Here is a 222,101-nt window from a genome sequence, read left to right on the forward strand (position 1 = left end):
ATATTTGCAATCAACCATGGGAGATGACAAGCTACCTTTGATGGCCATCCTGTCTATCAAGAATGCTGTAGCTCAAAATATAGAACTATCACAAGCAATATCAGTTTCTGGCAGCAAAGGCATGCAGAGTCATCTTCTGAGTCTTGGGATCTTGGTCAAGAAAGGTTTTTATTTGTTATTGTTATTGATTAGTTTAGTGTTTAATTTAATGTTTAACTTATTTGTCACATAACCATAATGTTATTTTTTATGACTTATGTTCTTTATTATTTGAATAAAATAGAATTTTACTGAACTTTGTGTCATTTCCTCTCTCGCATTTTTTTTTAGTAAATTATACAAAACTTTTGAGATTACAGCTTTATTTCTGAAGCAGGGGGAAGGGTGCCAAAATACAAGTTCACTCAGGGCACCACCTAAATCGGGCTCTGCATATAGGAATTCTAGAACCGGAGCTAGGAGGGTCTTTCTTCATGCACTCCCATAGTCAGAGGCTAAAAGTCTACTCAGATTTCTTGGGACTGTTGTGTTTAGTCTAAAACCTCATGATAGGTCTTCAGTTACAGATCTGGCAGTTAGTCAGACCCCTGGCCGAAATTGCACTTAGGATGTGATTAATCCAGCTTTGTGTTCATACAATTAATGGCACAATAAAACAGGGAATAAACCACAAAATGATTACATGAAGTATGTTTAATGATTTTGTGGCTGATTCCCATCGCACCTTAAATGGAACAGGTGGCCAGTGCATGCCCGGGGCAGGGAATGCCAATCAGCTGATCGGCACTCCTAGCCTCAGGAGTGCATGGGAGCCTTGAAGAGCTCTGGTGTGCTGTGATGGGTTGTACCAGTGAGCTGGTTGGCACTCCCAGCCTCAGGAGCCTTGAAGGACTCTGGTGAGCTCCTGTGGCTGGGACAGCTAGGCCTCTGATTGGTGCTCCCATAGCTGGGAGCACCAGTCTGCTGATTGGCACTCCTAGCCTAGGGAATGAACCAGAGCCTTTCAAAGCTGGGAGTGTCTGTCAGCAGACTGGTGCTCCCAGCTGCGGCAGCACACCAAAGCCTTTCAAGGTTGGAAGCACTGATCAGCTGACTGGCATTCCCAGCAATGGGCACCCAGCTTGCTACTTGCTGGTGTTGGAGGAGCAGGATCATGATCCTAGGCTTCCCCTGCACTGACAATAAGGAGCAATTGAGATTTGATGCCTGATCCTACAATCATGCCTCCTTCCACACATGTGTGGTATAGCAGGAGGTGCAACTGTTGGTATTGAGAATCAGATACCATTGTGCCTTTAAATGAATATGCATCAGAGGCCCCAGTAGAGTTGACAAGACTCAACAGCTTTCCTGCTTTCTGCACGGCAGTCACACTGTGGCAGTAGAGCACAACAGTATTCTTATTACAAGGCCAACATTTCAATAGGGAAAGACATCTTGCCCATGGCAAGTACTCATACCTTTTTATAGATTGTTAGCTGTCTAGGCAGGGACCATCTTTCATTTTGTGTGTGCACATGTGCAAGGGATGCTGTATATAGACCCTAGCATAACTGGGCCTTGATTCAAACATGCAAGTATCAGCAAAATAGTAATGCATCACTAATAACAAGAGAGGACTAACAAAAAGCATGGAAAGCAGAGGATAAAGACAAGTTTTTGCTAATTTAGCCAATACAGCTGCATGTATGTCTTGAGCGTTACAGCAGGGAAGGCAGGAAAAGACATTGTAGCCTTTTATGATAATCAGTTATAAACAACTGGGTCTGACACTGGACCTTGAGGAGGAAAGCTAAAACACAGCTGATGGAGCTAAAAACTAAGAGGAACATGAAAGTAAGCATGAAGGTTCAAAAATTTAATTTTAAAAAGATCAATAAATTCAATCGAAGAATAAAATTAAATTTCTGGAATCTAGGGAAGAAAAGCCATTTCCTCAAAGGAAAACAATATTCTGATCCATATTCATAGATCACATGACAGAAAATTTCTTTGAGAATTCACTGAAAGGTACAGTTTTGAAAGGGGTTCAAATTATTTGTGAATTTGAGTTAATTTCAGCTGTTGTCCAAAAAGGGGAAAAATTCAAAAATGTAAAATTTTTGTTTCTATATTTTCCAGCCAAAATATTTTGACATTTCATTTTCAAATGCTATTTTCATTTTACAACTGACCAAAATATGTTTAAAGATTTTTTTTTAAAGGGCATAAAATAATCAGAAAAGGAATGGACTATCTTGTTCTGGGTTGAACCCAACATTTGTGTGAACCTGAATCAAATTTATTTTTATTTTTGAGTTTCAGAAAGTCCATTATTCATACAGCAGTTATCCCCAGATATAGTAACAAGAACACATCCTATTAAATACATGTGTAGTTATTTAAACAAAATTTCTCATAGACCAGATCTGGAGTAGGTGCTTCTTGCAGGCCAGAAACAGGCCAGAAGTGGCAGGGTATGCACTTCTGTTTTACAGAGTAAAAGAAATGAGGTGTAGTAAAAAAAAAGTATAGTATAAAAAAGTGTCAGTTTGTCGGTGCATCTGTTGGAGCCGCTGCGTTGGTGCAACGCTATCACTGTTCACTCTTACCTCTGCCAATTTCATCTCTGCCAATTTGAGCCACCAGTGGTAATCAAAGACCCTAAATGCAGTAGTGGGTAAGGGCAAGCAGTGGCGGCATTCACCCCCTGGGTTCTGGAGCTAGGCCAGTGCAGTGGCTCCTGCAGACATGTTGATAAACCTTATGGTCTGCAGTTTAAACCTTCAAAGGATGCACACAGCCTGAAGGCTGCAGTTGGATAGCCCTGATTCAAATAAGATGTTCCCCATGATTATCTGATATGGGATAAAAGCTCTTCAGGTATTTTACATCCGTTCTGGTAAAATAATGTTTGAATAAAAGAGAAAGTAGCTATGAATCAGGGCTCCATTGTGCTAGATATCATGGACTAATATTTGAAGAAAATATGGCCCTTTTCCTAAAATCCAGAGGTGCAACTAGAAAGCTATCATAGACGGACATGGGGAAAGATGCGGTAATAGGGAAGGTGATGGCTAGTGTAGCAAGCAGTTGTCACAGAACGTGATGTTGCTATTTAAACAAGGAAAAAACCCCTACTTTTCCTAGATAGAAGCCATTGCTCATGTACATTTCACAGTAAAAATAGGACAGCATTAAGCAGAGCTATTGCAAAGGCTGATGAAACCACAAACCAAGCAGAACCACCTGGATTTAAGTTTTACTGCAAACACAAAATTAATCTGAATTTGCAAACTGCTCAGTAAACATGGTCCAAATGTTGAGCAAACCTAGGGCAATTCTTCATTTCACCAGGGCAACACTCATGATTATTATTTTGACAAGTAATACACATAGCAATTCTGCTTTGTGCCTGATTGCTAAACAGGTAGCATTTACTAGTATGCCTGTGCTTTCTCATTTGATTATAAGATTGGGGGGGGGGAATTACCACCATGTCCTTCCAAGCTGAGCAGTGTTTCAATGACCAAAACTTTTTTCTTCAGTCTTTTTCTGAAAAAATAATTCATTCTAGGAGCAGTAAGATTTCAATCCTGCAAAGAAGCAAACACTCTGACCTTAATTCTTTAGATCATTTAAATAAATGCTTAATTTTAAGCATGTGAATAGTTGCACTGATCTCAGCAGAGTTACTCACGTGCTTGAAGTGATTTGATGCATTGCAGCCAAAATTGTGAACCCCTAGCAGGATGCAGGTACTACATTATGCTAATGGTTTCTCAATTTATTGAATACCAATATCACTTTTAAAATCTGCATTACATTCTACTTTCCAAAACACAGCTACAAATGAAATAGATAACAAACTGGGTGGCAGAACAATGACAGATCAATGAAACAAAAGGTCAGAGAAAGCCAAAAAAATCTAGCTAAAGTTAATATTTATGCATATACTTATGTATTAAAAACAAAATTCCCTATTAATTTTGGATCTGGACTTTCATTCCTTGTGTACTCAAATCACCTGCTAGCTCTAAAGGAGAGTCTTGTGTATACAGGGTATGTGAAAGTGGAATTAAATGATATTCTGCAGAGAACTGTGTATTTTCAAATGGAATAAATATAATATATAAGGCTTAAAAAGAAAAAATATGACAATTTAAATTTCTGCACAAGGCTTTTGTGGGTTGGGGTAGTACAGGTGCTAAGGTGTGCAGTTGACCACCCAAACGTTGCACGTTCAAGGCCACAGCAGGAGTATTCATGGTGTGGCCATGTCAGATACCAATAAATATGTGAATTCTGCTAAATACCTTGTCACAAGGATAGATAGGGATCTTTCAATTCATTTGTTCTTTTAACCTTTTTTTTTTTTATTTGTTAGCAATTTGTATAAGTTCTTATGTCAGGATTATACAGTGCAAAGTGCATTGACAGTTAAATTAATAAAAATTACTTTATGGACTAAACAAGAATGTAACTCATACAGATTTATCATACTCCACAATTCTGGGGGCAAAGACCTTGCCATACAATCTTGCTCATGGGTGCAAAAAAAAAATAAAAAAAATAGGGGTGTGTGTGTGTGTGTGTGTGTGTGCGTGTGTGTGTGTAATTTAGTCTTTAAACCTGAAACTCAGGATCTAACAACTTCCTTCTTCCAACTCAACAGGCAGTTGACTCTGAAACCTAAAGATGACAATGTTAAACATCTAACAACTCCACTCTTAGTTTTAGCAGATGTATGTATTTATCCCTTGGCTAGGGTGGTTCACCTGATCAGGCTTTTTTTATTTAAAAAAAATTAATAAAATAACTCTTAGGAGCTCCCATGCTATTATGCATTTTCATATTTATTTTAAAATTTCAGTTCAAATATATGAAGTAGAGGGTCATACTCTGGCTGCAGGGGAGAGGACAAGAAGTATATTGCAACAAGGGAAATTTAGGTTTGCTATTAGGAAGAACTTTGTAACTATAAGGCAGTTAAGTGTTGGGACAGATTATCTAATTAGGCTGTGAAGTCTCCATTAATGGAAGTTTTAAAGAACAGATTAGACAAATATTTAGCTGGTAAGGTTTAAACAGAGAAGACAAGCAAGCGTTTGGACTAAATTATCTCTTGATCCCCTTTCTATCCTTGTTTTTCTACAATACTGTTAAATTTAAGATACTATGAATTTTAAAATTCAAAAAATGCTGCATTTAAAATTCAAATGTTTGTGTCTTTTAATGGTACAGCAGTATTCAGGGGTATTGCTAGAGAACCAAGATTCAATTAGTGTCTTAACACATGGAACCTCTGTTATGGTTTCTCTGATATATCAATAAGAAGGTAGGATGTGCTAATAAAGAATTGAAAACTAAATATTTTGGAAGATTTTGTGCTTCTTGGTTTTGTTTCTATATTCATATATATTAATTACACCAGGAAAGGAATATATAAATGAAATAAGTATCACTATGGCCTATTAACCATCATCAAACATGGGAGTCTCTCTTGGACAGATGTACTGTAATAAATTATATGATTTACCAGTCAAGTGATGCAAGAGTTTATTTTTAGGTTGATCTTTCAAAATGAAACCATATGCTGAATATGACTGACTGGAAAGTTAAGATGATTGTGTAAAATGAAGATAAGATTGTTTCTTTACTTACCACCGAGATGGGGTTTTAGGGTTATTATTTGTGCAATATTCTGAACATGTAAAGTACTTTATAACTTCTAACTATTACAAAGAAAAATCAAACCTTCAGAAAGGTTTCTTTTTCATTAACAAAGTTAATTGTCAACTGGAGTTATGACTGGATGGGAATACTGGCACCAACTCTGAAAGGTGCCAAGTACTCATGACACCAACTCTACAGAAGTCTCTTTTACTTAAAAATGTAAAATGTATTAAAAGAGGCTGGAGGCCAATTACAATTTTAGAGATTACATTATCTAAGGAAAGAGGGGAGGTGGTGAGAGGAGAAAAAAATGAAATGAAGTTCACAACTCCACTTATATTGTAGCTTACAATTGCGGGGAGGGGGAGAGGAGAGAAATCAAGCAATTTTTTGTTAATACTCAATTTTTCAGGCAAAATTTAAATATGAAGTGAAAACAGTCCACTCAAAAGAATGAGGAGGGCTGTAAAGAAGGAGCAAGGAAATGTTATCACGAGCGGCTACTAAGCAAGAGAAGCGCAGTGTGGCGGGTGCATAGGTGACTGTCTGCACACGCATCCCACTGCTCCTCACAATTCTCTGTGTGTGCCTGTGCAAGCGCGCACACACACACACACACACGCACACACCAGTTCCCCACCCTCCTCTTCCCTAGCCATTTTCCACCCACATCCCAGTTCCTTTGACCTTCTCTGCTGGGAAGATTTGGTGCAATGCTTTGGTTTGCAAAATACATATCTGGGAGTAATGTTTTTTTCGTGTTTTTCTTGCTATTTTCCATAACTCAAAGCTCACCTCATGATGGCAGTCAGATTCCAGCGGTCTCCTCCTTCACAGAAACCTGAGGAGACCCTCCCTTTTTCAACATGGCCGCCACCTCCCATTGTTCTCAGAAGTCAGGTGCCCTCTCTCAAAATGGCCTCCGTTTCCCTTCACTTCCACTGAGTGAAGCCAGTTGCTGTCTTTAAAAGCACTCTGTGGCCTCGCATTCCTTTTTGAGAAGACCAAATGCTCTTCTCCAAGTGGCCGCGCACCTGAGGAGCAAAACGGAATTACATCTAACTGTCACGGCATGTTTATGACTGGGGCGCCGGTTCTCGAACTCTCCCATGGTGGCTCTGCTTGCTCCTGTGTGGTGCACAGGGTCAAAAGGGTGAGGGCCTGTATGTGCCTATGCCTTGTTTGGGATCCCCAGGGACAGTTGCATGAGGAACGGGAGGTTTCCGTGGCAGTTATGGGGACTAGAAGGAATGGCAGTGGGAGCACTGAGGCCTCTGAAGGGCCAAGGAAGGAAGCCCAAGGAAGATCAGCTTTAGGGCTGTGACTGGAGAGCCTGGAGAATCCAGGGAGACTCCAGTGCAGAGTCCCCCATTAAAAACAATCTCACAGAGGCTGGTAAACCCTCATTATTGTGAGGCAGCTGAAGCAGTCTTACTAGTGAGACTCAGAGCTGACATGTCCAAGGGGGTGCATTCAGCCTTGACCCCGAGCACCACAGCAGCAGAGACTCTAAACAGGACACACAGAGCAGCAACAGCAAACCCAAGTGGCACCCTTTAAGCAGCAGTGGCATCCCAGAGTGGCAAGAGGGATGGGGCTTGAGCCACCCTGACTGGCAGATGGTGGAGACCTGAGCCATGCTTGCCCAGGCACCAGCAGGCAGTGACAAAATCTTCTTCAGTGACCCTGGAAAAAGTTCCTCTTTCCCTCCTGGGTGGGGCAAGGTGGCAAGTCCCAGGATAGGGATTTTTACAGTTAAAACTGTGACTGAGTTTAGTGTTTGGAATTTGGGCTATTAGCTATTTTGCGGTTATAATAGTTGGGAGTTTTAATAGGGAGGATTAGACAAGGATTGATTATTCTTATTAATTAATTACCTTTAATAAACCAGTCTATTTGTTCAAATTGCTTGCATGCAGGGAAGCTGTTTTTTCAGTAGGTAAGGTTTTCCTAGGTGGCTGGATAAGGGCTTGAGCCAAACCCCCCAAATTTGACTCTGGCCCTTGTACAGCCACCAGGGCCTGGCAGAAGGGTTACATAAACAATGGGAAATAGTGGCCGTTTTGAAAGAGGGCAGTCTTTACAAAATAGAAGCTTGGCTGAAAAAAAAATGCCTAATGATTAATTATTAATGAATAATAATAAAAAAAATATATTATTAATCTGTATGTATATACACTCCACATGCACTCACCAATGCAGGCTTCAGTGAGAATTAAGACTAAGAATTTTGAAGCATTAGTTTAATTTTACAATTAACATAATTTGGGAGAACAGAAAGAACTGACACTAAGCACTAAAAGAACCATTCTGTAACTAATGGTAACTCTACTTAACTAAATTATTGTCAATTCCCATCAAGTTCTTTTAATACTCTGAAAGTGCTGCTCTTTTAAGGAAGATTCATTTTACTATATAAAACAGATTCACCTACTTTGTTCAATGTTAAATCAACTATCCTTAATAAGGGAGCAGGGAGTGGTGCCTCCATTTTACATGTTCACTTAGGCACCCACACAAAAAAGTTAGGTGTATGTTTTAGTCTGTCTTCATTTTTATCTGTCTTGGCCCATCACCAGTACGTGCTTACAGCCAGTGTTTTCCAGTATACCCAACACAGTAAGCAAGGTAATTTATCCCCTTTCTTGGAGGGGTTCTCCACAGCTTCTTCCCAAACCACAAATTCCAATAAAACATTTTGGGCTCATCACTCCACTCCTGCATCTGACTGTACTTTGGCCTAACAATTAAATAAGTAGAGCCAACCTGAATTTCAAATCTATCCACTTTGTGTGTGCACCAATAAACACACTATATTAAACAAGTTTGAAAAACCAATCATTATTCTGTCACAAGTTTTAAAAGAATTTATCGTGGTTTCTCTGATTCACTCCCTAGGTTACATTCTTTCTTCAATTCCATCTTATATACAGCTGCTCTGACCCTTTCAGATAAGAAGGGATATAAACCTAAAGAATAAATAAAATCTTTTAAAAGTTCAGTATTTAATTCAATAGCTGATTTTTAAAAACATTGTGATACAAAACCCCACATAAATTAGATAAAGACCTCTTCTTAATTCTAAATGGTTAAGCTTCATTAAACAGGTATCCATAATCATGGACTGGCTGGCAAAAGCAGCACTTGTTTATAGAAAGACCCTATTATGATTCCTAAACCTAATTTAAAAAAAAAATCAGCAATGGAGATTTAAATTTAGTCAGTACTTTGTTAACTTCCTTCCTCCATTCAGATTTAAAATTTATCTTTAGAAAACAACTCAGTCAGTGAGAAAATGGACAGTGAATTCATAAATTAGTGATTTTTTACTTCTGTACAATTCCTCAATCACTTTTTTCACTCTATTACCCATGTATTTGGAACATAAACTTCCAAATGTATGCAAAAGCTGATATATACTTGTTGGGCCAAATGCATCTTCAATAGAATAATACAGACAGGGCACATCTACACGAGATGCTACATAGCGTTGGCAGCACTACTGCAGAATAGGGTTTTAACTGACCTGTTGCTACTGCAGAGGAGGGTTGAAAATGACCTGTGTGCAGCTGAGACTGTGCAGTACCAGCAGGTATTGCACAGTCAGAGCCACATATAGACACGCACATGTGTTCTTATCTATTACCCTGCATGAATGATTTTGCATTGTTGTAACATAACCAACTCTTTGAAACTGCCCCTGAGATGAATCATAATTGGCAACACCTAGCAGCGAGAGGGGAAAAGAACATTACCATAACTAAATGAAACAGAAACAATTTAAACAGCCAAAATTTAATTTCTGTAGTTGGAATTTGTCTAGAACACAGAATTTAAAGCATGTAAGTACTGAGTTCCTACTAAAAAGTCCTTTTAATGCTTGGTGCATAAAACAAAAACGAGCTTTTACTCAATGTAGTAACTAAAAGTTAAATGAAACCACGTGATTTTTGACTAGCTTCGTGTTTAAGTTGCTAAAAAGATTTCAGTAATCTTATACGTCTGTGAGGATCCGGGATTATTCATGAAGCAGCGTCATTCATACACCTGCCATTTACTTTTAGCATCACCATCTCATAGGTCAAACCCTTTCACACCCTTTTTAAACAATGAGCTGGCACTAGACCAAACAATATTGCATAAAAAAATCAAGATTATTTATCATTCAGAGAACTCACACTGCCAGCAGGAAGCTCTGTACAGGAAGTAGAATTCCATATGTCAAATGAATGCAAAAAAGCCACAATAGCAAGTCCGTAAATGACACTTTGGGCCCAGTCTTACAGTCCTTGAATTGCTAAATGAAAGAAAGATGGCTTGCCAAGGTAAAGACTACAGTACGAGGTCTGAGAAAGTATGTATTCAAAGACATTCAGACTAGTTTAACAATAGCTTTACAATTCAAAAACATATTTAATTGAGTTTGAACAAGAAATAAGAAATGCATAATAAAAATTATTTTTTGGCTCAATATTACAGTGTATTATGCTTCTGTGATATGGGCTCAGCTTCAATAAAAACATCATATCTCAATAAAATGTTTTATTGACATTCATTTAATTAAAATGTTCCAATTTATATTAGATTTTTTTTTAATCCTAAAATTCAGGGTATTGCTTAACCAAGAACAACCCTTTCAACTTTAGTAAGGGACATAATAAACTGTGTTAGCTGGAAGTCAGGCAGAAGGCAGAGCAGGGTGGCATCTTAAGAAATGTACATTCATTACCTTTAGATCACCCTAACCAGTGTTAAGTCAACCTACATGCCCAGTTGTACAGGCATGCAGAGGGTTTAAATCACCCTCCAAAATAGCACACAAGTTCACCTGAGTAGGTGCGCTATATATATAGAATAAAGAGTTAACCCAATCTTCAGAAGGCTTCTATGTGTTTGGAGAGCACTCTTGGGGCTGGGAAAACCCAGGCAATTGGCTCTGGCCCCAAGACTACACCAACTGCCCCGCTTCTCCGCCCCCTGACCCTGACATTCCCTCCCAATTGAGCATCCCCTTTCCCCCTGCAGACCCACACCCTCACTTCCCTGTGGATCTGCTAACCCTACCCTGATCCTGCCCACCCACCCTCCTGCTGACCCACCAGCCCCTCCCATGGACCTGCTAGACCCCCCCAATCTGCTAGACCTTCCTCCAATCCTGAGTTACTTGCATTGAGTTCCCATGTGGCTCCCAGGAACAATGAATGCTTGTTGCACATGTTGTTCATGGCAGTAGCAAACTCCTGCATGTACCCACTCCCACTCTAGTGCTTATTTTCAGCCACCTACACCTAGACCAGGTGCAATGAACACTTGTTTGCACCCTGAGGGGATAACTGGTTCAAAGAGGCATAAGCTTTCCTAGGTGACTGCCTACTTCATCAGATGCTGTTACCTAAAGCTTATGTGTCTCTAATGCAGTTAGTCTAAGATGCCACACTGCCTTGCTTTTTGCCAAACTCTAATAAGCAAATACACTTACATATTTCAACCTACAAACAATTCACCATACTAAAACAAGTACTTTTCTCTTGCTCCTGTTTTTAATTCAAAACAGTTTTTGTTATTGTCTGTATTTTGTTCCACATTATTAACTTGGTCTCCATGACTAATAGTTGCAACCTCCCCTTCCCCCTTCTCCCCCTCCCCCTCCCCTGAGATTTTAGATTCCAGCTGTTAAGTAAGAGGAGAAAATAATAGTATTGTGGACTGAGACGTTCTCTCTTTAAAGGAAAAAAGAAAAGCATTCTCACTGATTTCCATGCAGTGCTGGATGTCTCCAGGATGCAGGAGCAGATAGAAATTGCACTGGAACAAATCTCACTTCAACTGCATTCCACTACAGCTTTACTGTAGGCATAGCTATCCTCTTTCATTAAACATCATTGTCATCAGCTAAGCCAATGAGGATGGATATGTTCAGTGGAAATCTACACAGGAGCTTCCAAAGAAAGTTCAAAATGTCACTGAAAAAATGTTTTAAAAAACATTCACTAGTTCTTTGTGAATGCATATTGTGCCTAAATGGTCAAAAAATGCACTCCTTGTATACCCCAATGTCCCTCTGCAATGAAGGGGTGTGTGTTCTTTTTATAGTTTTCAATTTCTTTTATGATGAAAACCTCTTGCAAGCCACATATAGGTCAGAAGCAGACAACTGGGAATGAATAGATTAGACACAGGATGCAGATCCTGGTCTTCTGTGTGCTATCATATATTTATGCTCAAGCCAGCATTCTAGTTACCTAATAGGCAGATACTTGCTTGCTGTACTGTATAAAAAATGTACAAAGAGATTAAAGGATTTTATTTAATTTCGCATAAGTAGGGCAAGGAGATTTCTCCCCTTCCCCCCCCCCCCCCAAAAAATGCAGTTTTGAAGGGATTTAAACTATTTGCAACTTTTATTTAAATATGGCAAATAGTTTTGGCCAAAAGAGTAAAAATATTCTGTGGCAGGGCACCTTTGGGTGCCTGCCACTTTAAGGGCAGAGGCAGGCAGCTACCAGGTGCCTGATAAGGGCAGCCATTTTGAACAAGGCATATAAATGCTGCAGTTCACTATGGCCAGAAACATTGCCTAGCTGAGCTGCAGCAGGAACAGCCTTGGAGGTAAAGGCAGGAGCTTATGGGGATGGTTTGGAGGCTCCTGGTCCTGGGCATGACCTAAAATTACCCTGCTGTGGAAGGGTGGCCTGGTGGGGCTCCTAGTGGTGTGGGAGTCCCCAGGAAACGCCAGCCCAGTGACCTCCCCGGTGAAAGGTGAGGAGGGGCACCTTCATCCCAGCCCCCATCCTCAGGTCAGTTTTGGAGGCAGCTGGGGAAGGTAGCAGGGGTCAGCAAGGATATGAGGCCCCGGAGACCCCAGAGGCGGGTAGTATGGAAAGCATTGGGAGGCCCCACACAGAGTAGGGCTCAAGTGTAAGTAGGCCTGAAAGGCTGTGCATGTGAGGGGGCTGAGTAGGGCTGAAGTTGGAGCAGGCCTGAAGGACAGCCCAAGAGGCATGCTGAGTAGGGTCGAATGAGAGTAAACTTGAAGGACAGTGCAAGGGCCAGCCCCATGAGAAATTGTGCCCAGTGAGGGGCTTGGGGCAGAATTAGCCCAGGGTTTGGCGTAAGGCCGGACCATGTAGAGTAGGGGAACTCACGGGAACCAAAGGTTCTGCGTGGCAAGGCCAGTATGAGAGTAGCGAAGCCTGATAGCCCAAGAGGGGCTGCTCAAGGAGGAGCAGGGCAGTGGAGTGTGGCCCGGTAATGGGCAGTATGCCAGAGGCCCCGGTGAGAGAGGGGCGGAGTGGAAGAACGTCCATCTGTCTGTGTCCCAACTTTGGACACAGTTTGCTCTGGTATCAGGCTGGGAGTAATATTAATCTGGATGCCATCTGCAAGGCATGGGCTGCAATGTATGGGAGGTCAGAGTCACAGATGGCACCCCCTGGAATTGGGGCAGTTAAGGGCATTCTCCTGCATGTACCATCCATATATGGAAACAACAGTCATGGCGGGTGGGATTGGGTGGATTGCCTCGTACAGACAGGTGGGCGGGCTGACACGAGACCCGGTCATGAGAGTTGCCACCTGTCACATATTCCAAAGTCACAATATTTCATTGTCATCCCTTTGAAAGTAATGTTCACATTTTTCACTTACAATTACCCAAAAATCAATCAGAAGAGTTACAAGATAGTTTTAACTCTAAAACAGTTAAAAATAGAAGCAAATCAAATGTGTACTCGGTCTTCCTTTTACTTTAACAGTGTTAAAGCTCAACAGCAGCACATGCTGCTCTCCACTGAGTATCATAAAAGACTCCAGCATTCCAGACTTCCTTATGTAAATTCTTCCTAAAAGATTTGCACCATGTATACATATATTTAAATCACTGATATATTTCTAAAGAACTTTCTTGTTTTCTGTGACCTATCTTGGAATTTCGCAGTAAGTCATGTGATGGAACTTTAAAGAGGTGGTTACTTGGGTGTTGATAGCTTTACACTTCTGTATCAAATTATACTTCTATGTAACACACTATATTTTAGATATTTATATAATAATAAATTAGATTTCAAATGTATATTTATGGGAAAGTGGGGATGAATTTTTCTCAATTAGTGGTAGCATGGTCTAGATAATCACACAATGTAAGGCGCCAATAAATCCTGTATTTTGGATCCAGCTTCTTATAATTGGTGTATAGCAAATCTATTACACCTCAATTTGTATACTTTTGAGTTTAATGTTTGGCACCCAAACTTATACAGACACCTCAGAAAAAGACCTGATCTACATATCTGCAATGGCCAATAAAAACATACCTCATTGGCCTAAAATTATTTTAAGGGTGATAAGCATTGCTGTAGTTGTTTTGTCTGAAATTGGTTTCTTATGTCTATACTAGTGAATGGCCCATCAAGAATGAGGAATGGGGGGCCAAGTGCCACCACCCACCACCCCGTGCCACCGCTGCCTCTCAGAAGCAGGGAGAGGAAGCTTGCCCCTCCATCCCCATCTGCCAGCACCCCGCACTGCTGCCACTTCCAGCGCCACTGGCCTAGCCCCACCCTCCCCTCCCCTCCCCTCCCCTCCCCTCCCCTCCTGGCCCTGCTCCTTGGAGGCAGTGGAGCACTGCCATGATGGCAGGGACAGAGCAGGGGGCTGGGAGGAGAGGCGGGCCAGGTCACTGCTGCTGTCCTCTCCTCCCCCCCCCCCCCGTTGTGTCCCCTCTGTCCCCACGTCATGGCGGTGCTCCGCACCCTGATTGTTGTTTCACTAATCAATTGCAGTGCTCCAAGAGCATTACAGATGGGCTATGCCCTTTTATTATATAAGAATTTTCTTTTTAAAAGATTAATTATCATTCACTATTTGTATTAATGTAGTACATGAGAACCCAGTCATACCAGGATACCTTTGAGCTAGGACTCTACGAGCAGACAACAAAAACAAAAAAAAGTGGACCTTCTGCCAAAGAGCTTACGACCCAATACAAGGAGAAAAATGGATGCAAAGAAGAGAGTGCAATGACTGCTGGTCAGAATGCCAGGTAATAGACACAGCACATCATTAGCCTGCTTGTTAGGTTTTTGTAGGCATCATGACAGGAGAGTTTTAAAAAAGGATTTGAATGATGACAATGAGACAGCTTTGCAGACATTTATGGGGACTTTCTCCCAACCATGAGATGGTACCAACATGAGAGAAACATGATAGTGCTTGTCTGAAAATCTAATACTGGCTGAAGGAGGCTGGCAACATGGACTGACAGGAGGTGGAAATCAACAATTTGGTAGGCTATCAGAACTGAAAGGTAGGAAGAGAATAGTCTGTGAAAGACCTAGATAGTAAATACAAAAATGTTATGCTTGATATGATACATTACAGAGCACCAATGGAGGAAGGCAAAGAGAAGGATAAACATGCTCAAAGTGTTGGGCTAGGGAAATGATCTTTGCAACTGCCTTCTAAAGACATGTAAGAGAAGTAACATTTCAACATTCTTCCTCTGCCCTTGACAATCACAGTACTCAAGACACAAAGTAATCAAAGACTGGATCAGATTTTAACTCTGTGGATGGATAGGAAAGTGCATCTCTTAGATTATGCAGGAAGAATCCGCAGGACATAGGCAGACACATATATTGTCTACAAGGACTTAGAATGAAGTCAGGGTTGAAGATGATGTCCAGGTTATGAGCCTGAGGCTAGGGACAGACATTCTAAAAGCCGGACCCTGAATTGATTCAATCTTTGCAGATTAGTCTAACCTGCCTAGGTTGAACTGGTTTGTAACAGGACAGACATGCCCTCTGGACTGAAGAAATACAGGCAAATGCCTGCAGTTGCTCAGGCCATGAGCCGGGAGGTGCTAGAATGCATCCTCAGCTTCAGGGAAGCTGTGGTGGCCTGGGTTGTGGCCAGTCTGGGCTGACCTGGCCAGAGAGGAGTTTAATTCTCCCACTAGCAGGGACGCAAGCCAGGTCTGCTGGGTGCTCCCTCTTTACTGCAGAGCCCCTGAGGCAGAAGTGGGCAGGGAGGAAGGTTCATTTCCTTTCTACCCCACTGGCAGTCAGGTCAGCCTGCCATCGCCACTGCGCTCACTCCCTGCGGTGGAGTAAGCTCCCTGCTGTCCCCTCCGCTGGATGCCAGAGGGAGGGGGAATAACCCCTATCCCTGACCACCCTCCCCGCCACCCCCTGCAAGGGGCCCTGTTGCACAGTGTCTGGCTGTGCCTCCCTCCCACTGCAGCAGTGGGAGGGAGCAGGGCCTTTGATGGGAGCAGCAGCCCCTGTCATAATGTTAGGGAGCATGAGCCCCTTCCCGGTGGGGGTGCTCTGCTGCAGGACAGGCAGAGCTTTGGCGGGCTGCATGTGGCAGCGGCAGGGCCCAGAGGGGACCAGAGCCCTCCAAGCCTCCCGCAGTGCCACATGTGGCCTGCAGCAGCTTTCCTCACCCTGCAGTGCAGCCCTCTCACTGGGAAGAGCCTTGCACTCAAGGAAACCATGATGGGGTTCCCCTCTTGCCGTTCCAGCAACCAGGCAGGAGCATGGCTAGCCACTGGCTGAGTGGGTCCAGCTTGCAGAAGGGCTTTGTCTGGCCCCCGGCAGTCCCCTCAGTCCCACCTGGCCCAAGCGCCACCCCCTGGGCACACAGCTGGGCTGGGGCTGCTCTGTGGTGGGACTGCCTTTCTAGGCCGCTCGGCTGCAGCAGCTCCTTTGCTGCTGCTGCTGGCTTCATCCCCATTGTACAGGTGGGGACCAGCGCATGCAGCCTTGACCCCGCACTGGCTCTAGGCTTGCCTGCTCAGGTTGAGCAGCGGTGGCACAGGAGAGAAACTGCTGCTCAGCAGGGTGGAGGGGAATGGCCCCTCCCCCACCTGCTGCTGGCTCTTCCAGGTGCAGCTGCCCAGAGCCCGCATGGGGCTGCCCTGACTCTGCCATGTCACTACCACCGCCGGGCTGTCCTGAGAGGCAATGGTGGCAGCACAGAGCAGACACAAAGCAGCCTGGTGCTGGCTCTTGGTGGCTGCAGCAGGAAGTGCTGACAGCAGGAGCAGGAGAGAGCACTTTTGCCATGTGCTGAGCAGCAGCTGCTCTCCCACACCACTGCTGCTAAGCCCAGGCCCCAATGCCCAGACCAAGCCACAGCTGCAGTCAGGCCAGGCAGACCCCTGTGCAGGCAGACCCCTCTGCTGTGCCCTGGGGCCAGAGGATGGAATAACCCCACTCCCTGCCCTCCCCAGGAGCCCTGCCAGCAGCATCTGGCTGTGCCCCAACCCAGCCACTGGAGTGGTGCGGGGGGAGTGAACATGATGGGGGCAGGAGCCCTCACCATGGTTTTCCCCAAGCGTGAGCTTCTTCCCAGTAGGCTGCTACCTTGCAGGGTGAGGAAAGCTGCTGCAGCGGCACTGTGGGAGGGTTGGGGGCTCTGGTCCCCTCCAGGCCCCAATGCTGCTGTGTGCAGCCCACTGCTGCTCTGCCTGCTCCACAGTGCAGCGTCCCGCCAGGAAGGGACTGTGCTCTCCAACATTATGAAAGGGACTTCTGCCTCAGTCAAGGGCCCTACCCCCACCCACTGTAGCAGCCAGATGGAGGCAAAGCTAGATGCCAGCTGGCAGGGCCCCTGAGGGATGGGGCGGGAAGGGACAGGGGTTATTTCCTCTCCCTCCAGTGTCTAGTGGAGGGGACAGCAGAGGATTTATTCCATCACAGGGAGTGAGCATGGTGGCAATGGCGGGAAGACCCAGCTGCCAGTGGGGTAGAGGGAAGACTAACCCTCCTTCTTGCCCCCTTCTGCCTCAGGGGCCATGGTGCCTGCTGCTGCAGCAGCAAGGGGGGAGCACACAACAGACCTGGCTTGGGTCCCTGCTGGTGGGACAGTGAGGGGGGAATTAAACCCCTTTCTGGCCAGACCTCTAACCCCTGCCTGTTCCTGCTCAGGCTTGTGTGCAGGCATGAACGACTTGTGCTCCTGGCAGCTGGCGGGGCATAGCACGGCAATGGCGGAAGCATGGAGGTGGCAGTGGGACCTCAGTGGCAGTAAGCAGGGGAGCTCCCACAGATGCTGCTGGCACTGTTGGTGGCTGGCGGGGGCAGTGGTGAGCGCCGGCCAAAGGTCGACAACCACCTGTAGCTGTTGGTGGCGGCTAGCGAGGGTCGCAGACCTCCCACAGACACCGCTGGTGGAGTGGCAAGTGGCAACCACCTGCAGGCACCGCCGACAGTGTCAGTGGCGCCTTTTTGTAGGGGATGCACTGCCATGCTCAGCGTGTGCAAGTGCTCCTGTGTGTGCTCCCTATGTATCACCCCTGGAAGCAGGGCCAGCTCTGCTGGGCTGGATCAGGGACCCCAGCCCAGAGAGCATGCAGCAATGACGAGGGATTGTGGTTTCAGTTAAACCAGGAAGGTTTAACTTCCTGCATAAACCAGTTTGAGCTGAATCAGTTAAGTCTGATACTACATTCAACCAGGTTTATCTCAAACTGGTTTTGACCATTTTGAAACTGGTTGATGTGCACTGAATGTCTGTTCTGTTACAGGTTTAAACCAGTTTCTGATCACTTAAACTGGTTTATGTGTAATGTCTGCCCCTAGCCTGAGGGACAGCAGTGCTTCCAGGGGTGATGGCAATGTCCATAGTAATGAGATAGGGGGGACAGCTTTGAAGGAGATTTGTTCTGTTCCTTACAAATATTTATAGTGACACCCTGAGAGTTCCACGGGTAGTGTACTAATATCTTGACAAGGGGGAAGGAGATGGGGTAGAACAAACAGAATTTGCAAAAAAGGGAATTAGACAAATTGATTAAGACATAACTTTTGGGTTGTGCTAGTAAAAACAATGATTTCATAGAACTTTTAAAAGAAGTGAATCTCATCCTAACTGCACCCAAGTGCAATGCCTTATTATGAGCTAATGCAATTGAGCTGCAGACTATGAACAGAGGCAACTTCCACCATTGATTTTTTTTTCCTCATCTTGCACTATATACTGTCTTCCTGAATACATAAAAAGGACTTATTTGTAAAAGTAATTTAAATTAACTGATGAGTAAGCAGGTGTGCAATAGAATAAGACAGAATAAAAGCAAGGGCAAAACTAACTCTTCTTTGCTTCCAATTAAACCAAATTCTTTTTGTCCTATCCTCAGTGGAAAGTAATTGATCAATAACAATACAATAGCCATTTATGCATTGGGAGGGCTTGTATCTCTGTCTCAATCTTCTCTTCTCTAGACTAAATGAACTCCATTCCTTCACACTTTTCTCACTGGTCGTTTTCCAAACCTCTGATCATTCTTGCTGCTCTCTTCTCTCTCTCTCTCTCCAAATTTGCCTTTTTTTAAAAAATGTTAGTGACCAAAACTGGATACACTACTCCAGTTGAAGCCTCACAAGTACCTCAGCAGAGGGGAATAATTACCTCTCATATCTGACATTATTAATACATCCAGGAATGACATTTGCCTTTTTTTTCCTGAAGCAGCACCACATTGTTGATTCCTGTTCAGCTTCCTTGCTCTGAAATATAATATACTCATGTCACCCACTGAAAATGTGAATTTTCTCTTTCCACTTTGAAAATTAAGTTCCAGACAATTCTCACTTTACAGATTTTACTTTACTTCCTTCTTCCTGTAAAGTTTCAAAAAAAAATTATGAGAGAGACATACGTGTATTGAAAACAAATATTATTTAATAGGCCTGACATCAACCTGGATAAACAATAATTAATTTACATTAGTGCCTGGAATAGTGTCTGATTTCTTCTTGACATGGCTATGCCTGCAAGAGGAATGGAATTCAGGACATCAGTGTGTTTGTAACATGCTGGAGTCTGGGACAACTGATGTCTAGACACCCTTTTACTTTCTATCGAGGCACAGTCTACAATACATGTATATCCAGCACAGCTACAATTGATCTGAGCCAGAAACAAATGCCTAACTCCTGTCATTTCAAAACTTGTAGTTAGCCAGAATAATTTTAGACAACTTAACTTTCTCCTTTACTATGCCTTTATGGCCAGTAGCCAGAGCAGTCTGTATCTTTAAAGAGCAGAAGAGTTGAGTTATGAGGAAGGGCCCAAAATATACTTACAAGAAATCAGATCCTAGTACACTGTCCTAGGTGATGGGGTCTGACAATAGCCAAGTACAGGATATAGAAGCAAGACATATCTGGTTTTGCGTATATGCAGAAATGTAGCAAGACATCAGCAGCTGCTACTGTGCCCATTGTGACAGTGTTTTGCCACTGTTATGATAATGGGTGCTTTCATGTCCCCCCCCCCCCATGGGGCTGCTGCCCTGGACACCCCTGCAGCTATGTTGTGCACTCATTTTGTGCAGTCCCCAAGCACATGGAACCTCCTGAAAGCTTACTAGTGTCACCCTCCAAACTGTCCTTCCTACAACTCCTGTTTCAACCTGCTGGTAATTGTTAGGTCCAGGACTTCTAGTTGTACCATTTCCTGAGTCTCAGCCATCTGAACCTTCTCTAGTTGCCCAAGACCACCTTAGGTAAAACAACCATGCCATGTGCTTTAGCTCCCTCTCTTCTGGGATTTGGAGAAGATGCAATGTATTCCTCTTTGGTGTGGCTCCACTTAAAGTAACAACCTCATACAACTAAGGGGTTACACTACTGTTGTTTGTGCCCATTGCTTCCCAGATACAGAGTGTCATTCTTAAGAGACTGTGGCAGTTCTCGGTAAAAATAATATGTATATATATTTTGGTTTTATCTGATGCTAAATAAATCTGCAAGTTCCCAATGATTCTGGCATCAGTTTCCAACTCTAACAATACTGATTATCTTGTTCCCAATTTTTTGTTTGTGGACCTGTATTCAATTTTAATTTTAATCAATGTCTCATTTACTTACAGGGTGATAACTTATTAATCTTCTGATGCAACATTGTCCATGGCTCCACTTTTTACAAAGAATCTGTATGAGCTAGTGGTGCTGGGCATTTTCTTGGCTTGGTGTTCTTTCACACAGCATTTGTTGCTCCTTGGCTGTTTTTGTGAACCGTGCTCAAGTTCTGCATGCCTTTCTGCTTCAAGACTTTTCTTGTAGAACTTGGATTTCTATCATGTCCAGTGTCAGATCAACAGTACTCCATAAACTTCAGTCTGGACTGGCTGACTTCCTTTGTAAATTCCAGTTGCTTTATTAATGGTTATTCTGGGCGTTTGCAATCATATTTGATTATGATCCAGATGGGCAGCTTTTGGTTTTAGCTCCCCAGAACTACAAGGTGAATTATCTAAGGTTAAATCTCCCAAAACCTTTATGTTATCATCTTCTCTTTGTAGCCTAGTTAAAATTACATCTTTCATATTATTCGCTTTTGTGTAATACTGTGCTACAGTCAGCCTCTCCTGCCCAAGTTAACTGGAAAATAATAATAATAAAAAAATCAAGTGTTTCAGAACTAGCTATGGTCAGAAATAATGCTGTTGTCAGTTTTCATTTCTGTTGGTACTTGCTGCTTGCAGATGCACAATGAATTCCTGATTAAATCTCTTCCAGTTGTCTGGCTTATTTCCAGAGTTTCAGTGCTAGTGGGGGCTAATAACTGCTCCATTATTTCACTTAGGGTATTTTTTATTAATTTTATTCCTGCTACCATGTATGGGTTTATAATTATTTTGGATGAAGATATCCAGCAGAGGCCTGCTTCATTCAGTGCCACAGTTCTAACACATCACCATTACGTAACGTGAATCTTTACGTAAAAGATCCAGTTCCAAGTAGGTCATGCCAGAGCCTCTTAAAAAGTATAGTTCCTTAGAGGAGAAATTGCCTGCATTTGGCCAGCTCCCCCAGTGAAGCTAGCCATCCTAAAAGGGAGGAGAAGCAAGTGAGCCACATGTGGTAATAGCCACAATGTTTCCTCTGCAGCAGCCAGAAAGGTAAGCTATACAGCCAGAGGATACTAGAGGATGGCTCCCTGGGTCACTGCCACCTTCAGAGGAGCACCTTACTTGATAGCTTGTTCTCTCCCCTGTCTGGGAAGGGAGGAGAAGTTGTCAATACGCAAGCCCCCTGGCTGCTGGGGGTGGGGAAAGCAGGGCCAAAGAGAGCCTCCCCAGTCCTGATTCTTGGCTTGGAGCTATTAAGTTGCTGCATGTGCCACCTAGCTGGGTAATACAGGTGACAGTTATAGCCCATGGACTGGGAACTGGGGTGGGGAGAGCTTCCCTGACTCTGGTTCCTGGCCCTGCAGAAATTCTGCCTACCCAGATACCTGGCCATATGAGCTTTAAATAACACCCATGCTGCCCTGCTGAGCAGTGCAGGTGGCATTCAAAACTGCAGAGCTGAGAATCAACATGGGGAGAGCTGCCCAGACTCCATTCCTAGCCCCACAGGCTTTGAAATGTTTGGGTGTACTGCCCAACTGGATTTCAGTCAGGGATGGGGGTAGGAACCAGGCTTGGGGAGAACTTTCCCAAGCACACATCCCTGTGGCTCCAGCTTCCCTTTACTGCTGTTCTGCCAGCTGCCAGTCCCTGGTGTGAGGAACAGCTTTGGCAGCTGAGCCAGTCCCTCCTGGTGTCACACTGGAAGATCTTTCTCCCCGAGGGGGCATATTTCACCCTGGAGAAATTGAATGAACACCTGTATGCTCACAGTTTCTACTAGGAGAATGGCAATTCTGGTAGAAACACAATGTCTGTACATGGCTGTTGTGCTTTCTTTAAAGATGATGTAGCTGCCACTACAGTATGTACTCCCTAGAAACATCATCACACATTCTAGTGGATTTACCCAGAATTCCTCTTGGATGCTCCAGCTACAAACCATAATTTATTAAAGAGGGTCTCAGAAATTCCCTGATGTGACAATTTTCACTAGAGAACGCAGATTTGCAGAGTCTGTTCGATGTCAACAAAGAACCTGCAGAAAACTATCACAGAGCTCCAACCACCTCACCTGTCCAGCAGCCTGACAGACTCTAGGAGCACAGATGTCACACAATCACAGAGAAGTCTGTCTGGAAAGGAGTGCCAGACGTCATCTAGTCTAACCCTCTGCCTGAGGCAGGATCATCTCTGTACAAACCATCTAAACTCTACATAAGACTACCTTTCAGTCTGAAGAAAAAAAATCCACTGGAAATTACTGAAACATCTTAAGTTTTCTTAAGTGTCAGGTTTTCCAAGGCAGGTTTAAAAAAATGTCACTTTTATTTTCATTCATGGAAATTAAACACATTTTGAAATTCCAAATTGTTCAGCACCCTGGAACTGCCATTTTCTGCACCTGCTGCCAGCTTAATTCTCAGTAGTTTTCTATATTAATCATTAGGCCTGTGCGAATCGGCAGTGATTCGATCCGGCTTCAGATCCAGCCACTTCAGATGGCAGCAATCCAATCCGCAGCTCTGGGCCTGATTTCCACCTCAATCCAGCCGAAGTGGCTCCGAAGCTTTGGAGCCGCCTCAGAGATCCAGCCATAGGGTATAATGGGGAATCAATGAAATATCTATAACTTTGTTGTTTCTTGTCTAATTTGGATGAAACTTGCAGAGATGGTAGCCTCTAATGCGAGCATGAAACCTGCCAAGCTTCAAGAATATAGATGCAGGGGTTTGGGGGGAACTGTACCCCAAATTCTTGAAAGTCAAACTCATGTCACAGCTGTGTGTCACACCACAGGGGGGTGAAAACGGCAGGGCTAGTAGCTCTTACTGAGACCACGAAGCCTGCCAAGTTTCAAGGAGATAGGTGCTGGGGTTTGGGAGGGGGGGAAGTGCATCTCAAGCTGTGGACAAGCAAAGCTCGTGCCATGGGTGACACTGCGTGTGTTAAGGCGCAGCGGGGTGACAGGTGTAGCAATGGTGGCCCCTGCTGAGGCCGTGAAGCCTGCCAGTTATGGAGGAGATCGGTGCGGGGGGTTCTGGGGCCCTGCACCCCTAGCTGCTGACAGACAAAACTCATGCCAAGACTGCCTCTGTCTTGGGGCAGTTGATTGTCTGTATTGATTCTTTCCTCTCCTTAGCCTGGTTTTGTAGGTGCTAATTGCTGCTCGTTAAGTCGTTATGTGGTAGCTAGGTCCTGTGTATTGAGCTGGTCCCTGAGTCCCTGGTCCCCGAGTGAATCATGATTGATTGCTTGGTAACTGGTAACACAGCAGCTTAGCAGCCAGGCCTGCCGTAGTGTCTCCCCTCCCCGCTCCAAGACAGAGAAAGTCAGTCCCACAAGCACCCACCGCGCGAGTTTTGCTTGTCTGCAGCCTGCGGGGCAGTTCCCCCCCCAAACCTCTGCACCGATCTTCTTGAAACTTGACAGGCTTTGTGGCCTCAGTAAGAGCTACCACTCCTACAGTTTTGACCCATCTGTGTTGTAACGCCTAGATGTGACAGGAGTTTTGCTTTTAAAAATTTGGGGTGCTGTTAGCCCCAAACCCCTGCACCAATCTTCTTGAAACTTGGCAGGCTTCATCCTCTCTGGAGAGTCTACCATCCCTGAAAATTTTGTCCAAATCGGACAAAAAACAACGAAGTTATAAATATTTTATTGTTTCCCCATTATACCCTATGGCCGGATCTCCGAACCGCTTCGGCAAGCCTAACGAGGCCAGCGCTTCGACCCGGCTGTGCTGCTTTGGACCCCACAGTGTCCGAAGCTTCTCCAGATCTGAAGTGCCGCATAGCCCTATTAATCATTTCCCAACCAACATGTGTGCTTTGCTTTAGCCATGTATAAAGACTAAGAATTTACAGAAATATGGACTCACACTGTCAATGGTAGCACAAATAGTCCATTAGCATCACATTTTAATCCTTAAAATGTCCTATACTATTTAGTCCAGTCAATGGCCCTAGAAAATGAAATACTCTATTTGACACAACGTGCACACACAGCAAGGAGTTTGACAGCACCCCCCTCCCCCCAATCCAAAAAGACAGAAGAGCAGGATGACTCGGGTTCCACAGTCTATTCCATTCTTGTCTCCCTGGCAATGTCCACAAAGCAATAGATATAGCAACATTTTTTTTAAAGTTGATACTATGTTATTGATTGAACCCATTACCTCATTTTACAGAGACCACTGAAGATGCTTATACTTTTTAGTCGTGACTTGAACTTCTGACCTAAGACCCAGCATCAACTTTGCCCATATTGGTCACCACCCTTCTTCAAAATATTTTACAATACTGCATTTGATTGCTATCTTACATAATTTTTATCAAGCTCTGTTTAACTTAGTGCAAATAACCAGACAGGGTGATGTCAAATAACCCAAGACACAAGCTTTAAACAACATTCCATAAAACCCGGGGCCGACAAAGATTACATAAAAAATTCTGGTAAAAGTTACTGAACAAGCATTCCCCTGTGTCCCAGATACTGCAGTGATATCTTAATGCATGAAGAAAAAACTACTCAAAATTGAAGTTTACTAGTCTATTTGTACTGCTTGAGCTTAGAAATACAAGAATTTAAGAAGCAATACAAATGATAAAAATACATATTTAAATATCCTGGCAGTTTTGATCATTTTCAGGTGCTGTTTAGTAACACAGGTAGAGACTTAAATCCAGACTTTTAATCAGAAAGGACATTTCAAAATTGTATCAATATCACAATAAGCTTAGTAGTTAATTACAAATAATATTTTATTGGTAGATTTTCTATAGCATGTATCTGAACTTTGTTTATTATATTACAAACAACGGTTTTAGCCTCAACATCCCTGTGAGGTAAGGAAAACTTATCCTTTACCATACGAAGAACTTTGGCATAAAGTTTCAGTATTTTGCTATGATCACAAAGAGTTGATGAAATAAACATAAGTACATAAAAATAAATATATAAAACCTAAACTTGGGCTCCAGTATATTTATTTTACCTTCCTTGTTAAGGAAAGGCAGTCTCCCACCTGCAGTTCATATAGAAAAGTTTAAAACATCCAGAAGAGATGTTATTCTCAGAGCATCTCATTTAACAATTGACAAAGGTCAGAATGTACCACATCCCGCAAAACTAAGAAAGCTTATTCAGTAAGTTAAAGACAAATGAATAAACTTTATTTCATGATGATCATAAAACTGTTTTTTAACTTCCAGTATTTAAAGCTTTCAAATAGTGTAGTTATGAAGGGAAAGCAGGACAATTCAGCATGAACCTGACAACTTCTGCCATGCTTCTCCTTTCTAATTTCAACACACAATGTTGAAGGGGCATATTCATCCCAGGATATCTGTTTTTAAGTTTCAAATGCAGATTGTTGCAGCCATGCAGGATCTGGAATAGCAACTGTCTCATCCTTCTCTGAAATTGTGGTTTTCAACAATTTGTAACTGAAGGTTGTACTTTGTGTGACTTAAGAATTCATTTATGGCAGTAGGCCCAGATTCTCAACTAGTATAAGCTGACATAGCTCTGCTAAAGTGAAATTCAGTTCATACCAACTAAGGATCTGGCCCAGAATATCATATTTTTAGCTGATTTGTTCTGCCAGAAGTTAAGCTGAAGTGTTGAAGCAGTTGGCAATGCTTTGCTCCAACTGGCTTTGGCTGCTTTTGTAGACCAGGGTGATACTTTGATCTGGTCAGACAGATAGTCATTTGCAAACAGCTTTGGCACTTTTCCTAGAGTACAGAAGTAATTGTAATTCCAGTTATTTACTATTTGGCAAATTAAAGGAAGTAGTAACAGCTGGATGTATTTGACTACACCTTGTCTGGTAGGTGACTAACCAAGGAAAGTGGCTGGGGAGAAGGGAAATGAAATGCTGAGGAAATAAAGTAGCTGAGAAAAAGAAGATACCATAAATACCACTCAGCTGTGTAAGAATGTCAGCACCTGCTAGGATTTCTAAGAAAGTATGTTTGTCAGTTTATTATTCCTGAGGTGTGGAGCAAAGCAGTTAGATAGAGAATACAGGTTCCACACTTGTGTCACATTTCCTCTGTTGTATGAATATTGGAATCAGAATTCACATAAAAAATATTATCACAATACTCTCTCAACTATCACATTTGTCCAATAATTTTACTTTAAAGAATAGGCCCCATAAGGATGCATTTAGTCCATAAATGCCCAGTGTTCCAGTTTTGTTGCATCATATCTCATAGCAGCCTGTCACAGTTTTTGTAGTAAAACCAGCCACAGGCCTGCATTTCTTATGTTCGTTTTGTGGGGGTGAGGGATCAACTTTCAACAAGATGCATCCCATGCTGCTATAAAATCAAGAGAGACTGCTGAAAGCTAAGCATATTTCAGGGACACAAGTTCTTGATGTTCCATTCCTTTCAGAAGGCAGTCTGAAAGAAGTAGCAAAAAGTTTGACTCTGGCCCATACACTTTCAGTACAATATAGCCTAGGTTTTCAGCATTGTGATATCAGAACATGGAGCATCTTCAGTTTTCTGTTTCAAATGAGGCATACATAAGTAGTAAAGAAAAAAAAATACTAGCTTTGGCTGTCTGTAGACTTTTATGGATTCTCAGTTTAGAAGTGTGTGCAGGACCATGAACTACATTCTTGTGAAGGCTGCCCTTGGCCACTGCATCCAATTTGGGGTTCCACACTTCAAAAAGGACATGGAGAAGCTTGAGAGAATCCAGAAGAGAGCCACACGCATGATGAGAGGGAAAGAGAACAGGCCCTATGAGGAGAGGCTGGGAGCCATGGGACTCTACAGCCTGGAGAAGTGCAGGCTTAGGGGTGACTTGGTGGCAGCATATAAGTACTTAAGGAGTCTGCATCAGGACCTGGGGAAACACCTGTTCACCAGTGCACCCCAAGGGATGACAAGGTCCAATGGTCACAAACTCCTCCAAGACCGTTTTAGGCTGGACATAAGGAAAAACATTTTTTTACTGTCCGAGCCCCCAAGGCCTGGAATAGACTCCCTCCAGAGGTGGTGCAAGCAGCTACTCTGGACTCTTAAGAAGCATTTGGATGCCTATCTTGCTGGGATCCTTTGACCCTAGCTGACTTCCTGCCCCTTGGGCAGGGGACTGGACTCAATGATCTTGCAAGGTCCCTTCCATGTCTATGAAATCTTACCCAATAATGAAACTTTTGGAGAATGTGTGTTAACATTAAGAAACCTCGTAATTTGCTAGAACTTTCAGAGGGCTGTTTCTTCAAGAAAATTTCAGATCTGCTCCAAAGTCCACAGCTGCTTTAAGAACCTTTTAATTCCTGACACAGTACTATTGGTCATTATAAAATAGGCTTATCAGTGGGATTCTAGAACGATGGTTACTGTCACTGTGGGAAATTCGCACTGATCTAGTTTAGGCCACTCTCATAATGGAAAAATGTCACCTTGTGTACAAGCAAGAGTAAGTAGTTAGGAAATAGACCACAAAACTTGGAGGATGAGGTGGATGAGGCTTTCTTCAAACAGCTAGTGGAAGTTTCCTGATCACAGGCTCTGGTTCTCATGGGGGACTTCAATCACCCTGATACCTGCTGGGAGGGCAATATAGCAGTGCACAGGCAATCCAGGAAGTTTATGGAAAATTAGTTAATTGCCCATCAAGAACGGTGGATTTCATGAAGTATTTACATGACCCCCCATCTCCTTTTGGGGACGGTCATGTAAAGACTCCCTCCACTGCCACCACCTCCTCCTCCAGCCTCTGGCACGGGGGTTCCCTCCCCCCACCTGCCTCCACCTCACAGTGGGGCTTCCCCCCACCTCCCTTCCCCGCTCCCTCCTTCCCCGCCTCCTCTCCCTTCCTGCCGGCTGTTGTTGGGGCCACACAGCAGAGGGGTGCCACCACTGTGACTCCCTCTCCCCTCCCTGCTTCCCTCCCTCCCTTCCTTCATAGATTCATAGATGTTAGGGTCAGAAGGGACCTCAGTAGGTCATCAAGTCCAACCCCTTGCCCTAGGCAGGAAAGGGCACTGGGTCAGGCGACCCCAGCTAGGTGCTTGTCCAGTCTCCTCCTGAAGACCCCAAAGGAAGGGGGTCCACCTCTCTTGGAAGCCCATTCCAGATTCTGGCAGCCCTTACTGTGAAGAAGTTCTTTCTAATGTCCAACCTGAATCTGCTCTCTGTCAATTTGTGGCCATTGTTCCTAGTTACTACAGGGGGTTTTCATAGATTCATAGATGTTAGGGTCGGAAGGGACCTCAATAGATCATCGAGTCTGTCCCCCTGCATAAGCAGGAAAGAGTGCTGGGTCTAGATGACCCCAGCTAGATACTCATCTAACCTCCTCTTGAAGACCCCCAGGGTGGGGGAGAGCACCACCTCCCTTGGGAGCCCGTTCCAGACCTTGGCCACTCTAACTGTGAAGAAGTTCTTCCTAATGTCCAATCTAAATCTGCTCTCTGCTAACTTGTGGCCATTATTTCTTGTAACCCCTGGGGGCGCCTTGGTGAATAAACACTCACCAATTCCCTTCTGTGCCCCCGTGATGAACTTATAGGCAGCCACAAGGCCGCCTCTCAACCTTCTCTTGCGGAGGCTGAAAAGATCCAGTTTCTCTAGTCTCTCCTCGTAGGGCTTGGTCTGCAAGCCCTTAACCATACGAGTGGCCCTTCTCTGGACCCTCTCCAGGTTATCCGCATCCTTCTTGAAGTGTGGCGCCCAGAATTGCACGCAGTACTCCAACTGCGGTCTGACCAGCGCCCGATAGAGGGGAAGTATCACCTCCTTGGACCTATTCGTCATGCATCTGCTGATGCACGATAAAGTGCCATTGGCTTTTCTGATGGCTTCGTCACACTGCCGGCTCATGTTCATCTTGGAGTCCACTAGGACTCCAAGATCCCTTTCCACCTCTGTGCCACCCAGCAGGTCATTCCCTAGGCTGTAGGTGTGCTGGACATTTTTCCTCCCTAGGTGCAGCACTTTGCATTTCTCCTTGTTGAACTGCATCCTGTTGTTTTCTGCCCACTTGTCCAACCTATCCAGGTCTGCCTGCAGCTGTTCCCTGCCCTCCGGCATGTCCACTTCTCCCCATAGCTTTGTGTCATCTGCAAACTTGGACAGAGTACATTTGACTCCCTCGTCCAAGTCACTGATGAAGACATTAAAGAGTATCGGTCCAAGGACCGAGCCCTGCGGGACCCCACTGCCCACACCCTTCCAGGTTGAGACCGACCCATCCACCACGACTCTTTGGGTGCGACCCTCTAGCCAATTCGCCACCCACCGGACTGTGTAGTTATCCACATCACAGCCTCTTAGCTTGTTCACCAGTATGGGGTGGGACACCGTATCGAAGGCCTTCCTGAAGTCTAAGTATACGACATCCACCCCTCCTCCTGTGTCCAGGCGTTTCATAACCTGGTCATAGAAAGAGACTAGATTGGTCAGGCACGATCTGCCCGCCACAAACCCGTGCTGGTTTCCCCTCAGCATAATTTGTCCTGCCGGGCTCTCACAAATGTGAGCCTTGATAATTTTTTCAAAGACTTTACCAAGGATGGAGGTGAGACTGACCGGCCTATAGTTGCCCGGGTCCTCCTTCCTCCCCTTTTTGAAAATGGGGACCACATTAGCCCTTTTCCAGTCCTCCGGGACTTGGCTCGTGCGCCATGAGCGTTCGAATATTCCCGCCAGTGGCTCTGCAATGATGTCGGCCAGTGCCTTCAGCACCCTCGGATGGAGCCCATCCGGGCCTGCCGATTTAAAGGCATCCAGTTCATCCAAATGACTCTGCACCACCTCAGGATTTACGTATGGAAGTCTGGCGCCTTGCTGCTGCCTCTCTACAACCCCAGTGAGAGACTTGTCGTGCCCCTCACTTAGGAACACTGAGGCAAAGAACTCGTTGAGGAGTTCAGCCTTGTCCCCCCTGTCTGTCACCAACTGTTTCTGCCCATTTAGCAGTGGTCCTATTCCTCCCTGGGCCTTCCTTTTACTCCCAATATATCTAAAAAACAATTTCTTGTTGTCTTTTACTTGGGTTGCCATCCTCAGCTCCATGGTAGCTTTGGCCCGCCTAACTGCCTCCCTACAAGCACGAGCAGAGGAGGTATATTCATCTTTAGTGATCTCACCTTGTTTCCACTTTTTATGTGCTCCCCTTTTGGCCCTTAGGCTGCCCTGGATTTCTCTGGTCAGCCATGGAAGCCTCCTGGCCCCTTTCCCTTTTTTGCCTCGCTCGGGGATCGTCTTGCTTTGTGCCCGAAGGATCGTTTCCTTTAGGCACAGCCACCCTTCTTGGGCTCCCATCCCTTCAAAACTCCTACTCTGCAGTGCTTCTTTGACTAATCGCCTGAGTGCATTGAGATCAGCTTTCCTAAAGTCTAGCACTTTCACCCTACTACTTACCTTACCCACTCGACGTCTTATGTTGAATTCTATTATTAGGTGATCACTGTCTCCCAAATGGCTACCGATCTGGAGGTCCCCTATCATGTCATCCCCTGTTGCCAATACCAGATCCAGTATGGCATTCCCCCTAGTGGGACCATGCACCTTCTGTGTCAGGGTGCCCTAGTAAATATAGCATCTCCTATTCCCTGCTGCCCTCTCCTGATGAATTTATAGGCAGCCACAAGATCACATCTCAGCCTTCTCTTGCAAGGGCTGAAGAGATCTAGGTCCCCCTCAGTCTGTCCTCATAGAGCTTTGCCTGCAGCCCTCTGACCATATGAGTGGTCTCCCCTGAACCCTCTCAAGGTTCTCTGCATCCCTCTTGAAGTGCAGTGCCCAAAACTGAATGCAGTACTCCAACTGCATCCTGACCAGTGCTGCACAGAGGGGAAGCATCACCTCCCTGGACCTGTTTGTCACGCATCTGCTAATGCATGATAAAGTGCAGTTAGCCTTATTGATCAACTCATCACATTGACAACTCATGTTCATCTTGGAGTCAGCTATCACTCCAAGATCCCTTTCCGTTGCTGTACTACTGAGAAGGTCATCCCCCAGCCTGTAAGTGTGTTGGTGGTTCTTTTTTCCCAGGTACAGCACTTTGCACTTGTCTTTGTTGAACTGCATCCTATTTCATTCTGCCCATTTTTCCAACTTCTCCAGATCTGCCTGGATCCATTCCCTACCCTCTGGTGTGTTAACTTTGCCCCATAATTTAGTATCATCTGTTAACTTGGACAGGGTGCTCTTTACAACCTTGTCCAAGTCACTGATGAAGAAAATGAATAGCACCAGTCCAACGAACAAGCCTTGCGGGACTCTACTGCCCACATCTTTCTAGGTCTATATCAACCACCACTCCCTGAGTGTGACCCCCTAAGCCAATTTGCCACTGAGCTGACCATGTAATCATCTACATCACAGCCTATCAGTTTATTTATGAGAACAGAATGCAATACTGTATTGAAGGCCTTCTTAAAGTCTAGGTAGATGACATCTACCTTGACTCCTGCGTCTAAGCATTTTGTGACCTGGTCATAAAAAGAAACAGTCAGGCAGGATCTACATGCAACGAACCTGTGCTGATTTCCTTTCAGCATTATTTCCCCTGCTGGGCTCCCACAAATGTGATCCTTAATCATTTTTTCCAGAGATCCTCTCTGTCACCAATTGCCCTAATTTTCCTGTAGGGGTCCTATGCAACCTGTGCCTTCCTTATGCTCCTTATATACCTGAAGAAGGACTTTTTGTTGTCCTTAATTTTTGTCGCCAGTTTAAGTTCTAATCCTGCTTTGGCCTTCCTAACCAATTCCCTGCAGGTGCAAGCCAGGGAGGTATACTCTCCTCCTTGGTAGCTACCCCCCATTTCCACAGCCTCTATCCCTCTTTCTTTGCCCTTAGGCTTTCCTAGACTTCCCTGTTCAGCCAAGATTCTTGGCCCCTTTGCCCCCTTTTATGCGCAATAGGATTGTCTTGTCCTGCACCCGTAGAATCGCTCCCTTAAGAAATGGCCATCCTTCTTGGACCCCCATTTTGCCAATGCTTTTGAGCTTTAATGCCTCACTAACTAATCTCCTGAGCACACTGAAGTTAGCCTTTCTGAAGTCTAGCACTTCAGCCCTGCTGGTTAGTTTACCCAACCTTCGCTAGATAGTGAATTCAATCAATTGATGGTCACTAACCCCTAGGTTACCTTGTACTTGCAGATTCCCCACCAGGTCATCCCCTATAGCTAACACCAAGTCCAGCAAAGCATTTCCCCTAGTGGGATTGTATACCTCCTGCATTAGGTGAACGTCCTGTATGCAGATTAAGAACCTATGTGAGCCGTTAGATTTGGCTGACTGCTCCTCCCAGCAGATGTCAGGGTGGTTTAGGTCACCCATGACAACCGTATGTCTTGACTGTACAGCCTCTGAGAGCTGTCCAGAGAATTCCAGGTCTAGCTCGTCTGCCTGGTGTGGTGGTCTATAGTAGACCCCGACTGCCAAGTCCCTTCCCCCCTCCCCCCGCCGCCAACTCCCTTGTATCCTGACATGCGGTACCTTGGTTTGGCCCCTTCCTTCATTCCTTCCCTGTCTCCCAGCCCCAACCAACTGCTGCCACCATGACCCCCCCCCCCACTTTATCTCCCCCTACCCCGCTCCGGCCTGGGCTCATGCAGCCTCCCTCCCTCCCTACCCGCTGGTTGTTGTTGAGGCTCTCTTCCTGCTCCCCTCTCTCCCTCCCTTTCAGCCGCCTGGCCCTGACAACAGCTGCCACCATGACCCCCCCCCGCTTCACCTCCCTCTGCCCTGCTCCCTCCCTTCTTCCCTGCCTGCTGCCTCTCAATCCCTGCCAGCTGTTCTGGGGGCCATTGGGGACAGGTGGCAGGGCAGGGGGGCACCACCATGACCCCTTCTTTCACCCTCAGGCAGGGAGGCATGGGGAAGCTCTGTTGCTTGGATGGGACCACAAACTTCCCCAGCAGGGGCTCAAACTTGGGCCCGTGAAACCCATGCCCAAGCAACCAATTGTCACCCGCCCTCTCAGCGGCACATACACAGTTGGCCAAAAGCATTATGGACAGACAGACATATAGACAGACACACAGACAAACTTATTAAGCCTATTATATTAGAATGGTGGGGACAATTTCCTGGTGCAAGTGTTGGAGAGGCCAACTAGGAACCATGCTCTTCTAGACCTGTTGCTCACAAACAGGGAAGAATTGGTGGGGAATGTACAGATGGATTTCAACTTGGGCAGTAGTGACTATGAGATTATTGAGTTCAGGATCTTGAGAAAGGGAAGGAAGGAGAACAGCAGAGTAAGGACCCTGGATTTCAGAAAAGCACAGTGACTCACTCAGAGAACTTGATAGGTAGGATCCCCTGGAAGACTAGTCTGAGGGGGAAGGAAGTCCAGAAGAACTGGTTGTATTTTCAAGAAATGTTACTGAGGGTGCAGAAACAAACCATCCCGATGTGCAGGAAGACTAATCGTGGACAAACAACTAGGAAGGAGTATAAGAATATTGCTTGGGCATGCAGGGATGAAATCAGGAAGGCCAAAGCACAATTGGAGTTGCAGCTAGCAAGGGATGTGAAGAATAATAAGAAGGATTTCTACAAGTACGTCAGCGACAAGAGGGAAGATCAGGGAAAGTGCGAGTCCCTTATTGAATGGAGGAGGCAAACTAGTGACAGATGATGTAGAAAAGGCTTGAGTGCTCAATGCCTTTTTTACTTCAGTCTCCACAGGTAAGGTCACCTCCCAGACTACTGCACTGGGAAGCACACTCTGGGGAGAAGGTGCGCAGCCATCAGTGGTGAAAGAACTGGTTAGGGACTATTTAGAAAAGCTGGATGTGTACAAGTCCACGGGGCCAGAGACAATGCACCCAAGGATGCCGAGTGAGTTGACTGATGTGATTGCAGAGACGCTGGACATTATCTTTAAAAACTCATGATGATCAGGAGGTCCTGGATGATTAGAAAAGGGCAAATATAGTGCCCATCTTTAAGAAAGGGAAAAAGGAGGATCTGGGGAACTACAGATTGGTCAACCTCACCTCAGTCTCTGGAAAAATCATGGAGCACATCCTCAAGGAATCCATTTCTAAGCACTTGGAGGAGAAGGTGATTAGGAACATCCAGCATGGATTCACCAAGGGTAAGTCATACCTGACCAAACTGATTGCCTTCTATGATAAGATGACAGGCTCTGTGGATGTGGGGAGAGAAATGGATGTGATATACCTAGATTTTAGCAAAGCTTTTGATACCACCTCCCACAACATTCTCGCAAACAAGATAAGGAAATACCTGTTGGATTAATAGACTATAAGGTGGATAGAAAACTGCTGGATTGTGGAGCTCAAAGGGTAGTAATCAATGGCTCCATGTCTAGTTGGCAGCTGGTATCAAGTGGAGTGCCCCAGGGGTTGGTTCTGGGATCAATTTTGTTTAATATCTTAATCAACAACCCAGAAGATGGGATGAGGTGCACCCTCAGCAAGTTTGCAAATGACACCAAGCTGGGGGGAGTAGTAGATATGCTGGAGGACAGGAATAGGATTCACAGAGCCCTAGACCAGTTGGAGGATTGGACCAAAAGAAATCTCATGAGGTTCAAGGACAAGTGCAAAATCCTGCACTGAGGATGGAACAATCCCATGCACCAGTATATAGGCAGGATCCCCCGAAAGGCTAGTCTGAGGGGGAAGGAAGTCCAGGAGAACTGGTTGTATTTTCAGGATGGGGACCAACTGGCTTAGCAGCACCTCTGCAAAAAAGGACCTGGGGGTTACAGTGGACAATAAATTGAATATGAGCCAGTGTACCCTTGTTGCCAAGAAGGCTAATGGCATACTGGGTTGCATTAGTAGGATCATTGACAGCAGATTGGGGGAAATTATTAATCTCCTCTCTTCAGCACTTGTGAGGCCACATCCAGAATACTGTGTCCTGTTTTGGGTCTCCCACTACAGAAAGGATGTAGAAAAACTGGAGAGTCCAGTGGAGCACAGCAAACATAGTTAGGGGGCTGGGGCACATGACTTCTGAGAATGGACTGAGGGAACTGGGCTTATTTAGTCTGGAAGAGAGAGGACTGAGGGGGGATTTAATAGCAGCCTTCAACTACCTGATGGGTGGTTACAGAGAGGATGGAGCTAGACTGTTCTCAGTGGTGGCAGATGACAGAACAAGGAGCAATGGTCTCAAGTTGCAGCAAGAAAAGTTTAGGTTAGATATTAGGAAAAAACTCCCTCACTAGGAGGGTAGTAAAACACTGGAATGTTACCCAGAGAGGTGGTGGAATCTCTATTGTTGGAGATTTTTAAGACCTGGCTAGACAAAGCCTTGGCTGGAATGATATAGTTAGGGGTGATCCTACTTTGAACAGGGGGGTGGACTAGATGACCTCCTGAGATCTGTTCTAACCCTCATTTTCTTTGATTCTATGATGTGCTCAGGGGACATCTCTGTCAGGCAAATTGGGAACACCTTGCAGAAGAACATTAAAACTATAAACTCGATTTCCATATTAAAAGATATAAGGATTTGTAGGATATTTATTGTAAAACTATTCCAACCTTTTCCCCTTATTTCCCTGATTGCACAGAAATCTCCAAGCCCCATACAGCTGCTACTACGTAGGTCCCTTTTTATGCAGCTGTCTGGAAACTCCATAGAATTGTTTTTTCTATCATCTCACTGGGGTTAGGGTAGAGAGAGCAGTTGCCCCTCACACTGAGCCTCTGGCAGGGGTTCCACCCCGAAAACTCTCCCTACTGGGACAACATGGGTTTTGGGGTTCAAGCTTCTAGGCAATTTCCATTTACTAGTGACACAAACACACCCTTTAGAGAAAGAGAGCGATTTGCAGAGACTCAGGATAAGCTACTATTGGTCTCCACAGCTATAATTTGTAGGTGCATGACACTATGGAAGTTATGGTGTACACTGTATTCTAGAGCCTGGCTGCTTCTCAGTGTTCCCCTCCCCAGTGGGTAGGGCCCTGCACCTGTGAAGATATTGACCAAATGGTCCATGGTCAGCTGGAGATGTCTGATCTATGAAGAACTGATTAAGAGAGCTAAGGATACAAACCTGATTAAGCTGTAACTGTAGGAAGTTCAGGGAAGTGGGGCAGGAAGAGTAGAAAGATACATAGTTTACAAATTATATAAGAAGGAAGAAAAAAAGCTGCCTGTCTTTAGAAATGATGGTAAAAAATAGGCGTAATGGATCTGAAGAGAACTGAAGTTACCCAAAAGATTCTCACTGGGTTTAATAGGCTTTGAACCAATCCTCAAGAAGAATCTCATGATCCCAGTAGGATCAATTAGGATGTGAATTATTCCTCCAAGGGAATGGGTGAGAGCAGTATAATTTGGGTCTCTTATACCAAAAAATGGATATGACATGATATGTCCCTGAGACCCAAGGGAAGCAATATGCACACACTGGAGATACAGTGGATGACCAGACATAAGTCCTTCAAAACATTTTTTTAATGAAGAACTATTGTTAATCATTGTCATTTTGTAAGATACAATTTATTATAACCATGCAGCAATAATTAAAATCACTACTGGAGCCAGTCCTGATTCCATTAAAAAAAAAAAAGAGTTGTGCCATGGATTTCAATGTGAGAGACTGCTGCTCAGTGTGAATTAGGTAAAAGAATGTAATTCCACCGGAGCAATATTTGTAGAACATCGAACTGCTCTTAGCAATGGCTTTTCCCCATGCACTAAACATGAGATCATGTACAGGGCTCTTAAATTACATTACCATGTAAATACAGCAGAAGCCGGAAAAACAAGGAGGATATCTTGTCTAGAATGATTTATGTCAGACTTTCCACAATTAAGCAGTCACCCCCCATGCAATACATATTTTGCCAGGATAAAAGCAATGAGTAAGATACCTTGCCACCCCTAATTTCTAGTCAATCTTCCATGCCGGTTGCAAAATTAACTCAAAGCTAAAGTGAAATGCATCAGGCAGACAATTTGTCAACTCAAGCAGTACGTGTTCTAATTTTAATGGATAATAGTTATTTCTTGTTACATATAGATGTCCTGCTAGCAAAAGAGAACCTGGCATTATCAAAGGCCACAGACAGAAGTGACCATTTTTGCCTGATCTGGCCCCTGAAAGTGCTCTACAGCCGTGACTAAACACAAATGCACAGCTGCAGAGCACTTTAAAAGGGCCTGATCCTGTGACAATCTGAACCTTCATTACAGATGAAGATGCTACAAAGTGAAGTGTCTTCATTAATTTATGTCTCCGCACTCCAGGAGCAGGGCTGGACTGATGCAGCCTAACCCTGCTCCCAGCGGTTTTCAGAATAGGAGGAGGGGAAGGGAGCAGAGGGAGCTAATTTTGGGGGTTGCCCAACAGGTGCTGGAGGGTGGGGCAGGTGGAGGGGCTCCAATCCACCCCCTTCCCCACTCCAGTGTGGCTGGGGAAACCCCAGAATGGACCTTTCTCCCCTGCCTTCTCCCCTTCCCATCCTGAGACAGCACCAGGGGCTGGGTGAGTAGGGGCCAGGGCAAGGGGAAGATTCTGCAGAGATGCAGCCTCTCTCCCTGGATAAGCCCCAAATTGGAGCTCGATTCCCACCCTCCTGACCCAACAGCTAACATCTGGTGGGTCATATTGATCTAACTGTGAAGCGCCTTGAGTTAGATCAGGGAGCTACACCTCTGTCTGTACCCTAATGGTTTTACCAGGACAGAATTATTAAATGCCCCAGTTACAAAATGCTCATCCACAAAGCACAATCACTTAAAAAGTAGTCATTTTAAAATATTATTGTGCCCTACAAACTGCACGCAAGTCCCACCTCTCTTTTGAGAATCAAATACAAGTAGGACACCATCAAAATAATCTAAATATTTAAGTCATTTTCATAGGCTTAATCTACATGCTGCTTTGCGTTAAACTAAACATGACTTTAAAAGCTTCATTTATGTGCAATGTGTACACATTCTTAAAAACAAACCATTTAGAACCTGGTGTATAGCCAATTTCTAATTAATGCGTCTCTGCAGTGATTTTTGTCTATTCAGCTAAATTTGTTTTTAAATTAATTTTAAGTTAAACTGCTGCAATTTACTTGTTTAGACAAGTCCATGTTATCTGGGTATTTCTATCATCCCTGTTACTTGGAAGTAAACAGATAATAATGAGAGTAACTGACTGTTTAAATGAAATGACAGATATAATTTAAGAATTAACTAAGTGTAGCCAAATGGCAAAATGGAAATAGACTGAGGGGAGGAGAGGGTATATTGGAGAGGCTTCTCTAATATTTTTAAGTCATACCAATTTGAGTGCCACTTGTAATGAAAGTATTGGTTGAGTTCTTATATCAAAGAAATATCACAGTCACTTTTAAGGAAAGATCTTTGACATATTTTCCCTTCCCCTACCTTCTTGGTTGGAAGTGTACATGACTTCATTAGCTGGTACTGAAGACTGTCCTTCAAGTGATAGTTATTCCCTGCTCCTATTGAGTGAAATCTTGGTTCAGTAAAGTTCTGACTGGTTTCAGAACAGAGCTGATTTCAAACACGATCAAGTTCTCACTGCATGTTTTATAGCACAGCAACTACCAACCCTTAAAAACAAAGGATTTTGGATTTAAGAACCAAGACCTGGCAAATAGCAGTTAGGCAATCCTGAGCTAGTAACTGATTGATTGTCCTATGTTTGTCATTTATCTTCAGTCTCCCTTAGCAGAGTCAAACCACATTTTTTCACCTTCTTTACAAACAGAGAGCAAGCTGAGGAGGAAAAGGGAATATAAAGATTGCTTCACAGTTAATGTGTTTTTCAGGCAACCTACCAAAAAATTGCTAAGTCTGCAGGACTTTATATATAATTACCTAGTACCTGAAAAGTTACTGGAAGTGCTGAGCAGATCCTTCATTAATGTAGCAATAAATGGTAGATGTTTTGGGACTTGATCCTGCTTCCACTGAAATGAATAGTAGTTTTGCTACCAATTACAGTGTGACAAGACTCAGGACCTAGGTAAGACCCCAGAGTCACTAAAATTTTGTTCAGCTCCCCCCACCGCCTGTGTATATCCCATCATCTGCACACCAGCCCCTCATTCCCAGGCTTTCATGTTCCACCCTTCTACTCCCATCAAAACTCCCTAAACAGACTTCTCATCTGGTCCACATTGCTGGGTCTTTGGCCTTCCACCTCCCAGGTCCTGGAGTCTATCTGGATAGACTCTTGCTTTGTTACTGTATCTAACTTCATCTCTTTGCTATGACCCCCAAAGGCTCCACCCCCAAGTCTTGGTACACACAGTACTCAATTTGAAGTATTTTTTTAAGCAACAAATTCCTTTAAAAAATTCTTCCTCATTCCTGGGCAAAATACTTCCCTGCCTTCCAAATATCCAGTCAAACCTACACTTTCCTCCCATTTGCCAGTTCAGTGAAAATAAAGTATTTGGGAAATACTCCCAAACCCTTCAGTTCTCCTGCCTCCATCTCTTAATGGAGGGACATGCCTCCCTGTTCTTAATTCTCCTGCCTCCATCTCTTAATGGAGGGACATGCCTCTATGTCTTAATTCTTAGAAATAGAAATCATAGATCATAGAAAAAATAGAGTTGGAAGGGACCTCAGGAGGTCAATCTAGTCCAACCCCCTGCTCAAAGCAGGACCATCCCCAACTAGATCATCCCAAAGTTTTGTCTAGCTGGGTCTTGAAAACCTCCAAGGATGAAGATTTCACCATCTCTCTGGGTAACCTGTTCCAGTGTTTTACTACTCTTCTACTGAGAAAATTCTTCCTACTATCTAACCTAAACTGCCCTTGCTGCAACTTGAGACCATTGCGATCAGGAGAGGTCCCAGATGATTGGAAAAGGGAAAACATAGTGCCCATATTTAAGAAAGGGAAAAAGAAGGATCCAGGGAACTACAGACCAGTCAGCCTCACCTCAGTCTCTTGAAAAATTATGGAGAAGATCCTCAAGGAATCCATTTCTAAGCACTTGGAGGAGAAAAAGGTGATTAGGAACAGGTAGCATGGCTTCAAGTTACGCCTGACCAACCTGATTGCTTTCTAGGATAAGATGAGTAGCTCCGTGGATGCAGGGAGACCAATGGATGTGGTATACCTTGATTTTAGCAAGGCTTTGGATATAGTCTCCCACATCATTCTCTCAGGCAAGCTAACAAAGCATGAGCTGGATGAATGGACTGAAAAGTTGATAGAAAACTGGCTGAAGCATTGGGTTCAGAGAGTAGTAATCAATGGGTCAATGTCTGGTTGGCAGCCAGTATCAAGTGAAGTATTCCAGGGGTCAGTCCTGGGGCCGGTTTTGTTCCATGTCTTCATCAACGACCTGGAAGATGGCATAGAACACACCCTCAGCAAGTTTGCAGATGGCACCAAGCTTCAGGGAGTAGTAGATATGCTGGAGGGTAGGACTAGGATTCATAGTGATGTAGACAAATTGGAGGATTGAGCCAAAAGGAATCTCATGAGGTTCAACAAAGGACAAGTGCAAAGTCCTACATTTAGGACAGAACAATCCCATGTACCACTACAGGCTGGGGGCTGACTGGCTGGGAAGCAGCTCTGCAGAAAGCTCTGCACCTGGGGCTTACAGTGGACAATAAGTTGAATATGAGCCAGCAGCATACCCTTGTTGCCAAGAAGGCTAACAGCATACTGAGCTGCATTGGTAGGTGTGTTACCAGTAGGTCAAGGGAAGTGGTTGCCCCTCTATTCAGCACTGGTGAGGCCACATTTGGAGTACTGTGTTCAGTTTTGGGCCCCCCACAACAGATAGGATGTGGAGAAATTGGAGAGTCTAATAGAGAGAAACAAAAGTGGTGAGGGGGCTGGGGGGACATGATTTATAAGAAAAGACTGAGATAACTAGGCTTAGTTAGTCTAGAGAAGAAGAGACAGAGGGGACTTAATAGCAGCCTTCAACTACCTGAAGTGGTGTTCGAAAAAGGAAGGAACTAGACCAGTGGTTTCCAACCTTTTTCAGTAGGATATCACTTTTAGAATTTAAAAGCAACCCAAGATCCACACCCCACCCACCCAACAGGTAAATCTGTAGGGAAGGAAGAAGGGAGGCAGATCAAGGTGGAGGGAGAAAAAATTATTTGGGGGTGCACCCCCCAGCAGGTAAGTCTGTGGGGGAAGGGGCAGGGGGAGGGCAAAGAGCCATGGTGGGGGGGGGGGGGCAGATTGAGGCCCCAGCCCTAGCTTCACTCCTTCTTTCACCACTGGGGCCTCAATCTCCCCCCCCAACAGTGGTGTGGTAGGAAGTGGGGCAGGGGCAAGCCCTGCAACTGGGGTGGGGCAGAGTTGTAAGTAGTTCATTCAGGAGCACACACCCTGGGAAGGCATCGGGGGGCATGTGCCCCCAGATCTGGACACAGGGTGGGGTGGGGCAGGCTGCAGCTGCAGGCTGAGGCCGGGCTCTTCCTGGCAGAGGGGCCGGGCCACTGGGAAGAACCTGACCCGCAGTGGTGGTTCTGGGAGTGGGGCTACAGGGTGGGGGCTGTAGCCCCTCAACCCCCACTGCCAGTGCCACAGTCACCAACCCAGTGCAGCTCAGCCCAGCCTAGCCTCCCAGCCACAGCAGCAGCTTCCCCACCCCATGCAGATCTTGGGCACATGGCCCTCATGTCCTCAGGAGGTGGAGGGGAAGGCTGTGCCAAGATCTACTGTCAGGGGCTCCCCAAATGAACAGTTGATCGGGATAGACCAGTTGGTGACCATGGAGATAAACTGTTCTCAGTGGTGGCAGATGACACAACAAGGAGCAAGGACCTCAAGTTGTAGCAAGGGAAGTTTAGATTACATATTAGGAAGAATTTTCTCACTAGGAGGGTAGTAAAACACTGGAATAGGTTTCCCCAGAGAGGTGGTGTAATCTCCAGCCTTGCAGGTTTTCAAGACTCAGCTAGATAAAACTTTGGCAGGGATGATCTAGTTGGGGATGGTCCTGCTTTGAGCAGGGGTCTAGATCAGTGATTCCCAACCCTGGGTCATGACACAAATGAGAATGACGGGGGCAATGCCGGCGGCACCACACACAAAAGACAAGCTATGCCATGTGCCAGGAGCTCCCCCACCCCTGTCCCCAGACCGCCACCACACTCCACTCCCAGCAGCAGGTTGTGGAAAATCAAGGTTGGGAACCACTGGACTAGCTGACCTCCTGAGGTCCTTCCAACCATAACTTTCTATGGTTCTATGACTTGCCAACAATTCATAATAGCTCTTGTAGGCAATCCCCTTACCTGGCAGTGGTTCGTGAGCATCAGTAATGTCTTCAGGAGTGCCACCCAGTTGTGAGGTAGACTGCCCTATTTGTGTGTTGGTGGATGGGGTGCAGTTCTTATGTGGTTGTGAGATAAAGGATAATTGGAGCAATGAATACTTTGTAGTTCATGAAGTGGCACATCTCTCAAGACCCCTGGAACACTCTTCTCCCAACCTGGGGAAAAGTCTCCAGGTTTCATAGTTTGTAGGGTTGGAAGGGACCTGAGCAGATCATCAAGTCCGACCCCCTGCCATGGCAGGAAAGAGTACAGGGGTCAAACGACCCCAGCAAGGTGTTTGTCTAACCTCCTCTTAAAGACCCCCAGGGTAGGAGTCAGCACCACTTCGCTTGGAAGTTGGTTCCAGGTCCTAGCCGCCCTGACTGAAGTAGCGCCTCCTGATTTCTAGTCTGAATCTACCCTCTGCCAGCTTGTGACCATTATTTCTAGTCACTCCTGGTAGTGCTCGGGCGAACAGGGACTCCCCCAGTGCCTGCTGATCCCCTCTGACTAGCTTGTAACAGGCCACTAGATCCCCCCTCAGCCTTCTCTTGTGGAGGCTGAACAGGTTCAGGTCCCTTAGCCTCTCCTCGTAGGGCCTGCCCTGCTGCCCCTGATCATGTAGGTGGCCCTCTTCTGGACCCTCTCAATGCTGTCCACATCCCTCCTGAAGCACGGCACCCAGAACCGGACACAGTACTCCAACTGCGGCCTGACCAGTGTCGCAAAGAGGGGGAGGATCACCTCCTTGGCCCTGCTTGAGATGCATCTGTGGATGCATGACAAGGTATGGTTGGCCTTCCTGACTGCATCCCCACACTGTCGGCCCATGTTCATTTTGGCATCAATAATGACTCCAAGATCCTTTTCTGCCTCTGCACTGACAAGAAGGGAGTTCCCCAGCCTGTAGGTATGCTGCTGGGTCTTCCTCCCCAGGTGCAGCACCTTGAACTTGTCAGTGTTGAAACCCATACTGTTCTCATCTGCCCACCCCTGTAACCTGTCTAGGTCCAATTGCAGCCTATTGCTCCCTTCTAGTGTGCCCGCATCCCCCCCACATCTTAGTATTGTCAGCAAATTTGAAGAGGGTGCTTTTTACCCCCTCGTCCAAGTCACTGATGACGATGTTGAACAGCGCGGGTCCGAGGACCGAGCCCTGGGGGACACCACTGCCCACATCCCGCCAGGTTGAAAATGACCCATCCACCACCACTCTCTGGGTGCGGCCCTCCAGCCAGTTAGTGACCCATTTGACTGTGTAGGTGTTGATGCCACAGTCCCCTAGCTTTTTAATGAGACTGGGGTGAGAGACAGTGTCGAAGGCCTTCCTGAAGTCCAGAAAGACTACGTCCCCTGCTACCCCTGCATCTAAGGATTTTGTGACCTGGTCATAGAAGGCCACCAGGTTGGTTTGACAGGACCTGCCTATAATTAACCCATGTTGGTTGCCCCTAAGCATAATCTCCCCTGCTGGCCCCTCGTGGACATGCGCCAGGATAATTCTCTCAAAAGCTTACCCAGGATCGAGGTAAGACTAACTGGCCTATAGTTCCCTGGGTCCTCCTTCCTCCTTTTTTTGAAAATGGGAACCACATTGGCCCTTTTCCAGTCTTCTGACACTACACCAAAGCACCACGAGAGCTCGTAAAGCCATGCCAGGGATCCCGCAATGACCTCTGCTAATTCCCTCAGCACTCTGGGGTAGAAGTTGTCAGGACCAGCTGATTTAAATATGTCCAGCCCCTCCAAAAGTTCCCTGACTAGTGCACCCAGGCCTAGGGTCAGTGAGGATCCTCTCCCAGGGCCTGAGGAGGTCCCAGGGGGGCAGGCTGGCCTGGTCCCTGCTCAGGAAAGTGGAGGCAAAGAAATCGTTAAATAGGTTAGCCTTGTCGTCTGGTGCGACAACCAAATTTCCTAGCGTGTCTTGCAGGTTCTCTCCTAGTATTTCAGAATTCAAGGCTGGGAATGAGCAGGGAGGCTCTAGTGAGGAGAGGCAGGCTGCAGTGGTAAATAACTCCTACTTAGTACAGTAACAGTTTTACACCAAGTTTATAGACTCCAAGATGAACATGGGCCGCCAATGTGGGGACGTGGTCAGGAAGGCTAATCGCACCTTGTCGTGCATCCAGAGATGCATCACGAGCAGGTCCAAGGAGGTGATCCTCCCCCTCTATGCAACATTGGTCAGGCCGCAGTTGGAGTACTACGTCCAGTCCTGGGCGCCACACTTCAGGAGGGATGTGGACATTGAAAGGGTCCAGAGGAAGGCCACTTGCATGATCAGGGGGCAGCAGGGCAGGCCCTATGAGGAGAGGCTACGAGACCTGAACCTGTTCAGCCTCCACAAGAGAAGGCTGAGAGGGGATCTGGTGGCCATCTATAAACTGGCCAAGGGAGACCAGCAGGCAATGGGAGAGTCCCTGTTCCCCTGAGCACTACTGGGAGTAATGAGGAATAACGGCCATAAGTTGACTAAGAGTAGATTCAGGCTAGATACTAGGAGGCACTACTTTAGTCAGGGCGGCAAGGATCTGGAACCAACTTCCAAGGGAAGTGGTGCTCACTCCTACCCCAGGGGTCTTCAAAAGGAGGCTAGATAGACACCTTTCCGGGGTCATTTGACCCCAGTACTTTTTCCTGCCCATGGCAGGGGGTTGGACTTGATGATCTGCTCAGGTCCCTTCCTACCCTACCAACTATGAAACCATCTCTTCTTCTCATGTGCTGCTGGCCCATCTCGGGAGGGTACAATTGAAACACTGTGCACTAATGATGAGATACACCCTTGATTTGAATACAGTGGAGGAAGACACAAGAAAGACCACTCCTGTGTAGTCTCTGCCAGGGCCAGATAATATTGGACACATTCAGTGAACACTACGCTTGTTAAAAAGAGCCAGCTATAAAATTCTGGGGCTGTTAGAATGACTTTTTTCTGTCTGTCACCTAAAATATACTCAATTCCTACATGTGGCCATCACATAGCCTCAGGATTTGTCAAGGGAAGATCCTTGGGGACACACTCCTAACTCAACTGCCCTGCTTGTACAAGTATGTGAGTGCACAACTCAACTGCCCTGCTTGTTCAAGTATGCGAGTGCACAAGGTAAGATCTTAGTTCACACTCTCCACCTGTTCCCTTGCAAAGGGTATCAGTTCCATATTCTTTCTAATCTGAACTGCTTGCATTGGTTTATATGTTCTAAGCTATTTTAGGAGATGGAAAAAGAGAAAAATGTTTGCTTAAATGAAAGAAGATCTAAAAGCTGTATTTTATCTACTTCAATTAAGTGAACAGTAGAGTATACCACTGTACATCTTCCTATCTACTAAAAACTTCCTGTGATTTTTTTCTACCAAACACACATACATTTCTTACTTTTTCATGCAATAAGCCCCAAACACTGTCCTTGAAATTCTAGGTCATTCAGCACAAGGCAGGGGGCAGAATACATTCTACAGACATTTATACTATTGTGATAAGACCTGCTTATAAATTGAGGGGGGCATCCAGAGCCCTGATTTTCTAGCAGACTGTCTTCATATTAACAAACCCTTTTATTTCATTCAAACCCCTCACAAAATAAGTGTAGTTTAGTAACATTTTATATCAAAAAATACAGCAGGTGTATTTGAGTTCGAAGACTAGATAAGCATTAACAAAAACAACAAAAACAGATAGAAGACATTTCTGCTTATAATATATGTACTTAGAATAAATGTTAACAAAATATATATTAAAAATGTCAAGATAAGATAGGAACATCACTGGTTATCTAGGTGTGTTGTCTAAAGACAGACAACGGAACTCACTTTATACTACACCAATAGATAATCTCTTTGAAGCAGCTTTTGTAATAACTGTACCCACAACAATGTTGCATGTTACTTGCTTTCCTCCTTACATATTTGCCAGAACCACTGGCAGCTAAAGATACTCAGCACTGCTGCTTACTGTACTTTTGTCCTTAGGAAAGGTGACATAATGGACACATTCAAATACAAAGATTCCGGAAAGAGCAACTAAAGCCTGACCCTGTTCTCTTTTAACAGCAAAGGCCAATTCATGTCATATAAACCAGTGTTTTATCTTGGATTGGATTTGGAAGCACTATAATCGATATAAATGAGAGCTGGCTTTTTTGAGCTAGTCAAGAATGAGAAAGAAAAAAAAAATTAATTTAAAAATTCCAACTGAAGTTTTAATTGAATTTTTAGGAATTTCAACCAATTTTATACCTGATCAAAAGCTGGTAAAAAAGGATTTTATGAATATTTTCCCCTCTACTCTTATAACTAGGGATCCTGGTTTTCCTTGATTAAAAAAATTGCAAATTCTCTGATAAAAGACCCGCAAATTTTCTAATAACATCCCCCCCCCAATCCATGATTAAAATTAAAGGCCCCCCCACACACACACCCCCAGCCCTGCTGGTGCCCCTCACTCCCCACCCACAGCGCCCTGGCCCTGCTCATGCCTCTCACTCTCCCTGGCCCCCACCCACACCCCCCTGGCCCCTGGTCCCCCCTGCTGCGGGCTCTGGTGGGGGAGGTGGCTCCCTGCCCTCGTGCACACTCTTGGGAGGCAGGAGGGACCCATGTCACCCAGATGTGTGTGTGGGGCAGGCGCAGGTTGTGGGCTCAGGCTCTCACCCTGCTTCCCTACACCAGGGCCTTTGCAGCCCAGTGGGAGTGACCCAACACGACATGGAACAGTGGAGCTGCACAGAGAAACTGCTCACCACTGCAAGCAGCACTGCCCTGGTGATGCGCCTCTGGCACACGGGTGAGAGCAGTAGCATGGGGTTGTGCCCCTCAAAGCAGTGGCACGTGCAGGGGGTGTGGTGCCAGGGCAGTGCAGAGCTCACAGCACAAGATTGCCGCGCAGCTCTGTTGTTCCCTGCCATGCAGGTCGTGCCCACTGAGCTGTGGAGGCCCCAGAGGAGGGAAGCAAGGCAGAACTCTGAGTGAGCTGCCCGTGCCCACCCCACACACAGATCTGGGGGTGTGGGTCCTCCACCCCCCAGAAGTACATGCCATGGCAGGGAGCCGGCCCTTCCCTCCCCATCTCCTGGGTGAGCCACCTGTAGTCCCGCCTTGCTCCCTGCTGGGGCCCTGCAGCAGTGCATTCTGGCCCCGGGCCCCAAGCCCCATGCACCACCTGGCTGGGCAGCAGCCCCAGGCCTGCCCAGCTCCCTCCCTTCCTACAGGGCCTCAGTCCCCCACGCCCCACACTGTGGGAGCTGCTCTTCAGGCTGCCTGGAGCCATGTGTGTATGCATGTATGCGCCGCCCCTGCCCTCCTCCCACCCCCAGCCCTCTGCAGGCTGGAACTGTGCCAGCCTGCAGGGAGCTCATTGCAAATCTGCAAAATCCACAGGCTTCTCCGGTAAAATGAGAGATCCACATTTGCCTCTGGTAAAAAGTAAAATCCATGTTTTACTCCATTTTTCCATGGAAAACAGAAAACCTGGATCCCTGCTTATAACTACCTACTCTCCACAATCAAAATATTACAAAGTGGTTCCTGGAACTCTATGCCATGTGTTGTTCCATGAGCATATTCACTCTGCCACTCTTTGTTTTTTCATGCAGTCACGTGTTCCTTTAAGTCAGGGGATGAGTCCAATAGCATTCTGGTTCAAACTTAAGATGTTTGAAGGGTATTGAAGATAGACAAAAAAAGTTTACCCCTTCTTTAATAGCCCTTTACACACAATAAGTGGTAGTGTGCATGTGCACATTTTATATATCTATTTATAAATAAATATTGGTATATATAAATATATATCATATAAGGGGCATCAGTGATGGATTTCATTTTTAAAAATCCAAGGAATTAAAGGAATGCTTTTTTTCTGCTTAACAAATAGCTATTAAGCTATAAATAAACCACTGAAAATACAGGGACTAATGGATAAACATTTGAGTTAACTATAGTATAGGTAGATGGCATGGCACAGATATTTACTATTCCTTCCACGATAAAAATATGGTAATTTAAATCTCACCATTACAAACAAGCAACAAAAATACACCCAAAATTGTTACTCTTTTCAGCTGTTTAGAACTATATTAGAATGCCTTCTTGATGATATCAGCCTGCCTTTTAAACAAAACTTGAACCTTTCATTGTGCTTTCTTTTACTGAACACACTAAAAGCATTTCTATCAGTAAATATTTGTTTATTCCGCAGTAAAGGTTACTTTGGCTTTTAAGAAAATGTAAGCAAATGCTACAACATTGCTGATTATATAATGTAGGAATAGTTTATTAAAACAGAAGAAACTGGTTTACCTAAAAATACTGGCCCACATCCCAGTGGCTACTTCACACCATGCAACTGGCACAAAGCATCCCTAAACCAAAAAGATCAGCCATGGAAGATCTCACCTTTTTAAACAGATCCTTGGGTGGTACAGTTTAGCCCCAACAGTAATTATACTTCCATTCCCCTCCCAGTAGTAAGAATAGCGAGTAGCAGGAGAAAGAGGATCCATGTTTTTTAGGCTATAGACAGATGAAACAACTATCCTAATTTAAAAGTGGCAGTGGGAGGAAACATACTATGAGCATGGAGCAGCTGATCCTTTGTAACTGTTTCCTGTGTTTGTCCCTATCCCACATTGTTTGGGTGGGGGGAGGCGGGAAGGAAGAGGAGACACCTACACCAGAGCAGCTGACACCAAAATGAAGCAGCTCATCTTCCTGCAGGACAGAGCAGACACACAGAACCATAACAAAAGATCAGCTGGAAAAGCAACAATTCCATTCTCCCATACAAACAGGAATAATTATTTCATGTGTCCATACCCTGTTGTAATCATCCCTGGCTGCCATAATGGCACTTCGCCAGCTGGCACAATTTAGCACAGCCTTTGGACTCTAATTAGTGCTTGGGGATTGGCTCATCACAAAGAATGATTGCGTAATTCCTGTGTGTTGCTCACTCCTTAATAGTGCTAAAACTAAGGGCCTAGCCCACTAAATCTGCCAGTTTGTTGAGATGTTTGTTTCATTCTGTTCAAATGGAGTCAATACCCATCTGACTCTGTGATTTTAAAGGAGAGGTACTGGCTGTCAAGCCCCTATTTGTGTAGATTCCCACTGACAGCAGTGTGAGCCTGACCAAGGACAGGGTTTTAGAACAGACTGGTCACAGAATAGTGAAAAATCTCAACTTATTACCCTCAGAAACATGATGCCAATACTGTTATGGGTACGTGGACTGGGTCTGGAGGGATGGGAGAGAGGAAAGCAAGTTCCCTCTTATTTATTAATGAAGATGACGTGAAAAGGAGGTTACTGTTTTATCTTTGAAGCATCAAGAATTTTAAGTCTAGAATTACCTGGTTCTGCAAAGGTTTCAGGTAAAGTATCAACAATACAATATTTCCATTACGGATTGCAGCTTCTCTCTTATCAGTGATTTACCTCTTATCACCTGTCTCCTCCCCCCCACCAACAGCCTGTCACTTGATCACTTCCTAGGTTTCAATTCCACGCATCTACAATATCATAATACTTCTTTTTTGTACCACTTGGAGATATTTTCATGGAAAAAGGGTAGACAAGGATGGGGTTTCTATTGAAACCAAAGAGAAGCATAGAAATGTTGTGAAGAAAATAAAACCAGCAATACATATACAAAACCCCCTTTGAGGTCTTTGTTATGCAAATTTAAAGCACACACAGACTCCTTGTAAGGTAGCCCTTATGTCAATGTAAAGCCATGTGGTAGAATTCTGTTTGGGAAAAAAAGTGTAAACATTAACATTTCTTTTCTTGAGGTGTTTTTTTACATCAGACTAAAAGTTTAACTAATTCTCATTTCTGTATTTCAAGCATCTTGCCAGAATTACTCTTCATGAAAATCTGGTCTCTTCTCCCTTTGAAATTTTTCTGGTTAATGTTATGTGGTGCAGGGCATGGGTCCCTGGAACACTCAAGTAGGCACTATATTTTTATTCCTTCACTTTAACACTGCAGAAGTATCTTGTATAAAGTTCACATCAGTTCCGAGTCCTGTCTCTGACATCTTCAAGATGGACTGACTTTGTGCCATTTAATGACAACCTTTTCAGGGTTTGTGATTGTATCTCTCCACTGATCAGCTGTTTCACTGCTACTGGCATCAGAACTTAGCCAGACCTGTGATAAGAAACAAAAAATGCCCTTGAGCCATCATAAAGTTCACATTATTGACCACATTACTTACCAATCTTCTCCTCGCTTCTCCCAGTTGGATATTGTATGCATGCATCTGTACAGTGCAAACAACAACACACTAATAACATTCTGCCAAAGTTAACAGTCAGGCTTGTGGACTAGGAAACATTAGATTGTTCATCATAGAGGGATTAGACGTTTGGTGGATTCATCACAGATACTGATGGACAGTTTTCCACCTAGCAAGACACACACAGTAAATATGTATTTGTGATCTCTGAATCAAAATGTGCTGCTAGTCAGGACTTCACTGAAGTCATACAGCTTGCTTGTCTGATCTAGGAAAAGGCTCTACAGGAGCTAACATTTAAACTGCATGACATGACACCCCAGCCCACAGCCAGGGTTAGCCACCCATCATTTTCACAAGCATTTAAATTCTCAGTTTAGCAAATGAGGCCCAACCCTACATTCCACTGAAGTCGATGGACTTTTTGCCTGAGTAATAAGTGAAGGTATGTACTCATAACATATTATACAAGAAGAATCAGTTTGTCATAAGCACTCAAGTAATAGATAGAGGAATAAATGAGGAAGTAAAGTGCAGAGCAAAAGGAGGAAGTTCCTTCCCAACTACTCCAGCAGGTTCCACTACCATAAATCATTTGGAAAAGCAAAATACAATCTGTTTAGGGGGCTCTTTATTCTTTCTTCCACTCTTCAAAGAATAAATCTTAATATATAAGAACAAGAATAAATCTTCAAAACAATAAATCTTCCTAATATATAAACCTTAATGACTGAAGTTTGATAATTTGGTTCAATGGGGTTTGAATGCATGATCCTGTAGTCCTTTGGCAGGACTCCTGGAACAGGCAGTGGAAATTTTGCCATTCAGAGAACTGCTAAAATAATGATCTTGTATATACATTATAACCTCATAAGTCCGGATATCAAAAACTCAGAATTCTCGAAAATCTGGCACTTTTAAAAAATGCATTACATCAGGGAGTAGAGGCAGCCAGTCCTGGAGCAGCAGACAGGGAAGCTTGCATGTGGTGACTGCCGCCGCTATCCACCACCCCGCACCACCGCTCCGCGTGCAGCTGCTGCTACCCTCCCCTGCAACTGGCCACCATTCCGGTTTCAAAAATCTGGAATTTTCAAATTTCTGGCAGGTGCTCAGTCCCAAGCACACCAGATTTATCAGGTTATACTGGAGAAGGTTCAAAAGAGACCCCTTTATGCAGTTGTTTTGCTCTTGATTAGAGACATGGCTACAAACAACATAATGTAATTTTTAAGCTATAAATTGTCGTCTCAGAATGTCATCCAATTAAATACTATATTTTCTAAAGTTACTGGATACAGTTACTTTAATCCCTTCCTAGCTCCATAGCCAATCGCTCACCGCATATTTTTCCTACAGCCATGTTTGATGCCTGATATGGTGGTATATGTCTGTTTAAGCCTAACCAATCTTTGCAAAACAGGTCTGGAAAACAAGGGTGGTACATGTTAAGTTCTTTTTCTAAAAAGAGCTCTTAATAAAGGAAACCCTGTTTGCTGAGGTGCTGCCACATATTGCTTGATAAATGCAGCTTCCTGCACAATTAGTCACCCTACACTAAAACAACGCTAAAAAGGACTTGCATTTTTCTTTTATAATGGGACGACAGGTATGTGAGGTCCAGCACAAGTGTGGAATGCTGTTTTGCAAAGTATGAAGGAAGCTCAAGTTACAATTGTTCAGAATAAGATACAGCTTCTTTAGCACTTAAAATATTGTGTGCTGTTTATAGGAGAAGCTTAACAGTATTGAAAACTACCTCTTTACCAGGCTAGAGAAAGTGACCACTAGACAAAGCTATTGGAGGATCTCAAGAAACAGCATATGTTAGTTGCATGGCACGCTGTAGAAATAGTTCCCACTAAGTAGCAGGGAGGGCTCTGGGAGAGTCCAAAAAGCCCTTAGCATGTGTTAGCAGGGCGGGGGGGAGCACAACCTCTCTGGCAGTCATACCACAAATTAGCTCGTGCCTTCCTTGTGTGCCACTCTGATTCCACTCCCCTTCCCTATCTGCTGCTCTGCTCCCTGTCCCCTCCCTAGTCTGCTGTGCTATGCCACACGCAGAGACTGCCCATGCCAATTGTGGGGTACGAGCTGCAGGTTGGCCGTGTCATGTTAGAACCACCAACCTATAGTCAAGGAGGAGAGATGGAAGAGTATGATGGCAACTTGGGAGAAAAGAAGAGAGATTTAAAAGGGATGAATCAAAAACTCTAAATATGAAAACACAGCATTTTCAAGACAATAAGGTGGAAAAAAAAAAGGGTTTTGTATCCCAAAGCATTTTATCCAGATCTTGATCTGAACAATCAGTCACCACATATATTACCTGGGTCACATGTACTCAGAGTACTTTTACTTTTGACATCTGCTTAACCTGACAGAGAAACGAGAGCAAGGGGAGGCAATCATTTAAGCTACTGGTATTTCTTTCTAACCATACTCATTTGCAGATTTGCAAGCTGATACACCTTCTTCCTGTAGAGGGTATTGAGGCCTGCAGAGCTTCAGTGAATACCAGTTTTGTTTCACTTTAAAATGTCTAAGGTATTCAGCAAGGAGGAGATAATTTGTGTGTATACGCATACAAAAGAATCTTTCAGATGGTGGCACTCCAGAGGAAATATGATCAATAAACCTAATCCTGCAAGATGTGAATGCCCTCTGAAGGACACAGAGCACCTCCTAAACTCCCACTATTGCTTCTAAGGCAGCTTAGGGACACAGTGACACTCTGAAGTACTTTCTTGTTTTCAGGGTGAGACCAAAAAAAAATAAAAATCTACCATTCCACTGTACAGTTAGTTTATTAAAGGGATTAAATAGATGATCATGACCAAAACAAAATCACTATGGTAGTTAACAACGTTCAAGAAAAATAAAACCAACCTGTCCCAGAAAGTGTTTTCTTCTCACTGAGCTCCTGCTGTAGAGTTTGATGAGAAAACTAATTTCGTGTTCATTCTGGTTAACTGGAAAAATCATTGTTTCTCCCCACTTCACTTGGCCATTGGTAGCCTTCAGTAAACGAGTCTTTTTCTTGTATATCAGCCCTTCTGTACTGAACATTGAAATTTTCACAAAAAAATCTAAAGTAAAGAGGTGGGGAAGGGTGTGATACACAAAGAGGTTATTCAAAAAACAAAGTCTGACAAAATCCATGTGTGTATTTATATTGAAACAATTACCTAAAACCTTGGCCAAAAGTTTAAGCATTGGGAGAACAGTAAAATAGCTTTCATTAATAATTTGTTCAATAATATTGGCATGCTTAACACAGCATCCAGACAGCTAGTGCAAGCTAATGCTCTTGCATGTCAGAATTAATATTAGGACAAAAGATTTCCAACACACACAAACTTGCATCTTCAAACCAAAAACTTAAATCAAAAGTGACAATGTGGAAGCAAAACTTGGCAATAGAAGTCTACTGCACTGAATAATGTTAATGCTAGTTTGAGATTCATGTAGAATGTTAGAAATTACCAAGCTATTCAAGTTGTATTCTACGAGTCACAAATATTTCTAGAGAGAAGGTCTGAGATAGCTAACCTACTTACTTAGGGACAGAGGTGTAGATGAAGTTGGCAGGTTTTGCGCTTCAAGAATCTGTAACTGAATTCTGCTGTTTATTGCTTGAAAACAGGTTCCTATTTGAAGTTCAGCATGGCACACCTACAGAAAGAAGAATGTTGCCTTAACATTTAGATGACATTGTATATAAACACTGCAATTTAGTTATATGGAAAGTGAAATGACACCAGATTTATTCCACCACCCACAACATGCCTTGTATGTTTGTAGGTGACTAGCTGCCTTGTGCTCCCCATACTCCTGAAGGCACAGTTCCCAATGCAAATACAGGATCAAAATTTAAGACTCATATTCAATGAATACTATATCTAAATTACATTTTCAGGATCTATATTTTTGAGACTTGTTAGAACATCTGAGAAAGCTCTTGTAAAAGCTATAATCAAAACATGGCTTTTAACTGACATTTTCAGTATTTGTCATCCCTTTTTCAATTACTATATGAAACTACATGAAAAGATTGGATTCTAAATAAAACAAACCAACAGAATTCCACCTGAATTAAAGCCTCAAGCATTGGACTGGGAGGGGGTGGGTATTTCTTTTCAGAGTTCATCCGAGTCTTCTAGGCATTACGTAAATCTCTGTTGTTATACAGAGGATTAAAGGATTCTGCTACAGAACAAACAGTAACAACAGATTCTTAGGACTATTCAGAAAGCGTCAGATCAGGTTCTCAGATCCATTAAGTCTTTAGATCTAGTTTTCCAGCACGAGTCTTAAATGTACATTGGCTCCTGTGATGTTCCAAAGGCATCCTTACCATCCAACTTCCAGGCATCCACGTATCTAAGCTCCAGCGAGCACTGGCTGCCTTAATGAATTTGGATATAAACTTTAAATTATAGAATATATTAGCATCCATGTATATTTTTTTCTCTAGAAAGAAATAGTTAAATTGCAGGAAATCCACAATGAGAGAAAAGATCCTGATGTTGCTGAACTTTATGTATCGAAACAAGTGCCAAACTGTTGGTGAATTGCTGTACTACGTTTTGAACAGAAACAGTCAAAATGAATTATTTATTGCATTTCTCAAATGCTGACTTTAATGTTAGTTGCTTATAAATCAAACACAGGTTTTATTACGCTTTCCTTTAACACTTAGAAACCACCTGCTGTTTATGATGGTGATAGCAGTTATTGCTCCAGAGCAATAATTGCTGCAGAGCATGCAAGTTGAATACAATATATGTATGATTTCAAAATATCAATACAGATAAATATGCTACACTTTTCCTCCATAAATATACAGGTCCTGTGTGTTCTGTGAGAGCAATATGGAGCCTGTAATGTTTTCGTAGGACAAAGCATTTGTCCTTGGCTGAAAGCTTCTTTTGTGCAATAGCTGGTTACAACCCTTTGCCAAAGAAACATCTGCATTTTGGGACCATAATTATAAGTGTTGCTGTGCAAAACTTGGTGAAACCTTTTGGGATAAAATGCATGAAAAGTTGCTGGAAGGTGTTGGCTATTAATGCTCAGATTTCCACAATTAGACCTTGAATATTTTACTTTTTGCTAGGGCTGTGCAAAGCTTCAGTCCCTGATTTGATTTAGCGGAGATTCGGCCCAATTCGGTGGCCAAATCTCCGAATCGAATCAGGAGACCCTTTAATCTCTCTGAATCTAATTGGAACCCTCCAAATCAATTTGTAGAGATTTGGCAATTCAGATATAGACACAGCTTTAAATGTTTTTTTCTACATACCTCAAGGTACCAGGCTTGTGAATGCTGCAATGGTGGGGCGGATGGAGTAAAGGGGGGGGGAAATGGACCAGAAGCACTTCTGGTCCACTTCCGGGTCTGTGGGGGAGCGCGCTGCATCTGCCCCACCATCGCAGCATTCACAAGCTGCACCCGGTACCTCAAGGTATGTAGAAAAAACATTTAAAGCTGTGTCTATGGCTGAATCACCGATTCTTTGAATCGGCATCGAATCTTCAGATTCGGCCGAATCGAATCAGGGACAGTGATCCGAATCAATGAATCAAATCACTGTTGGATTGAATATGGCCCATTTTGCACACCCCTACTTTTTGTCCCATTAACTTTCATGGTATATGGCATGTAAGAGAATGTCAGTCACTTACTGCAACTTTGGAAGGAGGGGTTATATGAAGCCAATAGTTAGATTCCTGGGAGCTGAGTTCTCGCAGTGACACAGAGCACTCTCCAATTGTTCTCTTCTTGGGAGTCTGAGTCTGGATTTTAAACACTAATCTGACAGGCTGAAGATTTTGCAGTTTAATAGCAAACACAAAGGTTTCCATGAATTTGATGTCCTAGAAGGAAGAATAAGTATGTAATCAAACAATACAACTAAAGCACTAAAGAGCTGCCCAAGTCATTAAACCTAGACCCAAAATGATAACATCTAATGAAATAGACTATTGCTTATGAAAGTTCATGCCTCTCTGAGCTAGTTGGTCTTTAAGGTGCCACTCTTCTGTCTTACTCCAGATTAACATGGCTACCTACCACAAAGTCCTACAGTAGATGTTGCTGGAAAAATTCTTAGGCTCTCTCAGATTCCAGAAGACGAGACAGCTAATTTGAATTATCTCACTGAAAAAATCCTAACAGACAAGGCTCTGCAGTTTTACCACAACATAACCCAGCAAGGTATAGCATTGTAGAAAGACTATGAAACCTATACTGTTTTCAGCAGTTTTATACAAGTCACACACAGGTAAAAACAAAAAAAATCTGCAGCACGTGATGAGGAAATGAAACAAGACTGGTCTCTGTTTTAACTTTAAAGTCATAATAGTTTCCAAAAGATAATCAGGTGTAGCAAAAAACTTGGTATGAAGAAAGTGAAAGGAGTCAAAAATCAAAAGTATTTATATTTGTATAAAGATATACTGATGCTTCAAACCGTCACTTACGCTGGAACCTTCTTTGGCTGAGGACTTGAACTGCACTGGCTTTGGCAGTGTAAGGATTCCCTTGACAGAAATGGAAATATTTTCTCCGTAGCTAGAAGGCCAGGACAAGTCTTTGCACTGAAATATTGGAAACAGAGTTATTTTAGGCAGCTTAAGTCTTTAGCTGTAGGTTAGTTTAGAAGCGCACATCTTTTTTACTGTATGTGGCAAGAAATCAAGAGGATTTATGCATCAATAACCGCAGCAAGATAGGAAAGCTATTTAGAAACTATATGTATATTCCTTACATGGCATTACAAGAGCAGTTAATCACAAGAATGCCCCCAAGACAGTTTCTACCATTTAATGAGTTTCAGGGCCCAAGCTATCAAATATTGTCACCAAAAATATTCATAGTTCATGGAACTGTACAACAGTTGAAGCATACTTGTCAGCCTAGGCTAGTAGATACAAATTTACATATCCTAAAAATAGCAGATGCATAGGTCATGGATTTTTCACAGATGAACTAAAGGAATTAAGTTGTTTCACTAAGCCTTATTTCAGAAGTAAACCTGTTACAAAGGGCCAGGTTCTGTCCCCTGACCACAAACAAACAATCGTGGTAATTTGGATGGGAGGGTTTGTCAAGTATTATCCCCTTAGGCCAGTGGTGACAAAAGGAAGCACTTCAGTGATTACAGGCAGACAAAAACATCTAGAAGGGGAAAAGAGCTTAAAAGAAGCATGGTAAATTTATTATATTTAAGCCAAATTACAGGTGGCTTTTAAGCTTACTCTCCTTTTTTTTTTGGTGGAGTGGCAGAAAAAAAATCAGCGTCATCCATTCTCCCAGCTAGATTTGACCCTCTGCTTCTGTAAATCAAGTCTAATAAAGGTATCCATATGGACAAACTACATCAGATCAGCTGTGGTCACCTACATTCAAGAGTGTAATCCAGATCTGTTCTACAGAAGTAACATAACACAACTTGATGTTCAGTCTTCCAAAGTCTCGTTCGTCACCTGATAACGTATCTGTAGAGAAACAAATGAACAAATAGTTGGTGTTTTTAGAATCACTACATTATCTCAGAATTCATTCAAAGAAGCTATGACAATATTCAGCTTTTGAAGCTAAGCTAGAAGGCACCAGTACACTTTGTCTGACCTCTGGTATATCAAATGCCATTACCATTTCACGCAGTTACCCTGTATTGAAGCTAATACCTCATGCAGGTAAGAAATTTCAAATCATCATCTAACCAGCTGTTCTATGGCATCACTGCCTCAAATCATCAGCTGCAGTAACATGAATCAATAGTTTTAATTTCACTATAGGCAACCCCTGAATAGCACTCTTAAATGGTTCTGGAAAAACTGAGTGCTAAGTAAAACAGCATTAAGCAAAACCCATTTCCCCATAGGATTTAATGTAAATAAAGATAATTGGTTCCATGCCACCTGGCGGCCCAGGCCCTGCACTCCTGCTGGCCTTGGCTGGGCTGTTCCTGGCAAGGCACCACACAGGCTCTGCCAGGGAAGGTATCAGCTCCTCCTGGCCTCATTGTTCCTCCTGCTTCGAAGGCCCCTGCTGGCCCATATCCGCTGGCCACCAGTGCACCTGTGTGCAGCTCCAGCCACCCTGCCCATGGGGCCTGGGTTGGGGATTCACCTGCCCAGTGATTTATGGTGAGAAGGCAGCAGGGCTCTGGTGCAGGGTAGCAGTGGGGACACACCCACCCACCCACGCTCCGCTTTGCCAAGCAGGGGCTTCCTCCAGAGCACCTGGCACTGGGACAAGCTGCCACCGCCAGATCACTGCAGGCTTGGTACAGCGTCTGTGCCCTATGGATGAGTGCATGACTGAAGTGGAACAGGGCATAGGTTACAGCCTGGGAGTGGGGGAGTAATGTGGGCTCAGCTTGCACTGGCTTGGGCCTCGCACTCCTGCTGCCCCGCCAGCCCCTTCTCACTGCCACCACCACTCCTCCCCACCTGCTGGCCGCTCCAGCACCACGTGCTAGAGCAGACCCTGTGCTCCTGCCACCTTGCCCTGGGCCCCACTGGCCTGGGCTCCAAGCTCACACTGCCTGGCCCCCACCTGCCTCTTCTCCCTGCTACTGCTCCTCCCCATCCAGCTTCAGCACCACATGCCAGAGTGGACACCAGGCTCCTGCCACCCCTCCCTGGGCTCCCACTCACCACTTCACTCGACGCTGCCACTGCCACTGCTGCTCCTCTCCACCCCCACACTGAGTGTTATAACGAAACACGCTGAGCGCCGAGTGAAACCAGGTAGGTATTTTAAATGAGCACTATAATGAAACCGCGGTAAGTAAAACCACGTTAAGCGAGAGTTGCCTGTATATGAAATAAATTATTCCACTGCAGGTGTGAAAACAAACAGCTATTATTACCCAGACTCCTGTTACTGCCATGTGAATCCTTCATTGAAGAGGTGCTGCTAGGCACACTGGACAGTGAATCATACCTCTGGAAAGAAAAAACACTTTAGTCAGAAGTGGTCACTGCTACAGAGAGCTCAACAAGATATCACGACAAAAGACAGAATTATGACAAAAATCTGAAATTATTAAGAGTTTATTCTGGTCCACACTATCAACTCATTCCCTACTAACCTCCTGGAGCGGAATTCTTTGGTGTTGAGAATTGATGCAAGACGCAACATCTGTCAGCAGTCACCTTTTTCTCTACTGCTAGGTAAGACTTGTTTTGCCCTTAGCATAAAATGGGAGCTGGTAAGAACATTATTCTTTGTTGCATCGAAGGACAATTGATCCCCTTTCATCTTCTCAATGTCCATTCTTGCATCCGGCAGGGAAATGCAATACTGGGAACTCAGTTGCTTGCACTGTTCTGATTACCAACTGACTCAAGTTTCCCAACTGATTTTAGGGACAGAAGGGGTGGGGGAGGTGGGAGGTATTGGGAAAGAACCTGAAGTCAGTTAGGCTGTTGAACTTTCTTCTCTAGTTCTACCACTGAACAGCACAATGACCCCTGAAATGTTTACTCTTGAAATGTGATAGTAACATAGACAAGTACACAAAAGCAAAGAGTTTCTGGGTGTAGCCAGAGTTATCAAAAGGAGCTCACCTTAATGAATCTGTGGGGTGGACTTGTAAGATCAAGCATTGAATGACTTAAGTCTGGTGACCCGGGGACTGTGCTACTTCTTAAATCACACACTGCAGAGAGAAAAAGATCTGCTTATCTGCTTTAAACAGCAAGAGTGACATTAGCATTCTTTCTGAAGGAAGAAAAAAAAAAAATCAGAGCAGGAAGTTGTTCTTAAATGCCAGATTCAAAACTACAATTTCAAAGCTAGCAAATATCCTTAAAACACTTATTTCACCTGGTCATGAGCCCATTCAAGCAGTTGAGGGCTTGAAGAAGTTCAGTCCATCTTGGATGTATTTGGACTGATACCCTGCACTGCCCTTTGAATTTTTAAACATTTTATTAAAAATTTATTGAAAATAGGTTTTGGTCAAAGAGTTGGCTTTTCATAAACTGCTTTCTGAAGAGGTCAATATTTAATTAAAACGTTTTTCATTTGAAAAAAATGGCAACCAGCTTTATTTATAGCAACTCAAAACTAAATTGCCAAGAAATAGGCATACATAAGTGAAAACTTCCATGAAAAAAACAACCCCAAAAAACTTTTGCATGTTTTACTTTACCTAAGAATGCAAGAAACCATGGGGTGCTCAGGAAATTGAAATGGACTACATGCTCAGAAATCAGAGCTTTAAAATCTTCTGTGGAGGCAGTTTGATAAAATCAAAGCAGAGACAAAAGTAATAGGGGGAAAAGTTATAGGTCTAGAGATAAAGGCAGAGAGCAAGAAATCAGTAGAAAAATTTCAAAATAAAATTAAGATGATGAGGTGGGAGGGAAGAGAAAAAACGAGATTACAGAAAATCATGAGATAAGAAATAACCTAAGACTAAGAGGACTCCCAGAAGGTGTGGAGAAAGGTGATCCAGCAGAATATTTAAAGCTATTCCACTCCTTCCCATAGCTGAAAATAGAGGCAACAATAGACAGAGCATATAGAGCTCTCTACACTTTCCCCAATTCACACAAGCCAAGAGACATTAAACCACGTTTGCTCCATTTTGGACAAAAGAAGCAGTTTCTGAAAAAGATTAGAGACTCCTAATCCTACTCTGGGGGGATATAAATACAAGTGTTTCAATACTTGTCACATACAACATTAAGTAAGGAAGCAACTGAGTAAAACTGCATCTCTCAGAGACATAAATATAAGATATAGATGGAGTTCTCCTTTTAAACTTATTTTTGTGCATCAAGAACATTAGGGAGATGCCAGTGCCTGTGGGCAGTCCTCGATCGCCGCCATGGTGAGAATAAACAAAATAAATCTTAATGAGACTGACTTAATGCAACTAGTTTCAGCACCTTTTAAAAACTTTTCCCCAGTCAAAGTTCAAGAGGCTGGCTCCAATACAGAGTTGACCCATTTCTGATTCAGCATATGGAAAGGTTATTTGCCACACTGCACTAGTTTCCCCGTTTGTATGGTCTTCATTTCCTTTATTTCAAAAGGAGTCCAGTACTCACAGGTCAAACGGATGCCACCTTATTTGTCAAAAAAATTAGGTGTAGTCATTTTCAGTTGAAAGTGGTAAAGGGGCAAAAAAAGGAAATAATCAGTTCTGGTTACCACGAACGGTCATGATACAGCACAAACCCTACCAGGAAAGGGGGCGGGAGGGAGGGAGGGAGGGAGAAATTTAACTCCACTTGCAGGAGGGAAGGAAAGGCAACAACAGTACTTGGATACCTTTTAATGAGGGATCTGTGTATCTGAAAATAATCCCAAATTACCTTCCTTTCATGTAAGAGACAGAACTTTTGAGCTGCTCACAGCATCTACTAGAAACACTGGGTTACAGAAAACATAAGGCCTTCAAATGGTTGTGATGTAAAGGAAGCAGATGAGCAGACACAAGCCCATAACCTGATTTATAAAAGGGTGAAAAGATATGTTAAAAACTAACTCCTATAGAAGTGCCTCAGCTTTTCACATGATTATTAGGAAACTGTTACACAGTTATTTATTCTCCTAATCAAAGCCAACATTTACAAATCAGTTAAAATGCAGCTTAATTGTTTGAGGTTGGTATATTGATATATGATTTTAGTACAGCTCATTGAAGTTTTTCAGATGAGAAGACTGACCAAAAAATGGCTTTTTCCAATCTGTACATTGTTAAAAGAATATTTATTAGATTTGTAGGTGATAATGGTTTAAATAATGAAAATCCTGTTCACCTAAAGATAAATAGTTTCATAGTGCTTAGGGTCGGAAGGTACCTAAACAGATCATCGGGTCTGACCCCCTGCCCTGGGCAGGAACGAGTGAGGGGTCAGAACACCCCAGGCCAAATATCTGTCCAGCCTCCTCTTGAAGATCCAAGGTAGGAGAGAGCACCAGCTCACTTGGGAGCCCATTCCAGAGCCTGGCAGCCCTAACTGTAAAGTAATGTCTCCTGATGTCCAGCTTGAACCTTCTTTCTAACAATTTGTGGCCATTATTCCTAGTAACCCCAGGTGGTGCCCGGAGGAACAGAGCCTCCCCCAGTTCCCGCTGGCCCCCCCGGTGAGTTTGTAAACGGCCACCAGATCCCCTCTCAGCCTTCTCTTGTGGAGGCTGAATAGATTCAGGCCCTTCAGCCTCTCTTCGTAGGGCCTGACCTGCTGCCCCTTGACCATGTGAGTGGCCCTCCTCTAGACTCTCTCAATACTAGCCACATCCCTCCTGAAGTGCAGTGCTCAGAACTGGACGTAGTACTCCAACTGCGGCCTGACCAGTGCTGCATAGAGGGGGAGCATCACCTCCTTGGACCTGCTTGTGATGCATCTGTGGATGCACGACAAGGTGCAGCTAGCCTTACTGACCACTTCCTCACATTGGCGGCTCATGTTCATCCTGGAGTCAACAATGATTCCAAGATCCCTTTATGCCTCTGTGTTGACAAGAAGGGTATTCCCCAGCCTATAGGTGTGTTGCTGGTTCCTTCTCCCTAGATGCAGTACCCTGCACTTGTCCACATTGAATTCCATCCTATTCTCATCCACCCACCTCTGTAACCTGTCTAGATCTAGCTGGATTCTGTCCCTTCCCTCCAGCATGCCCATGTTGCCCCACATCTTGGTGTTGTCAGCAAATTTGGACAGCGTGCTTTCCACTCCCACATCCAGATTGCAGATAAAGATGTTGAACAGCACAGGCCCCAGGACCGAGCCCTGGGGGACTCCACTGCCCATATCCCTCCAGGTTGAAAATGACCCAACCACCACCACCTTCTGCGTGCAACCATCTAGCCAATTTGCCACCCATCTGACTGTGTGGACATGAATGCTGCAGTCACCTAGTTTTTCTGAGAGAATGTGGTAGGAAACGGTGTCAAAGGCCAAACAGTGTCAAAATAAGCAAACAACATTGATTAGTCCATTTTTGCCAATCCCACTGTCTAGTTTGAACTCTGTGAAATGAAATCTTTGAAGTTTTAAATGAAATCCTCCCCTTAAGTAGTTTTAAAACAAAATCTAGTTTAACCCAACACTTATACTAGGTTACCCTCAAGAGTTTGAAAATCAACTTATTGCAAAATATAAACAACCCAAAATACACAGGAAGAAAATGTGAAAGTAGAAAAAACCTGGCAAAGGAAAAGCCTAAGGGAAGGTTATACGATTATGACTTAAGTGTTCTAATGAACAGTACTGGCTTCCAGACTTAAGTGTCTGAAATGTTTTCTTAAAAAGGGCCAAAATTTAGAGAGACTGAGCTTAGAGACATGTTCAAGACAGTTGTATAAACCTCTTGTGGCTGCAGCAACTGCTAGTACAGTCAAGTGAAAGCATTCATGCACTACTCACTATCTTTAAAAAAGAACAAAATAGTGCATTAATGTATTTGGCTTTTCATTCCATCTCTTAGTGATTATGTTTTAATAGTGTGGGGTTGTGGGGGTTTTTTGGATTTTTTGGTTTTGTTTTTTTTTTTTTTTTTTTAAGAGAACAGGCCCTTAACTTCTGTGATTCTGTGACACTGACTTTTTATGGCTGCAAATAGATGAGACACAAAATTATGTTTATTTTTTAATGTATGTTGGTATTGCTACTGCCAGCTCATGACTCAATGAGGCAGGCACATTTCTGAAGAGTGCAGGAATTTTCTGAGCTGATTTTCAAAAAACAAACAAATAATATGGAATGAATATCCTTAACTTTCATTTTCAACAAAAGAGCAGCTTTGAAAAGAATACACAAATGAATTAGTTGTTCAGTTTATGCACTGTTCACCACACTGGGCACTCATTCCATCTGTCAGTACTCAATAAATGCAAAACACAGAATTCTTAATCTCTGCAGCCAGACTGTCACTATTTGCAGTTATTAAAAGATCCATATGCATACTATGATCTAATGAAAAACTGGGATATTTTTTGGAGACTCAAAAGAAGCTTCCAGGATATGATAGGAAGAAATTGGCATATATGGTCACTTTACATCATCCCCACTTCACACTTGTTTTTTTCCCCTCTGTCCTCTGAGCATGTTTTCGATGCCTGCTCCTCTTCTGTCCCTCCCTGCACACACTACCCTGGACATTCTCCCCAGCTTCCTCATTTCTCCCTTCCCCAAGTACTCCATCTCCAATGGCACAGTTCAAGTCTCTCAGGATGAATTAGCTCTCTTTCCCAGTTATTGCTGAGAAACACTTTGCTTTGTGTCCAGCTCTTTTGAAATGCATGCAGTTTCTTGTGTGCCACAAATAGGCAGGGAGCAAGTAGAGTAACTTGAAACTCTGAGAAGCCAACTGCAGCTGCCTCTTCACAGCACACCAGCAAGTTCTCTATGATTCACAGACCATAGGCTGAGAACTACTTTAGGAAGACATAGCTTCTGTATTCCCAAATGCTTTCTCTCTTCTACTTTAAAGTCTTCTGGGCAGACAGAGGTAGTTAGCTGCCTTAGTCTGAAATCAGGCAGAAAGAAGAGCAGGGTAGTATCTTAAAGACCAACTGGATCAGAGGGAGATGAGCTTTTGTAGTCTAAAGTTTACTGCATAGCATTTGAGGAAGTAGGCTGTTGCCTATAAAATCTTATGCCTCTTTAATTCAGTTAGTCTTTAAGGTGCTAACTATTCTTCCCTGCCTTCTGGGTAGATACGAGAGAGAAGGGGTTAATATCTTCTTACCTGATCCGTATAATCTCCCGTTATCTGATTTTTCTGGGAAGCGCCTAGTTGGATCTGGTGAAGTGTGCTGTTGCATATAGAATGGATTGTAGACTTCATAGTGGGCTCCTTGTTGGTACATACTGGATAGTTCTGCTTTTCGGTCACCAAAAGAAGCTCTAGCATATCCTGCAGAACATAGCAGACAGCAAATGTAAGAGCTCTAACAAATGCACAAGTTGCCAGGGCTCATGAAGCAGGCAACATCCTCTTAAGGGCAAAAGACACAGTCTTTTATTATATCTGCTTAGAAGAAAACAAAAACAAAACAAAAAACCTTTATGCTAGATTTCAGAATGGTGCTGGGAACAACTGGACTGAAAATTAAACTCTATGCTGAAAAGGCATGTACGCTCTCTCAGAGTCCCTTAATAAATACCCAAGTATTTAAAGTACAAAGTATCGAAGACTGAGACCAAGACCAGGATTCACAGGAAGCTGTGACATCACTTTGGCTCTAACCCATGGGGGTCTATACAGTACTTGGCTAAGTGGCTCCAGAACCTCCAGGAGGGTTTTGCAGAAGATAACACATTAAAATGCAAATATAGTATACTCTTTAATTAATTTCCATAAGAGGCCTGTCAGCAGAGGGTCAAAATGACTTGTGAAGATCGTTCAAGTTGTTGGCTAAGTTAGGAATACACCACAGAATGACTGATTGCCAGCCCCTTACTGAGTGCATTACAGCACAGCCACCCTATTTCTTTTTCTTTTTATATCTAATGAGTTCAGACAATGTATTTGTCTTGTCTTAGGCTACAGTTCAGACAATGTACTTGTACTTGTCTACAAACTTGTCTAGGTCTTGGTCTACAGAACAATAATACAGGTTGATGTCTTTCATTCAGGGAGAGGTGCAACAAGCCACACCCAACAGTCTAGGTCAGTGGACAAAGGACTGAACTTGGAATCAGGAGACCTGAGCTGTAGTCCCAGCTCTTCCCCTGGCCTACCAGATAACCTTCAGCTAGTTATTTCACCGTCCTTGGCCTCAGTTTCCCCATGTGGAATACAACAATATTGATGCTTCTTGTATAAAGCAGCAAGGTTTTTTTTGGTGATATCTTTTATTGGACCAATGGCACAGTTGGAAAAAAATGTTAGACCATATTGCCATCTTCTGATGGAAAGCATTAGATAAAAGTTAGGTCATATTACCACCATATTATCCATTCACCTAGATGCAGTCAAATAAATAAAACAGGAATAACCAAAACAAATAATCTATAACAGATAAATAAGCAGAAGCCTGAAATGAGAAGCACTAACATGAGAAGTGTAAATTAGGCCTGAGTGCAGTGCATTTCAGTGCCTTAAAGCAGGGGTTTGCAACACATGGCTCAGGGGACAGATCCAGCCTGCGGACGCAGTGGGCTTTGCATGTGCCCATGCCAGGATTGAGCACAAGGAGTTCTGCCTGTGTTGCCATTGCTTCTTCCTGCCCCCACCTATACTTTCCCCAAGGCTGCAGTGTGCATGTCACAGCTGGGAGGTGGGGGAAGGGGGCAAGGAGAGATGGCAACATGAATCAGCTGCCTGGCTCTGGCGCAGCTACCCATTTGCTGGAAGCTGCTCTTGTGCTCCAGCTGGGCAGCAGCAGGTGGTGCAGGCACAGCTCCCAACTGTTTAGCCTGGTGTGAATGCAGGAAACGCACCCTCCCCAACCCCCCCACTGCTGATGCACTGCTGAAGTTGACTGGAGCCACGCTGTTCCAGCTCATGGCTTGAAAAAGGTTGGCCCCTGCTTTAGAGGATGGCTTCATGATAATTGGCATGTGACAAGAGAAGCAGATACTTTTGCTAGATAAGCTTCTTATGCAAGAACACAAAATACAAACTACAGTGATGTTTGCAAAGAAAATATGCCTGAATGAACCAGTAATTCTTTTCAGTAAAGATGCCAGGAGCAATACTGAGAGCAGATCCTGTTAAGGAAAAGGAAAGCATGAATACAGACATGCAGAAAATAGGGCTGCATTAAAGGTGGATTTTGGGCTTTTACGGAGATTTACCAATGACCTGAAAAACAAATACCTGAAAACTGTTCCTTTAATGATACAGGTGCTTCAGCTGATATTACATTACAGTGAGGAAGGCATAGGGCACATTTCTCTGTATTCAGTAAATCTTCTTAAAAAGTAAACTTTGCATTGTTGAACACAAACAACAGCTTAAAAGCAGTTTCTCTTTCCTAAGTATGAAGTATACATTTTTCTGCTTTCCAAAATTCTGAAAGCCACAGGTGCTTATTTGCCATAAGAACTATACTCCAGATTAAATCGAATGTTTACTTGGGAAGCATAGTTATGAAGAAGTAGAAATCTAATCTAACACAGCTATGACCAAGTCCTCCAGAAATCAATATTGCGAGAATCTTAATGAATAAGGGATCTAATTCATATACTCTTTGTTAAAAAACTGCAGAACAGGAAAGAGAAAACTGTCAATCAAAGATACCAATCTGGTTCCATCACTGTCTATTCACAATCCCTAATGTATTTATCTTCATACCACCCCTATGAAGGAGGGCAGTATTACTGTTCCCATTTTAAAGAAGAGGAATGGAGGCACAGAGAGACAGGTAGTTTGTTTTCCATCAAGCTTCTTCTGTAACTGAGAGTGACTTTAGACTTGGGAGCTTTGTGATGTTATGTTGTCTTTGTACATTTCTGTTTGTGGAAGCTCAGTTGGTTTCATTCTCTCTAAACCTCTTTTGCATAGCAAGTGAGCAGTGACTGAAGAACAGGCAGGGGTCTAGGTCACTGAAGACATTCTAGGACTTGAAATTTCCCCCAAATATTTAGAGAAGGAACATTCCCCAATTTTGGCTTCCTGCATATGTGAATATATAGCAGTGGTTGGACAGCAGTTTCTGGGACCAATATATGGGCCACCCCATTAACTAGCCCCTCATTTTTAACTGCTTGATTTTTTTAAAAAATGGAGGGGGAAAAGTCCAAAACAAAATATCCACCATTTGTTATATTGCCAGAATAAACACCAGAAGCTGAGATTATTTAACCTCATATTTTAATTAGGTGGTAAAGTTGGGAATGTCACAAGCAAACATGCTTCTGTAGAGACGTTCAATTTATATGGTTTGGGCTTAGTTAATATGAACTAGTGAATGTGTATAATGAAAGACCCTCATGTTTATTCAGCACTTTGTTTTGGTATTTCAGAATAATTAATTTTTAGCTTACCTTCAATTCCCCCAATATGTGATGAACTCCCCAGGCTCTTGGGTTGTATATAAGCTAGTTTAAAAGGCGGGACCACAAAAGGGACCTCTCTGCCATCTGATGGCATTTTGGAAAGGAGATAATCTTCTGAACACCCAACTTGCCGCTTCACCGACACAGAAGACAATGGAGGTTTCTCCACAATGCTTGGCCTGCTTGTGGTTGCTGCTTCAGATTCCTTCTCCATGGAAACTGCTAAAAAAAAGTAACAAGTACATTCAGTTTTCAACAATAGCCCTAACAGATCTTTTGTGTTTATAAGACTGTGGTTTAAATAGTTTTTTCTTCCCACCATTGTACTTAGAACCAGCCCTTGGAAATTTACTGGTTCTGAATGCATTTGTATTAGTTCAAAATGTTCATTGCTCAGATGTTTGGCTAACAATTACCTTGTTTTCAGGTCAATTCTAGCAAAATATTACCACATGCTCCATCATGCAAACAGTCATTACTGCACCATACCAACTGAAAGGTGCAACTACAAGTCCAGAGTGTAAAACCATGGACTTGAGGGCCTACACACACCTTTTGGTGCAAAAGAGTTTCCTCATCCCTCTTCCAGAACACACCAAATATAACAAAGCTATTTTCCAACAGATTACTAATGCTGTTCAGTATGAGTTTAATCTTCAAATGAGGGAATAGTAAGAAGTGTAGATACTGTAAAAAGTCAAGTTCATCTGTAAGAAATGGATGACATAGCATTTTATTAATAGGACAACTTTTCATTAATAAACTATCAATATCAGATGACTAAACTCACAATCATTTTTTTCCTTTTCCATGTAGAAACATCTTTTGCAGCAGTTTTTTATGAATTCTTTTGCCATTGCTTCTAATATTGCAATGTAGAAGCAACACAATGAAGGGTCCAAGAAATCAGCCCTGAAAAAAAAGCACACAAAACAAACCAAAAATGACATAGGGCAGTGGAAATTAAAATGTAACGCCATTATTTTAAGCATGTGGCCATGCGTTAGACTCAGTTTTAAAGTCAATGAGATTATGATAGGCCTCAACAGTGTCAAGATCAGACCACTTTGATTTACTGTACTGAAAGCACATGCATGTAAAAAAAATATATTATTATTACTGGTGTTTCTTTCTATGGGAGACATTAAACAGATGCTTAATAAAAGACATAAAACAGAACTCTCCATTTCAAGGGTGAAAATGGTCTCCTCATTCATATAAATCCTGGACGCTAGAGTTTATCTGCATTAGTTTTATTTTGATCAGATTTTCCCAAGCTAGTTATAAGATTCGTAACTTTGAACTCAGCTTTTTGTGACAATTTTAGAGAATAAGGGGACAGACGCATGACCTTGCATTACTAACTATAAAATTCTCTCTTGTACATTTTTAATTATAACTGTGCATTGTACTAAAATTAAGTTTTCTTATAGAACTACTTTCTCATAGTTGTTTATACACAAAATGGTGTAATCCATTCCAGGTATGATTGTGCACCTTAGACACTAGCAAATGAAGTAATAAACCAGGAAAGCAAGCCTCTAAACAGCTGGTTAACATTAAAAATACTTTATGACAGTACTAACTGCTACTAACTGCAAACTAACTATTAACTATTTAAATGTTTTTATTCACATGCTTTCGATCTCTTTTAGAGGGATTTAAATAGTAGGGGCGTGCGAAGCGGCCCCTATTCGATTCCGATTCGGCCCAAATCAGGGACAGTAATTCAATTTGTTAATTCGGATCACTGTCCTCAATTCGATTCAGCTGAATCCGAATCTGAAGATGTAATGCTGATTCAGAGAATCAGCGATTTGGACACAGACACAGCTTTAAAAGTCTTTTCTACATACTTCGAGGTACCAGTGCGGCTTGTGAACACTGCGATGCTGGGGCGCATGGAGAGTCCCATGGGGGGGGGGGGGGGGGGGGGGGGAGGGAGCGGGGGCCTCTACGTGGTTGGTGGCGAACCCAGAAGTGGACTAGAAGTATTTCTGGTCCACTTCCGGGTCCGCCGGGGAGCGCTCTGGGGAGCTCCCCCACACCCCCTCAGCTCGAAGATTGGCCATGGGGGGACCCCGAGTGCCCCCCCCCAGATACAGGAGGCACCAGTCGCTGAGCCAGGGAGGTGAGGGAGGACTCCTTGTGTGCTCCCCGGCAGACCCAGAAGTGGACCGGAAGTGCTTCTGGTACACTTCTGGGTTTGCTCCCAAGCAAGCTTGGAAGCCCCCTGCGCTCCTGTGGGATTTCTCCATCCACCCCAGCATCACAGTGTTCACGAGCCCCTGGTACCTAGAGGTATGTAGAAAAAACTTTTAAAGCTGTGTCTATGTCCAAATCTCCAAATCTTTCTGAATTAATTTGGAGGGCTCCAATTCAATTTGGAGAGATTAAAGGGTCCTCCAATTCAATTCAGATTTGGAGATTTGGACACCAAATTGGGCTGAATCTCCGCCGAATTGAATCCGGGACTGGAGCTTCGCACAGCCCTATTAAACAGCTACATGACTTCCCATCCCAAATTCTAGTTATTTACATGCACCGAAAACAAGCACAGTTCCTTGCAGGATACAATGAAGACACAATCTCCACCTTCTGAAGCTTACAAGAGAAGACCAAACCAAACACAAACAACCAGAAGAGATGAGAAAGTAAAAAATAGGAGGGGTGGGGACAGGAGAAGGAAAGACTACAGCTATATCAAAACAGTAGGCCTGTGCGAAGTGGCTAGTATTTGCTTTGGATTCAGCCGATTCAGGGCACAGTGATTTGATTTGGCAATTTGAATCACTGTCCTGAATCGATTAGGCCAAATATGATTCGGAGGCTTGGCTGCTGCTGAATCTCCGAATCATGCAGACCCATCCCCTGCCCACTCTCCCAGCCCCAGCAACAGCTGCCCTGCCCAGCCCACCTCCTGGCACTTTGGGGGTGGCAATCCCTGCTGCCCCCCAATGTCCCATGCTGTGTGGGGTTCTGCATGAGCCCCCCAACCCTCCCCACTGTTCCAGTCCCCCCATGGCTGCCCTACCTGCCCCAGCTCTGGCCCTTTAAAGAAAAAAAAAATGAAAACAACCACAAACTCACCATTCCTGCCCAGTGGGGGACAATCCCCGCTGCCCCGCGGGGGACTCTGCATGAGTCCCCTGAAGCCCCGAGGCCGCTGCAGGAGCAGAGAATCCCAGGGTTTTTCTTGGGTTTTTTTTTCCTTAAAGGGCCAAATCTGGGGCAGGTGGGGCAGCCATGGAAGGGGGCTGGGGGAGCATGGGAGTTTGGGGGGCTTGTGCAGAGCCCCCCATGCAGCATGGGGCAGTGGGGGAGAAGTGGGGATTGCCCCTCCACCCAGCAGCACCCGGTGAGAGTTGGGGCTTTTTTTTAAAACACTGGGAGCTGGGATGGGTGGGGCAGCAGGCAGGGGGTTGGAGCTGGCAGGGGTCCCCCCAGTGACCTCCCTCCTCCTCCAGCCCCCCCTCCCCTGCCCCTTACTTACCAGCTTCTAGTCAGGCTCCAGCTCCCTGCTGCAGCCAGCAGGGACTGTCCAAGTCATTGAAGCTCTCCGAATCTTTTCCAAAGATTTGGAGAGCTTCGAATTGATTCAGACCTTTTAACTGGTTCCCTGATTCAATTCTGATTTGGAGATTTGGCCACCGAATCAGGCCAAATCTCCTCCAAATCGAATCACCACCCGAAGCTACGCACAGCCCTACAAAAACAGGTGTATGGTTGCTTGGTTATCTTAATCACAGGAGATTGTGCTGAAAGTTTTCAGGCTCTATTATAAAGGCTATTCCCAACTGTGCTTTGAATGGTTTGATCCTTTACTGTACACAAAAAAAAGCGTACACGTAGTTAACAGAATTAAAGTTTAGCATGCAAAGCATTAACCAACTAGTTTTGTTTTATTAGAAGCCAAAAATAGTTCAATAAATGACAACTGGAGACATTCCAACCTAGATGAAGTGTGCAGAGATTAGAAAACACATGCAGACCTTTTCCCATGAGACTTTTCTTTCAACTCTTACAAGTGGGGAATAAGTATCAATAGGTATATAATTACACAAATAATGAATAACTGCAGCATATATCCTACAGCTAGTCCTCCTCTCTCTGAAATTATACAGTTACAATGCAATGCAACAAGCACAGCTAAACACCCTAAATTACTGATTACCAGAGATCTGGGTTTTCCGTTTCCCATGGAAAAACATGGATTTTTCCCTTCAGTGCAGGAAAACGCAGGTGTCCTCCTTTGCAAACAGCTCTCTGCAGGCTGGATGAGTTCCAGCCTGCAAGAACTACTCGCAGAAGGGCAGGAAACGCTAAGCCCTGTCCCTGGGCAGGGCCTGAGAAGGCTGGCTTACACTCACTTTCCCTCCTGCCGCCTTTGGGCTAAGTAGAGCTTTTGGGGGCTGGATCTTGGGGGTGAGGGGCAGCTGGGGGGAGGCCCTGTGGGTTGGATGAGGATCATGCTGCCAGGGGAGCCAGGGCCTGCGGGGAGAGCTAGGAGGGCAGGTGGGGGGCAGGGCAGGGGTGTGTGGGTGGCAAACATCCCATCTTGCACTGCAGGCCAAGGTCAAGGTGGGTGTGGGCTGCCTCATCCCACTGTGACTCATCCTAGTTGGGCTGGGGGCGCTGCTCAGTTGGGGCACCAGTAGCAGCAGCTCAGTGCAGGAAGGAAGGAACACGTGCTGCATCCCTGCCCCCAAGCCAGATGACCTTGGGGCAGGGTTGGGAGCTGGGGCTGAGGGCACTGCCCAGCCGGGGTGGTGCCTGGAGCTGGAGCACTGGGGGCTATCGTTACCCAACTGCACTACATCCCACTGGCCTGTGGTTGCTGGCAGCTCTGCTAGGGCTAGCACTGGAGGAGGTGGCTGGTGGTGTACTGAGCAGCAGGGTCCAGGAAGCGGAGGAAAGGAGTGGCACGGCTAGCTCGCATGCTGTCCCACCTAGCCCAGGGCCTTACCAGCCTTGCTGGATTTCTGATCCCAGAAACCACTCAGGGGGGTTGCAATGGGCCAGGGTAGAGGTCACAGCAGGGTCAGCGTGTGTGTGAATGTGAGCGAGAGAGAGAGAGATGATGGGAGAGAGGGGGTACTCTGGGTAGAAGTGGCCTTCAGAGCTGATCCTGGAGCCCTCCCCACACCCTGGCTCACTAAAGCAGCTGTGTAGGGGGAGGCTGGCCTGGAAGGCAAGGGGCTTGCCCAGCCACAGGCAGTTCTGGCCCAATCCCTGGGAAACCACTGACTGGGGTTCAGGAAGGGCATGGGGACCTCTGCGGCCCAGACAGGTGTGGGAAGCACAACAGCAGAGGCTGGTACTGCTCAGAGCCACAAAGCAACAGGTAGGACAGCCTCAGCTGGATCCATGGCCTGGTGCAGGGGGGAGCTGCTGCCCGGAGGGAGCAAGTGGGCTGCAGGCAGGGACTGCGAGTCAGGAGTGAGGGGCACTGGCAGGGCTGGGCAGCTGTGGGTTGGGAGGAAGGGGCACCAGCATGGGCACTGGCATATCAGTGCTACTCACTGCCACAAAGCAGCTGTAGGAACAGCTGCAGCAGGACCTATGTCCTGGTGAGCAAAGGGGCAGGGAAAGCTCAGATTTTCCATGATAAGAAAACCAAAATCAAACACTAAAATATACAGGTATTTAGACTATACTTTATTATAATGATTGAGGCATGGGTAGGCTTCCAAATTGCTTTAAAATTGTAAACATGTCAAAAAACCATTGTGTTCATCTGATACCTTTACGGTATATATAGTGCCCTTTCATTTTAATCACAGAAAAACACAGATTTCTGAGTTTTTAATCAGAGAATGTTGGATTTTTTTTTCTTTTTACTAGAGAATTTTGGATTTTTAAGCAGAGAAAAATAGGATCCCTGCTGATTACCTAGAAATCTGAACATTGGAAAATGGCTTTACTGAAAGTGAGCAAGCTGAAGAACATTTCTCTGTACTGGAAAAGCATGATCTGGTCTTTAACTTTCAAAGGATATTTAGGCAGGGCCCTCTCTTAATATCCTATTGAAGAAAGATACTTTTCGTTGTCTACAGTAGCTACCATTTCCTCAATATTCATGAAAGTCTCAGAAATACTTTTAAGCCTACTTCGCTGTGTGGTATTTGCACCCACAACCCTCAGAAATCTGAGCACGAACAGGGAACTATCTACAATACTTTTTCTGTATATCAAAACAAAGAGATATACAATAAATCCTTAACTCCTTACCCAATTGACTAAGGAAACTGAGATGTAGCATTATACTGTGAACCAAATCTGTTGACTGTTCGTATTTCATCTGGAACACAACCCCTTGGCTAAGCACTGTAGAGATAGAAATTTGCATTAAAGTTCCCATTCAGTGATTTTCTTTCCAGCTGTTACCAGTTAGCAGCTGGAGTTAATGTTTTACTCTTGTTCACCACTATTAAATTAGGTTTGTAACAGCTACCTATTTTACTCTAAAGTCTGCAACAATGGTATTTAAGATTTGGCCAAGTTTGCTCAGGCCTAACAGTCTTTATCTCAAAATGATCAGTTAGAATTAAGTTACCACTTTTGTTTGGAGATAAGCAGGAAAAAACAAAAACAAGCTAGTTTTCCAAAAACAGTTCAATGCACAGAACTAACTCCTATCCCTAGAGTTACTCAGCATTACTTGCATACCTAGTGACAAAACACCTCCGTTTCACTGCTACACTGAGTCTCTTGCTAGGACAGAAGAGCTGCAGAGTACTTAACTGTAGAAACAATATTTCTGTGTCCTAATTTGTTTGGTTATTATTCTTGTTGTTGTTGTTTTGAATAAGCCAGCTCATGCACTAACAAAAAGGTTAACACCCCTCCCTCCCCCCCCCCCCCCCGCAATATTACTGTTTGGACAAGAACTGCCATTTTCATTAATCAGTGTTGGATCATCTACACAATTCCATACGGTGGGTGTGTACAAGAGTAATTAGTCACCTATTATAGAGAAATAAGCAGGTTACGATAATGGTATTTACACATTAGTGTTTCACATACTAATGGCAAACTGCTAAGCATACAAACATAAACTTCAGGTTCTAATTCCGAGCCTCTAAGTGAGACTTTCAGAAAAATGATCTGAGAAAAAGCTATAGTGCTAAAGAACACAAGATTCCAAAACAGATTGCCTTTGGCTTGTACATCTCTGCTATAGCTAGGTTACAGAACAATGCCAGCTATTTGCCAAGGGACTGGGAATCTAAAATCTGGTCCTGACTAGTACTGCTTAGTGCATCTGACTTTGTTCATGGTGCAACACAACAGATGCCTTTAAACTACCTGTTTAAAGTTATTTTGTTGTTCACGATTAACTTGCATATGACCAAATGCATGACTCTCAAATACAAACATGTTAACTAGGACTGTGCAAAACATCGGTAGCTGTTTTGTTTCAGAGGTGTTTCAGCACCCAAAACACCATATCTGAATTGAAGGAAGGCTCCGAAACATCTCTGAAACAAAATGGAACCATTCGAAACGTTTCAGACGTTTTGGAGGTAGGCTTGCAGGGAAACAGAAACTCAGAAGAGGGAGGGGGAAGAGCCGGGGAAGGAATGCTTTGATATTCACATCTATAGCTAGCCAGTGTCTGTAATCTGTCCCTGAGGTCCCTTCCAATCCCAGTACTCTGGGGGAGGGACAGAGAAAGAACATATAAGGCTGTTTGTTAACTGCTCTGCCTTTTGTGAGATCTGTCTTGCAGCACGAGCAGCAGAGCACAGCATCTGAAGGGTCCAGGCTGGTAGCAGTAGGTAGTCTGTTGCTACCAAGTTGTAGCCAGCCATTAGCCAATCCTTTCCCACTTACCCTTGCCTACCATCCCTATTGTTAATCCCTTTCAAATATTTCTTCCCCCAAAATCCTGTTATTTATTCTTGTTATTTTTTTTCCACCCCAAACAAAAAGAAAGCTGTGCTTTGCCTGACAGTGTTTCATCGCTGTGCAGGAAAGCACTACACATATACACACACAGATAACACATTTTCCAGCACACTAAACATGAAGCCTCCTGGAAAGGCAGGTGCCCAGTCTTCTGGCAGGGTGGGCTGAAGGGCCAGAGGGAGAGCTGAAAGTTCCTCCCTTCCCCACTGCAAACATAGACACACCCTCTTCCCTAGCAGCCATGAGGCTTCTGCTGCTAGTGGGAGCAAGGAAGTGGGAGCAGTGTCTGCACCTGCCTCATCTCCACTGACACCACCAATAATAGTAACCCCCAGCACTACCAGCATAACAAGCACCAGCATGACAGTCTCCTCCACCCCAATTTCAGTTCCCAGTCTGAGTCTTTCAGTACCAGAGGAGAAGCTGGATCTGGAAGCAGCGGAGCTGAGTGCCATAGCCAGAGAAGTTCTGGGGAAGAAGGGGGAAGCTGAGTTTGTGCTCCACACCCTTTGAAGTTCCCCTAGAGCACGGGTGGGCAAAATACGGCCCGCGAGGCCATTTTATCCAGCCCATGGGGCCCCTAAAAAAATTTAGAAAATTAATATTTATATGTCTTTGGTTCCTGTAAAAAATGGAACCCCGTGTCCTGAGCAGGCACAGCCAGCCCCATGTGGGCTGCGAGTGGCTGCAGCAGGGAGCGCTGGGCACAGGGCGGGGCCGCTTTTCCTGCACTCAGCACCAGTTTGTAACCCACCTCTGCTGCCTGCCTGGGCCCCGCACCGGCTCCGGGCTCACCCACTGGGGCTGCGCACGGCGGCAGCAGCTGCGACCCCTCCTGCTTGCCGCGCCGGGCAGTGTTCACTGCTGCTGCCCACCTGGAGCTTATGCGCTGGGCAGCACAGAGGCAGTGGTGGCAATGCTGCCCGGCACGGCAAGTGGTGGGGGGCCACAGCTGCTCCTGCCACGGAGCAGACCTGATGGGTGAACCCGGAGCTGGCACAGGGCCCAGGCTGGCAGCAGGGCTGGGTTACAAACTGGTGCTGAACGTAGGAAAAGCGGCCTCTTCGCTGCCCGATAGCCCACACCCCACGCTGCAGCAGTTTGCAGCCTGTGTGGGGCAGCCTGTGCCTGCTCAGGACAGCCCCATGCAGGCTGCGAGTGGCTGCAGCAGGGAGCGCCGGCCACGGGGTGGGGGAGGGGCCCTTTTTCCTGCACTCAGCGCCAGCTCATTCCCTGCCGGGACGCAGGAGGTCAGGGCTGCATGCTGCCCCCCGCCCATACCATGGGGCTGGGAGGCACTGGGAGTGAGCAGGTGCGCGTGACCCACACTGGTGTCCCAGGGCCAGCGTCAGCAGGGCCCACAGCAGGGCAGCAGGAGTACAGGGTCCTGGCCAGCAGGGGCTCTATGGAGCTGGGCCAGCTCCCCCCTCTCCCCACTGGTGTAGCCCAGCCCAGCTCCACAGACCCCTGCCAGCCTGCACCCCGCTCTGGGTCCCACTGGTGCTGGCCCTGAGACATTGGTTCCAAGACATTGGGACATTGGTCCCAAGATGGTGACCAGGGGGCGAGGCACCTATCAAGGGGTGGGACTATCCATACAGCACTTGACAGCTTGCCAAAACTGGGTAAGCAGCCCTCCATCCGAAATAATTGCCCACCCCTGTCCTAGAACTAGATCTCCTTCTCCAAAAGGCATTGTGGAGGAGGTTGCGGGGGCAGATGGCTCAGCTTTCCCTGTCATTGTGCCTTTGCCTGCTGAGGAGGGGGATACGGCAGGATCCCCACCCGCACCCCAGAAGCGAGGGGGTAGCATAGTGTGGGATCATTTTGAGGTGGCAGATGATCCCACATACGCTATCTGCTTGCACTGCTGATGCAAGACCGACCGAGGCAAGGAAGTGAAACACTTCAGTGCCACAGTGCCAACTGCAGCTACCGCCCCTGCTCTCCCCAAGACAAAATGTAAGGTGTTTGTTGTGGGAGACTCCCTCCTGAGGGGGCAATCTGCCACCCCGACCCCTTAGCCCGGGAAGTCTGCTGCTTCCCGGGGGCCCGCATCCGGGACATTGCGGAGAGGATCCCAAAGCTCCTCCAACCCACAGACCACTATCCCACGCTACTTATTCATCTGGGCACCAATGACACGGCTCGGAGCGCTCCCAGCTGGGTCATGAGGCGCTACAGGGATTTGGGAGCGGGGCTAAAGGGTCTGGGGGCACAGGTGGTGTTCTCGTCGATCCTGCCAGTCTCAGGCTATGGGCCGAGGAGGGAGAGGAGGATCCATGTGGTCAACCAAAGACGGCAGCGCTGGTGTCGTCGGGAAGGCTTTGGCTTTCATGGCCACAGCCCGCTCTTTGGCGAGAGAGGCAGCGAGCTGCTGGGAAGAGATGGCCTCCACCTCTCTTCCCTGGGGAGGAGGCTCTTCTCAGCCAGACTGGCTGACCTGCTCCACCGGGCTTTAAACTAAGCCCGCTGGGGGACGGGGGGGACTACCACCACTGCTGGCCCGCTGAGCAATCCTTGCAAAGCCAGCAGTTCAAGGCACTTAAGGGAGCCCACCCCTGCCCCAGCCCTGGTAAAATCTGTGGGCAAGGAAGGAGCCCCCCAGGGGACACTTCCCTGCCTGTACACAAATGCCAGGAGCTTGGGGAATAAGCAGGAGGAGCTCATCCTCCTGCTCAATGCAAATAATTATGATGTCATAGGGATAACGGAGACCTGGTGGGACTCCACCCATGACTGGACCATGGGTATAAATGGCTATACCATGTACAGGAGGGATCGCGTAGAGAAAAGGGGCGGGGGTGTAGCTCTCTCTGTTAAGGAAAGCTACACATCCCTGCAAGCCGATATTGGCGATGAGGGTGGACGACTGGAGACCCTCTGGGTTAAAATCTGTGGGGAACACAGCACAGGGGACACAATGATGGGAGTCTACTACAGACCTCCCACCCAAAGTCCTGAGCTTGACCAGGACTTTGCCCGGGAACTGGCTGAGGCAGCATGCTCCAGGACCATGGTTGTCATGGGTGACTTCAATTACCCGGACATCTCGTGGGAGGATCGCTCAGCAAAATCTGAGCGGTCGCAAAGCTTCCTCTCGTGCGTGGATGACCTCTACCTGACTCAAGAAGACTATGGGCCAACGAGAGGCAAAGCGCTGCTCGACCTGGTACTGGCTACTGGGGATGACCTAGTCGGCGACCTAGTGATCGATGGGAAGCTGGGTGACGGCGACCACGAGCTGATCACCTTCACCATCCGTCGAAAAGCTGGCAAGTCAGTCAGCAACACGGAAGTCCTTGACTTCAGGAAAGCCGACTTTGACAAGCTCAGGAGGCTTGTCAGTGAGGCCCTAAGGGACCATGACCACAGGGAGAGGGGAGTTCAAGAAGAGTGGTTGCTCCTCAAGGGAGCGATCCTCAATGCACAAACTAAGTCTATTCCATCTCGGAGGAAAGGCAGCAAGAGGGCACAGCAGCCCCCCTGGCTCTCCAGGGACCTAGCAGACCTCCTGAGGCTAAAAAGAAAGGCCTACAAAGGATGGAGGATGGGAGTCACCTCCAAGGAGGATTATTCTGCACTGGTCCGGTCCGGTCCGGTCCGGTCCTGTAGGGAGCAGACCAGGAAAGCCAAGGCTGCAACTGAACTCCAACTAGCTTTGAGCATCAAGGACAATAAAAAGTCCTTTTTCAGATATGTGGAGAGCCGGAGGAAAAGCAGGGGCAACGTTGGACCCCTGCTGAACCAGATGGGGCAACTGACAACTGACGCCCAGGAAAAAGCCAACCTATTAAATAGGTACTTTGCATCGGTCTTTCATCAGTCCCATGGGACGCCCATGCCCGCTACAGGACAGGGAAGTCCGGGTGAGGGTGATCCCCTGCCCTCCATTGATGCTGACTTTGTGAAGGAACATCTTGAGAAGCTGGATACCTTCAAGTCAGCTGGCCCTGACAATCTTCACCCCAGGGTACTCAAGGAGCTGGCGAGCATCATAGCCCAGCCTCTAGCACGAATCTTTGAAAACTCTTGGCGCTCTGGTGTAGTGCCCGAAGACTGGAAGAAGGCCAATGTGGTGCCTATCTTCAAGAAAGGGAGGAAAGTGGATCCAGCCAACTATAGGCCCATTAGCCTGACTTCTATCCTGTGGAAGATCTTAGAAAAGTTTATTAAAGAGGCCATCCTTAATGGACTGGCCGACACCAACATCTTAAGGGATAGCCAGCACGGGTTTGTTGCGGGTAGGTCTTGCTTGACCAATCTCATTTCCTTCTACGACCAGGTGACCTATCACCTGGACAAGGGAGAAGATATTGATATCATATATCTTGACTTCAAAAAAGCCTTCGATCTGGTTTCCCATGATCACCTCTTGGAGAAATTGGCCAATTGTCACCTTGGGTCCTCCACGATCCACTGGCTGGAAAATTGGCTCCATGGTCAGACCCAGAGGGTAGTAATTGATGGAAGTCACTCATCATGGTGTCCTGTGACCAGCGGGGTCCCCCAAGGCTCTGTCCTTGGACCCATACTGTTCAACATCTTCATTAATGATGTGGACACTGGAGTCAGAAGCGGACTGGCCAAGTTCGCCGATGACACCAAACATTGGGGCAAAGCATCCACACCAGAAGATAGGCAGGTGATCCAGGCTGACCTGGACAGGCTCAGCAAGTGGGCGGACGAGAATCTGATGGTGTTCAACGCCGATAAGTGCAGGGTTCTCCACCTTGGGAGGAAAAACCCGCAGCATCCTTATAGGCTCGGCAGTGCTATGTTGGCTAGCACTAAGGAAGAAAGAGACTTGGGGGTCATCATTGACCACAAGATGAACATGAGCCTGCAGTGCGATGCTGCGGCTAGTAAAGCGACCAAAATGCTGGCTTGCATCCATAGATGCTTCTCAAGCAAATCCTGGGACATCATTCTCCCCTTGTACTTGGCCTTGGTGAGGCCGCAGCTAGAGTACTGCGTCCAGTTTTGGGCTCCACAATTCAAAAAGGATGTGGAGAAGCTAGAGAGAGTCCAGAGAAGAGCCACGCGCATGATCAGAGGTCAGGGAAGCAGACCCTACAATGACAGGCTGAGAGCCCTGGGGCTCTTTAGCCTGGAAAAGCGCAGGCTCAAGGGTGATCTGATGGCCACCTACAAGTTTATCAGGGGTGACCACCAGTATCTGGGGGAACGTTTGTTCACCAGAGCGCCCCAAGGGATGACGACTAGGTCGAATGGTCATAAACTACTACAAGACCGTTTCAGGCTGGACATAAGGAAGAATTTCTTTACTGTCCGAGCCCCCAAGGTCTTGAACAGCCTGCCACTGGAGGTGGTTCAAGTGCCTACATTGAACACCTTCAAGAGCAAACTGGATGCTTATCTTGCTGGGATCCTATGATCCCAGCTGACTTCCTGCCCTTTGGGCAGGGGGCTGGACTCGATGATCTTCCGAGGTCCCTTCCAGCCCTAATGTCTATGAAATCTATGGATGCTGATGCATCTCAGGAGGTGCCACTCCCTTGCCCTTACTCCTCCTCAGCCTGGCACCAGTGGAAGTGTGCCCAAAGGGAATTCCCCCTCTCGCTCCAAAGCCCCCATCCCCCAGAAGCAGAGGCAGGCCACCCTGGAACATTGGGAAAAAGGCGGAGGGAAAGGGACCACATTCCCAAGGCGAGGGAGGTCACCCAGAGCACTGGGGAGATGTTTGCTCTAGATGGCCACCCCTTCTCCTTTGTTGAGCGGCCAGGGTTCAGGCGGCTCACGGTGCTCATGGCCCCATCATACTGTGTGCCCACACGCACCACCTTTAGCAGGATGGTGGTGCCCTGCCTGTATGAGGCATGCAGGGAATATTTGAGGGAGGAGCTGCACTAGGCAGGTCCACAGGTGGCCTTACACTTCACTTTGGACATCTGGAGCAGCCAGGCACAGCTGGGCATGGGGAGATCATGCCTACTTCTCTCTCTCACAAGGCACTGGTGCAATCAGTCAGGCCATCAGCGGGCTCTCCTTCAAGCAGAGGCAATGGCTGAGTCCCACACGGCAACAGAGATCATGGGGGCCATGAATCGCATAGTGCAGGAGTGGCTCATTGGGCAGGGCGAGCTCACCCACAGGTTCATGGTCACCGACAACAGGGCCAGTATGGTCAAGGTGGTCCATGATGCCAGCTTTGTTGGCATCTGCTGTGTGGCACACAAGTTTCACCTTGTAGTCAGGGATGCCTTGGAGGGGGACGGGGCTCCTGGTGACAGTGCCGTCACAACCAGCCAGCTCATTTCAAAATGCAGGAAGGTAGCAAGCTCCTTCCACTGAAGTATCAAGAGGGGCAAGATGCTGTGGGAGAAACAGGCAGAGCTGAGCATCCCACATCACAAAATCATGCAGGATGTGGAGACTCGGTGGAACTCCACATACTTGATGCACGAAAGGGTGGTCAAGCAACAGAAGGCCATCCATGAGATGGCCTTGCTCAGGGAGACTGGTATCAGCTGCCCCCTTAACAAAACAGGGTGGGATACTATCTCCCAGATCTTGGTGGTCCTCAAGCCATTCCTCGAGGCCACTGAGAACCTCAGCGTTGGCAATACCTTCCATGGGTGACTGGTGACTCCTGGGCTCTGAGGGGGCACCAGCTGCTGATTGCTGACCAGGGGAGGGGAGGTACCCCAGCTGGTCAATCACTGCCCCCAGAAGCACTGCCAACAAAACCGCAAGTGCTGCCAGTGCTTCTCGGGGGGGAGGGGCAGGGGGGGTGGCACCAGATGGTGCTCCCCACTCCCTGGCCAGTGAGGGCCAATTTTACAGAGGGCATGTGCCCCCCCATGCCCTCCCTGTGTCGCCTATGATGCCCTCCTTAGCCAGGTGATCCCCATAGTGAGACAGCTTCAGAACCAAATGGAGTAGTTCCAGGGGATTGATGTTCCTGGCTGGGGCAAGCCGTTGTCACCAGAGGTGCGGGCACTGGTAAAGTGGCTGAAGGAGGGCATCAAGAAATGGCTGGATCCATTGTGGTCCAGTATGGTCCACGTGCTGGCGGCCCTGTGTGACCCAAGGGTGAAGGGGAGTATATGTACCAGCAAAACCATGGATCACTAGACAGAAGTGCTGGTGAACAGAGTCAGGGAGCCAGAAGGGCAGAGGTGGGGGGACTTGGAAGAGGGGCAGCCACTGTCTCGTGCCAGCACTCCATCCACCAGCCAGTCATCTCCACCACAGGCACTGCCAATGTGGGCCAAGGGCATGGCTTCCATGTTATGGTCCAGAGGCACCAGACCCCAGCATTGGGCAGGTAGCACCAAGGCCTCGGTGGCTACCTATCTCGCCAAGGACGTGGAGCCGCTGCTCTGAGACCCCTTTGCCTACAGGACAAGCTGCAGCCAGACATGGCTGGATCTGGCCACAGTTGCCCGAGGACACCTGTCCTGTCCACCAACCAGCGTTCCAAGCGAGAGGGTGTTCAGCATTGCTGGGGATGTTGTGACACCCCACCGCACCTTCTTGGATCCTGGTTTGGTGGAGTAGCTAGTGTTCCTCAAAGTGAACCTCCCACTGCTGGGGTTCCCCAAGCTTGATGTGCAGACAGAGTGAATGCTACCCTCCTCACTCCGTCTGCACCCATTTCCTTTTTTTACTTTTTTTAAAAACCATTTAATGCCCCGCTCTCAGAGCTGGAGGTGGCACTCACTGTATCACCAGCCAGCAGGGGAAGAACATCTCCCTGCTGAACTCCCATGCCAGGACGAACTTGGAGGTATGAGCTGGGGCTACGGGGAAGGAGGAGGATTCAGGTCTTGGGCATGACCTAAAACTGCACCCTGCCAGGGTCAGGACCCCTGGCAGGACTGCAGGCGGTGCGGCAGCCGCCAAGAAATGCCAGGACCGTAAACTTCCCTGGTGAAAGACAGGTAGGAGGTGCCTTATAACTTCCAGCCACCACACGCATGCAGTCCTGGCTAGGGAAAGCTCAGACCTGTAAGATCTTTGAGAGGTCTGAGGCTTGCTGGTTGCAGTGGAGTAGTGAGGCTGCAGGTGAGCTTAGCTGCCTGCAGACTGGATTCTAGCTGAAGGTTGAGCACCACTAGTCTAAATAGACTAGATGTAGAAAGGAAGCTTCACCCCAAAAGCACAAATGAGATGGAGATGTACAGAAATCAAATGACTTGCCTAGTGTCACACAAAATGAATGATTGATTACATCAGGGCAGATGAGAACCAGTACCTCCTCAATCCCAGTTCAGTACCTTAACCATCAAGCCTGTCTTTTGTTACAGTGCTGCTCAGTATGAATCTGACCAGTAGGCACTGTCCCCTACTTTTGTCATCTAACCAAAATACAGTAAAATACAATTCAACAATAATCCCCAAGGAGGAGAAAGAGGTGGAAAGTCAAAGCTTTATTTAACCAACATGGAAAACAAGATCAAAGAAGATACTTAAAAAAACCCCAAAGCCACATACACAATCCAGAGAATTAAAATCACTACTATTTTAATGTATTTAGATGGAGAACAAATATCTTAATGGTTTCCAGGTTTCTCTGATAAAAATGTTGAATGAGTTAAATCAGATAAACTCAGTATCAAAGACTTTACTGCCAGATGCTTCCAGCATAATTATGAGACACAAATGTTTGGAGAAGGAAGCAAACATTTTCAACAACTCATTAAATAAAAAGGAACATGATAGGAAACAGCTGAATGTAGTATAAATAATCCAGGTTGAAAGCGCTCTCGAAGAAATGCCAGACCTGTCATTGCCCTATGATGGAAAACCATGGAATACAACACACATTTTTAGAATGCTAGCTTTATTACTAATCACATTAATACTGCTTCTTTAAGAGTGGGGAGACTATATTTTTTAAGAACTATATAGCCGAGACAAAGGTGGAGCATTCTGATCTTTGACTGGGGATAAAGCTTTTCTGAGCCAAAGGATTACACTAAAAGACACTAAAACAGGGTTACAAGATTTATTTCCAGAAACATACAAAACCCATTTCCAGACCCACAAGAATATTACAAGTAGCAAGGTACCCCAACAAAACAGAAGTGCTGAAGAAAATATTCTAAAACCAAGCTAGTCGGTTCCTATTAGGCCTTTGAGGGCCAGATCCTCAGCTAGCAGAAATAATCATAGATCTAATAACTTCTATGGAGTGCTAACAAGTTACAGCAGCTGAGGATCTCTGCTTGGAGAGGGTTTGTTTAGATTTTACCACTGCCCACTGTCACCAGTGACACCCACACACGCACACACCTTTGGCCTCTATTTTCTCTTTTAGCCTAGTCCAAGTCCCAGAAGACCTAGGCAACTTCACAGTCTATAAATCATGCAAAGAGTATAACCATGCCCCCTTGGAAGAATAATAAAAGGCCCAAGTTAAGTACAAAAGGCTCATTGCAGCAAAAGCTGATTACAGTCCAAGTTTGAAGGGCTCCTGCAGTGTGCAGCACAGAAGGACAAACTGGTGTTGAGCTCTGAGTTTTAGAAATACCTGCTGGTCTGGTAAAGGCATGACTGGAAAAAATGAAGGGCTTGTGACTATAGTGTCAAGAGACGAAAGAACACCAGTTACACAAGGTGAATGGGTAGGAGGAATTTGCCTTCGGGTACATTGTTACAGCTATAGCACAGCAAGCATACACACACATTCATTGTTGGTACACTGAAACTATGAATACATGGTTAAAAGTCTTGACTTTTCAGTTCCATAGCCAGGCCTGGCTGATTTGCCCCATCCAAGAATAATATAAGCAGAAGAGGCAACTTCGGAAAAAGGGAGTAGATCTAAGAGTGTATCTCAGTGGTAGCCAATCTTTTTGGCAAGCACTCCATGAGTTAAGCACAAAATATGAAGCCCAGTGCTGCTGAATCCCATTGCCACAGGGATGTGGCAACACTGAATTCTGCAGCAGCTACTTCACAGTTCCTGCAGGGCCAAACTCTCAAGTCACCACCATCCCAACTCTCACTTCTTCCCCCAGGGCTGCTCTGACTCCAGTCACCAATGCCCCCTTTAACTTGGTATTCAGAGCTCACACACCAAGCACGCTGGATGCCTGTGCCACATGTGCCATGGTTGGGCTGCCACTGGTGTAAATAGACAAAAAGCAAACATTTGCTCCCAAGTTACTTTGATCCTAGGCTTATACAGGCTATTTGACTGGGAAAAAGCTTGTGCCCAGTCTACACTACTGTGATAACATTTAAGGGACAGATGTTGAGGCTACAGACGGACATTTATCCTGAGATAAACTACTTTACCCTAAAACAAATTGCAGTCATTCCAACATCCATGTCTATTGTGCCGGGATAAACCCTAAAAAGGTTCGTGGGATAAGAAGTTCTAGCAGTTTATCATGGGGCATCACAAAGTGTGTCTAAATGGTTATTCCAAGATTGTAACATTGACTCAATGACAGAAAAATGGCAGTGTACCCACAATTAGACGGGCAATGGCATGTACGTGCCAATCCAATGAGACTTCTGTTCCAGAATAAACACAAGAATAATTTGTCCAGCCTTAATCACAAACATGGCTCTATAGCAGCAGAATTCATTAACTACACATGTGGCTATAGGGCTTTGTAGGAGAAGACACAGGTAGGTCTGCCTAGTTCAGAAGGATGCAATGATTAGTGGTTACACCTTTAGTCATCAAGGACCCCACACTTTTCCCACAGATATAACCTGCATAAGAACACAGAAACCCTGTGAGTTTCTTTCCAATCCTTGTCTGCTGGGAAAAGCAACATGGGAAATATATCTTCCTGTCCTTCATCCCTTGAATGGGGGAGAGGTTACTCTTCGTGTGGGTCTTGAAAAAGGTGCCAAAATGTCAGTGAAAACAGAAATATTCCACAGAAGAGCAATGAAAATTACAGGAAGGACTTAAATGGGAGGAAAAGGTGGTGCACCAGAAGTATCACATAATGAAAGGGAAGAGTAAAGCAAATTTGTTATTAACCCTGTCATAATACAACTAATAGAAACACACCTCATACCTGATTAAATGTATACATTTAAAACTGATAAATATTATATCTATTCAAAAAACCCACCTAAGTTGTGATAGGCTGCTGCAAAACAGTAGTGAGACAAAGAATATAGCAGGGTTTAACAGACGTAACAGAAATATAGTTATAATAGGTAGGAAAAAATATCACATTCCATGATGCAAACAAACCACTAACTGCCTGGGAGTAGAAGGAAACTTTCCACTCAAGCAAGCTATTGCCTAATGTTCCATTAAGGGGGCTTTACACCTTCCTCTAAACCAATGGCTCTCAACCTTACTAGGCTCAAGGCATCCCTCATTAGACTAAAGGTGCCCCTCAGAAAATTCCAGCTCTTTGTTTTCACTTGTTTCATGTTTGCACACCTAACAGTGCTAACATCGCATAGCACCCCATGGTACCCTTGAAAAGATCTCAAGGTATTCCAGGGTGCTGGAGCACCCTGATTAAGAATCACTGCTATAAATCATCTGGTGCTGTTTCCAGAGACAGAATACAGAATTACAAAGAGCACTAGCTGGCATCCACATGGTACTTTATGTTCTTAAATGCCTTTTAGGTATAGAAGATTCCTTGGCCTTAACAAAAAAAATCCCTTGTCTGCGAATGATCTTGCAGGTCATTGTGGCCTTATTTCCTATTGCAGGATACTAAACACCACCCCCCTCCAAAGTCAAAAGTAGTTTCTTGTATTATGTAACCAGAAAAGTAGGTCTGCTGGCTACCCTAGCCTTTGCTTTTCTAGAATTTGGAAATAGTCACTCACTGAGCAGCTGCCAAGACTTAAGTGTCTGATAGAAATATGCATGTCTCAGTTCCAATCTCTGTGAGGTCAAGCAAGACCAATTCATGATCTCAGGGTCAGGGGATGGAAGTTGTTCCATGAGAATCAAGGGAAACAACTTTATTTCATTTAGTTTCCAAGGCTAACAGGGCAAGCCAAGACAGGTGCAGGATGGGCAGGATTCTACAGTGCTTTTTGTTCTCAAAAACTGACAGGTCTGTGATGTCTTCTGTGATCCGACTTCAAAAGAAACATTTTCTCTTATGGATCAAGCAGGGGCATTTCCTAGTTCATACAATAGGAGGAATGTTTTTGTCACCTTCAGAATGTCCACCATTGCTTCTCACCACTAGTCCTCTAATCTAAATTTTATAATGCCTCTAACCTGCTGGGATTAAGCCTTTGCTTGCCTGATTTGTTCACAGTCATGGTGAGACCCTCACTTATAACATAATCTTAAATTTTCAGGTCAAAAGACCTGATCACCTCATCTGATCTCTTATATAATATAGGTGATTGAATTTCATCCAGTTATTTTTGAACCATGCAAAGTAACTCTAATTATCTGTTGGTTAACTATCTCTAGGAGGTGACAAATATAGCTAAAATTAAACAAAATTCCAGAATTACTGTTCAGCAGAGGGGTTCCCTTGCATTTGACTGCCAGAATCCAGGATGTAATAAGTGTCAGCAATACTGTTATTACCTCCTTCAATTTTATCAAGACTTGCTCAAGATGCATACAAAATATCAACCCCAGAAAGCAGGCTTCAGTTGAGCTACATTATACAAATAATTTTGAGAACACAAAGCAAGCTATGTGGTGACACTATACAGAAGTTCTATCCAAGAAACCATCTCAGGCTGGATTCATTTTATGTTTTATTGTTGTGCAAGCATCATTTTCAGTTTTCTAGCATTATATTTTTAACAGACAATCTCATAAACCTAATTTAAGATGTCTACATTGTTGCAGATGGATAGCCTCACGTGATGGTTATGCCAAGTACCACTACCAAAGCAAAAATGTTTTCTAAGAAAGACTTCTGTGGAATTCTCAAATTGGTGACTCTTGTAATCTTGCTCTGAATGGATGTCCAAGGCACATCTTGAAAAGAACAGGAACCTGAATTAGGCCTGCCTTTTTGCTAACAGATACATAGACATATTATAACTTTGGGCAAACCATGACATCCTTGATCAAAGAAGTAGGGTGTGAGACTATCCATTTAGTTGTATCGTGTTCCAAGAAGGCTTTTAGACATGACTGTACTATCCAGCAGTCTTTGAAGGGGCTTTGCCTAGCAGCAGAAAAGCTAGTTCATCCCTACTGCTACACCAAGGCTATAATCAGACATTGTCAAATGAAGTGGATTAGGTGTGTGGGGTTATATCCATTCCTGGCACAGCTGTATCACAGCATGAGGAGGATTCATATTCAGAGCACACCTCTGTAAATGGGGAAACCTGGGCAGGTGATCCCAGGGTTTCAGTGGACCAATCCTGAGTTCCCCCAGTAAGCATTCTTACAGGTGAATTCCTGGGAAATGAAGGATTGGGGCCCTGAAGACCCAGTAATCCCTATGTTAAAACAAAACAAATGTCCACTGCAAAATAGCAGCATAAATACATAGTACCTTTTGTCATGACCACAAAGTTGGCCACTTGTAGCATGACAAAAAGCATGGGTGTCTGTCTGCTTTTGCTTTGTGCCGCCATAAAAACTTTTATGGCGGCACAAAGCAACATCTGTTTTCATCCTGAAAGACCATGTCTTGAGACCACAGTACCTTCTTTCCCGTATCTCTACTTTTGTGAAGGATATCTATTTACCACAGGCCTTTAACTGAACTCTTCAGGAAAAGCACTTGTGCAATCTAGTTTTAGTCTCTCTGGGCTTAGCAGCTGTTTCATCAGAGGGTTCTGATCCCAGAGACACCCTTAATGCATCTGTACAAAGAGTATAGAAAGAGACCACCAATGTGGTAATAAGTCACAAAGTAGAACTATGATTGCTGCTGGCTACTTCTCTGAAGAAAAAATAAAGTTGAGCAGGTGGGTGTTTGAACTATTGTGGCTGTAAGAACAATTGCCTTTGCTCTTAGGACACCCCTTGGAGAAAGGAAAGAAACTCTGGCAGGAGAACACTACATGCAGTCATCCCTGTGTCAAAGCCCCTAGTGACATCTGTGCTTTAGTATTATAGTCTTGCACCTGGAGCTCTTAAATGCAGGCTTAATCCAGTCCCAGTATTCAGAAGATTAATATCACAGTTTAAAAAGGCCAAAGTATATTATTCATAAATCTGAGCCAATTTTTCACATGCAAGATTAATTCAAATATAAAAAGGAAAGAACATTATAAAACTGTCCCATGCTAAACCTTAAAACTTACATTTTAATATAATGAACCCCAGTGGGCTCTGGCCTATAATAGCTGGTACAGATACTACTTCTAAGTTCCTAAAATTGGTTTCTAAAATTCCAAGTAACCAATTCATCCACTGCAAGTATTGTGCTAACAGCATTGTTTCTGCAAGTTAAAGATATGTTCTCCAATTTGGACAAGGAAATATGGAATGGAATGGAAGGAGGTAAATCTAAATGAATAAAATCATTATGTTGGCAAGCATAGTCATTTGGATTCTGATAAGGGGACTTAAAAAAGAAAAAGTTGAAGATGGAATTTCATAGAAATTGTCAGAATTAAACCTCTGCAAGAAGAGCTTGCCCTAGGTGACACCACAGCGATAGCTGGATATATAGGACTCTTTGTCCATTCTAAACAAGTATATTGACATAAATTATCCTAATTGTCAATAGTTACTTTATAATGTAATTTAAGTATAAAGAGTAATTTAAGTATAAAGAGTTTGCTTTATTTAATATGTTCTACATTTTTTTGTTCCAAACTGTGTTTGTACCTGCAAACTTTGCTCCGAACTGTTTGTACCTTTCTTCTCTTATTTTAGTAATGTTGAGAGGTATGGGAATAATGATGTCCGCAGTCCCACTGTGGCTTTGATACCAAAAGAATGTGAGATGCTTATAAGCATTTTTAAACAATTCACCTGAGAATGTTTTAGAAACAGGAGAATGCTTGTAAAATGTTGGTGCCTTAAGATGGAGTTGAGTGCCTAACTGAAGATTTGGACCTCAATGACTTGATAACACATGAAGCAGAATACTGAATAGGATCCAGATCTCTTGAGACAGGAGACACTTAAAAAAAAAAAAGTAATGGACAGGCAGCCCCCCAATATAGCTTGTAAGAAGTGTTGAAACAGCATTTTCCAACAGAAAAGTGTTCCGTCAAAATCAGGATGTTTTATGGGACTATGCTGATTAATGCAATATGATGAAATATTTGTGGAAAGTGCATTGCAAAATAATACAAAAGTCATAAAGCATTTCATTTGATTTTTGAAATCTTTTGAGACTGATTTTTCATACCAATTTAGGATGAAAGCAAATTCCAAAACAGAAATTTCCCAAGAGAGAAAAATTTCCTTTTCTAACAGGTCTACTCCTTACCTTTATATCCCAATTACTCACTGTTTCTGGGGAAACACACACTGTAAAGTTTAAGGCAGAAGGAACTGCTCCTACAGTGGAGACTGGGAAAGGAAAGTCAACTCCATCCCACCTTCTGGACCAAAACCAGATGAACTGAAGGGCCAAGAGAAGTAGCAGCAGGATACAGGCTTTACTCCAATCCAAGCCAAAGCAGAATGAGACAAAAGGTGTTACAAGGTGGTCAGTTACTTTTGTGGTGGCTGGAAGGTTGTGGGGCTCAGTTCAGCTCTTAAAAGAACAGGTTTCCACATGACAGGCAGGTGGGGGGAGAAATATCAGCATAGATTTGCAAGTTCCATTCTTAACTTCTAAGCAGGCCAGGTCTGTTCAATAACATTTTCTGTTCTGCTTGCCAGAGATGTATTGACTGATGGAGTATCCACTGTGAAGCCTTTTTTTGGTTGAAACCATTCTGGTCATTTATGCTCCTCTGCAACTGGTCAGAAGACTAACAGGGACTATTTGGTTACTGAGTCCAGTTTCATGGCAATTGTGGGAACTATGTAATGATTTTAAGTCCTAAAGAACATCCACTCCAGCCCTCCCACACTTTGCAAGCCACAAAGCCCCACAACACATCACAACAATCTTCAGAGGTCTATTACAACCACAGCTAAGGCACCAAAAGTCTCAACACTTATAATGCACCATGGGAAGAATGCAGAGAGACAACGTGCACCACCAATGGTGCCCCAGATCCCACGCAGTGACAGGAAATTTGCTAGGTGATATAGGCCCACATAATACTATAAGGACCGAACCATGACCCTCCAAGAAAAGGACAGAGGGACATACAAAGGAAAAACAAAAAACAAAATACCTCCCCCCCCACTTCCAGGCCTTGGCCATCTGACCTGGGGAAAATGACCCCAAAATCTAGAGGTTGGTTTAAATGCGAGTACAAAAGCAAGAAAACCACCCAGGACCCAAGAGATTTTGCTTCCATGAAATTAGCACATTCCACTCATTCTCCAGTGGAAATTAAAGATTGACCAGCAGAAGTTGTAAAGCCTGGGGTTAAGTGATTCATTACTATGTGGTGCAACAAACATTGTATATCTATTAAAGGTTTAAGAGGGAGGAAACCCAATATGGATAAAGCCATCAAGGAACTTGATGAAACTAGTATGCAACAGGTTTAAAGTTAACAAGAGAAAGTACTTTTTTAGGCAATGTGTAGTTAACTTGTGGAATTCATTCCACAGTGGGTGGTGGAAGCAGATAGCATAGCCAGGTTCAAAGGGGTCTAAATAAAGGAATGGATAATAGATCTATTAATGGCTGTTGAACAGAACCTTGGAGATGTTCCCTGTGCCAGCTCTAAAACAATAATTGTGGATGCCTGGAGAGGATACTAAATGGGGATAGATCATTCTAGAGATATACAGCTCAATGCTCTTGTATAGCATCCATTCTGCAACTGTTAAGAGACAGACTACTGAACTAAATGGACCAGTGGTCTGACCCAGCATGGCACTTATGTTCTTAATTACTCAGCCTGCTCTTCCATACTTGCACAAAAAGTAAAATTCTAAACTACTGCGTGCCCTTGAAAAGACTGACATCAAACTTCCCTCAGGAGCCCTGAGATGGAGAAATCTTTGCATTAAGACCAAAACTCACCCTGTTATTAGGAAAACATGCCTACTTTCTCTAGCTTCAGCCTCTGCTACCAGATTCCACCCACACCGTCAGTGAAATCAAGAAGCATCATGCAACACACCTCCCCATATTAATGAAGCTTCATGTTGTTAACCTTGGTTGTGGGGTACCAAAATATACACACACATTAGCCAACTGCCCATAAAGAATGACAGGGGGGGAGCCCCTGCTCCCCCATCTGGCCCTACTCCCCCCTTCCCTTCTGCTGCTTGGGGTCTGGGCCCACTCCCCCTATCCCAGCAGCAGGGGGAGGGGAGGAGCAAGTCTGGGCCTGATGATGGGGAGGACTGGGCCCAAGGGTGGGGGGAAGCTGGGCCGCCAAGGCAGGGCAGGGAGCAGCAGGCCCGGGCTGACCCAAGAGCAGTGGGGGCCTGCTCCTCCTCCTCCCTCCCCCTGTGTCAGGCCTAGGCCCAATCGTCCCCTTCCCCTACCACTGCCACCACAGCGTGCCTGCTCCTCCCCCACCTGTATCCCGCACTACCGCCATGCCAGCATGCATCTGCCCTGCAGGCATTGACAACGGAAGCGGGGAGGTAGAGGCTGAAGCCCACGCTGGTGACCTCTCCCTCTCCCGCCATGGCGTCCCAACCACACTCCCCACCACATGCCATGGCCTCTGACATCACCTCCAAGGAGCAAGAGTGAGGGCAGGCCAGCTCCAGTGGCCTTGCCCCCCTCCACTCCATCGTCGCCACCTGCAGAAAGCAGAGCAGGGGGGGCAAGGCCTCCACTGCTGGCCTTGCCCCCTTCCCTCATTCCGTTCACTCCATTGCTGCCACCCCCGGGGAGCAGGGTGGGGGAGGAATGGGGACTGTGCTGGCCTTGCTGTCCTCTGTGTCCCCGCCATCATGGTGCCACTCCACTGCCTCCTGTCTGAATGCTTCTTCACAATCTGATTGGCTGTTTGTCAGCCAATCAGAGGGCGAATAAAGCGTTATGGACAGAAAGACAGATAAACTAAGGCTTTTATAATATTGGAAATATATCTATCTATCTATTGAACAGTCAAAGCCCCATATAACAAGTTTCAATTATATTACCTTACTGTCTCCAAGATTACCCCATTCTTTCCAGGAATTTATAAACCTTTACTTTAAAACACTTCAGGTTCCTTGTCACTAGTGCCTTGTATGAAAGGCTATTCCAGACCTTCATTGCTCTGATGGTTAGAAACAGTGGGCACATCTACATGTGCAATTACGGCGCCTGAATAAAGTGCAGAGCTTATTGCTCCTGAGTTAATTTCTCCCAGGCACGCTGTTTGAATGTGCAACCTGGAGCAATTAACTCCAGAGCAATAAACTCCACAGTTTATCCAGGTGCAGAAACATGGGTTCTGGGTGGAGCAGCCCTGGCTGGCAGGGGGCTCTGGGGGTTAGCTTGCCAGGCCAGGGCTCCTCCCCCAGCTCAGTGTGCTGCAGAGGGTCTGGCTGGGGTACAAGATGCTTCAGCACGGGATTAGCTGGTAGGTAGATCCTGCACTGAAGCACCCTCGTGCCTCAGTCAGCCTCTCCAGTGTCTACATGTGTGCTGCTGTAGAGTTTTTTACTCAACAGCACTATAGTAGTTGAGCTGGAAGTAGGGCTGGCAGGGACCTCCAAAGGTCATCTACTCCAAATCCCTGCCTGAGGTAGGATCACCCCTATCCCAACCATCCCATACAACCACAACCTAAACTCCACATACGACTACCCTCAACCCTGACACAACATAAACCTAGCACCCTAACCTACCACAAATGAAGCAGGGGAGCCATAATCCATATGCATACATTAATTAGAATTGTAGGGAAATTCACAGTTGTGATTAAACCAAGAATCAATGGATAACTAAAGTAGATCAAGAGGAGTGCCCTATTAAAGTTGCACATATTTGCAAACCCATTTATAAGTGCCTAGTTTTGGAATTGCTGACTTCACTCAAATCACAGCTAATCCTGTTCCCCCATTAAGTTCATGAGAGCTGTATCTTTGACTTAAAAAAAAAAAATGGACCCAAGTGCTATGTTAGAAGAATGCAAGATGATTATTGAGAGGATATTTAAGCATGAACAACACGTGCCCCTGGCAGCTGGAGGAGCATGGTGGTGGCAGAAGCATGGCAGCATAAGCAGAGACCATGTCAGCAGCACCTTTTTGTAGGGGGTGCACCACCAAGCTCAGGGGATGCACATGCACGCGCTACGCATTGCCCCTGTATTTAAGGCACCTTAAGACTAGGTACAGATGTACAAAAAGCCCAAGGTGGAATCAATCTAAGTTATGAGGTTTTCTGTGAAAGCAACGTAATTTAGATCAGTATGAACAGAACACACATTTGTCCTTTGGTGGGGGACCAAATCTCAGACTGGGTTCTGTCATTTTTAAACCAGTTTGTGTCTGCCGAATTTCTGTTTTATTATGGATATAGACTGGTTTCAATCACTTATACTGGTAAAGGTGTAATGTCTGTACCTGGCCTTAGAGATACACTAACTTCCAGTAAATATAGTAGCAATACTGTAAAATTAAAGTGTCCAAAGAAAGAGAACAAAGATTTGGGATTTGTTAATGATCAGACAAGATTCATTAATAAAGAAGTTCATATAAATTTCATCCAATCAACTAAAAGGCACCCAGTTTAAGCCAAAGTACATCTTTAAACAAAGAGCTAGATCTACCAGAGAAATTATTAGGGACTGCAATACCTGATATTGTTCAGGTACCTAACTGAAGCCACAGTCTGCCTATGCAGTGCATAGGGTATGGTAAACACTTGAGAAGATCTGCAAAAGCCATCCTGCTGAGCAGACTTTCCAAACCAGCTTAACAGAAACAGCCAGACAAAGAGTGAGCATGAGTCTCTAGCCTGGTGGTCTAGGAGAGGGTGACCAAGATACAGTCAGCAGAGCCATGTCACCTGGCCCAGGGGGCTCCCAAACATGTCATCTGACCCATGGACTGGATCTAGAACCTGGAGCCCCATCATCTTGTTTGCACAGTCAGAAATTTGGTGGTAGGAGGAGCAGCAACTGCCATGGCCTGGGAATTACAGCACCAATACTGTCATCACCAAATCCAGGTCTGAGAGCAAAATGAGGCAACCCCCAACTAAGGATCTGACCCTGTGCAGAGCTGGATGACACCACTGGTTTAGGATAAAGGTTCAACCTTTTAGAGTGGCAAGCCAGGTGCTCATGTACAGGGAAAGGGAGGGAGAGATGGGGGAGGGACATGGCTGCTTGTCAGAAAGCAAGCGGGGAGAAATCTCACTTCTAGCTGTAGAGGAAGTCTGCAGCACAGCAGAGCCTGGAAGGGAACACACTGAGCTGAACTGCTTGCTGTAGATCCCCCATGCCATGGTCCAAATACAGTCACTCCAGAGGCTGGGCCAAGCCCACAGGCTGTAGGGTGAGCACCACTGTTTTATGACATACACCCGTCTGTGCTTAGATGAATATTCAGATAACCTTTTGAAATAGTCACTGAAGCAGTGATTTGAACCCAAGTCTCCCCAGTCCCAGGCAAGTGCCCTAACTACTAAGTTATCATCACCATTAATTCTCTCACTATCCCAGTGAATACTTAATGATTCCAGGCAAAGTTGAATAACTTCAGCAGAAAGAACTGAGAGAGGCCTCAACCCCCAACAGCCATTGTAAATGTTACATTTTTACTTGGTAAGTTACATTAATTAATAAATAAGGTTTAAATAAAACAGTCTACAGTGCAGTGGTTTGGGCACTCTGCTGAGAGATGGAAATGCAGTTTCAATCCCCAGGCAGAGTAGAGAATTTAATTTCTCTCTCCCTCATCATGGATCAGCGACTGAACACTGAATTCTTGTGTGCCAGGGAGAGACCCACCCACTTTCTCCTCTGGATGTTTTTAGTGCATAGCTGATGTGTGTTTTTTTAAAAACACTTATGTGATTGGTCCCTGCAAGCAAAATAAACTGAAAAAAACCTTGTTTGTGTCTCCTTATGGGGCTGTACCTGGCTACCTGCTCAGCCCTGAAAAGACTGAGTCAGTTCTGGGCATGCTCAGAAACAAGCCTGTCAGGCTCTATCAAGCATTCCTGTTAAAAACTTGGCCACCTCAAGTGATCCAAAGCACCTCTAGGCTACGGACAGAAGTTGCACATAAACCAGTATAAGTGATCAGAAACTGGTTCAAATCTGTAACACAGCAAAAGTTCAGTGCATACAAATTGCTTTCAAAATGGCCAAACCTGGATGGATACAGTATCAGACTGAACTGATTTAGTTTAAATCAGTTTATTAAACTTTTATCCCAAATCCGCTCCAGATTTAAGTTGACTCACAGTCCCCCACAGCATCCCAGGATGCTTTGCACCTCCCCTGTAAACCCCCCTTGCAGGCTGGGCAGGATAGCTTTGGCCCAAGCTGTCTGCTCCAGCCAAGCAGGGAGACGTGCTCTAGCACCCCCTGGCTCCAGGCCTGGTCCTCACCAGGCACATGGCTGCATTTCTGGAATCAAAAGAGAATGTCTAACTTGCTTATCAGTTCAATCAACACAGCTTAGACTAACCTGTGAAGATTGAATTGATTCAGCCTCAGGATTTTTGACTAGCCCTAGGGGTAGTAGTCAGCTAAATAAGCATTGGACTTGGGTGTCAACAGGGTCATTTATGTGCCCAATCCTTTCGCAGGTCTGGCCCAAAGCCTTTAGGTCTAGAGCTAGTTTCCCTCTCACACTATTCAAACTACATGAACTTCTGAATTAATGAAATGCATCACTTTTAGTATGGAAGCCTGCCCAAGCCTTAATGTTACAAAACCAGTTTAATTTCAACCAATCTTTGTTCTTGCAACAGTTCTTAATGAACGGTTGTTAGAGCACTTTGAACACACCCCATGACCCAGCTGCACAGAACATACTAGCAAAAGGACTGTCTGGAATTAGAACAGGACAGTTTGAAACCACTTCTTTTCACAAGGGCTACTTTGAATCTACACATACCTGTACTCATAAACAAAGCATGTATATCTTATGGTATTTAAAAATAAGATTATTACCACACCTTCAACTCTTCTATAAAATATAAACTTTCATTGCTACCCAGAACTTTTACAATCTTTTCTCCAATGCCTGAAGAAGGGTGTTTGTGCCCGAAAGCTTGCAATTAAAGAAACATTTTGCAAAAATCTAGTTGGTCTAATAAAAGATATCACCTCTAGCATGAGTCCTTATGATTTAAATAAGTCATTTTCTTTTGCCAGTTACTGCTAATGCTGGAAGGATGCCTTTTTCTTGAGCATACTCTCTACTTCTGCTTGTGATTTGGCTAAACCCCTCTGCAATTTCTGCGGACAGTTTCTCCACAAGTGATTTAATTAATTGCAGTAGTCCTCCGAGCTTAAGAATTGAGCAGTTCCCACTTATATTGAATGCAGGTTTTCAGTTTATGCATTAGTGGTCAGGTTACTGTTTCAGTGTGAGACAGTTGACGCAGTTTAGACGAGTTATGATTACAGTTGAGTGCAGTGATTGTTTCTTCCATTCCTGAACATTTGCACCTGGATGGAAAGCACAGTCCAAAGAAAGCCCAAATCTTCCAAGCTAGTTTAGATGACTATGCCCGTCTTACTTAACTGAACTGAACAGCAGTTGCAAATGCTCAGCCCTATCTATGATCAGGAACAAGGTTATCACTCATTTTTTACCACTGATCTTTTCCCTGGGGGGTTCATTCCCATCAACCTCCCTTTGGCCCAAGTACAAAAGTTAAAAAAAAAAAAAATCCACTGAAACTGCTGTCCCGGTCCTGCGAGCATGTTGGTCTTAACATTACACACAAGCATTCCTGTTTTATATACTGGACTAAAGTCACACACATGAGCAGATGTGTAGGTGCACGAGACGTACATCTATGCACATAAAAAATAAACCAGTTGGTGTGTGCCCAATACTAACCACCACTCTCCCCAGAAGAAAAAAAAACCCGGTTAAGGCTAAGTTAGGTTGTCTTAAGCAAGAAAACCTGACCAGGGCCGACTACTTCCCCTGGGCTGTGCTCTGGGGCCGTGCTGGCTGCCCGACCAGGCGCAGGCCGAGGTGGCCCCGGCCCCGGGGTGTGGGAGACAGCAGCGCTGCTGGGACGTGAAGAAGGAAACCAGGCCGGCGCCGCCTGGAGAGCGGGCGCTGGCTCCTGCAGCGGGGTGCAGTGCGGTGCGGTGCGGTGCGGTGCGTGGCGCCTCCTGCCTCCCCCGTCCCAAACAGGCGGGTCCCTGCGGCCGGGAAGAGGGGTCTCTGCCTGCGGCCCCCGGAAACCCCCGTTACCCACCTCAGGCAGGTGCGGCTTCACACGAGGCTCCCGCGGGGCTGCCAGAGCCCGGCCGCCCCCGCCAGGCAGCAGCCACGAGGGCCCGGGCGCCGCGCTCGGCCACGGATCCTCCGCCCCGACGGCTGCTCCGCGCGGCTGCACCCTGCCTGGCAGCGGCGTCGGGGTCGGGGCCGGGGCCTCCACAGCCGCGCTCCCCGCGGGGCGACTCCGCCGGGCAGGAGCGCGGCTCCGCACCTGCGGGAGCAGCCTCCGCCGCCCGCCCCGCCCCGCCCCGCCCCGCCCCGCCGGCCCGCAGCGCCAGCGCCTCCCGGGGGCAGAGGGCGCGGAGGACACCGGCGCTTCCGCTCGCCCCGGCGGGGCTGGGGTCCCTCCTGCCCCAGCCAAGCCTGGCAGCCGACGGGGAGGGAGCGGGGTCAAGGGGCAGCACAGAGCAGCGGGGCTGGAGGGACCTCCCGAGGTCACAGCCAGTCCAGGCCGCGTTTCCTCAACCCACCTGCCCGCCCCACTGATGTTGCAATCCCATTTGGGGTCGCGCCCACAGTTTGGGGCCCGCTGGTCTAAACTCTGGGAAAGACCGCCCTGGCTGGGGGCTCCCCAAGTGGGGCAGGGAAGGCAGTGAGGCTGACCTGGTTCCTTATTCCCACTTCCTGCTTTGAGTTTCTGAATTCCCCCCGTGGGCACTTCTGTAATCTGTCAGGAGGTGACGGCTTTGTCCCAGTCTGGAGCGCGGACCTACCTCTCCGCTTCCTCCTTCCAGTTGCCAGGAAAGATTAGAGCCAGAGATGCTAGCGTATCTGTGGGAGGCTGCACTTGTGCAATGTCTGGCTGGAAGTGGAAGTGCAAAAGAGCGAAACCGTTCTCCTAAGGTTTCCAGTGCAATTTTGCATATATGTGACCAAGGAGGACTGCCAGGGACGGTGGGCCATCTTCCTATGCCTCATCTGGTCACGTCTCCTGGCCAAGTTTCACTGCAGGGGTATCCACTGGCTCCTTGGACTCATTTGAGGGCCAGTGGGTGCTGGCTGTTCCTCCTCCCTTGGAGCGCAAGTTCTTAACCTCTGACCCACTCTCATCCCTGTTTTCACTTCTGTTGTCCCCTGGAATCTGCTGATGCTCTTTAGTGACCCCCCTAATAATAAGGGGGAGGGTAACTCTTTCATTGTGGGCTCAAATAATACAATTTTGCAGACTCTAAAAGTTTGGAAAGCTCTAATTTTAGAGAGCAGATTGAGACTACACCCAAACTCCAGCCTTTTGAAGAGGGGTGTCCTACAGTCCTAACAATACTATAGTGTTTATACAATACTTTCTCATTTAAAATTCAACATTGCTAGAGATCTATTGGCAACGAGAATGTCACATCTCTTACTATGCTGCATGGCCATTTATAGCTCGGGGGATACAGCAAAGATCAAACAACCCTTTCTACCCCAGAAGAACAGCCCCTTAACACTGTACTGAAGGTAAACCTCTGCAACTGGTACAGAGACAGTATCACACAGCTGAACAGTTCTGCCCTTGGGGTTGCCCCTGCTAGTATGCAGTCATTTTATAGAAATAAAAGTTCATTTGTTACAGTTTCAAAACATGAGGGTTTTTCAAATTTATTTTAAATGAATCTGTCAAAGTGTCTCTTTCAATTCATTCATTTGCTTGAACCATTTACTTTTACTCTTCATAACCGTGTATTACTTACTGTTGATTTACCGATTATTTACTGTCAATATTTATGGATATTTATGAGTTATGTTTACACTTGGTCTTCTGAGGATCCTGAATTATTTTCATTCTTGCCTAAGTAGATTTCTAGCCTCCAGTTCAAACAATTTGGCAATAGCTGGCTTTCAGAAATATATGACCAAATAAAGAAAGGACATGACAAAATGGTTTCTAGGAATATATTTTCCTTTCCTTCAACATATATAAAAGGCTGTGTTGCCTCTGGGAAGAAATCTAGAGGCTACCATGTGTAATCTTCCTTCCACTCTGTGTTGGGTTGTTCTCAGAGTGCTTTTTATTAATGATTTTGTTGAAATAACTTAAGCTGATGTCTACCTACGCATTGTGAAGAATGTGGTTTACTTGCTAGCTGCCAAATTTCCCAGAGAAGTCATGAATGCTGAGATTTGCCAGCTGAATTAACAGGTAAATTAAATAATATACATCCTTGGGAAAACAGAGAGGTGCCTGTTTCCCTTCAAGCAAATCTCTTTTCAACTGTTAGACTCTCAATAACTGAAGCACAAAAACTTTTCTCCACTGATGTCCTCTCTCTCTCTCGAGTTGCAAATATAGTCTTTCATCAGGTGTCTGAACTCTTCCTACGGTAAAAACAACTTGTGTTCTACCCCCTGTTTTGAAGCACAAAGGTACTTTTTATCTTTATGCTGTTTCTGTTTGTGCTACTGAAGTGCAGCTTCTTGGTGTTTCTCAGAAAGAAGACAGGACAGCTGAAGAATGGAGCAGACTGGAGGGAATTGGCTACTGCATGTGCAAGTCTGCCCCCATCAGGTGTCAAAAAAAGTGGCCAGTCCTGAAGAATTAAAACCACTTGGGCAAATACTTTAAGAAGGTATACTTGGATATTTATTTCTGTTTCTAAATACATTCATCTGACTGTGACCTCCATCTTTTATTTTTGCAAGTACCCATGTTTTGAAAATGAGTGAGGAAATAGAAATGTTCACAGAAACTGATTTTCAGATCTGGAATTCTGAGCATTTGCATCAGAAACCTGCTTCTAAGAGCAGTTCATGATGTGCTCCACATGTCAAATCATAACAGCTCAGAATTCAAATTTAGGAATCTCAAACAATTCCTAAGATGCATCGTGTTAGCAAAGAACAGTGAAAAAAATCATGCAAACAACATATTTGTGGAAAACTTGGTAGTTTATGGATAATTTCTGAATAGAAAACAGGGCTAGAGTCAATATAGTTTTTGTTCACTGGAAATAGCTTGTCCAGGTCTGATTAAAATCCCTCAGAATTAGCTAGTGCCTGAAGGACTAATGTCTCTGAGATATTTCGGTTGCAGTGAATAATTAACTTAAGATAATCAATATTAAAATCATTATATCCTGTTAGGTCTTGCAGAGCTAATGATGAGCCATCAGGCTGGCCTCTCTGTCTTGCCCACTTCTTTTTTTGTTTAGTATAAAGTCCAAACACAACAATAGACTACTCATGGCCCAAGTCTGTGCTCATCCATTAAACAAAACCTTATTCAGAGGCTTTTGAGAGAGGGAAAAAGGTACCCCCATCAGGCAAGGTATTCTTAAGCAGAACACAAAAGGTATTTTCAGTCAAAGCCAGTAAAGGTGTATTAACATGCATCATCCTTACAGGCTTCCTTCCTTCCTTCCTTATATGACTTTCACTACAATCAAAGTTTTTGCAACAGGATTCTATTATTCCTTGAGTTCTCATTGGAAAGAACCCCAAACTGTTCTTTCATCCTCCCTGTCCTAATGAAAAATAACCTCAGTTGGAACCAGCATTTTCCACTCACTCCCACTGCTATCTTTGCAGTTTAACAGAGATCTTCCCTACATTTTTCCAGATACTGGGTGTGGTCTGTACAGTTCATTATATAGAGTTGCTGTAATTCAGCCAGCGGCTATTACATTTATGTTTCCTCTTTTCAAATGTATATTTAACCTTGTACTTTGCTTTTAACTAAAACTTCTATTTACCATTTGTAACTGCAGCTAGTTATCCAGTACTGCAATGCTTTTGAAACAGGTATCTGATGGGCAATACATAGCATCTACCCAAGTATTGCTAGGGTGTTTAGTATGCTAAATAATTAGGTAGCTAGTTACAACCTTTTCCCTGGTAACTTCTTGTCTTTGCCTCTTCCAGATTCAGCAGCTCAGGTGTACTTTGTTCTTGGCAGAGGGGTGATGGTTGGTTTATTTTTTCATGTTGCTGTAACTTTTTGCCTTTAGTTATCTCAAGAAACAACATGAGTAATCAAATATGCTGTGAAAATAATCCAGTCAAGGCTCAGTCATCTTGCTGCTGGTATATCATCTTGCAGCAGAGGGCACTTAAAGAACCCCATATCTCGGTCCCTCCGAGGTTTACTCCAGGCTCTGTCCCAAGGAATTCCATCTTTGAAGCAGTTGGGCTTTCTTTGGCAGCTTGCATGGATATTTACTAGGAACTAGATGCGACTGATGCACAACAGTGATGTGATCTCAGTGATTATCCTTTGTAACAGGGTGGTTACGGTGTACAAGTTGGAGTTCTCATGTCTGTTTCAGCCCCAGGGAATAACATACCTGTGGTTCGGTATGGATAGCTCTTTATTTGAGAAGGAGGAGTGCAGTCTCTTGACAAGGAGAAGCTGTAAAAAAAGGATATTTTTTGCCACTGCTTCCACCTGGGCATCCAGGATAAGTGATGAGTACAGCAAGATCACAATAAGTCATACACTTTGGTGAGTGGATGGTAGGTTGATACAAGTAGCAGTTGGTGCCATGGGGGCCTTCTCAAAGCATTTTCCACTTTCTACCACAATATTTAGGTTTTGATTGGACAGAGCCTACGCTGATTTCAGGCAGGCTGTGTGATACCATTGTCATGTCTACTGAAAAGAAGTTGGAACTATGTATCATCAGCATATGATTGGTAACAGAGGCTCTGGCATCTCAGGACCTTTTCAAGGCATCTTCAATTTATAAGACTATGCTAAGGTGTCTGCATTCTCTGATGTCAGTATATTCATCTAAAAGCATTTAGTGGATCACTTTTATCATTTAAATCAGTGTAATTATTTCCAGGAGTGATAGGTGACAAAATTATATTACAGAGACTTACCGTGGTTTAGCTGAATCTGCTATAACTGTTCTGTTTGCTCTGTCCTGCAGCTAGAAGAAGCTAAACTGAATAATTTACCCTCTGCACCATTCAGAGGTAAATAACTGGAACTTAGCTTAGCTTATTACATGAAAGAGGGGACAAGCAAAAGAGTTACAGCAAATCAGCTGACTCACTCACAGGTGGTAAGTTTCTCTCCTTGCCTTTTGAGCAGTATAATCATTTGTCTGTTCATGCCTGCAGTTCCTTATTCTTATGCTATACTTTAACAGTATAACTCACTGAGACTGTACATGGTGCTATACATACCTGTATTCTCAGGTATGGATAATACACAGCTATGCTCAGAGAACCAAGGGAGATTCCAATATACAGCTCATTTGAAGAAAGTTTTGAAGGCTGACATGCCTTTGACTTTCTGTCTTTCTTTTAGTGCAGATCTTAGCACTTGGACTTAATTCAATAATAAGATTTACAGTTGTTATGAAAACTTCAATAGCTGGAAAAACAGAACAGGAAATACCTGTTTCAGGAAAGGCTCTCATATCATTGAAAACTTCCCATAAGAACACCTGACCCTGCAACACATGTATTTATAAAAAATAATTTCCATGGCGTCATATTAACAAACATAAAAAGGTCATGAACTCTGGTATCTGAAGCAAATGTGCTTGACATCTGGAATCTGGCAGAAGTTCCTCTCATGGGATGGACTGTTTGTGCAAAGCTTTATTGAATAATAATATTAAGAATGAATTACAAAATATTAGTGTAACCTAGTACGAAGTTTATATATATAACTTTTTTTAAAAAGTCAGACACATAATAGATATCACAGAGCTGCTTTCCTTAGCCTCATTTAAAGTATGTCAAGGAATAATATCTGCAGCCAACTAAAGAAAAACGAAGATCTTTGTATACTTTTAAGCATAGTGGTGGCATAGGGTGGTAACAGAAACACCAGGAAAGCATTTGAGTACATGCATAATCAGACCCACTAATTTAACTGCATTCTTCCTAATAATCTAACTTTGCAAGGAAAGCAAACACTGGAGATTATTACTGAGAAAGAAGGAAGCTAAAGAATTGCGGTGCATATTTTTAAAGGTAGTTAGGTGCTTAACTCCCATTCATTTCCACAGGAGTTAGGCACTGACGAACTTTGAAAATCTGGCTCTAACTGCATACCCTTAAAAAAGCAAGTGCTGCCTGTCTTTAGGGTCAAACCTATTAAAATCTTACTGAAGCCATGTCCTAAATAAGGATGGGCCCAGATTCTCAGCTGATGTTGATCAGATAACTCCATTTCAATTCCATTTCCATCTTCAATAGATCTGTTTTGATTTACACCAGCTGGAGAGCTGTCCCATTATTTTTTCAGTTCTGATAAGGTGAGCATGGTTGGAGATGAACACTACTCAACTGAGAGACCTGCCCAACCACCAAGGAATGCCCAGTGATGTAGTAGTGTTTGAGCATTGTAGCCATCATAATCCAGGAAAAGTATGAGGCAAAAGTTTTTTTGTGATCTCTTTTATTAGACCAGCTGTATAGTCAAGCCTCTCTTCCAACTATGCAGTTGGTCCAATAAAAGAGATCACAAAAAACCTTGCCCCCAGAGTGATATATGTAATTGTGCTAGTAATTCAATAAGCAATATTATTCTCTTTAGGTTAGCAATGAACAAGCAGCCCTTTCTTCATCAATAAATTAAATCACTAACATCTATAGAATCAGCAATCAGGTCAGAGACTCGTTGCACTAGAGCTACATGGATATATGGTCCTTGCCAAAAATACTTAAAATTAAAAATATAGGCAATAACTTCAATGAGACAAGTCATTGTAGTCTAAGGAAAGGGAAGAGAGAGAGAAAAAAAGTATAGGGTGCTTAACACCAGTATGTGCAGTTTTTTGGTGATTCAAAGCAGTAAATATTTCTACTTACACTCTTTGTAAAAAACATCTGTTTCCATTACTAGAAATTTCATGGCAGGAATGAAAAATGCTTAGAGCTCATAATGGAATACACCCTTATCTTTGTAAACAGCATTTTACATATATAACTCCCATTACACTGAATGCATAAATCTGTGCTCCGTGAGAAGAGAACAAACAAGTCTGTAGAGATGACTTCAGTGAGTAGAACAGGGTGTGTTCTTCTCAGAGTATAACTTTAGCTAACAACTTGAGCTGTATAGCAATTTTATCTCCCAAAGTAGCATAAAGACTGAAAGCTGCAAATTGCATAATATTCACTCTTGGAAGTAGTTGACTGACAGATTAATTTCTGCCTGAAGCACTACTAACAGTAATGTGCAATAGTTATTTGCAGAACACAGTAGGTTCACTAAGTATTATTTATTTTTGCTCTGATAGCCATGAAGCATTCATATTTACCATAAAGGCTGGCCCTTGCAGAGTGAGCAAACACACATTCACCATAAGTATTCCCTCATAGATATAATATGGTAGCTGTACAACGTACAAATATTTATTATTTGCATGCAAAGAAGTTAATAGCATTTGGTAATACCTGCAGAATCTGAAGAAGACACAGGTGAGGTGAGAAATAACTAATGCTATTGAAAATGCAAAAGGGAAATTGAGGTAGATGGAATATAATTACTCAGACAGTGTATAATTACTCAGATAGGATAAGTCAGGGAAGTTGAGTCTATCCTTATTTTGGGAAAAGTCGTCAAGAATTTTAGTGCCTAGCATCTGTCAGGATCCTACTTTTAAATCTCAGCCAAAGGCCACATTTGCCGGAGCTCAATACCCCATAGACACTGGCTGAGGTTCAGTACTGACAGAGAGAAAAGGGCAACCTCTTCATGCAATATCCAGATTTCATATAGTTTGATGCTTCTCCCTAAAAAACCATCAAATTATTGACATGGCCTCAAACAACTTCACTTATGAGACCATACAATGAAGTGACAGGAATAGCTCCTAATAAAAGACAACTCTTGCCAGTGAAGAAACCATAGAAATGTATTAGATGTGCATTCTTAATATGGTAAAAGAAGGAACAAAGGAAGGACGACAATATTCAGAAATTTCATATGCAAACTTGCATGAGACTAACTCTCTAATGCCTGTACAACAGTGAACTAAAATCACACAACAAAACAGCTATATAGAAAGAGCAAACTTTTCAAACCTGGGAGCCTATATTCATTTAAACAGAACTGTCTTAGTTTTCACCCAATCCTTTTCCCACAGAAATGAATCTGATCCATCTGCAAATGGCCAATAGCTTTGATTTCCATTTAGGTGTCCCAATATGGCTTCAGGCTCCCATATTTGAGGATTTAGGCCATGTATTATACAACAGTGATCACAACTCTTAGTTTGGGCACCTGAATTTTTTCTAACCAGTGTTCCTACACTCAGCTACTCCTTTCTTGCATCACCTTCTGTGTCACTCTTATTGGAATATAATTTTTATTGAGTGCATGACTCAGAATTAATCTATTTGCAGTACAGTGGAGGGGACTTGAGTGTGCTTATGATGTCATAAATCAGTGGCTTGGCTGTTCTTTTGCATTTAAGCAGCTAAAGATCCTTATCAGTTTAGTGAAGGCCTCTTAAATCAACACAACTCCAATGAATGACAAATTGACCTATCATACATTACTGCAGATAGCTTATATGAGTTATTTGGTGAGAGGCAGAAAAAAAAACAGTGTGACCCAGTTCATTGACTCCCTAGACAAAGAAAACTCAACTGTGTTTGGAATCTGCTGTAATAAATGATGGCTGGAGAACATTCTACCTGAAAGAAAACCCCACCCCCACAAAATTAGAGAACACCTGGAAGAAACAGAAATACTGTGCTTCCTTGAACTCAACTCACAAGCCACACTGATTATGCAGAGGTGAAAACTAACAACTGGTTAATTATTTATTTATTGGAAAGTCAGCATGGCCACCAAACTGAAATGGCTAATTTCAATCAAATTGTTATTTGTCATCCTGTTTATTTAAGGGCCAAGTTTTACTCCTAGCAACTGTGTCACCCAAGTGTCTCTCTTCTAACTTAATAAATCAAACTGTGGCACACTATCTTCGGGTTAGGGGCAGAGTCAATTCATAACACCCCAGTGCCCAGAGAGGGATGTTACTTCCTGGAACACCTCAGTAAGCAGGGGCTGCACACTATATCTTAGGGGGTGCATTTGCTCTACCCTCTGTGGTTGGCCATCTCTGGTTGCCTGCCATGTGTTGGGGTATGATGTGACTAATGCTCTAGGGTAGTCAGGAGGAAGAGGTTAACAGGAACTAGAAATGATCCTGGTCAAGCACTAGGAGTTCAGTGGAAAAAAGCTGTATGTGCCGCTCATTCTCCCTAAAGATTTCCTGAAGTCAGGCACAATCTGATTTAATTTGAACCACAGCATTTAGTAGGCTAAATCATATACATACAAAAGGTATCTATCAGCAGCCTGGATGGATATAAAATTTGTAAATCACAGCAATAAAATGAACACTCCCAGTCCCTTAAGAATGAAATGTAGCTGTGAATACCACACAGAATACCATATGTATCTTGGAAAGTATGTTGATGTATAGCTAAGGCACTATATATTTTATAACAGCACATCTACCTTTATAAAGGGAATGGACCTGTATTTCTTCTTTTCTCTCTTTGTAAAGAGATTCTTCCAGGAATCAATACATGAAGTGGCACCATAGCTACCACAGCAGTGATTACAACATAGTTTCATTCAATTATAGTTTTATTAGAAATGTATTTTTATTTTTAAAAAAGCTTTACTATATTCCCACATTGCCACATTCAATGTAAATTGCTCACAAGTTGTAAAACAATACAAAATTTTTCAAATATAGATGAAGTAAGGATTTGTATGTTTAAAAGTCAGGATCAGGGACATTGAAGTCATCCATTTCAAATTACAGTATCCCTCTTCGGATACAATTTAGGACTACAAAATATAACGTGTTTAGCAATCTGGAAAGCCTGAAAGTAATAGTTAGGAAAATGATTGTTTAAAGACAAACAGAAGTTTCGTGGAACATCTGTTGTGCTAGCCCATGAATATCTTTCTCTACAGCTGTACTCATTACATGAGAAATGACTGGAGAGGCAAAAGTTCTATGCCTTAAGTGACTCCCCTCCCCAGTAATGTTTAACAATTATCATGAGGTGACAGTGTGACTGGGGTAATAATACAGTAAGCAAGAGTCTCTGAAGACCTGGATTAAATTCAAGCACTTTTTAAAAACAAGAGTAACCGAACATTTTCCTGCCTTTTCAAGGCCCAGACAAAACTAAAAGCTTCCTTCTGCCTCAACTCTTAAAGCAACAAGAAAAAAATACTTGCCTCAGCCATTTTGCAGGCTGGAATTGTAAGATGATGTTACTCAGGATTTGACCAGTCTTTTGGTTCCCCCTCATTCCCCTAATCCAGTCTACAAAATTATACATCTCTACCTACCTATCAGGCAGCTGGCTGTTCTGTGTTTTTGTAGGGAACCTGTGCTTATTTTTTGTTGTGAAAGAGAGCTGTTGAGCTGTTGGAGTGATGACTTCATATAGACAAGTAGGTTTTCTAAGGGACCACTGTAGGTTTTGTTGTCCAATCCCTTGCTCAAGGCAGGATAATTCCTGTATAAAAGTAGATTCCTTTCCTGAATTTGTGTGTGATCCCTTCATTCCGTTGGTATACAGACACTTGCTCTACTATGAAGCTTGTCGTTTTCATCAGCAGTGTGTGGGCCTGATTCTCCATCATCCTGCCCTGTTTGCAATAAATACCCTGGTGAAATGTGTCACCAGGACATAATGATATAGATTTATACCCACTTTATGATTAAGTAAGGTGCAGATGAGAAAGTATTATGCCTTTAGTCACAAATACCAGTATATAGTTTCGATACAAATATAGTCTTGGAGAGCAGATACTTCTGGAAGCTGACAGTCCCTTTCACACACTAAGTTCTGAATGATGACAGCATGTCAAGGGAGAGATGGTTTAAAAATTATGAATTATATTAGGAACTGACTTTTTTTTTGAGAATATTTGAGTCATTTTGGCTGCATTCCTGTTCCTTTTGTGTTAATTACCCATAAACATCCCATACAGCACTTCTCCTTTACTGCACAGAATGTTTAATAAAATAGTATTTTTTTAGCAAACAATAGAGAATGTTGAACTTTTATCTGAGCTGGAAAATTCAATCACACTGAATTATACTTAGTTAATCAGATGGTACCCTATAATCTGTGTGTCCAGTCAAAACCAATGAAATTGATATTTCTCATCTTGAACACTGAGCACTTGCAACATATTGCTCAAGAACACTTTATGCAAAGACCTAGGACGTGCTTGACTTAATGCACTGAGAAGTCCCACTGAGGTCAGATTATACAGATAATTCAATGATAATTTAATGATAATTTCTGTGAATTAGTTTTGGGTCCTGATCCTGCTAAAACTTGGATTTATTCATAATTTTAGGCAATGTAATTAGTCCCAGTGAGGTCAGTGGGACTTTCCTTGGTGTATTAAGCATGTGCCTCAGTTTTTGCAGAATCAGGGCTCAAAAATCCATTACAGAAGCACTTCTCTGAATCAGCAGAAAAATCTGAGGAAATCTTAAAGGGAGGAGGGACATTTCACAAACAGAAAAAGATGCTATAATTATAGAATTGTTAATTTTCTAGAAATGAATCATTTGGCTCTACTAGGAATATGTCTGTTTACATGTATATCACTGGGAAATTGGGATAAAACCTTAAAATACAACTGCTTGGGCAAAACCCAGACCTGATGTAAGCAGAGAGGCAACTCCGTTGACTTCAACACACTTGTGATCACTTTACATTGAGTCTGAACCAGTCCAACTATTGTTTTTACAAACAGGGAAAACAGCATCCAAAGGGTGAAGTATCCAAATCTGTACTGCACCACTGTCCAATTTGTATTATTTTAGAAAGCTTGGAAACGCCAAACTAATTCCAAAGTTCCAGAGATAAGCATATTGCTAAAACCTCTAAACATCTCTTATCTTAAAAACTGGCTTTCTTTTTAATCCTCTATATAAAATCATGTTCTGTAAGTAGGTTCCTGATTGCACAATTGATTCAAAGCTAACATTCCCATGAGGGAAATGATCAGCAGCCTGACACTACAGTGACAGCTGGGAACACAGAACCAGCAGGTGGGGCACTGCTGTGCCTGAGTTTCCAGAGGAAATATCAGAAAGAATTCCAAGAGCTTGCTGTACAAACAGTGAGAGTGGAGGAGCTGTGCAGTGAAACAGTGCTTGGCTTAACTAGAAAAAATGGTCAAATGGTTGTGCTGGAGCCTCGACAGGACACGTAGCTACATACAATGCAGCTAGCAAAACTCAAGCTACAGATGTTACCCTGGAGCTATGCTTGAAAAAAAGGTTGAATTTAGATTAGGCTCAGCTAGCATGTGCTAGCTATGCATGACCTGTATTTGACCACTATTCTTAGACAAGACAAACCCAAAACGGAGAGAGAGTGACTGTAGGGTCATTTAAAGTATGTCTACTGGGCATACTGCAATGCTGTGTAGAGATATCCAAGCCAACTCTGGTACTAGAAGCAGTATAACCATATTAGCTTGGCATCCCACCCAAGCTAATATACCCTGATTCTCAGCAAGACTAATTCGTGTCCTTACAGGGCCATACTGCTTCTACTGCCTGAGCTACTTTGTTTAGACCTAATGTTTTTACTCCCAGGGATTTGAGAGAGAGGGAAGCCTCCCAAGGAGACTGTTTCATGCCATCTTCAGGAGCTGTGATAACCAAGGATCACATAGGTTTGGTTTGCAAGATGAGACGTTTTCTCGAGATCCCACTGTTAATCAGCCTGCCACCTTGCTCATTATTTCTGTGCTTTGAAAGTCACAAGTAATGATCTGGGGTCAAATCCAGCCCTGGCATAACTCCACCAATTCGATTAGTGTTGTTATAGCACAGATTAATTTAGCCTTGGGTGACCACTGAGAGGGCCCTGTCCTCTGATAATAAAATATAACCCTAAATTCTAACTGATGCATCTTACGCATAAGTAAAACCTCCAATTCCTCTGATCTAGAGTCCTGGGTATCTGTGCAACCACACCCTGGTCAAGACCTACACTGAAGCCTTTCCTGTGAAAAATGGGAGTAAGTACTCTGCCTAGCAGTGGGGTGAGAAGAAGGCCAGGTTTTGATTATGGGTATCCAAGCATACATCACCTCCCACCTCCAAGACTGCTGTATTACATGCCATCATGACCAACTAGTACTGTCTGTGAAGGGTCTGTGTAGTAATCTCACTGTGATATTCTATTTAGAGGGCCCCTACAAGGGTAGCCAACATCTACCCGTCAGCCACATGGCCATAGGCTTTAAAGCACGTGCCTATATGTACAGTCAGTCAGAATTTGATTTACAGTGTACAACTTACATGTACTTACAACTTGCAACTTACATGCAAAACAACTTACATGTACTCATTTCAGGTGATCAAACACAATTCAGTTGTGCCTCTTTGCTTTACGACTCTTTAGTTATGGTAATTTCCAAATGCATTCATACCATGCCAAAACCTATTTTAGCCATGATAAATTTTCCCTCTGCACAAACTAAGATGTCTGATGTACATGTGAGGAACACACTCAGGTGCCATCATTTGTCACAGCTATGCTGAAGTAGCTATGGTAATGTTCATGAGCTGAGGAACTGTCCATACAGAATATAAACATAGTCACCTTAATATAACATGTTATACTTAACTATACCAAGAGTGAACCAGGTGACAGAAGTAACCAGTGTATGCACATGATTTCTATTTTGCAAGTTGCTGATCTATAAACATTTCCAGTAGACTTTAATGCAACTACATCCTATAAAGACAGGTCCAACAGAAAGCCTTATAACTGGACCAGATCAGAGAACTTGGAGATCCACAAAACAAACACACAAAAATACACTACTGGCCCATACATTTTTAGCTAGAGAAGACTGAATAAATGAACTATGCTGATGCTAATGTTGAGCCTATGAAATGATAAAAGATAAAATAAAATTCAAGCCAAACTTGGCATTGTGATTGGAGGCTACATATAAAATAGAGGTTCAAATCATGTAGAGAGAGATCCAGGGAGAGCTAAACCTGAGCGCAGGCTCCATTGCTAAGATGGAATAGTCCTGATGTAGCAAGAAACCTTTATTTGCCTGCCCCTCCCCTCCTCAATACCCCTCCATATGGCAAAAAGCCCCTTTTGTAGTATTTTCCCCCTTTTGGGGATGCTTTCTCTTTTCTACTTTTTCTTCCTTCCTCCCTCTTCTTCTTTTGATTATATTATTATTATTTTTATAGAATATAAGGTGTACTTGTAATAAAATATAGTTTGTAGATGCTTTTATGGGTATAAAATAGTATTCTGCATCAATATGCCCCTCCCCCCCTTGTATTTGGCCTATTTCTTGTATGTGACATGGCATTTCACCCTTTTATGTTTTATATTCTGTGCTTTTTAACTTTGTAACAAATGTACTTCAAGTTTAAAAGTAAGTTGTACAATGTAAGCAAGGGTGAGAATCAAACTGCAGCTTCTCTGTATGCAGCGAGTCCCTGAATGAATCTTGGTTGATTGCATAACACAGTAGCTAGACAGGATAACAGACAAACAAGTGGCAATTAACACCTACCAAACCACAGACTAAGGAGAGGAAAGGATCAATACAGAGCCAGGAACTCCCTGAAACTTCACTGTTAAAGGTACAAAAGCCCTGGTTTGAACTAATCACAGCAGTGAATTAATCAAATTTTATCAATGGACTTCCAAGACTGCACGTACCTGTGGACGTGACCCTTGGGGCTGACAGATGCCATCCAGCAACCACCAAGGGGGACGTCCCACAAGGTCAGTTACCCCTGGACTGGGTAAGCCCGAAAATTGGGGAGTCACCAAAGTCTGCCAGAGAGGGATAAAAGGTAGTGAAGAATGACCCCCTATGGCGCCCTCTCTGACCTGACCAGCACCCTGCCTGCCCAGCCAGAAGGACCAGCCGGTGACCACCTTCTGAAGCAACATCACACTGAAAGAAGCCTCAGCTGGCCATCAACAACGGACTCCAACCCTTGGGGATAGGTATATCTTGACATCGGTGCTTAGTGTTCATAGCTAGCTGCTGTGAGTGTGTGTGCATGAATGTGTGTGTTTGAGGGGATCAGCCCCAAGGTTTATGATCTGACTTCTGCATCCGTCTAATAAACTAGAATTTTATGATGACCCTGTGAGCTGGTCCTTTGTAGCCAACACTGACATATGCACGAGACATTGGGAGACACTGATCAATCTGCTCTTAGTATGGAGTGACAAGGCTTTCTAAGAGTTTGGCTCCGCTCACTCTAGAAAGCTGATAAATATGTCCCTGCCACCAATTCTTTTCTATTTTATTCCATTAAAACTGTTGGGTGGAATTCTGCATTAGCCCCAATTACAATAATTCCACCTGAAACAGAGTAGGGACTCTTTCCAATCTAAACACTTATAAAAGGATTTAGGGCTAAAAATATTTTTGATGGAGTTTTGCTAATATTCCTTTTTTTTTTTTTTAAATCCTCCAAGCTAGTCTTGAAATCAGCAATGGGAGTATAAAGCTAGTTCTTTTGTCACTTGGCTTACTTGAGTGCACCCCTTACTTTTTTGTGTACCCCTTGTAGAAATAGATCCCCCCTGGTTTTGATCTGTGTTAAAGATTACTATTATTGTTATTTATTCACATTAAAATATTTCTAATCACCCTAACTGAGATCCATCCAGGCACTGTACAAACATACAGTGAGAAATCTCTGCCCTTAAGAATTTATAGTCCAAATGGGTAAGGGCAGTCAGAAGGCAGAAGAGGAAGGTAGTTGAAATGCTTTGCTCAAGCTGAAATGGTTGGACTATAGTAGAGTCAGTTCCATGCATCTCTGCATTCCCAGACCAGTTCCTTGTCTACTACATCATATGAACTGTCAAATGTATACTATTCACAGGATAGTAAATGCATTGTAAAGGCAGATTACGTAAGAGTTCCATGTGTGATATGCTGGGGGACTAGGAAAATAATATTTTGACTAGAACTAGAATTATAGTTCTGTCTGGTGCTTTAAAAAGAATGCTATAGTAGGATTATGTAAATGTATGCATTTGTATTTTTAGGTTTTATTATGTAGAAACTAACATATGTAGTCTTTTCTTGTAAGCATTTCTCTAATATATGTGCCTATAACTGACTATTGAAAACAGATCCCTAAATAGAAAATGAAGGGGTTAGCTGTTATAATCTTTTAGCAATTTGTTATTTTGTGGCTGGCATATATTTTGGCAATATCAAGGTTGGCTGGAGTGACAGTGAATGATGAAAGATTTTAGAGAAGCTGGGAAATGGCTGAATTCCTTTATTTCCAGACTTTTCACATTCTTTCAAGGCACAGAATATTTGTATAGAGTATAGTACTGTTTTATGGGCATTTGCTGGACTCTGCTAAACTAAATTTTCAACAAAGAGTTAACAAAGAGTTATTGAGTTCTTTATATCTTTGCTATTTTTCAACAAACCCCAAAGGTTAAAGAAGGTTCGAGTGGGGGTGTCTGAAAGAGAAGAGCGCTGAGAAACCTTAATGCAGCTCAACAATGTGGGGTTTCTCTCTAATGGATGAAGTCACAACAAGAAGAAAGAGGGGACCTTGGTGGAATATGGGAGTACTGGATGGATAGTAGCAGGTAACACAAAAAGAGAAAAAGGGGATTTTAGCTGCAACAAAAAAATGCTTTGCTCTTTAGGGCTAGGGACAGACATTACACATAAACCAGTTTAAGTGATCAGAAATTGGTTTAAACCTGTAACAGAACAGATGTTCAGTGCACGTAAACCAGTTTGAAAATGGCTGAAACCAGTTTGAGATAAACCTGGTTGAATGTAGTATCAGACTTAACTGATTTAGGTCAAACCAGTTTATGCAATGTCTGTCCCAGACCCCTTACTGATTTAAGATAAACCAGACTCCCCCAGCATCCCGGCATGCTCTCTGGGTTGAGTGGGGCTCTCTGCTCCACAGCTGAGCTGGAGCCTCCCCTCTGCTCCCTGGCCAGAGCTCCAGCAGAGACTGTGGCTGTTCCCCCTCACAACTCCCTGCTAAGCAGGAATTCCCCCCTCCCCTCTGCCTTGTGGAGAGATGTCTGTGTATTAGCTAACAGACCACATGCTGGCTACGGTCCGTGCTGAGTCAACAGGTAGAATCAACAGGAAGCTAGTATTGTCCCTCTGTTGTTTTCTTAATTGGGTGATAAACACTGTTATCAATTCCCTGCTGGGCTAATCAGAGTGTCCTGCCAGGGCCTGGCCATGCCCCGCTCAGCACACTGCTGCTGAAGGGAAGGGAGAGCTGCTGTAGCACCTCCCAGCTTCTAGCTTGAGACACTGCTGGCATGTGCCTGCATGTCTGAGATGTCTGTGCAGTTACGAAGTGATGTAGCCTAGCCAAGTTAGACTAACCTGCAAAGATTGAATCAATTCAGGCTTTATGAATGTCTGTCCCTAGCCTAGAAGTTTGTTGTTTTAGCCCCATTAGATCCTGCTTCCCACTTTTTACTTGTCCCTGCCTCCCTTCAGTGATCCTGCCCTCATAACCAGCTCCATGCCATTCTGGTCACATGTGCATTCTTCCTCTTAAGATTGAGGACAGAGGTTCTCAATTTTGTTAGACTCAAGGCACCTCTCAAAAAGTGCCAGCTCTTTGTTTTCACTTTTAAAATATTTTGACTATAGAAAAATAATACAGCAGTTTTTCTGTTGCAAAGAACTCTGAAAGGCCACAACTATGGATTTCTATTTGAAATCTCTGGGTTTATATTGTAAATCATATTTATAAACCTAACAGTTTTTAAACCTAACATTGTGTGGGTACCCCATGGCACCCTTGAAAAGATCTCAAGGTAACCCAGAGTATCATTGCACCCTGGTTGGCAATCACTGTTTTAGGAGAACAATGCCTTGACCTATTCATAAGCTCTAGTCCCTGTCCTTCCTTATACATCTCACCATGCTTCTCCTTCAACTGCTCCGTGACTGCTTCCCTGTCAGCCTTTCATCCTCTGCTTCTGGCTCAGCCCAGATGTAGCCTGGAGACACCAGCAGGTCATTTTATATTTAGTAAGGATGATCTGTGTGCACATCTCTACTAGGGCTGTGCGAAGCTTCACTCCCTGATTTGATTTGGCCTGATTCAGTGGCTGAATCTCCAAATCCAAATTGAATCAGGAGACCCTTTAATCTCTCTGAATCAATTTGGAGTGATTCAGGAAGATTCAGTGATTCAGATATAGACACAGCTTTAAATGTTTTTTCTACATACCTCAAGGCACCAGGCGGTTCATGAACGCTGAGATGGTGGGGTGGATGGAGTGTCCTACAGGAGCATGGTGGGCTCTCCAGCATGCTTGGCAGCAGACCTGGAAGTGGACCAGAAGCACTTCCGGTCCACTTCTGGATCTGCCAGGGAGCACAGTGGGCCCCACCCCTGCATCCCCCCCAGCTCGGCTACTGGTGCCTCCTGGGTCCGGGAGACGGAGGGGGGGAGAGGGGGGGCAGCGTGCTCAGTAGCAGACACAGAAGTGGACCAGAAGTACTTCTGGTCCTCTTCCAGGTTCACTGCCAAGTGCACAGGAGTCCCCCCCCCCCCCCCCCATGCTCCTGTGGGATGCTCCTCCCAACCCAGCATCCCAGCATTCGTGGCCCATGCCTGGTACCTCAAGGTATGTAGAAAAAACTTTTAAAACAGTGTCTATGTCCGAATTGTTGATTCCCTGAATCAGCATTGAATCTTCAGATTTGGATTTGGCCGAATCGAATCAGGGACAGTGATCCGAATCAACTAATCAAATTACTGTCCCTGATTTGGGCTGATTCCAAATTAGAATCGAATATAGCCCATTTCACACATCCCTAATTTCCATCAGATCCCAAGCAGTAGTTGAGGTAACCAGAGAGGACAGAACAGTAAAGAAACAAAGTATGGAGTCCTACTAAACACAACTCTGTGCAGAGCATTTTTCTACTCTGGCCCCATGGTACTAAAGAGTCTTCCAGGCTGAAAAAAAAAAAAGAAAAGAAAAAGAGCAATGGGGTAAAGAAGGGGTTTTTCAGCTTAGAGCAACAGCTTTCAATGTATAGCCCCTAGTATGAGTAAGAGTCAATTTCCCCATTCCTTCGTGGGCTGTGTCCAGACATGAAGGCACATATGGTTCGTGGCACTGCAAACCAATTTGTGGTGCCACAAACCGTACATCCGGAATGTTAAAATGTGCCTCACACTACAAATTTGCAGTGTCGGGGCAAAATTTGATACTGGGATTCCTGGTAGTAAAAAAAAAAAAGCCAAGAAAAAACGTGGCATGGCACAGTGTGTGCTGGAATAAACAGAGGCTTGGTCCTCCAGGAAGATGCTCTAGCTGCCAGCCTAAGCATCTCTATTATTTTATTTGTGCCCTGGCTGCTTCAGCAGGGAAAGGGCAGTTTGCCCAAAGTGGGACAATTTGTCCCTCACCAAAGCACACATGCAGGCAAATTTGTGCCACTACTATTGTGCCTCTGCAAGTGCATGTCCCTACACATCTGGATATGACCATGATGTGGCCAATAGGAGTAAATCCACTCTAAACTTGGTGCTGACCAAAGGGGAGGATGTGATAGGCGACCTGAAGATCAGAGGTATTCTGCGCAACAGTGATCATGATTTGATTAGATTCACCATCCACCAAAAGGCTGGGAATACTACCAGCAGAACAGAAGTTCTAGACTTCAGAAGGGCAGGCCTTGGTAAACTCAGCAGCCTAGTCAGAATGGCCCTAAACAACCAGCAACTGGACAATTTGGGAGCTCAGGAATGGTGGTGTTTCCTTAAGGAGGCAATTCTCACTGGTCAAAAAGAGGCCATCCCCATGCGGTCAAAGAGAGGGAAACGGGCCAAGACACCTGCCTGGCTCAACAGGGACATTAGGGAACTTCTCAAAAAGAAAAAAGAAGCATACATGCAATAGAAAAGCAGTTTAGCATCCAGAGAAGAGTACACCTATATGGCCAGGGTCTGCAGACATGAGGCAAAGAAAGCTCAGGCATCCATGGAAATCAAGCTAGCAACCGAAATTAGAGATAACAAAAAGTCCTTCTGTAGGTACATAGGGAACAAGAAAAAATTTTGGGCATGGAGGGGAAGTCCATAGTTGATCTCCGCGAAAAAGCAGAGCTCCTTAATAGTTACTTCACATCAGTATTCCTGAACCCAGGTGCAAACTTGTCACCTGTCCAGAGGCCCAGAAAATATGACAATGACAGCAGTCCACATAAAATCAGTCCCAAACAGGTGAAGGTACTCTTAAAACATTTGGAGGTTTTCAAGTTGGCTGGGCCAGATGACCTGCATCTGAGAGTGCTGAAAGAACTGGCCAAATTGATAGCAGTGCCTCTGGCAAGGCTGTTTGAGCAGTTGTGAAACTCAGGAGTGGTCCCTAATAACTGGAAGAAGGCTAATGTGGTACCCATCTTTAAGAAAGGGAAGAGGGACAACCCTGCTAACTACAGACTGGTCAGAATACTTCGGTCCAGGGAAAAAGCTTTGAAAAAATTGTCAAGGAGGCCATCAACCACAAGCTCACAACTGGTGGGGTACTGAGAAACAACCAGCATAGCTTTGTCAAGGGGGGGTCATGCCTAATAAACCTGATATCCTTTTATGACCAGGTAACTAACCAGCTGGATGTGGGACAGGAGGTGGACATCATCTACCTAGACTTCAGCAAGGCCTTTGATAATGTTTCCCATGGAATTCTCAACCAAGTTGAAGGGTACAAGCCTAGACCAGGCTACAGTGAGGTGGGTTGGCAACTGGCTCAGTGGCTGATTCCAGCGAATTGTAGTTGTTGGGATGGCCTCGTTCTGGAGGGCTGTCTCCAGTGGTATCCCCCAGGGATCTTTAACATCTTTATCAGTGATCTGGATGAGGGAGTGGAAAGAGCAATGATTAAGTCTGCAGATGACACCAAGCTGTAGGGTCATGCGGGCACATCTGAGTGTAGGGCAAGGATCCAAGATGACCTTGACAGGCTGGTCCTATGGGCTGAACGCAATCAGATGAGGTTCAATAGAGACAGGTGCCAGGTCCTTCATCTGGGTAGGAAGAACCTTCACCATATCTATACGATGGGTGGTGGTCCACTGGCTGGCACTGCATCCAAAAGGGACCTGGGGGTGACAATTGACCAGAGGATGAATATGAGCCATTAGTGGGATGAAGTCGCCAACGGAGCAAATAGAACTCTGGCGTGCATCAGCTAATGTGTTGCCAATAGATCCAGAGAGGTGCTCCTCCCCCTCTATTCGGTGTTAGTGAGGCCATAGCTGGAGTACTGTGTCCAATTCTGGGCACTGCATTTCAAGAAGGATGTGGATAAGCTCGAAAGGGTGTATAGGAAGAGCCATCCACATGATCAAAGGCCTGGGGGGGTAGGCCCTATGAGGAGAGACTTCGGAATCTGGGTTTGTTCAGTCTGATTAAAGAAGACTGAGGGGTGACTTGATAGCCACCTACAAGTATGTCAGGGGTGAACATCTAGGGGAGCAACTCTCTAGAAAGGCACCCCTTAGGAGGACAAGATCCAATGGGCACAAGCTAGTCAAGGAAAAGTTTAGACTAGATATAAGGAAAAACTTCTTTTCCGTAAGAGTAAATAGAAACTGGAACACACTCCCAGCAGAGGTGGTGCAGTCACCATCCCTGGCAGTGTTCAAGATGAGGCTGGACAAGCACCTCATCGAGCTCGTTTGAGCTCAAATACCTCTTGGCCATGGCAGGGGACCAGACTTGATCTTACAGGTCCCTTCTATTCTATGATCCCATGATTCTAAGTCTGTTCCTGAGAGCTCCCCAAACCTGTATTGTTCTTCTTTATATCCCCACTTTGATACTTTTCTATAATATTAGTTCCATGCTGACTCCTGTGAGGGAGTGTGGACAGTCCAATTCAAATTCTTTACATTATACATCTTTGTAAAGCCCCTTCAAGAAATGCTAGAGCCACCTGTCCTTGGAAAGGTCAGCAAAGGTTACTCTTTGTTGGCCAAGTCATCTCAGGACAAAAACATGATACAGAGAAGGAAAGGTCAACAGAAAAGTAATTTACAATGCAGCAGGCGCGCTTACGTGAGACATATACTGTGCAGTAAATGTCTCAGCATCTACATGTGCGCTCCTATTAGGGTGCACAATATTAATAAACTCCAGAGCAGGGCAGTACTTGTACCCTGCTGTTGAGTTTTTTCATGTGCAGCAGCACATGTGTAGATGCTTGTTGGTTAGCCCCACATTGAAGCTCCCTTGTGCCCCAGCCAGTCCTTCCACAGCACATGGATCCAGGAGGAGCAGCCCTGGGCTGGCAGGCTGACCCCCGGGCCCCACTGCCAGCCAGGGCGGCTCTGACCAGGCTCCATATGCTGCACATGAATAAACTCTGGAGCTGATCGCTATGGAGTTAATTGCTCCCAGACCCACCCAGCAAGAACAAAATCTGAACACCACTGAAATCAGTGGCAAAAGTACCATTGGTTTTAGTGGGGCTGGGATTGTTGTTCCCCCCCTGCCCATTATATTTTTGATGTTTTCCCAAATGTCTAAGTAAAATTCTACTCTGGGTTGAGTAGTATGTATAATTTATGGTGGTTTATTTTCTTCTGGAGAAAGCTGGGCAGGACTAAAATTAATATTGGGTTTGAAGGGAAAATTAACTATAACTATGGAACTAGTATTACCATCTCATAGTTGTTACAAAGTATGTGCAATTATTTAACTGTGAAAAGCCATGAGGACTAAGGACCTGATGGTTATTTGATTTAGAGCCCCTTGATACTAGTCTGTTTAGGTGAGCTTACAGTCTGAAGGGGTGCTAGTACAATTTAAGAATCAAGCTCTAAATAGTGCAAAATGCACCACAGAGCCTTCTGAACTTAATTTTTTAAAAAAAAGCTTAATGGAGCAAGGAACCCACATAGGTGACACTTTGTTAAAAAGCAAGGGATTAAACATCCAGTCAGACATAGTACAACCTGTATTTTGAAATGAATTTAGTGTGAAACCACAGTGAAACTAAAACAAATGCAGGGACAACTGAGACAAGGTGTATAACTGACAATCCAGAGCTAATTGGAAATGGTAATTCGTGTTTCTCAGAATCCATGTTTGTAAAGGTGGAGTTTGGGTTTTTTTGGGGGGAGGGGGTTGATTTGGCTTCCTTTTTAAGTGAAAAAAAGCAAAATTGCATAAGCCAGCTTTTCCTCAGTTTCTTTGGTGCCTTTGCTAAGCAGGCTGCAGTTATAGAGGTGGAGAGGTTCACAGTCTTTGGAGCATAGAACCATACTCTAGAAAAGTTTAAAATAACAAAAGAGGTTCTTAAAACATATAACCACATATAGAATCATATGGGATCTGCTGACAATATATGTTCAGATGTCTGCATCCTGGAAAGGACTGTACATGAAGAGGCCTCTCTCATCAGACTGGCATAAGCCGTTGTGTCTGTGGTAATACTGATTTGGTTTTGAGCTGCTATGTGTACTGACTTCTGAGGAGAAAGTTCTGCAAAATATGTGTCTCTGTTGTTGCTTTATTAGTGTTTAAAGGGGACGAACTCAAGGTTTAGAATGAGTACTGTGATACATATATCCTCAGCCGGATGACAGAGCTTCCCCTGAAGTTGACGACAGTGTTAACAGTGATCATTTCCAAGTCCAACTGAATGTCACGTGGTCCTTTCACAGGACGGGTCATCACTAGAGTAGCACTGATAGGTCCTGTTTGCTGTGAACAAAACAAAAGGAAGTAGGTGAGATTTTCAAAGATTACACATGAAGTTTATGGTGAAGCCCATGTGTAGACAAAACAAGGGGCATATGTACACAACACTTTAAAGTGGGAAAAATGCTTTTGCACCACTTTAATAGTGTGTTTGCATGCCTCAGCAGTGTATTGAGCATTAATTCCAGCTGCTGTGGGAAATTCGGCAGCGTAATGTGCCTTAAATGACTTGAGGTGCAGCGAACTAAAACTCCTCTGAGGGGCTTTAGTTTGCTGCTCCTACAGCCACGGAGTGAAGTATCGGGCTCCATGCAGCTCCATGGCTCTGCAGGAAGCCCTGCAGGCAGCCTGGCAGCAACCCGGGAATACAGGCTCCACCCAAGAAAAGCAGCAAGCCTGATCATTTTTTTCCCTCTGCCCTGGAGCCTGCTTGCCTGCCTGAGCTGCGCAGGGGCCTAGTGCTTCCCTCTGCAGCTGTGGTGCCCCCCAGGACTGCCCGAGCTGGGTGCCACCTGGGAGGGGGGGCCACCACTGCCACAGAGGGAAGTACCAGCTCCCCCCTCACAGCCCAGGGACCCCTCCGCCCACTGGCAGTTTGCCCTCCCCTCCCCACCAGAAAGGCAGGTAAGTCAGGTGTGTGTACAACATGGGGGTTTAATCAGCCCTAAATTGAAGCAATGTTTTTAAAAACCCACCGCTTCAACTTAGGGCCCCTGTTTTGTCTACATATGCCCTTAGACACCACTATCTTATGGTTATGATCCTATAATAACTTGCAACAACCTTTGGCCTTTCTACATAGCTCCTTTTGTTAATTCTGTGAGGTGGGAAGCAAGGGGGAAAAGGTAAGTATCATCATTTCTGTTTTACAGTTGGAGAAATTTGAGCACAGAGAGGTAAAGTGACTTGCTCAAAGTCATACAGCAATTCAACAGCATAGCTGGAAATTAAAGCCAGGTTTCCTGACTCCTCCTTGAGTGTCTTCTCCATCGATTTTGTGAGTTATTGGATAGAAGGCCTGCAAACTAGAATGCTGGAAATGCTGGTTTAATAAGTTGCACTATTGAAACAACATTCTAGTGCGGCAATAGGAGACACTGTGCTGCTCCCACTGCAATACACTGAATAAATTACAACACAGAGGCTAGTAAAAATTCATTTGCTGTAGTTACATTGTGCCTACATAAATATGCCCTCTGCTTTCAGTTGGGAAAAATACTTTTCATTTCCAGTCCCGAACTGTTGTAGTTTTTAAAATACTTCACCCCAGAGGTAGCTGCACTTCCAAGGTCTGTGAAATGTCAGTGTGTACCAGTTAATAACACATTATGGAATCATTGAAGATAAAAGATTCTATGGTACATCTAAATCCATCATTATTATCTGGAGAAAAGATAGAAATATGGATTTAAAGTGTTCTGACATGTTGGCTGAGTTTTTTTTCCCCTGCTTCCATTGGCTCTTAAACTTCTTGGAAGATATTTTTGGTCTGATGGTTAGAGAATATATTTGTTTAAAAAGACAATGTGAAGTAGTTTCAAGTAGGGCTGTGCGAAATTTTGCCAGCCATTTCATTTCGATACTGTTTCAACCAATTTCGAGGTCAAAACAGCAAAATCGGAACAAAGCAGAGGCCATCAAAATAGCCTTGAGTCAAACAAGACTAGTCGAAACATTTGGACCATAGGCTGGGGATGGGAAGTCAGTCCAGGTGGCCTAACTTCTCATCCCCAGTGCAAGATCCAGCAGGGGACATGAAGTCAGCCCAGCTTGCTTGACTTCCCATCCCCCACACTAGATCCCCATCCCCAGCACCAGATTACGCGGGGGTGGAAGTCAGCCCAGCTGGGCTGCTTTCCCATCCCCCACGCTAGATCACACCAGGGGCGGGAGGCAGTCCAGCTGGGCTGCTTCTCCATCCCCTGTGCTAGATCACTCGGGGGGGGGGAAGCAGGAGGCAGCCCAGCTGGGCTGCTTTCCCATCCCTCGCACTAGATCGTGCAGGAGGCAGGAGCTGCCTCCCGCCCCCCTGCGCAATCTAGCACGGGATGGGAAAGTAGCCTAGCTGGGCTGCCTTCTGCCCCGGTATGATCTAGCACTGGGGCAAACTGTCAAAACAGCATCAAAACAGCCTTTTTGTTTCAACAGAACACAATGGAACAGTTGTTTCCACTCTAAATGAAACTCCAAACTGAATGCTGTTCCATTGAACCTTCAAAACTGAAGGTGAAATGGAATCATGCCATTTCGCACAGCCCTAATTTCAAGTACCAACATTTAAAAACAAGTTTGTATTAAAGAAAGCTTTGTGGGAATAGAAAAATACTCTTTTATATTTTTCCAGTTTGAACAGGAACAGCATAGTTTATACAATGTTACAAATGTGGACCCTTTGCAGACGCTTCTAAAATATATTTTCTCTGCAGGTGACTGGGGGTCAGATTCTCAGAACTACTAGACAGATATCACCATCTCAGATCTGAAGATTGTTTTGAAAATCTGGTTCTTCTTTGGGGACTTAAATGGAGATAAGTGCTTGAAAATCTGAGGACAACGATAGGTTCTGTGGATCCACGGTGGCATTTTCAGCATCAATTTAACATCTTAATAGAGACTCACACTTACAAAGTGAAATACGCTGTACTGAAAAATAAAATTCTAGCCAGGGCATCTGGATTATCCCCTGCTATGTTCTGGAAAAGTATCACAGAACCATGAACTGGCAGTAGGATGGCCTACTGAAGACAGGTTGCATGGACTTAGGGTTAGCAGCCAACCAGACATGTAGCTGCCTGTCTCTGACAACCCAGCAGTGTCTGCCCTTCTCACCCTCATGCCCTGCAGCTGCCCTTCTTTCATTCAGTTTTCAAAACAATAAATAGGCACTGCTTGCTGGTTATGCACTAGAGACCCTGATACATTTTATGGAATGGCACATGGTGAACCTGCTGTGCTGATTCAGTGAATTAACTGCCCCTTCCGTCTCTTTTGTAAATCACTTCCCTGTAGAACCAGCATCCTTTCCAACAGTAGCCTGCTGTGATGTATTGATAGGTACATTACAGTTCACAGCTTTGGCTGTTGTGAACCACATCAGCCCCTAAGAAATATCTTGTTATGTAGGTACACAATATATATTGAAAATGCAGTTCAGCTATCAAAGAAGAATGCAGCAAACTACCAGGTAACCAGTTCTCACACTCACCCGCATGTAGAATTCTCTGCCCTCATTGCCTGATTTGATTTGGAAGATGTAATAGGCACCAGGATAGCGACTTGTTGCTTGCATCTGAAAGATGTCAGAAGGCACAGACCGTCCCGACACCATGTCCATGTCTCTATAGAGGATGGTGAATGGCTGATCTCTGCAACCAGGGTTTTCAGCAGGACACATGCAGCGACTGAGGTGGACAAAATTTATCATCAATGTTTAGTGAATCCTACAACATTTACTTCTTTATATTTTAATATAGTTGCAAAACATAGTAAGTACAGAGTTCTAAAGTGATTGCAAGTGCCAAAGCAACCTTCAGTTCTGCTGCTCACATTGAGACCTCTGCATAGCTCTACCCATCCCTACCTATATCTCTGCCTTCTTCTTCCTCCTTCTTTCTAGGATCTGACAATGTTTCTTTTCTGATTGCACTCTTTGGCACTCAAGAATTCAGATTTTCTTTCAGGCAGCTCTGATGATATGAAATAGACATGTGACTGTAAGCTGTTCGGGAACCTGTTAATTATTGGCCCATATTTATGTTATGTTACTTGTTTCATGCCACAAGTTAAATGCAGCACATCCAGAGGCAGGTCAGAGCCACAGAATCCAACCATTCCACAACTCCTGGGCTCAGAGTTCAGTTTCAAACACATCTCTAATGAAATGACCTTGAAGATGACAGTTTAAGCAGCTGCCTCCATTTTCATACATGAATCAGCCATAAAGGAGCTTACAGTTAGCCTAAAGCTGAGCAAATGTTGGACCAAAAAGTCTTTATTAATCAATAAAGGCAAATTCTACTTTAATACTGTCATGCTCTTCATGGCTAATTTACCAACAAGGCCAACCAGAAACAGAAAAGACAACTTCTTTAGCGCTAGGGACAGACATTACACATAAACCAGTTTAAATGATCTTCAGAAACTGGTTTAAACCTTTAACAGAACAGATGCACAGGAGGTGGTTCAAGCACCTACTTTGAACTCCTTCAAGAAGAATTTGGATGTTTATCTTGCTGGGATCCTATGGCCCCTGCTGAATTCCTGCCCCTGGGGTAGGGGACTGGACTCGATGATCTTCCGAGGTCTATTCCAGCCCTAATATCTATGAAATCTATTAAACCAGTTTGAGAATGGCTGAAACCAGTTTGAGATAAACCTGGTTAAATGTATTATCAGACTTAACCAATTTGGCTCAAACTGGTTTATGCAATATCTGTCCCAGACCCGTTGCTGGTTTAAGATAACATGTAACACACAACATCACAAACTCTTTAGGTTATTACATTTCCCTGAACTTTGTTAACATGAAGGCAAGGTTTCCCAGTGTTGCCTTGTGTCCTTTTAGAACATGAAGAGTGGCTACACTGCAATCTCTGAAAACCAGGAAATGCAAAGGACCCTCCTCTTCAATAAAACCTTTACTCCGACCCCTGGCACTAGGAATGGCTTGGTCAGGTGGTGCAAAAATTAACAAATTATCCAAGGAAGTGATGGCTTCTCCAACCCTTGCTCCAAATAAAGACTGAATTTCTTTCTGCAAGATGCTTTAATCACAAGTTATTTGATGGAATTCTGTAGTCTGATATGTTGAAGGCCAGATGAGATGATCTAATGGTTCCTTCTGGCCTTAAAATCTTTGAATGTGTGATATAATCAGAAATGAGAAAGGACTAAAAGAATATGCTATTGTTTACATTATATTCCACTAGTTTGAATTGCACTGAATCATTTTCTGTGATTCATCTGCATGCACCCAGCTGTGCTTAATCTGTTGCATGTTGCTGTACTGAATAGTGGACGGATTAACTGAAACAGGTTGGTAATGCTGTGATATGAAGAGAGAGGTTTGTCTGTACCTTGAGGGGTAAAGTATGGCTCATTTCATTGCTGAGCTCTGTAGGTTGTCAATAACAATGTAGAGAGGCCTTCTTGCCATGGGATTACCAGCAGCCTGGTGGTCATGTTACAGTTTTTTCCACCGCTCAGTGGAAGGAAAATGAAGATTGAGGAATCCTTTGGACAAGATAAATGGTTGATGACATTTAGCCAGTCTGGGTAATTTCCCTGGTTTAGGCTCAGTATTGATAGGCCAGATGTAGGTGACTCCTGTTTGCTACATCTGAAGAAAATTTAAATTTTGCCTTAGCAAAGAGAAGACATTAGATTTGTCCTGCTGTGCTCCCCCATGCTGCTCCAAGAGTGTTCTGTAGCCTCTGTGGGTACATTTATATGATGCAAAGCAGTGCCATGCATTTATATCCTGAGCTAGCTCTAGGTGTTCTAACTTTTAACTGGAAGCTGTACAGCCATGTTAGTGCAGTGCAGCATCTCAATTTTTTTAAACCACACCTCTCCCCAATGCTAATCAGCCTGAGCACACTGGTGCAGTAATGCAGCTATACTGCTTCCAGTCCTATGGCCAGTAGCTTGAATATCTGAGTGGGGCATTGCTTTGTGGCATCTAGGCATAACTTGTTAAAGGAGAGTGCTGGAGTGTGTGTTATTCGTGTGGTAGGCCACAACTCAGAGAGAGCAGAGTAAAGGTAATGTTCTGTATGCAGGAATATCTTACTTTTGTACTTCCTGGTGCTCAGAGATTTACATTTTGGTTACATAACTTATAATTACCTGAGTTTCATGTGTTTTGGTCCAGCTACTTCCTGCACTGTGGAGAGCAGGAGGCCAGCTCCTGCTGTAATGTAGACATTACATTTTCCTTAGTTTTTCAAAAATAATTTCCTAGTGCCACAGCCCCACTCTCCACTTTCAGTGCCCCTGGCTCTTTAGTGCTTATTGTCTGAGCCACAGATGCTAGCTGCATGTTAGTCCCTTTGCTGCCCCTGCATCATTTCCTTGTCTTCTGTTTCTTTGCTCCTCTAGTACAGCCCAGTTTCTGTTTCCAGGCCTTTTTTCTCTGGAAAAACTGGTGATGGAAGAAGCCTAGAATGGAGCCAGATGTTTTTTGAAGTAGAAATAGTCATGGATGAGCACAGATGTGGGAATTTGTGGGTAGGGGAGCAACATATCTGAATCCCTTCCCTATTTCTTCTTGAAACAGCATTATGAGGGAGAGGGACTTGGCACTCCCTCCTTCATCAATGGAGGCAACCTAGGGAAGGAAGGTCTTGGTTCATTCTTCCATTGGCCTTGGTGCAGCCATGGGGAAGAATCATGGAGAATCAGTGTATTCTTATGGGTGTTAGAAGGAATGGTGGGGAGGACACAGATTCCCTTCTCTCCAAATATATCACCAAAGAGGAAGGTGTCCACCTTATACACTTACAGGCATATTGGATAAATTCATAATTCACTTTACAGCATCATATAATACCAATGCCAACCTGTTACCCATTGCCTGCATTGTAACAAACACTGCTTATCTGCAGCTCATTTGAGCACATAAACTGCTGAAGTGCAAAGAAACTCTTGCTCCCACTGTTTCCTTGGTTACACAAATGCACTCTGTTTAAGTGCATAATTAATGAAGTGGTTAAAGGCCATCATTTTCAAGGATTCTAAAATAGACTTCGTTTTGGAATCATAGGATAATTACATTTATCAAAGCTCAAGTCACTGGACTATTTTTTTCAATACTATAGCATCTGAACAATCCCTGAATCTAACAAGGGTCACTGTATAGGGGTGTGCATGTCCATCATTAGCCAAGCCAGAGCACAGCCCTAAAAAGTAAAAGTTGGCAAAAGAATAGAAACCCCATCCTGCATTCTCCCAGCCCCCAAATCTCTTTGGTGAATGCTTTTATAGTGAAACTTCCTGTACATCCAAGGATCATATCAAATTGCACCTTGTAACCTACCAAGGACATGCAATTTATTGTTCTTATAAGACTTGCTAATGTTAAATGGCATATGTACAGGGCTTTTCATTCACTTCACTGTAGAAGTGCAATACATTTGCTGACCACTATGTCTCATGCTAACAGAATACTGACACTTCTTTGCGGTAACATAACTAGGTCAGGGTGAGCAGGACACCAGCTCTGAGCACTGACTGGGAGGGGGTGCCAGAATCACCCCCAGGAGTCTTTGCCATGGCAGGAGCAGCCTTGTGCTGCCTTGTCCGGCCCTAGGTGCCAGGCAGGACATAACCATGCCAAGCAGTGCATCTGGGAGGCAGGGAGTGAGTAGAGTGAGCAGAATAGTGCTCTCTCCTCTGGAAGCCTTTACCAGAGCAGGCATAGCTCAATACCCAATATGTATGTATGGTGGGGGGAAAAAAAACAAGGCACCAGGGCAGACTCCCAAGGAGCCTGGCCATGGGGCTACTGCCATCTGAATGGAGCTGATCCTGCTACAGCAACAGCAGTGGCAGAAGCAGCCTGGGAAGCTCAGCCTTCCCATCCACTCACCCACGTCTCACCCTGCCTTTGGTCTACAGTAACTAGCATACCCCTGTGCCTCACCCCCACCACCTCGGGCACCCAGTGAGCTCACAACACCTATGTTTCTGTGGCCATCTTACTCACTTTTCATTGATCTGAATATAAGGATCCGCACATCTCACTGGGTCTAAACATTTATATCCTCCTTGAATATTGAAACAAGTTTGCTGTTGGGTACAAGTAAAGTTTCTATTCTCACATTCATTGATATCTGAAACAAAAATGAGAGGATAATACAAGGAAGTCAGTGCATCAGCTTTATAAGGAAGCAATTCTACATCTTAAGAAATTGCACCAAAGGGTCCCCAGACATGCAGAGTTCTGACTTGCTCTGCCTACTTCTGATAACTAGCTAATTCTAGTCAGCCCGCCCCCCTTTTAAAAACATTTTACACTACATTATCAGTATTAATATTTTTTCTTAGTATGTAGCAGTGTCCACAGGGTGCTGAGCAAACATAAATGAAGATGAATCCCCTGCCCCTCAAAACTTTGCAATCTAAAGAGAAAGATGGAGGGGAGGGGAATGGGGTCTATGTCAGGACCCTGTTGTGCAACTATTACTTATGCTGGAAAGCACTTACAGGAATAACCCCATTAACCTCTGTGGGAACTTCTCATGTGAGTACATACTTAGCAGCATTGTGCAACAGGCCCCTAAGAGGATTCCATGTGGCAGAGCTAACGTTAAGTATTTCATTTCCTGAGTATCATTGAATCAATTCAAATTCTCTCCAGAAAAAAACTGACCTAATTGCTGCTTGCTTGGAATTTAATTCCTAGGTGAAATGTTCTTACCTTGACAGCTTCTTCTGTCATCGAGTAGAAGATAGCCAGAAGGACAGGAACAGTAGTAGGAACCAGCAGCGTTCACACATTCATGCTGGCAAAGGAACTCCGAGAAGCTGCACTCATCCATGTCTGCAGTGGTGAAATGGAGTTTAGAATCCTTGGCTGCTTGTAAATGCAACAGCAGTTTAGTTCTCTCTAACCTGAAACATTGGGTTTTTAATTGGTGCGTTTTTAATTGTGTTGATTAAAAACCCACCGTTTCAATTTAGAGACTTGTGTCACATGACAGTGACGGCCCCCATCAGCTTACCTACCTCCCTGTCCCTCCCCGCCTCCATGTGCAGGTTCCATCAGAAAAAGAAAAAAAAAGTGGTGAAGGGCTCGACCCTTTCTTTTTTTTCCAGAGCCTACCTGCCTCTCCTGTGGTCAGTGGACAAGCTGCCAGCAGGCCAAGCAGCCCCTGAGCTCTGAGGGACCCCAAACCTTCCCTCCACGGCAGCAACGCCCCCCAGGCAGCACCACCCACTAGGACCCCCCAGGCCCTGCCACCATGGAGTGAAGCATTGAGCCCTGAGCAGCTCAGGGGCTATGTGACTCCGGTGCCAGCTCATGCAGGCAGGCTCCACTGAGGAAAAAAAAAACTAAAAAAGCAGCAAGGAGCCTGATCTTTCTTTTTTTTTCCCCTGGAGCCTGCCTGCCTTTTCCGCAGCCAGGGAACAAGCCGCCAGTGGCACAAGCAGTCCTGAACTGCGGGGGGCTGCAGGCTTTCCCTCTGCAGCGGTGGCACCACGAGACCACCTGGGGGGGAGCTGCTAGCGGATGGGTGCTGCCTGGGGTGTGCTGCTGCCATGGAAGGAAGGACTGGGGCCCCTTGCATCTCAGGGACTGCTTGGCCTGCCAGAAGCTTGTGCTCCTGGTCACAGGAGAGGCAGGCAGTTTCTTGGAGGGAGAAAAAAAAAAGATCAGGCTCCAGGCTCCTTGCCATTTTCTTTTTTTTTTTTCAGTGGAGCCTGCCCACACGAGCTGCCACCAGGTCACACAACCCTTGAGCTGTGCAGGGCCTGGTGCTTCCCTCCATGGTGGTGGTAGGGTGCTAGCAGGCAGGTGCTGCCTGGGGAGTGTCACTGCTGTGGAGGGAAGGTCCGGGGTCTCTCGCAGTTCAGAGGCTGCTTGGCCCACTGACAGCTTGCCCCCTAGCCATGGGAGAGGCAGGTAGACTTCAGCACCCCATGCACCATCCTTGCTGCCTTCCCGCCACTTGGGACCACCTGGGAATGGGCTGGCTTGCCCCAAGGCAGTGCAGCAAGGCAGCAGGAGGACAGCTGGGTTTGCTGGTGGCTGGAGAAGGTGCTGGGGACGGTGCACAGGGTGCTGGAAGCCCACCAAGCCCAAGCTTCCCTGAGCATGTCTGGGTTTCCAGTACCCTGTGCCCCTTTGCAATTTGTTACGTAGCAAACTAAAATACATCAGATGTGTTTTACTTTGCAATAAGGTAATTTAAAGCAAAACATGCCACTGCACTGTGTATTTTCAGAAACCTGTTTCTAATGTATCATGTGATTGCTCATCTACTAATGCTTTCACTTCACAGGAAGAATTAAGCATGAAGTGCAGGTATGATTCTAATTTGCCAAAGAAAGAAACCTTTACTGGAAAAGAAAGCCTCCCTTTCCCTTCAAATGAGTGACATGAGTCCTGGCAGAGACCTTCCATGCAAACCTAGGCAGAGCCAGATCTGTTTTCAGCCTGTATTTGGTTGTTTTCAAGGCATTCCAATATGGTTTAATAATTCCACTTCAGCTCATTGTAGGACTATTGAAAGGCTGAAAGATCTCCCAAACACTAGCACCACAGCTAAGCAGCTTTTCAGATATTTGATTAAAAACAGAAATTCTGCCTCCTTTCTTTTTGCTTCTTGATTTGACAAGTCATTGTAATTCTGTGTTTGAGTGAGAGAGCAGCGCTTCGGTGTTCCACGTGGGAACATGTCTAACTGAAAGAAAAGTGCATATAAAGTATTACACTGAGGAAGGTCAGTGTTAATCATTTCCTTATTCCTCCATTCAGTTATTGAGGGAAATAAAGGCTAGTGTCTGAGCCAGGAACTCCCAAGTTCTAATTTTCAGCTCTGACATACTGGCTCCCTTGGGCAACTCACTTTCTCTCTTAGACTGAAACTCCCTTTCATTAAAATAGCAGCAATATTAATCCACTTCACCCTGGTGTTATGTGGATGAATCAGTATCTGCAATGTACTTTAAAATGGAAATGTGAGACTTTATTATTCAAGCAGTTTCATAGCCTGGAGTTGTCAAAAAGAAGTTCACAAGAACAGGCCAAATTATATCTTACACCTTGGGTAATGAGGATTTGCACATGTTTGAACAAGACAGCACTTCAGTATCAGAAAAAAGGACTTGCAACTCAATTTACATAAGGTCTCAGCCACCAAACTGCCATTTTAAGCACTGCTGAGGTCCTCATATCCCTTGCTCAGCTGCTGCCCAACCCTGGAGGAACCAAAAGTCCAGAGTGGCTTGTTTTCTTTGATCACATCCTCCAAATTGATGCCATGGGGCACATATAGAACTACCCAGTCCTGACACAACAGCACTGCTCAGCACCCTCTCACATGACTGAACCCCTGCAGGATTTTCAAAGCAGCCATTTCCCTGCTTACCTAGTCTGTAGAGACCAAGTCAATAGGCATTTCAAAACATGCCTAATACATACAAACGCTATCTTGTGGTTAAAACACTTACCTGGAAGGTGGGAGACCTAGATTCAGATAACTCCTCCCTTGCCTGAACTGGCACACAGGTTTCAAGCCAAGTTTCCACCTGCTAGTTAAATATAATAACTACTGTGCTGTAGTTTGGGTGTCTTGCAATCTCCCCTGTTGAATGTGTTCTGGTTTGTGTAAAGTACTTAAATATTCATTGGCATGGAGACTGGATCTTGGATCACTGAGAAGACTGCCACATCAATGGAGTGTGGCATTGTTCTCACTGGCACTTTTATATGAAGTGGAATAACTATAAAAGGAGATACTGAGAGAGACTCGCCCTCGAATGCCCTACAGTAGGACTAACTTCTAGAGCAGGGAGTGGTGAGTTCAAATCCCTACTCTGAATAAGGTGGAGGACAGAAATGAATGTGGTTCTCCTGTTTTCCAGAATACTATTCTAACTACTAAATTAAATGTTTCCCTCACTTTATGCTGTACATGCAGTCCTGGAAAACGGTGCATAACTCAAATTCACATAAAGGGAACCCACTTTACAATGTAACAAATAGGGATACAGTCCAAGACCTCAACTGTACTGACCCCCAGGCCCATTTCTACTGCTTTTTCAAGACAATTTTGGTACTTGCCAACACCAGACAGTACATATAAGGACAGGGCACTATCATAATGGGAATGGCAACTTCAGAAACTTGTATCACAGACAATGAGCGAGGAGCACAGATCCACACAGAAAACTATATTTTGGTGTGTGTCACTCCCACAATACACCGCACAAAGCAGCTGACTGTGGGCTTCCACCACACTGATCGCATAAGAGTGAATTTACCTTGCATATAACAAATTTTTAGTATAAAAAGGGTCATCACATAAGAGCGAATTCGCACATACAGAACCCGCATAAAGCAAGGGAAACCTGTACTATTGGGTTACTAGTATAATGGAGACAATATCACCACCACCATTTTCTCCATATCATAATTTTTTGTGGGAAATGACTGACCTGACTTTGGGGCCTAATTCTGGGAGAGGGCTCACAGCTGAGTCCCGAGGGACGGGAAATGCCCCATCCTAGCATGGTGTTAGGTTCCTAATAGGGCTGTGCAAAACAGCACCGTTCAATTTTGACTTGTGCTTTGACAGAACAGTGCTTTGTTTTGTTTTGTTTTGTTTTGATTCGAAACCGCTGTTCCATTTCGTTTCGTCGAAACAGTTTTACTGTTTTGATGTTTTGACCAAAAGCTATAATGGGGACACTCAAAACAGCCTATAACTTTGTCGTGGCCTGATTTGGATGAAACTTGCAGGAATGGTTGCCCCTTCTGAGGGCATGAAGCCTGCCAAGTTTCAAGGAGATAAGTGCAGGGGTTTCAGGGAAACTGTACCTCAAAGTCTTGAATGCAAAAAACTCATGTCACGTGTATGTGTTAAGCCACAGTGGGGTCAAAACTGCAGGCATGCTAGCTGCTTCTGAGGCCACAAAGCCTGCCAGCTGTCAAGGAGATAGGTTCAGGGGGAGTCTGGGTTCTGGGGCCCTGCATCTCTGGCTGCTGACAGGCAAAACTCATGACATGGGTGGGTGACTGTGTGTGTGTTAAGGTGTGCCCTCACTCAACTGACACCAAGGCAGAAAGCAGGGCAAGTTCAAACAATGCTGCCTTTTATGCAGTTTTTCCATCCCTCCTCCAGAGCATGGGGATTGGAAGAGACCTCAGGAAAGGATGACAGTCACCGGCCAGCTACACAGTCAATATGAGAACACTCCTCCCCCCCAGGCTTTAGTTTCTGCTTCCCTGAAGGCAAGCCCAGCTTGAGCTTCGAAACTCAAAACGTTTAAAAAATTTCAAAATGTTTGGACTTGCCTCGTTTCGTTTAGAGGCTGTTTGAAGCTCTCTGTTTCATTCAATTTTGTTGTTTCAAGCTCAAAGCAAGTTGAAACAGCATTGAAATGAAACTACTGGAGAAATTTCGCACAGCCCTAGTTCCTAACTCCCAGAGAGGAGTGAGACTTAGCTCCTGCTCCTCTCCTCAGATTTACTTGACTTTGGTGGGCTTTTTCTTGCTGGCTTTCTGACTCTCATTCACAGTCACCTTACCAAATGAAGGTGTAGAATTGCATAAAGAGCCAGGAGCCGTAGCTCAGGGATGTGGATTCCACTAAGCCGCAGAGAGTCTAAAAATTGTGTTGCAACACTACATGTTGCAATACCTAAGGCCCTGTGTGACTTAGCTCTGGTCCATTTTTTTTAATAGCAAGGTTTGCACAGATGAGCAGCCTGGGAAAGATTAATATACACTGGACATCACATGTCTTTTCTCTCAAAAACAGCATGCTACATCTGTTTACTGTAAACTAAAAAAAAATATTTTCCAGTGCGTTTTTTCCTTCCAAGAAATATTGGCTGAATTCTCTCCTTTTAGCAGGCTGTGGAAATGATCAGCACAGGAAAAAGTTTAGCTTTTCTTCTTTAATTGAACAAAATCAAGCAATAAAATCAAAATAAAAACAAGGGGGTGGCAGAAGGACAGTATTATATCACTCTGCTGTATAGCATATACTATATACAGCTCATACAGCAACATGCTGAGTGGAGAGCTCTTATCTGATTAGCACCACTAACTCTCATGAGGACGTGCGTAATGTTTCTTTAATTGTGGAGTCTGAAGCCAGCCAGGGTGGAACAAGAGCATGTTCTTGCCAGAAGTGGAGCAATAAAGCAGGGCGAGGGAAATAATTTGGTTCAGTAGGTTCTGAAGCATGTGCTTAACTTTTAGTTCATGGCTATCTGCTGAATCAGGGCCAGTCATTTTGGGAATATTACTGTTTCCCATATTCTAATAAAGTTCCTTGTTCAGTGTGGGAAGGAAGCACCTCTTTCTGTGTTTCTTTATCACAAGCACAAAACAGTTTTAATCTTCATTAGATTTCTTTAAAACGAATATAAAAATCCTATCAAACCCATGTCCAGTATAAGGCCTTCTCTCTCTCTCTCTCTCTCTCTCTCTCTTTCTTGCTTTCATGGATAATTGAGAGCAGAAGAAGATTTATTTGTTAGATCTATTTTGTTTATAATAGGGGACTATGCTGGATACTTCAGAGGAAGGCATGCAAAAAATAAATATATTGAAAAGAATATGTTAAATGCAATAACAAATAACAAAAAATGACTGAAGACAGTTACCAATGCAAGTAATTCCATCTGCTTCCAGTTCATAGCCAGGTTCGCAGCGGCAGAGAAATGAGCCGTAGGTGTTGACACAGTTTTGCACACAAGGATTCTCAGACGCGCATTCATTCACATCTAAGGGAAACCAAGGCTTGACAGATCAGTGACTTCTCCCAGGATACTGTTTCTAATTCATTACTATTATAATGAGGCATTAGAAAGGAATGAAACAGTGTAATCACAGCAGTTTAGTCCGGTTTTATTGCGAAATGTTAACTGTGTTATTAATTTTATAGGTATTCAGGGCCATGAATTTCAATGAGAAATGTAAGTTGGGAACACATGACAGACTGGATAAAACCCACTGGGGAACTTCACTCAGTGTGGGTGCTGAGGCTCTGAACAGCACTTAAGTGAGCCTAGCAAAACTCCTGGTTATCTTACCCACCCCCAGTGCAGGAAAAAGGACAGACAACTGAGACTTCTTGAGGAGGTGGTAGTGGTGAACTGCATCATCTGTTTATGATCAGAAAACAACAAGGTATCCAAGGATAAACTATTTATTACAGATGCATCCATGTTTATCTAGTAGTTTTAAGGATTCCAATTGATTTGATCGCAATAAGAGAAGGCCAAAAGCAGCTACCACAAAGCAAAGATGTTCCATTTAGGACATAATTAGCAACTCCTGAAAGGTCTTTACACAGTCAATAATGAACGATTTCCTGGGTTACGGGGGAAGCTATGAAAGTGGCTGTTTTTCAAGAACAAGCACAGAACTCTTGCCAGAAGGCGACCTAAGCTGTGCTCTACACAGCTCTTAAGTACAATGGAGAAGCAGGGATTTATGTGGCTAGTTCCACAGTTTTGTGTGACCTCAAGGCAAGGCATTTAGGTATCTAAATCCCACCAGTTCTAATGAGAGTTAGGCACCTAAGTACCTTTGGTGCTCTGGGCTTTTGTGTCTGTTTCTATCTCTAAAGCAGGGATAGTAGCACACTTCCACTCTTAGAGGTGCTGTGAAGACAAGTATGTTAAAAATTAAGAGAGTGTCATCACAAGGTGTACAAATATCTCAAGTGGTCAAATACATGTGCAATTTTAAACATGTGAGTAGGTCAACCAACCAGGAGTCTCGCATTCTGAAGTTATGCACATGTATCAGATTACAGTAGTGATTACCCATATACAGTACCTTGGCATGATCTTCCATCTTCATTAAGGGTAAAACCTGGATTGCATGTGCACGAATAGGAGCCAGGTACATTGGCACATAGCTGCTGACAGTAACCATAGCGACATTCATCTATGTCTAAAAATGAAAAAGATATAAAGCACAGACTAGATTGTACTTGTACTTGCCATCCCAAAAAATAGATTAAATCATTCAACCACTGGATTAATATCTATGTATACCTAAGATAGATCTCAATAATCTATACCTAATTTGCAAATCTCAAATAGCCAAACTCTGAAGTCTTTGGATTTATGTTTGTACATCTGGCCTTTTTCAATTTAAGAAAATGGAGCAATTCATTTTTAGTTACCTAAAATATAATGATATGGCCTGACTGGATCCATTATCATTTGCAAGTGATTCTGTTTGATGCTACATCATGAAAAAGCCTAGATTTGGACTGCATCAGCAGCTTCTCTTGATTTAAATCTAATAATTTGTATAAAAGAGTAGAAAATGCCATGCTGATTTTTTGTCATGATCAAGAAACAAACTCTTTTTACTCAAGGCTACTTACACAGTAAGATAAGCAGGATTTGGCTTCTAAAGTTGCTTTTACTTTTAGACATGGCAAATTTTAAAGAAATTTGCCCTCTCAATAACCACTTTTTACATGAATGTTTTCCCTGTCATACAAGAGGACTCAAAAATGTAAGAAAAAAGTGTCACTAAAAAAAAGAACATTCTTTGCTGAACTAGTGCATGAACACTTGATGCACATGACTGCAACAAGCAAAAGAAAAAATTGCGAGACAAATTTAGTATCTGATGGCTAGGGATGTGCGAAATATCACCCGGTGTTTCATTTCGAAGCTGTTTCGATGCATTTCGAGCTTGAAATAGTGAAATCAAAATGAAACAAAAGCCTTCAAAACAGCTTTGAAACAAAACAAGGGCACTTGAAACATTTCAAAACTTTCAAAACATTTTGAGTTTCGAAGCCAGACTTATTTGGCTTCAGCGCAGGTCCCAGCTGGCAGCAGCAGCTTCCTGTCATCCAGCAGGCGGATCAGGGGCCTCCCCACACTCCTGGGAGGGCTGCGGGGCTATGTCAGACTCCTTCAGGGGGTGTAGGCCCCCGATCTGCCTGCCAGATGAAAGGAGGCTGCTGCTGCCAGCTGGGACCAGCGCTGGGCAAAGTCCGCACCCAGCACTGGGAAGATCAGAGCTGCCACTGGCCCCAGCCAGCAGCAGCAGCCTCCTGTCATCCAACAGGCAGATCGGGGGATCAGCACTGGGTGCAGCCCATGCCAGGAAGATGGGTGCTGCCGCTGGCCCCAGCTGGCAGCACCAGCCTCCTGTCATCCGGCAGGTAGATTGGAGGTCCACCTGCACGCCCGGGAGGGCTGCGGGGACTCTGCCGGACTCCTCCCAGGGGTGCGGGCCCCTGATCTGCCTGCCAGAACACAGGAGGCTGGTGATGCCAGCTGGGACCAGTGGCAGCACCAATCTTCCCGGCTCTGGGTGTGGAATAGACTATGGGTGAAACATTGAAACAGCATCAAAATGTAGCAAAACCCCCAGTTTTTCTTTTTTTTTCCTTTAAAATGTATTCCCTCCCCTTCCCCAAACATTTCTGACTTTTTCTCTCCCTCTCTATTCCCTATAGATAAATATAAGTGAGCTAAGACATAGGATAAGCTTCAGCATTTTATTTTGGTAGCAAGTTGTATTTGTTTTGGGTTTTTTTCTTTCTTTTTATTATATAATTATGTTTATATTGATTTTTACTGTTCTATATTACTGTTTTACTGATACTATATGATTTAGGCCTACACATGTAAGTTAGCATAAGTCATGTCAAGTTTCCATTTTGTTTGTCAAGTCTCTCTCCTGTCCCCATGCCCAGTTGTGTAACCCATGACTCATACCTACCCCTCCTATGTAACTTTGTTCCTGAATGAATGGGGATGAATGAGGGTGCTTGAGAGACAATGGCAGTAGGTCTAAAAATAGTTCCCTCTGAATGACCAAACCATCAACACCAATACCTGGACCAATGACCCAGCCCTTGGAACCACCCCCAGCATTCAAAGAAACAAAAGATGAGGCAATGCACCATTGTGCCAAGGCTGCACATGCTCAGTAAGAACACCTGGAGACCTCTGGAACAGGACTGACATTGCCTGGACAGGCCTTCCCCACAGGAGATCAGAGGTAGTCTGCCCCATAAAGACAGGTAGTGAAGACTGACTCTTGGGGACGCCCTCTCCATCTGGACCAGCACCATGCCACATCACCTATCCACCCAGAGGCTCTGCCGGTGACCCCCCTCTGGATAACACCTACTGGACAAAGACACCTTTCCAGCCTGGATTGGTAGCTATCACCCCCACCCTCTCTTCAACCAAGGACCTGGACTCTGTTTCTCTTCCCCACCTGGACTCCAACCCTTCCACTGAGTCTCTTTCTCCTGCTGCCATTGTGAGTGCTTTTGTGTGTGTGTGTGCGTGTGTGTGTGTGTGTGAACCAATGACTTCATGGGGCCATGTAGCATGTTGTCTGTTTAATAAACCTGTTATTTGGACCCCTGGGTTGGGTTTTGCTCTACTATGGTTCATCCCTGCTCCAATCTCTGCTCCTCACCCCTCTAAATTCTGTCTCATTTCTCCTTCTCCTGCTTCTGGCTCACTGCCACCTCCAACACCTGTCCTGAGCTCCTCTCTGCCTCCAAACTCCCTGTTTCTTTGCCACTGTCTTATCCCCCCTGCCTTTTCCCATGAGCAATCAGGTTTCTGCCTCAGTTTCTTTCCTGGCTGTCTCCTCCTTGCCACCACTTATCTGCCCCCACAATATCTCAGCTGTCTGCCTCAGTTTCCAGCCTCAAGCTCCCAGGTTTCTGTCTCTCTCTCTTTCCTGGCTGTCCCCTCCTTGCCACCAGGCTCCCCCCTCCCCGTGCACCAGTGACCTCGAGTAACCCTGGGGCCACTTGCTCTTAAGTAACCCCAAGCCTCAGTTCCTCAGCCAGCTTCTCTCTACTCCACTGGTTCTCATCCTGGTTCTGGCAACTTTCACTCCCTACACTTTAACTCTCTTTCTCTCTCACCTTAACCTTCCCCCAGGTACCCCAAGCACACACATACACACTGTAGCATCGAAGTTAGGAACTTGTCTGTGTGTATGTGTAGTTGGGCTGTATGTGTATGAACTGCTGAGTGTGTGTATATATATATATATATATATCATTGTGTGCATGATATACAAATTAGTGATCTGTGTCTAACTTTTGGGGTGTATAGTGTACGTGCTTGAACTGGTGATAGGTATGCATGTGCCTAGGCTGGTTTGGATGTATATGTGCCTGAGTTGGTGTTGTGTGTTTATGTATGCACTTAATTGATTTGTGTGTTTGTATATGTGCAATTGTGTCACACCCTCCTCTCTAACAATGCAATATTGAGATCCTGAGAGTTGGCCTGACCCCACAGGGCAACAGAAACAGTGAAACAGTTTCTATGAAACAAAATGGAACAGTGCTTTTGAAACAAAACTCGAAATTAAACACTGTTCTGTTGAAACATCGAAACAGAAGTCAAAGTAGAAAGGTACTATTTCACACAGCCCTACTGATGGTACCTGAATCCCATCAATGTGATTATGAAAGATAGAAAGAGTTTTACTCCTTGTCTCAGGACAGAAACAAAACACTAGATACACTTGTCTCTTTGGTGGGTGTGCATTCTCCTTGGTATCAGCTGCCTTTTTATTTATAGGGACTAATTATTTGGCTGCCTTGAAGAATTTACATCTTTCCAATAATAACTGTGAAGTTCATGTCCCTGCATAGATTACTTTTTGTATTGCTGATTCAAATAATCTCTTGGAGCAAATACTGGCCTTGTATTTAAAATCTCTCTCTTCTAACATCCTGAGCATGGTAGTGACAGAAAATGGAAAGATGGTATTGGAATATGTTCCTCATGTGAATGCTTCCTGTAAATAATGTCATGGATGAAAGGTTTATTGGAATAGTAAATCATTCCTTATTCTTTTTTTATTTTCTTTGAATATAAAAGTAAAGCTGCTTGGAAAAACTGTAATTATATAAAAGCCTGGGAGTGAGTTGGAAAAACAACTCAGACTCATTAAAGTTTAGCAGACTCATACAGGGAAGAACAGTTCTGCACTTCCACAAAACTTCACCCCTAAGACTCTCCAGTAAGTATTAAATGATAACAGCCAATCACTGCCACACTAAATTACAAATACATCATTCAAACAAGTACTTTCTTAGAGTCATTCCTTGAGGACTGACTCTTGACCCAATTTTAGATGGTGCTGAACACCTATAGCTTTCACTGTGTGCAATGAAAAGTCTGGGTCCTCAACACCTCTGGAAATCTGGTTATTCTGTTTCTAACAACTTTTGAAATCCATACTTTCTGCTGTAGATCTCTTCAGATCAGTCCTGTCCCTCTTGCTCCCATGTCCTATTTTTAAGTTGAAATTCAGTGTTGACTATGAAGACTGTTTTATGCAACTGAATATTTAAATTACATTAATAGTTAGGTTTTGTAGTATTCTAAAGAACCAGTCAGCCAGGTTTAAGCTGATGGCCCCATGTATTTCCCTTCCTTGAGTGCTCGGGGGACAGCTTCAAAAAGAGTACTGGTAAGGGAGCTAGATAATGCTTAATCTATGACATACATGATGGCTAGAGCACCATACTAAGAGAGATGCAGGCTCAAACCTCTTCTGCATGATGGGGGTAGGGGTCTAGAACCAGAATCTTTTGCTTCCTGCATTAGTGGGCAGCACTCAGCAATGGGACCCAAACATGGGTAGGCCCCCTTCCTTCCCCTTGTTAGATGTAGGGTTTTATGACTTACACAGCCACAGTGGGTGCAGTTATATAGTTACACATCTGCCCAACCAGTGCACAACCTAATGTACTTACTCAGTATATGTGTGCACATTTACACACCCATGCTACAGGGATAATAGAATTGCCACCTGCACCTAAGTCCCCCAAAGTCCATTTTACACAGCTGGAAAACTGGCAGTTAGGTGTGCGGAGGGAAATGGAATTTCACCCTTAATTGTTAAACACCAACAATTGCATTAGCTGGACCTGTTGTTGTTACTAACAGTGAAGAAATATAAACTTACTCAGCCCTCCAAATATTTTTAAATGGGCTTTTCTTGCCTGCTCCCTAGTGAAAATGGAAAACCCAGGACCAATGGAAAAGTACAGAGACTATTTCTGACATTTGTGACAAAAAATATGGTGGAGTTTTTTTCAGCTCAGGTTTTCTTCTACATCTTTGCATTATCTCGCAATGATTTGTGCTACCCTTGGTCACAGTTACCTAAATCAAGTGCTGGCATGTTACTGTATCTTTCAAATAGCATAAGCAGATGCACTAATCAGCTCGGGAAGGCTGCAACTCTGAGGATCTGGTATTTACATCAAGCAGTAAAGTGCTTAGACTCTGACTCAGTGCCAAAGCTTGGTCCCTGGACATAGCCATTATATTTGGACTGAATGCAGAGGAAATACAAAGGAGGTCACAATCCAGGTGAAGAACACCTGCACTCCCACCCCCAAACCATCCAGACAGTCACAGAGCACTCTCAGGGCTCAACACCCTGTTTCACCAGGGAATCCCACAAAGAGTGAAGCTACTGGCATGTAACATATGCTCATCATCCATGTGCCCTAAAGTTTACCTGCATAGTTGACCAAGACCTTCAGTGAAATCAGTTCAGCTCTTTGCAACTGCACCCACACACCCACACACAAAACCCAAACCTGTGCCAAATTATAGAAGACTTTTTACACGGAAAAATATTCAAGTTATCAAGGCTAAGGACAGACATTATACATAAACTGGTTTAAGTGATCAGAAACTGGTTTAAACCTGTAACAGAACAAATGTTCAGTGTACATAAACCAGCTTGAGAATGGCTGAAACCAGTTTGAGATAAACCTGGTTGAATGTAGTATCAGATTTAACAGTTCTGAAAATCCTGGCATGAGAGAGGGCTCTGAGCAGTGCTCTTGTGTCAGGACTGGGTGGTTCTGTATGTGCCCCGTGGCATCAATTTAGAGGATGTGATCAAAGAAAACAGGTCACTCTGAACTTTGTCTCAGCTCCCTTGCTGGTTTAAGATAAATCAGACTCCCCCAGCAACCTAGCATGCTCTCTGGGCTGGGCAGGGCTCTCTGCTCCACAGCAGGGCTGGCCCCTCCCCTCTGCTCCCTGGCTGCAGCTCCCGCAGTCTCTGCAGCCGTCTGCCTGGTTTCTGCTCCCCCTCTTCCCTCCCCACTCTCTGCTAAGCAGGCATTCCCCCATCCCTCACAGACACCTCTCAGCATTAGCCAGCAGACCATATGGTGGCTACCTCCAAGCTGTGGCACACAGAACAAGGCAGAATCAACAGGTAGCTGGTAATGTCCCTCTGTTGTTTTCTTAATGGGCTGATAAACACTGAGTTAGGGGTGATAAACGTTCCCTGCTGGGCTGGTTAGGAGTGGGGGAGCCTTCCCTAATCATAACGTCCTGCCTGGGCCTGGCCACGCCCCTGCCCCTCAACTCAGCTCTGTGCAAGGGAAGGGAGGGCTGCTCTAGTGCCCTCTGGCGTCTAGCCTGAGCCACTGCAGGCATGTTCCTGTATTTCTGGAATGAAAAGGGAATTTCTATCCACCTCACAAGTCAGCTCAAGTTTTGCAGGTTAAACTAACATGCAAAGATTGAATCAATTCAGGCTCAGGCTTTTTGAATGTCTGTCCCTAGTCCAAATGCATAAGTCCCATGGCAACAATCTAACATTCATGGTCATAAAAGAATTCAGGAAGACAAAAAACACATAGGCGAAAGCAGGCTGGATACATTAAGTGAATGGTGGTTTTCCTGAACCACTCTAGAGAATACATATCAGCACTACAGAAGAACATACCTAAACACTGGCCTTCTAAGAGCCAATATCCCTCTGTGCAGGAGCAGGTGTATCCTCCTTCCGTGTTTATGCAGATCTGGGTGGGGTTACATTGGTGAGACTCTGAAGCACATTCATCCACATCTGCAACAAAAAATGTATCAATGAAGCATTGTATAAATATTAAAGCATGCATTATTTTGGCTTTGTGTGCATTTGCAATGTACAGAGAGGATGAAACTGAGAAATTAGTAGGGCATCAGACTAGTGATATTTAAATTACTGAGTGTTTCTCAAGAACTGTACAAAAAATCCTATAAAACTCCATTCTGAGAGATATGGCATGCTTTAAACCCCTTATGAGGAATTTAGGTGAAGGATAGGAGTTGAAGGTCCTCAATACCTCTCATGAAATGCTCATACCTTTGCAGAAATATTTCCCTAAAGGTAACTGTTTACTAGAGCTGACAAAAAATGAAAAATCCAACCCACAAGAAATTCTGATATTTCCATCCTTGTTTTTGTCCTGAACTGAGACTCCTACAAGCTCCTTTGCCGCTCAATCACAGAGGAAAACTGTTGTTCATTATGGTAGAACAAGTCCAGGGAACAAGCCTGGTAGAAGCAAGTGGGAGCTTTGTGTGCACAGAGCTGCAGAGCTCATTCCATGGTCACAACTCCCAGTAATGCTAATAGGCAAGGCAGAAAGCATGGTAGATTTGCACCTTATAGTCTAACTAAATCAGAGAGAGACAGCCGCATCACCCAGGGGCACTGCAGTGGCAGACAAATGCAAAGATAAATGCTGACCTGGCCCAAAACCCATATTTCTTTATGATTTTCCTAACAGAAAACTCCGTCAAAATCTGTCTTGTCCTGTTGAAAACTGCTATTGGGATGAAACTACATTTACTGATAGGAAAATCTCTCATTCAAAATATTTTGACTATCCTTATTGTTTTTAATGTATTTGATATGTTATTACAACCCCTTGGGGTGTTTTTTTGGTGGGAGAGAAGAATAACATTCCTGTGTTCATCAAAGCCAGGATGCAGTAACCAAACTGATTAAAAATGCCTTTCAGAGTCATAAGTTCAGTCTGAAACTCTCCTTGCTCAGTCTCTTCCCCAATGTTTCTATCTCAAGATGTCAGAAATAGAAGAGTCAATGATAAATGGTGAAGTTCTTTCAGCCGACTAAGATTTCTATATTTTATGTATTGATTCTTCAGTTATACCGTATTTCACCATGCTCTGCACTGGCCTTTGCTCAGCTGCTATGTCATCTGACTGTTTTTAGTCTTTCAGTCACTCCCTGCTTTTTGTTAACCCCAACTTTGAAGTGGCAGGATTGAAACTGTGTGTAAAGTTTTTGCAGTGGGGATTACACCTTCATTATCTGTCTTGCAAGGTATTTGATACATTCTGCTTGTTGTAAAATAATAATAGTAATGGAATAACTCATTCAAATGGACTCAGGGTAGCAGTGTATCAAATACATACCTACATTGGCTCTCCAGGGAACTAGCGGACCTCCTGCAGCTAAAAAGAAAGGCCTACAAAGTATGGAGGATGGGATCCAGCTCCAAGGGGGAATATTCCACACTGGTCTGGTCCTTCAGCGAGCGAACCAGGAAAGCCAAGGTGGTGACAGAACTCAAACTAGCTACAAGTATCAAGGATAATAAAAAAATCCTTTTTTAGATATGTGGGGAGCCGGAGGAAAAGCAAGGGCAACATTGGACCCTCGCTAAACCAGATGGGACAACTAACAACCGACACCCAGGAAAAAGCCAACCTATTAAATGGGTACTTTGCGTCAGTCTTTCATCAGTCCCACAGGACGCCCATGCCCATTACAGGACAGGGAGGCCTGGGTGAGGGAGGTTCCCTGCCCTCCATCAATGCTGACCTCGTGAAGGAACACCTTGGGAGGCTGGACACCTTCAAGTCAGCTGGCCCTGACAGTTTACACCCCAGGGTACTCAAGGAGCTGGCTAGCATCATAGCCCAGCCCCTGGCATGGATCTTCAAAAACTCCTGGTGCTCTGGTGAAGTGCCTGAAGATTGGAAGAAGGCCAATGTGGTGCCTATCTTCAAGAAAGAGAGGAAAGTGAATCCAGCAAACTATGGGCCCATCAGCCTGACCTCTATCCTGGGGAAGGTCTTAGAAAAGATTATAGTTTCATAGTTTCATAGTTGGTAGGGTCGGAAGGGACCTGAGGAGATCATCTAGACCGACCCCCTGCCATGGCAGGAAAGAGTACTGGGGTCAAACGACCCGGCCAGATGTTCGTCCAGCCTTTTTTTAAAGACCCCCAGGGTAGGAGCCAGCACCACTTCTTTTGGAAGTTGGTTCCACGTCCTAGCTGCCCTGACAGTGAAATAGCATCTCCTAATGTCTAGCCTGAAACTACCCTCTGCTAGCTTGTGTCCGTTGTTTCTTGTAACTCCCAGGAGTGCTCAGGGGAACAGGGACTCTCCCAATGCCTGCCGGTCCCCCTTGACTAGTTTGTAGACTGCCACTAGATCCCCTCTCAGCCTTCTCTGTGGAGGCTGAATAGGTTCAGGTCCCTTAGCCTCTCCTTGTAAGGCCTGCCCTGCTGCCCCCGATGATGCGGGTGGCCCTCCTTTGGGCCCTCTCCATATTGGCCACATCCCTCCTGAAGTGCAGCGCCCAGAACTGGATGCAGTACTCCAGCTGCAGCCTGACCAGTGTCACATAGAGGCGGAGGATCACCTCCTTGGACCTGCTTGAGATGCATCTGTGGATGCATGACAAGGTAGGATTGGCCTTCCTGACCGCGTTCCCACTTTGTTAGCCCATGGTCATTGTGGCATCAGTGATGACTCCAAGATCCTTTTCTGTCTCGACACTGGCAAGAAGAGAGTTCCCCAGCCTGTAGGTGTGCCGCTGGTTCTTCCTCCCCAGGTGCATTACCCTGCACTTGTCAGTGTTGAACCCCATCCTGTTCTCATCGGCTCACCCCTGTAACCTGTCTAGATCTGCTTGCAGCATGTTCCTTCCTACTAGCGTACCCACTTCACCCCACATCTTGGTGTCATCTGGGAATTTGAACAGGGTGCTTTCTACTCCCTCGCTCAAGTCACTGATGAAGATGTTGAATAGTGTGGGCCCAAGGACCGAGCCCTGGGGAACCCCACTGCCCACATCCCTCCAGGTCGAATAAGACCTGTCCACCACCAAATTATTATCAAAGAGGCCATTCTTAACGGACTGGCCGATGGCAACATCCTGAGGGATAGCCAGCATGGGTTTGTTGAGAGTAGGTCTTGCTTGATCAATCTGATTTCCTTTTATGACCAGGTGACCTATCACCTGGACAAGGGAGAGGAGATTGACGTCATATATCTTGACTTCAAAAAAACCTTCAATCTGGTATCCCATGATCACCTCTTGGCAAAACTGCCTGACTGTAGCCTCGGGTCCACCACGATCTGCTGGTTGGGCAATTGGCTCCATGGTTGGACCCAGAGGGTGGCAGTTGACAGAAGTTAATCATCGTGGTGCCCTGTGACCAGTGGGGTCCCCCCAAGGGTCTGTCTTTGGACCTATATTGTTCAACATCTTCATTAATTATGTGGACATTGGAGTCAGAAGTGGACGGGCCAAGTTCGCCAATGATACCAAACTCTGGGGTAAAGCATCCACACCTGAAGACAGGAGGGTGATCCAGGCTGACTTTGACAGGCTCAGGAAATGGGCAGACAAGAACCTGATGGAGTTTAACACCGAAAAATGCAAGGTTCTCCACCTTGGGAAGAAAAACCTGCGGCATCCTTATAGGCTTAGCAGTGCTACACTGGTTAGCACTACGGATGAAAGGGACTTGGGGGTCATGATTGACCACAAGATGAATATGAGCCTGCAACGTGATGCTGCAGCTAGTAAAGCAAGCAAAACTCTGGCTTGCATCCATAGATGCTTCTCAAGCAAATCCCAGGACGTCATTCTCCCATTGTACTCGGCCTTGGTGAGGCCACAGCTGGAGTACTGCGTCCAGTTTTGGGCTCCTCAATTCAAAAATGATGTGGAGAAGCTTGAGAGAGTCCAGAGAAGAGCCCCGCACATGATCACAGGTCAGGAAAACAGACCTTACGATGACAGGCTTAGAGCTATGGGACGCTTTAGCCTGGAAAAGCACAGGCTCAGGGGCAATCTGATGGCCACCTATAAGTTTATCAGGGCTGTTCACCAGGATCTGGGGGAATGACTGTTCACCACAGCACCCCAAGGGATGACAAGGTCGAACAGTTATAAACTCCTGCAAGACCGTTTCAGGCTGGACATAAAGAAGAATTTTTTTACTGTCCGAACCCCCAAGGTCTGGAATAGCCTGCCATCGGAGGTAGTTCAAGCACCTACATTGAACGCCTTCAAGATAAATTTGGATGCTTATCTTGCTGGGATCCTATGACCCCAGCTGACTTCCTGCCCCTGGGGTAGGGGGCTGGACTTGATGATTGTCCGAGGTCCCTTCCAGCCCTAATGTCTATGAAATCTGCATCTTCAGCTCTGAGCATTTCTGGATGAAGCTGGATATAAATCTAAAGAATGATAATAATATTTATATGCACATACATGTACACAAATATGTGTTCCACTTCTTCACACCTCTCATATTTTGCTTGTCCTGTTGCACTGAAAACCTTTTGGGTATTAATTGCATGTTCCTCTGCATGCAATTGGTATCTAGTGCGTTATGGGTACCAGAAAAATACAAGCAATAAACAACAATATTGTTAATGTGTTTGTAATCAAAATGCTTTCAGTTTTTTCTTTTCACTCATTGTTTTAAGACTGAGACCTTGGGGCCCTGCCAATCACCACTGCTGTAGTCCACAGCAAGTTCTCAGACAGGTTTGGCTCCATGCCCCTCAAAAGGCTGAGCTCATGCCATGATTTCATTCCATGGTCACAACTCCCAGTAATGATAATAGGCAAGGCAGAAAGCAGGGTAGATTTGCACCTTATAGTCTAACTAAATCAGAGATGCATGGCTGCTATGCTGATGAAGTAAGCATCTGATGAAGTAAGCCCATTATTTATACAAGCTTATGTCATGTCTCTATTTTAGTCTATCAGATGCAAATCCACCCTGCCTTCTGCCTGACATCAGAATAATGACTAACTACCTCTCTGTTCACAGGAAATACATTAATAGAGCCCAAAAAATGGAGGGATCAGCATCTCAGGATGTTATATAATATCAATGTGAAAATCCTTCTTTGCAAGCTTTCCTTAGTTTTCTTCCAAACTTTTGTCTTCTTCTATGACAGTGGAGATGATTCAAGTTAAGTTTCCATTTGATAGCAGAATCTATGCAGTTGTGGCTATGTTACATCCAATGTTTCTGCTGCCCTAGAAAAACTGGCCAATGTCTATTCCTAGTAGTATGCAGAGGGGTAGTTAGCAGTGTTAGTCTGAAGTCAGGCAGAAGGCAGGGCAGGGAGAGCCTTAGAGAGACCTGCCTTCTGCCTACCAGTGTACCCAGGTGTAGTCACCTAAAACAGGTTGCTATCCCCGACATCTGGCTACACCCAGGGAAGCTGCCCTCCAGCACAGGGCAACAAAAATGGTTAGAGGGCTGAGGCACATGACTTATGAGGAGAGGCTGAGGGAATGGGGCTTATTTAGTCTAGAGAAAAGAAGACTGAGGGGGGATTTAATAGCAGCCATTAACGATCTGAAGGATAGTTACAAAGAGGATGGAGCTACACTGTTTTCGGTGGTGGCAGATAACAGGACAAGGACCAGTGGTCTCAAGTTGTAGCAAGGGAAGTTTAGCTTAGCTATTAGGAAAAACTTTCTCCCTGGGAGGGTAGTAAAACACTGGAAAAAGTTACTGAGGGAGGTTGCAAACTCTCCATCCTTGCAGGTTTTTAAGACCCAGCTAGACAAAGCCTTGGCTAGGATGATCTAGTTGGGATAGTGCTGCTTTGAGAAGGGGGTTGGACTAGATGACCTCCTGAGGTCTGCTCCAACCCTATTTTCTATGATTTGAAGTAACTTGACTGACCTGGATGGCAAAGCTGACCTTATATGTGGGAGGTACATATGAATCTGTCTGTTTGGGACTGTAACACTTGAAGCTGCAGATAATGTGGGGTCTTAACATATCTATCAGTGTCCTTGTCCCACCTGTCTGGCTTTCATTTTCTACATCTGGTCCTACCCAGGATGCACCTTTAAAACTTTGGAAGTCCCTGTCAGTAAAATAAAATAAACCTTCTTTGGCCTGCTGCCTTCTCAGTTCAAACATGCAGTGCAATTACACTGTAATGTGTATTACTCATGTCTGCTAGCATATATTTACATTACACTGACCCATTAAACAACAGATGACAGTTGGACCCTGGGGAAAATGTCTGCCCAAGAATCTGGTAGTTTTTGTCTATACTCTTGAAAGCAGAATGAGCAGGGAGACAGCAGGTACAACAGCAGTGAACTCTGCCCCCTGCCCAGCCTGTTTATACAGCGGGGACTGTCTGGGAGAAACCCATTGTGTCAGACTGGTGTGACCAGGAAAGACAAAATTAAACATTTCAAAGGAAAAGAGCAAACACTGTTCCTCAGACTAGTACAGAAACCACCTATAAAACATAATGGTCCCATAAACAGGTTCCCTATACTGAACAAGCACAATATCAGCAGGAAAAATACCAGTACATTCAACCACTCCAAGGACATTCTTTGGCATTCTTTGATGCAGTGGAAAATTACAAGTAAAAGCAACCTAACTGCTGGTAATTACATAAAAATCACTTCCTATTTTCACTGAACAGTGTATTATGTCAATCTTATTCTCAGTACCAGGAGAAAGTGCTAAGTGTGCATTTGTCATGGGAATATCTCATAGAGTTATTTCTGCCCTCTGCAAGTATATATACATATTGTATATATGTATGTGTGTGTGTGTGTGTGTGTGTGTATACACACACACACACACACACATATATACACATATTATGTATTAGTAATATAATACATATATAATAATGCTGAACACTTTGGTGTTTTTCATTTTTTAGCTACTTTATAAACATAATCTAATTAATGAGCAGCTTCTTTAAGACATTGAACTGGGAGTTGGGTTGAATACCCAGCACTGATGTAGACCTCTTGTGCGATTTGATCAAGCTACTTAATGTTTTTTATACCTTGCTCCCTGTTTGCAAAATGGAGAAGATAATGTGTTAGCTTTCATGTCTCTTGTTCATGGAGATATAAGTTTTTCAGAGCAGGGACTAACCCATTGCCTTGCCTACATTGTGGTGGTGGAATATCCTGGAATAGCTGTTCCCAAACACATCTAACCATATACTCCTGATCACATATTCTAACCCCAAAAATATCCTTTGCAGGCCACTCTTGAGATCTTGGTCTTTGGTTTGCTTGCTGATCACTGGGGATGACCCTGGAGCAGCTTCACCAGTGTATTTCTAGCTTTGGGGTATGTAAGTGAGAGCTTGGATAGGTTAGCCAAAACAGGCCACTGCTGTCATGTACATAAGCCCACCATATACAGCACCTGTACACAATGAAATATTTTTGGCTGGACTCTGTAAGTGCTTCTGTAATAAAAATCATGTCAATAATTCTGACAATGCCCTGATGGAGGATAAATGTTATTGTCTCCATTTTACAAATGGAAAAACTGTGATGGGGACATATCACACATTTAATTTACGGTGCCATACAAACCATCCATGAAAGATGTTACACATTACAAAAGATGGTAACAAAGGGCTGAAGTAACTGGGGAAGCAGGTGACCTGGAGGAAGCATGAGCTGGAGGGGACAGTGGGGGAGGCTTTTTTATTCCTCCTGAGAAAGTAGGGCAATCAGCTAGTTACCTCAGGTGTCTGTACATGAATGCACAGAGCCTGGGAAACAAGCAGAAAGAATTGAGAGTCCTCACACAGTCACGGAGCTATGACATGATTGGAATAAGAGAGACTTGGTGGGATAGCTCGCACGACTGAAGCACTGTCATGGGTGGGTACAAACTGTTCAAGAAGGACGGGCAGGGGAGAAGAGGAGAAAGCGATGTGTTTTATGTAAAAGAGCCATATGATTACTCAGAGCTCCAGTATGAAACTGGAAATAGGCCTGTTGAAAGTCTCTGGGTTATGTTCAGAAGGCAGAGCAACAAGGGCGATGTTATGATGGGTGCCTGCTATAGATCGCCAGATCAGGAGGATGAAGTGGATGAGGCTTTCTTCAAACGGCTAGTGGAAGTTTCCCAATCACAGGTGATGGTTTTCATGTTGGACTTCAATCACCCTGACACCCTACAGGCAATCCAGGAAGTTTTAGGGGAATGTCAGGGACAATTTCCTGGTGCTAATGCTGGAGAGGCCAGCTAGGGGCCAAGCTGTTCTTGACCTGATGCTCACAAACAGGGAAGAATTGGTGGGGAATGTAGTAATGGGTGGCAACTTGGGCAGCAGTGACCACAAAATTATTGAGTTCAGGATCCTGAGGAAAGGAAGGAAAGACAGCAACAGAGTAAGGACCCAGAAAAACAGACTCTGACTCAGTTAGGGAACTGATGGGCAGGATCCCTTAGGAGGCCAGTCTGAAGGGGAAGGGAGTCCAGGAGAGTTGGTTGTATTTTAAAGAAACCTTACTGAGGGTGCAGGAACAAACTATCTTGATGCACAGAAAGACTAGCAAGTATGGCTGAAGAGCAGCTTAGCTTAACAGAAAACTCTTCAATGTGTTCAAACACAAAAAGGAAGCTTACATGATGTGGAAACTGGACAAACAACTAGAGAAGGATTATAAGAGTACTGTTCAGGCATGCAGGCATGAAATCATGAAGGCCAAAACACAGTTAAAGTTGCAGCTAGCAAGGGATGTGAAGGGTAACAAGCAGAGTTTCTGCAAGTATGTCAGCAACAAGAGGAGGATCAGGGGAAGTGTAGGTCCCTTACTGAATGGGGAGGCAACCTAGTGACAGATGATGTAGAAAAGGCTGAACTACTCAATGCCTTTCTCACCTTGTTCTTCACAGGCAAGATCAGCTCCCAGACAAGTGCACCTGGCACCACAGTTTGTGGATAAAGTGTGCAGCTAACAGTGGTGAAAGAACAGGTTAGGGACTATTTAGAAAAGCTGGACATGTATAGTCCATGGGTCCAGACACAATGCACCCAAAAATGCTGATGGAGCTGGTTGATGTGATTGCAGAGCCACTGGACATTATCTTTGAAAACTCATGATGATCTGGAGGCCTTGGACAATTAGAAACGAGCAAATATAAGTGCTTATCTTTAAGAAAGGGAAAAAGAAGGACCCAGGGAATTACAGACCAGTCAGCCTCACCTCAGTCCCTGGAAAGATCATGGAGCAGGTCCTCAAGGCAAGCATTTGTCCTTATTGAACCTTATTATAAGCACTTGAAATAAAAAAAAAGTGATTAGAAACAGTCAACATGGATTCACCAGGGGCAAGTCATGCCTGACCAATCTGATTGCCTTCTAGGATAAGACGACTAGCTCTGTGGATGCGGGGAAAGCAGTGGACATAGTATACCTTGACTTTAGCAAGGCTTTTGATACAATCTACCACAACATTGTCGCAAGCAAGCTAAGGAAATAAGAGTTGGATGAATGGACTGTAAGGTGGATAGAAAACAGGCTGGATCATGAGGCTCAAAGGGAAGTAGTCAATGGCTCGATGTCAAGTTGGTAACCAGTATCAAGTGGAATGCCCCAGGAGTCGGTCCTGAGACCAGTTTTGTTCAATATCTTCATCAACAATCTAGAAGATGGGATGGTGTGCACACTCAGCACAGATGTATGCCCCCTCAGCAGATGACACCAAGCTGGGGGAAGTAGTAGATATACTGGAAAGTCAGGCTATGATTCAGAGGATGCATCTAGACGAGATGCCCACTGTGCAGTTGTTACTGTGCAATCATTTAGTACTTGCATAACCAAGTACTAAATGACTACACAGTAACAAGTATTATTGCAGCAGTGTCCCAGCCCAGGTGCCTGGTGACACTTACTGTGCAGTAGCTCATTACTACTGCGCAGTAGCGTTGTGTCATGGTTTGTGCCCAGCAGCGCTACTGCACAGTAGTAACAAGCTACTACACAGTAGACATGTCATCTAGATGTACCTTGAGAGACCTAGACAAATTGGAGAATTCGACCAGAAGAAATCTCATGAGGTTCAATAAGGACAACTGCAAAGTCCTACACTTTGGATGGAAGAATCCCGGGTTGGGAACTGACTAGCTAAGCAGCAGCTCTGCAGAAAAGGACCTGGGAGTTACAGTGGACAATAAACTGAATATCAACCAGCAGTGTGCCCTTGTTTCCAAGAAGGCTAATAGTACACTGGGCTGCATTAGTAGGAGGGATGCCAGCAGATCAAGGCAAGTAATTATTCCCCTCACTGGCACTAGTGAGGCCACATCTGGAGTACTGTGTCCAGTTTTGTGCCCCCTACTACAGAAAGGATGTGGACAAATAGCTGGGAGTCCAGCATAGGACAATTAAGATGGTTAGGGGGCTGGGATGTATAACTTATGAGGAGAAGCTGAAGGAATTGGGCTTACTTAGTCTGGAGAAGAGAAGACTGATGGAGGATTTAATAGCAGCTTTCAATTACCTGAAGGGTGGTTCCAAAGAGAATGGAACTAGACTGTTTTCAGTGGTAGCAGATGGTACAACAAGGAGTAATGGTCTCAAATTGCAGCAAGGGGAGTTTAGGTTAGATATTAGGAATAATTTTCTCACTAGGAGGGTAGTAAAACACTGGAACAGGTTACCCAGAAAGGTTGTAGAATCTCCATCCTTGAAGGTTTTTAAGACCCAGATAGACAAAGCCTTGGCTGGGATGATCTAGTTGGGGATAGTCCTGCTTTGAGCAGTGGGTTGGACTCACTAAATGACCTCCTGAGGTCCCTTTCAACCCTAATTTTCTATGATTCTATGATTTTTTATGAACTATCTTTGTAGCTGGTTTGCCACTTTACGGTGGTCAAATAAGTTGGCCAAATGCTTGGAACTTGTACTATTTATGTTACAATTAACGTGTCAATCACAGAATGAATGTAACATTTGCAAGGCCCTTAGTAGCTTCTGCCTTTGTAATTCATTGCCTGGATGAACTAGATAGAGTAAGATTCTAGCAAACTTGCTGTGTAATAGAGCTGTGTGAAATTTCGCTGGCTGTTTCATTTCAACACTGTTTCAACTTGTTTCGAGCTCAAAACAATGAAATCAAAATGAAACAAAGGGCTTCAAAACAGCCTCGAAATGAAATGAAGGCAGCCGAAACCTTTTGAAAGTTTCAAAACGTTTCAAGTTACAAATCTGAAGCTGGGCTTGCCTGCTAGGCAACAGAAAGTAAGCAGAAGGAGGAGGAAGAGCGGGGAAGGACACAGTGACGGCGTGCCTTAATACACATGCTGAAGAAGAAGCTCCTGCAGGAAAGGAAATAAAGGCTCTGTCACAGTTTGGCTGCCTGAGATGCTGCTGGTGCTACTGTGCTGCACCTCACTAAATTATTATTTTACCTGTTGTGAAAGTGGTTATTTAGAGTGGTGGACCGGACTGAGGCTGTAGGGGAGGAGGAGACCTCATTGGGGCATGCTACTGTGTCGTGTAGAGGCCCCAGTGCCAGTAAGGGTGTGCCTTCACACACACATGCGCACGCGCGCACGCGCACACACACACACACACACACACACACAGAGAGTCATGAGTTTTGCTTGGCAGCAGCTTGAGGTGCAGGTTCCGAGAACCCCCTGTAAGTATCTCGTTGAAACCTGGCAAGCTTCATGGCCTCAGCAGGAGCTACCATGCCTGCAGTTTTCATGCCCCTGTGCCTTCACACTTACAAGTGACATGAGTTTTGCTTTCAAGACTTTGAGGTGCAGTTTTCCAGAAACCCCTGCACCTATTCTCTTTGAAACATGGCAGGCTTCATGTCCTCAGAAGGGGCTACCACCCCTGCTGTTGTCATCCAAATCTGCCAGAAAAGGACAAAGTTATAGGCAGTTTCATGTTTCCCCATTATAGCCTATGGGGAATGGGCTTATTCCCCAAACATCAAAACAGCGAAACAGTTTTGACAAAACGAAATGGAACAGTGCTTTCCAAATGAAACATACTCGAAATGAAACACTGTTCCATTGAAATGGCGAAATGGAAATCGAAACAAAACACTGCTGTTTCTCACAGCCCTACTGCGTAATGTTATATTTATTTTACATTTTGATTTATGTGAGGTGGCATGGGGATTTTCTTTGGGAATATATGAAGGGTGGAGAGACTATATTATCGTTCTTCCTGGCTGGCTGTTTTCTGTTAGATGAGATATGCTGATGTTTTGTTTTTATTGGTGTGGATTGGATTTTTAACATATGGCAGAAAGCCTACAGCCTGTGATAGCCATTTTTTATAATGTGAAAATAAATATATGAACTAGTTGTGTTCAGCATGCACATTACTGGTTTTGCGTGTTATTATCTGTAATAAAAATGCCTGGCTGCTATTCTGATGGGTACTCTAGAAATTAGTCATAATATAGGATAATGAATAAAGTATTATTTGTACTATTCCTAATAGAAAAACATTAAATCACTTTTTTTTAAAAGCAACACACATAAAAAATCTCACCGTTTTAATTATGGACTGAAAGAAATCAGCAATTAAGCAGGAGACTGCCAACTTCCCTCTGGAATGCTGTTACTCATTGTTAAAAATATGATGATTTTTTTTTATAGTATGAGGTACACAAAGAACATAGGACTACGTCCAATATTACTTGTACCAACAATATACCAAGACACCACAACTGAGACAGAAAAATGGCATTAAAATAGTCCAGAAAAATAGGGTAACATTGACCTACTACAGCACCACACCAAATCCATGGAACATATATTAAATGGTTTAAACACTGATTAACAGAGTTCTCAAACAGCAATTGTAAATGTGGTGCCCTCATGCAATGGAGTGTTGCAATGGAGTGCAATGGAGTGTTTGGAATGGGGATCTGCTTTCTGGCAGTTTATCAATGATCTGAAAGAATTTATGAAACCATTGCTGGTAAAATGCAGGTGGAGTGATAAATAATAACGAAGACAGGTCAGTTACGTGGATTAACCTGGATTGTTTGTTAAATTGAGAGCATTTCATCAATGTGCATTTTAACCTAGTCATATGCAAAGTCATACATCTAGGAACAAAGAATGTAGATTGTATTTCTGAGATGAAAGATTGTGAATTCAGTGACACAGAAAATAAGTCTGAAGTTATAGTAGATAAACTTCTAAACATGGACTCCCTATCTGATGGTGTAGGACAGAAGTCAAACAAGGGAATATCAAGCAGGAGTAGGGCACTGGTATTACCACTCTATATTCCAGAAGTGAAACAATATCTGGAATACTTTGCCCAATACTAGTGCCAACCCTTCCAGAAAAGAAAGATACTGAAAAATTAGAAAGCATTCGGAAAAGATCTACAAGAATAATTCAAAGTCTGGAAAATGTACCGTATAGTCAAAATCTTAAGAAGCCCAATCTAGCTTGTTTTTTGAAAAGAAGGTTCTCTGATCATAGTCTGGAGCAACGTTTCTCAACCCATAGTTTGCAACCCAAAAGTGGGCCCCAAGAGTATATGAGAGGGTCATGAACAAACTTTAAAAATGGATTCTCCTTGAAAGGAGAAAACAGTGGCTTTTTCCTTGCAGGCTGTCAGAATTCCAGCCTGCAAGGGGCTGCTTGGGGTCCCCCCACACAGCCCCCTGCCCCACACACTGTGGGGCTGGAGCCTGGGGGTGGGGGGCAGTGGGTCAGGAGTGAGAGGCACTTGGTCAGGACTGGCCATTGATGTTTACAAATGGGTCCTGGTACAAAAAAGGTTGAGAACCACTGGTCTAGAGGTACCAACATGGGAGAAAATTTCTGACAGTAGATGGTTACTTATGCTAAGCGAAAAAGATGTAATGACAACCTGTGGGTAGAAGACTAATGCAGAATACAAGAAAGACACAAATTTCAAGGTGTGAAGCTAATTACCTGTTGGAACAATATAGCTAGCTACGTTGCAGATTCAGCATCCCTCAAAACCTTTAAATCAAGATTGAATATCTCCTGTAAAATATGCTACAGCTCAGACAGAAGTCATGGGTTTAATACAGAATCACTGGGAGAAGATCTACGGCTTGTTTTCTGTGGGAGATTAGATTATCATAATAATCCCTTCTGCCCTTAATTTAATACTATGACATCATATTATCTACACGAGGGGTAGGCAACCTTTTCTGACTATAGGTTTGAGTCAGATACAGACAAGTGCTAGGACCACTACCACAGCATGTTTTCCTGGCCACACAAGGAAAGATCCCGCAGCCAGCATTCATCCCTAAGGCAGCACAGCAAGAGTACCCACAGAAGGTGATCCCCACTGCCAAATACTGCTGAAGACCCACATCTGTGGGCTGGATCCTAAAGTTTCCGGTCAGCAGGCTGTCAGTTCTATGATTCTATGAACTTACTGAGGAACACCCGTGTCAAAGAGATGACATCTGTTTTCATAGCTGAGTCCTGCAGCTGCAGCCAATATCAGATACCGAGGGAGATCATCACCTTGTCATACCAAAATTCTACGGCTAAGAGGAGTGAAATCTGTGGTTCCTCTCATTCTAATATTATAAAAGCCTTAGTCTGTCTGTTCATCTGTCTGTCTGTAACACTTCATTCACACTCTGACAAGTTGTCTCGGCAGCCAATCAGAGTGCTCTGCACAGACAGAGGCACACAGCGGAGTGCTGCCTTCACAGTGGGGACTGAGGGGCCAGAGCAGCAGGGTGCCCCAGCCTCCCGGCCCTGCTGTTTGGAGGCAGAGGAGGAGAGTGGGGACTGAGCACCACCATGATGGGATGGAGCGGGGGGGCCATGCCCTCCCCTGGCCCTGCTCCTTGGGCGCAGCAGTGGCACAGGGTGCTGGCAGCACAATGCTGGTCTCCCCCCCCGCCCCCCCCCCACATGGTGGAGTGCCACCATGACAATGAGGACTGAGGGACTGGAGTCAGGGGCTGGAGCGTGGCCCTCCCCCCCCCAACAACAGCTGTCAGGGAGGGGGAGGCAGCAGGGAAGAGAGGAGGGAGGGAGGGAAGCAGGAGGGGGAGGTTACTGGCGGCAGTGCACAGCTGCCCACCACCCACCACTGATGCCCGCCACCCACTGCCAGCTGCTGCCATGTGCAAGGTCCCCTTCCCGCTCCCCAGTCCTGGGAAGTGGGGTGGGGTATGCAGGCCTGTGCCCAAAGCAGCGGGAGAGAACCAGACCTGAAACAATGTGGGGGGAGGGAGGAATGAGCCCAGGCCCGAAGTGGTGGGTGAGGAAGGAAGAAAGCAGGTCCAGACCCAAGGTGGCAGGGGGGGAAACCAGACCCTGACCCAAGGTGGGGGTGTGATGCAGGCCTCCCTCTACCCCCATCATACTTGGGGCTAGTCTGCTCATAATGACTATGAGATTTACTAGTCTCTTCATAATGACTTCCTTAATACAGGTGCCATGGAAGTTCTGTGTCTGTGCGCAGAATCCTCTCCATTTGTTGCTAGGGTCATGATTCTAGCAGCAGGTGTCTATCATAGGAAGTCATGGCCATGGAGATCTGTTAGGTATATGTAGCAAGTGTCAATAGTCAAGTCTAACATGTCATGCTGAGGGGCACCATAGCCAAGTCTTATCTAAATCTATTCTGGTGTGGTCTAATCTTCTGGCTACCCATTGGTGGAAGTGGCATGTTTTTACGATCATCGTTATTGGAAGATGCAGTTCCTTGAGCAGTCCAAACAGTCTCCAAGACTGAACCAGTCAGGCAGATATGAGAACAAATGCCCCTTACTAACTAGAGAAGTAACAATTGATTTTTCCTTCTTCTTGGTGTTTTGTTTCCTATTTAATCCACTTCTCGCACTGTCTGGGGCATAAAACAGAAGTAATTTTTCATCAATCAGTCCTGTCTAGGTTCAGCTCCTTTAATTTGCTGCAATTGTTAACCTGTAAAGTTACTGCTTCAGAGCTCAGTGTGCTGTGAAGTGTCCCTCTTGGTTGACTTCTCTTTGAGCTGTCAAAAAGGACTTATTTTAGGAGCCTATTTTTAGGCATTCTTAGAACATGAACAATGTAAGTCCACCTTTTTAGTGGTAGTGTTTGCACTACTGGTAGTAACTGTACACATTCCAAGATCTCAATATTCTCTTCTCTGTTTGACCATTTAGTATCTAACACACACTGGAATCTGTTTTGTTTCATAGATGTCTTATTTAATTATTTTACTTTTCCCTTTCAGCTTTTTCAGGTCCTACCACGACACCAGCTTGACTTCTTGAGCTTGACCAGATAAGAATTTTCCAATGTTTTTGCAACTAATTAAGAGACTGCAGGTTCCTACCATTGCTTTCCATCTCCCCAAATAATAAAGCTGTTTTAGTAGTTTATAACACTGGGAGGGTCATTTAAAAAATAATAAATAGATCAAATGTCTTTTCATTTTTATAGGAGTTCAGACCCAAACATGTGAGCTCTGTGACATGGGTACTGATTCCAAGATTATTTGGAACCAAGCTCCATTCTGCAACTTCTCTACCATTCCTTTTTTGGACACTGAGAAAATTTCCTCAGTAGTAGATTTTTACACAATGAACTCACATGTTTTCTCAGCAGGTTTTTTCCCTCAAGATAATTGCATGTGATAAGAAACTGGAGAATAACAATGCCACATTTCTAAAGAGCAGACTACAGCCAACCTCAAACTGCTGCTGTGTGAGGTCAGTACTGGTTTCCAAGGACAGCCATCCCAGCTGAGATTGGAAACTGTTGAAGACTAATTCCCTAAACACCTGTTTAATTGCATACTTCAGTGTCTGAGGACTGGCTATTGACTGTTGAGTTCATTTTATATTGGCATTTCACCAGATTTATAGTAAATTGGTTGATTTCTGGGACTAAAACAGCTCTATATAGAGACAACCAAACTGAGGATGTATTTTGATTATTATAAATCAGGCTTATGTAGCCGTTCTTCTTCTGGCAATTATTAGAAACTGCTTAATTGTGTGTCAGGAGTTCTATACTGCTTTCATTTAATGGAGACCCTCTTTTCAGCACTGTAGAAATTATGATGATGGCAGATACCAGTTTAGCTGGTAAACAGCTATGCATTTGGAGCTTACTTCTAGTTCTGCCATTGTGATTAATATTACAACACTACCTGCAGGCCCAACCAAGATCAAGGCCCCACAGGCCCCCAATCAAGATCAAGGCTGAACAGTATACAACTGCACAGTAGGTGCATTTACACATGTGCTTTAATGTGAAGTATCCCATTTTACTGTACATTACAGCTTGTGTAAAAAAAATGCAAATAAGCTAATGCGCATTAAAATAGGCTATTGCATATTAAGCATCACTAAAATAGTGGGTGCTTTCACTATTGCACATTAGGACAGCCTAATGGCCATTGGAGGGCACGTTAACACATGTTCTAGAGGTGGGGCACCAGGGCTGGCCCACAGTCAAGGGGCCCCCTGAATCTGGATGCTTGCTACCTGCCCCACCGCTGCTACCAGCTTCACATCCAGCCACTTGACACCCCCACCCCTGCTGTCTCTGGCTTCTTTGACCGCTCACCACTGCCCCCACCCCCCACTGCTGACGTCGTGGCCGACTTCTTCGCCTCAGGGGTCCCCAAAACTATATCTTGCAGGGGGCCCCAAAAATTGTGGGCTGGCCCTGTGGGGCACTTTTACATGTGCTCTGAGAACCGCTCTAATTGAAGTGCCACAGTGTCTCATGTATCAGCATCCCCACACTTCAAAATGACAGTGGGGGCACTTGAACTAAATAGCTCATCAAATGAGCTTTAGTTCAAGTGCCCCCACCTCCATTTTGAAACACGGGGATGCTGATACATGAGATACATGATGCTCCTTACCACACTCCAGCAGACTTGATTAATCGAGTCTGCTCCAATGCACTGTAATTACAGCATGTAAAAGCAGCCTCGCAGCATGCTTACAGGCACCTGGGCTAGGGACACACATTACACATAAATCGGTTTAAGTAATCAGAAACTGGTTTAAACCTGTAACAAAACACATGTTCAGTGCGCATAAACCAGTCTGAAAATGGCTGAAACTGGTTTGAGATAAACCTGGTTGAATATAGTATCAGACTTAACTGATTTGGGTAAAAAAGGTTTATGCAATGTCTGTCCCAGACCCCTTGCTGGTTTAAGATAAACCAGACTCCCCCAGCATTCCAGCATGCTCTCTGGGCTGGGCTCTCTGCTCCACATCAGGGCTGGCTCCTCCCCTCTGCTCCCTGGCCACAGCTCCAGCAGAGACTACAGCTACAGCAGGGTGTGCCTGGCTTCCCCCTGCCTTACCCCTCACCTTGCTGCTCAAGCAGGAATCCCCCCCCTCCCTCCATCCCATCTCCCACAGCACAGACCCCAGCCCCATGTACCCTAGGCATGTGGTATGCTAGCTAATGCTGAGAGGTGTCTGTGTGTATGTCTCCAATATCACTGGGACAGGCAGACAGAACAGTGAACGCTTAGGGTATTTGGAGCTAATCAACAGGTCAGCTGGTAAGCTGTTTAAGAAGAGTTTAAATTAATGGAAAGATGCTATTATTTTGCTGATGAGGTGATAAACACTGTTATCGGCTCCCTGCTGGCTTGCTTGCCTATCTGTTTGCTGCAGACAATATAAAGAAGCAGGGAGAGGGAGATTGAAAAGCTCTGTATCATCAACAGATGCATGCACTGCACATACACCCCTGCCTCTGAGTACTAGCAGGGGGCTGGTGTCTGGCAACACTCTCACCCCTTGAGCAGCCAACAGGGAATACCTGAGATGGCGCAGGCAGACCTTCCTAATCAGAGGTCAAGCTGGGTCCTGGCCATGCCCCCACTCAGTTCAGCCCTCTGGAATGCAGGGCTGCTCTAGCACCCCCCAGCTTCTAGCCTGAGCCACTGCAGGCTTGTGCCTGAATTTCCTCAGTTCAGAGAGAATGTCTAGTTACCAGTCTACAAACCAGTTCAGCCTAGCCAGATTAGACTAACCTGCAAAGATTGAATCAATTCAGGCTCAGGCTTTTTGAATGTCTGTCCCTAGCCCTGGAGGTACTACATCTAATGAACTTTAGGAAGAGTGCATTAATGCATGTGTCAATGTGCCCAGTGAATCCTTGCCCCAGAGCTGTTACAAGTGTGCACTTTTGCATAGTCACAGATTTTTACCCTGGTGTCAGAAATGAGATTTAAATTCCTGATTTGAGTCCTTTTAGGATCATAGGAAAGTAGGGCTGGAAGGGACCTCACAAGTTTAGTCCAGCCCCCTGCTAATGGCAGGAGCATCCCTTACTAAATGATTTCAGACAAGTGTCTGTCCAACCTGCTCTTGAAAACCTCCAGGGAAGGAGATTTCACAGCTTCTTGATCCAGCCTATTCCAAAGGTTGACTATCCTCATAGTCAGAAAGTTCCTCCTAATCTCCAACGTAAATTTTCTCTACTGCAACTTTAGGCCATTGCTCCTAGTCTTATATCAAGGAAGAACTCATCCAAATTAGGGGTGGCCTAGAGTTCCTCAATACCATAAGTCTGTATGTTCTGGAATCAGAATATCTGGTTTTCATGGCATATGGGTCTGTATTGCTACTAATATTCTCCTTTAGTTCAAGTGTTTTGGACAATCCAAGTTAAGTTATTTACCTACAAAATACCAGGTAGACAGAATATGGCAGAACAACAGTGACTATGAGAACTGGGCACAAATGAGTTTACAAATATTTAGTATTACAAAACAAATAAGTTAGGCAGCACCATTAAGTGGCATGGCTGTTGATTCCATCACTTTATTTATCACTTAATTAGCAACAAATGTATTTTTCAGCTGAATAAACAGAATGTTTAATTTCATGGCATACATTTCTATAAATGTCCTGTAACATCACCACAGGGCTCCTAGATAGCCTAATGAGTAGTAAGGTGATGGGAACCAGATAAGTACTTCAACAGGATACTCCTGGCTGCTATTAAGTGACAGTTTCTATTACAGTCACAGAACCTGAAATTACAGACAACCAAAATATTAATTTCAGTGTCTGAGACATACTTCTAGCAAAATGGTGCCTATAGGATCTCACCGGTGTCTGATGTAAAACAGAAACATAGACTCAGGCAAGAAAAAAAACCAAGACATATAAAAAAGCCTATATAATTTAACTTTCTATAATGCTTAGCTAGACCCTTATGATCCAAATCAACAGAATGGTTTTAAAATAACTTATGGAAAGGAAATTTTCTATTAAAAATAAAGGATTTTAGAGGGATAAGTTTAAACCCTTTTACAATTCCATAGAATCCTATTAATATCTTCTCTGTTGAATTCTATCAGAGTTTTCCATCAGTGGACAGAGCATGAAAGAACTAAAAGAAACCCACAAAACCCAAAAAACCTCAGATTTGCAATTATTGCTCTTGTTCTCCAGGGAGGTTGGAGGAATCACTAGCACAAACAGTCCAGCCAGCTGATTTAGCCAACTGGTGGTCAGTTTACATTTCCTCTAATAAGTGAACTTCTTGACCGTACATTTTAACTGAGTCATTAAGAGTTTCTTTTCCAAGTGTTTTGGCAGACCAAAGAGGTTTCAGCCTGTGAATAGACACAATAACTAGTCCAGAGTGAAGAGGAGAACAGACATATTTTTTAAGAAGAACCATTATATTAGAAGAAACCAGCCCAAGTTAGGAGTTGAAGAGGAATTAAGGTAGTGCTGAAAACAGGTGCACGCAAAAATCCCCTTGCAAGTAATGGAAACTACATTTTTATGTCAGTGAAAGACACTGCTGCCTAAACTGAAGCCACATCTGGAGTAAAATGGAAACTTTCATAAATATTGCATAGGAATACTATATATTCACTTAGGTTAGGAAGTGAAGGAGTGAATATGAAACAGAAATCTGAGGTGAACAGAATTTAATTACCAACTCTGAAAATTCAATCAGGATGCTAAAGCTACATTCACAGATACAACAAAGAATTCTTTAATGTCTGGGAGAAATCAAGATTTCCAGTGATATGTTCATACAACACATGGGACCTCCAGGATTATACTGGCTCCTTCCTGGGAACTGGCTTAGCACTGATGCAGCTGGACACATTAGACCTAATTAACAACTAACTTACTTTTCCCAGTAATAGTTGGACATATCGCAATCAAGGACTGGCAAGATCCAAAACTGTTTACTGTATTTACTCAAATAGAAGACAACCCTGATTATAAGACAACCCCCAACTAATTAGATCTATATATAGAAAAGTTATACATTTGTTATAATTTTCCAGGTATAGAACCTAATTATTGGAGGTTTGCCAAGATCCTCCCATTGGGAGCCTATAGTAGATGCTTGTAAGGAGTCCTGTCTGCAGCGCATTGGACAGATCTGTACCCTCTACTGTACTGAGGACAAGACACATTATAAGAGCCTACTATAGCCTCCCAATGGGAGAATCTCAGCTGCATGCCTACTTTGTAGACATGGGGGATCTCTCCCTATCTTGCTTCTTTGGCCTGTTGGCTAAGGGCAAGTGAGACTCAGGGGCATCTGATCCCTAAGGCCTCTGGGCTTGAGCCTGCACATAGGATGCCTGCCATGGATTTGAGAGTATCTGAAGCCCCAGACTGAAGAGATGGAGGGCACTCAGGCTAGACATCAGGCGGTCAGGCTAGACATCAGGAGGCACTACTTCACAGTCAGGTGGCTAGGGGCTGGAACCAACTTCCAAGGGAAGTGGTGCTCGCTCCTACCCTGGGGGTCTTCAAAAGGAGGCTAGATAATCACCTAGCCGGGGTCATTTGACCCCAGGATTCTTTCCGGCCCAGGGCAGGGGGTCAGAATTGATGATCTTATTAGGTCCCTTCTGACCCTACCAACTATGAAGCTATGAAACTTGCCAGTGGGATGGACGATTCTTGCCAGTGGTAGCACCACATGGACTTGAACAACTGAGTTCTGTTCAGCTGATAGGATTTGAAACTGATTTGGCTAATTCGACCCGGAACTTGAAATGTAATTAAAAAAAATGTGTTTTATAGTCCTGCTCAGTACTGGCTGCATTTAATCAACTCCATAGTTGGTTTCCATTGCTGAGCATATGCTGCTTTTGACAGCAGTTTAATGATGGACAATGTAGTTAGTGAAATTTCCTTATATGTGTTTATAAAACAAGAGAGCTTTTTCCCCCATGCCAATTAGTGGGGGTGGGAAACTCATCCTGTATTCGAGTAAATGCACTAGTTTGGGGATATTAAGAGTACACAATCAGGGGTGTTTGGTCATAGATAGTCTCACAGCTGATCCACATAAGGGACATGCACTTCAGTGAAGATAGAAATGCTCTGACTTCCTTCAGAAATCTGAGACATCTTGCCCTGTACCCAACTAACAAAGGCTCAGCAGGTCAGTGTTTTGTCATAATCTGATAAGTTCTGAGAGTGATGCAAAAATGTTAGCTCTTTAAGGAAGATGAGAAACAATATGATCTGGCCCATGATGTTTGAAGAATATGGGACAGGACACAGGTTTATTTCTGACTAAGGTCATGTCTACACCCCATCTAGACACGACATGCAGAAAGAGATTTACACCTTGAGCAGTCTAAGGTGGCTACCGGACACTCATTGGTAGGTACAGCATGTGTGTTACGCAGATGTGTCATGCTTCACTGCAGCACTTCCTAGCAGAGTGCAGAAGGGTGTAGCCACACCTTAAAAGGCTGTATTTCAAATGGTCTGCAGAACCAACCAGTTCTGGGTGACAAAATGCTCACATTATTGACTTCTCGCTTCTCACACTCAGCTACAAACTTTCCAGGCCATGGGCAGTGGAAACTTCAAAGGAACTGTGCACTTTCTTTGGGAAGGGGGGGAGCCTGCATCTCCCCCTACTGCAGCAACACCTGCCAGATGCTTTAGAAAGTGTCTTGATGGACTTTAAAGAGAGGGTTGCCTAAACCTGCTTGCCTAGAAGTTTGTGAAGCTTTGCCTTGTGGGAGTTGGGGTGCTTATCAGGGGAGAACATTGCTTTTCACATTTCATTTGAATTTGCATTTGTTCATGTGCTAATGTACTTGAGATCAATATTAAAACCTCCACAAAGCCAGGATGATTCTTCCACAAATGCTGTGGCCTTCTGCTTCCCTTGTAAGCAAAGAACTGGTAGTGGACAAAAGCCAGCGGAGGAAAGAATCCTCAAGCATTATTCTCTGAAATACTGGCTTCCAGGCTCAAACAGCTGTGTCCTCATTACTGTTAATTGTGAAGAGCTATCCACGATGGGCAACATTCCCCTTTATACACAGCACACCACCTATTTATTTGTCTACAGTGGTGATCACTGGAAAATACCTATAATCCCAGCTCACATAACTGGTTTAAACTCACATTTGGCACTTACAGGTTTTAAGTTACTGAGCTACATTTGCTTGGAATTCTTACTCGCAGTCTGCCAGGAAGTGCTGCCAGCCAAGAGGTTCTAAATCTTCCTGAATAAATGAGAACTGTCTGTATATTGAGTGTGTAGCTCATTTTAATTACGCTGTGAGAATGAGACAGATATATCTATAGATAGATATACAGACAGATAGACAGACACACAGACAGACTGATTCTCTCTACCTTTGCCTCCCAATTCTTACTTCATGGTCCCCATAAACATGAGATGTTTTGTCTCAATGGGTGTTTTACTCCTACCAAATTTTCTTTAAACAGATACATTCAAAAGAAAACCCTCAGGACTTTTGGAATGGCAAGAACTTGATGGAGATGCTCCTAGCCTCTGGAGAAAAAGAGAAGTTGTGTTTCATTAATTCCCAAGCTGTTTCCTTCTTTCCCAGCAGTCAGTTTGGAACAACACTACAGCGTAGAAGGAGCTGCCAAGTTATGCATAGCAATAGAGCTCCTGTCAGTGCAAAGAGAAGGGGTTCGAGCTGCAGCAAACAAAACAGCTGCCCACTCAAACGTCCCTCAGGTCAGTCTGGAACCATCCTAATACCTCACACTGCTGATGACTCAGACAAGAGCTGGACCCTCTTTCTCTTTGTGCTGCAGGTCTAAGATTTCTTCTTCTTCTCGTGTCCTTGTCATAAGCTAGATGTTTTACCAGAATCATGTGCAAGCGGTGGCTTTTTCTGTTGCTGCAGTGATGTCCTCCTTCACACAGGTCTCACCGAGAAGTCAGAACATGAGATGTGCTCCACAGTCTGCACATTTGTGTCATTAAAGTAGCCCCATTTGATTGTGTTTGTTTCTGATCTTCCAGTTTTCATGCGCAGGTGTTTCAGGCATCACCATGTTGGCCAATCTAGATCTGCTCCAGTCCTCCTGGGATTCCAGGTCCATTTCAGAGCACCTAATTGCACATAATCTTTTCTTTCATTACCTCAGTCGCACCCTGTCAGCTGTTGTGTCCAACGGCACAACGCTGGTCACAAAACTCTTTTGCATTTTAAATAGTTTTGTTACTTCTTATGACCATAGAATTGATGTCTGGGATCTGCTGTGATTTTTATTTTTGGTTTGCTTCCCTTATTCTGATATCAGATGGTACAATGCCAACCAGTAGGTACAAGCTATCCTTTGACTTTGGCTTTAGCCATCCTGTTATTTCATGGCAGCAGTCATTTAGAACTGGGTCTATTTTCTTGGCATGAACTGATTGTTCCCATACTGGACATGCATGCAGTGGAGTAACACAAGGCAATAGCAGTGCTTCATAATGTAGTTGAGTTTGCCTCCTTCTTTGAGGTAACCAACTTTCAAAGTATGTTGTTGTGGGCACTGACTTTCCTTTTTGTCTTCTCTATATGTGTTTGAAGGTAAGTGTTTGGTCCAATGTAACCTACAAGTACATAGGGTTTGGGTGATTAGTCCGCTGGATTCCATCCCAGATAATATTTAATTTCCACTTGGCTTCTCTATGGCATAGGTGAAAAGTTGTGACCTGCATCTTGGTTGGGTTGGCATTGTGATGAAATCGTATTCTAGCCTCCTCCTCGCCATGGGGCTAATCTGTGTCCCCCTCCCTCAATCTCATGTGTCTATCACTCCAGTTGCTAAGCAATCAGTTTTGCCTACTTGACTGTCAAGAGGGGGGAGCTCTCTATTGTCCTAAGCAGTGACCTCATGGGAGAGGGGAAGTGGCTCAATAGATGTCAATCTCTGAGTTGACTGGTGCTGCTTTTTAAATTGGTTGATTATCCTTAAAATACACCTGCCCCTACTGGACCTGGAAGGTGTGGCCAGAAAAGTTTATTTAAGAGCCCCTCCCTCCTGGAAGGAGGAGAGCCATAATGGGGAACATGTGAGTAACTGACCAGGCAGAGGTGGGGATCTCTCTTGAAACTCATGGAGACACCATGAACTGCCAGTCTCCAGAGGAAAGCTCAATCAGCCTCTGGATAATACTTGTGAGTAACTTACCAGAAACTTATCTAGAGCTATAGTTCGCTGTAAAGTAGATGTGTGTTCAAAGGCCACCTAGCCACACAGTTTGCTCCAAAGTTATTCTGTGATACATCTCTATCCTGTACCCTTCCCCAAGCCTAGTCTCTGTAACCAATAAAGGTCTACACTGTACCAACCATGGTGGACTCATTGGGAGAGGGTTCAGACATGCTTTTTTTAGTCCCTTGGCTCAGATGACCAAGGGAAGCTACTTTTTGTGCTTCAGGCTAAAGGAAGCACCCCAAGTTCTTGCAGTGGGTCAAGCACCCTCAAGGACTACAAGACCTGTGTACCCCAGGGTCACAGGGCCTGGAAACAGTCCAGACCCCTGGATGGTGGCAGCAGTGACCCCAGGCTTCTGGGTGTGCTCCAGGAAGGGGGTTGGCCAGATGTGAGGCGCCCCCAGGGAGGCACTCGGAGCTTGGTAGATAGTCATGCACAGTGAGGTGGGTGGCTCAGTGCAGAAGCACCCTCCGTACTGGCTCACCACAGGCATGAAGCTGGTTCTTATTGTAGTAATCAGAGAGGTTGATCAGTGTGTGTGTCAGTCTGCTCTCAACAATGGCAAAGTCCTCTTCTTATGATGTGATGCATAGATCATCAACATATATGAAGTTTTTTGTATTATTCTGTATGGGATGGTCATTGTTATATATGTTAAAAAGGATCAGTACTAGGCAAGCTACCTTGTAGAAGGCTTTTTCGTTGTCATCTTCGGCAGCTCCATTTCTCACACGGTTCTCTGTAAAAACGTGTATTCTCCAAAAGAGATCAGATGAGCTGCACTAGGTGGTAGTCGTGCAACATATTGTAGATGGTGGCAAGCAGGTTTTGGTGGCTGACTGTGTTGTATGCTGCTAATAAGTCTACAAACACAGCACCTGTTATCATCCTTTTCTCAAATCCATCTCCTATATGGATTAGCCCAATTAGTCTCACCTCTATCCTTGGGAAAACCTTTGAAAAAATTATTAAGGATCACATATGTGGGAGTCCAGCAGGAAAAATAATGCTGAAGGGCAACCAGCATGGATTCATAGCAGGTAGATCCTGCCTGGCTAACATTAGTTCTTTTTATGACCAGGTCACAAAATTCTTAGATTCAGGAGTCAAGGTAGATGTCATTTACTTGGATTTTAAAAAGGCCTTCAACATGGTGTATCATCCCATTCTTATAAATAAACTAAGCGGCTGTTATGTAGATTATTACATGGTCAGGTGGGTGGTGAATTGGCTTATGGGACACACCCAGAGAATGGTGATGGATGGGTTGGTATTGACCTGGAAAGATGTGGGCAGTCTTTGGACCCCAAGGTTCAGTCTTTGGACCAGTGCTGTTCGATATCTTCATCAGTGACTTGGATGAGGGTGTGGAGAGCACTCTGTCCAAATTTGCAGACAACACCAAATTATGAGGCCAAGTAAACACATTATTGGGAAGGGAATGAATTCAGGTGGATTTGGACAGGTTGGAAAAGTGCGCAGAACAGAATAGAATATAGTTTAACAAAGATATGTGCAAAGTGCTGCACCTAGGGAGAAAGAACCACCAACACACATACAGATTGGGAGATGACTTTCTAAGTAGCACAGTGGCAAAAAGGGATCTTGGAGTCATAGTAGAGTCCAAGATGAACATGAGTCATCAATGCGACAAAGTGATAAGTAAAGCTAACTGCACCCTATCATTCATTAGCAGGTTTACCATGAATAGGTCTAAGGAGGTGATACTTCCCCTGTATGCAGCATTGGTCAGGCCGCAGCTGGAGTACTGCATCCAGTTTTGGGCACCACACTTCAAGAAAGATGTGGATAGCCTTGAGAGGGTCCAGAGGAGGGCCACTCGTATGGTTAGGGGCCTGCAAGTAAGGTTCTACAAGGAGAGATTGAGGGACCTGGATCTCTTCGGCCTCCACAAGAGAAGACTGAGAGGTGATCTTGTGACCATTTACAAATTCATCGCGTGCATGGTGGGGGCGGCAAGGAATAGGAGATACTCTGTTTACCAGGATGCCCATTGGGGTAACTAGAAACAACAGCCACAAACTGACAGAGAGCAGGTTTAGATTGGACATTAAAACTTCTTTATGGTAAAGGTTACCAGAATCTGGAATGGGCTTCCAAGGGAGGTGGTGCTCTCCCCTACCCTGGAGATCTTTAAGAGGAGACTGGACAAGCACCTGGCTGGGGTCATCTGACCCCAGCGCTCTTTCTGCCCAGGGCAGGAGGTCAGACTCAATGATCTACTGAGGTCCCTTCTGACCCTAAAAATCTATGAAATCTATACGCTGGGTGATGTTTAGTATTTGGCTAGTGCAGGGCTTGCCTGGTCTAGATCTGGCTTGTTCTGGTATTAGATGTTGTTCAATATGAGGTGAAAGGTAATTGAGAATAAGACATTCATAAAGCTTATAAAGATGGCACAGAAATGACACTGACCTAAAGTTCTCTGGGCCAGAGGCACCCTTCCCTGGCTTTAATAGAGCTATTACATGAGCCTATCCCCGTAAGTTAGGTATTTTAAGGATTGATGAGCAATAGTTAAAGAGGTATAATACCTATAATTTGGTTGTGGGACCAAAGTGTTTGATCAGCTCTCTGCATATGTCATTGTGCCCAGCTGCTTTGCTGTTATTCAGGTGATTTATTCCATTCCAGAGCACAGACCGTCTGCAGATGCTTCCTCAGCCTGACAAAGGGTGTTTGTACCCGAAAGCTTGCTAAGAATTTTTCCAACTATTTGAGTTAGTCTAATAAAAGATATCAGATTTACCTGAAGAACCTTGTCTGCCTTATTCCAGCATCATGTTCATCCATTGTGTATGACATTTTCCTCCAGATCAGTTTGACATCTAATCTGTACTTTAGGTTGTTTGTTCAAAGCTTGTTCACCTCATATTGAAGCTTTACTGTTGAGCAGAAGTTGGTGAGCTGTGATGTTGTGGTGTTGCTGTACTTTCTTTGGGTCCTTATTCAGCTTGTGAATGGTTAACCATGCTTTCTTGCTAGTGTATGTCATATCTATTCCTTCAATCAATTCTTTCCATTTCCATTGCCTTTCTTCTTGGAGCTTGTTAGTTACAGCTGTCCCTGCTGCAACTGTGTCTTCTGAGAAAGGATCTCTATGAAACATTTGCCGGTATTTTTTGATCTGTGGAAAATGAAGGCCTTATTTTCTCCTCTCACTCTGTGTAAATCAGAAGTCACTTAAAAAAAGATAATGTTGCTATTACCATTGGAAGGACACATTCCATCACGTAAACTACCACTCTACCTGTACAGAGTTGTCTCTTATGAGGCTCAGTTAGTGAATCTCACATAAGTTTCATGGAAGACTATTCCACAAGCTAATAGATCCCATAATACAGATAGACAACATGGTTACACTGATATAAACCAGCCTTAAATCAGTGCAAAATAATAGGAGACAGATGATGCAAACCCCTAAACTGGAATAACTTCACCAGACCTACTGAAGAATTTCAACTGAAATAATCAGGTGTAAAACTCCACCAGTGGGTAAATGTCATTAATTTAGTTCCTCTGCCTATAGCAGTAGCTCCCAACCTTTTTTTGCTGCAACCCTAAATCTGGGTCACGAAGCCCGCCCCGCCCTCACCACCAACTCACTCATGCCCAGCAGCACCAGCAGGACCCAGGCTGGGCCAGGATCGTAGGGGGCAGTGGCAGCAAGAGCTGTGCGGACCCTGCACCAGGACAGCCCCACAGGTGGGAGGGGTGGAGAAAGAGGAGGACCCCCATGACCCTGATTTGTGTCATGCCCTGAGGTTGGGAGCCACTGGCCTACAGCATATAGCTACTTTGGGACAGCTACATGTCTGTCCTTTACAAATCAGCTTTGTATACTGGTCTAAATTGCACTGGGGTATGTGTACACAACTGTTCATACTCTCATTGTCAGGTTTTTATAGATGTATTAGCATAGTTTACTGCGAAGTAAGCATGTCCGTCTACACATGCACATGGTTACTACACAGTAAACCACCCTAATCCTGAGTAAATTTGCTACCTACAAATGCAAGTAGCAAATTTACTAGAGATTAGTAATGGCACCATAGCACTCATGTAGATGCCTGACCGGGAGCAAAATCTGCTCCCGGTCAGTCATCTGCCAGAGGTGGGAGATAGCTCCCTGCCCGCAGAAGTTGCCTGCTGCCAGGGCAGGCTCTACCACAGGAGCCCTGGTAGGGATTATGTCCCCCTGCCCCAACAGCAGGGAGCTCCAAACCACCTGCTCTGAGACCACAATCAGGGAGTGGAGGCTGGGAGATCCTTATCTCCCAGCCCCCACTCTGCCATTGTGAGTGGGGAGCAGAGGGTTGGGAGACCCTTACTTCCCAGCAGCAGCTCTGGGACTGCAGGGCCACTGCTAGGAGATGCTTATCTCCCTGCAGTGGCCCTGCAGTTGCAGTGCTGCTACTGGGAGCTACCTGCTGGCAGGGTCTGAGAAGCCTGTTCCCCACCCAGCTCCACAAGCACCCCAGCCTGTTTCCCCCCAGCGGTGCACTCACAGAACTGGGAGGGGAACAAGCTCCCCAGCCAGTTCCCCACCCAGCTCTGCATTTATGGAGCTGAGTGGGGAACAAGCTACCCAACCCTCACCCCGGTATACAGCGTAGGGGCTGGTAACTGTTCTGGTCAGGGGCAGGTCTCAGCCCCATGCCCTGATTGAGTGATTGAGGCACAGGCTTGGAAAGAGCTGTAGGGGTGGGCTAGGTCCCAGCCCCCTTCCACAATCTGCCAATGGTGCAGCTAGCAGCTAGCTTGCTGCCGCAGCAGTAGATCAGGACATGGGACTGGGACCTGCCCCTCCCCTGCAGCTCTTCTCAAGTCTCTTGACCCTAATCAGGGAGCCAGGGCCAGGAACTCCTTGCTGCCACAGCAGGGTGACATTGTCCCCAACCTGGCAGCAAGCAGCCCCCTGGGCCAGGAGACAACTATCTCCCAGCCCAGTGCTCCCTGCCAGCCCCTGGTCTAGCACCTGGGGGGAGCCTGGAGCTTGCCCTGGTGGCAGCAGAGGCCCATTGCAGAACTGCAGGAAACCTGGTGCAAACTTGGTGCAAATCTGCTACCTAATCCCTGCATGTGTACATGTCTGCCCAAAAATGCTTATTCTGGAGTATTTTACACCAGAGTAAACTTGGGCCATAGTAAATGCATATGTAGATGCACCCACTGAGATGCATCTGTGTTGCTGCCTAGTGCTGCTCCAAAGTCCATCCTTTAGCCCTAACTCACTGGTCATTTGCATCAAAAATCCTTTTACTCAGTCCTTGGGCACAGTTCCAGCTGCCCTTGGAAATTCCTGAGTAGGACCCGAGGCTAAGCTTCTCCCTTCCTTCAGCATGTTTAGTCCTAATATGAGTGCTCCGGGCCCTGGCACAGGAAGTCTACCAGGACCCTTCCCTACTTCCTGCCTTCTGTGCCCATAATCAGATCCAGAAAGAGAAACAGCAGGCAGACTGATTCCTGGAAGGATTTTTTTTTAAGGAATCAGGCTGCCCTCTACTTGTATCTCCTGCTGTGTCTCATGTGTGGTTGCAGCAGAGACAGTGCAGACATGTAGGGGCAGGTCACATGGCTTGGGCTAATTAAGGGCAAACATCACAGTTGACCATAAACAGCACTACTCCTAACCCCATTTTTAAGTCCCTCTTGGCATTACTGCTTTCCATTGTCTTCCCTTCATTAAATAGCCACATTTCCATCCTCTCCACGTATCCATTGCATTTGGCTAGAATGATTTTCCATTTCGTTAATCTCCTGCCCATAATTCTAACTTTTCTAGGCCTCTGCATTATTCTCCCATCTTCATTGCTTTTGCACAATCTTCCTATTTAGTGTCATCTGCAAATATATGTGGTTTTATTCAAGGCCAATGGAATGCCTTCCCTTGACTTTAACAGGCATCACGTTGGGCCTGTAGCTAATGTATTGTTTACTAGGACTGGCAGGCAAACAAGAATTCCATTTCTTACACACACAAAAAAGTCAAGGTTTTGAAACTTGGTTTTTGTTCTTCATTGGAACAGAAGAGAGACAACTTGGGATTTCTTTTGTGTGTGTGAAAAAACTTGATTGTGAACTGTACCCAGAGGCGGCCTGAGGAGTAGGCAATGTAGGTGACTGTCCAGGGCATCGTGGTCAGGGAAGCACCAAACACACACACACACAAGAGCAGCCCATGCTCACAGCAGTGCTCTCCCCCTGCCCTGCCCTTCCCCAGCTGATCCCCACCCCAGCTGATCCCCAGGCAGGAGGAGCAGTGCCTAGAGCAGCCCTGCCCTCACCTCCTGCTCCAGAGGAGCCAGGCCAGGCACATGTGAGTGGGGTGGCACCTGCTCCGATCCACCCACCTTGCTCTTGAACAGCAGCAGCAGCGTGAGCAGTGCCAGTGCTGTGTTGGGGTGCGGGTGCCAAAATTCAGGATGAAGAGGCACCAAAATAGAGGGGTGGGGGCACCAAAATGCAGGTTCACCCAGGGCACCATTTTCCCTAAGGCCAGCTCTGTCTGTACTGAAACAGTCAATAGTCCAGCAGTTAAAGCATTCACTCAGGCAACTGGAGACCCAGGTTCAAGTCTCCATCATAAATACCCTGACTCATCTCTGCTATGTTCCCTAACCAACAGATTACTGAGGGAAAGCTCTTACTTCCCCCATTCCTGCTGATATTCCAGGCTGAATCTAAGAAAGAAACATCAATTTTGACAAAACTATGGAAGTGTTTAGATTAGCCAAACTGGCATTTTAGGACCAAAGGAAAAAATGTTTAACAGAAGAATTCACAACCAACATTACTATTAACCCCTCTCTTGATTGGAAGTGAAATTTTTAGGAAGATCAGACTCAGTGATGGCTGCTGCTGTAGGCATCAAACATGGTCAGTGGCCATGGACCACAATGACAAGTGCAGACTTCGAGCCAGCTCAAGCCTGAATTATGACAGTAGCTGCTTAAGCTTCCATTTTAGCTACAAGCAGTAGCATGGGAAGATAGAAGAAAGTCTGTTGGTCAAAGCCACTAGCATTGGACCAGGCCAGCTGCAAATAATTACCTTTTGAAAAACACTAATAGTAGTTAGAACTAACAGCTGTAATAACTTGATGTTTCATCTTTTGATGAGATGATTTGAATCATATGTAGATACTATGTTTTTGTTGACTGAATGTGGTAAGGTGGAAATGTGTAATCACTTGTTGCCAGCCTTGGCCATTGTCAAGGGGCCTAAGCCAAGGTGCAGAAATATGGCTAAGCAGAAATTCCCAAGGCCTGTTTCTGAGTGAATGTAGAATGAACCTTTGCAGATGTGACAAGCAGTTTGATCAGCAAACTAAATGAAGCCATAAATATGTCTAGCTACACCTGTAAGTGGATCCAATTAAACAAAGCACAAGACCTTAAATTAGATGACCAAAATATTTTCTGTTTTGCTAGAACAGAAAATTCAGATTGGAAGGGACCTCAGGCTGTCACCTACTCCAACCCCTTGCTCAAAGCAGGACCATCCCCAACTAGATCATGCCAGCAAAGACTTTATCTACCAGGTCTGAAAAACCTCCAAGGATGGAGATTTCACAACCTCTCTGCATAGCCTGTTCCAGTGTTTTACTCCCCACCTAATAAGAATATTTCCCCTCATATCTAACCTTGCTGCAACTTGAGATCATTGCTTCTTGACTGTCATCTGCCACCACTGAGAACAATCTAGCTCCATCCTCTTTAGGACCACCCTTCAGATAGTTGAAGGCTGCTATTAAATCCCCCCTTGGTCTTCTTTTCTCCAGACTAAATAGGCCCAGTTCCCTCAGGCTCTCCTCATAAGTCATGTTCCCTGTCCCCTAAACATTTTTATTGCCCTCTGCTGGACTCTGTTCAGTTTGTCCACATCCTTTCTGTAGTGGGGGGCTCAAAATTGGATACAGTACAGATGTAGCCTCACCAATGCTAAATAGAGGGGAATAATCACTTCCCTCAATCTGCTGACAACACTCCTACTAATGTAGCCCAGTATACTGTTTGCCTTCTTGGCAACAAGGGCACACTGTTGGTTTATATTCAGTTTATTGTCCACTGTAACTTCCAGGTCCTTTTCTGCAGAACTGCAGCTTATCCAGCCAGTTCCCATCCTGTACTGGTACATGGGATTGTTCTGTCCTAATTGCAGGACTTTGCACCTGTCCTTATTGAACTTCTTAAGATTTCTTTTGGTCCAATCCTCCAATTTGTCTAGGTCTGCCTGAATCCTAGGCCTACCCTTATTCATAGATAAATTGTAAGGACAAAACACTCTTGTCAGCAAAGACCATAAACTAAGGTTAAAGAAGAAAGAGGACAGTGTCGAACAGCATTGCATGATGGCAAAGGGAAAGAGATAAGGAATCCTCGCCAACAGAAGTGTCACTTTCACAGAAACATAAATCCTAACTAACTGACATCTTCCAAGTCCACAAAAGTTCTGGTTCAGTCCAGTTCCAAAAGTTTCAGTGAAACAAAGAAATTTGAATCAAAACAATCAGAAAACAATTATTAAAATATTAGAATAAGTCATCTATGGATATAGTGTATAAGCTGGAAGGAAAAAGGAAGGGAACTCTACAAATTCAAGAAGACCTGCTGCCAATCTGTGCACTACCTTCTGAACCACTGCCACCCCCAAAACTGATCCAGGATTTTACAAAGTGGGGTGCAGCTGCACCTCTACTCTTGGCCTTCTCCCCTCACCCCACGGGGCAGGCAGACTGAACTGCAGGAACAGTAGCCAGTGACTTAAATCCCAAAGAAGGTAAGAATGAACCCCCTCCCTTCCTCTGTGCTCAGAGGCCTGCCTCTTCCCTCCCATTCTCCCCTACCCTTCTTGCCGTGCTGGTGTCCACACCATTTTGGGGGTGAGGGTTGCTCCTATCCCATTTCATCTAGGTTGCTTGGGGGCTGTGCTCATCTGGGACCATGGCAGCAGCTGCAATGGCAGGTGGGCATGTTCCCCCTCCTCGTGCCTGCTCCTGGGCTGGCAAGGAACACCTGGGGGAGCAGGCAGTGAGGGGAAAGCTACCACTGCTACTGCTGTGATCCCAAGCTGAGCCCAGCCCCTGCACAACTTGGCAGGAGTGGGCAGGAGCTCCTGTCAGTTTCAGGACAGTGGGGACAGTGGCAGCAGCAGGCTGACAAGTGCGGAATGAGAGGGAAAGGGATGGGAGGGGATGTTCTTTTGAGCATGGAGGGGAAGGGAGCAGGGAAAGCTTACCATCTTCAGAGTTAAAGTCCCCAGCTGCTGCTCCTGCAACATGGTCAGAAAGGTGAGGTGCAGCCATGCCATTGCACCCCTTCTTTATCTGCCCCTGCATATCCCCTTCCAGCTGGTGAGAATCTGTATTATGGTGTATTAATTTGTACAGTAGCTAGATGGGCTTTGGAATACATGTTTGTTCAGATGCTTTTGGGGTGCAACAATAATGGGTCAGGCTGTAGATTTATCTCTTGTCTCTTTTCTCACCAGATGTTGATAAATAAGGGAATTGTAGCTGTATCTTAATTCTGTGTCTAAGCTTGCAAAAGAAGTCCTGATCATAGATGGGCTATAGTCTCCCTAGAGGCTGAACAATAACAAGTTTTTGGTAACACTGCACTAGCTACCTCCCTCAACTGAGGTCATTGCCATTTATCATTACCTTTCATCTATGACAATTCAGCCAGTTTTTGAGCCCCATGGCAGAGCTTAGCTTAAACATAGTTCAAGCAAAGTCGAACTATGTTTCAAGTAAGACTTTGTAAGCCTGTATCAAATGGTTTACCTAATTCATCTTTTATATACCATTAGCTTCAGTGAAGTTATAGCAAGAAAGGATTTTTCCCATTTTATGTTATACTATTTGCTTCCCTTTGCATCATTCTCATTACCATGGTAGCTGTTTCTCTCAATCTTTAATGTATCTATATATTGTCACAACACCCTGTAAGTAAAGAAAGTGATGCTATTCCTACTTTTGATGGGGAATGGGGCACAGAGAGGTGAAGGTCAATATTTTCAGAAGTAACTAGTGATTTTGGGTGCCCAAAATAAGACATATTTAAAAGGTTGGATTTTCAAAAAGTGATGAGCTCTTGCTTGCTGAAAGTCTGGCACTTTTTAGGTATTTCAAGTTGTACACCCAGAAACCAAGGTTGCTAAAACCACTGCTGAAAACTCTTGGCCTAGTTCAGTGTTTCGCAAACTTTTCCTCCACATAACTGCATTTATGACACCATTTCCTTAGCATGGCCCCTCATGCCCAATCCATAGACCCTCACCCCTGCAACCCCATCCACTGATGTTGCAACCCCATTTGGGGTCATGACCCATAGTTTGGGAATGGCTGGTCTAGTTGAATTCTTCAGGGTCACATAGGAAGTCTGTGGAAAAGCAGACTTGAACAGCTCTCCCAGGTCCTGAACCAATAGCTTGACTACTAGACCATCTGTCCTCCACAACACCTTCTCCCTCTTCCCCCCCACCCCATGCTTCCTTACATAAAAGGATGCTTGCAACCATATATCATAGCTGGGAGGAACTGAATCAATGAAAAGTCTACTGTAATAGAGACTGAGTAGGAACTTTTGAGTTTGCCCCATAGTTCCTAATGGGAGGCATTTTTCAGCCTACAGCTGAAATACTAATGTGCCTCCACAGAACAAACTGGTGCTGTACAGCTACCATTCATCTTCTAACAGATTTGTTTTCTTTAAAAATTCTCTCATCTCATTTCAGTAATAAAGTGGGAAACCAGTCAGCTGGCAGATGAAAAGGTCAGAGCATATTAAACTCCACACACCATAAGGCAACCCTTATTTCTTCATGGCAGCTCCATCATGGCTTCCTTGTCCTAGGGACAAGACATGAGAGCAAAGCCAGGACATTACCTCTGCCTATAGAGTCTGTCAAAGTGTGTGGCCAATCTGGACGATTTACATTTGCAAAAGAGCCAATTCATATTTTCTATATATTTTGGCCAAACATCTTGATTGTGACATATAACTGTGGCCAATTTCAGTCTGGAACCACATGAAGAGAAACAAAGCTGACCCAAGAAATATAACACAGGAGCCAAGAACAATGATGACTTATGTCGTTGAGAACACTGCCATCCCTAGGCACTACAGATGCTGCAAACATACATGCAGTCCTACACAAACCCAAGTGAGGTATTGATACTACATGATAATAAATAAGCTTTCCAGGTGAGGAATTACCCGTGAGCATACACATGTTATGCTGCAGGAAGGTAGAGAGGGAATTATTCATATACCCTGGCATTCCTCAGGCTCTCAATGGAACGTTATGCATGGATTGCTGGCCAGGGTCAAAATATATCCTGTTAGAGAATGGAGAGAAATTCAAGCCCCACACTTGATGCACTGGAGAAGAGAGATTCAGTCAAGTCCATAGATCTCCCATCATCATCTAATAACTCCAGAAAAATGCTGTAACTGGCTGGTTGACCAGCATGACTTCTTTAAGAGCTATGCCACAGTGCTGCTCATTCAATCTGCTCCAGAGCAAGAGAGCTAATCAGCACCTACTGACTTGAATTGATCTGGCACCACTGAAATCCCTGGAAGTGAGAGAAAAATGATACAATAAAGACACAGCTACCCTGAAGTCCCATATATTCATTTCTAACTAGCAATGGGTATATAGAATCAAGGCAAGATTAGCAGAAAGGCTCAAAATCCTGCACTGGATGATGCAGTATCCAGCCTGTCATCTGCTACAGGAAAGGACATAGTAGACTGGGACACCATGGATGCTGCTTCTTGAACTCAATCAAGTTGAACCCCACTGGTTAGTTCTTGCTGACAGTTTCAGTGTAGTCAGTGAAGCCTCATTGACCAGGCTCAGCTTAGGCCATGGCAGGTGTGGAGGCCAACTTATCAGGCAGTCTTCTCTCCCTTCTCTCCTCTGTACTGTGAGGAAGTTCTACTCTGCAGCTTGCAAGGGAGGGGACACGGGCCCCTTGGGCTCCTGCGGACTTAGGTGCCAGGATGGTGATGCCAGAGAGTGATGAACAGTGAAACAAAATGAATTCCAGTGTGACTGAGGGCTTAAAATGATGGGGATGCAATGATGGGAGTGACAGGATCCTTATATACACATCCATGTATACATCCACTTTGCTCCTGTGTGCATAAGAACTGCACCAGAGAGGCCTGCAAGCAGGATGCCTTTTCTCTATACTGTGGCATGACAATGATCCATCCAACTGGGTGTCTGTTCTCCACTGTGGGTTACATCTGTGCCACCTCCGTGGTGATCCTAAGACCCCTGCCAAGAAACAAGCCTTATTTGCCCACTCCTATTCTGCACATGCCAAGGTTATGTGGTTACCATTAGCACAGTGCTGACTATGTCCACCTCTGCCTTCAGGAACATGCTTCCTCCATGCAAGTTTTCCAGGATCATCACACAGACAGCAGAGGTATGCCCTGTGTTTCCTTGTCCTGTGCCTCAGCAGATGCAGCAAGCTGGGTTGAGCCAGATCCCCACCCAGGAACTGAAAAGAGTTTAGTCACCTCTACTGACAGGAGCTCCCAGCAACAGGAGGGACTCCAGCTATCGTACCAAGCAGCTCAGACCTGGCATGGAACCTACACCCTAATTTGAACATTATCAAACTGCAGACATTTTCAATAGGGAACAGATCTTTGTGGAGTGATCCTCTCGCTCTGTGCCCAGCTGAGTGCCACAAGTTCAATCCCTCTACTAAAAGGCAGTGTAGAAGGGCACTAAGGTGCCTGCTACTTGTAGAGCCGGGGTAACTACCCAGGTGCCGGTTGCTAGGGCAACCAGAGGGAGCTAGTGACCCACACCTGCCAGCGGTCAGCTGACCCGAAGGGGCAGGGCCTGGCTCCCATTTAAACCCCAGGGCTAAGGCCAGGCTGGGAGTCTTCTGCCCTTTGCCAAGAGAGAAGGAGTTCTTCTAGAGTAAGCAGAGGGAAGAGATCTGACTGCAGGTACAGCCCTGAGGTTGAGGAAGGATGGAGCACCCTGGGGGTGGCTGGAATAACATTATGGCCAGGCGGCTAGAGTTTAGGTTATAGCCCAGGGGCTTGTGTTTTGTTTGCTGTTTTGACTGGAGGTTTGGATGAGGCTATTAGGGGTTGGAGGAGGCCTCATAGGGGGCTCATGGTAGCGTGGGGACCCCAGCCCCAGAGGGGGGAGGCAGTGATTTTGAGAAGTCCCAGAGAGGAGGCAGTGCGAGACAAGGCTGCGGAGAGCCCGAGCACCCGGGAGGCGCAGGGCGAGACTGAACAACATCCATTACATCTGTGAGGCTTAGGGCATGGTACAGGAGTGGTTGGAGCCACACATAGCCCATAAGGCTGGGGTGCACCAAAACACCCACTACAGAATGGGGCCTGGGTAAGGCAGGAAAACTGTGTCCAAGAAGTTAGAAAGGCAGCCTCCCTAATATACATTACATCAAAGATGTGGAGGGCAAGAATTGAGAGTGCCCTTTAGGCAGCTTGCAGGGGTTTGGGTTGTAGCTGTGTTGGTCTAAGGACCTAGGCAGACAAGATTTCTTTAGGCAGCTTGGCACGATAAGGAGGCATTAGGGGAGATCACAGCCACCCCTAGGATACTGTCCTGTTACAGGCAGGAACAACTCTCACCATTTGTAGTGGGAATTGCTCATCTCCTGCAGGAGGAGGACAGGGCTCCAAAACACTAACACCCCTGAACTTGGCACCACATCTGCTCAGCATCTGGGATGGACAGTGGCTTTGCTTCCTAAGATCAGACCAATTGACTGGGCCAAACTCTGTCCCAAGATCCTGAAATTCCCACTGAAGCCAGGAAGAATGGCACACACCCACCCACCCCTCACAACAGCAGAATTTGGCCCTCAGTCACCAAGTATGGCTGTAGTTACACTGAAGTTACTTGCAGTTCCACTGCAGTTGAGTTTATTGTATTTTTTTTTTTTTCTTCCCACATCAACATACAGAGCGACAGTTAGCTAGTGGTGCTTGAAAGGCCCTGAAATGCAGGATGATATATTCTCACTTATTGTTAACCACACCAGGCCCTAGGAGGCTGCTCTTTTTTATGCCAGTGCACAGAAATACCAGTTTTTCTTAATGACATGAACTTTCTTGGCTCCCTGTTATGTTTCTTGGTTCAGTGTTACTCCTTTCTCTGTTAAGTAGTACAAGCTTCACACACAAATGGAGCAGTCCTCTGTGTTTTAACCACTGGGCCATGCTCATCCTACACAAGGCTTAAGGGGAGCAGAAGTGCCAAGCAGTCCTCACTGCAGGAAGCTCAAGTTATGCAAGCACAGACAAATGCAAGGTCACTTGAACATGTGCTGGGGGTTTAGTTCACCCTAAATTGAAACAGTGGGTTTCTAGTTGCTGGGTTTTTAATTGTATCAATTAAAAGCCCACCATTTCTATTTAGGGATTTCTGTCACTGTGTGACAGAACAGTGACAGCCCCTGTCAGCTCACACCCCCCACCCCCATGCCACAGGCAGGCTCCACCAAAGAAAAGAAAAAAAAAAGTGGTGAGGAGCCTGATCCTTTATTTTTTTTTTTTCCCCTGGAGCCTCCCCACCTCTCCTGTGGCCAGGGGGTGAGCTCTGATGGGCCCGGAGCTGCAGGGAATCCAGTCCTTCCTTCCGTGGCAGCAGTGCACCCCAGCGGCACCTGCCCACTAGCAGCCCGCCTGAGCAATCCCGGGCCACCACCATGGAGGGAAGGACCGGGACCCCTGCAGCTCAGGGGCAGTGTGACCCAGCAGTGGCTCATGCAGGCAGGCTCTGCTGAGAAAAAAAAAAAAGAAAAAAACTGGTGAGGGGCCTGGTCTTTTTTCTTTTTTCTCCTGGAGCCTGCCCGCATCTCCAGCAGCCAGAGAGTGAGCTGCCAGTGGGCCCTGGGCTGTGGGGGCCCCAGTCCTTCCCTTCACGGTGGTGGTGCCCCCAGGACCACCAGAGCAGGCTTCTAGCAGGCGGGTGTCATCCGGGGGTTGCTGCTGGCACTGCATAGGGAAGCACCAGGCCCCCCCACAGCTCAAGGGCTGCTCAGCCCACTGGCAGCTCATTCCCCAGCTGCAGGAGATATTGTTACCTGCCAGCTCTGTGTCCTTAAGGGAGCCCTGGTACCTAGCTTGCTGGACTTACAAAGGACTTTTTCTGTTCCCTACCACCACACACACGCACCTCATCTAACCAGAACTAAGCAGAAAAAAAGTTTAATAGGCATCTTGGGCCATACATTCCCCAGTCCCAGTATGGGAGGCCTATTTAAACTTAATTGACTAAAACTCGGTTACCGGGTTAGGGAATGCTGAGGCAAGAGACTGAGTCAGAGCGGGTATGGGCAACATTTAAACAATGGTTAAGAGTTTATCACAACCTCCAGCCCATTAAAGTCCTGACCACAAATGCTGTCATGCTTTTCCCAGGACAACTAGTGAAAGTCCTCCTTGCAAAGTTTATAAACACTCCAAGTAAGCAATCCCCTTAAGTATGTTGAAAGACTACAGTAAAATCTAAAAGGCATGCTAAACTGAGGCTTATTCACAACAGGTAACATACAAAACACTGATGCTGACTTCACAGTGCAAGGGTAACTAGGCAATCTGAGAAGAAACAATGTGGTGTCCCTTCTCATATATCTTCTATATTCATAATGATTTCAAGCTGACTCCTAGGTGTCTGGTTACTACTTAAAACTTTGTTTTTCCTGGTTGTTAATCAGTTTCTTAAGATGTTCCAAACCAAATAAGCCTTTATCACTAAAAAGGGTAATTCATTTAAATTAAAACTGTTTATATAACAGGATTTTCCCTGTCAATTACAGCTTGGGACCCTCTTCATTTACATAATTAAAAGAATGCTTTAAAGAGGCTGGACTAAGGGTATAAGAAAGCTGTAAAGCAGCAACCAGTGTGCTTCAAGAGGGAAAAAATCTCTCTAACACCATCTGCTGTTGTTCTCAAAAAGCTAATGTAGCAGGCTCACCTTTCAGAGCTTGGGTTGAGTCCCAGGCTTGAGATCCTGCTGATTTGATTGGTGGAGCCCATTCACCAATCAGGAGGCAGCAAGAGAAATAAAGTCACGCCCCTTTCCTGAGGGGAAGGGGAGAAGAGCTACCAGAACCTGAGTGAAGACTAAACTGCCAGGTCTGGAAGACTTCAGGGGCAGAGACCTGGAGAGTATAAAAGGAGCTGCATGCCCACCAGGAGGGGCAGATTCATAGATGTTAGGGTCAGAAGGGACCTCAATAGATCATCGAGTCCGACCCCCTGCATAGGCAGGAAAGAGTGCTGGGTCTAGATGACCCCAGCTATTTGCCTATCCAACCTCCTCTTGAAGACCCCCAGGGTAGGGGAGAGCACCACCTCCCTTGGGAGCCCGTTCCAGACCCTGGCCACTCGAACTGTGAAGAAGTTCTTCCTAATGTCTAGTCTAAATCTGCTCTCTGCTAGCTTGTGGCCATTATTTCTTGTAACCCCCAGGGGCGCCTTGGTAAGTAAAGCCTCACCAATTCCCTTCTGTGCCCCCGTGATGAACTTATAGGTAGCCACAAGGTCGCCTCTCAACCTTCTCTTGTGGAGGCTGAAGAGGTCCAGGTGCCCCAGTCTCTCCTCATAGGGCTTGGCCTGCAAGCCCTTAACCATACGAGTGGCCCTTCTCTGGACCCTCTCCAGGTTATCCGCATCCCTCTTGAAGTGCAGTGCCCAAAACTGCACACAGTATTCCAACTGCAGTTTGACCAGCGCCCGATAGAGGAGAAGTATCACCTCCTTGGACCTATTAGTCATGCATCTGCTGATGCACGATAAAGTGCCATTAGCTTTTCTGATGACTTCGTCACACTGCCGACTCATGTTCATCTTGGAGTCCACTAGGACTCCAAGATCCCTTTCTGCTTCCGTGCCCCCAAGCAGGTCATTTCCTAGGCAGTAGGTGTGCTGGACATTTTTCCTCCCTAGGTGCAGCGCTTTGCATTTCTCCTTGTTGAATTGCATTCTGCTGTTTTCTGCCAATATGTCCAACCTGTCCAGGTCTGCTTGTAGCTGTTCCCTGCCCTCTGGTGTGTCCATTTCTCCCCATAGTTTTGTGTCATCTGCAAACTTGGACAGAGTACACTTCACTCCCTCATCCAAGTCGCTGATGAAGACATTGAAGAGTATCGGTCCAAGGACCGAGACCTGCGGGACCCCACTGCCCACACCCTTCCAAGTCGATACCAACCCATCCACTATGACTCTCTGGGTACGACCCTCTAGCCAATTCGCCAACCACAGGACTGTGTAGTCATCCAAGTCACAGCCTCTTAACTTGTTCACCAGTATGGGGTGGGATACTGTATCGAAGGCCTTCCTGAAGTCTAAGTAAACGACGTCAACCCCTACTCCTGTGTCCAGGTATTTTGTAACCTGGGCATAAAAAGAGACTAGATTATTCAGGCATGATCTACCTGCTACGAACCCGTGCTGGTTTCCCCTCAGCATAATTTTTCCTGCCGGGCTCTCGCAAATGTGAGCCTTGATAATTTTTTCAAAGACTTTGCCAAGGATGGAAGTGAGACTGACTGCCCTATAGTTGCCCGGGTCCTCCTTCCTCCCCTTCTTGAAAATGGGGACCACGTTGGCCCTTTTCTAGTCCTCCGGGACCTGGCCCATGCGCCATGACTGTTCAAATATTCCCGCCAGTGGCTGTGCAATGACGTCAGCCAGTGCCTTCAGTACCCTCCGATGGAACTCAATCAGGCCTGCCAACTTAAATGCATCCAGTTCCTCCAAGTGCCTCTGCACCATCTCAGGGTCTACGCTTGGTAGTCTGGCGCCTTGCTGCTGTCTCTCTACAATCCCAGTGAGAGACTTGTCTTGCCCGTCTCTTAGGAACACTGAGGCAAAGAACTCATTGAGAAGTTCAGCCTTGTCCCCCCCTGTCCATCACCAATTGCTTCTGCCCATTTAGTAGGGGTCCTATTCCACCCTGGGCCTTCCTTTTACTTCCTATAAATCTAGAAAACAATTTTTTGTTCTCCTTAACTTGGGATGCCATCCTCAGCTCCATGGTAGCTTTGGCCTGTCTAACTGCCTCCCTACAAGCGCGAGCAAAGGAGGTATACTCCTCTTTAGTAATCTCTCCCCATTTCCACTTTTTATATGCCCCCCTTTTTGCCCATAGCAAAAAGGTGTAGCGAGGGACTCAAGAGTGAAGCCAAGAAAAGCTGGCGAACTCTCCCCCAGTGGGCAATAGGCCCAAGGTTCCTGAAGCTGCCACTGGAGGAGCAGCCTTGGGAGCAGCGCGAGACCGCTTGGGCTGTTGACGGCGCACAGGGATGGTGCAGGGAGACCTGGCCCTAGGATCAGTGTGAGACTGCTTGGGCCCATCATGGTGCATGGTTCAGTGCACGGAGCCCAGGCTTTGGGAGCCGCAGGGGCAGCTCAAGCCTGCAACCCCAGCAGGGCCAGCGGGCCGCACGGAGCAGCGCATGGGGCAAGGGCCTTGGGGGCTGCAGTGAGGCAGCTCAGGCCTCATCTCCCAGCAAGCAGCCAGGTCCCACGGTGCACAGGGAGGCACACGGGCCCAAGGCTTGGGAGCCAGTGAGCAGTGGAGGCTGCTTGAGTTAGCCACCCGGCATGAGGATGGACAGCTGGAGCCTGAAGGGCCCAGCCTGTGCTAAAAGAGCCCTTGATACCAAAGCCAGGGCACAGGGAAATAGTAGTGCTGCAGCGTCAGGCCCAGAAGCCAGCAGTGGGGGTGCAGCAGCTGAGAGGACCTGAGCCCTTGGTGCCCAGAGCGGGACAGAGGGTGGGGAGGAGCCCAGCGGTGCAGGAGAGGCCTGGAGAGATGCTCCAGCAGAGGAGACCCCATCAACCTGCACCCTGATCACCGCCACTTGAGGGAACGCGAGTCATTGGACCCTTGGGTCCCACAAGGGAAAGATGTTTGGGGTGGGCAAACCCAAAGAAAGGGCTGGGTGAGCAGCCTCCCGCCTAGTCAAAGCCCTAAGGGGAGGGGCCCTTGGTGCTTCCTAGACACCCCCTCAAGGGAGCCCATTGGAAGAAGGACTATCTCTTCCTATGAGTCAGGGACTATATTAAAGAATAGGTGTTATTAAGATTTTTCCTATTTGTGCCTTATATTTTGTAATTGAAATGTTGTATTGTGTTGATGCTCCTGAAATTGTTTTATTGTGTTGGGTAAATAGTATTATTTAGAGTTTGACCTTGGCTATTGGTTAATGTTTACTGTGTAAATATATGTATATGATATTTAGTTTTATGATTATGTATATTATAACTCAATAAATTGTATATAGTTAAGAACTTCGGGCTTGGGCTAACTCTATAGAGGAAAGAGGGATCTGTTCAAAATTCTGGCATCCCTCTCACAGCACCCCCTCCTGCCTACCCATCCCATCCAACTGAGAATAGGGCATACCCTTGGGTGTACCCGGGTTACACTGAGAAAAACAGATCGTCTCTTTCCGTCACCTGTTTAACCTTCAACAATCGTGCTAGAAATTTTGCCTGTCAACAAACCACCTGAGTGCCTTAAAATGGTGAGATCCCAGCTCTCACTCTCTCTTTCTCCCTCTTTTTCTCTCTTTCTTTTTCTCCCTAAGCATAGCTTTCTAAACCTGAATTTTGTTAGTTAAGCTTAAGCTAGGTTTCCCCAAATACTCAATTAAACCAGGGTAATAGTGTAATTGTTTTTGTTTGTTTTTCCTTGCATGTCTATTGCTACTAGTACCATCATAAATTTCATATACTTAGCAATAAATAACTTTTATAGTCAAACTGGTGGTAACCGGGTGAATTTTTCCTTCTCTACTTCCCCTTCCCCACTTGCTCTGCAGCAACACTTCTTTTACCTAAGCCAAAGATCCCTGTAAAGCCCAAAAATACTGTGGGGTCCACTCATCAAGAGGCTACCACTACTAAGACAGTTAAGGCAAAAAACTGAGACATGCTAAGTTTAAGACACATAAGGAGATCAGCTTATATAGGCTGATTGACCCAGTTTGGCTCAGACATGCCCTAATGAACTAAATGCTGGCCCACAAGGGTGTCAGCTTTCAGAGGTATGCTGTTCACCTATGTGCTTGTGTCTGACTGCATTTTATTGTTACATTAATGAACTGATTCCTAGCATATGAGGGTGTCAGCCTGTCAATGCTGATCAACCCAGTCGGGTCAGGCATGTCACGTTAATCTGTGTGCACGTGTATATATTTAACTGATCTGGTGGCTGGAAAAACCCAGCCCCATTAAAACTAAGTACTACAAGGTAGCTCCATTAGGAGTAAAGACTTGCAGAAGCTGTTTTTATAGAGCTCCATATAAAAACACAAGTAACACAAGCAGCACATTAATAAAATTACAATGACCCTAAAAATGTATCCCTAATAAATGAGCACACCCCAAAGTGATAAGCAAATTTGGTAACAATGTGGGCAGGCTCCAGCAAGGGGGGGAGGAAGCATGCCCCATGCCATTTTTTCCCCTCTCAAAAGAGCCTGCCTGCGCAAGCTGCTACCAGGTTATGCAGCCCCTGAGCTGCAGGGGGGCCCACTGCTTCCCTTCATGGTAGCAACTAGCCCCGGACCTCTCAGTTGGGGTGCTAGCTGCATGGGTGCTGCCCCAGCTTGGAGGCAGCAACTGCCAGATCCAATGCTGTATAAGGCACTGGAAGCCTAGGTGTGCTTGGGGAAGCTCGAGCTTGGCAGGCTTCCGGTGCCCCGTGCACTACCCCGCCACCTTTCTGTCACCTGGGACCACCCAGGAACACACTGGCTTGCCCCTGGGGCAGTGCAGGAAGGCAGCAGGAGGGCAGTTGGGTGTGCTGGCAGCCAGAGAAGGTGGCATGGATGGTGCACAAGGCACTGGAAGCCCACCAAGCCCGAGCTTACCTGACCACGACTGGGCTTCCAGAGCCCCATGCACCATCCCCACTGCCATCTCCAGATGTATTGCTGTAACTTGTTGCATAGAAAACTAAAATACATCCAATATGTTTTACTTTGCTACATAAAAGATTCAGTTAAATCAAAATACACTGTCACAGGTGTATGCTGTTACAAAATTTAATTACAATATGCTGCAGCATGTGTACACTGTTATGCAATTAAACCACTAAAAGGGGCAATTTCATCATGTGTACAAGGGCCCCAAAGTGTTGCCTCTTGTATCCATTTGGCCCTTTATGTCATGAAAGGATCTGCACCAGTGGAAGGGGCATTTTAATGGAAATTCCCCCAACCCTCCTCCCCTCCCCCCCACCACACACATACTGATTAGTCTACTTTTAATGACCAGAAACATGCAAAATGAAGGAGGTCAAATAAGCTCCCCAGGGAGTTTCTCCACCTGACCGTTTCCCCATAAGCTGGGGAACTGATTATCAAATCACTGCAATTTTCCCTCTCTTTACTTCATACAGAAAATGTATGCCAAAATTCATGGCCATTTCTTTCCAACACGATGCACTAAGTGACTAAGCACAATCTCCACACCAAGTCTGACTTGTGATGGTTCTATTGCAGGGCTATAAAAACACAACCTTTTCTTCCTCTTTTTACCTTAGGCTGCCTATATCCTCATAGCGTCTGAGCACCTGACATATCTTAATAATTTTTCCCTTAATACAGCGCAGGGAGTTATTATTAGCCACACTCCACAGATGGGGATCAAGGCCCAAACTCACAATGGGGGTCTGTGCCAGAACTGGGAATCAAAACCTGATCTCCCAGAACCCAGCCCAGAGCCTTAAACACAGGCCACACTGAAGGCAGGGTACCTTGTAGACTAACCCAGGGCCTTACAATTGGCAGCCTGTGAAGGGTTAATTTGTAGCCCAGGGGCTGCTGCTTTCGCTATTGCTCTGCTATTCCCCTCCAGCTTCTGCTTTCTGTGCCTATATGAGGTGGCGGCACAGTGCAGGGCGCAGTACTGGAGGAGTCCATGACATGGTACAGGGGAGGGGTTGGGGGGGAGCCTGTGGCCAGTGAGCAGGGGGGTGCACAGTGGAGTGGAGGTGTAGGTTGCACACATGGGACAGGGAGGCTGCCTGTGTGCACACGCTGTGCAGTGAGTGTTGGGGAGGGTGCCTGCTTAGGTGTGTGGTGCAGTGTGGGGGCATGTTCCCATGTGTTGTGCAGTGAGGGGTTCTGCTCACCCACCTACCCACACCCCTACGTGTGATGCAACTGGGAGGACAGGGAAAGGGCCACGCAGGAGTGACCTGTGGCTCTCACTATGGCAGCCTGTGGGGTGTGTGCCCCGTACTGGTGTGGCCTCTGGCAGCCCAGAAGTTGGACAGCCCTGGATTAACTGAATCAGAGAGGCAGAAGCTTTCATGAGCTTCATCAGGTGACATGAAAGGAACCTTTGGGAGAAAGGGCATAGCTCTCCCCCACAAGGACCTTTCATAGCATCTGATGAAGTGAGCTCTTCCTCACAAAAGCTTGGGCATTTCTGATTCAGTCAGTCTATATAGGGTGCATCTCTACCCTGCCTTCTGCCTGACTTCACACTAACATAGTTAACTACTACTTCCTGCACACACTTTCAAAGGCCAAGAGAATGTGAAAGCAGCACTTAGCAAAAATCGTGCTGCCCTTGCTCAGGCAGGCAGTGGCAGGACTTGGTTGTCCTTCTTTTGCCACTACATCACTCCTTACCACGTGGGACTCTTTCTATATTACCTTTTCCCTTTCCTTATCTTCCATTTGCCTCCCCAGAAAAGCCACTATGGAAAAGGCATTATTAGGGCAGCAGCACCTGACATAGGGCACTTCACCTGACTATGCAACTTTGGACAAGGGACTTCACCTCTGAGCCTTAAGGAACCCTCTCACCTGCCTTGCTTATTTGGACTATCCCTGCTCTTTAGGACATAGACCACCTCCTACTGTCAGACAATGATTATCCCATTGCAGACCTAGTCTTGAATGCACTTCCTAGATGCTGATGTACTACAAACAGTTATGAGCCAAAACCCTCCCATGCCATGTGGAAGTAGGTGGTGTTGCTTCATGATGTCACAGACATAGGATTTGGGAAGTAAGGGCTTGGTGATCCCTGAGACATAGGAGAAAAGTGTCATGTTGCAGAAAGGGCTTAAGCAACAACCCTTCCCCCTAGGCCAAATAGCACCTTTCCCCTTGTGTCCTTTCCCTGTCCCTATACCTGCTGTTTCTATTTAAGCGCCAACCCTACAAGCCCTCCCTCTTCTTTCTCTGGCCTCTTCTTTTGTTCCTTTTTAATTATTCTTAGCCCCCTTGTCTTTTGCTTTCTTCCCAGTTCTAATATTCACTCCCCTCCTCTTCTCTCTGGCTTATGCTTGCTTTCCTTGATTAATAATTATTTCTTTGCTTTGGGCCCCTTTGTCCTCCTCCTACCTTGTATGTGTTAATGGGATCAAAAATAAAGGCCAAAGTCCACCCTTTGCCACTCTTTCCATGGTGCTCAGCATGCTCTGTACTCCAGGCATGTTTTAAAAATCACTGTAAACCAGGAAATGGTGGGGTGGAGTGAAGGGAAATTGGAAAGAACTCTCAGCTTATGAATGTATAATACAAGAACGTGGCCTTCGTTCCAGTCTGGTCTTGCCAATGGTGTCTGGACAAAGTTCCTCTAACAAAAGGGTCATTATTATGGTTACACAGGCTATATCTCAAGAGGAAAAACAAGTTAGAAACTGAACAAGTTGAAAGGGACAATAATGAGTACAGCCCTGGGGCTTGCCTCTTCTGTCCTTCACTGTGAGACACATGCATGGTGTGTGCTGCTCATTCCCATCCCTGCTGAGTAAGTAGCAGTTCATGCATGCATGCACACACTTGCACACATACACACACACTGTTCACGGGTGTAGAAAGCATTGCATTTGCCAAACTTAAGGGGTTAAAAATACTCCTGTCAGGCCACTAAGCAGGAAATTTAAATAATAATAATTTTAAATTGCAAAGATGTTTTGATTGCTTACTGATTTTTGAACTCAGAACACACCAGGGTCACATGTCTCAGCTTTCCCCCTGGATGGCTAGAGCTACACAATCCATGTTATAAGGAAGAGCTGGTGTTTTTGTATCATCTGATGAATAACTGATGCATGCCTCTGGAGGCTGGGCGGGGCACAGTGACCACCCGCAGACAGCGGCGGCAGTGTCGGCAGCAGGGGCATGGTAGTAGCGAGCTGGGAGCTCATGCAGGCAGCCACGGCGGTGTCAGTAGCGGGGGCAGGCCAAGCAGGGAGCTACCACAGATGGCCACGGCGGTGTCAGTAGCAGGGGCAGGCCAAGCAGGGAGCTACCACAGATGGCCACAGAGGTGTCAGTAGCGGGGGCAGGCCAAGCAGGGAGCTACCACAGATGGCCACAGAGGTTTCAGCAGTGGGGGGAGGTGGTGAGCCCTGACAGCTGGTTGGCAACCACCCACAAATACCACGAACTGCCCACAAACACCGCTGGCGGTGTCGGCAGCGAGGTGGGGGCGGTGAGCAGTGGCAAGCAGCGACTGCCCACAGGTGCCGCCAGCAGCATCAGCAGCACTTTTCGCAGGGGGTGCACTGCCAATCTCAGGGGGTCCATGTACACCCCCTACATGTTGCCAATGATCTGATGATTTCAGCAGCCGGAGCTTTACAAAATCCAAGAAGAGCTGGCAGCAATGGGTAAATGCCTATAACAAGGCACAGGGCAGCAAACGGCCCTCTTGTCTTTTTCTAGAAAAGAAACACTCTAGGATACTAATAACTCGAGTTTAAAGGCCAAAACCCACTGAAAAATGTCATCTGTTTTTGTTCACCTGGTTTCCCTCTGCATGTGGCAGAGGAAGGTTAACCCTTTCCTTGCTGGGCTAAACTTCCCGTCACAAGCAAAGGGAAACAACCCAGAAAGTGGATGTGCCTAAATGTGGGGCTGCTTTTCATACAGTGCAAGAGATCTGTGAGGGAGTGGCTGTGGCCATTAGGGGGATTGTCCTAGGACTATGGAGAGGTGAGAAGGAGAAGGAGCCTCTAGGCATATTCCTGTGACCCTGGGTCAGAAAAGACAAGGCCTGGAGGGCAAGAAAGGTAAAGTAAGTGCTTAGATGTTATTTTGCTATGTTTGAATAAATGAGATCCCATGCGGGAAATGTTATGTGAACCCCCTGGGGAGCAGATTCCCAAGAGAGGCAAGGACAGTGGAAGCTTGGCTGGCCAGCCAGGTGCCAAAATGCAGCAGACTGTCCCTTGCATTGCTCTCAGCTCAGACAACAGAAAAACCAGGCTGGTCACTTTTGCTTTGGTTTTATAGCCACCTCTAGGCAAGTTTCTCTTTGTGGTTCTTGCTATCACTATTTCCAATTGGGGCTGCAAGCCCTGTGGGGAAAGCTTGTTGTTTAGAAATACTGTTTCCACTGGGATTCAAAGCAAATTTTATTAAAGTGCATCATAGAAATTCTTAATCTGACTTGAGAGTGGTAATTCATGCTGCATTAAGCAGCTGGGAGTTCTTGGAAGTATTTGACGTTACTGTACCACTGCAGCCACCCAAGTCAATAGCCAAAAAGTCCTGGAACTTCTGTGGAAACAGTTAGACCAGTAGCAAGTGTTATTGAAAATGTCCTCATAAAAGACTGGAACTGTTTTCAAAAGGATTGGAATATTGACAAGGAAGGCTGGGCAAAGCCATTATAACACTACAGATTACCTGTACTTATGATAGGATGGACCAGGGACACAATTGGTACTGCATTCCTGCACAGATGCCCAAATGGGACCTAACCATCATTTCCATTTTCAGGGCTCCAGAAATGCATAAGCTTTGCTTTGTACCCCAGCACAGGGCTGAACTTGACTCCAGAAGCTGCCATCAGAGTTCTGAATTTACAGGGAATATAAGGCCAGGCCCTGGATCAGTTATGTCAGAGGTCTTTAGTAGGAGCTACAGCAAACATGGCAGCCTTTCATGCTGTCTGTTAAGGCACCTGCATTTCCCATCTCAGGACAAATATTGAAAAAAAAACAGTTAACATCTGTGGGAGGTGTTACTCAATAGTACACAGTTTTAAGAACTAAAATCCAATCCTGCTGGAAACCCAGCGGCTTTGGTCGGGTGCTTAAACCTTGTCTCTTATCTATCAGAATCTGCTACCAACTCATAAGTGTTTCTTACGTACCACTCCCTTTCCTAGCATTAACCTTTTGGGTTAATGGTAACATAGAACACAATCTCCCTTAGCAATTAATAGCTGCATTCAAGACCTTGGGCAGCTGTAAGGGAACAAACAGTATTGACTAAAAGAAGCATGTTTTCATCAGCTTAGCGAAAGGCCCACGCAGGAATCCATGTGTACTGTGAGATTCATAGGCCCCATTGCAAAGAAGAGACCAAAATCTAAGAGTGGACCCTGTCTTTAATATTTCTTTTTCATTCAGCTCTTCCATATACTAACCCATCTACAGCAAAATTAGAAAAATACAAAACATGCCTTAAAGTCTCCAAGTCCATGTATATAACCACTGATATGAGTGAATTCACTAAGATCAGAAGGACTGTTCAGTGTTATCAATTACAATTAACTTGAAACACTTATCTTTTGAAGATTTAAACACTGCAAAAATTAACTAATTATTTTTCATAACATACATTATTAATAATGCTGCTGGAAAAAGTGTTTTATTGTAGCAAAAATTTGATGATGGAAAAAATTTGGCCCAAACTAGAAATTTTACAGCTGAAAACTGAAATACTTTGATTCAGAAAGGCTGCCAGTGCCTTAGGGGAATGTCTCTTTGGGTGCCTCTTTCTTCCATTCATAGAATTATAGAAAATTAGGGTTCAAAGGGACCTCAGAAAGTCATCTAGTCCAACCCCTGCTACAAGCAGGACCATCCCAGCTATATCATCCCAGCCAAGACTTTGTTGAGCCAGGTCTTAAAAACCTCCAAGGATGGAGATTCCACAACCTTTCTGCATAGCCTATTCCAGGGCTTCACTACCCTCGTGAGAAAGTTTTTCCTCATATCTAACCTAAACTTCCCATGGTTGAGTCCATTGCTCCTTGTTCTGTCATCTGCCATCACAGAGCAATCTCTAGCTCCATCCTCTCTGTATCTACCCTTCAGGTAGCTGAATGTTGCTATTAAATACCGCTTCAGTCTTCTCTTCTCCAGACTAAATAAGCCCAGTTCCTTCAGCCTTTCCTCATAAGTCATGTACCCCAGCCCTCTAACCATCTCTGTTGCCTTCAGCTGGACTTTCTCCTACTTGTCCACATCCTTTCTGTAGTGGGGGGCCCAAAACTGGACACAGTACTCCAGATGTGGCCTCACCAGTGCTGAATATATGAGAATAATCAGTTCCCTCAAAATGCTGGCAACACTCCTACTAATGCAGCCCAATATGTTGTTAGTCTTCTTGGCAACAAGGGCACAATGTTGGCTCATATTCACCTTTTCTCCACTGTAACCCCCAGGTCATTTTCTGCAGAGTCGGTGCTTAGCCAGTCAGTCCCCAGCATGTACCAGCGTATGGGATTGTTCCATCCTAAATGCAGGACTTTACACTTGTCTTTATCAAACCTCATGAGATTTCTTTTGCCTCTTTTGCTTCTTCTGGTCCAATCCTCCAATTTTTCAAGTTCTCTCTGAATCTTAGCCCTACCTTCAGCATATTCCCCTCAATAGTCTAGGTGCCTGAATAAACAACTGTGATGCACCATGTTCTCTATGGGAGAAACAAGTCAGTGCTAAAGAGGAGATGGAGCCTGCCCAGGAAGCCTAGCCAATAAGACTAGAAACGAGAACAAAGATGAATGATCTGTGACTCCCAGAATGTACTGCAACAGGATATCCAAATAGAACTATATCAGGTCTGAGTCATTTAGTTTTTCCATATAAAATCAAAATCAGTTGTGGAAATCAGAAACATTTTGTGACTTTTTTCTGTTAAATGCCCAATTTTCCATCTAAAAAAAATTGCAACATACATTTTTCAACCAGTCTTAATTATTATACTCCTTTTACAGCTGAGACAGCTGAAGTATGGAGCTGGGTGGTGGTTATACATTGATTCGGTGGTAGAGTTTCCTCGTACTTTAAAACACTAGGAAACCACTCACTCTACTGAAAATATGCAAGAAAATACGCACACTAAGAAAATACCAGTGTCTGTACTGAACAAAGGCCATACAACAGCCTAACAGACATCATTCTGAAAAAATGCTAGTTAAAACACAAAATATTTGTTTTGCTTGGATCTGGCATTACCTTGTGCCAGAAGGAAAGTCAGAGGCGATTTTCGTCCCTGCTACATTTAATTCAGGTGAATATATATAGAGTTGTACTACTTACCAATGCATTGGTTGCTTTCATCCAACTGGTAACCAAACCGACACAAAGGTCTTGTAGCAGTTGGGTAGTTTGGAGCTGGGACTGGTGCAGGGGGTCGTGGGTACATGTTTGAATAAGGATTCATATATGGTGATCGATACACTGGATTTGTTCGGGGTATACATAAATAGCCACCATTCTGGTTGACACACATCATATCTCCTCTACATGCCTCAGGAATAGTTCGACATTCATCAATATCTGGAAAGAGTTAGTAACAGATGACAGTCATATCAGCAGTTTCTTAAAGTGGCATCCCCACAGAACGATACATCTGATACTCTTTAGCCAGGATTTTACTGAAAATGTGAAACAGGTTTTGCTAGAAAAACCTATTTCTGCTTTTGTGGCATTTCATTTTGAAATCAGTTCATATCATAACAGGAAACAGTGCATATTTTCAATGTAGTTTGTGCTCCGCTTGTTCTACTCCTGACTTTTCAATGGGGGGAAACAGCTTTCCTTTTCTATAGACATTCAATTTAAACACTGATTACACATGGCAACAGCATGCTAAAGCCTATTCCTGCTAACGGATCTGTCCAAGCCACAGCATTGGGATTTGGATTTCAAACACTAGTGGTTTGGTTTGCCCAGCTGTGAAACTTGGATCCTGATTTGGAACTCCAAAGCTCCCTCCCACACACAAAATTTGGGATGTTCAAGCCTTGGGATTTGGTTCAGATCTTTTTTGTTCTGATTGGGATTTTTGTTTTTTCATTGAATTAAGCTTAAAAAGATATGAATAGATTAGCAGGATCTCAGCATTTACTTGGCCCAGTGTAGAAATACTGGAGGGTGGGAGGAGGGCAGCAATATCACTGTGTTGCTACTTTTTTCTTATTGCTTGAGTGACTTCCATGCATGCAGTAGATGCTGCCTTGATTGAAGTCCTGTTTGTGCTGTCTGGGTAAAGGGCAAGCTTCTCCCTGTTCTCCCCAAACTAAACTTTAATTCTGACCTAGAGAGACCACTCAAGGGCAATGGGACTCCCCTGTTTGTAGGTTTGACAGTAGATGCTGCCAGCAAAGACAAATTAGTAGGTTTTTACAAAGATAATGATCCCCTATCCTCTGGCAACTGGGCTGAGCCCCTCCATTCATCTCATTGCAGCAATAGGAAAAGCACTACAGTCAATTAATGCCTTGAACAATGATATTTTTATACTGAAGGAATGATGCAAACAAATGGTTTCCAAAGACTTGTGCATAATACACACGCGTGCGCGCACGCACACACACACACACACACACACACACACACACGGATTTGCCAGAAAATTAGAGCATTTTGCTTCAGCCAAAATACACTGACAGCAGCAAATTGTTAATTGAATAAAAGCCAGGATGTCTGAATTCCAGTTTAAATTAATTGATTTAGTCAAGATCCTACCTAAGCATTGCCCAGAGGCACGGTCCAGGTCAAACCCATTAGTGCATTGCTGCTAAAACAAGAAAAGAAAGGAGACTCAGTGATTGTGCAATGTGATGGCAACAAAAAAATTACATGGTCATCTGGATTGCTGTTCATTAGTTTGTTTAGTGCAATGTGTTCTGTTCAGTACACAAAAGTAAAGGGAGACCCTTCCGCAAGGGAGTTATGTAATGTAACGACCCTCACATGGGCAGCAGCAGGGTTTAAACCTGGGTCCTTCAGTGCTATTGCATGGACTGTAGCTCCTGAGAAAATTCTATCAGTTGCCAGCAATAGCTGGCTGTTATCCTTTAAGCTAGCAGTCACAACATAGTCTGTCAATGAATTACACGCTTCCACTGTTAGGTCTCATCTGTGCTTGTCTTTTCTGCATTTGCTATCTAACCTTATTCTTACTACTGACATCAGGGCCAGCCCATCTTATCCTGCAGAACTTGCGGCCGCAGGGGGCCCTGCAGGCAAGGGGCCGTGCCCCACTTGCTCCCTGCCGCCTGCGCCATGTTTAAAGGGCTCGGTGCAGGTAAGGAGCCTCTTCACAGCTGAGCGAGGAGGAGTTCTGGGCTCCGCTTTTCCCCAGCCCTGGCCCCAGCCCTGGCCCTGGCCCCAGGGTGGGAACCCAGGCATCCCCAGCACTTGCTGCCCCCATCCCGTTCCTCCCACACTGCTGCCCCATGTGCATGCACCCCGTCCCCAACTATTTTATTTCAGTGAGTTTATACCGCAATTAACCGCAATTTTGATTTCTCGATGGATTAGGGGTCCCCAAAACTATACCTTGCAAGGGGCCTCAAAAAATTGTGGGCCGGCCCTGACTGACATTAGTGTAGACAAGGCCCATATACTTGTAAACACATGCTAAACTGATGGATTTGAAGCCTAGTTTGGACCACAACCAGCTTTACATGTGCAGACCTTCAGCTAACACTTCATCTTTAAGTCCTACTGCTGACAAGTTCTTTGGGGCCACCGGTAAAGCTAGGGCAGGGTGAGAGGGGCAACTGTCCTGGGCACTGAGGTGGATGGGGGGGCAGGGTTCTTGCTGCAGCCATCTGATTGTGATCATAGCAGCAGTGGCAACAGGAAGTCACCACTGCCCCTGTGCACAGCAATCACCCTCGGTACCCAGCTGCATTCTTATGTTGTTGCTTAAAAGACATTTATTCCAAGTGTGTAAGTTCTACTCTGCCATCACCTCACTGGGGTTGAGCCTGGGGCAATCAGCACCCCAGCAAAGACACTCACCATTTCAGCAAGAAGAGTAACTCCAATAGGACCTAAGCCAATACCCACCAAAGCCAACTAAAAGACTTTCATTAACCCCACTGGGCTTTGATCAGGCGCCTTCAGGGTAGCAGTACACCAGCCAGTAGAGAGGTATATTACACCCTGCTTGTCAATAGATCATATTGACAGTGTAAGAAATAAAAGGAGGCCTAGAAAACAGGAAGTGCTGAAGGAACCAGAGACAGCAATGATACCAGAGGTACCTATGACACCAGATTTAGCAATGATAAAATCACTTATACGGTGCACTGTATATTTACAAGTGTATTTGAGTTAGTAGAGAGCGATAGTACGGAAAGGTGTGCCTTGATGAGCTAGGAAAGAAAGTCAATTCAGGCATACCTAGGAGAATAGTAAATTAGAGATGAGAGTGGGAGAGTAAAACTGAATATACTGAAAATGGCTTCATTGGCACGGCGAAAGAGAGGATGTGATAGAAGAGACATGAATGAGCATTTAAATGGTTGTCTCACGGTCTGCCCACAATGGCTCTTACGGCTGTCACTCAGAGATACAGAACTGCAGGAGGGAATTCTGCTCTGCACTTACTTTGACGTTATGGCATCATCTGGTAGGAAGTGCTCTGATGAGAGTCTATTCTGTCTGTTGCTGTCAAGAACAGACAAACTCTGCTTCTCACCTTTTCACCTGCTGACAGTAGCGTGCCTGAGATCTTGTAGCTATTCTGTCTGTTGGCTACAGCTGGTCGAGAATTTTTTGACATACTTTTGATCAGAAAGTGCTGATTCATTGAAACAAAAACTGTTCAAGGAAAATGTTAGGTGTTCAGAAATTTACAGCTTAAAAAAACCAAAAAGGCTTCAAAAGTGTTGACATCTTTGAAATTAAAAAGGAATCTTTATCCATTTGAAATGAGTTTTCATTTGAGATGTAAATTATAGTATCAGAAAAAGAAAAGGTTGAATATGAAAATCAACAGTTTGATTGACCCAGTTTTTTCTTTTTCTTTTGGTCACAAAAGCCGCAGCCATTTCAACTTTTTCCTCAGTTTGTGCTGGGAAAAGGTTTTGAAATCTTGAGAAATCTCCAGGGACAGAAAAGCATTTCCCGCCTAGGTCTAATGTTGGCAACAGTATTGGTCAATAAGTCATGTGCAGTTGATTTTCAATCCAACAGGAAAAAAAAAACCCTGTATTTTAAACCCATTTGGCACAGGTATTTAGAAACACAGCCCTGAACACTGAGCATTGCTCCATTATCAGTTTGGAATCCAAATCTAACATGCTTTTGAGTTTTTTTATTCTCTCTCTCCTAATTTAGTCTGAATTTAGTGCCCAGGAACATGAAGGACTAATGCTTCTTCTATTTCAAGACCTAGACTTCTCCAACTCTAATCATCCTGAAATGTTTTGTATATTGGACAAAATTGGATGAGGGTATAAGTTAGAATGGAGACAAGAATGAAATCACTAGGTTCTCAGTCCAGAAGTAAATGGCCTATGGCTGGATCCTGCAACTTTCCTAGACATAAAAAAACGCCTCTTCAAGTCAGCAGGCATTCAAGACAAGAGAGCCCTGTTTTGCAGGTCTATGCTCTCGCTAATCCTTTGGGGTGCTTTTGCTCATTTATTTTCATAGAGCTGCTGCCTGGTTCTCTGTGAGGTCCAGTATTCAACACGAATTTCCCACTGAGTTGACAAGGATGAGTCAATAGTTCAGCCCACATTAGACTCCAGGATCCTGCTAGCTCCATGTCTGCCACTCTAAACCCTTAGACCGCTTAACTTCCTATTCATCGAAACCCCAGACCACAGAACTTCCTATTCACCTGCCATTCAACTTAGTCTCATGTTACAAAATGTTCTAGTAAGACAGTATATGTATTTTGGTATACACCTCTCACCTGTGCTTTTCCAGGGCTTGGAAGGCAAATGGCCAGCATGAAAACAGTCAGTGTCCTGTAATATACATAGAAAACAAGCTGTAAACTTTTTGATACACCTATTCATTTCACATAATTTGATCTAGCAGGCCACATTTAGCTCTGGTGTAACTCCTGAGCATTCCCAGAGCCTGACTCTGCATGAATTTGGTCTATGGTATCAACATAAAATCTATGGACTAGATTTGAGCCTCCACAAAGTCACTGTTCTTACTCTGGGTTTATGTGAATGGAATCAAAACCAGGCCCTCTATGTCCACATACCTGTGATTCTCAACTGGGGTACCATGAGACCCCCTTAGGGGTGCTGTGATATAGGCACTGCAAATGCTTCTGCAGCCAGGGAGAAGTGCCCTGTGTACCTTGGGTACAGCCAGACCAGGACACCTGTGGCATGTGCATGCTTTCCTGCCTCTCTAGGATATTTTGCTATGCCTAAAGCAGGCAGGAGAGCCAACTTGTACTGCAGCCTTTCCTAATCCGACCTTGCACGGCATTTCTCAAGAACAGAGATGTGTGGGGCATGTAGAGCAGTCCTATGCACTTCTGTTTCCAGGAGAAGAGTTGGGAAGTTAGGCTGGAAAGAGCCATGGCACAAGCCAACTCGCCTGCCTGCTTTAGGCTTATCAGAAAACCCTGAGGCAGGAGAGCCCACACATGCTGCAGCCCTTTTCCATCTGGCTGAACATGAAGCATGTGGGGCCCTTTTACCAGGGTCTGGCAGTTACATCCAGTTGAGAACCACTGCAGTGCACTGAGGCAGCGCCGCTGTAGTTCTCAACAGGGATGTTGTCAAAGTGAAAAAGCTGGGGAAGCTCTCTGGTTCTAAAAGCAGTGAGAACCACTGTCATAGACTAATCTGACCTGCATGATATGCTATAAACCATCTCTTCAAAGAACAAGCACACAGTCTTCACTGATGTTTCTTAACCTCTCTCTGACACCTTTCATTTGAGGAATTCAAAGCATATGGTACACATTCCACAGATGGGTCAGCTGAAGCATAGACATGTCCAGTTTCACCGTGTATAGTCTCACAGTGCAAGTCATTGGCAGAACAGCAGATGTAACATGCAGGAGGTCCTGAATCCCAGCCAGCTGCTCTAACCACTAACAAACATTTTGGCCTCAAAAACAGTATACTCGAGGTCTGTTGGTTTACAAGGGTCACCTTCAGTCCCTTTACCCACATCAAGAAGTAGCTTGCTGTGCCAGTAGATACCTTACTCCAGGACAACAAGTGGCAAGCCAGAGTCTTCAGTAAAACCAGGCATTGATACCAACTGAGGACCTCCCCACTGATTTTAGTAAGTGAATGCTCAGTGTGAGCAAAAGAATCTGGCTCTTGGCTACTTATTGTAAGATGTAGCTTGAGTAGACCCCTTGTCTACAGATCTGGAGACATGTTTTGACTGTATACATATCCTGTATAAATCAGTGTCAGGTATTTACTAGGGCCAGATTTAAATCTGGAAAGAATAAGAAGAAATGTATATTATTTTCTGTGGATTTGTATTTCAATGTCCTCCTCCTCCCTTACATAAAGTTTATTTTCAGTAAGTTGTAACACCGCGTCTCATTTATACTGGAGACTATTACTGAATGTCTCTAGCTCTGCATGCATTTCAAAAGCCAGCATGGGAAGCAAGGAAAATTTTAGATAGCCTAAGTTCTGTTATCCAAATGAGTAGCCAACTTTCCCTTTTAGCTCTGTCTGCAATTCCCAGAGCAACTCAAGCTGCCGAACAAGACCTATTAAATGCATCAGACAAAACTACTCACACGCTGTGACAGGCACATTCTCAAAAGCCAGTATGCTCGAGCTGAAGAAACAGGCACAAGCTCTGAAAGTAAACACAAACCCTAAAATGGTTGTTCGCAGGGCTGTGGAGGCAAACTCTGCTTGTTTGGGAAATTGTGTAGCAACAGAGACATACAAATTGTATGAAGATTTTGCCCTAGAGTTAAATGTAATTAATTCAAAGCATTGATGTAATCCATTTAGGATTGCACCTCTTTTATGGATCCCTTAAAGCCTTTGGAGGGCTAGAACACATTCTTCAAGCAAGCACCACATACATGGCATATTCATTTTGTATGTAGCAAGAGGAGTGCTGGAAGAAAATGAAACATTTTATTGCTTAATATTAAAAGTGCCTAAAGCAGGATTATATGTTAGATTACTGTGCAGCAAAACTCACAGGCAATATCCACAACTGTAAAATTCAACAAATTCAACTCTGTATTCCTCCATAGTCTTTCATTTCAGGAGTGAAGCGTTCTTTAGATTTGAGTTGCGTGAAGGTTATGGAACAACACAGATTTTCCTGACGTGTTCTCTTCATAACCACCACTTCAATTTGCTCTTTACTATCAGATCTTTCATCCCTTGACAATGATTAACAGACAGACAACCCATCAACATTGTTCTCAGCTGTTCACGTTGATTGTCCAGCACACAAAATAGTGTAACATATCAATTCACTTCTGTAGCAATAGATAATTCATTTTAAATCAATTGCCGTGACTCATCTCTGGAGAGAACGGCTGCTGTGATTCTAGCCAGGAAATTCTTCACTGTAGTAATTCAGCACTCCTACAAGATGCTGCATTTCTTGAAGTTCAAAATATAAGCATAGATAAAGATGGAAATTGCTAGAGACAGCCTAACACTTCTAACACACATGCAGGTCTTTCTCCTCTACCTCTACCACTAAGATCCTGAGCTTTTACAGATGATTTTAGCAAGTGAACTGGCATGCTCAATCCTAGCAACAGACATTTTTCATAAGGTTTCCATTCAGTAAGCAGAAGAGTTTGATGCACGGTACCTACCTCTTTAATCCTTGCATGTCCAGCATCTGTAAGAGAATGTGGAAAAAAATACAGTCTGCACTGATGAATAGCTGAAAAGTGTTTGTGAATGTCAGCCTGTTGCTAACACTTCAGTTCTTCAGTCATTTATATTCCAAAGAATGAAATAGCAAGTAATGGAGAGGACAGGGAGAGGTCTGCACCTCCTCAGACACTGGAGAGAATACAGAGAAAGCACCTGGTTTTGCTTAGTTCTCTTCTGTAATTCAGCATTAAACCAATTGGAGGAGGAATGTTAAAAATGAACACTTCATTTTCTAAGTATGTTAAACAATGCAAATGGGGGCCTCAGTCTGGGGACAGCTGGTTTAGATTACAGAGCTCACCAACTGGCTAGACTCCTCACAACAATCTTAAGGAGCCTGCCAGGATAAAACGCTAACAGCTTTAAGGAAAGCCTCTCGTGCTGCAAACTTTACAAGTAAACGTGCCTCAGTGCAGAGAGCATCAGTATTGGATAGAATCCCTTATCAAGGAACTGGAAAGGGCTTGTTTCCTCTCATTCAAAACAAAATAACCTGGACTTTTTAGGGGCCCCGTAGCTGGTGGCTCAGTTTGGACGATAAATATGCAGCACTCCACTACTTCGTGCCAACGGCATACTGATGAAAGCTCTGACCCTCTGGGAGATGAATAACTTGAACTCATGACAATTGCAGCTACAGGGACTATATAACCCTTGATTTATTTGAAAACAAGAGCAACCAATTAACTGTTTAAGAGGAAGTAAACATTTTGTCAAAAACATGGACCCATTTCTAGTTGACACCAAAAATAAGACTGTAATTTGTCAGATGGAAGATTTCTCAGGAACTCTATCCCTTTACAGGATTGAAAAGGGAGGGGGAAGTGCTCTGTGCGACTCAGTCCCACAAACACCTTCAGTAGGTCAAACAGAACATATCTATGTGAACACAGACACTACAGAGAAAAGCCACAAGATAGCTATGGGAAAGTTGCTGGGTACACTGATACACACAGAAATTAAATGTAGATCTAATGTAGTAATACTTTGAATTTCTATTGAGTCTGCTATCTGAGGAGCTAAAGAGTTTTATTTCCATTTGGGTTGTTTTACCACCACTGTCCAGAATGATGGTTTTTGTCACTCTGGACATTAAGTAGCTCTCAATGTGGGTGAGGATACTAAGGAACAGATTTTCCAAAGTAGGCTCCAAATTTGGACAGTAAATGCAAACCTTTTGGGGGAGGACATTCAGGGATTCTGAGTGCCTACAAATCCAAGTATAGTTAAGGGCAGCTGTTCAGCGCCTTTGAAAAATATCACCCTGTTTGTCTAGAGCTGGATTTAAAAAATGGTGGCACATCAAGGCCCCTTTGAAAAGTTCATCCTTTAGTAACTTGCTGATATTGCACTGCAAAGGAAAACCACATCTCTCAAATCTCTGAACTTGTCAGTAGAGTGTCATTGGTTGCTCACCATTTGTTTAGATTCTTTTAAAGGCCTTCAGCAAGGGCTTTCCCAAGAAGCTCCTGAAGATGCTAAACCATAAAGAGAAAGGAAAAGTCTTGTGGACCCCAAGTGATTGTGAAACACGATGCAAAGTAGGATTCAAAGGTCAATTTTCACCGTGACAAAAGTTTATTGATGAGGTGCCTCAATTCATTTGTTCCAGGTCCAGGTTTATTTAATATATTCCTTAAGAAACAGAAGTTCTGTACTGATAAGTAGCCCCCTTGAGCATCTATGTCGGTAAAGGAAGAGTGCAAATCTTATGATTAATGATTACACTTCTGCTAAGTTGATTTGTGTCACTGTCACATTTCAAACTCACTGTATGTGCCAAGAAAAAGGTGCAAAGCAAGGCTGAGGGCAAAGAACTCTGGTTAGCTTGAGGGCAAACAACCTCAGGCTAAGAGCTCTGGTTCATCAGCCCATCAGAACAGGTTCTCTCTGTGCTAGAAGCAGGAAAAGAACTCAAAATTGTCCAGCTAATAGGATGGGAACTACATAAAAGTTTTTTTTATTTCTCCTGTGTCTACCTGTTGGCAGAGGCATATAAAACCTGGACTGGTTTATCTCTTTTTAGATAAAGGTACTTAAGTATTATGCTACTGCAGAATTCCAGTGGTACACTTTTAGGGTTACCAACCCAATCATTTTTTTTTAATTGACAATCTGCAAACGTTTTACTGACAACCAAACTTTTTTCACCGATATGTGTTCTACATAATGTAGATATAACCTTTCTGGTGGCACTGGACAGCAGTAACAAGGGCTAGATTCAAATTAAAAGGCTTAACACCAGCTTTCTAAATCTGGCTCAGGCCCCCATCCAGAAACCTGGGGAAAAACATTTTAACTGGGTGTGTGAAAATGAGCAAATGTCCCCACTCACAAGCACTTTTCTCTCTGCTTTTCTCAGCTGCCATTTTTTTTTCATCACACTAACTTGAATGATAATGAGTTGACAAGTAGGCTAGGGACAGAAATTACACATGAACTGTTTCAAATCTGTAACACAACAGAAGTTCAGTGCACAAAAAACACTTTCAAAATGCCAAAACCAGTTTAAGAGAAACCAGGATTGATGTAGTTTCAGACTTAACTGATTTAGGTTAAATCAGTTTGTTAAACTTCTGTCCCAGATTCTCATCAGATTCAAGTTGATGCACAGTCCCTTCGCACCTCTCCTGCAAACCCACACTCACAGGGGGGCGGGCTAGCCTTGGCCCAAGCTGTGCGCTCTGGCTGAGCAAAGAGACATACTCTAGCACTCTGGCTTCTGGCCTGGGCCACTTCAGGCATGTGGCTGCATTTCCAGAATCAAAAATGAATGTCTATTCACTTGCTTATCAGTTCAATCTACACAGTTTAAACTAACCTGCAATAATTGAATTGATTCAGCCTTTTGTGCGTCTTTCAGGGCTTTTTGAGTGTCTATACTTAGCCATAAAGTCTTACTTGACTGCAGGAATGGGTTTCCACCATGCCTTCTCCACTCCAGGGTTTCCTTATTCACCTCACACCCTGATACTCCCAAACATGCCACATCCTGTGCTGCCCCCACCACAGCCTACTCCCCAACCTTACCCACACTGGCCCTGTTCCTTCTCTTCTCCATTGTGAAAGTCATGCTGCTACCCCTGGTGTTGCAGTCATTCTCCAGATGGTAGTCACATCGTCCTTCACTACTATCCTGCCATGCCTTGATGGAAAATAGATAGAAAAAGAAGGAAAACAGCTTGGGAGGTGATCTTCCTAATACACGTCTGGGTCATGATCATTGGTCTCTTCACAGGGCTCCTCCCCTACACCCTGTCCTCACCACACCTGCGATGTTCCAGGCATACGTGTCCCTCTGGGTCTCTCCCTCTTCTTCGGGTTGGTCCCGGTAATCCCTCTTCTGGCAATTCTTTTAACTAGCTGGCCTCTGCTGCCTATACCTGGCTTGTACCAGGTGGGCTCTCCTCTTCAGGCTGTTCACTTCACAGCCATTCAGTTGTCCCTGTCAAGCAACCAGCAGGTCCATGGCAGTGGTACTGGGTGGCTCTTGCCTCTTCAGGGTCCTAGCATCTGCCTGTCTCTCTCGGCGTGAACATACACTGGATCCCTGAAACCCCCTTTCAGAGCTTACCCTTTCTGGGCTCCTTTGGCAGCAGAGGAGAATGGCCTCCTCTCTCCCTGACCCGTGAACTGACTCCTTCTGTCTTTTCTTGCTGCAGGAGGGACCCTGCAACAAGTCTCTGCTCACCCCGGCAGCCACACTCTTCCTCGGTGAAGATGTCTCCACTGCCTCCCAGCCCCTGGCAAGTACCTGTGTTCTCTGGGCTGTGTGTGGGTTCCTGGCATCTGCTGTCTCAGGGCTCAGCTCTGCCAGTCTGCACAGCCCCTGTCACTCCAGCAGTCCACTCTCTGGCTTCCTTTCAGCCACCTGCCCCATTTTATCTTCTGACTCCTCCCCTGGGAGCCAATCTGCCCAGCCTGGATTCCACATGTTTTCCTGTCATGGCCTGGGCAGAACTTCATTGGAAACAGCTGGGCTCCCAGAGCTCCATATCATCCTGCCTTTCCTGCTGCAGCTCCAGCGTAGGTAAGTTTTATTCCTTCTGGTAACAGGCACCACCCTAGGTTCCCTGTTACATCCGTGCACCACTTCTTCCCCTCCCAGCCCTGCAGCTTCATCCCAGCTAAACTGCTAGCCTCTCTGTCCATAAATTTACAGGCAGTTGGCAACCCTATACCCTTATACCCTTTTATGAGTGACACCAGTGACAAACAGCATGTAACCAACTTCTCACAGTTTCTATTAAGACACAATATGAAGAGCAGCACAAAAGAAGCCTTTGCAGGATACAACCACTGCCTTTACTCACCCTGCAATTCACCATGCTCTGGAGCACCATCTGCTGATCCATTAACTACTCACACAAATGACTGATCCTGCCTTGAGCAGGGGGTGAACCAGAAGAGCTCTTCAAGTTCCTCCCAGCCCTATTTTTCTAGGATTGTGAAAGGTCAGTACTTTCTCTTTAAAAGGTCATAAAATCATAGAATCATAGAAAATTAGGGTTGGAAGGGACCTCAGGATGTCATCTAGTCCAGACCCCTACTCAAAGCAGGACCATCCCTAACTAGATCATCCCAGCCAAGGCTTTGTCTAGCCAGGTTTTAAAAGCCTCCAAGGATGGAGACTCCACCGCTTCTCTGGGTAACCTGTTCCAGTATTTTACTACCCTCATAGATTCATAGATGTTAGGGTCGGAAGGGACCTCGATAGATCATCAAGTCCAACCCCCTGCATAAGCAGGAAAGAGTGCTGGGTCTAGATGACCCCAGCTAGATACTCGTCTAACCTCCTCTTGAAGACCCCCAGGGTAGGGGAGAGCACCATACCCTCCTAGTGAGAAAGTTCTTCCTAATATCTAACCTAAACTTCCTTTGCTGCACTTGAGGCCATTGTTCCTTGTTTTGCCACCTGTAACTACTGAGAACAGTCTAGCTCAGGGGTGGGCAAAATACGGTCCGTGGGCTGGATCCGGCCCATGAGGCCATTCTATCTGACCCATGGGGCCCCTAAAAAAATGTAGAAAATTAATATTTCTCTGCCCTTGGTCAAGGGGTGGGGCTACCCCAGCCGGGGTTTCTGGGCTGGAAGCACTTGCCTGCCCCGGTGTAGGAAACTCAGGTAAGTTGGGGGGGACCCCAGTCAGGGAAGGAGCGTGGGGGGGGGTGAGTGGACCCTCCCTCCCCCATGCCCAGTGCCCCGCGCTGCAGCTGCTTGCAGCCCACATGGGACTGCCTGTGCCCACTCCGGAGAGCCCCATGTGGGCTGCGAGCACCTGCAGAGTGGGGCACTAGGCGTGGGAGGGGCCGCTTCCCCCCCGTGCCCAGCTTTTCCCCGGGCTCCTTCCCTATGCGGAGAAAAGCCACCCCTTGCCTGCCCCATGGCCAGCACCCCGCACTGCAGGTGCTCACAGCCCACACAGGGCTGTCCGGAGCAGGCACAGGCAGCCCCAGGCTGGCTGTGAGCGGCTGCAGAGCAGAGCGCCGGGCATGGGGTGGGGAGGGGCTGCCTTTCCCCATGCTCAGCACCAGCTTCTTCCCTGCTGGCGAGCAGGGGGTCGGGGATGTGAGCTGCCCACTGCCTGTACCGTGGGGCTGGGGGGCACTGGGTGTGAGCAGGAGGGGAGCCAGTGGGAGCATGGGGCCCACACTGGTGTCCCAGGGCCAGTGCTGGTGGGGCCCAGAGCAGGGTGGCAGAAGCGCAGGGTCCCGGCCGGCAGGGGCTCTATGGAGCCGGGCCAGCTCCCCCCTCTCCCTGCTGGTGCAGCTCAACCCAGCTCCACAGATTCCTGCCAGCCTGCACCCCACTCTGGGCCCCACCGGTGTTGGCCCTGAGACATTGGTCCCAAGATGGTGACCAGGGGGTGGGGCACCTGTCAAGGGGTGGGGCTACTCATGCAGCCCTCAGCAGCCTGCCAAAACTGGGTAAGCGGCCCTCCACCCAAAATAATTGCCCGCCCCTGGTCCAGCTCCATCCTCTTTGGAACCACCCTTCAGAGAGTTGAAGGCTGCTATCCTATCAGTCCCTTATTAAATCCCCTATCAGTCTTTTTTTCTCTAAACTAAATTGGTGCCTATATATGTGCAGGAAGGCTTCTCCAATGCACTGTAATTACAGCACATCAGAGCAGACTCGATTAATCAAGTCTTCTGGAGCATGGTAATTACTGTGCTCCAGCAGACTCCAGTGTCATGTGCATCCCCATGCTGAAAAATGGCAGTGGGGGCGCTTTAACTAAAGGTCATTCAACAAGCTTTATAGTGCTCCCACTGCCATTTTTCAGCCCAGGGACGCTGATGCACATAACATTCTGGGTTCTTTAATTAAAGCGGCTCTCGGAGCTGCTCTAATTAAAGTTCCCCCCAATCCCCACTCCGGGAGCACATGTATAAGTCCCCAATAAGCCCAATCATCTAAGATTGTCATTTCATTTTCCCATCATTAAGCTCAGAGATCACCACTTTGCCCTCTCTTGTAGTTTATTGACTTTTCTATCACCATAACTCAGCCATTTCCATGCAAGACTGCCAGTTCAAGGGGGAGAGAGTTAAGGGTGTGTTATGTCATTACAGTCCAGTAATATTTTTGGGTGCTGCATGATCCAGTCATGCAGGTCTGGGAGCACAAAAAGACTTGGGCACCTAGCTGCCAACTTAGGGGCCTTAAGTCTTAAGCTTAGATCCTCTAAAGTTTCACTCAGGTGCTTATTAATCCTGTAGGTACCTAAGTTTCCACCACCAAAGCCCCACAGGCACCAAAATTTCTGCTGCTGGGCATGTGAACAGCCACTTAAATCTTGATGGTGCCAAGCAGCTTGGTGCCCAGCCCACACCTGAGCCCCAGTGGAATTCACAAACTCAGATCTCCCCACTTAGGGGCAACAGTGCAACTGGGCACTTGAGTGCTCCGGGCAACAGCAGTGCTTAGGGCAGTGTCAGTAGGTATACTGCCACCATCAGGGCAATATCAGCAGCACACCTACTGCTCTTTTTGCGTCTCCTCCCCCAGGTCAGTGTGCCCCCATCACTCCCCACCCTTCATTACACTGCTACTTCTGGGTCCTGAACCAGGAGGTATTTTCAGAGAAAGCCCTGTGAAAACATAGCACTGGCACTTCTTGGGTGCTGGGTAGATGAGCCAGTGCTTTGTAAAATATAGCACTGACTCATTTACCCAGTACTCAAGACATGAGCCCACTTACACAAGACATAGGAAAGTCACAACTTAAATGCCACCTCTGCCCAAGAGGACTTGAACCCTCAACTCCTGCCTCGTAGGGGAGTGTCATAACTTCCGATCCCTATACTGTTCCTAGGGTGAGAGTTCTCTCAAATCTCTTCTGTTTAAATTCTTCCATTTTTTATAAAAATGCTTTAACATTCACTGGAGCAAATACTACAATCCAGGTCCCTCAACTCCCAGGTAAGTGTTCTAACCATTAAAATATATACCTGTGTCCCTACCCTTCACTCACTCATAAGCAACAGTATTGAACAAACAGGCTAACAGCAACACCATATTGTGCTTTTCCTGTCAACCTGAGTTTTAACTCTTTAACTCCCTGTGGCTGTGAACAATATCAAAGACTCTTCTTGAAACATGCTGCCTAAGAGCCCTAGGTTGGGGACCCCTATTATAGTGCCATTTGCTCTTTTCTTCTGTGAGAGAGGACTGTGTTAGGTGTGTTTTCTGACTCAAGTCTGTTTCATTTGGTCTCCGATTTCTAACTGATCAGTACTGCAAAATGTGAATCTCTGCACAAGTGGTTTCAATGTGCTTGTGCCAGAGGCTTTAAAAAATATAATTCCCATGTTTTCTTTTTCTAGCTAAACACAAAAACAATTAACAATCCACATTAGTATAATACAGAGTTTCAAAAAATTGTAATCACTCTATTGCCTAAAACTTACTAGCAATGTTCAGTGAGTCTCCCAGGTGCAGTGAGCTATAGCGTAGCTCTGCAGGTCTCCCTTGAACAAACAGCATGGATTCACCAAGGGCAAGTTATGCCTGACCAACCTAATTGCCTTCTATAACAAGATAATTGGCTTTGTGGGTGTGGGGAAAGAGCAGGTCAGTGAGACCCTTGCCTGGTATGGGTAGTCAGGGATGATCTTGTCTGAACAGAGGGGTTGGACTAGATGACCACCTGGAATCACTTCCTGCCCTGTGATACTTCTGGGATTTGGAGAACATGTCAACTATTTCTACTCAGTATGGATCTGCCCAGGGTGACAAACTTATAAGACCCTGAGATTACTGCTTGTGACCATGACTGTTTGTGACCATTGTTTCCCACTGCAGATATGCACAGCAACATTTTCATAAAGTGGTGCCAACTGCCAGGCCAGGATTTGTTCTCTGTTTGTTGCGCTAACCTGACTCTTGATGTATTTGTTAGTTTCTGGTGATATATGACTATAACTCTATGAATCTGACATTAGTTTCAAGCAGTGTAGTTATTCTTGCTTTTAATTGTTGTAGAATAACATTTCAGCAAGGGAAAACATGCTTCTCTTCTGCCACTCTAATTCGGGGGGGGGGGGTAATATGGATAAGAGTCTAACTGCTTTATCCCTTTGATGCTTTTCCCGCCAACCCATTGGCATTATCCCACTGGGTATAATGGGAGCTAACAGTTACTTGTCTGAACTCAAATTTCCCTCCAAAGCTGCTTAAATCTATGCCAGCTAAACTACCTCACATTGTCAAGCTCAGGGATACTACATCCAACAAAAACAGATCTGAAATGCAGGATCACCTTTTAGCTGTAATATATGCTAGTAAGCCTATTTTAGGTAAATGAAAGTAATAATCTCGGAGAGGTGTGCAGTTTCCCCTTCCTCCAGCCAAAATCAACAGATCTATTTGAAATAGATTCCAAAACTATTCCTTTTTCCTGTGCACCATCATGAGCTTTTTCACTGCATATGACCTATATTTTGGCATATGTGAACCCTTAATAGCTTTCTTAATGTCAGTGTTCATCTGACGCTGTAGAGAATTGTTCTGGCCCTTCTAGAATTTTTTAGTCCCTAAATGAGCATTGTATATCCTTCTTAACATGTTGTTCTGTATCACTTTAGAAATTACTGCCCTGGTGCCTTTAAACAAAATCCTACCTGATACTGAGAGCACATGCATAACTGGTAATGGAACTGGGAATATGCTCTATGGTAATACCCTTCATTATTTTCTGCAGAGTCTCATCTAAAAGAGCACCAAGGGCAATCACAGTCCACATTTTGTCTGAGACTAGCCAGAATTTTTTTTTAATAGATTATTTTACACCTAATGTAGTTCTGGGTTTGCTCTACTGTACTTTTGTCATGTTCCAGACAGTGCATCTACAACCATCAAATCTCTGCCAGGTTCATATTTAACTTGCAAACCACACATCTGTAGTAGAAAAATTGGGTCTCTACTGTCTTTGGACAGGGCCCATGGGGCAGAACGTTTACAAGGCCCCTGTCAGAAATGGCAGTAAACTGTTCATAGTCAACTTCAGCTAATACTGGCCCCCTATAAACAAAGCTTCCTTCTCTGTGGGAGTATTGCTCAGTTTCTGTAAGCGTTTGTGATACTGAAGTCCATGCTGTCCAGTTTTGATCATACCATTATAAAAGAACTGTGCCAAAGCTATCCTTGGAAATATCTTTGGACAGGTTAGCTTTGCATTTACTGTAACAGCATCTCCAGGCTGTGGCATCTTTAAACTCTTTCAGTTTTCCAAATACTTTATTAAGATTTGCATCCCATGTACACTTACCTTCTCTGCCCATGTTGTAATTTGACCTACATAGGTCAAAACGTTCCAAAGGAATCTTTCCCCTTCCTTTTCTGCTGGAACAGGCACGTGGCTGCTCCAGCCATGGGAGACTGGTGCCACCTTAGTCAGTGGGGGCACATGCACCCCCAGCGACCAGTCAGTGGCCACGGCAGCCAATCTCACTAATGGGGGTGGTTCCCCCCTGCAGCTGATCCCGAAGCAGTCGCAGCGCTCCCACTCCTTGGCCCACACTTGCAGGGGGGGCACTGGCGCTCCCGCCTGCCCCCCCTGCCCATCGTCTAAGCAGTGAGCGTGGCCTGTCAGGGGGTGTGCTGGCACTCTCAGGCTGTGCATGTGCACCCCCATGCACCCCCAAAATATCGCCACTGGTCCAGCAGCCACAGAGTCTCAACATGGGTTGACACACTTCTGTACAGCCCTTGTTGCAATAGCTTTTCTCCCAATTATGTCATTACAGAAGCTGCTGGGAGCCTCTGGCTGTGCTTGCCTGTCTTGTCCTAGATCAAAACCTCAGCTATATAAACCTTACTACATTCTAGGCTATCAAAAGTTGGTTGTATTTTTTACATCAGGTGCCGGACACAACCCAAACAACAGTCTGAGGAAACAGGGTCTCCCAGACGGGGTGTTGAATGTGCACAAATATGCACAGTATTTTGTAAGGGTACCTGCCAAAATCCTGCTGATATACCCAGAGTAGAAAAATATTTGACATCAGCCAGAATGTCTCCCTTCAGAGGTAGTGGAAAATGTTTTCTCTCTCTCTCCTTTTTTTTTTAATTTACATATGTTTAATGTCTATAGACAAGCGAAGGACTGGAGCTTTCCCCCCTCCAATGACCAGTGGGCTTATCCCATCTGTTGGGTCTCCTCTTCACTCTGCGGTGTCCTGAGCAATAATCCGATCCAACTCCTCCTTTATCTTTGACCTCAAAATGAAAGGAACTTCTCTAGGGACATGAATCATGGGGATGGTTGGTCTGCTCCACCCATATTCTGTACTCTGCTGAGAGCGTTCCTATCCCCTAGAGGACATCCTCCAACTGTCCCACAGTCCTATAATGAGTGGGACGAGACCAAGGGTTGACAAGGGCTCAACATGTTGAACCCAATTACGGATATTTTTTTTCCTTGGTACAATTAAAATAGTATCTTTTCGAGTTTATTTACCCAGACCATTCATTCACATGTTGCTTGAGTAGAGGAGCCTACCTCGGTACTCCAAACCCCACAGTTTCCTTGTTTACCTGTGGTTTTCTTTTTTAGGTTTAAGTTTGTGTTAATGCCATTGTCTCTAGTAGCACATTGGCTTGTGCACTGGCATCCAACTCAGATGGATAAATATCTTAGTAGTTGTCTGGCTGACAAGCCCATTAGTTTAGTGGGAAATTCATAGTTTCATAGTTGGTAGGGTTGGAAGGGACCTGAGCAGATCATCAAGTCCAACCCCCTGCCATGGGCAGGAAAGGATGCTGGGGTCAAACAACCCCAGCAAGGTGATTATCTAGCCTCCTTTTGAAGACCCCCAGGGTAGGAGCGAGCACCACTTCCCTTGCAAGTTGGTTCCAGATCCCAGTCGCCCTGAATGTGAAGTAGCGCCTCCTGATGTACAGCCTGAGCCTACTCCCAGTCAACTTATGACCGATATTCCTAGTTACTCCTGGTAGTGCTCAGGGGAACAGGGTTTCTTCCATTCCCTGCTGGTCCCCCTTGGTAAGTTTATAGATGACCACCAGATCCTCTCTCAGCCTTCTCTTGTGGAGGCTGAACAGGTCCCGTAGCCTCTCCTCGTAGGGCCTGCCCTGCTGCCCCCTGATCATGTGAGTGGCCCTCCTCTGGACCCTCTCAATACTGGCCACATCCCTCCTAAAGTGCAGCACCCAGAACTGGACGCAGTACTCCAACTGTGGCCTGACCAATGTCACATAGAGGGGGAGGATCACCTCCTTGGACATGCTTGTGATGCATCTGTGGATGCACGACAAGGTGCAGTTAGCCTTACTGACCACATCCTCACATTGGTGGCCCATGTTCATCTTGGAAACAATAATGACTCCAAGATCCTTTTCTGCCTCTGTGCTGATGAGAAGGGAGTTCCCCAGCCTGTAGGTATGCTGCTGGTTCTTCCTCTCTAGGTGCACTACCCAGTACTTGTCAGTATTGAAACCCATCCTGTTCTCATCCACCCACCCCTGTAACCTTCCAGATCTAGTTGTAGCCTGTCCCTCTCTTCTAATGTGCCCACTTCTCCCCACATCTTAGTGTCATCCACAAACTTAAACAAGGTGCTTTTCACCCCCTCGTCCCAGTTGCTGATGAAGATGTTGAACAGTGCAGGCCCGAGGACCGAGCTCTGGGGAACCCCACTGCCCACATCCCTCCAGGTCAAAAATGATCCATCCACCACCACACCCTGGGTGTGGACCTCCAGTCAATTTGCGACCCATCTGACTGTGTAGGCATCGATGCCACAGTCACCTAATTTTTTAATGAGAATGGGGTGAGAGACTGTGTCTAAGGCCTTCCTAAAGTCCAGAAAGACTATGTCCACCACAACACCTGCATTCAAGAATTTTGTGACCTGGTCATAGAAGGCCACCAGGTTGGTCTGACAGGACCTGCCTCTAAGGAACCCATGTTGGTTGCCACTAAGCATAACCTCCCCTGCTGGTCCCTCACAGATGTGCTCCTGGATAATTTTCTTGAAGAGCTTCCCCAGGACTGAGGTAAGATTAACAGGCCTATAGTTTCCTGGGTCCTCCTTCCTCCCTTTTTTGAAAATGGGGACCACACTGGCCCTTTTCCAATCCTCCGACACCTCGCCAGAGCACCACGAGTGCTCATAGAGCTGTGCCAGTGGTCCTGCAATGGCCTCTGCCAATTCCCGCAGCACCCTGGGGTGGAGATCATCTGGACCTGCTGATTTGAACAAGTCCAGTCCCACCAAAAGTTCCCTGACTAGGTCCTCTCTGACCCTGCACCCAGCTGTGCCTCTCCTGAGTTCGTCCGGGATCCTGGTGGAGGGGGATGTCCCGGTCCCTGCTCAGAAATATGGAGGCAAAGAATTTGTTAAAGAAGTTATCTTTATCGTCTGGTGCAACCACCAGATTGCCAAGCGTGTCCTGCAGGGGCCCCATGTTACCCAATATCTTCTATTTGCTCCCTATGTATTTAAAAAAGGACTTCTTGTTATCTTTGATCCGGGTCACTAGTCCCAGTTCTGTCTCCACCTCAGCTTTCCTAACAGCCCCCCTATAGTCTTGAGCAATGGAGGTATAATCCTCCTTGGTGATGGCCCTGCCCTTCCATTGGGTGTACACCTCCTTTTTTGCTTTCAGAGGCTCCTGAATGCCTTTGGTGAGCCATGGGTCTTTTGAGCACTCTTGCCCCCTTTGATTCACGTTGGGACTGTCACCCTTTGGGCTCGAAGGATCGTCTCCTTAAGGAACAACCACTCATCTTGGACTCCCAGCTCCCTTCCCCTCCGGGACCTCAGTGCCTCCCCGACTAATCTCCTTAACTCACTGAAATCGGCCCTCCTGAAGTCAAGGGCTGCTGCCTTGCTGCAGGACTTTGACACCCTGCGCTGGATGGTGAATTCCAGAAGGCTATGATCGCTATCGTCCAGGTGGTCAAGAGCCCCCAGTCCCCTCACCAGGTCATCACCTGTGGCCAGGACCAGGTCCAGCAGGGCATTTCCCCTGGTGAGACCGTGCACCTCCTGGGTTAGGTGGAGGTCCTGTATCTCAGCTAGGAACCTACGTGAGCGGTCAGACCTAGCTGACTGCTCTTCCCAGCAGATGTCCGGGTAGTTCCTCTGAACTAGTGGTACCATCAGCATCTTCTTTGTTCATTCAGTAGGTAAAGTACTTGCAAAGTGATATAATTTCTTACACTTCTTGAATCTTTTCTCACATGCCAGGCCTTGTCTTTGTTTGCTTTGGTTGCTACCACATCATGTGCTGTTTTTGTGTGGTTCTCAATCTGAGTTCCGTATGCCTTCATTCCTCCTTTCTTCTGATAGTTTGGGTTTTTAGTCATGCTTACAGAGAACCATCTACCCTCCATAAGAGTCATTCCAGACACAGGGACTTTCATTGTTAGTGACTTCTAAACGCCTTCCAAAGGCTAATTCTGGGTCTTCCATCAGTCAGTCAGTCTCTCATGTGTAACCCCATCCGGGGAGGGCATTTCAATCTCCAGTGACATAGTGTTTCATGCTCAGGCCCTGGGAGGGCCACATACTTTTTCACTTTCATCATTCATTTCTAATATTTATACAATAAATGTTTTAAAAAGTCAAAAGTCTCACGCCCTCTTTCTCTCTCTGTTCTGGATATTTATTAGGGATTTAGTTAAGTCCCCTAAATTGAAGGGCTGACAACTGAATTTCAGATCAGTCAAAAAGCAAAAACCAAACACTTTTATAGTTTCACTTTC

At 44.9% G+C, this 222,101-nt stretch overlaps 2 protein-coding genes and 1 long non-coding RNA gene across 6 annotated transcripts; 1 reads left to right on the plus strand and 2 right to left on the minus strand.

Moving 5' to 3' along the window:
- Window positions 1-12,146: 12,146 nt before the first annotated feature.
- On the plus strand, window positions 12,147-21,174 carry LOC132248431 (uncharacterized). The gene is made up of 3 exons (XR_009459624.1): window positions 12,147-12,264; window positions 14,532-14,695; window positions 20,537-21,174. It is a non-coding gene; the product is annotated as an uncharacterized LOC132248431 (long non-coding RNA).
- Window positions 21,175-49,013: 27,839 nt separating this feature from the next.
- TC2N (tandem C2 domains, nuclear) lies at window positions 49,014-100,457 on the minus strand. Of its 3 annotated transcripts, none has more exons than XM_006259230.4 (12): window positions 100,226-100,457; window positions 69,778-69,899; window positions 68,976-69,206; window positions 65,731-65,898; window positions 60,591-60,682; window positions 59,891-59,966; window positions 58,414-58,508; window positions 57,492-57,608; window positions 56,694-56,885; window positions 54,566-54,680; window positions 53,895-54,094; window positions 49,014-50,917 (listed from the first exon to the last, which is right to left on the minus strand). In XM_006259230.4, the coding sequence occupies exons 2-12, from the start codon at window positions 69,842-69,844 to the stop codon at window positions 50,807-50,809; spliced, it is 1,464 nt and encodes a 487-aa protein (XP_006259292.2). In that variant the 5' UTR covers window positions 69,845-69,899; window positions 100,226-100,457; the 3' UTR covers window positions 49,014-50,806. The 3 variants fall into 3 exon arrangements, with proteins under 3 accessions (XP_006259292.2, XP_014451973.1, XP_059579161.1); XM_014596487.3 differs by having other exon boundaries at window positions 68,976-69,209; window positions 100,226-100,456; XM_059723178.1 differs by lacking the exons at window positions 69,778-69,899; window positions 100,226-100,457 and adding an exon at window positions 69,540-69,623 and having other exon boundaries at window positions 68,976-69,209.
- A 22,709-nt stretch (window positions 100,458-123,166) lies between these two features.
- Window positions 123,167-208,235, minus strand: FBLN5 (fibulin 5). 2 transcript variants are annotated; one of them, XM_019481664.2, is made up of 11 exons: window positions 207,804-208,235; window positions 204,930-204,984; window positions 201,740-201,788; window positions 200,309-200,548; window positions 146,399-146,521; window positions 139,457-139,573; window positions 138,277-138,396; window positions 132,355-132,477; window positions 131,641-131,767; window positions 127,141-127,336; window positions 123,167-123,938 (listed from the first exon to the last, which is right to left on the minus strand). In XM_019481664.2, the coding sequence occupies exons 1-11, from the start codon at window positions 207,827-207,829 to the stop codon at window positions 123,777-123,779; spliced, it is 1,338 nt and encodes a 445-aa protein (XP_019337209.1). In that variant the 5' UTR covers window positions 207,830-208,235; the 3' UTR covers window positions 123,167-123,776. The 2 variants fall into 2 exon arrangements, with proteins under 2 accessions (XP_019337209.1, XP_006259293.1); XM_006259231.4 differs by having other exon boundaries at window positions 201,740-201,791; window positions 207,804-208,234.
- Window positions 208,236-222,101: the final 13,866 nt, after the last annotated feature.

Source organism: Alligator mississippiensis, chromosome 2 (assembly GCF_030867095.1).
Source record: "Alligator mississippiensis isolate rAllMis1 chromosome 2, rAllMis1, whole genome shotgun sequence".
NCBI classification, from domain to species: Eukaryota; Metazoa; Chordata; order Crocodylia; family Alligatoridae; genus Alligator; species Alligator mississippiensis.

Bases quoted from the DNA above. Each gene is read 5' to 3' on its own strand.
- TC2N (XM_014596487.3), bottom strand. From the start codon at position 69,844: ATGGCAAAAGAATTCATAAAAAACTGCTGCAAAAGATGTTTCTACATG. The intron at 58,509-59,890 runs GTAATAATAGCT...GTTTCTCTACAG, and splicing joins TGGCAGTAACAGGAGTCTGG to ATACGTTATCAGGTGACGAA. The intron at 54,095-54,565 runs GTAAGTAGGTTA...TCTTTACTTTAG, and splicing joins ATCTACACCTCTGTCCCTAA to ATTTTTTTGTGAAAATTTCA.
- FBLN5 (XM_006259231.4), bottom strand. From the start codon at position 207,829: ATGCTGGACATGCAAGGATTAAAGAG. The intron at 201,792-204,929 runs GTGAGAGGTGTA...TTCTTGTTTTAG, and splicing joins CAAGCCCTGGAAAAGCACAG to CAGCAATGCACTAATGGGTT. The intron at 139,574-146,398 runs GTATGTTCTTCT...TTTCATTTTTAG, and splicing joins CTTAGAAGGCCAGTGTTTAG to ACATAGATGAATGTCGCTAT.